At 39.1% G+C, this 246,583-nt stretch overlaps 9 protein-coding genes across 23 annotated transcripts; 4 read left to right on the top strand and 5 right to left on the bottom strand.

Annotated features, from left to right (window-relative positions):
• Positions 1-2,220: 2,220 nt before the first annotated feature.
• On the bottom strand, positions 2,221-11,382 carry idh3b (isocitrate dehydrogenase (NAD(+)) 3 non-catalytic subunit beta). 2 transcript variants are annotated; one of them, XM_023285688.3, is made up of 11 exons: positions 11,226-11,382; positions 9,035-9,208; positions 8,461-8,581; positions 8,194-8,254; positions 7,970-8,102; positions 6,571-6,704; positions 6,314-6,416; positions 5,957-6,103; positions 5,417-5,511; positions 5,197-5,257; positions 2,221-2,743 (listed from the first exon to the last, which is right to left on the bottom strand). In XM_023285688.3, exons 1-11 carry the CDS (start codon positions 11,277-11,279, stop codon positions 2,666-2,668), a joined length of 1,161 nt encoding a protein of 386 aa, XP_023141456.1. In that variant the 5' UTR covers positions 11,280-11,382; the 3' UTR covers positions 2,221-2,665. The 2 variants fall into 2 exon arrangements, with proteins under 2 accessions (XP_023141456.1, XP_023141455.1); XM_023285687.3 differs by lacking the exon at positions 2,221-2,743 and adding an exon at positions 3,091-4,299.
• Positions 11,383-19,588: 8,206 nt separating this feature from the next.
• wdr1 (WD repeat domain 1) lies at positions 19,589-29,312 on the top strand. Its single transcript, XM_055011008.1, has 15 exons — positions 19,589-19,749; positions 21,022-21,143; positions 21,444-21,534; positions 21,635-21,782; positions 22,306-22,486; positions 23,684-23,761; positions 24,000-24,080; positions 24,504-24,737; positions 25,187-25,276; positions 26,020-26,174; positions 26,583-26,670; positions 26,813-26,923; positions 27,143-27,316; positions 27,395-27,539; positions 28,440-29,312. Exons 1-15 carry the CDS (start codon positions 19,734-19,736, stop codon positions 28,544-28,546), a joined length of 1,821 nt encoding a protein of 606 aa, XP_054866983.1. The 5' UTR covers positions 19,589-19,733; the 3' UTR covers positions 28,547-29,312.
• A 3,352-nt stretch (positions 29,313-32,664) lies between these two features.
• Positions 32,665-198,765, top strand: slc2a9l2 (solute carrier family 2 member 9, like 2). Of its 13 annotated transcripts, XR_008601683.1 has the most exons (16): positions 35,321-35,388; positions 37,460-37,542; positions 52,594-52,695; positions 59,617-59,777; positions 65,007-65,131; positions 66,289-66,434; positions 82,215-82,347; positions 92,007-92,194; positions 94,810-94,920; positions 103,695-103,796; positions 104,092-104,167; positions 132,950-133,077; positions 165,637-165,769; positions 193,178-193,310; positions 194,064-194,159; positions 197,071-198,765. XR_008601683.1 is itself a non-coding variant. In XM_055010563.1 (13 exons), exons 2-13 carry the CDS (start codon positions 37,477-37,479, stop codon positions 153,669-153,671), a joined length of 1,581 nt encoding a protein of 526 aa, XP_054866538.1. In that variant the 5' UTR covers positions 32,665-32,719; positions 37,460-37,476; the 3' UTR covers positions 153,672-153,891. The 13 variants fall into 13 exon arrangements, 10 of the variants coding, with proteins under 10 accessions (XP_054866538.1, XP_054866540.1, XP_054866543.1 ...); XR_008601685.1 differs by lacking the exon at positions 165,637-165,769; XR_008601684.1 differs by lacking the exons at positions 165,637-165,769; positions 194,064-194,159.
• LOC129348924 (uncharacterized) lies at positions 43,127-47,599 on the top strand. The gene is made up of 2 exons (XM_055010572.1): positions 43,127-43,746; positions 43,891-47,599. The coding sequence occupies exon 2, from the start codon at positions 44,268-44,270 to the stop codon at positions 45,381-45,383; it is 1,116 nt and encodes a 371-aa protein (XP_054866547.1). The 5' UTR covers positions 43,127-43,746; positions 43,891-44,267; the 3' UTR covers positions 45,384-47,599.
• An 8,261-nt stretch (positions 198,766-207,026) lies between the features above and the next one.
• On the bottom strand, positions 207,027-210,088 carry drd5a (dopamine receptor D5a). The gene has a single exon (XM_023279526.3). The coding sequence runs from the start codon at positions 209,682-209,684 to the stop codon at positions 208,302-208,304; it is 1,383 nt and encodes a 460-aa protein (XP_023135294.1). The 5' UTR covers positions 209,685-210,088; the 3' UTR covers positions 207,027-208,301.
• A 1,530-nt stretch (positions 210,089-211,618) lies between these two features.
• otop1 (otopetrin 1) lies at positions 211,619-217,752 on the bottom strand. The gene is made up of 6 exons (XM_023279535.3): positions 217,017-217,752; positions 216,638-216,774; positions 216,251-216,309; positions 215,950-216,080; positions 213,866-214,773; positions 211,619-213,168 (listed from the first exon to the last, which is right to left on the bottom strand). The coding sequence occupies exons 1-6, from the start codon at positions 217,534-217,536 to the stop codon at positions 212,998-213,000; spliced, it is 1,926 nt and encodes a 641-aa protein (XP_023135303.2). The 5' UTR covers positions 217,537-217,752; the 3' UTR covers positions 211,619-212,997.
• Positions 217,753-226,494: 8,742 nt separating this feature from the next.
• tmem128 (transmembrane protein 128) lies at positions 226,495-231,806 on the bottom strand. Its single transcript, XM_023279529.3, has 5 exons — positions 231,650-231,806; positions 230,328-230,460; positions 229,310-229,471; positions 228,183-228,291; positions 226,495-227,011 (listed from the first exon to the last, which is right to left on the bottom strand). The coding sequence occupies exons 1-4, from the start codon at positions 231,747-231,749 to the stop codon at positions 228,192-228,194; spliced, it is 495 nt and encodes a 164-aa protein (XP_023135297.1). The 5' UTR covers positions 231,750-231,806; the 3' UTR covers positions 226,495-227,011; positions 228,183-228,191.
• A 3,532-nt stretch (positions 231,807-235,338) lies between these two features.
• lyar (Ly1 antibody reactive homolog (mouse)) lies at positions 235,339-238,758 on the bottom strand. The gene is made up of 8 exons (XM_023279527.3): positions 238,232-238,758; positions 238,008-238,122; positions 237,803-237,910; positions 237,317-237,397; positions 236,713-237,040; positions 236,027-236,086; positions 235,771-235,856; positions 235,339-235,611 (listed from the first exon to the last, which is right to left on the bottom strand). The coding sequence occupies exons 1-8, from the start codon at positions 238,351-238,353 to the stop codon at positions 235,474-235,476; spliced, it is 1,038 nt and encodes a 345-aa protein (XP_023135295.1). The 5' UTR covers positions 238,354-238,758; the 3' UTR covers positions 235,339-235,473.
• Positions 238,759-238,969: 211 nt separating this feature from the next.
• On the top strand, positions 238,970-246,286 carry zbtb49 (zinc finger and BTB domain containing 49). 2 transcript variants are annotated; one of them, XM_023279522.3, is made up of 8 exons: positions 238,979-239,028; positions 239,371-239,556; positions 240,122-241,248; positions 241,348-241,394; positions 241,491-241,564; positions 242,214-242,296; positions 242,484-242,645; positions 244,187-246,286. In XM_023279522.3, exons 2-8 carry the CDS (start codon positions 239,405-239,407, stop codon positions 244,909-244,911), a joined length of 2,370 nt encoding a protein of 789 aa, XP_023135290.2. In that variant the 5' UTR covers positions 238,979-239,028; positions 239,371-239,404; the 3' UTR covers positions 244,912-246,286. The 2 variants fall into 2 exon arrangements, with proteins under 2 accessions (XP_023135289.2, XP_023135290.2); XM_023279521.3 differs by having other exon boundaries at positions 238,970-239,556.
• The last annotated feature ends 297 nt before the right edge of the window (positions 246,287-246,583 follow it).

The raw sequence follows: 246,583 nt of genomic DNA, 5'->3' as shown, positions 1-246,583 counted from the left end.
AATGATTATGTACAATTCTCTGCTGTCTCCTACATTATCAACTGCTTATGTCATGTTGATCAAAATGTATTATAATGGGTCTCGAATAGTCTCACCCCCCACAACATTTAGGCATTAGTTCATCACAAAAGTCTTTACATGCAGAGTGATTGAACAAGTTGTCATAATATATCAAGGATATTTCTATACATTTCCATTAGACTTTTTATAAAAAATCTGTCCTGAATTGGTAAATTGCTCCCAGGTGAATCTTGACTTTCTCTGACGAAGGGAAATGTGTGAAGGGTTAGGGTTTTCTGAAATCGCTCAAAGGTGGAAGAGAAGATATTTGTGATGTGGATGAGAATTTGTGGCCCAACAGACAGAAACGTCAGGAGGTGTAGGACAACTTCACTGTAATTCCTACAGCACCGCATGTACAGTTTTCCCTAAGGAGATTGTCCTATGTTCACATTTCTACTTTTGTTTTTCTTCTTTTTCTTGGTGCTATGCAGCACTGTTTTCCTTTCTGTATCACAATGATGTGGTCTGTCAACAAATTACAATACAAACAGTAAAAGCGTAAATGTGAATCTTGTCCAGTCTCTTGCAATCAATCTCCCACATACACTAAATTGTAACTTACAATTTTACAATAATTGTCATCAAAACTTTAGCCATAGTTTACATCAGATCATCCCTCTAGAGTCCACTGTTATAATGACAACATGGCTAAAAATCTGACTGTCTTATCCACATACAATGACACAAGGACTTGTCATTCTGATGGCACTGACATGTTCATTGACACAGATATTTACTTTTGAGAGATGAACTAAGGATTCTGAGCGAGAGACTGGCTTTTGCGGGTAATCCATGGTGTTTTGCTATTTGTATGAATTGTTTTGAGAAATGCACTTACTGTTTGGCAAATGTCGAGGATGATTCGAGAAATGTACCAAAACGGCTGAGAAAAACTGCAATAGGCATACCTTACAAATATACTATTTCCATTTTGAGCTACTTTACTACCACCCATCACATTTCTTATTTGTTATATTTATGTTTGCTATGTTATGTATTTGTGTTTGTTTAATAATTATTTTCAGCTACTTGTACCTACTATACTTACTTTCTTATTTAGCATTCTTGTACTTTTTACTCCGTCATGTTTAGTGATGGGAAGTATGGTTAGTACAATTGCTCTGGCACTGTATTTAAGTACAATTTTGAGGTACTTGTAGATACTTTACTTCAGTATATCCTTTTGTTGCTACTTTGTATTTCCCCTATTTCACCTCCACCACATTTATATGTTACATTTATTATTCATAAGTCTACAGCATTTCATTCTATCAGCACATTTTGCTGATAGAATCTATCTAGTTTTACTTAACATTTTTAATGAAGACTTGCTTTATTGGTGAGTTTACTAATCTGAATACTTCCTCCACCTTTGAAAATACCTTAGTGTGTTAAGCAAGATTATTATTTTAGTGATATGCAGTGATTAGTAATCTAGATTTTCATAAATTGTAATATTAGTAGTTATAATTTTTAGCTATTTTATCTGGAACAGCAGTAAGTTGTCAGGATTCTTTTAGAGCTAAAAGATTAACTGGTGATACTTTTAGAATTAAGTTCATTTAGATTTAAGTAGAAAAAAATCACCTATTTGTAATTTTCTAAGTATGATGAATAAATGCTGGTTTTCTGTTGCAGTATAAAGCTGGAATGTAGGTCATAGAAATCCAGCAATTTGAATAAGTCAACGCGAGTTACGAGTAAAATGCGTTTTAAATCTCCTTTTCGTTCGTGTTTTTGTTAATAAAATGTTAATTAGCAGAAAAACATAACTACTTGCCCTTCTCTTAGAATTATGACTAGGGCAATAAAAACTAGACATTGTGCATTTATTCAGTTTTTCGTTTACACCTTTTCATGGTATGTAGTCCTGCGGATGTGGAGCATATGCTACACCTTCATATACAAATCAGCTGTTCATCATGTGTCTACAAACACAGCCACACTCACTCAAATTCATACTTTCACAGGTTCTTCAAACCCTTCTGACTTGCATATGTTTGGACACAGGAAAGGAGTTACGTTTTGAGCTGGGTTCCTCATGCTGTGAGGTGTTGTATGCCGTCTGAGCCATCAAGAGCAATGATAAAGTTTTAATAACGTTAAATATTGCATTAGTCCTCTATTAGCATTCATGCAAGGATTTTGCACACAAGATGTCACATCTCATTTATTATTCATATCTCGCCATAAATGAAGAAGCAATAAAATAAAACTTTAAGTTAATAAATAATATTTAAGTATACATACATCACGTTTTGACTGTTGGTCAACATCCCAACAAATAACCATTAAGTAGAACTTCTAGGATCTTGCCAAAGAACAGAACATAAATGGTTGGTGTTTATGAGTGTAACTGCATGAAGCCCATTTTTTCTGCCTTTGAAGCCATATTAAATGTTAAATTTAAACTGCAAAGTTTAGTTTGTGGACATTAAGTTCATACATTTCATCTGCATTTTACTGTATTTAAGGAGGACAAAGTGTGTAAGCGCTTGCTGCAATACATTGTACTGTGTATGAATGGTCGACATGACCGGAGGTAAATAAAAAGAAAAGCGTGTGCGTGTCTCAGCAGCTGACAGATTTGCAAATACAACACTTAGACTGCCAGGTTAGCAATGACAGCCCGGGTGAACTCGTCGCTTGTTGCATAGCCCCCCAGGTCTCCAGTGCGCACCTGTTGCAAACATAAGGACAGCGTGTTACTATATGCACAGCTGCAGAAACACATGTCCACATTCAGTATCACGGCCTGCATGTTAGAGAGCCTTTGAAAACTACTCATAGAAGGAACAAATAGTCTGATCATCAAGCTGGGTTTTTTTTTTTCCATTTTATTGATGGATGAGCGAACATGTTCTGCATGTGTCTCCTCTTACATTAGTCTTATATAAGTTTTAAAAAGACAAACAATGACTAAATCTGATACAGAAAAAAGACACGACACTGCTTACACTGGTGGTTGTAAGCTTTCTCCATAGAGAACTTTAAATTTCTGATTGAGCCAAAGTCAAAACAAAAAAATACAGTTACAGATATATTACTTTATTTGGTTCTTTATTATTTTTGGAGAACAAGTTACCACATGTGAGGTAATTTTAAATTGACACAAAATTTAAAAGGAAAAAAAAATTATAGATGGAGTGATAGAGCAGTGTTACAAGTTCCAACATCATCATTACAACTGTGAATACTGTGATGACTTTAACTTGTTCAGTACAATAATTCAATTCATAACTCAACCTGATGTAAATGGTAATTAATGCTCCACTGACAAAGAATAGAGGACTACATTTGTGGACACTGAATATTACCCTGGGAAGTTTCTGTGGACATTAAGAAACTGTAGGAATATTATACATTTTATAATGGTATAGCACCAGATAGCTGTATCATAGTCAATGGTAGGAACATGGATTTTGCATTATGAAACTGTACAGTAATTCACAGCACCAAGATGCAGATAAACGCTGCAATGGTGGACTTTTATTAAAAATAATAGGACATTTCTTGGTCAGAAAAGTTATGGTATTAGTGGGTCACAATGTGGCAGTGTTATACTGTAAAATGAGTTACAGTTACATTCAGCTGTGAGGCAAAAGTAGATTAGTTGATGTTTAATAAGATAGACTATTTCCTTAAACAGTTCGCAATGATGCGTGATATCAATGAGGCAGTTTAGACAGCTAACATATCCTAAACCTTTAGATAATTTAGCAAAAAGCAGAAACACATGAAAAGAGGTGGAAAAGGTTCTCCTAAAATTAGTGAGATGATCTTTATCAGCTAAATAAAAACTCATAAAGTAAAGAGATGCAAAGGGATTGACTGTAACTGAGGATAGACTGGTGTCCATGGAGGGACGAAACAGGAGACCAGGCTGAATGATGGAAATGTTTGAGAGGAAACCTCATAAATATTACATTATTCCCCCAATAACAACACAAGTCACTGTTGATTCCACTAGATCTATCAACAAACCCAGTATAAACCATAAATATTAGGATGCATCTGATGTCAGAAATGTGTGGCCCTGCTGTCATTTGGCTGTGAGGGAGAGTTGAGTCTTAACATGCATCCAGTTCATGTTAAGAACAATATCCAGATTTAGGGAAATGTCAATGAGGGGCGTGACGTAACATCTTAGTAAACCGGTCGGTGACGCAGGTTTTCCACAACAGCATGCACAAAGTCGCCAGTGGTAGAGTAACCGCCAAGGTCTCGTGTCCGTACCTGGGATATGCACAAACACACACATGTAAACACACAAACACACAACAGAGGATAACGGGTATAAGGAGAAGAGGGAGTTAAAGCAGACGAAAGAGGGAAAGGAAGGGCCTTCAGGCAACATGCAGGCAAAGTCCGCTTTCATCTGACAAACACTCCTATAAAATAGCAAATAAATAATAAGTCTTCATTCAAGATGGGGTTTAAAAGCAAACCGGAGGAGACAGGTGGACCGTGTTTGTGTTAGGATTTGTGTCAGGGTACATTAATGTCAGCAGGGAGCAGATGCAGAAGTCAGTTAGTCCAAACCAGTTTTTAAAGGGAAAAATGCTGTTCTGCACCTTGGACGTGGACAAGGTGTACAAAATTAAGCATGAAGAGAAATGTATGAGAGATGGAAAACAACATGTATATGTAGGCATTCAAAGGCTCTCGAACACACTATAGTTCAGTATGCAGGTCATCGATGGGGGTATTTGTAGGTCAAGAACTGTTAACATGACACCTAATGTGTTGGCACCATTGTTGCTAAATAAAGGAGCTCAATGGCTGGTAGTTCACAGTTGCACATTGCAAATCAACTCACAGAATTTTTAGTTGTATTTTATAAGTGCCTTCAACATTCTGACACTGTGTATATGAGACTACAGTTAATGACCCACAAAACCAAAGAGCAACATGTTAATTCAGAAACACAAGTTGATAGTGTTAGAGTAAACAAATCCTACAGGCTTCACATGTCCACATTTTGTTAAACTATCAGTTGTTATTTTTCTCTGCTAGTATTATCAGTACCATTCATTATGGCATTAATATTGTTAGTGTACATTTCAAAGCCTTCATGCACCAGTAGCCAAAGAGTAGGTAGAATGAACAAATAACACACACATACACACTTACCTTGCCCTGTTTAATGACCCTCTTGACGGCATCTGTGACCATGTGGGAGTGGTATTCAAGGCTGCAACACATTACAGTGACAATTAAGAGGTGGCCAGAAATGTCTTGAACAGATGTCCACCTTCAGACAAGCAGCCACTTGAGGCTGTTTTCAACATCTTGAGGGTCATGGTAGATCGAGACAGAAAATCAGTGGATATTGTCGTAGAAGTTGACTCACTTGAGGTGCCTGAGCATGTTGGCAGCACTGAGCAGCATGGCTGTGGGGTTGGCAATGTTCCTTCCTACAGCTTGTGCAAAAGGGTGGCGTGCACCCTGAAAGAGATAAAAGATACAGGCAATGAAGAATGACATTACAAGAAAAAACTCAGCTAACTGTCCATTTATATCAGACCATACCATACATAATAATACAACAAGTGATCAAAAGTTCTTGAGTGGGATGAGTTAGGATTTCATATGACCTGTGTTACATGCATTTTTTTTTAACCATTTGCAGGCGCACATTTACAATTTCACCGTAGACCTGCAGAAGCATCACTGTCTGTGATGTTCCCTGTCAAAACAGAACTTTGTGGTGCATTCTAAGTGCGGCAGGAGCACTGGGAGCAGCGTATCACTGCACAAATAAACTGCTTTGAAGGATAATTTAAATACAGGACAGCATTTATTATCATCTGAACAAGTATGAATAATTCCAAAACCAAAGAATGACTGACTAAGTTTTGAAATTCAAAATAGTGGGTTTATGGAAACTTACGGTCTCAAAAACAGCATACTCTGCACTGTAGCTTTCTCCAGGAACAACTCCTGCACCTCCAACCAGCCCTGCTGCCAGGTTATCAATGATATTACCGTACAGGTTGGGCATCACCAGCACGTCAAACTGGTATGGGTTTTGGACCAGCTACAGGAAATTATACACAAAATAGCAGTTTTGAACAAGAAATGGAAAATCTAATTAGCTGTGTTCAGTCACACAGTAAACAAATATTTTAATTTGCTACAGTAAGGTCAAAGTGTAGGGATTTATACTTAAAAAAAAATCTAAAACAATCATAGCTCCAGAAGTAACAACTAATAAAATCAGAAGAATGAATTGTGAGGTTGTACGTACCTGCATGCAACAGTTATCAATGATTATGTTCTCATATTTGATTTTGGGATACAGCTGTGCCACCTCTGCACAGCTCTGCAGAAACAGGCCATCACCTAATTTCCTGTAATAAGACAAGGAAGGACAACAAGTGCTGATTTAACTGCAAGGAAAATCATGACGCACAATAACGCAATTTTAAGAATTAATGGAAGAGTCACTTCAAAATATGTCAAAGACCAAGTTATTAAAAAAAAAAAAAAAAAAGAAGTACTTACATGATGTTGGCTTTGTGGACAGCAGTGACCTTGTTCCTCCCCTTCTTAGTGGCATAATCAAAGGCGAATTTGGCAATACGCCGTGATTTCTCTCTGGTGATGATCTTCAAACATTCGATCACACCTGTCACACTCTAAACAGCGGGAGAGTACAGAGGGTACACACAACTTATTAGTCATTCCTATTCAGGAAAGGTGCAAGAAAATAAAAACAGAATACACTGCGTCTACATGTTTCAGCCATCTCATATCTGCTGGAATTTTTGAGTTCATATTTCACACATGCTTTATATATATTACTTTAAAGTATTTTTGTGACTGCACACGTGCAAGGAAAACAAAATGTGCACAAAACAAAAGCTTGTTTAAAGACTGTATGAGGAGATTCTCGGGTCATTTGCACTTTTACAGTTCATCATTAAAAGAGTTGCAATTGAAGTAATTGCTGCGGAACCTTGGACGACTTTGATTTGCATATGCTTTCCATCAAACAAGTCCAAACACAGTGAAAAGTTCTAAATTCTCCACAAATCCTGTGTTATGTCCACCCACTGCACTCAACATTCTTAAAGAATATTTACTGACATGGTGCAACAGCCCAGTCTGTAAGTAGCTTCTATACCCTGCAAAAATTGCCATCTGTCTTTTTCTGCACAGGCTTATATAATAATATGTATGTAATATGAACAGCACCTTTTGCGCATGCACAGTCTGCTTGTAAAGTCTGCACACACTGATGTGTAAAGCAGGAATTAGCCCTTGTATGGCACCATTGCATCTGAATAACTTTATGTTTTGTCTCCCCTGTAGATTGTGTTTTTGTCCTCTCTATATGTATTTCTGGCTCAATTTCTGATCAGCTGTCAACGGCACCACCAACCTTTCCAGTGTTATTGTTCTCTTGCTTGTTGTCTGTCTGCCTCTGCTATCCTTTTGTCTCTACTCTCTACTGTCATTCTAACCGATGGAGGCAGACAGCTGCCCACCCTTAGCCTGGCTCTGCCAGAGCTTTCTTCCTGATGAATGGGAGTTTCTCTTCCCACTGTCACCAAGTGCTTGTTCAAAGGCAATCAGGAATGGGTTTGTTTTTTTCTTTATAATATAATACTGTATGGTTTTACTATGTGACGCGCCCTGAGATGACTTATGCTGTTAATTGGCACTATATAAATAAAACTGAACTGGACTGCACTTAAAGCACACATGTTCAAAGATACTGTAACATTTCAGCACCTGTCTGAGTGACTCATCTTTGTCTGATAACCATTTTAACGCTTCAGAAATCTTTTTTTGTGTTGAAGGGAAATTTCCCTGTTCAAAAAGAAAACTCAGTTCCTTTTCAAGTTGGTTTAAAACTGCTGTTCACCCTCTGACTGCAGTGACGAAGAGCGCTGCTTACCTCGTGCTCCAGTGAGCTGTACTCCCCCTCAGTCTGCTCACGGATGATGACCAGGTCCAGGTTGTTGTGGCGAGTGCTGTAGCCCTGCAGGCTGTTCACATGAACCACATTAGCAAACAGGTCCAGTTTGCGCCTGGGGAAATGACAGAGATACAGAGTTATCTAAAAACATATACAAAGACACAATTGATTTTCTGCTTCATTTAGTATTTTTGAAATTTTACCTCAGTCTCATCTCATATGAAGCCAGCTCCCCTTTGAACTCCATTGGTGTGTGAATCTTTCCTACAGAACAAAACGTGAAAAAACATGTTCAGTTTCTTTTTACAACCTGAAATAGTCTACTACTACTGTAATTATAATACTACACTATATTTATGCCAAAGTACTTTATTGTATACTTTGAAATTATAATATATTGTGATTAAATGGAGATGCACTGTAAGATAACAACCAAGGAATCACAGAAAAATAAATAAATAAAAAACTACCTTTAATGGCCACTTTGTTGGTCTTCATAGAGGTCAACACTTGATCCAGTTTGTCTTCACTGGCCATGTTCTGTACTTCACTCAGGTGGAACTCCTCAAATTCTACTGGGACATCGCCTGCCTTTAGAGAACGCAAAAAGAAATCAACGTTTTAGGAAGAAATCCAAGACCAAACTTTAAAAATGACCATTCTAAATTCATTTTATTGCCAAATTATTATCACATTTGCACATTTTAGAGCACTGCTGGTATAGAAGTTTATAGTACATATGTGTGCATTTATTAAGTTACACAGCACTGGCTGATGATCCATCTGTTAACATATAATAGCAAAAAGTAAAAACAACAACAAAAAAACCCCACAAAAACAAAAAACTTCCAAACAATTGTAAAATATAAACAGGGTAACCCAGTACTTCTGGAGTGAGCCAAAACTGGAAATAGATTCAGCATGGGTGTTGTGATGTTTTTGTGTTTCCATCTAATGTTTTTATATCATCACTGACCCTAATGTATGACGGAGCCATGTTTTTTTAAAAGCATAACAGGCAGTGATGATCCCTGTAAAATGTACCTTGAAGACTTCCTTGACGGCAGTCATCAGCTCGGGTCCGACACCATCTCCTGGTACCATTGTGACCTTGAAGGTAGCATCAGCCCGGGCTGGTGGGGCTTCTGGACTACAGAGACCAGCAGATACACTCAGTGGTCGAGAGGCGAGCTGCTGCCACCGGGGGCCACCTAGGGCCTGAAAGATGGAAATGAAGACGCAGTTACAAAAAGCACAATCTGGTATATCCAAAACTGACACAAATTTGTCAACTCTCTACAGTGTTTATTTATCTTAGTAGGTATTCCAGTAAAATCTCGGAGCATATTGATGATTCAAAACCAATTTTTTCAATTTTTTAGCTTGTGGACTCCTAAAACAAAGCAATGTACTTATGCTCACTGGTCAGATGCCTATAAGAAGGGAGCAATTTCAAGAACATTTTGATTCTTTTGATTAATGTTACAGACTTGAAGCATTTAAACCATTTCGGATTTCAGATAAATCCAACAAACGTAAAAGTAAATTTGTGCAGAGTTGCAACAATGACTTATTATTACATCAACAAGCGATTAATTAGCAACTATTTTGGTAGTCTATTATGTGGAGTCATTTTTCAACATCTCTCCTTGATTCACCTTCTTCAGTGTGAGAATTCCCCACTTTTGTCTGCTTACAGTCAATTAAATATTTTAGGGTTCTAACCTGTGGGTCATACAGATGAAGGCATCTGGTGATGTTACCTCTGACTCTTGGAGACTACTGGGCATTTTTCATTTCATGGACAAAACTAATCAAGAAAATTGTTGGCAGATATGGATAATGATGAATTGATAATAAAAAAGGAAAGCAGTTGCATCCTGAATTTCATGTAGAAGGAGAGTATGTTCTTTCTTCCATTGCATTCATTTAATCATGTCATGATCCCTCAGCTTCATCTCAAATGACATAAATGGTGTACTTGGACATGAAGGGAAATGTTCCAAATCAATAAGCAATACTATGAGACACCTGCTTTATGGCTATACTGGATTTTTACCTGATATTTGCATCAGTGCAGTTATATTTGCTGAGGTAGCCAAAAGCAGACACTCCAGGGCCATGATCAGTCTAGATACAGTAAAGGCAACCGTGTCACCTTATTTGACAGCAATGTATACATTTTCTTGTTATTTCTGACCGTGTTGTAAACAAAAATGTCTATTCTGACTGAGTATATGGAACCTCAATTATCAAAAGTGGTTAAAAGAACTTTTTTTAAATTGTCATTCATATCAGTTTGGTGTTGATTTACTTTTGGTGCTGACTAAAACCTCTTCTGTGCAGTCCTGTCTAGGTATTTTATTCATCAAGACTAATTAATCTAATCACAATATGTGCATATATTATATAAAATTGTACATCTTGGGATATTATGATGAGGATTTTATCCAAATTGCCCATTGTCAGTCACAATACCTGATGAGATAAAATTAAGGTAGGAAAGTTGGGTGTGTCTTGTTATCTATGTCAATATGATTCAAGATGGTCTGAGTAATGGACAAAATGGGAGCTGAAATAAACTCAACTTCAAGTGTCATCAGTCAAAATGACAACTCACCAAGTGTTAACACCTGCAGTTTTAAATTAAACTAAACAGGAGATGATCTGCACACCTTTAGGCTGCTGCAGAGACTACAGAATACAAGAAAGGTGAGAAAGCTGGACATGACCTGACACTGAGCACAAGCAGATAGAGATAAACAAACTTCTTATCAGGGCTGCTCCTTCCAAGACCGTTAGCCGTCAGTTAGCCTGGTTTAGCGGATGGCTCACTAAGGACAGGGAGGTTACCATGTCACGGTTAACTGAGACAGGCTGACAAGCTAAGCTACTTTAGCCATCCTCAAGGTACAGCTAGTTAGGTTGTCTAATTTGACGAGTATCTGTTGACAACCAAATTTAACAAAACATATATTTTTCTCTTAAACCATGTGAAAAAAACAGACACACACACATCCGTATCATTTCTTAGGACCAGATAAATCCTCCAAAAGTTGACGCTTACAGTTAGCATTAATTTCAGATGTAACCGGTCAGTGTGTCAGACTGTTTCTTTGACAGTTGATGCTAAACACGATGTTGGACTTTAACTAAATAACACTTCAAGTATAGCAGCTTCTTTTCTACCAACAGATTTACAAAATAAGCCGGCAAACATCATCTCTGCACTCACCTTGACCAATGTTACTAAGCTTCCTCTCAAGGAGGCCGCCATCGTCACAAACATGCAGCAACTGAGCGGCTTCTTCTGTGGTGCAGCGACGGAGAGAACTGCGGAACAACAGCGCCCCCAATTAGACAGGACAAATGCTGTACGACAGGCAGCTAGTGATGGTCCTCTGATACCCGAGGCTTCGACACATGCGCTGTAGCTCATGAAGCAAACGTATCGAGCCACTGTGCCGAGGCGTGGTTTGGTCACGTGACTCGTGACGTTTGAATCACTTCAGTGACGTTTGAAGCACTCAACTGCTTCGAATCACCTGATTGGTTCGGTTTGTTATGTGAATCACTTAGCGGGATCGAGTGTTCCGGGATAGGAGATCACTATTTAGTGTTGTTCATTTGAATTGTTTTTCGCAGAATAGATTGGTTTTTTTTGCTGTTGTTTTTGCTTTGAGAGTTAGTAGTATGTCAGATTTCGTATTTCGTAGAGAATGGATAGATAGATACATAGATAGATAGATTATATATATATATATATATATATATATATATATATATATATATATATATTCCCAACTCACCACCCCCATGCCACAACACCTGGCACAGAACCTTGTCAGGTGCTTAGCTGACAGACTACAAACCAAAGAAAAGAACAGTTCACTGACTGTTGCTACACTTGTGGCTCTGCAGTTCAAAACTTTTGGATTCACCAATCAGAGTGGCAGCCAGTGTGAAAGAACGTTTAATAACAGAATGCACAACAATTAACATAAAGAATGCCAAGCAGCAGTCATCTACGTCACAAGCACCACCACAGCCTCGTCCTCCACCACCAGCAGCACCTTCCACAGGTATTCTTTTTTCTCTTCTGAATAGGGAATGACTGACATTTCTGGTGATGATGATGATGATGATCTTCAATATTTTTCAGTTCAACTGTGGAGCCTATTAGACGAAGACGCAAGTAGAGCCTGGCAAATGCAAAGCGCCACAGCGAATACAATTGTAGAAAGAACGGCAGACCCACTGGCTTACTGGGCCACCCACAAAACTGTTTACCCAAACTTGTACAATGGAGCCAAACATTTCCTGTGTACCTCAGCCTCATCTGTGCCGTGTGAACAGGTTTTTTTTTTCTAAGGCTGGGGAGATAGTGAGTAAAAGAAGGAACTGCTTGAGTCCCAAACAATGTTCCCTCTAATTTTTCATGAGTCTGAGCAAACACACAAACTCCCTGAGCGTCCCTTGGACCACTGTGAGCAACATCAGACGTGTGCACTGTGGTCACACCAGCATCACATCCATTCAAGTTACATGGTTCATTAAAAGAATCAAATTACAGCATTTACATTTCTGTTAAAACACTTTGTCAACAGGAGCCAGTTGAAGGCTGCAGTGATTTTAGTGACACTACAATGTATAAGAGTGAAGTTATTGAATATTTGTCTCTCTTTACTGTTGCAGTGGTTTTGCAAATTGCAGACGGACCCTGTTCACTCCATAGACACCAATGTTATTCCTGTAGCTTGAAAGACAGCTACTTTTGATAAAACTGGGCTTGTGGCACATTGTCTGCCTTGCAACAATGGGAAAGAGGCACCGTTTATGTTTTGACAACCTATATCTAATGAGTTATTGATGCTGGAAGTCCGAATCTGTGAATATCTTTCCAACTTTACTGAACTTGGGGTCACTACCACCTAAGGAGTGATATATTTAATTTTGAAAAAAGCATTTAGCCATACTTAAAGCTTTAAGTGCTTTATTAACACGGAACTAAAAGTTTTGTATTGTTTTATTATCACAGGTTCTGTCTGAAAAGAGGTGGCATCATTTTAAACAGTGAAATCAAACTAATAAAATGTAATGACCAACCAGTGAGCAAGACTGGATTCTGCAAAAACATAAACAACTTTTTAAAAAATCTAAATCTTATCTTAACACAGTTAATGTATTAACTTATTTTTGTGTGAATGCATGTGTTTATTGATTTATTTAGTACTGTTAACATATCAGAGTTCTGAGTGAGTTTTTCTTAAGATAGGCAAAGGCCATTTATTGATTACATTACAGGCTATTAAATGTTTATTAAAAACTAAAAAGCATTTTAAAAAAAACAACTTAGGCATTTATTGAGTCACTAAAATACTGTAGAGTACAGACCACATCAGCATGATTATAAGCATCCTCTGGTAAATTAACAACCAGATACTGATGTCTCTCACCATATGGACTTCAGGAGATGACTGGGGGATGATAAACTGTGACCTACTGGTTGGGTTCTCTCTGTTCTCATGTTTCTTACATGTTTGTACCCTGACAGCCGAGTCCTAATGTTTTTTGAGCAACACACCATACTATGACATTTTTACAATGATGGTTCTACTATGGAACCAGTTTGACATGTTCAGGTGTTCTTTGTGTGAAAACTCAGAGATTTCAGGTATCAGAAGGTGGCTTTCAACTTTCTTTGGTAACTTTCTGCTTCAACTTTAAATTAAATTTCCTTCACTAAGCCAGCCCTCTGGACTCCCAATAAGCTGTGTTCCTATTGGCTGTCCAGGTGGCTGTGTTCCTATTGGCTGTCCAGGTGGCTGCTTGGTGTTATTAGGAACACCTGAGCAGCTCAGTGTCTTCCTGCTTTATTTAGCTGCAGACAAACATTTCCTCTGCTTTCCTTCACCACTGAACTGGGTTTGGCTCCATTGCTTTAGTTTGTTCTTTAGGCGTTGGCTTGCAGCTTCCAGCAATAAAATCGTCTTTAATGTGTTTCTTGGTGTGTTTTAGGGCTTTGTACTGGATAGTTGTCTTGGTAAATGTGGTTCTTTAGCCACAGTTAGCACATGGTGCTAATGTGTGCAGTGATTAGTGGATTTGGTGCAGCTGAGTTGTGTCTTTATCTTGGCTGTAGTGAGTCTTTAGAGGTTTTTGGTCAGACACATTCTGTATTCTTGTTGGTGAACCAGCGTTGGTTGTCCAGAAGGTAAGAGTTCCTGTCCTGATTCTCTGTTCTCAGAGGTTCTCTGGTAGGCTGCAGGAGACTTTAGCGTTTGGGTTGTGCTAGTTTGGTTTTTGTATGGTTTCATTTGGACGACTATCTTGAGGCCCCTCCATGTGGTTTAGTGAGGTTTTCTGGAACAGTTCTACATAGCAACCTGCAGCAGAAGAGACTTTGAGAGTTTTTAGGAAGTTCTGGAGACCAGACTTTAGAGCAGCAGAAACATTTATCAGCAGTTTGAGCAGGAGAAGGTGATCTTCAGAGTAGAAATGAGACGGAAACCTTCTTGACCCGTGTGGTGAGATCCTGTACCAAGAGTTTGAGCAGGTTGTGAAGAGTCTGTAGTTCTTTGGTCTGAAAGCACAAGAAGAGTCGACTCATTAAAGGAGAAAACAGGAGATATTGTTGCTTCTTCTGTCGCTCTGCAGTTTCCAGTTTCCTTAGACTGAATATCAAGTTTATATTTTAAATGATTTCCCATGTGAGCCCATGAAGACTTCAATAAACTCCCTCCATCCCCTGGACACAACACATTTTATTACCATGTTAAATGTTTTTTTTTTTGTTTTGTTTTTAATGTTTTTGAGTTTTAATCATAGTTTTTTCTCTTTGCTTGTTTAGTTTTGTCATCTGTGTAAAAGGTGCTAAACAAATAAAGTTGAATTGATAAAGTGAATAATTGACTAACTCATGATTGTGACAACAGAAGTATTTTCATTGTGATTTAAGGGTTTATTTCATTTTTAAGGTTGGGGTTAAAATCTTGACAGAAAAAGAAGATTAAAGAAATAAACTACATAACAAAAAGCAATTAAATCAAACAAAAAAAAATAATAGAATAAAACTTTTAAAAAATTTTATTGTTGAAAAGATTTAAGAAATTTAAGATGTAATTTTCTAATTCAACATTTAATATTTTAATTAAATGTTTTGTCTTTTTAAAGGTTTAATAATCTAATTAAATGTTTTGCATTTTTTTTAAATGTTTAATATTCTTGTTTAATTGTATTTTTTAAATGTTTAATTATGGAAAATATTTTAACTGTAATTTTTAATATTTGTATTTTAAACATTTTGTTTAATTTCATAATGACATGTATTGTATGTTGTTGAATTATCTAATTCAATATTTTGTCTGTTTAATAGAGTTAAACATTAAATACAATTAAATTATATGTACATATACCACCTTTTAATGTTAAGTTTTCTTTTTAAATGCTTCATTGTATTTTCTGTTTAATTCCTATTTGAAGTTTTATTGTCTTTATGATGTAATTTTCTAATTAAACATTTAATTTTTTAATTAAATGTTTTGTCTTTTTAAGGGTTTAATAATCTGATTAAATGTTTTGCATTTTTAAAAATGTTTAACATTCTTCTTGTTTAATTGTATTTTTTAAATGTTTAATGATGGAAAATACTTTATCTGTAATTTCTAATATTTGTATTTTAAAAATTTTGTTTAATTTCATAATGACATGTATTGTATCGTGTTGAATTATCTCATTCCATATTTTGTCTGTTTAATAAAATTTAATGTAATTTAATGTTTTACTCTATTAAACAGACAAAAATATGGAATGAGATAATTCAACACGATACAATACATGTCATTATGAAATTAAACAAAATTTTTAAAATACAAATATTAGAAATGTTTCCTGTCTGTCTCTCACTACACCTATCCAATAAAAAGACAAAACATTTAATTAAAAAATTATATGTTTAATTAGAAAATTATATCTTAAAGACAATAAAAGTTCAAATAGGAATTACACTGAAAATACAACGAAGTATTTAAAAAGAAAATTAAACATTAAAAGGTGGTAAAACATTTAAAAAGAAAAACCTTAAAGATTTAATCGAAACATTAACAGACTGTCTGAAGGTTCAAACTAACAGAGAACTACTCAAGAACTTTTAAGATTTCAGTCCTCAGACTGTGTGAAGGTTCAAACTAACAGAGAAGTACTCAGGAACTTAGAAGATATCAGTCCTTGGACTGTCTGGAAGTTCAATCTAACAGAGAACTACTGTGGGACTTAGAAAATTTCAGCCCTCAGACTGTGTGAAAGCTCAGGTCCTGAGGACTCGGGAGGTCTGGAGGCTTTGAAAGTCTTGGAACTGAGGGTTCAACCCTCCAGCACAAAGGCTAAAGTCCAACCTCCTGAGAAAAACGATCGAGTCGAGACTCAAGTTAAAAAAAACTCGAAAATGGCAAAAAAAAATTGATGTTAAATGCGCAAAAAAAAAAAAAAAAAAGTATCGCGCACAGCTTAGAGGGAACAGTGGTCCCAAAACTGTTGATAAATTATTTCTCAATAAAACCTCATAACCAGCTTAATAAGCACACCCTCTTTACTGACCTCTTTACCAATAAACCCCAAGACATACTTTGCCAAAATCCATAATAATCCATAAAATCTTTATTTGCACCAGCCCCATGTGAAAATGACATCAGTCTGTATTTGTAGAGCATCTCATGAATGTAGCAGCACCGTTTAAATGTTTCATAACACAGAATATAAGCAAAGAGTATATAGGGATACAGACAAACATGGGAAATAAGAAACGTGCTCTTCAATAGTTATTGTCATTATTATTACTAGTAATATTATTTTTGTGTCCACTAGAACCCATACAATCATCTAGTGTAGTCAAACAGGAATGTGTGCATGGCGAATCAAATCCAAAACAATCCATGAACCAACGACCACGTCTTGATTGCACTTCATATTATTGACCACTAGATGTCCTACTCGAGCACTGTGTGTCATTGAGGCCTCGAGTAATGAACCATGTTTTGAATGAAGTGTCGAAGCTTCAACAAAGCCTCGATCAGCCATCACTACAGGCAGCTGGATGAAATGTAAAAAAATAATCTACATTACAAACGATAAAGCAACCATTCATTACAATCGCGAAATTTCACAATAAAATATGGCAAAAAATACAGCAAACCAGGGTGCAGTACGGAAACGATTTTTTAAAAAATGTTTTTAACTGTTTTTTTTTTAACAGTTTACTGATTTTCCCAGTTTTGTTTGTTTTAAATTACTTAAAAAACTAGTAAAGTCAAAAAATCCCAACTCAAATCTGAAAATAATGCAAAATTTTTTTGATTCTTTTACACTGTTCAACCTTATAGTCACACATTACTACTGTATTTAAGCTAACGAAGAAATCAATATTACAGACATTTGTTTTCACTGTTGTTTTGCTTGTTTGTCTGTTATGAAAGGAAAAATATGCATGTAAAGGACTAAAAAGGACAAATCATATTAAGCTTCAGATAATATTTAGTAAAATCACAGAAAAAGACCGTAAAACACACACACACGCACGCACGCACGCACGCACGCACGCACGCACGCACGCACGCACGCACGCACGCACGCACGCACACACACACACACACACACACAGACAGACAGACAGACAGACAGACAGACAGACAGACAGACAGATAGATAGATAGATAGATAGATAGATAGATAGATAGATAGATAGATAGATAGATAGAAAACATACTGCTTGATGAAGTGATTCAGTTAATTCATTTTTTATAATACATCTACAGCAAACTTCGATTTTTATTAATTTCAGGTAGTCAGTATAGAGTGTCACTATAGGAATACATGAAGATGGGCACGGTCTTTACAAATTTTACTAGCCTTTATTCATTAAAATGAGCAAATCACTCATCACGGCTTCCAATTTTGTGACACCAAAAATATATATGTATTATTATGGTCTGGACCAGGTATTGTGGTGGTTTCTGTACTTAACTATTCCATGGATTGTTTATAGATTGGGATCATGTACATGTGAGTATATATGAACAACATATATGAAAAAACAACATATATGTGAACACACAACAACACTCCTCCACCATGAGGCCGGTCAAGTCACTGTCATATCATATAGCCAGTCTGAAACATTTATTTTACTGGACTGAAACTCAGTTCAGAATGGTGAAACAGATTTCATTTGAATTTACTCTAAAGGAATTATCTGAAGGAATGCAAAGACAAAACTATACAAAAAAATGATTTAAAGACACAATATGCAAAAGCTGCCACAGAGCTCTTTCAGAATGATGTGGCTGAAAGGTGCATAAAACTGAAAATCAGATTTTATGCATGATAAACCTGTGCAATGCAACGTTTACCTCTGTTTCATTCAGGGGGCCTGGGCAAAAGCTAGACAGGGCCCCTTAAAAATGTAAGGGATTACTGTTATTTATTGTGTCAGAGCTGTTGTTGGGTTGAGCTTAGGGGACCCAAAGTGTCCATCGGTTCCTGTGCTGAGGATGCACATTTTCACGTCCCTCGTACAAATCTTTCTCAGTGTCGCCTACAATGATAGTGTCTTCAAATTCTGTATTTTTGTAACAATATATTTTCTGCTGCAGGGGTCCACACTCTGAAATAGGTCCATCCTAAATAGGTCAGGGGATTCCCAGTCCTATTTCTAGGCAAGTGATGCTCTCTGTGACACGCAGGATGACAGAGGATTTTAAAATCACCATCGTGAAACTGTAGATCAGCAGGTTATCCCCCTTGACAAGTGTCAACAGCAGCCCTTATTTACCTTCTTTGGGTAAATAATTTGGTTATTCATGCTCTGTGATTCTCCTGGGGCTAAAGCAATCTAAGAATGTATGGTATGGGTGCCCTGAGTGTGGACTTTCAGGTAATCATGTCATTGCGCAAATGCAGATTTCACAAATCTGGTATATTTTTAGATTCCAAAATAGACTGTATCTGTTGGATAGATAGATAGATAGATAGATAGATAGATAGATAGATAGATAGATAGATAGATAGATAGATAGATAGATAGATAGATAGATAGATAGATAGATAGATAGATAGATAGATAGATAGATAGATAGATAGATAGATAGATAGATAGATAGATAGATAGATAGATAGATAGATAGATAGATAGATAGATGTTTCATTAATCAAAATGTGGTGATATGAGTGGATGTCATGCGTTTCTTCCATGTCATTGCTTTGCATAATCTACTTTTTCCTTTACCTGCTTTAGGGAAAAAGTTCCTCAATCTAGGGATATTGTTCTACCAAGACTAAGAATATTTGAAGAACCTATAAATGTTGTTTGTCAAAAGGCTTGTGCCATTTATATTCCAGGAAATTGAATTTTTTTGACTGAATGTAGGCACAAGAAATGTACAGACTGGCGTTAACCCTTAATCTGGACATTTGATTGGTGGAACTTTAGGGTGGCACGGTGTCCCTGGCGCCTGACAGACCGTATTTAGGTGATATTTGTCCCAGTGGCAGCAGGGCTCGGCTACTGGCTGACAGCCGCAGCGTGGTATCTGAGTTTACTATATATGGGCAAAGCCAGGCAGAGCGAGAGCTGCAGCCGCTTCCGTGTTTGTGTGATCGGGGAGGGTTAGTGGCACAGCCGGAGGAGCTTCTTTCTGCACTGTTTCATTCATTTGGAAGGGTACCGCCAAGGAAGAGGCCCGCAGGCAACATGGCGTACGAACTGAGTGAGTCTGTTACTCTTTATTGCAAACCACAGACAGAAATGGCCGTGAAATTCCGACTTTCGGCGACAATAGGCGGCACCTCCGGCTAGTCATCCAGGTAGCCGCAGCTAGCTAGCCTCGCCCATAGCTGCACGGTTTGGACACTTCATCCCGCATATGAGATACAAAATCTCGGTTTAGTGCAACATTCTACTAGATTTAGTTCGTTCGTATGTCTAGTAAATGAATTTTGTCGTGAATATGCTCTAGCACTAAAGGCAGCCCTGTTCTTTTGAGTTAGCGTTAGCTAGTTAAGCTAACGTCAGCTAGAGGAAATAGTTGTGCTCACATCGCATTGTTATGACATGTCCAGACAGAGGCAGTCTGACAGCCGTTAAGTAATCAATGTGTGGCAGCTCAAATGCTTTTAGGTTTAAATGTGTTGCAGAAAATGACTGGTATTGGGGAAAAGAATCATCTGTGGTTTTAAAGGGAATGCGGAAGCGAAATAAGTGCACCAATCTCTATACAGCTGTAAAACCATATGTTTTTTAAAGGCTGCTCACACACAAGATAATCATTGCGTTTTGTGTTTCAAGATAAGATTGCTTTGTATTTTTCTGCTAAGATTCATGAACATAAATAGTAAAGTCATTCATTAAATGATGAGTAATGAATTTGGAATCAGCTTACCACAATCTCTTTGCACAGCAGTTAAAAAGCAACAAAAAAAGAGGCACAGTTACAAGAAGTGCAGAGAAGGAAGATCACAATCCAGTCCTTTTTTTCAGGAAAAATATTGTTTGACAAAAACGAAAAAACACACTTCTTTATTTCACGGAATTTTAAACTGTAGTGAAATAATTGCTGCATGGTGAATTTAAATACAATCGACTGATAGTCTTATTAATATTCACATGTTCAGCACCTCTGTGATCTGAGTTTCTTTTTGAGGAAAAATGAAGTGATTACATGATCAATAAGCACAGATGTAGCAATGCATTAAGAAAGATCATTGGGATACCTGAGATCGTGTGAGACCACGTCCACTACAAGTCCTTAGAATGACTCACAAAGCTCTCAGTGATGCTGATTAATTAAACATACTCCTGTTTCGTATCTGAAACATTAGATGCATTTTTATTTCTGGCAGAACAAGTTGCAGGTTTTCAGGCTCGGTCGGCTCATGTTTCCATCTTAATGTACAATGAGATCTCTAATGGAATAGGTCAGTTTAGGATTTTCTTCAGTGAATCCTGGATGAAACTTTACATTATCTGTTTATTTTTTTAGAACAAGTATTCGCCAGTCTCCCACAAATGGAGAGGGGAGTCGCAAAAGTGCTTGGTGGCGATCCAAAGGGCAACAACTTCCTCTACACCAATGGGAAGACTGTAATCATCAGGAATATCGAAGTAAATACTTTTTTTTTTTTTTTTTTTGAAAAGCTATTACAACAAATGTTGCTAAATGTTTTCGAGGGGCATATGCCATATTAAGGTATTTATTTTTTTAGACTAGTGTTTGTTTTTTCCTGAATTAATCTAATGTGTAAAAGTTAAAACCAAGAGAAACCCATAGGAATGATGGTCAAATCTGAGTAGTCCCATTGTGGGGAGAAAAAAAGATTTTTCTTTTTAACTTTGTATTTATATAAAAGGGTAACCACCAATGATTCATACTTGCTGATATCTGGTATTTCCTGCTTTTTAAAGAACCCGGCCATTGGAGACATTTACACTGAACACGCTCACCAAGTTAATGTTGCCAAGTATTCTCCCAGTGGATTCTACATTGCATCTGGAGGTAAAAAACACACATGAACAATTGCCAACACATGTATGCTCATATTTACAACATCATTGTTAATGCTCCAACAAAATAATTGCTTTTTAAATCCTTTTAGATATAACAGGAAAGATCCGTATCTGGGACACCACCCAGAAGGAGCACTTGCTGAAGTACGAGTACACCCCTATTTCAGGGAAGATCAAGGACATTGCATGGACGGAGGATAGCAAGAGGATAGCTATTGTTGGGGAGGGACGAGAGAAGTAAGTGTCAAGTTTTTTTTTTTTTTTTTTCATTCTAGACTGGCTACGATTATTTGTTAGAATGAATTCAGAGATAAATTAAGTTTAGCCTCATTTAACTCTGACCATGATCACTCAGTCTCATGAGAAACTCTTCTTACTGCATCTTACTGCAGTCACACTGATTAATTCTCATGTGGTGCATATCTTCTTTTTTTTTTGTTTTAGATGAAGTATGTGTTAAGATGTTTGTGCAATTATAATGCATATTGTTGACTTGTGTTGATATCATACCTTTGTTTGAAATATGAACGAAGAGCTGTTTGTGCTGTGTACACTTTAGTGAGTGGGGCAGCGTTTGATTAAAATCTGAAAAAGACATAGGATAGGGGTTATTTCAGTGTTTTTGAAACTAAGCACATAGCAATATGTGGTCAAGGCGCTGTCTCTCTATTTCTTCCTGTAAGGCCTTGTTAATATACAGAGGAAAAAACTCCTCACACACACCAGTAGCAAATACATGTGTCTTCATCTCTTTGTGTAGGTTTGGGGCAGTGTTCTTGTGGGACAGTGGTTCATCAGTGGGAGAGATTTCTGGCCATTCAAAAGTAATCAACAGTGTAGACATAAGGCAGAAACGTCCTTATCGCCTTGCCACTGGCAGTGATGATACGTGCGGTTCCTTCTATGAGGGGCCTCCCTTCAAGTTCAAATTCACAATAAGGGTGAGTTGCTGATATTACCATTTTATATTACATTTTTTACCTCAGGCAGTCTTGTGTTTCTTAAAGGAGTGTTTGTGTTTATACAAAGTGATTAGACCCAGGTTGATTTTGCTGGACATGTCGTAGGAATGAGATGATAGGCTCTGCCGTTAAGCTCTGAAGTAAACTGCAAAGGCGAAATGTCATCTTTTTTTTACTTGCATTCTTATGAGTAACAAAGTATTGGCACTCAGTAAATGTAGACATAGCCACAGCTTGAACATTTTTTCTGACTAGATGCCTTTTAATATCCGTTGGTCAGTTCAAATCTGTCCCACCCTGGTGGTTTCAGACAGTGTTGCCTTGTTTGCCTGTTTGCATATTACGTAACTGACTTCCCCCATAAATTCTGAGAGATTGTGTGAGCTACATTCATAAAAGCAGGCCTTCCCTCTTGAAGTCTGTTTTAAGCACCAATACATTTTACGCACCATTTATAGATTAGTTTCTATATTTCTATACTAATTAAAAGGTGTATATAAAATGTCCTATGCTACAAATACTCTTTCAGATAAAATTCAAAGGTTGTGTTTTTTGGTGTGTGTTGCTTTAAATAATAATGGTTTTGTTTAAATTACAGTTTGTATGCATTTCAAGAAAACCATTATCAAACTTTTAAAGTCAAAAGGCACGCTCACTCCTCCTGAGCCTATTTCCCCCAAATTAAATTTTCTTATCAGGAATCATGACGCTTTGGGACAGCAACAGGAAACTATTTGATTACAACTTTCCTACCCATTACTGTGCAGGCACAGTATGGCTGGTCTTTTGTGTGTCTGTCTCTGTCTGTGTCTCTCTGTCTGTGTGTCTGTCTTCAAACTTATGCCTCGATCAGCCATGCTAGTCTAAAATGAGGAAGGTCAGAGTTTCTCTCTGTCTTGAGGATAACTGAGTGCGATAAACCCATTTCTTTGTTCTTTTTGCCTTCTGACATACAGTATATCATACATCTTTTCAAATATGCCTAAAGATTAAAATTGCATGACCTGTATTTTCAGTGTAGTTTGCCTAAACTGCTTGTTTTTAATTCTACATAATGCCTACCCCTACACTTGTAAGGGTTGTGTTAGATAATAAATAAAATACATTAAAGTGCAGACACATTTCTTAATTTCTCTCATCTTTTCTTCCCACCCGTCTCTCCGATTACCACTAAAGGACCACAGCCAGTTTGTCAACTGCGTTCGTTTCTCTCCAGATGGAGCACGGTTTGCGACCGCCGGTGCTGATGGCATGGTAAGCATCAACTTACCAGGTGTTGGCTTGTGAGCTTATGAACATTTTAAAGGAAAGTTACCTTCATACTTATTTAATTCATAAAATGTTACATAATTTTTAATTAAAATAATGCAAAAATGATTGAGGAATGTCTCGATCTAAAGATGCAGACATGGATAGGAAAAACATTCACACTAACTAATTGTGTACAGAAAAAAAAAATCTTTCGACTTTTTGACAAGTATAATTTTCACAGATTTTCATCTTTGATGGAGCAACTGGTGAACGTGTTGGCTCTCTGGGGGAAGATAAGGCCCACAAAGGAGGAATCTATGCTGTAAGTGTTGGTTGTTATTGTTAAACAAAACAAAACTTTACAATCAATATGTATGTTGGATTCTTCTGTTTTGTGTGAACAAATCCTACCTCCTTGCAAAAACTCTTTGTCATGCAGTTACCTTGTAGTAACTTTGTTAGATGTGTGAGTTTTGTCTTTTCAGGGGAGCTAGATAGAATCTAAGTTAGCGTGCAGAGTGTGTGGACACAGAAAAATAGCTTATTTCCCTAATCAAATGAGGAATTATCTGCTCTGAAACAACCTCCTTCTGTCCTCAAGCTACTGATTTAGATTTTTCCATTGACTGATTTTGTGTTCCACATACCACTGGTGCTTCTGTTGTTGAGTGGACATTTATAGGCCCCTTAACATTCTCTCATATTATAACATTTTATTTTAACTGCCCTGTTTTGTACCCTACAGGTCAGCTGGAGCCCTGACAGCTCCCAACTAATCTCTGCCTCAGGGGACAAGACCGTGAAGCTCTGGGATGTTGGTGCAGGTACAGCTGTCACCACCTTCAACATGGGCTCTGATGTGTCAGACCTGCAGCTGGGCTGCCTGTGGCAGAAAGACCACCTCCTCAGCATCTCTCTGTCAGGATACATCAACTACCTGGACAAGAACAACCCTGACCGGCCCATACGCACAGTCAAGGTGAGACAAAGAGTTTAAGGAGGCTACTTCTGGATATTATCAATGCAGTTTGTTGATAGTAATAAAAATTTGTGGTTAAGGGGAAAAATATTTTAATGAAAGTGTATAGACATCAGTTATTTGCATTTGTGAAGTGTAACGCAGTATCTATAAATAGACACAGAGGTTTGTAAGTGGGTGTCATTTTGAGTGGACTGATGTAAGCTGTGGCCCATGACTTGGGAAGATAAAGCAACCTTTCACTGGAGCATATACTAGAAGCATCTGACTGGCATGTGCATTTGTCAGTAATGGTGGGGAACAAGATGGTGTAAAATTACAGTAGTATTCTTGAAGCTCCAGTCTGACTTAACCTAGATTAGATTTAATACTTTAAAGTGTATTATGCTGTATACAGGTCTTGTACATACTTATAAATACATTCTAAAAGCATGTACTTCATCCTGCAGGGTCACAGCAAATCCATCCAGTGTCTGACAGTCCACAAAAATGAGGGGCAAACATACATCTACTCGGGGAGCCACGATGGACATATCAATATCCTTTGACAGCTTATGTGGTGTCACTCTGAGGCCACTAGGTGTCTCATATCCCATATGTAAAGCTGCCAGATGTTAAACAAAACTTACTAAACAGTTTGATCTAAAATCCTGTGTAAGTGGTCATTGTATTACATGTACTGGTAAGTAATATCATATACCAGCCATAAATGTTTGCCTGTTAAAAGGTGTACATTTTGTTTGTTCAACAGCCACTGAAATATTTGATCATTTTTTTCCAGAATTGCAGCAATGCACTTCTTGTATCTGAAGTGTTATTGTTGGCACCTAATTGTAGGTGGTTTAACACTGAAGACCAACGGATTTTGCTCAAGTATTGTTTTGATTCATATAGTAAGTGATATAAATTTATGAAAAGAAGCAGAGTTTGGAACATTTCTTCTAAAATTGCTGAAATCTTGGCTTTTTAGTTGTGATTGAGCATAAGCTATCTTTAAAATGGGCTGTGATAGTATTTTAAGACTGAAAGCTTGAACCAGCAAAATTAACAAATGTTGATTACATTCTGAGATGATGGATCAGTAAGGTAGATACAGTGTGTGGTATTCAGTGGTCCTCTGGAATTATGACATCTTCTTTTGTTGATATAGAAACGACAAGTTCGAAATCTTTATTTTGTCCATTATGTGCATGGGTAATTCCGTTTGCCTCCTACTCGTCTGTCTTTGTCAGTTTTCTATCATCTGTTACTGCAGTTGTTTTCCTTAATATTTGCCTCACATTATTGGGATGCAGAAACTGGAGAGAATGATTGCTTCTCGGGGAAGGGCCACAGCAACCAGGTGAGCAAGATGGTGACTACCGATGCTGGCGAGTTGGTGACGTGCAGCATGGATGATACACTGCGTTACACCAACATCGGCAAGAAGGAGTACAGGTGGGGGTCATTATATTCTCCTGTGTGGATGATAATAATTATGAGATGGAGACTAATATGTTCTGTATTTGGTCTGGTCCTGATGAACAAAATCAAATTTGTTTAAAGTAGTCTCTTGTTTGAGAGGAGATTGTTTTGAAGAAGAACTTCTGTGTTGATGGTGGTGATGAAATAGTAATTGTTTAAATATATTTAACAATAAAATTATATTTACTTAAGAGAGTATGTATTTAGACACATTGTTTGGAATTCTGTCATGTACAATAGTAAAAGCCATTCCAGACTGTGAAGGTCCTCTTATATTTCCTGTCATGGTTTTGGTTGTCACAACATGCAAGTATGGGCTCTTGGAAATCCAGTATTGTCCCATGCCTATGTGTTAAATAACTCCCAACTGCTGTTTTTCAGTGCCTCTGATGTGGTGAAGATGGATTTCCAGCCTAAAAGTGTGTCGGCAGCAGTCGGAGGTCTGTCACTGGCTGTGTGCATTGGACAGGTAATGCTTGCGTCTTAGTCATCAGTGCTTAGCTGAAGCAAATGTTTTGTCCAGTGTCTCCACTCGTTTCAACATCTGGAAGGTTTTACATCATATATTTGATTGTTCTTATTTGATAACAGTGATTTGTTGCTTTTCCTAGATTGTCTTGCTGAAGGATAAGAAGAAAGTCTTCACATTGGACAATTTTGGCTACGAAGCGGAGGTTGGAGTGATCCATCCTGGCGGCACCACTGCTGCTGTGGGGGGAGCAGTAAGTGGAGGAGCACAGATAATGTTGCCAAACATGAGTTTCGTTAGTTTTGCTCTGTCTTGTGAAATGCTTTTCAGTTCAGAGGACAAATTGCCATCAGCATGTCTTTGTATGTAACAGCAAATTATTTCAGGGACCATCACAGGACACACATGGAACTCTTTTCTTCATGTCTCAGTGATGTTAAATTTGAGGATTTTTTTCTTTCTTTTTCTTTAGGATGGGAAAGTCCATCTGTATTCAATTCAGGGCAACACTCTGAAGGATGAGGGCCAAACCTTAGATGGCGATGGACCCATCACAGACATGGCCTACTCCAATGATGGTGCCTATCTGGCTACCATTGATGAGAAAAAAGTTGCCAGAGTCTATAGTGTGGCAGACAGCTACTCGGTAAAAATTTGCCCGTGAAGTCTGTTTCATATAAATCAAATGCATTCTGTTGTTATAATTCATTTTCCTTTTCCGCAGGTCAAAAATGATTTTTATGGACATCATGCCAAACCAGTGAGTTTGGCCTGGTCACCTGATAATGAGCACTTTGCGACTGGTGGGATGGACATGATGGTGTATGTTTGGACAGTTAGTGATCCAGACCAGAGGATCAAACTCCCAGGTTAGCCATACAAATACTTAGACTTAGATGACTTTATTAATCCGTGGAGGGAAATTAAGTTGTTACAGCAGTATGGATATTCAGTAAAGAGGTAAACAATAAAGTGAACGTAAAATTAAATAAGATAAAAATATCTAAAATTGAATATAGAAACAATCAACAGAATATACAAGAGTCACACAGAAATGTGCAAATGACACAAGTAGGTGCACATGAGTTTGCAGATGTAATTAATGATGTTTAGAATTTAAAGTCTCCAGTATGTAAAGTGGTTTCATCAACTGGCAAAGTGATACAGACCTTTTGTGATCTGCCAGATGCAGACATATTAAAAGTCTTACTGCTGTGGGGAGGAATGACCTCCTGTGCGTTCCTTGGAGCACACACATGCATTCACTAATGCCAGGCATCAAGCTGGTATAACCCGAAAGGCAACAGGACATTTTGGAGATGGCTAAATTCACTCATTTATAACATATACTTTACACTTGTGGTTTAGTTTGTCAAAGTTCACTTTGTTATTGTAGTAGAATAAACTGTAAATGTGAGGTCGAATTTGGTACATGCATTATTTCTGATGAATCTCTTGTGTATGACAGTAACTAAATTTCCCCCCTGGAAATCGGCAGACTTGGCATCTACCTTTTACACTAGTGTTTTTTGGAGTAGTTATGGAATGTATTTTAGTTAAAAAGGACTTTTACATTAAAGTGCAAATCTTACATGGTAACAAAAACAGGCATGATATCGTCAATTTTAAGAGTTGTAACTCATAGCTCGGGAAAGTATTGATTGTCAAGCAAATTGAACCTGACTTCAGATGTTTAGTTGTTCTGTATCTGTCTGTTTATCTTGAGGACATATTTGTAACATGATTATTTTTTCCTTTGATGTCTGCAGACTGTCACCGTTTGCATCATGTCAGCGGCCTGGCCTGGATAAATGAGCACACTCTAGTCACCACCTCCCATGATGCCAGTGTCAAGCAGTGGACAATTACATACTGAGCTGTAAGCAAACATCCACATCTCCAGGGACAAGGACTACTGTAGAACTCAAGCTTTCCCTTTTTTCTTTTTTTTTTTTTTTTTTAAACTGTACTTTCACTATCTAAGCGGTGTCTATGCTGTCTGTAAACATCTGACTTGTAAACAGTAATGGCTGGGAAAAGCTCCCATAAAAACAGTCTCATATGTCTCTCTGATGTGAATAACCTCAGCTTACACAGAGACAAAATGTTGAGATACAGAGTGTAACCATGAGTGCTTTTACACCTTTTTGACCGTTACGGACCCAGAAAAATATTTGAAAACTCATCATTCCATAAGTGACTCAGTTCAAACTGAAATCCTTGTTGTGGTTGGGGTCAATGCATCCTAGCTTAAAGGGAAGAACCAAAAGTACATTTTTTTTTTGGTTACATTCCTGAAATGAGAAGTTACTAGTCCTAACTGCAGTTGCCTGTCACTTTATATTTTCAAGGTTTTAAGGGGGTGAGTGTCTTTGCTTTTCGCTTTGTCCTAGATTTCAACCTTTTTGTGATTCACTACTCTTCTTGTCGAACTGGGGAGCAATAATAGGAACTGAAAGATCAAAGTATGTATACAATCAAGATGCTGTCTGTCCAGTAAAAGGTTCTGTGTTGTTGCTGTGTTTTTGTTTGGGCCCACGATGCTCGTCTCACTTTTTTTTTTCAATGTCTTTATGCATCTGCTTCCAAAATGGAAGTGATTCATTAATAACAATAATAATAATAAAAAATCTTTTTATGCATTTGCTTTTTCATGTACTAGTCCTATTTTTCAAACACCTTTATGCACAGATTGTGTGAGAATCTTTATCACAGTTTCATGATATTCAGGAAAACACTGAACTGTGGATGTTTACCAGTAGGGGCCCCTAATGGGATGCTGAGGGTGAGAGAAGCAAATGGACAAGTTCCTTAAAAGGGCATTTGAGACTCTGGGAATAATGTGGTTATTACATAATGGATTAAACAGCATCAAGTCAGTGTCATCTTTACTGTCTCTTTATGTTCTAAACTGTGTTATAAATTAAAAATGATTGGGACTGAAGGAAAAATTACTCTCTTTCCCCAAACTAAGGCTGTGAGCACATTCAGGCCTCCTCTCCCCTGAATAAAATCACGAGGAAGACACATGCTGCAGAAGAAGATACATGAGAGAGAACTGCTGTAGGAAGAATATATGTCAGGAGTTCCTGACCTGGTCAAGATTAGATATTGTCTAGTCTGTGCCTGAGCAGCTAAATTGTACCGATGTTAAGCGGTAATCTATGACATTCCTCCCAACCCAATCTATACCCGAAGGTCAAAGAGAATCCTGAGAACTGGTACTGGCCAAGTACATGATGAGTTGCTTTGTTGTATCACTTCTCCTGATACATCAGTAAACCTTACTTTCAACCTAAGAAAATGCTGATTTATCTTCACATTTTACACAACTACATGTATTCAATTATTTGGTCTGGGGGCATCAAATGCTTAATTTCTTCCATTTTCTTGAATTTTTTATGCTTCAATTTTCCTCCATTCAATTTGAGGTAAAACTAAAATATTCAGACACTAGGTGAAGATTCAGAACATAATGGGATATTTATAGCTCTAAGTTTTTTCCCCCATGATCGATTCAGTGTTTACATGAGCTCATAATTAATATTTTGAGAGTTCAAACAATGACTGATTCTAAAAAAAAATACATATTTTTTTGTTTGTCTTTTTTTTATTGATGGGGACTAAAGCACATGTTTGAAATATTGAGGGATGGAGTGTATTCATAAGATCATATGATCCATGGTTTAGGCAGAAAGATAAAATACTTGCTAAATGGCTAAAGGGAAAAAGAACGTTTGAATTTCTCTCATAATGTTTATGCACAGTTTGCAGCTGAGACCACCGAGGTGCACTGCAGAACAAATCAGGAGATTTTTTTTCTACCACTGGCCACTAACTCTTATGTAGGAAGAACAACTGAAACTTCAGAAAGTGAGAAAAAGAATATGAATGTTACCTGCAACATTGCTTTTTCAACTTCACTTAAATGTATCTTTCCTACTTTTCAACTTTTGTATATTAACAAAATGTACTTTATCCTACTATACACAGGCGTTGCATTTATGACTTTATTGCTTTCACTCTTGAGCTTTCTAATTTGTGGAACGTTATCAGGCACAAGACGTTTGTCTTATCATCGAGACAGTAAAGAAAGCGATAAAGGTTAACAGTAGAATTATTTTTAACCTCCCTAACAACACAGGTAGTGGGTCAAAAAGGGAATTGTACAGCATGCAGTTTCTGTTTTAGGATTTGTGTTGGCATGAAAAGGAACTTGACTGGATTTCTTAGAGCAACCTGCAACGTAAGACAAAATCTAAAACAATATATACAAAATAGTGGATCGTAATTATTCTGCTGATATACATTTAAACAAAAATGAAATTATTTAAGATTCATTGCATTTTTTTTCTGCCAACTGTAATAAATTATATTACTTTACCATGCTGAAACTGAAAAGCAGGAGCACCCTGCATTGCATCTCCGGCCACTTTTGGTTCCAGTAAATTGAGTTAGCCAACTAGCTCTCATGTGATAATGCTGCCTTTTTAATTATATATCAACAGTTGATTGGTTTGCAGGAAAAAAACAGATTTTGCAGCGCAACAGTCCAGAGAGAGGTCGGTGAGTTCTCTTTTTTTGACAGATTTTTACAGAATGAGTGATCCTGCTATCAAGTGGAAGCTTTTAATTTTGCCATTAATTCACAATAACCGGTTTGTTGGCCGTCACGGTGGTACAAATAGTTCTCTGTTGTGAATAGGTGGAGTTGAATGTTCATCGTAGCTGCTGAAATCCGTTTCGAGAGCCGTGCACCACTGCAAAAAGGTTATCTCTGAAATAGAACAAATGCAGAACATGGTCTTTGGAAAGAACTTTGAAATGTTGGCAGATTCAAAGGTGGACTGGCTTAGCTTAATATTTACTTATCAAAGCACATGAGTATACATGGTACCAGAGCAGGGCAGTGGACAGTGTTGTACAGAGGCTGTACCTGTCACAATGGTAGTCTTCAAGATTTAGGAAATGTGCTATGTAAAACTAAACCACCTATTACGACAAACTTCTTTTTTCATATACATATATATATATATATATATATATATATATATATATATATATATATATATATATATAGGAAAAAAGATAGACTTTCATTATCTCAGCTACCTTCCACGGCTTGATGCAGTCTCCCTGTGGATTCTTTTCTCCCTGAAAGGTTTACCCACACCAGGAGAAACCTAATACTTTTGTTACCTAAACTCCAGGGCTGAGGAAAGATGTCCCAAAGGGGGTGTTCAACTTACAAGTCTGAGTTTCATTACTTGGACATATCTTTTTCCCACGGCAGCTCCTGAGCCATATTTCTCTTCAGGACAGTCTCACAAAGCATACAGCATGAATTTAGAGCTGCTTAATTCAGCTCAAACCATGTGCCGCAGCTATCAAACCTAAACTATATCATGTTTTAGGAGTCTGTTTGTGACACTGAAGGGTTTATGCAGGTCCCACATGGCAGAAATGTAGCTCACATGCTTGTAATATAGATAGCTGCTGGGCAGTAGTTTGAAAAAATGTGATTATCATGAAACCAAGGGAGAATAAAGCAGCCATTGATCAGTGCAAAAAGCTGCCTGGGGAGAGAGTTTTTGGAGGATGACAGACTAAGTTGCTGCTTTTATGCAATAAGCTGCAGTGTGTCTGCAAAGACTCTGGCAGCACAAAGCTCAGTTTTGGCCGTTGGAATGGCATTGTCGCTCCATTTAACAGGAAATTAGCTTCCAGCGTGTGTCTGTGGGAAAACCTGAGCTGTGGGTACCTTGACAGCTGGTAGAGTAGAGCTCTGGTTTGTTGTTACACTCATCTGCAAAGTGGGGTCTTTTCTGGACTTTGGCCAGTTGTGTTGACGACGGGGTAGTTTCTCAGGCTGACACGAGGTTAAGGAATGTAGCAGAACAATGGGGAATGATGAACTGGAAGGGCACTCTTCATTGTTGGCATGGTAGGAGAAACAGACGTTTTCTACAAGCACGCCATTTGTTTATTCCTGATTTCAGACCTGGTAGTTCTAGCTCATCAGGACAGGATGTTATTTACACTTTTCAAGGTGAGTAGCAGGTTGTCTTCACTCTCACTTATTTATATTGACTCGGCTCTTGTCCTCATTTGTGACTGCAGTGTTTTAATGCTCAAAGAAGGTAAGGGGTTCATTTTCATTTGCAGCTTGGTTTTCATATACTGTATGTTGTTTATCATCATGCAAGGCCTCAGCTGACTGAAAATGAGGGGAAAAGGGTCAAGGTGTCATGTTGGACATTCTGAAAATCACAACCATACATTTAAACAAGCATAGCAGGTAAAAGAAAGTAAAATGAGTGTTACAGAAAAGTCTACTTTCATATAAAATGAGTAGATGTATGTAAAATGTTTAAAATCAACCACCGTTAAACTGTGCAGATTCTGACAATAGCAAAAAATAGAGGCAATAAGAATAAATAGAGGCTTATTGATACTTTATATACATGTGGTAAGTGGGCAGTAGAGCAATGAAGCTGAGAGCAATGTTGCTGGAATGAAAGTTGAATGAAATGTTTTGGCTACAAGAGCTTGAATTTTTGTCATTAGGTTTGTCGTAACATTGACTTTAGTATTGTTCACATTTTGAGTGTACAGAGTCAGGGGATTATCTTACCTTGATCTTTTGATATTAACATTTTCAAATGTTATTGAGATGAGGTCCTGAAATAGATTTTATCCCCAAAACCTGTGGAGACAAATGGCAGGGCTTTTTGAAACTTCAGCTTTGTGAAGAAGTTTCAGTCTTTTCAGTCCTCGATGAGGCAGTGTCCACATCATCCATCCATCCATCCATCCATCCATCCATCCATCCATTATCTATACACCACGTAATCCTCATTAGGGTCCTAAAATTCAGAGAAGCAGCCAGCTGTGTAAGGTCAGACGCACCCGAGAGAAAACAAATATTTAGAAGTTGTTGCATAACTGATGAATATGATGCCAAACCTTACATTTAGTAGAAAGTTAACACATGCAAAACAGTCCAGGGTTCATTTTACCAATAGAATGATCAACTTATGAAGCAAAATTTAAGTCAGTTTTCAGCCATGCTAGCGACACTTTTGTGGTAGCAATTGCAGTGAAAATTTTGTACTTTATTGTACATTTGTAGTTCCCAGACAATGAATTCTAATATGTTGTTTGATTTCCTGTCTGTTCATCAACTTTCATCACAAATGACAGATTTTTGTATGACGCTTTGCTTCATCTAATAATAAAACTTTGATTTATGACTAAACACTTGCAAAACTATGACATACAAATCAGCCACATCGATAAATTGTGTTTAGTGCTCGAACATTAACATAGTAAAGGTGTTAGCATATTGGAAGTGTTTAAGTTTCTAATGCTCTTCACTGCTTTTATACCATTTAGAAACTTCATATCAAGCTGAAAAGCAATATTTCTCTGCCCACAAGTTTTAAACTTGGGTGACCTCATTGATTTGTTTACAGCGTGGGCTTTATTGCAATAGTAAACACACCCAACAGTGATGTCACGTGACCCAGAGCTGTTTCTGGCTGTATGTGAATTATGCATGTGCGTAGGACGACATGTTTGTTTTATCTCAAATTCAAGTGGCAATTTTAGCAATTATGGTAACAATCAACATTCTGCTCTCCAAACACAAGTGTGGTTAATGTGTAATTCCAAAGCACTGGTCAGTTGGCTCATTTGGTTAGAATGTGACACTGCTAATGTTGAGGTTGTGGGTCGGATCAGTGGTTGGTCAGTGATGTTTCTTTTCACCAATGTCTCGTAGAGTGGTTTTTGCCTTCTATTCCTGCCTCAGATGTTCCTTTTTGAAAGCATTGTGTATGTTTTTGTGCTTAAAGGTGTTATCACCCGGGATATTAAGACAGGACTTGTGCATGGAGGTGAATGGTTTCATTGTGCTGCTTAGTTGTGTATCATATGGCATTGGTCATATTTTATGATTTGCATATTTGCTTTCTGTTTTGAAATTAACAATGCAGCTAAGCTCCTTAAAGTAAAATATGCTACGGGTAAATAGCAGTTTGTATATGCAGCATATGATATAATTGTGTGTGTTTTGTCCCCATGAACAAGATTAGGATGGGGAATCCAGATAGCTAAATATGCTCCTGCCTGTATGCCACTGTAGCACACTGAAAAGTGAAACCACTAATCTTACATTGCAGCTGTACAATGTTTCAGCAATATTTTCCAGGAATGTTTAATCGCTATGCAATATGTGGGGTTGGTAGTATGTGAGAGAATTCATTGTATTGTGCAGATTAAATACTTTGGAGTACTACATGTGGTCTCCATCACAACTCAAGTTCCTTCTAAAAAATCTCTGATGAAGAAACGCTGTTTTCCCGTGTTTTATATTAAACCACCTCTGCACTTCTGGAACTTCTTTGAAAGTTAATTAAATATGATTAATTGTTGCTCTCATTAGTGTTACTAGTCATGTTTAATAAAACTGGCAGGACAGAGGACACCTCAGGGAACAGTGTGTTTTTCTCAGCAGAGCAATAATATCATATAATACACTTGTGTAGTTGTTATTTCTCTAGCTGATCACAGACTGGTAAGATGACATAAGACACAGAGACATGGAGATGGAGGGAGGGACTCATTGAGGTTAATCATTTCTCAGTGTTATCACGGTTATGTCCAGGTAGTGTTCAATAGTCTCTCTGCATGGTCTGAAAGCACAGCCGTACCTGGGTAAGTGCACCCATAGTGGTAATTTTCACTGTATGTGGTATTTCTGTGGTTTTACATTTATTTTGACCAGGATTTTCAAAGTTGTGATCTCTTGTTCTTGCACCAAGCAGTCGTTTTGGCTATTAGAGTTGAGCAGAGTCGCAACAGTTAAGTGAAAGTGCTGACACTTATTCTTTAGACCTACTGTAATTTTCTGTCAATGTTTGTTACACTGTGGTTGGTTGTAAGTCAGACAAAGTAGCTAAGTGTGAAATGATTTGAAACAGTTGACTTTTTTGTGTAAGAGAGTGGAATATGACAATAAATGCAATGTTATATGACTATTTTGTAATTATTCAGAGTATAGAAAGTGGTCCTAGACAGACAATACTTCAGAGGAGTAGATACAGCAATAAGAAGATATACAACACACCAAAGAGTCTATATTTTTGTGTAAAATGTTGAAGTGCTATAAATTAAAAGTAGAGCTGACAATAGTACAACTTCAACTGCATTATACATATTACTTATCTTATCATAATCTCAGTTGTCTTATTGTTTATCTTTTAAGTTTCCATCAACCAAATGGATGACTATGCAACACATGATCAAGTTTTATCCCATGTTGTGCAGAGCAGTGCAACAGCAGCATTAGGAAAGCTTGCATTTAATTGTTACCAAGTGTTAGTTCCTGTAAGAATGGACCTGTTAATCAGTCTGAGAGTGTCCTTAGTTTCGGGTTATGTTTGTAGTTTTGGTGAGATGAGGGAGAGGTTTCCTAAAGTGACTTCCCAGAGTTTCTGATAACTAAGTGAAAAAGAGCTTCTACTGCACCCTAAACAAACAGAAAGACAGCTGTCACTCTAAAGTAACGCTCTATGGTTAGTCAGCACATGTACATCATAGTTACTGCAAATGAGATGCTAAAATGATTTAATTTTGATGTAGGATATATCTGTGCACCATCATGGATGAACTTTTACATCCAGTGAACATATTCATGTGGTGATACTGGAGCTTTAATAGCGAGGGTGCCAAAACGGTAGGCTGCAATAAATCCTTGAAGATTTTGGATGTACACCCTAAGATAAAAATGATATAGTTTGAACTGGCATTGAAAATAATGGTATTAAGCACAGTAACAACATCCAGATTAATAATGAACACTTCTGAAGAAAAGCCACAGTATTATTTTAATCAATTCGTTGTCATAATTATTAATAAGCTATGATTACAACATTTTGATGTGTAATGTGTTTTGTAAAGAATTCAGTTCACAGCTGTAATTTTTCCTCCTCTGGACTCAGAGTCCTGCTGGTTTAAATTTGCATCTAATCAAGGGCTCATTTTGTCTCCAGAACCCGACTGAATGCTATTAAATGTAATTAACTTTACTGGCTACTATTAGTAGCACATGAAATGTTTATTTCTGGATGTTTGTCCAAACTTCCTGTAACGCAACTTCATAGAAAAGTTCAGTTGTCCTTTTTTTTAACAAATGGTTTTGAGTTTGACAGTCCAATGCCCTGCAGTGCATGTACTGATATAAACTCTGCCTGGCGCACAATTGCACTTATTTTGAGAGCAGCACTTTTTCTGCTGGCCAGTGTTTCTGAGTGTTGCTGCTTTTACAGCCACTAGGGGGCAGACTCGGTCTTTGCTCAGTTGTCTGATACACTTGGCCACCATTGTGGAATCCAATTTTGTATTGTAGTACAAACCCAGACCATTGTGTTTTTTTCCTGTTGTTGAAAAATTGGGTGATAATCCAACACTTCACACTCTGATTGTGGTAAGATGTCCCATACGTTTTTGCATGTTAGAAACCTAATTATCACTTGAAATGTTAATCCTAAACTTGTGACCAAGTCCTGAACTATAATCCTTAGTGTTTTTGTGCTCATGTCTGCAGAACACGTCAGCACACACAGGTTCTGTCATTTCCTTTCTCAAGCAGATGCTTCACTCAGTAGTTTCACAGATAAACTCCGCTTCCCCGTCCTTGCTGGGAAGCGTGTCTTGTCTTTCTACAGAGATTTTATGTAAATTAAATGTCTCCTGTCATACCCTCATCATGACCCTCTCTTTTAAGGTTGCTGAAACCTGAACATGGGCAAACAGAATGACGACAAGGCTGTCCATGAGATGGGAAACGTTGAGGAAAACTCTGGGAAGGTTAGTGTAATGAAGCCACTTAATTATTTATGCCTTGTACTTATTCTTCTGACAGGACAGGTTCCAAATGATGTGATCAGATATCTCTTGTAATAAATTAGACTGGTTTCATGGAAGGATTGCAGAGTCATCATGAGCAGCATGTAAGTCACAGCTGCTTTTGTTATTTGCCTATTATGTCATACATTAACCTGTGATGTATGGCCTATCTATGGGCATGATGTTTTTGTGACTGTTCTTCACCTCAGCAAATATGTACATGACCTTTGTAATTTAAATTCTGTCCTGCTGCCGACACAGAGATCGTCTTCACTGTTTATGCTAAAATCGCATCAAAATTAGATTTAAGTATCACCAGAAAAACTGAACTGATGAGATAATAGTGACATTTAACAGATTAACCGCAACACAAAGTATGCATTACAAAAAAGTCATTCAGTCAAGTAAATGGTAAGATTTATTTATTGTTGTACACAGACACTTCTGTTTAGATTTTTGGTTTATTGACATCTTTAAATGTTCATCGGTGATAACTCCTAATAAATCGATAGGCGGACAGCGTTCACTTACCCTCATCTGCCCACTATGAATGTGCAAACATCAGCGCTGCAGCTTTGGTCTTGCCGCCTTTCCTGTGCCAGTTTCACTGATAGCATCCAACTAGTCAACAGTAAAGTATCTGGAATGCACTTTTCATTTGAGTCAACTTTCATTTGAGTTAATAAAGATATTAACATACAGCTTCATCTGCGTTTTTTAAAATCTAAGCTGAAAAACTGCTGTCAAGAAGGGGTACAGTGTCTTCATGCACGTCTACCTATATTCTTCAGGCACAGTGAGACATTTAAAATGCATACATGCATAAACTGTCATCATGTAAGAAATATTTGCCTGTGTGAGTTGTGATGGTACCAAATGTACTCTCTGCAAAGGTGCTGTAGAAGCCAATCCAGTGTCCAAACATTTAATTAGTTCAGTTAAACATTAATTAATTTGACTCTTGAATATTGAATTGAAATGAGTTTGCTTTACTTGAGAGGCTCCACGGACAGCGGATGTTGGGGTTTTGAAGCCCCATGAGGAAAATGTTTGGTATGTTATATTGTTCTGTATAAATAAAATGGACCTGTCTTCACTACTAAAGTTTTTGTTCATTGAAAAAAATATTTACATCCAGATTACAAGTCATATAAACAATAACTGTACAACTGGTTTCTCCAGTAAGCTCTTTACTGTGTTTTTTGAATTAATGACTGTAATGGAAGTGACCTCTTTTTTAGCTTAGAAATATGGAAACTTCTCTCTTAACAATGATTTTTCCATGAATTTAGGGAGGTGTTCTATGTGCCTAAAAAGAAAACAGGATGCATTTTCTCTAATCCCCGTAGTGTCACAGTTGAGAGAGTGACCTAAAGCTATTGACTGGCACAGAGCCCTCGTAAGAGTCACATGGTAGAAGAAAAAACAACCATGTGGAAATTCATGCTCATAGATTGCTTAACTGTGCAGAGTGACTGCACAGCGGTTGCTAAACTGTGTACATGGCCTTACATGTCATGAACCGATCCAACATTAGGGCGAAGATAGCACATTTCCATACACCTCTGTCTTGTTAAAAAACTGCACGTGAACCAGTTTGTGTATTAAAAATCAAAGATGAAGTGATACAGTAATCAAACAGGAGATTGAAGTGTCTAAGGCTGAGTACAGCTCATTCTGTTGTTCTGTTGTGTATCCCCTGTACTGTGCACTCAGTCCACCAATGAGTGTGTTTGGTTTATTATTTTCGTATCCTAAAAAATACCATGCCAGCACTCTCTGCTTTTATCTGTACAGGATTAGATCCTTCATGGCAAATGCTTGGATTCTAATTTTTTTTTCTAACCGTTCTTTAGTATACAAACCTCCATAGTCTCAGTGATGTTGTGACCTCTTGATATACACTCTCATGTCTTTCTCAAAGTCTGTAGGATTAGCTTTAAGCCGATTCGTGGGAATCCTTTACCATGCATAGCAAGCACAGTAAAGCAGATGCTGCAACATTTATGCAAATGAGAAGAGGAACTCCGCTGGGCCAGAGCTCTGCAAGGACGGATATCACAAGCACATTTTGCAAGCATATTATCACTGGTGAGCTTTCACCTTTTCAAAATGGAGTACAGATATAGGAGGAGATTTAACACAGCCTTTACTTAACACTTCTTTATAGGGTGTTGATGGATTTCTTCCAAGTTTGTTAAAAAGAAATGCAGATACTCCGGTTCAGTAGCTTGCAGTAGCAAACTGCTTATCTCCTTTCATTGAGATGTGGTTCCTTTTAGTTTCTTTTTTCAGAGGATTATTTAGCAGCTCAGATCAGATTACTAACTCCTAAGTGCCTCATTTATTTCGTCAACACATCAAATTTAGTTTCTTATCACTGATAGATGCTGATGATCTGATCACACATTTTATAAAATTAAGAGAGAGATGCTTTGAGTCAATTGTACCTTCTCTTCCCTCTCTGTCATTAGCAGATACGAATCTATGCTTTTCACTATGACGTCCAATCCTTAAAATTGGCTTCATTTTCTCCTCTTTTACACTCATGACTAATCTACTATTCTTTCCCTTCTGACTCTTCCTTGCATCAGCCCCTCTCCATTTGGACCTGTTGTAACAGATCACGTAGCTGTCTTTAGCTGCTGCTATGTCGTGTTGCTGCGATACTTGAAAAACTAAATTTTGATCTCACTAACTAATGTATGATGCACACATGTTCAAGAAAGTGTTGATTGTCTTTCAGTGAGGTGATTTTTAATGATTGCAGCTTAATCTAATCCCTTTAAGACTTTCACTTCACAATTTTGTCCAAAGTCTTACTATATGATGTTCCAGTTATGAAAGGAAAATTACACTTTCAGAATTAGTTTTCCTAAAAATGAAACAAACTCTATGAACTCAGCAATACTGTTTCGAATTTTTGTCCTCATATCATATAAGAAGATTATACCATGACACTGTATTTAAGCCCAGTGGTACTTTAACCTTAATTCTAAAGTCTATGTGCTATTAAATTTCTGACACTGTCTGAATTTTGCATTGTCTCCAAACTGGCTGACGGTGGATGCGTCTAATAGTGTGATCTAGGGCTGATGTTTTGGAGTGATGACCAAAGTTTCCTGTACAACTGTAAACTTCTGTTTGCTCTAAACTTCCATCTCAGACAGCCAATTTGAGAATATTTATTTAGTACATCCAAGTTTTCCCATTGCAATATATAACAACAACTGCCTAGATCAGGGGTGTCAAACATAAGGCCCACGAATCCAAACCGGCCCGTGGGATGACTTTGCAAAGTGTAAAAATTACAGAGGTGAAATAAGTACTTACTGTGAAAATATTTAAAGACATTGAACATTGTGCAATATAATGCCAATCAGCAGCTTCAGTATGACAGAGTCTGGTTTGGTGAAACTCTATTGCTGATGCACTGCCACAACTTTTATGTATTTTTTTTATGTAGAAATTTGATGCATTTACAAGGCAGGTTGATAAGTGAACCTTTTCCTTAATACTCCCTACGATAATTTGTGTGGTATATCGGTTTAGGTGGTCAAGATCACTACACAGATGTGGAAATGAATGTAAATTTAATATAATATCTAGACCTTGACAACTTGTTTTGACCACAAAGTAAAATACTATATTGTTCAGTTCCACATACTTGTGACTAAATGTTATGTCCCTTTGTAGACACATTGTGATCTGTAAGTAGTGATACACACATGATAAGCAAGAGGCATAATATTGTTAAAATTTCACTTATTTTTCTTAAGAAATTTCAGGTTGTTCATAATGTTCTGTAAAGAGATAGTTCATTAAATGTGAACATTGCCAGAGTGTACTTTTTTGAACTAAAACAAAGGGAAGGATTTGGAGTTGTTTATGTTTATGGGTTATTATGCTTTAATTTTACTGCTCCGGCCCACTTGAGATAAAATTGAGCTGAATGTGGCCCCTGAACTACAATGAGTTTGACACCCCTGGTGTAGATCACCCTCATATCTGGTATATACAGTCCCCAGAAGATGACTCCTAGTAGTTCGTCATCCCTTAACCCTTCGTCTGTTATTGCAATGAGCCCAATGTTTATACCTATTAATCAGTCAAAGTTTATTTCTATTGCCCTTTACAACAGCCCAAAGGGTGACCAAAGTGCTTCACAGTAAAAAACAAGAAAATAACTTAAAAACAATACAGTAACTTACAACAGGACAAAAAATCCCACTCGCACTCACACCTACGGGCAAATCTAGAATAATCAATTAACCTCAGCATATTTTTGGACTATTTATATACTATTTTTGGACCTCTGCACAAGAAATATAAAAATCACAATGCAGTGGTGCTCTCCAGAGTAAAAACTCTTTCAATTATTACTCCGCACCATCTTCTGGCCTAAATGTCAACTTCGCACACAGGATATGTCATAATGAAATCTTGCCATAAAATCTGCAAAGCACGCTCATCCTCCCGAGGGGAAAGATGGTTCAAATTTAATGACTCTGTGGCCTTTCCTCTTGTGCCACCCTTAGGATGAAGGTTCTGATTTTAACCTCTTATGTACTGAAGCTCTCACAGGAGCAACTCTTTCTGTTTGTGTTGTGTCCTGCTGTCTTCTGTTATGGACCTTAATTAAATGCTTTTGGGGCTTCACACTTTTAGTCCTCTGGTCTTCCAATTCCAAGCATCCTTTGAAGCCAATCTTAAATCTACAGAGAGGTGACAAAAGTAAAACTTGTATGTGCGACCCAACAACAACTACTACTTTTTTGTATGTCACATTTTAAAATCAGAGTCTGCAAAGTGCTGTACAGACAATGTAAAAAAAAAAAAGAAAAAAAGAAGGATACTCAGGAAGAACCTTGAAGAGCAGAAGGCTGGTCCAAACATTGTAAAAGATTCTCAGAATAAACTGGTACAACACCAGATAAAATAATAAATTGCCACATTCAAGTAAGGTAAGGAACAAGTTGAATATAAGAAAATAGAAGGTAAAACCATAAACACAAATCGAAAAATGATAACAACAGTAGCAATAAGTACATAAATAAAGTGTAAAAGAGAATTAAATGAACAATGAAATAACTAAAGTAAAAATAAAACAATTGTAAATAAAATTAGAAATAAAAATAGAAATAGACGACATCACATAAAAGCAAACTTATAAAGATGGGGTTTAAGAAGTGATTTAAAAGGGAAGGATCGCTGCAAATCAAAGGGACATAAGGTGCACATACTGGTACACTGATACGCATGCGCAACAGAAAGCAGGAACGCGTAGTGTCACGTGTGTCACGACGTGCTTTTTGCGTACCTGACGGTCAGGTAAGGACGGTGTGCAGCAGGCTGAAGCTAAGGAGGAGCTGGCTAAAAAGTTGTGCAAGGTTTGCAGCTTGCCCCCACATCTAGCAAACGTAACAGGCGCGTTTTGAAGATGCTCAAAGAATTTTAATTGTCCATTTTTTGACAAGGTTGTATAACTAGACGACAAAGTTGTTCGCTGCTTGCACAGACGAGGCTGCTGTAATCGATGGTGAGTACAAAAGTATTGTCGCAAAACTGCTGCTGCTGCCTCTCTGGTGCACATTCTGGAGAAACGCGCAAAATCAGCTGATCTGTGAGACATTCAGTCGCTCCGCGTCAAACAGTTTTGTTCAAAGAAACGTGGAGCAAAAAAAATGTAATAAAAATACTGCTGTGCTGGAAAAGTTGTGTTACGACATTGCATCACTTCTGTGAAAGTGGATATGTTTCATAGTATCTAGATCAGGGGAGTCGAACCATTTTAGTTCAGGGGCCACTTAGGGCTTTCGACCAAAGAGCACCAGGTGCTAGGTTGGTTCAAAGTTGAGAGCCAGTGCTTTTTTGGTTCAAATCTCGTGCTGCCCCAGAACGGGTTTGTGTTTCCACTCAAGAAGGAGCAAAGTTGGAGCTGCGTCATTGCGCCGCCACAAAACGTGTGTACATACTGCGTACGTAGCCGTTCAACAGCGTTCACGCCGTACGGAAACCCACACAACAACAATGGAGGACTTCATTGGAGTGGTGTTCATGGCTTTGCTAGTGTGTCTCGCCATCGCTGAACAGTAAAACCTTCTGTTAGGGGTTACCCATCGGCGTCGCCGTTCCAATGCCCGGCGATCACGTTTGAGAAGAAAGGTAATTATCAAAGACGTTTGGATACTTAACAGTAAACGTGCTAGCGTTAGCTTAGCTACTTAGCTTCGACTACGCTTGCATTGATTACTTAGCGGTTAAACACGCGCAATAAGTTGATGATCATATCTATGTTTATCTTTTTAGATGTTTTTAGATGTCACCCCGCCCTCTGCCCGTGACATGCTCGGCTCTCAACTCTGGCCACCTCTGGCCCAGCAACGAGTTGGTGCCCGAAAAAGCCCCAGTTTTTGGAGCCCGGAGCCTCAGCTCCGGTGGTGGAAAGACAAAAAACCGGCGCCAAGTCGGGCACTGGCTCCGACTCCAAACGGGCTCCACCCCGGTCGAAAGCCCCCAGGCTGCCCAGTTTGACCTCAAGTGGGCTGGAACAGTAAAATCATAGCATAATAACATAAATAACTCCTTTGTTTTAGTACAAAAAAGTACAAGTATATTCTTCCCATTTAATAAACCATCTCTTTACAAAACATAATGAGCAACCTGCATTTTTTAAAAAAATCAAAATGAAAATATTACCTAAAATCAACCATCTCTTCTCCATGATTCCATTTAAACCCACATCAAAGTGGTTCCAATCGTTAGACTCCGCTATTGGTAAATTCTACTCAAAGAATAAAAAGGCTAAAATCAGTTTGACTACCCTCCAGAAGAATAAATCCGAAGGGGGACTGGAGGCTCCCAACTTCATATATTATTATTTATCCAACCAATTACAATATCTCACCAAATGGATACATCCACATGAAGAATATAACTCCTGGCTGGAACTAGAACAGTTAGATTGTAACCAGATCAAAATCTCTGACCTTCCCTTTATCACTTCTGCCCTTAAACATCACTCCTGCTTCAAGAACCCAATGATCGCTTCCACCTTGTCTGCTTGGTGGAAAGCACTGGAAATCACAGGCTCCCAATTAAAACCCAGTATACTCTCCCCAATCTGGCACAACCCTGATTTTGCCAACAACAAAATAGCTCTTTATTTCAGCACATGGGCAGAGAGAGGAGTCACCCACCTCCATCACCTTCTTGATGATAACATATTTAGGACATATATAAACTTATTCCAAACATTTGAAATAAGAAATGGAAATTTTCTTCAGTACCTACAGGTAAAGAAGACTATTACAAGTAGAATTCCATCGCTTCAGACTACTTTACAGCCAACGGATTTACAGCCACCTGAATTTGTCGAATACATTGTGAAACTGTCTCCAAGAAATAAAAAGAATCTCTCAAAAATTTATAGTTTACTCTCAAAGACACACTCTATACACCTACCAACTCAAAAATGGGAAAAAGACGTATCCAAATCTTTTGACTCTGATTTTTGGACCCAGATCTGTGAAAACACATTTAAAATGACTAAAAACACCAACTTACAATTGATCCAATTTAAGGTGCTTCACAGAACGCATATAACGCAATATAAACTGTATAAAATGGGCTTCTCACGCTCAGACACATGTACGCAATGCACCCAAAACATGACTGACACTTACTTTCACGCTCTGTGGCTTTGTACACCCGTCTATCAATTCTGGGTAACGATCACAGAAACTCTCCAATATTTTGGACTGCGGGATTCCGCACTCCCCGAACGTTTGCCTAATTGGTGATCTAACGCAAACAGCCCTACGAGACATTCATATCCAACCCACACTTGCAGCTATCGCCATTGCCAAAAAAACTATTTTAGTTAACTGGAAAGATAAGAAAGCCCTCAACATCATCCATTGGCTGAACCTCCTCACAGAGCACATTTCACTTGAGAGAATATCTGCTATCGGAAAAAACCATTTAGACTCCTTCAAAGAAAAATGGTCTCCATTTATTAAATCAATAAATATTAATCTATAGCCTCCGCTTGTATGTGGGCGTATGCCACTTCCCTCATAAAATTGTAATTATTATTCTGTCTGTGTGTATGGTCTGACTTCTGTCTGCTTTATTTCAGTTTATTAACCCTCTACCTTTTTAAGTAGGATGGCACCATGGACTTCAAGGCTGTGTGCATGCACTGGTGGTGTCCCTTCCCTATTGCTCTTGGGGTTGCTCTCTGGCTCTGCAGGGCCTGCGTGGCTCGGGCCCCTCTGCCTGGGGGTGGGTGTCCCCGGTGTCTCTCCCTTCGAGCCCTGGGTCTGCTGGGTCTGTGCGCTCTCCCGGGGCCTTGGGGGTGGCGGCGGCTGGTCTCTTCTGGGGCGCCCTGGCTGGCCCTGGGGTTTGGGGTGGGTCAGCCCTCTGGTCGCTCCCCTGTCCCTTCCTGCTCTGCTTCCCTCCTCCTCCCTCCTCTCCTGCCTGGCCGCTCGTCCTCATCCCTCTCCCTCCCCTCGGGGGGCTGGGGGCCCTCCGCTGCCTGGGGGTCTGGCATGGGGGCCGGGTGGTCTCTCTGGGGGGGTGGCTCTGGCTCATCCGGGCACAGGCCTTGATACTTACCTGTGTGCCGCCACTGGAGATTAGTTTCTGCTGGCTGGGGGCTTCTGTCCGGGCCCGGTGCTGTCCTGGGGAGTGGTGGGGTGGGTGGGGTCTCGGTGGTGCTGCGGGGTGGGCGCCCTGCATCCTGGACGTGCCGGCTCTGGGGTGGGCGTGGGGGCTCATGGCCCTCGCTCCCTGTGGTGCGGCCTGGTCCTCCCTCCGGGGCAGGGTGCTGCATGCGGCTGGCCCGTGGTGGGGCTGTGGCGCCTACCGGGGCGCTGGTCTAGCGCTGCGACTTCTGGGGGTTTTGGTGCTGGCTGGGCCGGTCGGGTTCGTGTGGGCCCTCCTCGGCCTCTTGCTTCTGGGCTCTGGGGGTCCTCTGCATCAGTACCAGTGGTCTTACTACCTGTCTCCCCCGCTGCTCTGTCCTCATGGGCCGGATCCACACCAGACTGCCTCTTACTGTGCACTTCACATACTTCACACATCACTGTATATAGTTACTCTTAGGCACATATAGGGACACAACAGTTAGGGCCCTGAGAGCAGGTGGGGGCAGGAATGATGGGCTCTGTGGTGGGGCGGATGGCAGGGCTCTACGGCCTTGTCTCTTCCCCATCACCCTCTTGCTTGCCTCCCCTGCTCTCTATGTTTTTAATGCACCACACACACTCACACCTTGGGGGTAGGTCTGGGACAGCTCGGGGAACTTGGGTCAGGGTAGGCTGCAGAGTAGCCATCCTCTGTGGTCCTCTGGCCCGCCCCCTGGACGCCTCGCCCAGCCTCCCCACTTTTAATGCACCACATGACACTCAGGGTTATACTACCACGGTGCAGGGATAATGTCTCCAGTCTGGGATCGGGAGACATATTAATAGGGAGTAATGGGGGAGATTTCACTAATATGGCCTCGCTGGTGGGACCCGGCCCCCTTATAGCTATGGGGTGGTGGGGGTGGACCATCATCTGTGTTGCTGTGGCTGGGGGGTCCCCGGGACCTGGGGGCTGTGGTCGGGGGGGGTTCTCCTGCGTGCCCGACGGGTCCAGGCTGGTGCGATGGCTCTTGGTGGGCTGCGGGGGCTGGATTGGCCGTCCTGGTGGGCGCTGTGGCTGTACTGCGGGCTGGTGGCATGTGGTGGCTCTGTCCTGGTGGGTTGTCAGGGCGCATTGCAGGGGGTGGGGGCCCTGGGTGTACTGCGCTCGCCTGAGGCCTGGTGCGGGGGGTATGCAGGGTGCCTCCCTGTTGGCGTCGCCGGGCCCCACCACACTGTCCATTTCTACCCTCTGGACTCGCATCGGGTCCCGGCTCCGATTTCCTCTGACCGGCTCCCGGTGGTGGCCTGCCTTGTGATGGGCTGGTTGCCGCCCCTTCGGTGGGCCGCTCGGCCCCTGTGTCTGGCTTCCTGGCTGCGTGGGGCCGTTGGCCCCCTCGGGGTGGGGTGGGGTGGGGATGGGTGGGGTGGGGGTGTGTGGGGTGGGGTGGGGTGGGGTGGGGTGGGGTGGGGTGGGGGTGTGTGTGTGTGTGTGTGTGTGTGTGTGTGTGTGTGTGTGTGTGTGTGTGTGTGTGTGTGTGTTGTGGGGGGGGTGGTGTGTGTGTGTGTGTGTGTGTGTGTGTGTGTGTGTGTGTGTGTGTGTGTGTGTGTGTGTGTGTGTGTGTGTGTGTGTTGTGGTGGGGGTGGGGGGGTTGGGTTGGGTGGCGGGTGGGTCCTCGTGCCCCGGGCCGCCTGGGTCGGTCTTGTCGCGCTGGGGGTGTCAGTAGCTGCTCCCTCTTGTTCTCCGGGTTCGCATCGTTCACGGTGGCCCCGGTGGCTCTCTGGGGGTGCCGCCCTGTGGCTCCTACGGCCTGGGGGGAGGGGTGCCCTGTTGACTTGGCCTTGTCTTGCCGTGATTGCTGTTCTGGACTTCGGGGTTCTTCACACTTGCATGTTTGATCAGGTCTCGCCAGCTACTGCTGAGTCCCATTTCAGTGAATGATGGGACCCGCCAGAATGTGCTGAGAATCTCTCCAGAGTCTCTACCCTAAACTCATTCTCTCTTGCACTAGTATCCTTTTCTGGCCTATTCTATTCTATTCTATTCTATACTATCAAGACATCCACAATTATGGTGCTCAGTACCGTTTGTTTAATTATTTATTTATTGATTTTCTTCTTCTTTTGTGCTGGTTTGGTTTTCTTTTCTTTTTTCAAATTTTTATTTATTTATTTATTTATTTATTTATTTATTTTTTGATATACAGTTAGTAATTGGGAATAACACACCACCTTACAATCTTTAATTGCAATAGCACCGCCTGTTAATTTCTATCCCTGTTCGTCCTGTTTGTCCTGTCCAGTCTTTGTTTCCCCCACACATCACTGAGGTGTAGCACTGCCCTCCCTGGCTTATAATAGGGAATTCTAATAAAGAATGTCTGCTTAGCTTTCAGGGAGGGCTGGTGATGGTCACACACATGCACTAAATATTAAAATATTTGGCCGCAAGACTAAAATAGGCATCAATCTCATACAATGTTGACTCCCATTTTGTGGAGTTAAACAATGAGAACAAATGCAGATAAAAAAAAAAAAAAGATAAGTGCAATTTCAACAATATTATACGTCAGTTAATCATCATATCTGCATTACAACTTACAGTTCACAGTGTGCCTACAAAGGCACAGCATATTTATTCACTGTTATCTGGAACTGAACAATATAATATTTTACTTTATTATCAAAAGAACTTGTCAAGATCTAGACATTATATTAAATGTACATTCATTCCCACATCTGTGTAGTGATCCTGACCACCTAAACTGATACAGTGTTGGGGAAAAAGGTTATGTTATCCCCCTGCCTCATAGATGGATAACATTTATACATAAAAAAATACTGCACAATGTTCAGTGTCTTTCAATATTTGCACAGTATCTATTAATTTTTACTTCTGTAATTTTTACTTTGCAAAGTCATCCCATAGGCCAGATTGGACCCTCTGGTATGTTTCACACCCCTGATCTAGATGCTCTGCGTGGAGGCATGAAACACTTAAAAATATCATTGCAACTGGCTACGAGTGATCACAGTGATCTGCATCATATCTGTGCTGGACGTTTTCAGTGTTTTCTGCTCAGCATGCTTGACATAGGCCGCATTTTGAAGACCACATCCATTAGGTTTAGAAGTTGAAGCTGAACATTGGTGAACGAGGTCGTGGTGGCCATTGGACAGTTTGGCCACTACAGGACAGACAGTGTTTCTAATGCCGATGCTGACTGGGACAAGACAAACTTAGTCAGGAGGTTAATTGACCGGCTTGAAATCAGACATGACTCTCACAGTTCTTGTGATCATTTCTTAGTTTAGCTCAAAAACGTTCATCATGTCTTCTTGTTGATACTTTAGTTTCAGATTCTTTTGTTCAGACATTAGGTGAATGGATAGATGTTTTTACCTTGCTTGACAGTTTCGGCGAACACTCTCTCCTTCCTCAGAAGCGTCTCACTGACAGCGTGACGTGTCAGTCGGCAGATTTTGACAGCCGGCATTTGTGGCACGCCCAGTAGAGTTGCCAGATGCGCCGGACCAACCACACCCACGCCGTAATGGCATGTCGTGGTGAGCCCAACGGACCCGACCATCCCACCAGGCATGCCACATCCCCCACCGTCCTATTTCCTCTGGAGTATGGTAAGAAAATAACACAGGAAGCATACGATCACCTCATACCAACAGCAAGCATCACCCCCCCGAATATACAGTACACCAAAAATCCACAAAAAAGACTCCCCTCTACGACCCATAGTAGACAGCATAGACTTGCATGGTATCTCGTAAATGACATTGCACCTATTGTTCTGCTCGATATTGTCTTTTGGGTGCACTAGTAGTTGTCTAAGTTTTGTGTGTGGTTTTACGGCGGTGCCTATGTTGTGTTTTTTCATGGTTCGTTGGATGGGTTCTGTGATCCCCCAGATATACGGTAATGTGACTATGGTTTTATTGTTGTCGTGTGTGTCTCGTGCCTGTTTTATTTTTTGCTGTTTCTTTGCTTTCTGTTTGTTTTTTACCTGTTGTATTCCTTTATTGATGGCCCACCTGGGGTACTGGCAGCGTGTGAGTGCCTGTTGAATGTGTTGCTGCTCCTGTCGTCTGTCCTGTTCTTCTGTGATGATGGCGGTCCGTTCTTATAATGTTCTGACTGCTGAGAGTTTGTGTGTTGTTGGATGTTCTGAAGTCCAAAGCAGGTATTGGTCTGTGTGGGTGGGCTTTTTGTAAACTGTGATTTTCATGCTGCCGTCGTCCTTGTGGTGGATGTTTATGTCCAAAAATGCCAGTGTTTTATTGTGCTCCTCCTCATGTGTAAATTTGATGTTCCCTGTGGTGTCGATGGTGTTGAGGTGGTCTGTAAGGGGTTGTGTGTATCCAGTTTTAACTTTTTCCAATATGTCGTCCACGTAACGTTTCCAGAGGGTGGGTTTGAGAGGTGGTGGTGCTGTGGTGATGGCTCTTTGTTCCAGGTCCTCCATGAAAAAACTGCTCATTATGGCGGAGAGACGGTCTCCCATGGCGAATCCCTCTTTTTGGCTGTAGATGATGTTGTTGAATTGGAAATAAGTGGACTTGGCAGTGAACTGTAATAAGTTGTAAATGTCATGAACTGTGAGATTTGTGCCTTTGTGGAGTGTTTTGTCCTTGTGTAGACGTTCCCGGACTATGTGCAGGGTGACGTCTACCGGGGTTTTGGTGAATAGGGATACTACGTCATGAGAAATGAGGATCTTGTCTGTTTCTATTGTTAGGTTGCTGAATTCTTTGGCCAGTTCTTTAGAATTTTTGCAGTGGTGTTCTGTAATTCCAATAAGGGATTTGATTATTTCTGCCAGTGCTTTGGATGGGTTGTATGTGACGGAGCCTATGCTGTCTACTATGGGTCGTAGAGGGGAGTCTTTTTTGTGGATTTTTGGTGTAACGTATATTCGGGGGGTGATGCTTGCTGTGGGTATGAGGTGATCGTATGCTTCCTGTGTAATTTTCTTACCATACTCCAGAGGAAATAGGACGGTGGGGGATGTGGCATGCCTGGTGGGATGGTCGGGTCCGTTGGGCTCACCACGACATGCCATTTCGGCATGGGCTGGTTGGTCCGGCGCATCTGGCAACTCTACTGGGCGTGCCACAAATGCCGGCTGTCAAAATCTGCCAGCTGACACGTCACGCTGTCAGTGAGACGCTTCTGAGGAAGGAGAGAGTGTTCGCCGCAACTGTCAAGCAAGGTAAAAACATCTATCCATTCACCTAATGTCTGAACAAAAGAATCTGAAACTAAAGTAAAACATTTCTTAGTTTGTGATCCTTCAACTTGGTCTCAGGAATTTGAAGACCTCCACCGTTTAGGCAACAGTTTTTACCATTCTTCAGAAATATGAGGTACTTTACAACTTCACAGAGGCACCACTGTGAGAGAATGGAGCAGGAAAGCGCTTAGCACTGTCTCATTTGGTCCAAATAATAAATACAAGGAATCCAGATGCTTTACTTCAAAATATACAAGGTGCTTAAATTGCCCCTCGCACTGCCTTTGAGCAGTGCAAAATGCCAAAGAGCATTTTCACATCTCATCATAATACAAAACAAGTACAGATCTTGTCTGCTTGTCTCAGCACTGATGCACATTAACCTGTCAAAGTAGATCACACAGACATTTGACCCCAAGCCAGCAGCTGACCTTTGGATGGAAACAGTAAGGTGCATCTGCAGCATCTTAACTTCTACCATGCAGGAAGCTGGCGCAGAGAACAGTGAGTCAGACTGCACTTATTACATATGAGGTAAGTATTAAATACCATCTCCTGGTACTTACCTGAGTAACCCACTAAACAAGTTATGTGCACTCCTGGCTATTGCATTTGCAATTACCAGATTTCAACCTTAATATTTATGAAAAACACACTGATCTCACTATCGTCATAATTAAAACGCTGAAATGAGGGGATATCTTTTGGAAGAATGGTGTTACTCCCTCTAGTAGACTTACAGAGACTTGTAGATTGAAGATTTAGTTGTTTTCCTTTATGTGGCACCTGTCTTGGCAGTTTCATAACACATCTACCTAAAGATCTTGTATAACACCAGCCTTTGTTATTTCCTGTACAAGTCTTTTATTTTCTCCTGCATGGAACAGAGCTCCACCATGAGCTCATCACAGTACTGTTTGTTTTTTTGTTTTAAGCAGTGACCTTCTCAAGCGTGAAATGAAGGGAATAACCCACTTTCCTGGCCTAAATACCTGGACTTCTATATAATGTCCTCTCTGAATTCCCTCGGTTCGGTCTGACCTTGACATTGATCAACATGGACGTGGTTTCCATTGACAAGGCCTGTGTTTGTATTACTACCATGAATGTCTGTATTGTGTTTTCTCTCTCCTTAGCAGACAGTCACGGGATGCCTCTTCAGCGCAGCCTTCTTCGGGGCCCTGGGCTCGTCTTTCCTTTATGGCTACAACCTCTCTGTGGTCAATGCTCCTGCTGTGGTGAGTCAAACTGTTTCTTGTAAGGGAGCCTGCATTGATTTCCGTTTGCACCACTAGAAATCAATATATATTCATTCAGAACGAGGTTTTTGTATTGTTATAATTGATTGAATGAGAATTTAGTGATGACACTCTTAATTGTCTGCTGTTTTGAAGTGATTGTCCGAAATGCACACATTTTATCAGGTTTTACTGACAGATACTGTTATGCTGAACCCCATTACAGGGCTGTTTTCATATATATTACTTGCTGTGTTTTTACTGGGGTGAAATAATATTCTGTTTGCCTACCACAATGTATGACATACAACATGTATCTAGGGAGATCTGTTCTGCTGGGTTAATGGTTTCACTGTTTCTCCGTTTGCACATACATTTATACATATTATGCCACATATACATACTATATAGTAGTTCTTTTTAAAGCGCCACAAAAACATGTAAACAGAGGGTCTTGTCAGTTTACATTAAGTGGCCACCTATAGGTTAGTGAAATGTGTGGTTCATATTCTATATTTAGATGTACACTTTGTTGCTCCAAAGGAGTTTCATCCCACATTCATATGAAAACAAGGACTTTTGATCTCAAAATTTTGTTCTCTCTTTTTTTTTTTTTTTGGTTGGTGCAAATACAGTGTGAGGTTTCTGTGCCTCCCTCATATTTGTTGTGGTTACATATGAAGTTTCAGACGGGTGATGAGGCCAGTGTAATTAAACTGAAACTGTCTTTACTGAGATGGCACAGCGAAGGGCCTCCAATCGAAAGAAATCTTTAGAAAAGACAGCTATGTGTATTCAGTGTTTCTTGGACCAGACGAGACTTTTTCACAGCCAGTCAATCACCCTTTGATTGTTGCAATTGAAATTGAAATTTTCAATAGCTTTTACATACCAGTCCACTTATTTGATGCCACTTTTGAATAAGGAAAAACCACTTTTTCAGAGGTCATGCTTTCCAATCTGGCCACGTGTTTGTTCAGAGGTAATAAGATACCTTGCGGATCGTTCAATTAGTATTCATACATTACAACCCTCAGCTCTGCGGTTGCCCATACAAGTGCACGGAATAATGCAGAAGACACGGAAGATGGGTTTCAGCTTTTACTGGAAAATACTGAAATAAGCATTCAATTATGTCCCTTTTGGGCCTAGAAGAGTGCCACTGGTTGTGACTGCAGCATGAGTAGGTGCTACTTCAGCTGTTTCTCCTCAGCACAAGTCTGTAGAACTGCAGGTAGAACGATAATAGAAGAGCTGGTTCTCTCAGCTCTCTCACCGACCATTGCCTTGGCTGATTGATAAAAGCTTTAACTGGGACTGTGGCTGTAGCCATGGCATGGCTTTGGCTGTCATGAGTCTAGCTGTGACACATTGATTTGTATTGTGTTTAACACTTACTGCAAACTACATGCTGGGGCAGTGAAATGACGTGGTTGGGCTGACTGAGCCATGTATTGAAGCCAGAGTACTCCTGTGCGCAGTGTGTTCAGATCTTTCTTGGTAGAACAATTCTTTCTGGTCAAATGTGAATTGGAGCAAATTAATGATGGTTATTACGTGAAAAGAAATTGGCAGAAAATTTTGTGTTTTCTATTCTTTTTTTTCTTTTCTTCACTATTTGGACAAAGTGGCAATTTCAGTGTAAAATATAAGAATACTTCACATCAGTCTTTATTATGATGTCATACTGAAATGTTTTACAGTTAGTTGCTTTATTGAGGTATAAATGTTATCACACTGCAGCGTTTTAGCTGTATGTTGTCACAGTATCAGTAGTGCATCAAGAAAGGACCCAATAGAAAAGACTGCAACCCTGTGAAATGTCACTTAAATCTCAATGGATTCAAAATTGTATCACCTTTCAAAAGCTGCAGAATCTCTAAGTTGCCAAGCAAATCATTTACTCCCACAAATAATCAAAAATGAAAGATTGTATTGCAAATACAGGCCCCAGTGTAGAAACTCAAAGCAACAAAAGTGAATACACCTGTGATCAGGTTGGGGGTGATGGTGACTCTGGGGTTAAGACATTGAGATGTTGTGGGGCTAATTCTGTGCTTTGACCCTAACTTTTTGCAAGCTGGGATACTGAAATATAGCAAATAAGGAAACAAATAAATAAATTCATAGCACACAAGTCACAAAATGTGTCATCACTGAACAAACTGAATAACCAACATGAACATGACCCCTAGAACAGTCTTAGTTTTGGACCTTTAAGCTGTGTGTATCTGCATATCTGCATCATGGCTCCAGACGGAAAAGAATTGCCACAGGAATTAAACAAATCTGATGGAAACAGACACAGGAAGATTGGTAAATGACTAAAAATATGCAAAAAAAACCCACTAGCAGCAGTAATAAGGAGGTATAGAACGAACCATAATACCACCAGTCAGAGCTGCAGTGGCTGTCCTTCTAAAATGATGCCACAGCAGTGCACTCTGAAAAGAGATGAGCATATGCTTCAGACTTGGCACAGGGATTATAAATGGACACTAGAATTTTTTGTGACAGCTCAGACAATGTGAAGGGCTCTATTAACCTCTATGGATGGTAACCAAATGGTCTGCAGCACCATATGGCAAGATTAGACTTTGCTAAAAAACTTGAAAAGAAGCCTGAAAATATTGGGAGCACATTTTTTGTTCAGATGAGGTCAAGAAAAACTTGTTTGTCTGAGATGGAGTCCAGCATGTCTGTCATGAACCCGGCCAAGTCTACCACACTGAATGCATAGTCCTGAAAGTGAAGCACACATGTTGGAGTGTGATGATATGAGGCTGCATGAGTGCAAAAGGTGTTGGAGAGATGATTACTGATGGCACCATGAAGGTGTGTGGATAAACCAAAATACTGGCTGACAGGATGACTCTCACTCTGCAAGCTTGGCAGAAAGGGAGTATTGTAGCAGGATAATGATCCAAATCACACAAGAATTTCCAAAGAAAAATAAAAGTGAAAACTATGACCTGGACAAATATGCTGCCTGAATCCAGTAGAACACCTTTGGGGTATTTTTAAGAGAAAGATAGAGCAACACAACCCCTCCAGCAAAAAGCAGCGGAAAAAAGCCTATGAAGAATGGTAGAATATCTGAGCAGAAAATGTTCAACCTCCATGCCAAGGAGGATCAAGTCTGTTATCAGAAATGAATTGGACATACAAAGTATTGATAAATTTAGAGTTTTGGATCTCAGTAAGTGTAAGAATAAGTCTATTGACTTTTGCTGCATCAGCTTCCAACAGTCAGGCCTGTATTTTTAATCTAGTAAATCTAAACTATTAGACTTACATTTTTTTTTACGTAAGAGCAAATCAATCAATCAATCAATCAATGTTTATTTCTGTAGCCCTTTACAACAGCCCAAAGGGTGACCAAAGTGCTTCACAGTAAAAAAAAACAAGAAAATTACTTAATAACAATACAGTAACTTAAAACAGGATAAACAATCACACTCGCACTCACACCTATGGGCAAATTTAGAATAATCTACAATAAATATCTGACTGTTTAACATAAAAAAATGCAGTTACTGACAGGTGACATTTAATTGTGCTGGGCTCTACTGACCTCTGTTGTCTCCTGTATGTTAAAAGTATGTGTGTGTGTGTGTGTGTGTGTGTGACCCTCAACTTATGTTGCCAGAAGCTTTCATGTTCTGAAATAGATCCAGTAAGAGGATTTTTTATTTTTTTCTTAAACCCTCTGCCATTTTTCTCAGCGGAGTCACGAGAGACCAATGCAGTCACAGAACAGTGGGGTTCTTCTTTTAATTAAATCTTCTCTCTACGAAATGAGCCTAGCAGACAGTATAATGCTAGTCATGATTGGAGAGGTGGATTCCGTTAGGAAAAGAAGGATGAAAGGGAATGAGAGGAAACCTTGCAGCTCTGACCTCTGAGTCTAATTGGTAACAATGTGATTTCCAGGATCAGTACTTGGTCTTATGTTCTGCTATACAATATTCATAGTACAGAACCATACATTTTCTCATAAATGTATGTCCATTATCTACTGTTACAGGCAAGTGACAGTGAAATACAAGTGTTCAGAAAATGCCCTCTATTAAAATTCAGCCTGCGGGTCAGAATCACAATGATCAAAAGCATCACTAGGACTAATATGTGTCAATAGGCCCCCAGTGATGCATAAAGTCCTCGGTGTTCTCACTAAGTGTCCGTTTTCTTTTAGCTATGCTTCCTTGAATTTAAAATTTTTATAAGAGGCCAATGAAGAACTCTTTTTCTTCTGCAAAACACACTCACTTCTGTTCTGTAGTAACGGCCATAGTGGTACCCAAGTGGTTTATTGTGTGTAAACACTGTACCTGAATGACCTCCCAAACGTCCCCTAAATTTCTTACCAACAGCTTATTTATGGGCAGTTAAAATTGAGTCCTCTGTATATCTTGTCTCTGTACTCAAGGCTCAGACTTTATTAGACACTAAAATGGATTGATTGTATTTTCCCCCTAAAGCGCTGACTTTTACACTGAACTATTCCGTTTGAAAATTTGAAATAGCTCACTCTTCTTTGTGCTCAGAAATACAAAACAAAATATTCCTTTGCGTTTTCATTCTTTCCTCCATTTTAATATTTCGGTTAAATAATTCCATTAATGTATAGAAATAATGGTGTTCAAGATTAAAAAACAAACAACTTTGTAGAACGTAAAAGAATGCAATAAAAGATGAAAGAATTTTGAAAAATCTACAAAGCTTGCCTTCTCAGCTCCGTAATCTGTAGCCAGGATCGTCTCTGTCTCAGCTACTGTTGCAACTAATTCTGCAGGTTATATGCATGTTAAGCCATTGCTCATTATTCATGCTCCTTCATAGTTCTGCCCACTAATGCAGTGCTGCTCTCTCTATAGGGATCCGCTCCTGCTGTATTCATACAAAATAAATCAACAAGCATCTTGTCTCTTTTATTGCATGTTTTCCAACTATGACTGTTTGTGAACTTACTGTATTATATCCTCTTAACCTGAGCTCAGCTGTAAATGAATGGCAGAAAAAGAGAGGTTGACCGTGATGTCAAAGCTTATTACAGTGCTTGCTCCATTTTACAAAGGGCTTAAACAATTCCTTTCATAACACTGCTAAAACCACAGTTATGTCTATGCAGAGGCTATGAAATAATTGAACATTCAGTCTTCGCAGTGCACAGCAGGACTTCCTCAACCGTGATCCAGATACAAATGTGAGCAAAGGAATGTAATATGAACTGTTCAAAACACTCTGAATTCTAATAACGATGCAGCTTTTAAGATATCAGGCATTAAATATGTGATTAGACACTCATTTTAGACCAGTGGCATGTATTCTGGCTGTCCGCTGAAAAAGAAGGACAATAACACTTGCTATCCACTTAATCTTAATTTGGCTTCCAATCAGTGGAGAGATGATGGGAATTTCGCCATTAGGCACCACTGGTTATTCTTCTGCAGGAATCCAATTTACCCAGCTAAAGTTCTCTTCACAAAGCAATTTTCTTGGCTTTCACTGGGTTTCTAATCAGCTTTTTTGCATGCGCACCCATGCATGGGTTCACAGGGTAACCATTGCTGTGCAGGAGGATAAAAGGGAAGATCATTATGCATAGTAATAAATCCTTGTTTCCATTTACACTTAATTATACCTTTTAAATGATATGAACTATGCAGTGTATAATCTGTATGTACTAGATGTCGCATATGACATCACAATTTTATTTAAGCATTTTAAATCTTCTGTACACAATAATGGCTGGGTAGGAAGGAGGGAAGCACAATTTAAATGATTTTTCACTTTATTTGTCCGGTAACTTTATCTTTTTGTCTACATGCAGCATATTCATTGTGCTTAGAGGAAATAATGCAGTCAGGAGCAAATTTTCGAGGAAATTCTGGAAACAAATTACTGATTGAGCCGTTTTATGTTTGTAGAGAGTGATAAAGTAGTATTTTGGTAAATGTTTACCTGTTTTACGTGAATTGGCTGACCTGCCGGTAAAGTACAGAGGAGGGTGAAAGCCATGTAGAAGCAGCGTAACAGGACACCCTCACTCCTCCTTTTCTGGTTTCCACAAAAAAAAAAAACCCAAACAATATAGAGCTCTGAAATCACATCAGATATTCTTCCGTCCAGTGCTGAGCAAAGTTGGCACTGATTATTCTTCTGCATGCCGCTTGCAAACGCAACCTAATTACTCCTGAGCCGCAGCAGACGATGATTTGGGACTATGGGAAAAGTGCCATCTCTGTTTTTAGCATCATAAGGAGCATCGCCTGTGAACATTTTCTTAATTTTTTTTTTTTTGATAAGTCACAGTTGTAAAATGAAAGATTTAAATAAAATACAAGGATGTTTTGTTTTAATGGTCTATGATAAGGACACTTCAGGCAACACTTGAGTGCTTTGAGACAATTGCAGATCATTTCAAACACTAACTACCGGTACTTAAGTAAATTCATTTTCTTAATGCAGACACTCAGTGTTCTCTCTGGTGTTACCGGATCACATTTAGAAATGTTAAGTGCTTGTAATTATGTTTAATGAGTTGAAATGAGCTTTTACAGTCACATGAAAAACTACGGTATTTGCAGAACAGTATTAGTACATGAAGGCACTAAAACTGACTTTAACTTGTAAATTGCACTACATGTTTATACACTTAAATGAGTAGGAATTACTTAATATAATTTACTACTCCTTTTCATGTTATAACTTGACAAAATTTGTCATGAAGCCAGTCTGAACAAGTAAATGTAAACCTAGATATGATGCTCTTGATATCCAATGTATGTACATTCTTATTTGCATAATGGAAGGTTGTCGTCATGAATTTTGAGATTGAAGAGCTGTTTTCACATTTGATCATGTATCTTTATGACACATTTGAAAGAAAGTCTGTCTCTTATGTCTCTTGTATTACAGTACATCAAAGCTTTCTACAATAAGACATGGATGGAGAGATATGGAGAGCATATTCCAGCAGAGACAGTCACCCTCCTCTGGTCCATCACAGTGTCCATATTTTCTATTGGAGGCCTCATTGGAGCTCTGTCTGTCTCTTTTATCATCAAAGCATTGGGAAGGTGAGTTGACTTGTATGCGTTTATAGTAACATGTTGCAGCCATTGTCCTCGGGCATGAGGATGCTGATTTTGGATGCAGCACAGACTTTAAAATATCTTGAAGTGGCCTCACATGTAGCTGGGACACAATATCAGGTCATATGGTTTAGGCCATGAAGTGGACCCAGTTTGGACGTTATTGCTTGTTCTCATGGCCATAGATATTCGCCTTAAACATTCTACTGTACAAAGTAGGAGGCCAGAAGGTGCGCTGTCATTCATTGTAATCATAGATGAACAGAATCTGACCCAGCTTACATTGGGAACCTCTTGTGGTCCTGTGAATAAGTACATGTAAAATCTCACACTGGAAAGCTACAAAAAAAAAAAAAAAAAAGCTTTCTAACATGTGGTTAACATCGTGAAGAGTGGTTTTTATTTTATCCCAAATCATGATCTTTTCTTAAATCTGACAAAGTAATTGTGGTACAGCTACTGAAAATGCAAAGAATAATGAAACTTAAGTCAAAAGATGGTACAAAAATGACTCAAAACTCCAGTCTGCTGGGTGTAAGACGGGATTTACGTCGGCCAGTGAGAGACACGTTAGTGCCGTGTCTTTGCTGTTTTTAGCCTCCGTTTAGAGTTGTCATGTAGCCTTGTGTTTTCTCTGGAATTGACCCAGGATTTTATTTTCAATCACTGTTGACAAAGAAATAGTTATCCATCTATAGACACCAAGGACAAAAATATGTGAGAAGAGATGGAGAAACTGATTTGCTTCCGAGTGAGCATTTGTGGTTAGACTACTTGTTCTGCGCTGCAAGATCCAATCTCGCTGCCACAGTGATGAATTTCTCAGGTTTCGACCCAGCTGAGTTTTTTTCACCACCTTGGCGTGGGACTGCGGAGCCGCATGTCCTCGTTCCCTCCAGGGACAAAATCACCTCAGTGCTCTGAAATGATATACGTTCAAAAGAATCTATTATCCGCTAATGATGAGGATGTCACTTTCAGAGCAGGGAGAGACTTACGAAGCTTTTATTGGGAGTCATTTCAGACAATTAGGACACCCTCAGGATTCACCTTGGATATCTCAGATGGTGATCCTCACTGTGTTGATTGGGCTAAAACATATTATTCATTCTCCTTCCATATTCTCTGCCAGGCATCTGTGGGCCAGCTGGTAGTTTTACACAGAGGCTCGCAAAGGTTGAAATTCAGATGTCAAGGAGAAGAGTTGAATATATATTAGCAGATGAGGACACACAGAGCAATCCAAGTGCTTCAAAGAGTGACCAAGTGCTTCATTAAAAGTTTGCCAGTCACGCTAAAGTTGTGATGTCTGGATATTTCATCACAGTAATATTTTTCATTATGGAGATAGGATATGAACACTACAGAAATGTGTTTACCTGAATTTTAGATTCACTAGTTGATTTAAAGGGCAAAGAGAAAAGCATCTCTCTAACAAAACAAACAGCGGGATTAAGATGCTGCTCGTGTGTGTATGTGACCGGTTTTGAAATACGGAGTGAAATTGCCATCGCTTCAGTCGCAGCCTGCTCTTGAGACAGTCCGAAGTATGTTTGTTAACCACCTCACTGCAGTGGCAAGAAATCAACACTCAAACATACTTTTTTCCTTTGACCACAGACAGTAAAACTTTTAAACTTGCAACAGCTGCTTTAAATAAATGTTCCTTAATTCATCAATAGACCAGCCAGAGTGTCCTTTTTTCTAAGACTTTGAATTCTGAGAAGAACAATGTCACACATATCAGAGCAAAGGCAGTGAAACTAACAATTTTTAAAAAGCTTGAGTTCAATGGTTAAACAAACTGGACACATAGAAAACTATAAAACCACCTTTGACAAAGCAACATGAAATATATACGCACAAAATTATATACTAAATTTCAATGTCAGTTTCTACTTGACATTCAGTCTTTTTGCCCTCTTTTCAACAAGCTAAAATGCAGTTACATCGTGTCACAAAACACATTTGTTATCATCATTGTGGTCATTTGTTCAGTTGTGGGTTGAAAGAGACATAATGTTATATACAGCATAAGCTGCTGATAGAAAATGCTTTCTAGTAGAGAAATAGGATTGTTTTTTCTGAACAAGTTTAGATATTAAATCCAAATAGTTCCTATGAAAAAGAATATTTCTGACAGTGTAGAGGAAGAAATCCCTTTTAACAGGAATAGACCTTCACCTAATACAAAATGCTTTTACTTGAGTCTTTTATTACATATCATTTATATATCACACAAACCACTGTAAATACCTAAGATTTATAACTGAAGTCTGTGTATTGCGGTAAAATATTTGAAATGCCATTTGATAATTCTATTACTATATCAAGGCTGGATAAAATCCAATTATAGTTCAAACATTTTTACATACACTACCAGTCAGAAGTATGGACACACCTCGTTTAGTGTTTTTTCTTTGTTTTCATGACTATTTACATTGTAGATTCTCACTGAAGGCATCAGAACTATGAATGAACACATATGGAATTATGTAGTAAACAAAAAAGTGTGAAATGAGTCATAACGTGTTTTATATTTTAGATTCTTCAAAGTAGTCACCCTTTGCTTTGATTACTGTTTTGCACACTCTTGGCATTCTCTGGATGAGCTTCATGAGGTAGAACCTGAAATGGTTTTCACTTCACAGGTGTGCCTTGTCAAGGTTAATTTGTGGAATTTCTTGCCTTCTTAATGGGGTTGGGACCATCAGTTGTGTTGTACAGAAGTCAGGTCGGTACACAGTTGACAGCCATATGTGACAACTCTTAGAATCTATATTATGGCAAGAACCAATCAGCTTAGTAAAGATAAATGACAGTCGATTGGTTCAGGCCTAAAAATAAAAGTAATAAAAGTATTACTTCTCCTTGCAAGGGTTTTGTTGTACAAATATTAAATATATATGTTTAAATGACATAACTTTAACATTTATATTTAAACATACAGCAACTGAAATGATGTGGAAGCGATTGTTTTAATTTTAAATGAACTAACACAAAAAATCAGAGTTTAAATCACACACATTATTAAGTTGCTGCAATTATCAAAATGATCATGTCAACCAAACTCATCAAAATGGTGTCTGTAGCTTAATCGAATTATCTGTAAATTAGAATACTTTTTTTTAATCTTGCAACCATGTATTTAATTAACTGTTGGGATTATTTCCCTTAAATGACTTTCTAGAGTGTAGATTATCGTTTGCATATTATAAGAAGAAACTTAACTACTGCAGATGTGCAATGTGAAATATATTGTGAATGTTAATGTTAAGTCAACAGCTTCAAGTAATCTGAAGAAACTTTCACTTTTAAACCTGTTGTGAGCACATTTTATTACATTGTAAGTTTTATCTGGCTTTTAGATTTCTTCTGTATACACTTGAGCTGGTTTTAAACAATACAGTCACACAGAACATAACAATGAGTAAGTCCATGACCATTCTCAAATAAAAACAGGAAGAAGAAAAAAAAAACATAGTAACTTTTGTACATGATTTCTCATGAATACTTTTGGACCTTGAGGAGGGAGGAGATGTTCACTCAACAAACAGGATGAATGTCACACCTTTGTGAGGTTTCCAAGGGTAATTTAGGTGTTGAAATGAAGTCAGGTTTTAACTGCAGTTCTTGATATTTACCAGGTTACTGTAGGTTTTAGTCACACAGGTCAATGAGTAAGCTGCTGCAAAGTGTAAACATGAAACTCTGACATAAATGCCACTGTGTGTTCCTGTTGTGAAACACTGTGCACACATGCAGGGAAACTGGACCTACTGTAAATGGAGAACTTTTTTTTTCTTTCACAATATATTTATTGGATTTTCAGATTTTAACTCAATAACAGAAATGAAAACACAAACATCACTAATAAGAACAGACAGCTCAGCTTACCAATGTGTACCATATATACATATAGATACTTATACGTGAACCCATATACACACACATACATAAATAAGAGGTCACAGGAAACAGACCACACCCACATACAAATTATTATTATTATTACTATTTATAAAGTGTTACGGGTCAGACAATTCCTTGTACGACAATAGATGAAAGCTGTGGTCCAGGATAGTCTAGGTAAGGCTGCAAGACTTTATAGAATTGCCCTGTTTTGCTGTGTACAAAATTTGTAAGATAGTCCAAAGGAAGCAACTCATAAACAGCCTTGTATAAGCTCTTAAGACCAGGGGCATTGTCACTAGTCCATTGCAATAGTATGACTTTCCTAGCAGCAAAGGTACAAATGTTATATAACCTTCTGCCAGCTGCAGTTTTTATATTCCTACTTGAAGACCCAAAGTCAGAGACATCGGATCCATGTCTAAATCTCTGTCAAATGTCTTTTGCATTTTACAAAGTATATCAGACCAATATTTTTGTAATTTGTAACATGACCACAGGCAGTGGGTTAAGGTGCCTATTTCGGTTTTACATTTGAGACACAAAGGAGACAGTAAAGAATCAAATAAATGCGATTTAGGCATATAAATATTGTATGTAAAATTTTAATTTGGATTGGCTTAGTTTGAGTACAGATAGATATCTTTTTGAAGTGGAGAACTTTAATGTTTATCCTGGCACACTTTCCAAATGTATTGACGTGTTGTTGGCCTTTTGATGGAGACATCTTTGAAAATTGCTTGAATGTATTGTTAGTTTTAGTCTCTGTGGAATAGAAGCCCAGATCCAGTCTGGCCTTCAGGTCTTTGAACAAACTGTGTTTATAGACTGCATCCTTATGTGTAGCTCCTGACCAGTGGGTGATAATCAAACGATCTCAGGGTTTCATGCACCATCCAATTTTTCTCAGTATGTAAAAATACATTTGAAATGATCCTACACTCATTGTCAGACTCCTGTATAGAACAGTTTTTTATGCTTTGCTGGCCCTGAAAAATTGTATACATCCATTCCCCTCGTTATCTTCTTGAAGCCACAAAGACCACTTTCAATTACTCTCATTTGAAAAGGCTCTTTACAATATGCTCACCTCTGGTCTTTTTTTTGTTGCTCCAGAACACCTTGCTGAAATGCTTTGACACAACCTGTGACCCTGCTGTAAATGTTTTGACAAACTGAATGTAAAAGACAACCTTTGAAATAGATTGGGATTTGCAGATAAGGTATTTATCATGCATGTATGGTTGCTGCTCTCCGAAGTTTTATAAGTAACATTTTCCAAATTGTGTTCTTTCTCTTTAGAAAGGGAACCTTGCTGCTGAATAACGGCTTTGCTGTAATAGCTGCTCTGCTGCTGTCCTTGGGGGAGAAGTCAAGATCTTTTGAGATGCTCATCATTGGTCGCCTCATTATGGGGGTGGACTCTGGTATGTGTTTCATGTACTATCCCAGAAAAGCTTTTATGCTGAGTTCCTGAGCACCACATCAGAGAAACACAAGTAATTCCTTAGAAAATGCTCTTATTTTTATCTACAACTTCAAATATGATCAAGGTTTCCAACTTGATTTCTGAAGAGCTTTGTTGAGCAAAGGCTGTTTCCTCCTGCAAAAATAGCTAGAAAGGTTGCGAGTCATACAGATGAATAGAATTTTGATTTGAAACCACTCCAAGGAAATGAAAAAAATCTATTATAGTTGGCAGAGATCAGTTTGCTTGTCAAATCTGAATTCACTGGTGATCATTAAGCATCAAAGCTTTAATTATTTTTCCTCCTCAGTGCTCATCTCCACCTATAGATTAAGAGCTGAACATCAGCTTTTAAGCACAAATTCTAGGGAGATCAGATCAGAAAAGAACAAGAAATTTTCATGCAGAAATTTGAAATCTGCAAGTGAAACACACTTATTTTCCACATCTGATGAGTACATAACATGTGGCACTTGAATCCTCCGGCAAGTCTATGATCTTAAAACTAAAGTACATCTCAATATTGGTAACAGACTCTCATTATAGGTGCTTAACACTGCATTTTCCTCAATTATTGAAGTCCTACGTGGGAAAACAGACCGTGGAACAGTAGACAGAGCAGATATCGGTGCATCAATACCTATGAAATGTGTGCTTCCAGAAAAAAATACTTTCACTGAAGAGCACGATCACTTGTTTAAAATTTGTAGAGTGTGGAAATTGATTTGTGCCAAAGCTGTCTGAGAATAAAATGTTCTATCAGTGCTGACCATTTCTAATACACAGACCACCTATATATGTACCCGTGACAATGACCCACAGTGAGCTGTGAAATGTGGCCAGATGCTTGATGCTGTCGGTGCAGTGGAGGCTTTTGGTCTGTCTGTGCTTGTGCATTTCTGTGGTAAAGCAAAACCGACTAAGATAAAGAATCAGAAAGTACGAAAGTTACAAACGGCTGAAGGCTAAAGATAAAAGACTAAAACCATGTGTCCAAACATATTAGCTGTTAGCTTCTTTTTTCAATGGATAGAAGTGTGTTCAGGCCACATAAAGATGATTCTGTTGTGTGTCCTTCCCAGATTTTAATATATTATGTATATATTTTCCTGACAGGTATAGCTCTCAGTGCCCTCCCTATGTACCTGGGAGAGATTTCCCCGAGACACATCAGAGGCTCCATCGGCCAGTTCAACTCCATCCTGATCTGCTTAGGAGTGTTCGCAGGACAAGTGCTGGGGCTGCCTGAGCTGCTGGGTCAGGTCAGTGCACTATGAAACTATGAAAATATGGAGGTATAGAGTATATATCACGTTGCTCTTGTGCACAGTTGTTTATTGAAAGGATGTTTTAGACGCTGAAGTGCAATTGTTGCTTTTGTTAGAAAGTAGAATTTGGGACAACAAAGTGAAGCATGAGATGAGTAAATGACAACATGGTCACCTCCACAGTTTTCACTCCACTGTTTGTGGAGAAGATTTATTGCCTTTGCATGTCTAGAGAGAATGTATCATTTTCTTCTCTTGACATTCATAATATTTAAGCTTGCTTTGGAGGCACTGTCCAGCAGTCATATGGGAATTGCATCTCTCAAGGTGTTTCTATAAGCAACCAGAGAGTGAGACCAATAATATGTGAGCCTTTCATGACTTTGATGATGTGATGACTAATTGAAATACAGCTCTCAACATCTGCTGGCATAGACACCTGTCACTTGTTCAATTTCCATCTGATAGAAGATAAAACAAGAGGCCTCATATATCTGGATGTCATCTGCCTTCCCATCATTAGAAGAAAACATCAATAACAAAGTTGAGAACCACTTCAGCGGGATTTTTTTATCTTTCACCTCAAACCAAGAGTATACCTTTACAAAAACTGGGGATCTATAATTATAGATGTGTTTTGACACCAGTGGCCCTGAAAATAGTCAAATATGCCAAGTGTAATTCAAACACTGAAGAGCTACACACTGCAAGACATCCAGTTGGGCTCTGGAAAATACAGGTTTAAGCTTGAGGCTATGAGTGTCATTCATCCAGCCACTGATAGTGTCAAGATGAAATGAACCTGGACTATCCGGCTGCTGGGGAGTCTCTGGCATTTCGATGTTGAAACCAGAAACAAACAAAAAATCCTCCACAATTGCGTGACAATGACAGTGCTATGAATGATGTGAAAATAAGCTGTGGACGTTTATTTGCAGAAGCTGTTAACAGAAAGGACAAAGGGAGCACCAGGGACCAGATGCATAAGAGTCTACTGATTTATCACTAAAGCTGTGCATATGCGCAAAGCTGAATGTATGCATGCGCGCACACTCTGTCGGATTTAAGTCTTTATTCTATTCCCTTGGGGACACACCCAAGGACAGCTACAGACACCATGGACTTGCTTTATAGTCCACTGGTAGGATTCTGTTGCATACATGCACAGCAGGCCTTGTAGTGTAGTGGACATATGGAATTCATGGGGAGATCATGAAATTTACATCACGTGAAACCTAGCGAAGCCTTGCGTGCTCAGAAAATGTAATACTGGCTTTTGAATCTGTGCTTCTGCAGGGTTTTGTGTGATAAATGTGAATCACTATTTAACTGAACACGTGTACGTGCCTGACCTCCATTCCCACGTAGCCATTTATGTGGCCTGGGCTGAAAATCCAGTCCACAGTTAATTACCTGAATGCATATCGATATGTTTGCTTACCTCTAGTATCCCAGCCATTTAATGAAAAGTAATCACAGCTGTAGTTTAGTGTGTTGTTTGCTCCAAAATGCAAGATAAAATATTATACGTCACACAGGGAAATACATCTCCAACAAAGGATTGACACAAGGTGTGATTAAAGAGTTCAAAGTCAGCTCCTACAAACAATGAAACCTTTATGTGATTTAAATTTTGTCACCATTTTCCTCAAAGTAGTCCCTTTGTGCAGTGATACACTGCTCCCAGCCCTCCTGCCACACATGGAACGCTCTCTATAAGCATGTCAAGCATGATCAGTGAGCATTCCACTTAAATTCCAATTTTGAGTCAAGAAAGGAGTTGCAAGGAATGACATCTAGCAAGTAGTGCAGGTGGAAAGCGGCGATTGTGTTGGTGAGGCCAAAAAACTAGCATATTTTGAGAATCTTGATGGAGCTCCCAGTTGCCATAGTGCCACTGGCGAAGTCGTTTGCAACAAATATTCTAACTCAGATGCTTCAGGACATTACAATGGAACTCTGCATTGACAGTCTGAGAAATGTAGAAGAAAAGGACTGCTGTCTTCATGGTACACTCTTGATCAGATGCACCTTCTGTAGTCTTAGTCTTCAGTCTGCTTTTCCACTGTAAAGACTGCTGTTTGGTCTCTGAGTCATAGCTGTACATCCAGTTTTCTTCACCGCGGGTGTTTTGGGTTGTTCCAGGACCATTGCTGCTTCTGTAGGTCCATAGTGAAATCACAAATGTCTGCATGTGATCACAAAACGCCTCATCGTCACTGCTTTTACCTCTTGCATGCTTATGATCATGCCATAGACTGCCTGGACAAACCATATTCTGTTATTTAAACTCTCTTACTTTAACCGTTTGCAATATGATAAGCAGCAAAATCTAAGAGTACAGATACCATGTTAGCGTGAAGTTTTTATACGTAGACATCCTCCTCTTTCCCAGGTTGGTTCAGTGCAGGACTGTTGCACCTTTTTCCCCCCTTACCGGTCTGTGTGTTAGGTATGAGATGAAATGGGGAGCATTGTTGCGTCTTCAAGCAGGGGTAGAGAGCTACATCAATGTCTGAAAGGCAAGTTAGCATGACGAACACACAGCTTCATAAATGGGCTACCTTTGTGGTACTCAAATGGCTTTACAGTGTGTTTCTCTTTGACTCATGCAAACAGCGATCGCAACAGTTGCTTGCCTACCATCTGGAGCAACTTTGGGTTCAGTGTCTTGCCCGAGCACACTTTCACGTGGAGGGACACCAGATTGAACCGCCAACCTTGCGATCAGTGGACAGAACGCCCCAAGACACCTACATTGTTGTGTTACATGCCTCTGACTCCTGAACACTTGCATGCTACCTGAACACACACTGAGGTGGCAGTATGCTAGGATGTTTGGTTCCGTTTGAAAGAGCTTAAAATGAGGAGTTCCTCTTAGCAGCATCAAAGCGGAATCTGTAAGTGCTCAATTGTGCATCTGATTCCAGCTGTTTGTTCCTGACAGCAACACTCTCCTTTTCCTCCCTTCTCCAATACAGCCTAGAGTGGTCGCTGCATCCTCAATGTCTAATCAGTTACCTTAAATGTTATAAAGTCATCTGGACAACCCTCTGGTTTCACACCAATTCACAACTTAAATCTTATTATGCCGTTGACTGGTGTGTCTGCTTGTAATCTCAGTGACTCTTATGTGACACTGAGGTGTGAATTAGTCACAAAATATCACAGACTTTCCATTAGTCAGTGGGCTTGCTGAGGTCTCATGAAAGAGTAGCAGAACTTCAGTCCTACAGCTTCAATGCAGCAGATAGTTTCATTCTGACCTGACTTTCAATTTGCGCTTATGTTGGATAAAGTTCCTCCTCTGCTCACATGTAATTATCTCTCGTCACTTTCTCAAGCCGGTGGACGACCCTGGGCCCATGAGCAATGTTCTCCACGGCCACCTCAGTAATAAACTCACGTTTTTACCCTTCACAGTAGGCGATTGGTTCTGTCTGCCCCTTATTTCAGTTAGATCAGCAGGAATTGTCAGTCACACCTAGTTAACCCCAGAGGAAATGTTATCTACTTTACCCCTCCTTATTGCACACAGGTTTAGCCATGAAGACTTGACCTGCTGCTGAAGCATTTTCACTACAGGGATGCATTTGTCATCTGTGCACTTGATTATTTATGTGCTGGATTTTCAGTTTATCTTTTAGGGCTGAAAACAGACATTAGCCTAAGGCACATAAGTATTGAAAGCCAAAGTCAGCTGTGCGATGTGAACAGAAAGCCAAAAATTTAAAGAGAACTACTCCTGGCACATTCTGACTTTAGATCACCGCTCACTTCAGGCTCTGTATTTAAAAATTAATGATGGAATACGAGTCCCTTAAATTTTCCTTTTAAATAAATGATAAATTCACATAAATATATGATAATATCAGAAAATAGTGACATATTTAAAGTAAAACTGTTTGTGTTTTCCATGTAAAGGTAGACTATTTGCCCCCATAAATGGAGACAGGGAAAACAGTAAATAACATTTATTTGGAAGAAAGCTCAAGTGTGAAAAAACCCATTCATAACTGTAAACTTATATTAATCTAATGCTGTCAGACTTCATCACAGTTGATTTGTGCAGGTCCACACATTAACATAGTAGTAAATCTAGATTTATAATGCATTGTTTTAAAAGCCATTTCCATTAACACTGTATGCAAATGGGACTTATTTTTATGTTTCCTGCTTTGTCATTAAATGAAGTTGAAATTGCTAATACAAGTACTGCAAAGAAAAATCCCAAAAGTTTAAGAAAACACGGCACTGATCTGCTCTTCTTAATTGTGCAGTGAATAACTGAATGTGATCATAAAGGCAACAGCTGTTTCTGAGTACATACAGACATGCACTGGCTTGAAACTACATAGCATCTGGGCTCGTCTGCGCAATTGTTTGCATATGACGGCGTACTTCAAAGCCACAGATAACTAGACTGCATATGCATCTTTATTTGTGTGGAGCTAATCCTTTGTGCTGTAACCTATGTGCATGGTGCACATTTCCAGCTGTGCGTTTGCCGTCATTCCAACAATGAGGGTATAAGAGCCAAAGATATTTCCAAGCCAGAGAATTTTGGATGAAGCTTCCATTTACATAATTTCTATGGATCCATGCCCATCCTGAATGAACGCATGACTATTGTTGTGATTAATCTGTTTTCTGTGAGCCTCTTGTGTTCTTTCCATGGTTGTTCTTTGGATGTAATTCGGTGGAGCGGAACAATATGATGTGCTTCTATGCCATGTTTCACATTTTGGATTTAAAAAATGATACTTGAATCTTTCCATAAAAGAAAGTACACATTTTACCACAGCAAATTCATTCCACGTTAAATTACTGTGTATTTTCACTTTTGCTATCATAAAGTGAAAAAAAAAAAGGGTCGTATTTGGATTTTGCTGTATGTTTCTATGTGAATGTCCTTGTTTTCCCTTGTTTTCCTCCTCTGTTATTCTGCACTGACATTTACACATTGGTGTAGTGCAGCAGGAGCTTATTTTTAATTTATAAGTATTGATTAGATGCGTTTGTCACTTTAACCTGCAGACCACCTTCATAAATATCATATGGGGCTATGTGTCTTCATGCAACCCCTGTTATCTTTTCCGTGACAACCTTCATGCTTGTCTTGTCATTTTACAAGAGCATCTCTGACGTGTGTGACATAGCTGCTGCTAATGCCTTGCCATGGTCCGTACCACTGTTTGCTTATGAGACTAACAGGTTTCCTCTCAGCGGGAGCTTCTGTTAATGGGAGCTGATCTAAGGTGTCACTTGTCGAAGAGTGCAAAATGGCGATATGCTTTGACAAATAATAATTAATCTTGCCTTCATGTTTGGCCACTGACCTTCTCCCAGTAGAGACACGTGTTTATTTCGGCATTACGGCAGATACAGGCTTTTAGCCAGTCTGCTACTGAGCACTCATGAGATCCTGAAGCCATCAGCATTCCTCAAACACAGCTAAGGTTAGATTCGGTGGCCTTAATGAGCTCTTATCTAGACTGTGTATTCTCCATCACATCCGTGTGTGGCTTCAGAGGGCCGTGTAAATGGGCCAAAGTATTGACTGAGTGTTGTTGTGGGGAATGCTGGTCTAGTGCATGTCAGGCTAGATGGTTGTCACACTGTGTGTCAGACAGTGGAGCAGTGTAGTGTTGGTATGGTGTGTGCACTGTGTGCGCATCATTTAAAGTCTTTGCTGTTGGATTTTACAGTGCACAGTATATAACGCATCTATTTATCTATCAACCTGAAACAACCATTGAAACAAGAGTTGCCGAGTATTTATTGTTGTGCAGAATGAGTCTAAGGCATATACTTCTCCTACGGAGTAAACAGACAAGTGCAGAAGGGCTCGTTCAGATACAGTTTCAGGGTTGTTTCTTTTATATATGTTAGTAGTATGTTTTCCTTTGTTGTAATCTCCATTTTGAACTTCACAGAAGTTGAATTAAACAGTCAATTGGCTTGATGCACACGTCCACACTAGCTGTTACTGAGAATTGTTGGGTGTGTGCAGCAGCTCCTCTGTTGATTTACTGTGATGTTTACAGGGGGGTTGGACGATCAGTTTAAATCCAACAAGCTGATATATTTGCAGAGATTCAGATTGCTTCAAATCAGTGGTTCCCATTAATTGATTGATTTATTTTTCTTATTTTTCTTATTTTGTCTTGTTTAAAAATAGATCTGCACATCACTCACTCTTTCATTTGCGACTGACCTGTTGGTGGTCAGAAGTTTTTGTTAATGTAATATTTCTTTATGATTTATGGGATAGGGAAAGATGCGACTCACATAGACAAATTGAAAAAAAAGTAGCATAGTTAACGCTTATTTGCAATGCTGATCCCTTGGAACGCTTTGACACCTTCAGACAGTCAGTTTTGCTGTTCCCGCTGGTTCCACTCCTAATGCTAAGCTAAACTAACTGGCCACTGAAGGCTTCATAATTGGCTGACATGAATGAGAATGATATCGATCCTCCTTTCTCGCCTTTGACAGAAAATGGAATGAGGCTATTTCCCAAAATGCCAGGCTAGTACTTTAATGTACGTCTTTAGTTACATGGCCTCTGACAAAACATGTTTCTGTAAACTGAATGTTGTAGTAGTGAGGGCCTCATCACAACCCCTTTTGTTTCATCCTATTGATCTATCCTTTCCCACCAAAATGTCATAATCAACACTGACAAGACAGGAAAAACCTTCTCAAACTCATGAGGGGCAAGTGCTTTGGCATGAAAATAACATTTCAATACAGACAAATCATTTGGAAGGAAATACCACCATTTCTTGAGAAACACAGGCATGTGAAATAGAAGTATGTTGCTGGATAGATTATCTGGTTGGATCACAGATGAAGAGGGAGACAGTGGGAGGAATCACAGGAGTCTGTGCAGGTGGTAACGGAGCAGAGTTGGCAAATGGCATTGTTTAGACTCTGGAGGAGGAGGAGGAGGAAGGGGCTGCATAATAAATGGTGTGAAAGGTAAAGTGACAGAATTCCAATGCATTTAAAGAACGGGGTCTGAATTGCTTCAAGAATGTTGACAGATAGATGATTGGACAAGACTAATGACAGTGAAATTGAGACTGAAGTGATTTTTTTTTTTTTTTTTTTAACACTGTGGGAAAGCACGAGTAGATTAAAGCTGCAGGAATAGCTCATATCCACTGTAGAGAAATAGAGACGATCCTGAGGGAACAGAGCTTCCTTAGTGAACTTGTATATTAGCTTCATTAACGGCTGAGTGTGAAACCATTCAATTATCTTTTTGGGTCATCTCACTGTGGATCACAGGAGGAGGATCGGACTAAGAACGCTTTCACCTTCTCAGGGAACAGAAGCTTCATTCAAGAGTCCTGGAAGATATTTCACAGCAGAACAATGAGAAATCACTAGAATTAAACATATATTGATTTTTAGGCTGTTCTATCCTTCCCACTGTGTCTAACAAACTCGAACACACACACTAAAAGAATCATGCAGCCCATTGTTTTGTCTTCCTCTGCTCTCTGTGATTAGAGTTGATGCCTGATAGTGCTCTGAATCCTTTTTGAGATTGTGATTAGGTCCCCATAGCGTTCACTGCTCTCTAAATATACAGAAATCATGTACTCCTTTTCTCCTTTCACCAAATCAAGTAAAGTTTTATTCATCGCTTTGATTCAGACCTTATATTTTATGATCACTAACACCTCAGATATTTAGTCGCTATAGAAATTTGCCTATAACCGAAGTAAATATCCCGTGTATTCCTTCAAAGCAGATGCAGAAACCCCTGTATTGAGCAGTTTCTAATTCTGATTATAAGACCAGTTCATTTGGTTTATTAATTTTCCTTCATCTGAAGATGGTGATCTGCTCTACGAGTACAAATTTAAATGCTGATTGTATTGAAACTTCAAGTCTTACTTGAAATAAATCACCTATCAAACCTGTAATCAGACGTAAAAGTGCTTTAAGTTAGTTAACTCTCCATACTTGACATTCCTGTGAGATGTGAATGTCGCTGTCTTCCCCTAGCTATAAGGAGCTCAGCTTTAATATTTTAAGAATGGGACAGCACACACCTGCGAGGGCCAACTGTCAATTTGCTCCTCTGACAGACCATCAGGAAAATAGGCTCACAGAGAAGGTGACATTCATCGCAAACAGCTACAGGCAGAGAGATGATGGGCTTTTCTTCTGATCCTGGCAGATGTCCACCTGTATAGTGTTTCAAAAGCTGTGATTGTGGTGACATGAGGTGTGGTGTGACATTTTTACCAACCACCATCTCATTCTGTGACAATTCAGTGTTGAAGGGGAGTTTTTTTTTATGTAATAGGCAGAATAATGGAACTCCAGTTTAACAAACACTATAGAAACTTAGTTTAAATACAAACATCTTTGCTATTTGGGTGCCATTTTATGCTTTTAAAATTCATATTGTCCATCATGCCAGATGCAACACTTGGTAGATGAAAATATTCTTATTTACATACGACTGAATAGCACTCAGGATCAAATTTATATGTTTATATTTATATATGTTAAACACCGTAGAAACTGAAAGACTTCATTTAAATGAAAACATCATTACACTGAGCTGGCTATCTGCATGCCATTTTATGCTTTTAAAAATTTCCCATCATCCGTCACGCCAGATGCAGCACTTTCAAATTAAAAAATGTTCTTATTTACTTGCTACTTAACAACTTTCCAAGCTAATTTATATGGATGTATGCTGATGTCCAGGTTTCGTCTTGTAATGTACACTGTAATCCTTCATCTTTCATCCATAGTCTTAAGGCTGATAACAGTGAGTGACCGTCTTAATCTCACCACCTGCTGTGGAAATACAGATTTGCATTTAAATTCTGCGGGACCAAACTTAGAAACGATTTTTATGGAGAAGGTTCATTTATCAACTAGGGCACGGTCAGGTTAGGTAAAGTAATTAAGATTGACCTAACACAGATAATGTTTGCGTGTGTAATTGGATACATCAAAGATGGGACCCACCTGACATTTCCATTATCTCTATTTAAGAAGTTACCTTTTCAAGGCAGCCCGCCTCTCTGGATTTATGGTGCTTCTCCTGCAGCAGCAGCCACGACTTCATGAAACGCACATTATACTCCGTTTCATTCCGCTCACATCCAGAGAACAAATGTTTCATCCTCTGTGTTTGGTCAATCACAGGATGACAATATACAGCCGCCCACCTCTGCATTCTCACCGGATATAAGTGAAAGGAATAACTATAGTCTCATGGCAGTGTGTGAAACCTTGTGACAATCCTGGAGGTGCTTCCAAAACAGAACATGCATAAATCAGCCTGGATTTATGAGAGTAAGCCTTGCAGTATTTTGCAAACATCTATTTATTTCCTGTTTCTGTGATACTGTTTCAGCAATTAAAAAAAGCATTTCTTGGGATGAATAATGGACTTATATTTTGCATGTGAATTAGATCACATTTTTAGACTTTTTAAATATGCAGAGAAGCATCATGGAGATCAGAAGTATCAAATAATTACCATATTACATGTTGAGGGAATTAGTTTTTGTTTGACAAAGAAGTAAGTGGATCTGTTGCATTTTAAATCAGATAGACCTGTGGTATTTTATTGTTTCCACACATTTGTTTAAAAGTTTTGTTTTACTCTAATCCATCTCTTGCATTATAATTTTTTTGCCTAAGAACCTGGTTAAAGCAGGAGTTTGCACAGCTTATAGGAAATGTCTTATCTAAAGAATTTGTACACCACAGAGGGCTGACTGGGCTGGTTTCTATCTCAGTGTCCATGAAGTTGAAAACCTGGCCAGCATTAATCCAAGTGGTCACAAAAGACAGGAGATCAGAGTGCTCAGTAGGTCATCCGTGTAAATCCACAAATGAAAGAGAAGATCTACTGTTCTGTTTCATGATTTGGTGGGATGTTTTTTTTAGTCTTGACTGGACCAATTTCACAGCTCTCTCATTAGCAAACTTTGTGTATCTTTCTTTGCCCAACATCTGATGCACAAACCTTTCTGTTTATCCATCGTTGTGCTGTTTCTTCTCAGAAAGCAGCAAACGTTTAGTTTCCCCACTGGTGAAACAGCCTAGCTATTCTCTCTGCACATCAAGCCAGGTGTTATCTTCCTTTCTTCTATTTGTTTTTCCAACCCAGTGGCAGGTCGCTGCTGCAGCGTGTTATTTTAGTAGTAAACCCAAAATTTGTTAAGAGTGTAATTTGTTTGTGCTCTGACAGTAGAAACTCACGTTGCTTTTGGGCAGATAGCAAATAGTAACTGCGTTGGCTGACAAATTTAGCAGCATTGTGCTGAGTGACCACCTGACACAGTGGACACTCCTAAAATTTGATTTAGAGATTTTCACAGGTTTGGTTTGTTTGTGTCCTATTACAGATGTGCTTCTATTTAACATCTTATCAGCCATTTGTTTTATTGCTTCACTGTTGCTTCAGTCGTTTATATTTTAGATGGAACAGGAATTGTCACCCTTGTAACCCAGACAAATGCAGGATTGGGGCCAAACAAAAAGAGTTTTTTTTTTTTTTTTTTTTAACCAAAATACTTTGCCAAACCTTACCGAGTAGTTTAGTGCCTAAACTGAACCAAACAGTGAGTGAAAATGCGACATTAGTCTGAGAATAATGGTGTTACATAAGACACAAATGCCAGTTTTCTTGGTGAAAGTCATTTGCAGACTCATTCCTCCGCCTCCCTCTGACCTCCTGGCATGGAATTTGTGGCTCATTCAAACTGGATGCATTTTCTATTATGTCTTAGTCTTACTTTCTGAGGAGAAAATATGTTTCTTTCAAAATGTAAATGAGAATAGAACTTGTACTTGTGAGGCATTCCTTCCCAAGACTGCCTATAAATCACATGATGGCTTTTGGAATACAGCAATAAACCATTTGCCTGACTTGTTCAGGTTACTGTAACCAATCATCCCTCCAGGTCAGAGCTCGGGTTTGGGTTCTATGGTTCGTTTATCATTTGATGTGATGAGATTAGGGCCCAGGGGCAAAGACACACAGTTATCTGGTCCCAGTTAAAAACAGCTATTGGTAGACACTAAAAGGCATACGTCTTGGGAATTACGTGTACATGCGTCACAAGTTGAACAAACTTTGTTCTGAACCCACAAATGATCACTCTTCAGCTGCTAAGCATTTGCCAAGTCAAGTATGGTTTTCTACTTATGTCCCAAATAGGGACAGTCTGACCTGACTATTAGATGTTCAGTGTGAATTTTGGATTGTAACACACTGCCAGTACTGTACTGCAGCCTAAGAACTGTTAAGAAGTGACTCATGGTGCAGATACAGAAAAATGGAGAGCACAAAGTAAGATGGAGGTCAAAAGTGAAAGGATTTCTTCAATGAAATAATTTAGCAAAACAAGTAAATGAGGTGTGAAATATCAATGTTCAGGCGCATGAAGGCCACGGAAGCTGAAAAAAATGACTAACTCAGCATGTAGGAAGCAGGTGGGTTTGTCATGGCATTGAGTTTTATTTTTTCCTTGAGACGTACATTTTAAAAAAGCAATAGTCAATTTGCACATGCATCTTCTAGATTACACAGAAGTAAGACATTGCATTCCAAAAGATGTTTATAGCACAGATCACACATATCAATACAGAACAGATCCTCTGTTATACAGAATAAGCTATGCAAGGTTTAATCTAGCCAGCCACTCTTATCTCCAGCTGGGATAAGATGATCCACTGCTTAACATCAGTGAGACCCCTGGTTTGTGCTTCAATTTATACAGTCCACCCACGATTCAGCACAGAACGATCATTGAGAAGAGTTGGATTGTTACCAGCGTCAACAATCTGGTGTTATCAGTCAGAGACAAAAAACGGCAAACATCTTATATGTTTTCATAATCCAAGAAATACCGCAGAAGTGCCTCACTGAGGAATATAATTAAGTTTTATGCAAGAAAACAAAATAATGATTCACCCCTCTTCTTTATTTCCCTTCACACTTTCAGTGAATTTTAAACAACATTTTTCTACCCTGTAAGACTAATTTTGTTTCTTGTAAGCTTGTCAAAGTTTTTAGAACTCATAGCAAGATCTTTATGTGTGTGAGGAAGTATGAAAACACAGGGAAAGTGTTGAATTCACTAGAGATAAGTAATGGAAATAGCTGAATATAAAAATAATAGCGATGTCTCTCACCAGGTAGTGGGAGTTTATTCAGTAAATCTTCTATTAAATGGACAAATTGTGGGGATTGCTGAAATTAAGAAACACATCTGTACCCTGGGGCAGATGTGATTGCATGGATATCAACAAATTCAATTCTATAAAAAAGCACTATTTATTACTTAATAGAATAAAAAAAAAAACATCTTCCATCCTGTGTAATCAGACTGTTTCCTTATCAGTTACTGTTGGTAAAACAACTAAATTAGGTATTTCATTTGAAACTTTAAGCTGCACTACTCAATATTTTTGGATCACCAACTGAGTACATTACTATGTATAAAGTAAAACCCTCAGTTGTGTGGTCACTCAGATCTTCTCCCACCCACAACTTCAGTGCTTTATTGGTGCACTGTCACTGCTCGCATCAATTCTTTTTTCTGTTTTCTGCAGAAAAGCCCACTGTAAACTACCTGCCTAATATTACACAGCAGGTCTTGATCTCAGTTTAACAAAATGTATGCATAACTAGTAAACCAATAACCACTGTCTCCTAAAATGACGTTCCCATGCAGCTAAAGTCTATTCACAATTAGCTTTTGAAAGAAGTCTATTTTCTCCCACATTGCATATCTTTGTCATTTATTTTATCGCTTCACAGTTGCTCCTTTTCAGTCAATCAGTCATATGTTTTACATATAAGAGAAGCTTCAAACATGTTGCAAAAATGTCATATTTTAACTCAAACCATTACATTTTCCAAAACCTAACCACGTAGTTTTGGTGCCTAATCATGCTTCTAACATATACACTGCATGCACAATTATTAGGCAAGTGAGTGTTTTGACCTTATTGTAATTTTCATGCATATTTTCTAACTATAGCTATTTAAACTTGAATGTTAATTGGTTTTAAGCATTATCAGGTGATGTGTATTTTTGTAATGAGTGAGGGTGTGTCCTAAAGTCATCAATACCCCATATCAAGGTATGCATAATTATTAGGCAGCTTCTTTACGTAAGACAAAATGGGCCCAAAAAGAAATTTAACAGACTGTGAAAGTCAAAGAATGTAAAATGCCTTTTAGAGCGATGCAGCACTCTTGACATAGCTCAACTAATGAGGCATGATTACTGAATAATCCAACATTGTGTTGCAAATAGTCAACAGGGTTTCAAGAAACGTGGAGAAAAAAAGACGCAAATTAACTTCTAAAGATTTGAGAAGAATTAAACAAGAAGCTACCAGGAACCTATTAACCTCCAGTGTTGCCATATTCCAGAAATGCAACCAACCTGGAGTGTCCTTAAGTAAAATTGAAATGCCAATATTGGGCCAAGAGATTTCTGAAGACAGATTTTTTGACAGATGAAATGAGAGCGACTCTTGACTGGACCAGATGGATGGATGGATCACTAATGGGCTCAGAGCTCCACAGGTGGAGGTGGGGTTCTGCTATGGGCTGCTATTATTAAGGATGAGCAAGTTGGACCTTTTCGGGTCGAAGATGGACTTCAAATCAACTCTCAAACCTACTGCCAGTTTTTAGAAGATACTTTTTTCAAGCAGTGGTACAGGAAAAAATGTCCATCAATCAAGAAGGCTACCATTTTTATGCAGGTCAAAGCTCCATCACATGCATCCAAGTCCTCCACTGTATGGCTTGCCAGCAAAAACAGTAAAGATGACAGAATAATGACATCCTCACCGATCTAAACCCTACGGAGAACTTTGGGCCCTTCTTAAACGTGAGGTTTACAGTGAGGGAAGACAATACACTTCTTTGAACAACAGATGGGTTTTTTTTTTTGCTTTTCGTTTAGTTGCATAAAAATTCTGCGCTCTAGTAGTTGAATATTAATTGTGCACACATAGATATTCTCCTGAGAAAGCCAAAACTTACTTTTTTCTTTGTTAAATTCTCAGGTTTGAAGTTTATAAACATTTTGGATTGACTGAGAGCACTATATTACTTCAAAAATGAAATGAATCCTCAGTAATACAACTTGCCTATTAATTGTGCACGCAGTGTAGTTTTAACCTAAAGCATGCTGTTTTTCTAAACTTAAACAAGTGGTGCCTAAACTTTACCAAAGAATGGGTAGAAATTAAATACAGGTCTTAAAATAATGCTCCTACATAGGATGTAAACTCCAATCTCTTGAGTAAAGATCCTGTTATGGATCCACTCATGTGGCTCTTTCATACTGGAGGTTCTTTCTATCAAGTGCTACTCTACAGGGAGCAAAATATGTTCCTTTAAACACGAATGAGCATGCAGTCTATTTGTGAGACAAGGTTTCTATATGGAATATGAACTGTTTTTGCCAAGCTGCTGCACATATAATGTCTCCTCCAATGTCATGACATTTTGCTCAACTGCAGAAAACATCCAGTAAGTTGTAATTAGCAGCATCTCACTGAATGAATCGGAGCTGTTAAGAAAAGTTTATTTCATTATATAAAAAGTTTTACAGTCTGATGGTTTTTCTTCACCTAGAAAGGTTAAACAATTAAATCCCCAACACACTTCTTACAAGTTAAGAGCTGACATTTATTTTCCTGTCCAAAGGGCAGCTCCTCCCAAATCTCTGCTCCAGTGAGATCATGACGCATAGGTCTGTGAATAGATGGAACTGTGCATCCTGTCATTTTTCTTACGGGCAGTAATTTGTTTGCACATACAGTACATCTGTGTTTTTGCAGCGCACAACTTGGCATGTGATGAAGCATGACTGATGTGTGTGTGTGATGACAGGTCAGTGACCTCAGACTGGTCCTCATGCTGCTCTTATTTTTAATCCTGAGGCCAGGGGGGTAATGACTACGCTGTTTGTCAGAGTCTTGTGATGCATTTAAGGAACGATTTTGAGTCAAAACATGTCAGTACAAACACCATTTCTGTGGAAAATTTGACATTTTCTATGTTTTACAGGTGCTCTATGCTGTTGTGTTGTTTTGTTTTATTTGAAAACATGCTTTATTAAAGAAATGCTGCATACCAGCTCCCATAACTCTACAAAACCTTGATAAATATTTACCCTCTGAAGTATTTTTACTGTATAAGGTTACAAGATGACAGACAGAACCTTTCTTTATACATTCTGTAAAAAACAAAACTATTTCCTCCATCATTATATCTCAAGGTCGTTGGATCTGCCTGAATTTTCTGTGTTGTCCTTGTTCTATTATATAGTTTGTTGTTGTTGTTGCTTAGAAACATGCAGTGTTCACTCCTTCACTTCATTCACACTCCTGGTAACGCTGGAAGCATGTGAAGAGCTTTTCGCGCTTATTTACGGCAGCAAATGGCATTCGGTCCACATAGACTTTTCACTTCAAATTAAAGGAAACACGTGAAGAAATGCAGTAATTTCAAACCTATCTTAAAAGAACCTACGTGCTTTTGTCTACTAGTACAATGATTTTGCATTTGAATATGTTAAATTAAAACATCTGCTTGCAGAAGTTCTTAATGAAAGAATGATTTGCATCCACTGGCTCAGTGGAGCGACACATAACAGCTGTAAGATACATTGTCCAACATCTTTGTATAATATGATGCAACGCTTCCATATTGGAAGTTTTGATGTGGTTCTTCTGTTGCTGTTTGGACTGCAGGAATCCAGGTGGAACTTCCTCTTTTCTTTCCTGGCACTGCCGGCTGTGCTGCAGCTGTGCGTGCTGCCCTTCCTTCCCGAGAGTCCTCGCTACCTGCTGATGGAGAAGAGAGATGAAGCCGGAGCAGAAAAAGGTATCGCACATGCTACTCTTCACTCAGCTACATCTTCACACTGCGTTCAGGCTGCCACACCCGCCTCTGATGTCTCCAAATACTGTTTTTTGTTGGTAATGTTTGAAAAGCAGCTTTCACACACATCTTTACAGCTTGAAAAAAAAAAGATTATACAGGAGTAAGACTCACTGTTCTACTGCACAGATTACCATAATATATCTGCAGGGGGAGAGAAAGAGCTCTTTACCGAGACCAGAGATTCATGATTACTTTGTCTTTCCAGAGATTTATGCCTTTTACATTATTTTATGGTTTCACACCAGCGTTTCAATGCGCAAAACTATTGCATAAATCTTCATGTCTATATGAAACAAGTTTTGCATGCTCCAAACATTCATCCTTGTAATATTAAGCAGTGCTGCATCTCACTTCTGAATTCATTCCTTTGGAACACAAAATGCTATTCTGACTTACAAAGTGCAAAACACTAAATCACAAGCTGAGACACCTCATACATTACATTATATCTCAAGTGACCAGCAGTAATAAAAATGGGACACATCTATAGGGAAGGTGAGGTGAATTTAATGACCTGCGCTGGCAATTTAGAGCTCATACTTCCCCATAATTATAACTGCAATAGACTTCTTCATGAGAGACATTTTGACATGTCACAGCAGGAACATGTGGAATTAATAATATTCGTAGTATCTTTGTTCCATTAAGTGTCTTAGTAAGCCATGACAGCAGCAGGATTTCAGGTTTTCAGCAGTTTTGCTGGGCCTTCTATTTCCTGAATCCAATTCAAAGTGGTGTAATTTGGGCAGAATTTACTAAATAAGCATCTCAAACAACTCTTGTCGTGTTTCGATATCCACTCGAGGATGGAGAAATGAAAACAATCATGAGAGTAGGCTGATTTGGTAAGTGTAATTATACTTTTTGAGACCCATTTTTAAACCTTTATTTATCTCCACTTTGGGAAACTGGCACCAGTGAAAGCATCAAAAACCTGATGAGAATTTGTTGTGATTGTGATTCTCAAATAAGATCTACAAAACCTTTTTTCAAAGTTTTGACTGCATTTATGAACAAAATATACTCAGTGGATATCTGAGATAATAATGTCTTCAGGGAGACACAGTTATTTAAATCAATACATTTCCATCTGAAGATTCATCTGAGTTATGACTCAATGAAGAATTATGATCTTTCACAGAGATTTATCCAGTTTATGTGACGTTTGGCTTTGTCCGGTGTAGTGTTTATATCTTCTACAGACGCCATCCTGTAATATTCTGAAGGTTAAAGTGCCTTCAAGGACACTGAGTTAAGTTACTGAGGAGCAAAGGGAATTTTTGTAACTCTCTCTCCATTTTACACTCTGGTGTAAATTCCTTGGCTGCTGTTTGTATAAACTGAAACAATCACTGAGAATTTGGTAGCATCATGTGATAATGAGCCTTTTGTTTCACAGCAGTGATTAAAATTCAGTGATGAGCACACAGAACATGTGATGCTCTGTTAAAACTACTGTGTGATGTGTAATTACTACATGAAATAATGTGATACTGTGTTCATTTTGTGCCCTGTAGGAGATTTTAATTCCAAAAATAGGAGCACAGCATTTTCTGTTAAGAGGCTTATAGATAAAAACTGAGCTAATGCAATTAACCCATGATGACCCACACTTTGTTTCTGCAAAACCCTTTAATCTGTCAGTTTGCAGTTGCTCAGCACTGAAGTCAAAATTGAATGTTACATTGCTTTGTCACTAAGAAATCCAAATAAAATTGTATTCATGCTTCTTTATCATTCCATTGTTTTTGGAAATTGTATTAAATCACCTCCCTGTTTTATATTTAGGGATGGTTTTTTTCAGATAGAGCATTAGAGACAGATCAGAAATGCTGGAAATAGAGCAGATGAAGGACATGCAGATCTGAGGATTCAGCTGCTTGCGGCATTTTAGTCCATGTGGTGTTTGTTCTGACCACATGGCCATCAGCTCGCTCTGTCTCTGAGTTTTTATTGAACAAAATCAAAGCAAAACACTTGGAAATAATTATAATATAGCTCAGTTTTGTTAGAGTTCCACTTAACTGAGTTTTATTCGCTTATCATAATCGATTTGCTAAGCAAAATTTATTATCCACAGGAACCTTTCCCCTGAAGATAGTTTTTGCAGCTTAAGTGTAACAATATCATAGCCTGCTGTGGACCCCAGGTACTTCTAATGCATCTTGCAAGATTGTGAAAAACACATCCAAACGTATTGAAGTTGTGTATTGAGGCGATCTCGTGGAGTGTTAAAATGTTGTGACATGAAAAGAGGCTCAAAGTTTGTTCAAACTGCACATGTTAACGAAGCATGTTAAAAAGTGTGGCGTCGAACATGACTTTGATCAGTTTTGTCTCTGGGGTGGTTTCATGCTCTTTGATGTGTGTCCATACATTATGGATGGTTACTCTCCAGGGCTTTGGTTGCTTGTGTTCTTTGTGAAACTGAACATCCTGGTTGTTTCTTTTGAACTCAATGTTATGCAAGAGTTCAGTGAGGTCTCAGAGCAATGGAACATTGGATAAAACGGTTTTTGTGATGATGAATGATAAAATCATCATCAGTTGGAATTAACTGTTGGATTCTGCAGCATTGAGGATTTTAGTAAATAATCTGCATGTCTTGGTTAGGCTTACTACTTTTTATGGACAGTAACTTTCCATAAAGCACCTGAAATAATGCAGATGCATCCAAAACATGTAAAATAGATTTTTTTTCTATAATAACAGAGCATTAATAGAAGACAGAAAACAGCCGTCATCTGATTACATGACATTTAAATATATTTGCTGAAATTGCCACCTTGACACAGTGAGATGAGGATGTCATCTGTTCACTTTTTCTCATTTATTTGAAGATAATAGCCTCTTCACAGTGTCTGATAGAACTTAATATGATATCAAAAAGAACACAATCTACCACAGGCCTTATTCCTAGACACATACAAAGGCAGTTTAAATTGTACTGAGGTACAAAATCATTTCCCTTTTAGAATTTCATTTGTGAGCCGTTGCAAAGTTCAGACATATGTTATGCATATTAAAAAAAAGGAAGGACTTTTGCACCTTGTTTTGAATATTAATGCTTTTTTAAAATTTTTTTTATAAATTTCAGCAATTGTGGCTCTTTGAAAACACATTCTAATTTTACCGTGTGCAGTTAATCTTCAGAATCCACAGTTTTAAAGCTCAAGGGCAGTGCTTGTACTTCTCTTGATTGAGCACGTTGTTGTTTGTTTTTAGCTCACTTTCTCATTTGGCCATCTGTCTTTGTTTATTGCTTCTCTCACCAAACAAATAATTTCAACCTTGGCTCTCTTCAGTGAATTGGAATCAAGGAAATGCGATTTTTAATATTTTATTTCCACTGTTGTTACTGAAACCACAGACAAGACAAAAAATGAGCAAGGTACATTAACAGCCTTAACAAAAGTGTTCAACTTCCAATTTAACAGTTAGGTTGACTTCTGAATCTATTCAAATGCTTAACTTTGTATTGGGTTATTATGTGCTTGGAAGATTGTCCTCCTAGCGTCACACAGCTACTGACAGCGACTGGCTCTGTGAATAACCCCTGGAGGAGGAGGTGAATGGTTGGGTAAAGGACATCCTGGCCAGACTCCCTTCACATCGTCTCTGCTACTGCCAGCCAACATTTTGTTGGCACAATCCTGCACAGTGCTGCAGATCCGTGTTGTTGGCTTGTGTTACAGTGCTGCAGTTGGGGGAATTGTTGTGAACACACACAAATCTTGAGGGCGGCCCTGTAGTGTCCTATTATCATCACGCAGTGTCAGATGGGAACAGCATGTTCTCTTGCACCCTGTCTTGTCTCCTGTCATGTCATGTATCTGCAGCGGTCCTGCTCACCATTTAAAGGTTACAGAGGTTGAAAATGAGATAAATTTGTATACTAATGGCTGTCAGTGCGATTGCCAAACCGCTCGCAATTTTACAATTACTTTGACTCCTAAGTATTCAGTCTGTCTGAGTACATCTCCTTAATCAGCTCTGACCTTACTGATGAATTCAGAGCATGTGTTTACTTTCTTAGCCTGCCAGGAAGGGAGCTATAAAGTATGACATGACGTCTCACCTTCTCAACACACCAATCCAGTCATGACTTCTGATGCATTACAGTGTGTGTTTGTTTCTTTTCTTTTCTTTCTGTAGTTTTTCAGAATGGTTGTAGACAGGATGCTAAGGTTACTGCTTGCAGACTTTCAGCAACTTGTGTGATTTAAGATAAGATAAACTTTAGTGATCCCTCACCGGGGAAATTCACAATCAGTCCAGCACTGTTACTGCTTTTCTAGGTTGCAGTGTATTTATGATTTTAGACATCTTGACATGTACTTTATTATTTGTCAAAATAAGTGCTTTAAGTTGGATGGAATGACTGTAGTTTATTTTGACTCATTCCAAAATGCATCACCCAGGTGTTAATCCGCAGCTGAGAATAGTCCACAGCAAAATCCTATTTCCTTCTGTGTAGGTGACATTTGCTAAAGATTACAGTGCTCCGCTGTTTTAAAAAACTATTCTAGATAACTGCATTTTTATACATTTTTAGAGATACACATCTTCTGTAAAGGCTTTAGATCTTTGGACTAAGAGCCATAGACAGCATGGGCAAACTACAGGTGTAAAACTATAAGACATGAACTAGGCATTCTTCATTTTAGTGTTTTCATTGGTCTTGTTTACAATAATATAAAATAACACCAGCCCTGTTCTTCAAATTCCACCAGCTGTCCGTGCACATTAATATGCCAGTCTGTCCCTTCAGACTAGCTCTAAATATTTAAATTTTCATGCTGCTCAACAAGGGCTTTCCACTGTGTCCAAAGGTTTTTGGTTGCATCACATTCACTCCACCTTGTGACACTGCAAGTGTCTGGTCACAACAGTGTCACAGAGTGGAACCCCACTGTCGGCCCGCAGGGAAAATAAAATTGGATGGCTCCACGGAGACACTGACACTGTTGGACATCCTGCCATACTCTTACAAACATCAATAGCATGTCATACTATTGCATGGACGGTCCCAGCGTGACTGTGGAATTAAACCAGGTTTCCATATTTTCTGTCAGCAGGGAGAAGCAATTAAATACTCATTTACATGTGCAAATCTAGATAGTAATTACATTGAGATAAGATTTCCCCAAAGCAATTACTTGTAACTCTGGATTATCTCAGCGTGATGGCTGTATTCCCTCCCGTTCTAAAGTTTGTTACTGTCTTCAGGTCACTGTGGGTTTTGTTTTTTTGAAGTAGTGATATTTAGATTTTGCCATTTTCATGGTGTAAAGTAAATTGAAAAAGCCAGTTCAGTTAAACATTGTACAGCCTATGACTGGCAGAATTAACTCACCTGGTCTGTACTCTTACAAAGTGTGTTTCAGGGTAAAAATTTAAATCATTACCTATTGGCTGACATTTTTTATAAGGAGGATGTCAAACTTCACTGCAGTCTGTAAAGGTACTTGTCTTATTCATTTAATGCCATTTTACATTCAGAACCTAGAACCCCACATAGAAGCCATTTCTATAATGGATTGTAAATATAATATGACCAAAATACACTGCCCAGCCAAAAAAAAAGGCACACACTAATATTTTGTTTGACCACCTTTAGCTTAGACTATGGCACTTATTTGCTGTGGCATCATTTCGATAGGCTTCTGTAATGTCACAACGTTTATTCCTGGCTAGAGTTGCATTAGTTTTTCACCAAGATCTTCTATTGATGATAGGAGAGTTGGACTGCTGCGCAGTCTTCTCCAGAACATCCCAAAGATTCTCAATGGGGCTGAGGTCTGGACTCTGTGGAGGCCAATCCATGTGTGAAACTGATGTCTCATGTTCCCTGACCACTCGTTCACATTGTGAGCCCTGTGAATCCAGGCATCGTCATCTCGGAATATACCTTTGCAATCAGGCAAGAAAAACTCCATTGACGGAAAGACCTGGTCGTTCAGTATATTCAGGTAGTCAGCTGACCTCATTCTTTGGGAAAATAATGTTGCTGAACCTGACCAACCCCAGATCATAACCCTAAACCCCCTCAGGCTTGTAGACACTAGACATGATGGGTGCATGACTTCATCCGCCTCTCTTTTTACCCTGATGCACCCATCACTCATCCCACTGGAACAGGATAAATCTGGGCTCATCAGACACCATGACCGACCACATTTGTACGTTAAAGATGATGGTTCACCACTATCCTTCCAGGTTTTAATAATGCATTGAACAGTTCTTAACTTGATTTTAGTTGTTTCAGACATTTCCATAGTTGTTTTCTTTGCTTGATGCAGGCCAATAATTTGACCCTTCTGAGACAGATTAACATCCTTTCCACGATGATAGGATATGTCTTTCGACATGGTTGTTTAAAAAATGAGAAGCTCCTCACTGCATCAGCTAGTGTTAAATAAGTTGTTGCCACTGAAACGTGTTGATCACTGCAGTAATTATCCAATGGAAGGCTCTTACCTATTTGCTTAGTTATATCCAGGTGGCGACTTTTTTTTTTTTTTTTTTTTTTTTTTGGCCAGGCAGTGTATCTTGGTTGTATAATATTTGTCCTGCTTTCTCTGCATCTGCATACAGTTTAGGGATTCTATTATGTCACATTTTAGTGTGTTTATTGCTTCTTTGGCCCTAAAATTAAACAGTATTTTGAACAAAGTGTGAACATACAGTCAACAACAATAAAACTGCAGACAGGGGAAGTGAAAGACATTGAGCTTCTTGGGTCCTGGAATGTAGTAGTTACATTGATGCATACCACCTACTACACATTGTGACAGACCAGCAGGACAATGTGCCCCTTCAAACCACGAAAACCGCTCAGGAACAGCTCAACAAAACACAACGCATAGCTCAAGAGACCGATCCAACCTCCAAACTCCCCAGATCCCAGTCTGTTTGAGAAATCAGTTTTAACAATACTGTTTCACGTAGGCTCCACTAAAGCAAACCCACAAATTCCCAAAGGATCAGACGGGACGCATCCAAAGGTCCTGTGTCAAGACCCTGACACTGTTGGAGGGGTTCTAGCAGCATGAAAGGGACCTACAAAGTATTAAGCGGGTGGCTTTAATGTTGTGGCTAATCAGTGTATACCTATAAAACAAACGGCTTGTTGGTTAGTGATGTTCTCACTTTTTCTCTCTCTTACAGTTTTAACCTATCAGTGTCAGAACTTCAAATCCCAGCTTGCACAGTTGTGTTTGCATCCACACACTAAGCACACACAGACACACTCCCAGAATCCTCCTACCTGTCAAATACTGCAGCGGGTCACCCGTGGGACATGCAGGCTTTAGTCTGCCAGGTCTAACTGTGTCTCGTCTAGTCAGTGTGCTGCTGGACTCACACATCCTAATGACCTGATTTCAGCCCCCGACTGTTAGGAGAGATTTGCTATTCTGGGTTCTGCCCTTAATCTGTGCTCACCTGAGATTCCCATAAAACCAGGGATTCACTTTTACAGGAGAAAGAATCAAAGTGAGGGAAGAAGTGTCTACACACACTTATTCCATATAGTCAACTTCAAAAAACCCTTTACTAGACAAGTTGAAAATAAAACCTGCTCAACTCTGCTCAGATATAAAGTCCTAGTATATTTCAGTTTGAGAATCTTATTAAAAGTGAAATAATACAGTCTAATATCAGTAATCTGTCTTAAATTTATACAACCACATTAATTTGTTGGACATTTATTTTTGAGCTAAGTTTTGTCTGCATTCAGATGAGGAGAACGTCATATTTTAGAACATTTCATTCCCTCAAATCGCTACAGCTAGCAGACAACGGCAGTCGGGATGAATTATGTATCACAGAGGAGACATTTAAAATGAGATCTTGATAGGACCAAGATGTAGCCTCAGGGAACTGCACAAATCCTTAGACTTTAAAAGTACCTTGTGGAATTTTCTTGTAAATTAACACAGTTTATATTTATTCGGTGTTTTACATTTTATATAGTCGAGAACTAACATGATACATGAATTGAGTGCTTTTATATCATCTCTTGCAAAGTCAGTTCTTTAAATATTTCAAAAAATTTCCCCTACATACAAACATAACTGAGACCCACTCATTAAAATACAATGAGAATGTTACGTAACACAGAAGCCATTATGTTTTAGCCACTAGTTCTAATTATTTTTGCGTTCTTTCTGTGAAATCATGTTTTGGTGAGGCCTATTACGATTTACCCATGAGCTTCAGCCATTATTTCCAGAATGAGCCAGTCAGAGCTGCAAAATCGATTGGCAGGAAAATCAGTTCTCTTTGCCATAATTGTTGAATTCTGTCCAAACTGACCCAGAATTTAAAAGTGAGCTAATTTAGGTTGTAGATTGTGTTTTCAGCTTTCTTAACCAAGAAAGGGTTCAGCTGTTTTCTGCATGAGCATTTGGGATAACACTGACCTCTAGACTGAGAATCTGCACAGATTCTAGCTGCTGCCCGCCAATAGCTGCTCAACTTTTCATCAGACAACCTGATCTTCTCATAAAATGTTGTAATAAATCATCTGGACTAATGATTAAAGCACGAGATTTTCATGCCGGTCCAAGCCATAAAATTGCTTCAACTGCGATTCCTTTAATGTTTTCTATGGGAAACATAAATGAGATTTTTACCAGTGGCCTCTGCTACACCTGAAAAAGCTTATTCCACTTCACAAAGTGATAGATGATTACGTAGGGGACCCTTTGCAGTCACGGGAATGAGTATGTCCATGAACTTTACAGAAAGGCGGTGGTGTCATCATCCCACTGTCTCCTTTTTAGACAACCAAGGATTTATTAGATGGGGCTGAATCCTGAAACTTGTTAACCAAGAAAATGGTGAAGGTTATAGTTTTCCTTCTATCCTTCTGCCATGTGGTTGACATGGTACCCAAATCATGATCTTTTTTTTTGCCAAGTGTTTTTGTTGTGACAAAGGTTCACTTGCCCACACTTGACCAAACATAATAATGAAAATAATAATAATAATAAAAATTAATGATAGGTACAATATTGACCCCATTCTCTTGGGTGAAAGTGTTTCAGTCTTGCCTCCACCACACCCATCTCCTCTGAACGCAGACTTTGCAGCTCTTTATACACATCATTTGCAAACACTAAATACTATTTTGTGCATACATCTATATATGTTATTTTGGGGGTCAGATGCAATCAATCTTCATTTGTTTATCCATTAGCTTTACCAGGACAGTAACTATCAGTGCTCTCTGGAGTTTTATTGTGAACAAGCAGAGCTTTAAAAGTATTGACCAGTGGTTGTCGTTGCCTCTTTTACTGCTGCTTTGTTAAACAATGTTACACCTTAGACTCACTTTATGTAGGCAAAAAGTGCAAAAGAACTTGAATAATTTAAAATTTGAATACAGGCAAAAGCGCAAGACATAGTTTAAAAGCTCTAGAGAACTTGTATTCATGTAGTGATGTTCTGTTTTGAACAAACTGCTTCACTTCTGGGGATATGTTCTAATTTGGTGTGAAACAAATCCTCAGCTTCTTTGTTCTCAGCATGATGATTGTTTTTGAGGGTTCTCACACATTAATTTTGTGCTCCTGTGGATGTTTTTGTGTCAGCTTTCCAGAGGTTTTTGGGGAAGAAAGACGTGTCCCAGGAGCTGGAAGAGGTCCACGCGGAGGCTCGAGCTCAGGACAATCTGCACATCGTCTCTGTGCTGCAGCTGCTGAAGAACCCAGCTGTGCGCTGGCAGCTCATCACTATCATCGTCACCATGGCCTGCTATCAGCTCTGTGGCCTCAATGCTGTAAGATGCTTCTCAGATTTTCAGTGGAATCCAGTTGTTAGGCTATCATACAGCCAATGGTACTGTAGTTAGCGCACACTGATGAAAAAGAATTGATTTAGTGCTTAGGTTAATTAAAAATGAGAATCAAATGAAAAGAATCAATAATGCAAGATTTGTTTAAAAATCATTATAAGCATGCCGTCTTTCAGCACCATTTGCAGATTTACGGGTCTTAAAGGTATTCTGTCACAACATGAGTTTTGGGGGTTGAGCTTTGCCCAGGCAGGAAGGTGAAAGATTCTTCTTCTTTTGCACAAGAAACTCAAACTTAGAGAGACTATAATTGCCGTTCTGCTCCATCCAGTATCTCTTTTTTTTTTTTTTTTTGTCTGCATTTGTTCTCATTGTTTGACTCCACAAAAGGGGAGTCAACATTATATGAGATTGATGCATATTTTAGTCTTGCAGCCAAATATTTTAATATTTAGTGCATGTGTGTGACCATCACCAGCCCTCCCTGAAAGCTAAGCAGATATTCTTTATTAGAATTCCCTATTATGAGCCAGGGAGGGCAGTGCTACACCTCAGTGATGTGTGGGGGAAACAAAGACTGGACAGGACGAACAGGATGAACAGGGATAGAAAATAACAGGCATTGCTATTGCAATTAAAGATTGTAAGGTGGTGTGTTATCCATCCAGTATCTCTGACTTTAGCAAGTACAATATACCTAAAACATTTAATAGACTTTTCCGACCACTAGGGGGCAGCAAACCAAGATAAAAACACAAAACCTGCGTGGTCTTACCTTATGCAGATGTAGTGGGAACTGTTGTGAGTGCAGAAACATTTAATTATTATCTTTAGATATTCCAATATGAGTAAAATCAGTTACAACTCCGACTTTTGCCAAAAAAATAGCAAAATTCTTGGTTTTCAGTGGAACTATTTGCATGTGCTTTCCCATCGAGGTCATATAAATGACCAAAATATCAATAAATAAAAGATACAACAGAGCAATACTCTCTCAGGCCTGTTCATCAGTGGATCAGGTGTGGATGAGGTTGTACAGACCCTCCCCGGGGTCTGTACAGGTGTGACCCCAAATGTGTGATCTCCTCTGAAATAAGGTTATGTTTTTATACCCCTGTCTGCATAAAGGTATGTTTTCTTCAGCCGTTTGGTCAAACAGGATTAAAAGTAAAAGTTACAGTGTACAGATAATAATAATAAAACTAGAGTTCTTGTGCAATCAGCTTCTTGCTCCAGTTTGAGTGACTCACTCTCTCTTTGTGTTTACCTCGACTGTGAATGAGAACTCGTGGGCGTAGAGAAGTCACTGCGAGTCAGTGTGTCTTCTGCACTTTGTTGACAGCGTGAGATGTTTAACTGTCCTCCACCTGCTGTGTTGCAGTGCACCAGGGAGAAAATGACTGTTGTCCAATTATAGGTCCTACCTTCTCTGTCTTGAGCACATAGATGCCAAGAATAGCTCTGCACAGCGACAAGGGCTGCTGCTTGTTGCTGCAATCCACCACCTAAAATACAAAGAATGACAGCAAAGAACTTGGGAAAAATGTGTTTATGATTTTTTAAATTCCAAGGATTGCAACCTCAACAGCTTGCAAACACTTAAAATCCCCCAAAAATTATTTGTGTCCTTTAAAAGACACTGATTTGTATTTCAGTTGAGCAGAAAGGTGCAATTTCAACAAACTGCTGTGTGTCTGTTGAGGCTGAACTAACTAGATGGATGCAATCAAAAATGTTAGGGAATCTAAAATGGAATAAATAAATAACAATATTTGAAGCTTATTTCTCATGATTAAATCTTCATACTTGATAGGTTGAAGGACTTTTAGTAATGTGCAGTAAATCCAAAAATCACAAAGCTCATCTGAATTATCATACATATGAAAATGACTTAATTTACACTCATTTTCATTCCAAGAAGACAGGAACGACAAAGTGTATAAGGACTCTGGAGATCCATGTATTTTAATTGTTAAACCACATTAAAAACCCCCTCACCATCAGACCGTTCCAATGATTCCAATAAATGTGACAGTCTGAGGGAAACTTTAAATTTTCATCAACTTATTGTTATGAAACTCTTAAGTGCTGAAACCACGCTGACAAATGAGAAATTTGCCTGCAACCATTTTAACACTATAATTGTTTCATCTTGTCAGACCTAATTTATGAAAATCATATTTTTGGAATTCTCAATGTTTTCTGTGAAAAGGATCATTGGAAAGAACAGTTCTGAGCACCTGAGGAGAGAACACAAAGACAAATGATGCAAATACAAAATCACGTTACATCTGAGCTACAAGCATGGTTTTTTAAATGTATTTTATAACTTTACTTCTGTTTGTTCTCAGTCCTCTGAGTCGTGTGTTTTATGTCCTTATTCATGTTCTTAATTAGGTTAATGCTGGTATGAGACTGCTGATATATGGATGAATGAGAAATCTCTTTCACCATTAGAAAATGCTGAGTTGGATTCTGACACCACCCATCCGCAGCATTTCATTTCTTTAATCTTCAATTTACATGGGTTTAAATTTGATCTGAGTATACATGAAACTATTTAAATGCATTTAGCAATGTAAAATTGTGTCTTCTTGTAGATCTGGTACTACACCAATGGGATCCTTCGGGAAGCAGGTTTTGCCAATAACTTACTTCCCTACATCACATTGAGCACAGGAGCTATAGAGACTCTGGCTGCCATCACCTCGGTAAGTATTATTATTTAACTTGTTGCTTTAAGTCAACACAACACAGGCCATTACTCTGCTCTGGTAATATGGTAGTTTTGTTTTCCTGCATTAGTTCTTTTGACAGTTAATTGGTGCTACATGGGAGAAAGATGTTTATTTGCCTCATTAAAATCCTCTTTTTAAAAGTTGGATCAAGTCTATATTGTAATGGACAAAGATCTTTAGGTCAGACATATGTAAATGCACATGTGTGTTGATATGTGTCCAGCCTATTTTCATAAGATCACATTTATATTGCTCAGAAAGAAATTTGTTGACATATATCGAAATAAACAGCTTTCCAGGGGAATGTAAATCTGTCTGCCATATGTATAGCTTCTTGTCGAAACAATCATTTTTATAGCTCTTATAAAAGTTTTACAAATGGGCCAGTGGAATAGTTAAAGATTTGTTCCTGCATTTCATGCTTCTCCATCCATAAAATGATCATGCAGAGGGAATATAGTATTCTAAACACACAGTAACTGGCATTAGAATACCAGTGTGAAAAGCATATCTATAGAAAGTCGTATGTACAAGTACATGTCTCCTCTGGTAAAAAATGCACTCATAAAGATGTAGATGTAGTTTTGTGGTCTTTGCTTTAGAGAGATTTTGCTCATCTGTGACCAAAATTATCCTCTAATAAACTTTTTATTTTTTTTGTTAATTTTAGCATGTTTGCTGCATAGATGCAATTCTAATGCTCTTGACCAAAATTGCCTGTCAGGTCTATTGATGTGAAAAAGCAGGACTGTCAACAGTCCAACAGTCCGTAGCTGCACTGGCAGCAGATCTGTCGCTAAACAGTGGCGCAGAAAGCACTTTGTTCCAGCACAGCTTAATGAAGTCATTTGTTGGTTGGAGGGTCTCTGTGGGCGGCTTGTTGGGGAGATACTGCAGCGCTTGTCATTAAATTATTATTTACATGCAGTAATAACTGTACGCAGCACAGAGCATGAATAAACAATGCAATAAGTGATTTTAAAAAATGTCATGAAATACATTAAACAAAATGCTCTACAAGACCATTAAAGTCAAGTTTCTGGTACCAGTACATCCTGACATAATGCGGCATTATGTAGCCAGCACAGAAATTGTGTTGCACCTTGCAGTTTTTTTCTATTGAATTTACTGTATATCAGAACATCTAAGATTACACTTAGGCTCCCTGTACAAATCAGTGATGATGCATGAGGTGTAGCGAAGTTGAGGTGTTTTTATTTTATCTTACATGCCCAAGAAATGAATTACAGAGAATGACTTGTATTCCCAGGAGGCAGAGAAATGCGAAGCTCTCATTAATTGTAGTTTTGTGGCCAGTTCTTTCTAGGAGGAGGAGTCGATGGTTTTCTGGATTCACTTTAAAGCCTCTTTAACTGTGGCTATAGGAATATTGACCTGATGGCTGCATGCTATTGATCCAGATTACAGTGAAAATGGTACAACTGTGCAAGCTTATACTATCCACCCACACAGTTAGTACACACTGACAGGCAGGATGATTGATGAACTGCAGGAATTTTATTTCTGTCTCCAAAAATGTTTTTGCAAATTCCACCAAGGAGCCACTGAACATTGCTCTCCTGACAAGTCACACTTTAACTTGAGTACAGTCTTCATTTAGCCTGCAGTTTTAGGGTTCAGTTGCAATCTCCTTTCATGGAATTGGTTAAATCAATTTGTCTGATTTAACATGTTTGTAATTGGTGCTGTGGGTCATGTGTAGAGTTCATTGTAACTTTTTTGTGGAAAATCACTACCTGCTTCAACAGCAAAGCAGTGCATTTCTGGGTTTGAAAACCAAAACACTCTTAAAGACACTCCTCCCAGATCTGACTCCAGGAAAGGGGCCCCGATTTCCCTTTTCCAAGAAGAGTGTCCATCTCCTTCAAGGTTCGCTTCTCATTGGTCCATCATAAATCACTCTTTGTCTGGCCCCTCATTTGGGACCAGTATGCCATGAGAAACCATACCAGGAAATTATGCTCCTGACCACATAGCTACCAGGATTATTGGGACACAGAAAGCCCTTCACTGTGATAAGCTGGCAATTCAGGGAGGAGTGGTGTGGACACTGTTTTAATCTTTTGTGGTAAAGAAGAAGCTGCGTCACCTACAAAGCCCTCAATCTGTGTTCCTATCCTCACCTATGGTCACAAGCTCTGGTTAGCAGGTAAAAAGATCTTGCAGATATAGACAGCTGAAATGAGTTTTATTCATTGCCTCTTTGAACTCGGGAACAAGGGGAGGTGGTCTGACTTTAGGAGCTCAGACCAGACCTGTTTCTCCTTCACATTAGAAGAAGCCAGCTGAGCATCCCAGGCGCCTCCTAAGGGAAATATTCTGGGCAAATCCAACAAGGAGGAGGCTCATGCTGGAGGAACTCTATATATATATATATATATATATATATATATATATATATATATATATATATATATATATATATATATATATATATATATATATATATATATATATATATATATATATAGAGTTCCTCCAGCATGAGCCTCCTCCTTGTAATTTGTTATTGATCTAATTTGCCTCATCCTCATGGGAGATGCGGTGAGAATACAGAGAGGAATGGATTCAAGCAAACATTGTCGCCACAAGTGCCAGTAGTTAATCATTTGAATGACATGTCTATGTGTCAGTATGAAGTCTTTTCAAACAAGCAGACTTTACAAAATATAGAGGGAAACACACTGATTTGTGTGGCGATGCCCTGTGTGGGCCGCTATCTGTTTTCTGTGATTCGCACACTGTGATGCTCATTAAAGACGATCTTTGATCTGCAGCAGAGACCCCACTGAATGACTTCAGCTGCCAGGTGACTGGCTTCAAGCACCAGCATGTACTCTGCAGACATCAGTTTTCGCTGCTGTCCTGTTGCAGCATCTCCCAGTGAAGCATTACTAACTCCCCCAACTGCCTTTACTGAACACCACCCTTCTTCTGTAGCTGACAGTAATGAGCCATTGGCGGTTCTGTTGGCATGCACAAAGTAGACACAAATGATCAAAATTAAGCTCGCATATCCATTAGCTTGTGTTATTTTTTATAATAAATAACTTGCCATGACTTGTGAGTTTTCAGTATAATATGACAGATTGATTTTTGCCTGTTTTTGTTCCTGTTGACACTCCACTTTTTATCCAACTAACAAGATAATGTGACCATACACTGTACAGGCTTTGCTTTGTGAATATTTCAACCAAAGTCAGGCAAATGCAAGCAGATAAAAGATATTATTTTCTCTGTGAAAAAGCAAAATATTTAACAGAGCAAACTCAAGACTTTTACGTAGCTGTGTTAATATTTCATTGGCACTGGACATTTGTATGAGTGTCATGATCACAAACTGGGACGTGTTGACACTCAGTGAGGCAGATTAATTTGATTTGTGGTTTCAGGAGCCTCACATATTTATGATATTCAAATCAAAGTTGGCGCATGACTTCAAAATATCTGCGCTTTCATGTAGGTGGCAAGCATTTCAAAGGTGGTATTTAATCCCCGAATCCTGCGGTATGTGCTTTTTAATATGACAAATGAATCCACCACAGGGTGCATTTGGCTGCAGCTCCAACTTTCTTTTATCAGCCTTTACAGTGTACACAGCTGCCAACACACAGTCATCACTGGCAAATGATTCAAATAACTTACACATTCCACATCAAGAATGGGGAGAAGTACCTTAAATAACTATGTCAGTGTAGGCAGTGTAGGTCACCTATAAAATCTACCCTTTGCCTGTGAACACTGAAAACCTGTGAGGAAAGATTAGATGTCTTTTTGCTTTCTACAGTTTGGTCATAATGAGTTTTGGGAGTTTCCCAGGCATCAGTTGGACCTACTAGACCTGGTCTTTCCTGGTACTGCTCTAAAGGGAAATTAAGTCTTTATGGTTTTAATATAAGCAAGAAGGTTGTTGCTTATGGACTGTTGCTATGTGAATGATATGTTGCATCACAATGCTGTATTTCAACGTAGAGAATCCGTTGCGCCTATACTATACAACACATTTCACACCAAACACAGGAAGAGACAGGTTTAAAATGCTACATTATTTGTCATAGATGCTTTTGCACGTACTTGCATGACAAATTTAACATCTAAACAACAATCACAGAAACCAGTAACAAAGAGAACAATTAACAGGAGCCCAAAGTATCCTCAATAAGAATTACTTCATATGATAACTGGCAAAGCCTATTATGCTTTTATTCAATATTAAGCTGCATTACTGAACTTTAAAAACAGGCCATGGTTGTCCTTTGACCAGGACAACCAAATGTGTCATCTCCTCCCAAGCTAATTTAACACCTTCTGTCTTCAACTTATTAATGGAAACGAAAAGTTGCTTGTGGCAGTTCTGCGCGTCAGATAAGGACATCAGTTTGTTGTTGAGGACCTGCATGGCTCATGAATGAATATTTTTCTGCTTCAATCATGCAGATGAAGTTATGGGGAAGTTTTAAATTTCGTGTTTTCACTGACAGTCCATATAGGCTCTTGCTGAAAAAACAGCATGTGCGTAAGAAGCAGATGGTATTCTACCTACAGGTAATTGTGTGTGGGAAAATGACTGACATTAGATCCAGTTACCATTTGCAAAAAGAAAGAAAAAAGAAGTGACTTCTTTCATCTTGAACTGTCAGTCAGCTGTGTGCCCAATGAAATTAGCTTCCCACTCAGGTCTGTACATGTAGTGGTGAAGAGAGAACGGTGAGAGGGTGCAAGTGCTCTATATGTGCTTTCTGTCTGCATTTAATTGTGTAAAAAAAAAAAAAAAAAAGTAAAGCGAGTCAAAAATTGTAATTTTCTCCCACCTGCCACCTGAGTGAAACTGTGCTGGTATTCATATGAGTTCCCTCCAGAAGACACAAAAATATGAACATTAGGTAAACTGGAATTTGGAAAATATGTGCGACTGCAGTATGTATCTTAGAACTGTGATAAAAAGGATGGATAAGTCATTCGAGCCTTTTTATTGAATTACTGTATTTTTCAGAATGTCTTATAAACAGTCCATAGAGGAGTCATTGATAAAGATGTATTTATAAAGAGAATGCTGCTCTGACTGTGGAAACTGCCTTCAAAAACAGTTTCTACTGTCAATTCTTTGGTGTAAATGTATTATGTTACACAATTTCTTATTCAAAATTATTTTAATAACATACTGGACAAAAACGACTGAGCAATGGTGTAACTCCCAGTTTGACCTCATGGTGGCAGTGTTGTTTTACCGTTTCAATGCCTAAAGTCAGACACAATGATACAGAATTTGTCTGTTTGGTTCTTGTCACAGGATATGTCCAGACTAGCATTTACTTTGATATTTGAGGATTTGGATGACCATAGCTCAGCAAATGAAGATGAATCTGAGACTGATTATTTTAACCACTTAGGTCGTGTGCCTGTAATGGAACAGGCCACTTAAAAGCAGAACCAACAACCTGCACTCTGAATGGCACGGTGGTCAAAATGCGTTTTATTATAAAAATTTAATCGCAGTCTAGGGGACACGTAAGACTGCCTCAAACTTGTAAACATGAAATAGAACAGGCTATACTGAGAACTATGAATGAATTTCACATTTTTCCAATGTCTATAAATGAGTGTAAAAAATTCATGAATAGCAAAAATTTTATGCGTTTCTTGTTGCTAACACTATGCTCTGCAACACTGATAAGTAGTTTGATGGCTGAATATCCTCATTAAAGTGCAGCTGTATTGGTTAGATCTGTAGCACAATTTATGTATTTACGGGTTTAACAGACTTTTTAAAATTACAATCAGCTCCAGTTGTTAATCATTTGTGCTCCCATCTCTGCACATTAATCAAGTGATTGTGTACAACTTATGTCATCCATAAATTATGTCTTGGACTTCATGTGTTTACAAGTTCACCATCCTTAGTAGAATTCACACCACTTGGAGCAAACTTTAATTTGTTCATGTCAGCTCACATCTGTTCATTCCATTTGCCATATATGCATTCATGATGCCTCTTAATTTTGCATCTCATTAAACCTAAATGGTTCACTGAGCTTCAGCAAAAGTATTATGGAACATATTAAGCTTATTCAACCTAACATTCTGATCCCTACACAGCTATTATATCTCTTCTGTGAAAGATATAAAGAAGAAGATAAAAATCAGGAACAATGTGTGATTACTAAATACAAAATGCTGTTGTCTGGCCTGCTGATCCCTTTTCTAGTGCCCTACTGGGCAATCGCCCTTTCACTGCAGCAGGCTTGTCACTATACTGCTGGCTAACAAGTAAGAACCGAGGTTTGTGTGCCACCCCACATTAAGTCACACACATCCGGACGTGTCGTCACACTCGGGAGCCCTTTGGCGAATTAATGTCTAAACACAAACAAATTATTACAAAATACTAAAACTGACCCTCTGGTGGTGAGGAAACACTTTAAATTATCGTAGTCTGCAAAAATCCATTTAGAGCAGATATGCATTTGCTGAAGAAAAACATTTTTCATGGTCTTTTTCGGTGTGTCAGACACTGACAGACAGATTGATGGGTTGATAGGCAGGTAGATAGTAATGTGTTATGGCAGGTATGACTTCATCCTGCATGAATACTTCACATTTATTGTGATGGATTTTGTTCTAGAGTATTTCAATGCTACACAGATATGATTATCTGCAAATGGCTTCCTCTGAAAGCAGGAAAACAGGATCAGATATCTTCAATATTCTTTCTGACTGCAGACGCAAGTAGGAGCAAAGGAAACAGAGCAGCAGCTTATATAGAAACTCAGCATAAACTAAGAAACATATCAGTACCTTTAATATCTTTGTCCTCCAAGCGAGTCTGGGTGTTGATTGTCGATGTGTCTGAACACAGTCGCAGCATCATTTTGTCTTTATGCGACAGATTTTGTCATTCACATCCTGATGCTGTGGAGATTGCAGTGCATCTGGAGGGCCAGTGGCGCCTCTGGCTGTGGCCAGTCGTCTTTAATGGCTCATCTGCTTCTTGATGTGATGAATAGTGACCAGACATTTTAATCCTGCCAACCGTGACGGCTGAAGTTACAAGTCTGACCTCTGTCAAGTCTGCCAGGAAGTAGGATTTTAGGTTTGTGTGTGTTATTGGGTTGGTGGTGTTCTCTAATCCAGTTTAATGAGTAGTTCATGGTGTTAGTTATGTGCACAAAATAGAGCTGACCTACAAACACTTTGTCATATATTGTAGTTTGCGATCAGTGATTTTTTATTTTATTTTTTTATCACAAGGTGGTATGACTTATTCACCAGGAGTGTTATTGCTACATAATCATTCGCTGAAGATTTCTCTTCTGTAATTGGAGATTTTTTGGCCTGCACATGTGAAAAAACAGTGTAGCCGGTGTACCAGTGGTTAATTGATGCACATAAATGCAGAAAACACATCTTCAAATGGTTTAATGTGCATGAATGCCTGATTGAAATAATCAGAGCTTCACACAGTAACTCTCTTCTCATGCCCTGGGCTTTGTCTACAGCTGGTAAAACATTACACAATTCTACAGTTAAACTTCTGTTGCCACTCTGTCACATATGCAGGCTCATAAATATTCAGCCTCTTTCACCTTCAGAGACCCTAATGAGCTGCGGGTTTGCTGGTGACGGGTGTGGGACTGTGTGTGGCTGCAGTGTGAGTAGTTTCTAGTAGAGAAGTGTCTTGTCAATACTGAGACCCGTGAGTGATTTACACAGATGCATATACTGAGTGAAATCCAGAGCTTTTGGACACAATGCAAACCTATAGCTGATGCATTCTGGGGCATGCTGACGGGAAGCTGCTCAAAAGGAAAAAAATAAAGTCCAAAACAGCACTGATACAGACTTTGGAGCAGTGGGAAGCTCTTAAGTGACAGGGTTTTGTGTTGAGGCAGCTCAGCACCTCCCCCACACCACACACAGGCACATATATTATCTCCTCCACTCCATCTCTTTTCAGAAGCCCCTCAGTGCAAGGATACATACTGTGCAAATACTGGTGACCTTTTTGCACGCGCTCAGGAAATCCCAGTGGTTAGATGAGGTGAGAGCAGTGCCATGAATGCGTTAATGCTCCGAGGTCATGATGGAGGAAGGCCTGCGGTTGTGGCTTGTGCTTTGACCTCCATCTCATGCCTCGAGCTTCATCCATAATCCAGAAAGACACCCGGGTGAAGAGCAAGAAATGGACACAGAATTATTGATGAGCCACATGCAGTGTATACCTTATTGTGTGTGTCACTTGGATGTACACATGATGGATTGTGGATGGGGTAACTTGCTCACCCTAATGCAGTGGAGTCATCACTGATGTTATTGATCGCACGTATGCTTTTATTGCTAAAACAAGTATGTAAGAAAAACTGCCGCATTCAAATTTTGAAGCTAGGAACTGATCATTATGAGACAATCTCTTGAATCTCTGTACCAAATAATGTAAATATATTTAAAATTGCAAAGATATTTTATTAAAAAAACTCACAGTAGGACAAAAAGCAGTCCGCATATCACCAGTCAGTCAGTAGACTTCACCCTCTAGGGATCACAGTCAATCACAACCCATTTGGTAGCTGTTGATAGATTTCAGTCTGGATCAAAGCAGCAGGTTCTAAAAGCCGACTACTTGACTTCATCATCCCTGAGCTGCGATTCTAGTGTGTATAAACAAATGATCATAATGCAAAAGCACAGAAAACCCCTTGAATCTTATCCTTTTTTTGTTTTGCTTCCAGGGTTTGGTGATTGAACGAATTGGAAGGAAACCCCTCCTCATATTTGGTTTTTCTTCCATGGCCGTGTTCTTCAGCCTCCTCACAGTTTTCCTTAATTTCCAGGTAAGCGTTTTTCCTCTCCTTCATGCTGCATGTGAAGAGGTGCCACATAGATGCTGTCTGCTGTGGTTAGATTATACAGCGAACAAATCTCCATCAGGATTTCTGTTTACAGGAAACGCAGCTTTTATCTCCGCTGGAGCTTAATTCAACATTAATACAACTTTCCTCAGAGAGTGGAGCACTGGGAGCACCAGCCGAACTTCCACAATGCAAAAAACAAACAAAAAAAAAAAATCTCATAATAGCTGTAACTGAGAAGGAGTGTAATATGATCTCTCTTCCTGTGCCTTCCCAGGATAGCGTGTCATGGATGCCCTACCTCAGTTACATCTGTATCCTGGCTGTGATTGCATCCTTTTGCTCTGGACCAGGTAAAACTGCTGACATATTACAGGCTAGAATTGTCTCATGGAATCTTTGTCTTTTTTTATTTTTCCCCTTTCTTCCCTGGTGCTTCACTTTACTTAGTTGAGTGTTTGCGTATTTCTGCAGGTACAGCGCACAATTAAAAGTGATTGCACCAGAGTTAGCTAGCAGTTAATTTGCATCTGTTGTTTAGGGGCACAGAAAGGTACAAAAAAAGAGAGCATTAAATATATTTCATAAAAAAAAAATACAAAACTTGAAAGTTCATAAGTGTGCGGTAATAAATAAAATGAGTAAAAACAATGAACGGTAATCATTGATGGTGACATTTTTGTACTGACTTCAGCCAAACCTTGAGGCTGGTTATAAACAAGCTTCCTGAATGTTTAATTTTTGTTCGGATGGAACCACTTTTTTTTTTTTTTTTTTTTTTTTTTGCTGCTTTAATTGATAAAGCAGATTGACCAAAAACTGTCTTTCTACACTGAGGCACCAAATCACTTCTAGTAGATGCTCTGGTCCTGCCTGCACTGCTGCTGTCTGGATGTCCAGACATCTTCTAAGAGGAGGAAGGGGGGAAGATTTTTGCAAATTAATCACTTTATTTGTGTCTATAAATCAGCCAAGTAACTGCTGAATGATCAGTGCGACTTTCCAAATTCTGCTCTAGAATAATCAGTCGACTAGTGTGCCAGTGATCATCACAGCAGAAGGTGCTGCCATATATTAGCATACTAAATAGGTGCTGTAGCGTATGTATTGCATAAGGTGTGGATATAAATGCTCAGTGGACAGTGGGTGTTGGAGGGAGGTTGACTTTGTGTTTCAAGGTGAGACTGTCGCTGTCATCCCACATTCGCATCCTTTTAGAATAATAATGTCTCCGGGGAGCGTTCAGTCAGCAAAGTGCCTCAGTGCCATTAGGATGAAATGAGGTCAGTGGAGTAGGAGAAAGTATGGAAAAGTGGAAACTCTTCACAGTTATTCTATACAGAACGGATGTACAGGGACAAAAAGGTGAAACATCCACACACACAACTGCAGGGAACATACTGCTGCTACTATCTTCTGTTGTAACACCTCAGTTTCAGTCAGTCAGCGTCTTGCTCAGCTGCGTTTCTACAGTTATCATTGAGGGAGGAGAGGTTGTTTCACTGCACAGGGATGATTTATGGCCTGCTGAGACAAATGAAGTCCCTCAGTGCTTGGAAATAGTGAATGACTGGGAGAGAAAGAGAAGAAAATTCGCAAGAGGGATGATCCCGGTAGCATTTTCAGTCTTTGAGTGGATAAATGAGCCACCACGATTCATCTCAAGTCACTTCACCGTGGACACCGTGGCCCAGATATTTCAGTTTGGCAGAAACAAAAAGATTGTGTTTCTCTTTAAAAACAACAAAGGTGTATTTTGCTTTTGACATGACAAAAGGCACATAACCATACAGCATGTCTGTCTTTTGCTCTCTCTCTCTCTCTGATTTTTTCTTCTAGTCTTTCTTTTTACATTAAATCTTTCTTTGCATCTTCTTTTTATTCCTGAACCATTCTTTGTGTCTTTGTTTCTGTTTATCACTGAATTATTCATGAATTCTTTGGAGATTTCTTTCTCTCTGGTATTCCTGAATCTTTATAGGAATCTTTTCCTTGGAATTTTTCATTGAATCTTCCTGTTTTTGCCATTCTGTTCGTGTGTGTGTTTTTTAAACAATATTTTCATGAAGTCATTCTTTGAATAGATGAATCTTTACTTTTTCTTAGCAGGGTTGTTCAGTATTTGTTGGCTTGTTGGATATGATTGTCACAGGCAGTAATGCAGTCGTCTAACTTGCACAGTGTCAGCACAATATTCAAAAGCACATCAGGGATTGCACACTGGTGGTTATAATACTGAGGTGTGATGGAATAATTCAAGAGAATCTGTTTGAAGTTCAGAAACAAATCAGTGTAGTGGGTTTTTATTGCTTTTCCTGACAACAATGTTACATATTCTGAGGGACTAACAGCCAATTTGACATCAGTTTTAATTTGGCCGTGTTTCACGTTTACAGTTTGGCATGTATACGTGAGGCCTTTGAACTTGAGGTTAATTTAGGTTGCATTGAAAGAAATTTGATCAAAATATTGAACCTAAAAAGTGCTGTTTACTGTAAGTTGTTGACCTCTGCAGCTAAAAAGGTCTCTAGCACTGGTCTTATTGCTTTTGGCAGTCAGAGTAAACAATGGAGCAGGGTTTGGAAAGGATATTATTGACAAAGTTAAAATGTGCATGTGTTGTGGTTGCTTACGATCAAAGCATTTACACAGTGTTCAGTCCCTGAATTGATTAAAATTTATAATAGCGATGGCAAATCAAGCAAGATGGAAGGAAACATAAAAGAAAACACACCATAAAACTACAGTACAGTGAAATTTTTAATGAAATCCATGAGCCATAAAAATTGATTTTCCAGCAGCAACAGATCTTTTGAATCACAGGCGTCAGTTTCTTGTAAAGCTGTTTAGATGCAGTTTAAAGGAAATTGTAGTGGCATTAAATTCTATTAAATCCATCGCAGCATGCATCTACATGACACCACTGCAGAAAATGACTGGTTTCCAATAAAATCCATGTAACGAGAGCAGCAATTTAAAAAGGAGTCCATGGTTTTCCAAAAATGATGTAAAACTCTTCATACTAGTACCACTGTCCCGGGTAACATTTTCCCTCATTATAAGGGAGTTGCAGTGTTGATTCAGAATAAATTACACCTCCTACTCTCATTGTGTTGAATGAATACGGTGCCAAAATGCAAGCATATAGCTCTTTAATGTGATTTTAAGGGTTTTTAGATGGCTTTGTGTTTACTTCTTTGGGTTTTTATTAGGCTTTGACTATACAACAATACTTTTATTTCAGAAAAAAAAAACATATTTTTTGTTGATTTGAAATAGGTTTTTCCCGAAGTGTGCATAAAGCTTAACGAACCTAACTGGAACTCACAGAAGGACAACAGAGAAATAGATCAAACTGCAGGACAGGTTTGAGACATTCAGGACCTATACAGCAGCTTACTGTTTAATTCTCTCATACAGATTCCAGGTTGAATACCCCTTTAAGTTCAACTGTACATATAGAAGTCACAGAAAGCAGAGGTGTGCTTTCAACCATAGAAATGTGTGCCTCAACTGAAACCAAAGTAACATTAAATACATTTTTCACACATCTTTTTTCTCACTTGGTAGAACAGGTTATGATATGTGAAGTTTTTAACATGCACCACATATTTTACAACTTTATAATTGGCACAAGCAGCTGCTGGAACTCTGGGTGATGTTTAGCAAACACTTTCGCAGGTAGACAGATTTTCATTTGATTTGAGTCAGATGATTGACAGGTGGAGCTGCTGTCTGTTGAAGCAAATCCATTCTTGTGCCAAACACCAGAGCTGGTGAGGTGCACCCTCAACGCAGATATATCTAGTCAAGGTTAATTGGATCCTTTCATTGCTGGAGGCTGTATCTGGGAATCACTGAATAGGCTCCTGAAACTGTCACCATAGAAACCAGTGACCAAACCCATACTGAAGGTTTAGGTTATGGACACAGTTATGTTATAGTTACAGAATAGTTCTTGCCTTGTATTTCCAATTTTTTTTACAAAGTCTTATTGTAAAAGCTAACATTTATACTCCATTCTACACTACACTTTCATATTTTTTGGCTTCTATTGTGGCTCTTCTTGCAGGCTGACACTGTCGTCTCATTAACTTGAAATTGTTGATTCTCTCCTGTTGGCACCTCATGTTGAGTGTTGCCCCCTTGTCAAACTAGTGACAACAGTTCTCGCCCAAGCTGTTCCACAGCCCTTGTAACTCTGCTGCCTATATATGAAAACTAATAAGACCACAAACTAACAAGTCCAGACATGAATACATCACATGACTGCTCTGTTTCTGCATCCCGCATGGAGAAATGGATGACAGCTGGAATTTTGGTAGGCACTGTATACATTATAACAGCTGGAGATGTTGGTGAAGAAGGAGAGGGGCACGTCAATAATATTAACCTCCTGCAAAATAAATTTTGTACTGTAGCCCTGGGAGAACTGTTTCTGCTATCTGGTGGAAAAATAAATGGCATCAATGCTGAGCAGGATGTCGCTGTTTCCATGCTGAGAAAGACAGATCCCCAAAGGTATACTGATGTATTTTTTAGTTTGGGACCAACATATCTTCCTGTAGGGGGCTGTGACATACTGTTTACGATAAATCAAACCACTTGAACTTTTTTTTCACAGTAAAGAAGTGACAAAGGACAAACGTGGCGCAATAATAACATAAGTTGAGTCAATTCTTTTTTGCTGTTTTGGCGTCATGTCATGCCGAGATAAGTGGACGTTTATCACAGTGGCAGGTTTTAAACAGCAACAAAACAGGAGAGATTGTCAGGAATCGGGGCCTGCATGTATCTGAGCTGCCTGTGCACTGCTTTGTTGGGTATCATGCAAAGTCGTGGTTACATTTCACTTAAACTTTGGTTGTCAAGTAGTTGTCCTCAACATCACTGTGAAGCAGATCCATCAAAACAGGTCAGCCCAGCATTCTGGCAGAAAAACCTATTGTTTTTTCTTTTCCGGTGAGGCTGACCAATCAGAATACAACATGAAATTATGCAGGATATGCTGGCTGGTGTGACATTTTGTGAGTTCAGAAAAGAAAACTCATGCAAACCAAAACAATGGAGGCGCAATGAAAACAAAGTGGAGGTGTGTAAATGCATCGAGCTGTTAGTAAAAGCTGGTTTACTTTTGGGTAAAGCACCATTAATTCGTGACCCATCTCACACAGAGTTGGTGGAAACTCTGAAGTCAAACACATGCAGCTTAAGTGATTTGAATTCTATACATTGTCCATGGTTGCGCTCTCCAGAGCCTCTCTTCTGGACGTCTTGTTGCTCTTCTTGTCGCTTCAGGACTAGTCTCTCAGGTCACCCTGGTGCACCTCTGTCAGTTGAGTAAAGTCCCCACAGGCTTTCTTGATCTCGGCTCCCAACCTTCTCCTCCATGGGGGGCCCTCTCTGCATGTTGCCTTCTTGATCTTATACCCAAGTGTCTCCAGGATTACTGTTCAAAGGGTCTATTGATTTCTGTGATGGCAGTCATGGGATAGCGGATAGAGCCGTGCTGACGTCTGCTAACATCTTTTCTGATGGGACATGAGAATCTCCTGGTCCCTTAACATCTGATGTAGACCGTGTTAATGTGGTAGCTGGTGTAGTTATAGTTCTCATGCTCTGAGGTAGGCTTGTGTAGCATTAGGGATCTAAGCTGAGGGACCCTTACTGGAGACATCCCCTGACCAGGATTCAAACTACCATTCAGGGTGAAGACACTTAACATCTATATGATATTACATTGTATGCTTATTTCATTTTATTAAGTTGCAAAAGAAATACTATGCTTTTACAGTAGCCTCAGGGTTCTTATACAAGTTTTCTGTAGTCTGTAATTTTTTCTCTTGTAATATCTTCAAGACCCCTTGTGTCACCCTGGCTGTCTCCCACACTACTAATGGATTGCTTTGCTTTCAAAAGATGTTCTTTAACGTCTAAATTCTTGTAGCTTCAAGCATTCCTTCTCTATGTCTGCACAGTGTTATTGCTGCCCTGGTGACATACCTTTTTAAAATGTTTTTGCTTCTCTAGATAATATTTTAAGCTACAAAACAGCTTGTGTGAATTGTTCATTTTGCTCTTCGCTAACATTTTTTGTGAATGAAATTTGCACAATCTACAAATTGAATGGAATAGAAAACATACAGTTATGAAAAGGTGACATTCATCTACACTGAACAATGTAAACATAGCATGTCATATTTTATTGAATTCTATCCGTTCTTCTTTGCATGGGGGAATAAGTATTTGTTGTTTTAACCAATGGCATTTCTACAACAAAATGGACATCAAATTATATGATAATGGGCAGATCGAGAGTGGGATCACAGACCAGAAATCAGTCACACATCTACCACACATTAAGTTAATGAGCTTGTTGGTGCTACTTGTGGAATATTCTTTCTATCTTCTTGATGGGTTTGGTGATGTTGGTGGACATTTTGAGAGATAAGATCACGTAAATTCACATTTACAGAAGTTTCTATCACTAGAGCATCATCGGACAGATTGTTTATTGCACCGAGCTGTCTGAAGTGATTTCTTAAATGCAAATATGGTGCTTGTGGACATCCAGGTGCCCTGGTACAACCTGTTGTCATCTTTGGCATTGAGTCATTTGAATAAAGCTGCATTTTAAGGAGGTATTTTATAGTCCCTGGTGAAACAAGTGTCTGTGTTCTGGTCACGCTGTTTGATAATCGTCCTTTAAAACCGCTTGACTAGACTGTTAGCTCAGTGATGGAGAATGTCTCATCAGCTAAACAGTTCAAGAACATTCTGTGCGGAAATGTAACCTCATTTAATCATAGCAATAAAAATTAGATTTTTACCCTTTCTCTAATGCAGAAAAGAAGACCATTTGCATGCTGCATTTACATTATATGCTCTGTGTACTTTAAAACAAGCAATTAAGACAGTTTGGTTAATCCCACTTGGAACACTCCCACAGTACAGCAGCATCAAATAAAGTCAGAGATGTTTAGGATTTAAATATGAAAATGTTTTTTTCGTGAGACTCACAGTTTCTGCCTGTGTGGGATTGTGTCCAGCCAGAGTTCTCTCCTGCTCCATCGACAGTGCAAATCTAATATGGGCAAAGTTCAGGAGATGTGACATCATCAGTGTATGCTCATTTCGTAGTTGAGTTATTTAATTAATCCCGGTGAATCATTTATCATGTAAAATGGGGACTGAACTGTTGCCTCAGATGAAAATGAACATTTTGCACTCATGCTGTCCACCTTCATGCCTCAATCTGCATGCTGTTATTTTTGGTGGTCACCTCTCTGAGTGTGTATCTTCAGGGAGACTTGTGCAGTTTTTCATTGAATTTCACAGTTGATATGTAGCACACCTGGATGGACTAATTGAGTTTTCAGTCACCAAAGACCTTTTGAGCAGTGGTCTTGTTGCATTCATATGCCTCAGCGAATCTTGTGAAGTGGTCCGTTTCGACAAATATAAGATGTAGGGAAACAGTGGAATGCATTACAAAATGGATCATTGCCACATCGTTCTATATGCCAAAGTCTCTCATGGAACAGAGTAAGAGTCTGCTTCACCTCCACATGCTCCATTTCTTTGTGACGCTCAACATGTATCTATAACAGAATGTTTCAGACTACATTATACCACTTTTGTCCATATACAGTTGTTTTTTCCGCCTGCATAGCACATACAGGTCATTCTCATTACTGTGAGCACTTAAGTACACAAAGGACTATTTTTTTTTTAACAAGTTTGCATTCTTTGGTTAAGCTTATCAGCAAATTGCATCTCTAAGGATTCTGTATCTGTCAAGTGTATTAAGATGACTTTGTGACATCAGTGCTGTGCTGCCTGATAAAGTATGCAAGACTGTACTTTCCCATATTCATAGCTGTTCAATAAACAGCACACACAGGTTAATTCAGTTCCTAGTGATTCACCGTATTCATTATTCTAAGGTCGTGGTACATCAATTTTACTCCTCCGTGTCTCTAGTTTATGCTGAATGTAAATCAAGTAATGGTACATTGTTTCATTTATTTTGCTGATGACCACTAATTTATCCATTCTGTTAATTTTTTATCTTTTTATTTCTTGAATTTACCATCGGATTCTTCTTTTACACATTCAGACAGCTTTATTGATGGACATAATATTGTAAATACACTTAAATGCTGCATGAACTTCTTTCGGTCGTGCACATTGAGAAAATGTAATCTAATAATTTTAAATATCAACATAAATTGGAAAAATATGAGGTTTTTTTTACAGTATTTAGAGCCATTTTGACTGTATTTGTTTGCATATAGTGTTTGCGATTTTTTTTATTCTCCATTTTTGCTCCTCCGTAGCACAATTTTTCATGGGTTGCATTTAACAGCCACATATGAATGATATGTAATGCTTTGAACGTTTGTGTTCTGGAAACATGGTTAAGATTAACTCTCTGAGCTCTGTGTGTGGATGTTGATGTTGGGATATTGCACTGATTTTTATGTGGTTTATTTTTGTGTGCTCTCATCAGATGATGCTCAGTTCCACTTGCAACAAGCAGAGGACTTTGTCCTAGGGCTCATCTATGTTTCACCTATCTCTGCGTCAGATTGTGTGACGTGGGTTGGTTGCCCTTGTGACAAACAACCTACATCTCCATTAGCCTTATACATCTTTTTTCCCAACGGAGCCTGCAGTCCGTCCTGGTGATGTGATGACAGGTTACTGGTATAACTGACTCCCTACTGTGTTTCTGCACCCTTTTCCAACTCCAATAACTGGATTCTTTCCCAGAGGAGTTCTTGTGCTCTTTACACCACCAAGGTTTGGAGGTAGTAGCAGTGGTGACACCACCTCGCTGGCTTTTACATTCACAGGATCCACTGGCCTCCCTGAACCTCTGCACCACTTTGAAAAATGTCCTGAGTGGCCACGCTTGAAACAGGGCTCCAGTCACTGGCCTGACAACTCTCTCCATTCATGAAGCAACTGGAGGGGATTGGCCGCCGACTATTTATACTTTACTGGATTTCCACTATCTCTTATTTAAGCAGTTGAACAGTCTAATATAATTCAGTGTCTCTCTTGAACTATTAATTACTTGTGCTTTGTGATTCTCTGGCTTAACAACTTAAGCTCGAGGCTCCTAGTTGCCGCTGTCATTTATCTCTATTCTGGGTAGCCCCCATCCTGTGTACCTCTGCCTGCAGCTCGTTCACGTTTGCCACCTCACTATCTGCATGTTTCTGCTGTTTTGACTGGCGCTTTATCGCTACACTGACTGCCTCATTCATCATTGTCGGCAAGGATATCATCGTCACTGTTATGTCGTCTAAGTGCAGCTTAAGCTGAAACTTAATATGATCACTCATGAGCAAAGTATTGACTGACCTCAAGGGCTTCTTTTGAATAACCTCTACACTTGCCAGAGGCTAGTATCAGTTTTTTTTAAGCCCTCTAACCCTTAATTGGACATTTTGAGGAGATTCATGAATGTCTTGAGTGAAATTCACAAACTTGTGGTAAAAATCAATGGTGCTATCTTCCTTAAAGGGGCTGTTTTTTTTTTTTTTTTTTTTTTACTGTTTTCAACTAAAGTTAGATCACCCTTCCAGGCTCAAAGTGGGGCTGATTACAATAACAGCAGCCTACTATTTCCCCCTCGCCACACCACTTACTAACCCCCCTATTATTGTGTTGCAATAGGTTTGTGAAGAGCTTCTCATTTTTGCCTACTTTTCCCAATTTAAGCCCCTTTTATTTTAAAATGTCTCATTACTGTCACTTCTTTTGACCTATTTTCAGGCAAACTAAACACACTTGGTTGGGCAGATGTTTGATTAGAACTTGTAGCCAGTCTTTGAGCTTGGTAAGAACTTTGCATTTTTACTATTAATTAGGGCTGATTAGGTCTGAGCTTGTGGGGACATTTTAGCTGAACTTTTGTGCTTTTTCCAACTGCAAGAACTACTCCTGTAGAGCCTCTTTAGTGCAACTTCTGGGTTGTAAAAAAGTACCTACTCTGGGGTAAATGTTTCTGAGCAGCACTGAAAAACTGCTCTGTGGATCTCAATGCTGATTGGTTAAACTTGTTGAAGGCAAATTCTGATTGTTTAAACTTGGAGAGGACAAGTGCCATTTTTCTTTCCTCTTGATGTCTTGAGTCACAAGTAGCACTCTTCTTTTCTCAAGCCTTACCATCAAAATGTAAATTTCACCATGTTGGTATAACACATTGCAAACCATCCATTATTCTACTTCCAACATGCTTCCCTGTTACTGAGCTCCTAGCTTTATCATAAAGAGCTTGGTTGTTTAGTTAAATATTAGATCGTAGAAAAGTGAACCCTTGTTCATTTTTGAACCGTATTTACACTGGTTTCCCTTGGATGCTCTGCAAACTTTAACAGCGTGTTTTGGTGTTGAATAGTTATATCAACCATGAATGCATTACCCATCCACTAAGTCTATAATTAACTTTATTAATGCTTGCCTGGTCACGACATTTCCACTTGCTATTTTTACACATGGACACTTACTTGATTTCATCCAGCTCTGGGTCAACCTCCCCACTGGTTATATTTCACTGAGACCTCCGTACTTCCCCTCCTTGCCTGCATGTTGCATCCACACAACTCTAATGCAGCTTTTCAGCAATTCCCTATCTAGATTTCTTTGTAGGTGTACATAAGCGTTTCTCAGAATAAATGAAAATGAAACCGATAAATTTAGCACATTGTAGCAAATTACAATTTATCGTGATCAAAAACATATGGGTGGAGGTGGGGTTTTATAAGACTGCACAGCACACCATTGTCCATGACAATCAGTACAACAACCTGAACATTCACAAGTCCCACACAAATACCATTGAGAATTAGACATTGTAAGACTTCATATTCTCCCACACATCACTTTGTGCTTTGTGCACATTCGTTTCTCCACCTATTTATTTCTCCTTTTCTCAGTCACTTGATGTCTTCCCTTCACTGAGCCCAGTACGGATGAAACTTTTTGATCTAAAAAAAGGTGTGGCCTCTTCTGTTCCTTAGAAAGACAACAAGGGTGAGGGATCAATAGAAGCTGGAACTGAACAGGCCTCAGAACCATATAAGAAAGCATTGCCTCTGTAAACTTTTCTCACTTTGAAGACATGACAGCACTGATCTCAAGAAAAGAAGATGCTAATGAAGTGTTTTGAAGAACTGATGGTGGAGCCAGCAGTGTCAGTAAAACGTAATAAAAATAAACTTGTGGCCATTCTTTCAGCTTAAAAGGAACTCTTCGTTTTCTTAATTAGATCTGATACTTTTCAGCAGGTTGCACTTTAGGCTGTTTTTCACTTCCTTGACTTATGGGCTGTTTTAAAGCAGCTTGAACCTTTGTGGTTGTTCCAACTTCATGAACTGTTCCTGTAGAACTTCTTTCAGGGGTGAAAACATACTTACTCTGGGGTCTGTGCAGCCTTGTAAAACTGCTGTGTGATTGTCAGTTCTGATCAGTTTCACTTAGGGAGGACAATAAGCACCACTCTTCCTCCCTCTTGATGTTCTTGTGGATTGTCACTATTCTAATTAACATCACCATCAACAGTGTAAAATTATAATCAGTCAGTCAGTTGCATCTGATGGAATCAATGACATGAATAAAGTTCTTCATCCAGCTCCCTTTGTCCAGCATTGCAATCAAAAGTTATTTGCCTTCCAGACCAGTGTCTTCTTCTAGCACCTTCTTTAATGTTGTGCTAGGCCTACCAGCTCTTCTGATAGTATCCGGTTTCCATAGCGGTAGTCAACCAGCTGCTTCTTTGTGGCTCGCCACATGTCCAGCCAGGGCTAGTCTACGTTGCCTCATGATGGTTGCGTGGATGTGAGCCATATAGCGACTTGTTGGTGAGGTGTGATTTCCAGGAGATGTTTTGTACCATCCGTAGCATTTTGGTATAAGTCCCATCAATTCTTTTTGAGTGTCTTCGTTAGTAATTAAAAATTGTCTTAAGCTCATGGGCCAACATAACAAACTCTCCATTGGTCTATTTACATACCCATAGAACTGGAATTATGTCCAGAAACTACTGCTGTTGTTTTGGTGTAATTTGAGTCGATTTGGAGCACTTTTGATTAAAGGTGTGCTCAAAGATCTGATAAAGTAAATGAACAATGGAACAACCAAACAGTAGATACGTGCTGGAAACACACATTTGCAGTCTCGTTGGAAAGAAAATCTAGACAAAATATTGCTTTTCTTTCTATACAGAAATTGGACCTAAGTATAAATTTACTTGGCTGCTATCTGTTGTCCAGCTATTTTCTGGATTCCACCTTTGATTTAAAGAAAGAAGACATCCAGGCAAATTGTGAGTGAAGCATAATGACCTAAAGTGTAGGAACTCTATTCATTCTTCTCTCCTTACCTCTTTATATGCGATTCTACTGAATTACTTCTCCAAGATAAAACTCCTATAACATTGCTCACACAATAATTAGAGAAAGCGGTCAGACCCCTTGACTGTATTTAAAGTTTTAATACCTCTTCGTTTGCTAGCCTCAAAACAGTTTTGACATATGTGCCAATTAAGTAAATCAGACTTCCTTGTGCATGAAGCCTTTGTACACTCAAGTCGAGAAAGCAGGTCGAAGGATTTAGATCAAAGCATCAGGACAAGTGAAATTAAAAGTAACTGATCTCTTTCCAACTTGTTAATGCGGCATTATAGGATTTAACAAACTGTTTTGAAACAGTTTGTAAATCTTTCTAGATGTGAACCATGTTTTTGACACTTGCATAAATGGCTCTGCTTTCTGAGCTGTCTGATTTTGCAGTCCTGCTCCCCAAACATCACATATCTGTACAATTAAGCTGCATTTTTAAAATAACATTTTAAATAAACTAATTTTCTCCCTGAATGGTAAGAGTCTTGTAGTAAATAAATGATTCCTGTTAGTCCAACACTGGACCCAGGGGAGTGGAGTGCATGTTTCATTTTAATAGGTTTAGTCACCAAAATGTTTTAGTTGTCTTCATTACAGTGTTTTGGGTTAAAAGGGACCCTTTCACACTGTTACCACATGTTCGAGGCTTCTACTTTACTTTCTGGGTTGCCATGATGCTGTCCCATCTAATATATGACTGGTTAGTTGAAAGGAACAGGGGGAAAGCTATCAAATAAATGCAAAGACATTTTGATTAAGAAAAGATAAACTTTATTGATCCCTCAAAAGGAAAATTCATGTTACAGCAGCTGGGTACAGGTGAGGCAGAAAGAAAGCACAAGAATTACAAAAAATACAACAGGGCTTAAAAAAAAAAAAAAAAAAAAAAGATATAAAAAAAAGTCTCACAGAGACAGTATACCAGGCATGATGAATCTACATATGGATATGTACATTATGACATAATGAAATTTACATATGGATATGTGCAGCTATTATATGGTGAGTTTACATATAGATATGTATACATACAGCATGATGAATTTACATACATACAGGCTTGGCATGGAGAGTAATGTACCCACAGTTCTGTTATTACAGTCCGCAGATGTTATTGGCGGAAAAGACCAGTGTTTATTATTACACACGAAGGCCTGTAAGAGAACAGATAAGAGATTAGAAGCATATTTGTGATGCATCACAAATAAATGTAATCAAATTTGAGGGGGGATATCCTCAAAGCATGCTGTTAATTGTATAAGAATCTAATCTTTAGGAAGAAGGCCTGTCTGCTTTTGTTGATGTAATCCTTTTCTTGTGAAACAGGTGAAACAGCACAGTGAATCGCTTTCATTGATATAATTGATATCAGCCAAATCCTTGCTGTATTTGGGCGTCCCTGCCTTTCCGTATGTGATCATGAGAAGTAAAACCTCATGGTAATAACAATGCATCTTGGAGGGAATGATGTGATTGGTACAACAAATGTACTTAAACTAAGTAACAAACCTACTAAATAAGCAAAATGCTATTTTTGTGATGGGCCTCCAGTCAAACACTTAGTACTTACTGTTGCACTGATCCTGCACTTCCAATGCAGAGTTTGGAAACATCCAAAGTACCTGTGATCCGATAGTCTGTGAATCTATTGTAAGAAGACACTAGTCTGTTACTGTCTGATATTCACTCCTCATCAGAATGTCTGACTTCTTGCCTCTGCTAACTAAACAGTGTGTATATATGCGCATAAAATGAGGGTGTCATCAAATGTCATGAATTGAAAAGAAATCATACCAAATATATACACAATATAATATACCTTCTGTGTTTCACTATTCAAAGCATACTTCTAATTATTGGATTTACTTCTGTGTTTTATGTCTGCAAATATGCTATGCTATACAATAGTATACAATATGTATGTTTTCATTGTTTGTCTACTTCTCAAAATTCATAAATGTTAGATGCGATGATGTTGTAGCTATTTATGCACTTCAACTAAAGGAGTTTTTTTCAGTATTTCTGATTTTTTTAAGATCATTTATTGAATAGACAGAATGCTGGAGTGTGAGCTTGAAAGATTACTTAGATGGATGTAAATAGCAACTCATGCTTTCTTGCTTTGCTCAAACAGAATCCAGTGGTGAGCAAAAGTGACTTTGGTTTCGATATTAACATTTTTGCCTTCCCAGAAATGAGCTTTTAAGCTGCCTCTGGTTGTAGTTTTCAGCTCTTACATGCATCGACTGATCTGAATACAAAGTTCACAGCACATGAATTTCTTTTAAGATCAAGATAACATTTAGTAGAAATCCAATAAGAACACCCATCTGATCTTTCAGAAATTTATTTGTGAGATTAGGTGCAAATGGTATTCTTTTGTGCACTATAGTGAGAAGCTGCCTAGAGTTGATTATGGAAAAGCAATTGAGGCAGTCACTATAGAGACAAATTATTCAGTTATAAAAGGGATATAGTTTTGTTCCCTGTCAAATCACAATGAACCCTTCATTGTAATAATGTAAATTGTGTATCAACAAAAGAAAATGGATCAACCCACACTGTTCGCAGGCAGATCATGAGATACAAATGTGTCTCTGGCTTTTTTTTCTCTCTTTGCTCCTCCAAAATATTTGCCACATCATTTAAATAGAATACTAACATACCAATACTAAAATACTGAAATGGCAATGACAGTTAATTAGTGTTAATAAATTCAAGAAGTAGCTTGAAGCTCCCTAGCTTCTCATTGCAAGGCAGCTTCATTGAAATTAAAGATGCATTAGGCATTCTTTTAACCACCATTATATAGCACAAAGGTTCCAAATAATCAGTAAACACTTTAATTTAATTCAGTTTTATTTATACAGTACCAATTTCCAGCATATGTCATCTCAGGGCACTTGACATAGTAAGATGAAGACTGTACAGAACTTGTACATAGAAACCTCAGAAATCCAAGGTTTCCTAAAGATTCCCTCTGAGTAAGCAACAGTGGGGGAGAAAAAAATGTTCCTTATCAATAAATAAAACCTATGGCAGAGCCCGAATCGGGGAGGGCAGCCATCTGCCTCAACCAGTCGGGGTTAGGGTAAATAACGCAAGCTAGCCAGGGGTTTAAATTAGAATCTTCTGATCTGTAGTCAGACTTGTTATCCATTGTACTACTGAGCCTGTAATGTTAGCAGCAAAGCAGTGTTGCTTTTATCATAACCAGAATCCTACTTGTTGGTCTGGTGCCTGTATCAAGACAGCTCAGGTCGTGTCATGAGTTGCGCTTTGTTCTTGTAAATGCTTGTCGCTACATTGCTATTCAGAGTTAATAAAATAAATACCAACTTCTCAAAAGATACTATGTCAGTATTGTGTTAATAATTTCTTCCTGCTGCCATGAAGTGGCCAAAAGTTAGATAGAATTTTTCTATATAGAAAAAGTATTAAAAAGTATAGTGTGTATACTGTAAATATAAATAATAATAAGCGTATAAGAAGAGTGCTTGGGTACTGGTAGATACCATTGGGTTTTATTGCACAGTTGAGTTACGGGAGTGTGGCAGCCAATAGTCCAGGTCATGAGCCACTGCCCTTGACCGAAGTACAGGTCTGACAGATGTAGGTTCAGCATGGGATCTGACGATGACTATAATGTTGAGCATTTAGTTACAGCAGTTTCAAAAAGAGAATTTTAAATGGCATCTGAAAGTTACCCTAGGACTGAGAATTAGAATCATGCTTGGGCCTGAAGGTGAGACCTAAAACTGGTCCATATATGCGCCTTTCAAACCCAACTCAACTCGGCTCAACTCCTTTGGCTCAGCCCAGTTTGAGACCCAAACCCAAAGTTTGTAATTTCAAAGACAAAGTTGATTGCTTAGAAATGACTTTCTCACAGACAATAATGAAAAAAGTAACAGCCCAAAACATGAAGTGCCAGGACAGTTCACTACTATTTATGCTGCTTCTTCAGAGCAGGGCTGAAAAGTTATGTTTGTACCTTTTCCCACAGCAGGTGTGCAGTAACACTCCTCCTCCACCACTGTTTTATGACACTCATATTTGGCAACAACATCAAGGATTATCCACATGTAATCCTTTTCCTAATCATGGCAGGTGGTGGACATTTTTTAATATGCATATTATTGGAGCTTTGACGGGTGGTAAATGAAATCACAGCTGTTGTGTTGCATATAATCAGCGTTGTAGGTGTAATAAAGGTTTTCAATTACATCTAGATTAAACTTTAAAACTAAAAGTTGAATCAAATATGCATCACTCTAAAAATTTTGGTGCCAGTTTAGACAATGAGGCAGTAAATGCCAGTTATAGTGAAATGTAGACTGTATTACGGCTTTTAATGCAATTTTATACAGTGTAGCAGTTGAATAAATCCATTATATGCAACACTCCGAAGTTTCAGCAGTTCGTCCACAATGCATGTTAATTAATTGTGAAACAAATGAGAGTTTCTGTTTTCAACAAGCTCTGGATTTATGCAGTTGTCGTGTTCACAGAATGGCTAAAGAGAACCTTTAACTGAAAACCATTGAACAAGATGAATCACCTTTCCCCTGGGAGTGTGGTAATAAACATGTGGGGCTGGCAGACATGTTATTGTGGGAGTTAGCAGGTAATGAGAGACAGAAAGAGAGAGCTGCCAGGGCTGAGATGTGAACACTTCAGAATTGAAATGATTTTTTGATCCCTGAAGGGAAGCTGGGTTGTGTCACAGTGGCTCATCTTTAAGAAAAGGAAAAAAGCACAAGTCAGTTTAAAGAGAAAAATAAAGCACATATGAAGTTTGTGCAATGCATCGACCTGCAAATCTTCCATAAATGTATTAGAATGTTGCACATAAATATTAGTTGAAGATATACGTTGAACTAATGCAAATAAACATGTAGCAGAGTATTGCACGGTTACAATAAGTTAAGTTTTTGTACTATTGAAGTAAGTATTGCACAGTTGAAGATATAAATGATAAATTGCAGTATAAATGATAAATTAAGAGGTTATGAAGCTGCAGAGACAGGTGAGGTCCAAAGTCCAAACAGGCCAAACTATTAACTCTGACACTCCGAGGGAAAAGTTGAAAAGTTTGATGGCCACAGGCAGGAATGACTTTTTGTGGCGCTCCATGGTGCATGAGTGGCATATGCCGCTTTTTTAGGTGCCATAAGCAAAACATACGGGGACAGGAGCGAGCAGACTCTCTGTGGAGTGACCTCAAGCCGAGATGAAACTTAATGATGTGAGGCTACCAGTATTAGAGAGAAAAATTTGATTAGAGGAGAGGGAGAAAAAAGTGAAGGAGTAAAAGCTGATGGATTATGAGTCTGTGAGAGCAAAGTGGTCTCTGTACACCTGAAATGATTTGAGCGTGTGTGTATCATTTTTATTTCTACCATCCCATTTGCTTGATGTCTTGTTCATTCATTGTATCTGCTACTGTTTAATATTCCAGTCTTGCTGTACATTATGTGGTTCGAATAAACCGCCAAGACAAGTATCTACTTAAATGCACCTTGTCACTGTAAGATTGAGTATTAGAGTATACATCATTATCATAAATCTCCAGTTTTCCTTGTAACTCCCTGGTTTGCCTGCAGCCCACGTGTAAAAAAGGCTTCCAGAGCAGCACAGCCCCGATTGCCCAGTTTCTCTCACAAATGTTTCTGTGCATCTCAAGGCTGATGTCTCCTGTGAGGAAAAAAAACTGATGCAATATTCCTTCCACAGATCTGTGTTTGCTAAAGAGCAGGGAACAGTGTTTTCATCATATAGACTGTAAGGACTCTGGTATTGATCTTCTGCCAGGAATAGTTTATTTTCCTTGGGCTCCTGAAACATTCACTATGCGTTAAGGCGAGGGGGGGGTGAACCTGAGCAGAGAGCACACAGACGAGGAAATGAGGCTGGAACGAAAGGTGGATTTATTGTTCAAAATTAAACCAGGAGGGGAGCTAGGGAGCGCTAAGGAAACTAAGGTAACTAAACTAATAGGGAGTGACGGGGAGGGGCGGTGGTACCGGGAACCAGCGGTCCGGTCAACGTCCGGGGTGGATGCTGGTCGGCGGCGGAGAGCAGGCAGGAGTGTCTTGTTCCGGGGGGCTGGGTGACAGGCAGGATGTTCCAGGGACGAGGGGGGTCACGGCAGGCAGGATGATCTCAGGCTGGGATGGACAGGGACCTTCCAGGGCAGGTCGGGGGTCCAGGAGCAGGCAGAGGTGGGAATGAGTCCGGGTTGGGGGGAGGTCTGGACAGACGGGGAATCCGGAGACTGCAGGGGAGCAAGCTGGGATGGGGGAACCGGGCAGCTGGCTTGGCGATCTAGACAGAACAAACAAGGTTAGTCAGGAGAATTCTCAGCAGTAGAAAAGTACCAGAGAGGCTAGAGCAAACTGACTGCGTGAACAGTGTTTACGATCTGGCAGGGTGTGGAGTACACTATGGCAGAAAACACTTGTGGCTCACTCTGGTCTTCATGGCAGGAGCAGCTTTTTTCTACTGTAGGAACAACAGACAGTCTCTGTCCTTGTATTGAGCTTTTACACAACACCACGGTCAGAAACATGATGACATGAATTATTTTTGTCACAACAACATCGCAATAAATCCACTTTTCAGTATACACAGCAGGTGTACCACCTCGATGGTTTTCCACAGCACGGCCGGCTAGAATAGGATGTTTATCTCGATGGAGTTGTTTTGGTTTGTACAAATCACTGCTGACTCTTAATCTAACCATGTTTCTTCTTGTACTATTCCTCATGCAGTATTCCAAATTTTCTGCTGGATTAATAAAGCAAAATGTATTATATTATTGTCTTGCTGCGAGTTCTACAAATTCCTACTGTTGTTTCACAATAAAAGGATCGCACTGGTTACTAATTCAAAGTTAAAGCATGAAATAAATGAATTGCAAAAAATTGCTCAGCAGGATTTTAACACAACTTACCATCTGATTTAAAATAAGGCTAATATCAGGATTTGTTAATATAAATGTAGAAGTGCAACTAAACAGTGTTTATTTTTTGTTAACGCACAACATGGGCAATGGAAACACCTTCACATAAGTGCTGATGTAGCAAACGTTTAACTCCTGTTTCTGTTTCTTACATTGTCTTTACCTTTGGATTAGCATGAATCGCATGAATTTGCAACTTTCTTCTTTTTTTGGGTGAAATTTCAAAAGTTTGCTTCAAATATGAATGAATATTATATGAAAACATGGCTGCTGTGAAGCATCGGTGTGAGTTTGGGATGTTTAATAAGTCTGGAGAGCTGTACGGTGGCCCTAGCTAACCTCTGTTGAGCAACATCAACAATTTGGATTTGCAAACTTCCCCCACATATTCATTTCAACTGCAGACAAATAACAGTTTCACTTGGCATGTAAAGACTCAGGAGACATTTTCAAGAATGTCAGGAATTTCAAGTGGCATTTTATCATTCCACCACTGTTGAGTAACCCCGACCTTCCACAGTTATGTCTCGTGGAGAAAACCTTTCAGTCCTGTGTGACTGGAAGCTCCACATGTACTCAGCATAAAACCTCCAAACACTATTGTTACTCATCCGCAGAACGTCCTTTGGCCTGCCTCCCTCCACAGTCAACACCAGTGGGCTTTAAAAGCTGTCGCTGTCATGTTGTTCCCGGCTGCTGTTTTCAATCCCACAGCCCGAGTGTTCGTCAGCATAAGGAACAGCCTGTGAGATTATACATCATGTTTTCATCTCCTGGGCTGTTTCTAATCAGGCCCACCAACTTGTATCATGAATCTGCACAAAATAGTTCCGTCCTCGGGTTTCCGTCTACAATCTACCCAACCTGAGAGAGATATTAAAGATTGGTAAATCATGCTGCAGTGTTTTCCTGTGTGAGCAGGATCAACTCCCTGCAGTTTTTTCTTCTAGCCTTGTTTCTCTCCAAAAAAAACCCAAAATAAAACAGGGTGAAGTGGGCAATCCTTAGAAGTTTTTTTTACATGCTGTTGCCTTTTGTTTGCAAAGGCAATGCCAGTTGTTTCTCTGCAAGAGTTCGTATATCAGGTTAAGCAGGTCTCTTGATCATCACGGATTTACAGAAACCATTTTGTGAAGAACTGCTGTAGTGACCCTTATTTACTACAGTGTCATTCTGCCTCAGTTCACTGAATGCCCCACGTCTGACCACCTTCCATTTGACAGATTTTTTTTTTAAAGAGGGGAATAATAATTGTGATGTTGCCATGTGTAAAACCTGGGCTCATAGGAAACATTAGTTTTTGAGTTGAAACTTCTTTAAGAAGGGTGGGGTCATGTCCACTTTTGCATCATTTTCCTCATGCCAATCTATGGAGCAATGTTTGAAGTGACATAGCTTCAAAAAAGAATTTTCTGACCAAATTTGCACCCTCATATAACTGGTTTGTGTTGTTCCATTGAAGAGAATATGTACATGACAATGAGCCTGTGGAATTTCAGGATTCTAGTTACATCATTTCTCAACTAATTGTACTATAAGTTACAACACTTGTGACCAAAAATTGTGCCTGTTTTACTTTATAACATACATATGCACAGAGGAAAAATCAACCAAATACAGATGGTCATGTGGTATTTTTTTTTTTTTTTTAAATTGATGATTTGAGATGGAATGACTCTACTACTCTGTGCCAGTTTTAAATTTTTTTTTTTTTTTTTAAAAGAAAAAGCTTCTTACTGATCTGGTGTTGGGGTCATTGACTATGACCATTTGGAAATGAAAATGAGAGATTAAGGTTGGCTAATTATCTTAACTTGCTCTGTTTGTAAAGATATGTTATTGGGCATGTAAAGAAAATATATGTTCATCTATATAGATATGATTTCAGAACTGAGCTGAATCATCCCACTGGACTGAGCCAACATGGATGGTGACAATAAAATCTGACACAGCTTTTATTGTCACACAAAGATGCACACAAAAACAACATGTGGACATTGCTGGCATAAGTTAACATTACCGACCCAACAGTTGTGAGACATTTTTACTTAATACTAGAAATTCTGCATACATTTTTTTGTATTCACCGTCTGGGAACCATAAACATCTGTACCAAACTTTGTGTTAATCCAGACAGTAAGATATTTTTATGTCTGAGTAAAACTTTATCTGGCTGAGAGAGAGAATCAATACAGTCAGTACACTCTAAAAAGTAATTCAAGGGACATATTCTCACTACTTAATTAAATACTTGGCTACAAGATTACAAGAAAAATAGTATATTAGATTTAGATAAACCTTTCACAATAGCATTTTTCCCCCTAGAAGTCAGGTTTTAAGTCTCCTTGCCTACCTACAGAGCACTTGAGCAACTTAGTTTTTTAAAATTTTCCCAACTCAGAAACATCATAATTCATAGTTATGGAAGTTAAGTACGCACAACACAAAATTCCTTTTATATAACAAGGCAAAGCTTGTTGGAACAACTTAATTTCTATGAATGATCAACCTAAAGACTTGTGTTTGTGCTACCAACCATTCAATAATTGAAAATACGTTTGATTGTAAAGGAGACGCTAATTCGTCTAACTCTACGTAGTTTGTTGGTTGAACATATTTCCATTAAAAGTTCTCACAACTCAAAAGGATTGATGCAAACTATTGCGTTAATATTTTTTGTTGAGCCGAAGCATCATTTTTTTTTCTCAACATCTGGGTAACATGAACGTTATGTACCAAATTTCACAATGGTTCATTCAGTAGTTCTTGAGATGCATTAGTCTCGACCGCGCCTGACCGTGAAACACTGTTGCCCCCAGAGCAACGGCAAAAGCAAGACTAAACGCACTTGTGCAATATGATAAATCATTCAAACCTACATTTCACACACATTCAATTAATATTTCAATATACATACATTTTAAAGTATCTTTTAAAACATGGTCTTCAGAGACCAGAGTAGCTGCTGTGACGTTATCTAAAATGTTTTTTTTTAGTTTGCTCTGATAGTTTGACGCAGTGATGCGGTTAAAGAATTTCCATGGCTGCTTGTTTTATCAGTCCCATCAGATCAGCTGCAGGATCTAATCAGTCATAGATTCCAGAAAAAAATCTGCATGGAAGAAGTGAGAACTTTAGCAAGAACTATGCATAAGAGAGCTGAGATGTTCTCAATGAAGATGATTGAATTTCAGGACACACAGAAACCTGCTCATTCTTATTTATGTTTGTCATCACATTTTAATGTGATACATAGACAAAGGAGACCCATTGTATTTCTGTATACATTAATGCTGCATGGATTTCTTGAGGCCCACATCCTGTATTTATATACTGTACTGGAGAGGGTCTTGAGTAAATTTATTATTCAGGGAAATTTATTATTGATGTTAAACCTTCGTATATGCTATATTAAATGTCATGTGCTAACATGTATATTTACTTCATTGCAGTTGCCTCTGGAGGATCTATTTATAAGGATTCACTTCATTTAATGTTTATAATCCTGACAGGGCGGAGGTCCATCTGATGACTGTTTTCAACATAAGTGTGTGACAGTTTATTAGATCTACATATGGGCCCTGTGATATTCTAGAAGTGTGTGGTTTTTTTGGAATGCAGTTTAGCCTCAAGAGGTTTATGGTTAACAATTTTGGGGTACATTTATGATGTGACTTTATAGACTGTTTTGAAATTTGTGGTTTCGTATAGTACATGGGTAGTGTGATTTATTTTATTTCATAGCTGTATGTTATTCATGATGACTGTGACATTTACAATCTGCATGACTTGATTGTTTGGAGATTTCCATTCAATAGAGTTAGTCCCGTATAGAACGAGACCAAACATAGGAAAACAGTAAGGCAAATGCACAATTTACGCTTCGGGCTTGAATATATACATATATATATTTATACATATACTGCTCCCGATTTCTGCAGCTTTTCCACATTTATATAATGGTCTGAGCTCAATAAACATTATTTACCATCTGAAGTCAAATGCAGTGAAAACATCTTGATATTTTAGTGAGTTGTCACCAGTTTCTCCACTTTTGTGTGGCCCACTCTTGTCGTTGTGCAATAGTGTAAATCGCCAACTGGTTACAATTTTTGTCATGCCAAAGTGCAAATTGACTGTTTCCTTTGGATTTTTTTTTTTATCCTCTGCCATTAAGTAGAAATGTTGAGATTTGTTTCATGGGTTCGTGTGGGAGGGCAGTATTCTGCTAGTGTGACATGATTATCCTATTATATAATTACTGTGTATTTATAGTGCATGAGCTGTTGTTAGATAATATCACAAGCATACATCTGTGAGCAGCGGAGCAAATCACATGAGTCACTACAAGGGCAAAGGTAGTGTCACTGGAATATCCTCCAGATTTAGCTAAACAAGTCATTCATTAATGCAAGAAATTTGCCACATAAAGAAGCATATATTCAGTGTCTAATACTTCCTGTCATGCCCAATTTGAGAGGGTAAGAAAGCACAATTTCTAAACCCAACTTTCTCTGCGGAATCAAGCTGGATTGCTGTTACACTGCTGAAATATACAGATGAACTGATTAAAACTCCTGTCAGAACCAATTGCGAGTGGAAAAAACCCCCAAAACATTGGCTTATGGTGCGGCCTTCTCATCGCTGTCCTGTCATCTGCAGCTCTCCGCCTGAGGCACAGCAGATCAAAGCCCTGGCACCAGTACAGTGTGACCAACCCCCCGAAAATGTGATGTCTCAGGAGGTCAAGCTGAAACAGAAGGCCGCGCAGTAGTTCTTGTCATAAATCCAAACCACAAAGAGCCAGATTTGTAATTTCTGTCTGATTGACTTTGGGCTGTTATGTCATAGTGCTGTGATGTGGATCTTTATAATTGGGTCTTTAATTCACTGTCACCAGTAATTACATCTTCACTTAATTAATTATTAGTACAGTTGTGTATTAGTCCATACCAGGCAGTTAAACTCTATTTATTACCATGCTTGTGAATTATCTCTGATTTAATGGATAACGTGAAAGCCAGAAGGTTTTCCCAGGACTGAAGTCAAACAGAATTCATTAGCAAATCAGTTCTCTAGCTTACCTTTGTGTGTCTCACAGGAGCTTTGTATCAGTATAAATTCATCTCTAGGTTTGCTTTGCCATGAGCTTTGAATACATACAATACGAGCAAATTCTGATAAAGTGCATTATTCTTAGCTAAACTGACTGAAACATAGTAGTCCTTCCATCTGGAAAAAAAAATGTGTACATTGTGTACCCATGTTATGTATATTAGTGGAAATTAATATTTAATATAAGTAGGTCATACAGTAGAAACACAACCTCCTTCATAGGTTTAAGATGGATGGTTTTCCGACTAGAAGCTCTCTGGGGCAAAAATACAACATAGAGGACATAGTGTGTTTTAAGTGTGAAATGGAGTGTTTAATCAGAGCAGGTTTTCTGTGAACTTGCCCCTTGAACATACGCTAATCAGTGAGCGAGTGCCGCGGTGTTTGGCTGGAGGGGAAACCTGCATACTTTCATCTCACATGAATCAACACATATCATCTTCTCTTAGGCACCTCACATACAAACATATGCTGGCCAAACAGCATAAATAGCCCAGTTAGTGTGCTCTCCCTGGGCTCCCCTCAGCCCTCTCAGACAGAAACATGCTGTGGCAACAAGTGCACTTAATTAGTCCCCTTCGCTTAGTCAAGTTGTAAGGCTGCAAATACCATTTAAACATTTTGTACATAGCATGTAACATAATTGATCCAGCCTGCAGGCACCTGTTTGTTTTGGAGTTACTGGGAAAAAATTAGAAATGTAAACTGTAGAGCCCACATTTTTTAAACTGTCACTTTATCTTTCACCTAACCTTTTCTCTTCTATATATAGCCCTCACAAGCTTCACATATTATTAGGTACACAACTCACTGGAAAACACCATTTTGTACTGAGCGGATTATCTTGGAACAGATCTAAACTGAACACACACACACACACACACACACACACACACACACACACACACACACACACACACACCCTCCCTGCATTATGCGTGAAGCAGATTTGTCCTTTCCTGAGCATCCAGAAAAATGTTTCCTGTTGCTTGCCTGGCCTGCTTGTGTCATTAGTAATGTGTTATATTTATTTTAGTGTCGCATTTCCTCTGTTAGAACAATTTAAAGAAGCAGAACCATTCAGCTATGATCTCACTCCACTGGGCATGCAGTTCTGTAACAAGTAGCACTTGTAGTTTATTTGGTACACACAGTAAAAAACATGGACATTAGAGCAGGACTGTGTCAATGGTCACTAAATCTAGCCATGTAAGTTTGCTGCAGGTTTGTTTTGAAGACAAATGACAGGAATGCATCCACTGTTCTGTTGCTTTGTCTTTGTAAGTACATTTAAATATAATGCTGAGTTGATTTTGTTATCTGCTGCCTCTGTGTATGCTTGCTGATTCCTAAAAAACTCAAGCTGCTAGGTAGATACGGTATACAGCAGGAGTGACTCTGCTGGAGTAATATTACTGCAATGTGAAGTGCTTTAAGATTGTAGCTCCTCTCAGTAATTGTATTGGTTACTGAGGTTGAACAGGAGGGCATTTACTCAAGAAATTTAAATGTACTATATTAAAAATGCAGGCAGCACAGTGGGAATTCATTGCAACAGAAATCAGTTCTAAATTAAATTTCAATTTTTAATATTCTTAATACTTAATGTGTCCACCTTTATTTTTAATCCTCCTCTGCATAGAAGGTACCAGTGTTGCACACATTTCTGGAGAGATGTTCATTCCTCAGTCACTTTTTTTTCAGCAGCTCTTTGCTGGAGGTGTTGTATTGCTCTGCTTTTTTCATGACTATACCTCAGAGTTACTGTGCCAGAATATTTCTTTCAGACTAGGAGTCATCTTGACAGTATTTTGGCAGTTTCACAGACATCTATAAATGTCATCTCCCCAACAGCCTTTGAATACATGTAGCCCAGTGTCATCACACCCCCCACTTCCATGCTTCACTGTCAGGGCTATGCATCCACTGTGGTTATCCTGGTCAGGTTTATGCCAAACACGAGCATTTATTAGGTTTCTTTTTATGTTCTTGAGGAGAGTTTAATCATGCAGTTTTGTGCCAAACAACATTGATTTGTGTGGGTGTACAAGTAGCTCACTATCTGTGATGTAATTTTAGAGGAGCAGCCACTGCAGCTCTAAGGCTTGTTCAATACCTCCCAGTTACTGCTGCATGGATTTTCTGTTCATTACTGATCTTCCCGTTACCTTTTCCATCTTTGTGAAGTCTCCTAAACAGATTTTTCAGTTCCCTTGACAATTCTTTTCATGTGGAGCCATGATACAGACATGCAGACAGACGTAACTCATAGGTACAAAACAGAAAGGTTTCTGGTGTTCACTGGTCATTTTATAACCACGTTCCTACAATTAGGCCAAGTGAAAATCACAATTTAGTACTCAATTTAATTCCCTATATTTTTGTCACAGCTGTGTTTACTTTTGTTGCATTGAGTTGCTACTTTTGGGCCTGAATTGTCAATATAGTCCTTCTAAAGTATTTGTTTTTGATTGTTCATAAGGGGAAATACAGTATATTATTAAGAATTATTGACAGGAGATATAATTTTGATTCATTTGGCATTAAAATGAGATGGATGGATGGATGGATGCCCAATTTTGGCATTTGTGTCAGCATTTGACTGGCCTGTGTGCAACTCAACTCATAAACACACGGTCGCTTTTAATCAGTCGTTCACGTTTGTTAAACAGCATCTTGTTCAAATAATGAGATTGTTTATTATTGCAAACAGTTAAATCTAAGAAGACGTTAGTAGAGCTAATGTGAGCCATACCTCCCTTTATTCAGCTGAAAATGGAAATGCCCCTGTGGTTTGCAGCTCATTAACTGTCTTTCTCGGAGGCAATTACCTACTGTGAGGATTAAATGCTAAACCACATATTTTCAGGCATGCACTTTGGGATTCTGTTTCTTATTTCATGTTTTTGGTGATATTTCAGATAGTTAAAACCAGTCTATAATTACATTTACAGCAGATAATGCAACAGAACTAATGTCGTAAGTCCTACCAATAACAATGAAGTTATGACCTCAACAGCGAGAAATGTGGTTAGATGGGAAGCTCACTTCAGAAAATTACTTGCACCATTTGACAGCATGCTTTTCCCACCTCAGAACATTATCTATACCTCTATACTGATGTTCTGTCAGGCTGCAGCTTATTTAAAGAAGCTGGATAATACATCGTCCAGATAAAACAAAACTTACAAGAATATAGTAGAGTGTCTGCTCTGTGAATAATAATGTTTACTTTTGTTTGTGCATCTCCTCCTTCACTTTATCTTGTTATTTTTGCACAGCAATGTTTCTAAAAGATCATTATTCATGTATGTATTCACTGAATTTTGAAATGCAGCCACATGTTCAAGCAAACATACATTATAGCATGGACCCTTAATCATGTTGCGTTGCACTATATGCTGCACGGCCACCACAAATCATTGATAGTTTCAGCTTCTCTGCAACATTAATCTGCCCTTCAAACTCTTTCCAAGTGAAGGTGGTTTGCTAATATTACTGTATGTAATACTGTTTTTCTTGTATTATTTCTGCAGCAGAAATGCCTGTAGGGTGTCACTCTGGAAAAATATGGCTGAAAATGTCACTGTTCATTGCCTTTTCAGTGTAGCGTTGTTTTTGCATCCGTAATTGAGAGGCAGAGACTTTTGCAAATCCTGTCTATGTGTGTTCAAATAGTGCCTTTCTTTCTGCACAGTCAGATATTCAGTGATAAAACAACACTGGTCTGACTTTTTCTCAGAAAAGCTGATTCAAGTTGACTATTATGTTCTAACCAAATGTGCCTGTTACAGGCAAGTTTTCAGTGTGCAATTAGGAGAAGATATAAAAGATATAAGCACAGTTAGAGGAAGTTTTATTTTATGTTGTTTCACTGTTAGTTTCTTGTTCTTTCTCCTGCTAATAGATTTTTTTTATATATATTAGGAAACGTGTTGCATTTTTTTAGAACAAAGGTAGTAAAATCCAAATATGGCAAACATCCAGTCACTAAACTTACAGCCACATCTCTTGACTGAGCTGTAATGCCGCCAAGATCTCAAAAATAACTTAGAAAGTCTCTAATTTCTCTTGCTTCAGAAGACACTTTTGTTTAGTGAAGTTATTGTACAGCTAAGTAATGCTAATTCTCCAGCAGCAGCATTTTACCTTCAAAAAATCACTTCTAAACTGAGACTATAGCACCTCATTTGGTTCCTCAGTTCTTTCGTGAGTTTGCAATATTTGTGGGCCAAGTGTTTCAAATTCAGCCTTCTGACATCTTCAACATTCAAAGCATTGATCATGTGTCACCATTTACTGAAGAACTCATTTAAATTAATAGGGCTTAAAATACATTTTTAATTTTATAATTATTTGTTACCTTAATTCTACGAGTCCTACTCAGACAGATACAACTAAATTACAGTAAATTGTCAATGGTATTGAAGATACCATTGACAATTTATTGTGGCTATGAAAAGATAGCACAAGTTTTAAAAAAGGGACACGAGACAATGAACAAGTCTCATTCAATTTAATAAGGTTTGTAAGCACAGAATGCTTTTGAGGCCAAAGCTGTTTGTTTCTGTTAACTGCAGTCAGCGTTTTGTTGTAACTAATGCATCTTTCTTACCCCTTTTTTTTTGTTTTATCTCTGTCAGGTGGCATCCCCTTTATCCTGACTGGGGAGCTGTTTGAACAGTCCTACCGACCTGCCGCCTTCATGATCGCTGGCACTGTAAACTGGCTGTCCAACTTCACCGTGGGCCTCCTGTTTCCATTCATTCAAGTGAGTTGTTTCACTAACTGCATAAATACAGAGCGTAGTGGCTGGGATCAGATTTAAACAGGATGAGGCACTTAAAAATGAACAAGTGGAACTGTTCTAAAATAAAGCGTCACACACAGCGAAACTAAACTAACTTTGTCCGTCACTTCAACCTTGACAGCCCATTGGAGTTGTCAACTCCTCATTAATCCCTGCAGTGGCTGCCTACTACACCATGTGGTCAAGAGATTGTGTTGTGTACTCCTACACTTCTGCCTCCTCTCTGGACCTTCATTAGTCAACACACTTAGCTGAATATAACATTATGTATTTAACATCCCAATTAGATGCAACTGCTGAGCCCTAACGGCTTCCCTTGGAGTGTCAGTGGTTCCTGCTAATTAAAAAAAATTCTCAATGATAGTTTTTACTTAATGATGCATCCTAACATGTATTTGACTTTTTAAATTTTTATTTTCAGTTTTATTTATATAGCACAGATTCAGAATATGTCATCTCACAGCGCTTAGCGTATTAACGCACAGACCTTACGAACTACAAACAGTGAACAGAAAAGCTAACACTCCAAAGTTGCCTTTGGATTCCCTATGATTGAAGAAACAAAAAACCTGGAATATGGAGGGGGAAAAAAACCCCAACAGAGCCTGGCTCAGGGAAGTTGGCCGTCTGCCTTGACTGGTTGGGTGAAAGGGGTAATAAGGGGAGTGGGGATAGCAGGAGTTGTTGGAGTGGAAATGGCAGGCTAGCAGGTGGTGAGACCAGTAGCTGCAAAGACATGTAGCTCCAGATGCAGAGAGATCGCCAGAAGAAGCAAGCACAGGATCTCAGGGGTAAACACAGAGTTAGTGAATGTAATGGTGACATATAACAGTATAGAGAGAGCAGAGGAGAGGAGTCCAGTGTATCATGAGAATCCCCTGGCAGTCTAAACCTATAGCAGCACAACTAAGGGACAGCTCAGATGAGCCCTAACTAGAAGCTTTATCAAATAGGAAAGTTTTCAGCCCAATCTTAAAAGTAGAGAAGGTGTCTGCCTCCCGAACCCAAACTGTGATCTGACTCCACGCCAGAGGAGCTCCAGGAACCACAAATAAACCTGCAGTATGACAGCAAAAGGCTCTGTTAGGATAATATGGCACAATGTGGTCTTTAAGAGAAGAGATGAAGCTTGGTCATTACAAGTTTTATATGTTAGAAGCAGGATTTTAGGATTTTACAGGGAGCCAATGAAGGAAGCTAGTATGGGAGAAATATGACCTCTCTTACTGGTTCCTGTCAGAACTCTGGCTGCAACATTTTGTATCAGCTGGAAGTTTTTAAGAGAATTATTGGGACTTCCCACTAATAAGGAATTTGAATAGTCCAGCCTAGAAGTTATTAATGCAGTTAGTCAGCATTACTCTGAGACAGTATGATCCTTATTTTTACAGTATTATACAGATGAATAAAAGCTGTCCTACAAACTTGTTTTATATTGTTCCTTTCACACTACTAGCGCTGCATTATACTAACAAATATCTCACAGATATTCTTTACTGAAACATCCTTAGCCTAATGGTAACAGAAATAGAACAATAAAGCATAAAGTGTAGTTTTACATGGCACACCACTGACTTTTGTAAGGTACCTTCTTGCATATGCGCTCACATTGGTGTAGAATCCTTTAAAGGTTCTGCATTGTTCCCACTTTTTGCCAAATTAATCAAAGTCATACAGGTTTCCTCAGAGTGGCTTTTTTTTCCATTTTATAAAACTGCAAAGATGGTTAATTTCGCAATCCTCCATGGTTTTAGGGCTGTTCAAAACACAATGTTTTGCTCTGAAAACTGATAAGCTGCTGCTTTGAAGGAAAAAAATGTAGTCACATTTTTAGCTGCATGACTATCGGTTAGTTAGGTGCTATATAACGCCAAGCTCAACTTCTTATTCACTTGTAAAGTTAGGTGTGGGAGAGCTTTAGGAATGGCAGAAACAATGTCTTCATATCTTAACAGCTTACATTTTCCTCGTTTTTAACAACCACAAAACACAATAAAAATGGATTTTCACCATCTGAGACCTTAAAAGTCACACCTTTAATGTAACTATGTGAGGCGTAGAAATGAAAAGTTCCTTTACTAGAAGCCACTGTGATTATCGTCTCTGCTGGCACAGCAGTGAAGTACAGCAGCAAAGCCACACATGATTTTCCTCCAGGCATTTGATTTTATTGCTCTGCTACAACTACGAGACGCTTTTTATTTCCCTTGTTAGTGTGACACCGTGTGAGATTTTCACTTCATAACCATTTAACTCCCAGCGGCAGTGGCCTCATCAGCAAGGCCACAGATCCCCAGAACTTTGCTACACTTTTTATTTGACCTCTGACACTTTCTTTTCAAAATTTAAATCTGTTTTCCTTCTGTAAAATTTCTACCAGTCAGTTTTTCCTGTTGTGTACCAACACACCCAATCAAATTCTACGTATGAGAAAACCTGCTTTGCAATGAAACATATTCTGATGCTGAAGATAATGGCAGTAGAAGAGACTGTAAGGACCCACTTCACACATTACATTGAAAACATGCTGCAGAACTATATTGTGGAAAATGTAGGATGCAGTGTATTTGAAAGGTTGAGATGCTAAAAGATAGGATATTTCTGCCATTGCTGCTTTGATTTTGTCCATTTTTGTATCTGTGTCTAGTAGTTCTTTTTGGATGTGCATGTTAAATCACAGGTGTTGAACCTTAATCTCCATTGATCAAGTTTCAGTTTGTAGATTCCTCTTTAGCCATCAGTCACATAATGGCCTAATTTTCGTGATGTTGTGACTCCCTTTCCACAGATTGATTTAGATACATTATTTTGTGTTAACTATGAGCTCTGTAGGAATACCTTTGCTTGTCGAGCAGTGCTGTGGCTGAACGGATCCAGTGTGAAAATTAACTGCTGCTGCTGCTGACATGCTGCTTTCACTGCTGGGCATTTGTTAACAAGGTGTTACGGGTGAAATGTGAGACCTGACAGGAATGATGACTATCGCCATGGACACAGATGCAGTTTCAGAGCTGTATGGGGGCTGTAGTTGTATATATAAATATAATGGTGACTGAGCTTCCCCTGCACTGTGAGCAGGTTGGATCTGCTATTTAAATGCAGCCCACCTTCAAGTTGAGGAAGTTTCTGAGCCTGGCACACTCAGTAGAGAGGCTGTCTAGCGTTACTATGATTACCATGGACCTGCTGTCCTATAGCTTCATTTCTATTGCGTCAAATTTGGTGAAGGTGAAGTTGAGAAATTTTTGAACATGGTTAGGCTCGTAGTTATCCTGTAATTTTGAATTTTGATTAAGCAGTAGTAAAAATTTCTGGTTTTACTGCAGTTTTTTTTGGATCTCACCTAAGCCACAGAAAGAGGGACATTGAAATGAAATATTTCCGAGGTTGTTCATTTTGGACTGTTCGGGTGGGTTTTTTTCACGTGAAAATTAAAAACACATCTTTAGGGGTTAAATGAGACCAGGACAGCAGTAGATACCTATTTACCTTAGAATATAGACTGAAGACCCCACTGTCTTGTTGTTAGCTTTTTAAGAAAATCTGCTAAAAGACAAGATTCAACTTTATTGTCATTGCACAAAGTATTCACCGATTGCAGCTTGTTAGGAAGCTGGGGTCAGAAGCCAACATGGTTTAGGCTCTTGCTCAAAGGCGGCAGCTTGGTGAAGCTGGGGCTTGAACCCCCGACCTTCTGATCAGTATTCCAAAGCCTTAAACACTGAGCCACTGCTCGCACACCCACTACAGCATATCCTCTATAAGTAAATACACTGAGCAATGCAAAGTAGTATTAGTGTACAAAAGCTAACGGGATGTTGGGCCAGACTTTGGCTGTCTTTAATGCAATTTTCTGGCATTAAATTGCTAAAAAATAAAAAAAAAAAGAATAGTCACAATAGTCCCTTAATTCTTGTTTGTTATGAATTATGATTATCTTTGCAGTGCTTCATATGGGACCCAAGCAATCTCCTATTTTTGGAGGATACATGTACTTCTTAACAGTCGAGGAATAAGCAGTTACGACAGTTGAATACAGAAGAGCCTATTAGTGACAGGAACTGGAATGTTTTCCTGGAAACTACAGGGTCCTCTTGAAACCAGCATGTTGCTCCAGGCAACTCCGCATCACTGCTCCTCTCATTTTACCTCCTCGATTTCTCTCCCTCTCTTTCATTGCTCTCACAGTCTGTTTTTTTTTACTGTTACCCACCTTCACTTTTTTATTCTTGAGGGTCTTATTACTTTACAAACATCTTACTGAAGCATCTTTCTGCAAAAACATTGTATTTGTACGTTTTAAAATATTTTGTAGTGGTATTAGGGGATATTACTTGGTCCCTGTTGGTCACTTGATGGATTGGCTGTACTTTGCTGAATTTCACATTGAGTTTGTAGTATTAGTTTACGTTGCACCGACTTAACAATATCATCAAGATAAAAAAAAACCATTGGAATAGTTAGGGATCCAGAGTGATATCGGCATGTCATCGCTATCAGCAGATAAAATAATAAAACAATGTTTATTTTTGTTAAAGGAACCACATAATTATTGTTATTATAATTATTATTATTTCTCCACCAAGGAGGCGGAGTTGTGTGACAATCAGCATTGGTTTGTCTGTTTGTTAGCAACGTTGCTCAAAAACGGAGTAACAGATTTGGATTAAATTGCAAGGGATGGTCTAGACATGACACAAGGACCAATTGATTAGATTTTGGCAGTGACGTGAATTACAGTCTGTTTGTTAAAGATTTCTGTATCATTGTGAGATAGCTGCACAGCGTCACTGTAACTATGACTAGAAGTGAACACTACGTCAGCTGCCTGCTGACAATCACGATTGCGATCCTACTAAAAATCCACCTCTGCGGACTAATTGAGACTTATCCGTCGGAAATCATACAAGGAAACATTGATTAAATTGTAGGGCTAATAAAAATAGTTTGACATAATAACTGTCCAAGTTTCCCGAAACGTCTCTCTTTTGTGCTGGAAACTGGACAATTGGCTTTTAAAGCAAAACATTTAAACACAAATATAGAAAAATTAATACACAGTGAGGTAAATCTCTTCATGTAGCAGACAAAAACTGAAAGGAAGCCAAGAGATATCAATAAACATGACATGTCAGACTTATACTCTGATCTTCACCAGTCTGGCTTGACTGAATTATGAAAAATATTTATGATAAGCATAAATGCATCAAAAAGAAAAAATAAATATATAAATGAATGTTTGTTGCAGTATATTATTCTAAGACGTCAGGGTTTGAGAGATATTTATCAAAGAATTAATAGGTTTTTTTTTTATAGTAGTACTATATTTTTTGCCATAGGCCATAATGTGTGGTTGTGTGACTGATAATGAGATATTTCTGATGTTGTGTACAGTTTTTTTTTTCACTTGCTCTACAGGAATCAGATAGACCTCCAGGTACTGTGAATTTGCCTTCTTAACCCATGACACAGCTACGGTTATCTCCTAAGCACTTTCTTGTTTATTCATTACTGTCTTATAATCTTATTGCTCAGTAGATTTCACAGCACATTATAAAAACTGTTGGCCAAACGCTGTTGAAATTAGCTTTACTTCTAAGCTCATTCAGTGTCTGTGAAGATAAGGATAGCAGCTGTATGGCTTCACTCCAAAGCCAACTTGACCATCCAGACAGAACCCAGAAGAGATTAGATACCCTCAGTAATCTGCTCTGAGTCTAAAGAGTCAAATGTTCTGGACTGACATCCCCTTTAACAAGGCCTGTGATGTTGCCATGCCCAGTGTAGAATAGGATCTGTGACCCATGTGGACATTTACTCTTTTACAGCTTTAAGCCAAACTAACATCCTCCACAGACCAGCGCGTGAGACACTGATAAGAAATAAGCTTGGCCCTGCTAATACTGGACCATGAACACTGAGAGTAAAGCAATAACACTGTGCAGAAGTCACTTTATTCCGAACAAAATATAGAAGCAGCATGTATTCCGTAATTAAATTCTATACATTTTTTTCAACATAGGTAAAAATATTTTTTGTTCCAACACATGGCATCTTTACAACAGAATGGACTTCATGAAGCAACCAAGTACACACAATATGAGCAGACTGAGAATAAATGGTCTGCACTCACAGCGCTGTTTTTTTTTACCTTAGTATGTTGTAATGTTGTTACTGAAGGGTGTGGTGAAGTTGGAGGGATTTTTGTGTGACAGGATCATGTTGCTGGACAGGTCCATTGTGTGGATAATGTGGCAGATTGACTGTTGCACTGAGCTGTCTGAAGTGATTTCTTAGACAACAAATGGTGAAGTTGTGTACATCCAAACGCCTGTCTACAGCCCTTACTGACAGCTTGTTCTCTTCTTTTTCTTGTCATCTGTGGCACTGTGTCATTTAAGTTAAGGTGCATCTTCAGATGGTCTTTTATAGTCACCGGACAAAGGAGTGTCTGTGTTCTGGTCACACAATCTGATCATCCTTTAAAGACACCTAGCTCTAATGTGGATTAACACAAAGGCTGAGAATTTGTCACCAGCTGAACAGTGCAAAAACTTTTTATGCACAGTTCACTAAACTTAATCCTTTACTAACCGTAACAAAAGAAATGAGATTTTGGACTTTTGCTATAAGACTGAAAGGAAATCATTTGCATATTTTGTTTGTATTTTTGTTGAGCATACCTGCTCTTAATAAACTTACAGAGGTCTGTAGATGGAGCATGGAGCATGATTAGCTCTACTGACACGCAGAGATAAACTGAACTCATCACCTTCAACACGAAAGCAGCCTTAGCTTACAGACACACTTTGGACAACGCTGAGAAAAACTGGTTGCACTGTTACATAGTGTATTCTGTACTATGGCTGTGCTGTGGGACATGAAGCTTGGGGAGAAAAGGGACATACAGCAGCCACCTGTATGCTACTGCATTGTTCTCTGCCACACAGAGAGACATGCAGTGTATCTGCCAGATCTGGCTGAGGAGTTCAGAGGATTATTCCTGGAAAGAAGGTTTATGGCTCCTGACACACGATTTATGTACAATAACAGGCGCTGTGTTGCTGCTCCATACTCTTTACCTGCTCATCAGGGTGAGCTACCAGGTTGATGTAACCGGTTTTTAGGTTAGGCCGTTGTTTTTGGATTTCATTTTCCCTCCTTATCTGGGGATTTATATGTGTTATTATTGAATTTAAAAGTTTGAAAAACTCTGAAAATCTTATTGGGAAAATACATTTTACAGCAGAAACACTGCACTAGTGGCATCACTGCACATTTTATACTGGCAAGGAACAACTTCAAAGACTGTGGAGCCATAAAAACTGAATAAAGTTTGTTTTAATCTTTTCCTTCCTATACTTAAGACAGAAATATGAAGTCCAGTGTTTCTCGTTGTGTCAATTAAAGACAGAGAAAGCGCAGACAGAATGAACATACCAGAGCTGTGTTTTCTCAGAAGACTGAAAACCATATATTTGGATGTATTGTGGACTCTTTTGTTCCACAATCAAAGGAAAGATACTTTTCTATGAATAATTTCTGTATGTTAGGGCTTTTCTACCCACAGTGCAGTTTCCTTGGCTTCTTCATGCTTCTTTCAATATGTTACTATTGATAAAATTCCTATATTCTCAGATTTGCACCTGCTCCATTGTAGACTTACTTTGTCAAACACTCTCAGGACATACGAAGGTACAAAAAACCTCTCTATTTAGTGGGCTGCTGTTGAGAAGGAGTGAATGTATGATTTTGTGCAAAAGCAAACTCAGGAAATTACTAGCAACAAACAGTCTGGAAGATTTATCTGATCTGCAGAGAAAACAAGCAGAAAAGAAATATGCCTGATTTTGTGTATTTGTTCATTACTGAGGGATTTTATTGGGTGTTGTTGGGAAAACAAAGTGAATCACAGCCTGTATTCTGAATTTACCGCCTCTCCTGTGCTGTCTTCCTCTTTCTTTGATCCCCTACATTGATCTTTAATGTCTCAACAGATGCCCCCGACTCAGTACAGTCTTCATCATAACTGGCTGGGTTACATCCAGCTAGCTGTGATGCACTTTGAAGCTACATTTATCGCTGCATGTAAAATTTTTACATTGATGTCAACATGAAAGCCATGAGTATAGGTCTATACCTTCAAAGATGATCTTCGACAGCTGAACCATCAGATAGATCATCATTTTATGTGCTAAATGTGATCATTTTATGCATTCCTTGACCTATAGAACACATCGACTCCATCTATTTATCAACGGAGTGCTACCACAGATAAGCAGAGAGGCTGTTATTGAACTGCAAAGAGGACAACATGACATTTTAGTTTGAAATGGTCACATCTAAGGCATCCTCATTTTAATGCCTGGATTCACCAGCTCTGTGCTGTTGCTTGGTTTCAATCCGTCCTCTTTTGTGTTCCTCAGCTGCAAAACTCAGATCTCTCTTTCAAGTACTTCTAAGTGATTCACTGAGTAGACATAACTGTATCTGTTGCTCCTTCGACCCCTTTTTCATTTTCAACCAACCATAAATATAACCGTGTCTGTCTGTGTCTTCATATTCACTGTGTCTTTTGTCTTTTTTCCCTTTCACTCCCTTTCTAATACACCAAGGCCAAGATGAAGTAGTTTGGAGTGTGGGGTGAGTGGGTTTTAAATCAAACATGTGATGTAGAGATTAGCTGTCTCTTTGCTAAAGCTGGTGTTTATTTTAAGTTTTTTTTCCTCTTAATGACCTTGTGCATAAACGGGTATCATGTGGATTTAAAATGCTGGTGAATTTGTTGGTGAGGTTTAAAGAGGTAGTTGCACATTTTGGTCCATATGCTTTTTTTGTTTATTTTTTTAGAATACTAATACTACTTTAATGTATGTATATTAGTTTTATAAATATGTGTACCAGCCCATTAAAGGTAACTACTTACCGCATAAACTTTTTTTGTCAGCACATTTTTCAGGCAAAATAATCCACATATAAAGTTTGTTGGAATGTTAGTGATAACATTATAGATATAAATGATGAAGACAAAAATGTACATTTGGAAATAGTTTCTTTAAATAAGTTTCTAGTTAGCCACCTTTTAGAAATCAGTCCATGAATTGAATCAACAAAATTCTGTAATAGCCAGTAAAAATTTCCTCCATGTTTCAGTTCAGCTGCTTGAAATTTGCACCCAGAAGTCCCCTGTACACTTCAGAGTTCACATCAATAAATACAAGTTCTTCCACATCGCTGCAAGAATAACAGTCTCAGGCGTTTGATGCTCCCATCACCATGTTTCGCTGTGCCCTTATTGAAGTCAGGGTGGAGTTCTTAACACTCATCTCCAAACCCTGCTGTCTTTCTACACATGTTCATTTGTAAATTTATAGGTGTTTTTTTTTTTTCTTTGAACTTGTGAATGGTCTTCACTGTATCATTCTCCCTCCCACTGCTCAAATCTTGAGCGATCTATTGAACAGAATTGTATCGGGCTATTCTCATTGATTGATTTTGATTTCAGTGTACTGCTGGTCTTTGTGGGTCTGCCATTTTTGTTCTGAGCCACATGTCCCTTATCTGGTAAATACCCAACTCTGGCTGGTCAGAGATTGGATTTTTTCCGATCTGATTATTAGAGTGCCCTTCTCTGTTTAAGCAAACAGTGTATGACCTTTTCTCTAATCTTATTTTCCTTGTCTTTACCATTTTTGTAGTTGCCTGTAACTAACCACTTCCAAGGTCACTTATGGTGGATGTATGAAATCTGTCACCTTGAAGTTCACACAGGTGTCACCAACAGCGTAACCACAGGTGGAGTTCATCACTATTATGATGGAAATGTTCCAGTGATTTTTACAGTCAGAACTTGTCCAAAAACTTTTTTGTAGCAATTTAAAGGGGGCATGTTCATGATTTCTCAAATAACAACCTGATTTAAAAAAAATATATTATTATTTTAGTTGAAAACATCTGTTTAGAGTTGTGCTATACTGTATAGATTTCTCAGTGGAGCAAATACCACTTTATCCAAAATTTATGAAACACCTTTTCCCCTTGGTGTCATGGAAGCTCACACCAATACTCTGCATTGAAAAAGAATATCTGATGTTGCAAACATGTGCTTGTCCCATCCTCAAATATACAACAACCCCTAATTTCCAGATTTTGAATTTGTATATGAGTCAGAAAGGCATTTCTTTACTAATACCAACAAACCACAGTGACCTCCAGGATTTGTCACAGTGGGGTTGTCAGTAAAGATGCATGATATTGGATTGTTGCTGATGTTCAATATGACCATATTTCCACTTTATTTTGGTTAATTACTGATGTCAATGCTGTTAAACGCACATATTTATTCCCACCTAATTGCAGGGAGCGTCTCCTGTAATGAAATTAACATGTTATTATGTATGATATTGTCATTATGTCCTACTGCTGCAGACATAAAATATTGTGCTTTTTAAAGGTACACATTCATCAGGCAAAATGAAAAAACTACTTCAGCTTGCACATAAAACAGGCCACGTTTGTTTTGGTGTTGTTTGTAGGTGTCATCTGCCAGTTAATGCCAGTTGATTTAGGACCGGTTCCAGTATTGCAACATTTCAAAGCCTTTTTTGGCCCATAGCACACTCTATAATCTAATGAATGTATCACTAAAAATGTTGACCTATTCTTTAAGGCAGGTTAAAGCATATTTAGACACAATCCACTATGAAGAATGTGTTGATTAACGGCACCATTCTGTCACTATCTGGCTAATATGGAAACCAATCTATAAAAAGATAATTTGAAAGATATTTAAAGAAAACAATACTTTAAAGTGTTATTTTTGCAGTACTTGGCAATTGTTTGACATTTACATATTCAGTTTTACATTTCCGAGTGTGACAGAAGTAAAGTTCTACTGTCTGCCTTATAATTGCCCTCTGTGCTGAGGACATAGTTCTCTCCTGCTTTTTATAGAGACAGAACTTTGCCCTCGGACATAATGTCCCACTTGTCCCTCGTTAGATCCTAATGGCATTTGACATTTCAGTCTTGGTGAGGTGAAAAAATAAAGATCCATGCATTGAAGTTCATGCCCTCCTAAACCTCCAGTTTGCTCAACTTTTTCATGCACTTTTTCACTTCTTGTTGTTCGGATTGTTTTCAAATAATAATTTAGTCTTTTGAGAAAACCCTGCAGTAAGATGAGAAGCTTAGCTTAAAGCTTTCAAGAGAGGTTTTATTGGAGTAATAAGTAGTAATTTCACAGTTTAGGGCATAACGATTGTTTTGCATGCCACATCAGTATACTCTAGGAAATAGGAAATATTTTCACATAATTAGCTTTATGATTGAATGAATATAAAAAATTACGCAAGTAATTAGTAATAATTTAAAATTAAAGCATTCTTTCTCACATGCATTATTATGATTCCATCTTAGCTGGAACAGATTGTTTTGCTGAAAAGCTGCTTTACCTGGAATACTCCCAGGAAAACATTTACTGGTTTAAACTGGATGCAGGAAAACATCCAAACTAGTACTTCAAAGGTTTTAGAGAGATGATAGGTAATTGTGGTGAATCGTCACATGTGCTTTTCTCTGCTTAGTATTTATAAAAGGGTTTATAAAGGCCTGACTGGAAATATATATACCCTGTAGTGCATGTAGATTGTGTTATCCTCACCTCCTCAACATAAATTAGCAATCTCATAATTCTACATCTCTTAAATGATTCTTTATTTCGGAATTAAATCGATCCGTAGTCTTGTATTGATTTTTTTCAAACACTCCTTTGTGCCTAGATATGCTGTGCTTGATTGAGCTTCATAGCAACGTAACTCTGGAGTGTATCTGACCTCCAGTTGATGCACTTGATTGCAGGCATTTAGCTGCAGGCTTTCATCAGGACTTGTGCGAGCAACTACACGTGAAATGCAAATTGCCTCGTGCTACAGTATACCTATCTCCATTACATGCTTCACTTTATAGGGTGCGTCATTACTAGTCATCCCCAAGTGCACATGGAGTTTACAGCTCATGTCATTAAGTGAGTGCTATGTGCTGTATGCTGTATTAAATGCTACAGCCACAGTGAATTCTATTAATTCAATGTACTGCTACATTTACCAGACAGTCAAGTTCAGTGAAAGGTTTCAGTAATAACTAGGAGAAAAGGCTTCCGTGAGGAACTAGAAAACCAATACTAAACATGTGTGTCCTGCATAAATACAGTTTATTTGGAACCTTATTGTTCTTATAGCTTGTGGCTATAGATCTACACCTTTTGCAGTACAAACATGTCCTGTCCACTGCAGCAGACACCTTTATTTTTATTAAAATGTATTATTCCAGGCCGCTCTTGAAGGACGTGTTAAGGTGATGAGGAACAGAGAGTTGGACAGAAGTCAACGCAGAAGTTTGAGATCAGAGCGAAACTTTGCTGGAGGCTCAGTGGACGTCGTAGTGACAGTGTTTTGACCTTCCGTCAAATGTTTGCAGCCTGTTTTCACTGCAGCCCCTCCAGATAAAACTAATTTTGTCCCTTCAGTCAGCTGCACCAGAGTGTCATGCGTTGGAGGCAAAGAGTGAACTGATAACTAAAATAGCTGAAAAGGGCATATCAAACCTGCAGATGGTGGTATCTTAGAGGAAGAAGTTGTTACTTCTGCAGGATCTTTTCTTCTTTTTGTAACTTCAGTTGCATCGATTTCAGGTATAAAGAGGTATACACAAGAGTCTTGATCAAATCACCCAGGGCAACTCATTCCTTTACTTTCACTCAAAGGTAGTTTTTTGTGTCTGTGCTGTACGCGTCGAGCTTTGAGCACTGCTTGGCCTTTCAAACAATGTTCTGATGAAAACATCCTGTATTGTGTGTATCTGATGGAAATGCGTACATGCAGAACCAGGGGGAGACGTGATGTACATTTCTATCAGCGGCACGGTCAATAATAGCTGCCATGGGGCTGTAAAATGAGGAAAGAAAGACTGTAGATTCATGTAATCAACACAGCATTTAAAATATTTCAAAGATTTTGGAAGTGAATTATGCATTGTTGGTAAATAAGTCAGAGACAGGAAAAACAGGCTGGAGACTGAAGCAGGGCTGGTGAGAATCCGGGAGGAGAACTGAGTCTGAGGGGGAAAACAGAGTCCATGTGGAAACTGAGTCTATGAAGCCACGTGGGTCGATGATCCGGCAGAGAGTGAATGAAAGCACAGGCCTTAAATAGCAGGAGGTGAAGTAGAGAACAGGTTAAAAGGGTGACTAATTACTGCAGCTGATGTGCATCACTGCAGTCAGCAAGGTGCAGGCAGGTGAGTGAGACAAGGGAGACGGACAGACGCAGAGACCAACAGACAAACAGAGGGAGCCAGAGGGACAAGACAAGGAGAGAGAGAGACAACAGGGAGAGAGATTACAGGATGAGTGAGAAAAATACAAAAGAGACAGATGACAAAGACAGGAATAAAGGAAAAGGAAGAAAAGAGGAAGAAGGAGAAAGAAGGGCAGGAGCTAGAGCAGGATCATAACAGTTCCTGGATTTTGCCTTTCTACCTAGTCTGTGTCTGTACTGTGTGTTCCTTTGACTATCTTTACATTTATGTCTTAAAGCCTGGTATTCAAGTTCTTGATTTTTTTAATCCTTACATGTTTTCTATGTCCTGCATTTGGGCCTTCTTCTTAAACTATTACAACTTATTTACCACTTTGTTGTTTGTTAACAATTTGGTTCTCTCCACTACCTAATTTCTCTACAAAATAATTAAAAAATCATGCTAATATATCCTGTTTTTAACTAAAGTTATTTAATCTTGAAAAGGCCCATATTTACTGTGATACTGAGTAAAAATACAATGTTAAAACATATCCATTCAAAGAAAACAATCTAATGGAACAATACTGTTAATTATGGATAAGTGATTCAATGAAAACTGGTTCAAACTGAAACTAAACGTTTAGGATCATTAAATTGGCCAAGGGTTACCAAAAATATTTTCAGTAGGGTTAAGTATTATTTTTAGGGTGCCTTTTCAATTGTTTTGTCACTTTTTCCCATTGTCATCTTCATAGCGTTTGCTTGCTCTTTTGTACATAATTCCCTTTCACTCTGCAGATCAGACAGATTTGCTGCCAAGGGTTAGAAAAACTGGATCACAGAAGTCATTTATGTAAATGTGTTGAGCTCTACTGCTCTCAGCATGTGAGAGTGACATAAGGTGTGTACAGTATGTAATCTTAAAAGCTGTCAAGGTAATCAGAAGAGGTCTGCTGTGTAGTCAGGAAGGTGTCTGATCTACACTGGTACATGTATCCTCATCTAGAGAGTCGTCAGATGATATATGGAAAACATATCATAGAATTATGCACATTTTCAGCCACTGAATTGGAACAAGTGAGTGTATACACTGATCAGGCATAGCATTATGACCACCTGCCTAGTATTGTGTTGATCTCCTTTATGCTTCTAAAACTCCTCTGACCCAGTGGGGCATGGACACAGGGCCTCTGGGGATGTTGTGTTGCACCGGGACGGTGGCAGTGAATTCTGCGGGTGCTATAGGTCGCAGGATGGGTCCTACCTAGATCAGGCTTATCCTGGCACATCCCATGGATGTTCAATAAGATTTGGATCCAGGGAGTGTGGAACCCGGGTGAATACTTCAGCTCTGTCGTATTCCAAGGGCCGCTCCTGAGGAGTTTTTGCGGTTTGTGACAGGCAAATGAACAGGTTTACCTAATAAAGTGGCTGGTGAGTGTATATATGCTATCACTCAATAGGAAGTCTAAGAGAGGAGAGATGAGATGTGATGATAAAATAGCTTCTTCATTCAGTGAGATTGTTGGCAATGGATGTCAGTAAGTGGAAGGACAAGTAGATCTAGAGCTGAATATGCAATTAGACACATAATAGAGTTAAACGGCAAAGAGGGAGCAATGGCACAGAGGACCTGCATAAATGGATTTACGGAGGCAAAGAGAAGAGTGCAGGAGATAGGGCTGGCCGTGGCGAGGAAGCTGTAAAAGTGTGAGAGACGTAAAGTGACAGAGGGTTATTTTTAGCCCGGCCGATGCCGCAAATATTGCAGAGTCGGTTTTGTTGGTTGTGTTTCGCTGGGTCCACTCACTCGCAGGCTCACCAGGCGTCCAGATCACCACAGTGACTCACTGGTTCCTGACTGGCACCTGAAACACGCTCTGACCCCTGTGCAGACGACACACTGCTGCTCTGTCACATCCCTTTACCTCCACAACAGACCACCGCTGAGGTGTCACTGGGCTTCTGTGTGCTGGGTGGAGAAACCTTTGAATGGGAGATGAAACAAAACAACTCTGAGTATTTTATTTCAAAAACAAAATTAGTGAATAGCTACAGATAAGTCAACAGGCCTGTGAACACAGTCATGCAAAATTTAGCTGTTTAAATGTAGCTGTTTATAAGCTTTGCAGAAAATCTTGATGTGTTTGTGGCCATTTTGCGTCTTTGCAGTTGTTTATGTCTCTTTGTTAGCTGTTTTCTGTCTATTGTTTTCTGCATTGTCATGCTCATTTCATGTATTAATTTTGGATTATTCTGTTGCTGTTTAGTGTATTTGTAGTTCTGTTTTGTCATTTTGTGCTGGTTTTGTGTCTCAGTGGTAATTTTGCATTGTTTTGTGGTTGTTTTTTTCTCATTTTTTAGTTAGTTTGCTGATTTGTAGTTGTTTTGTTGGTGAATCATTTGAAGGTCACCCCTGGCCTCCCCTCTAAGCTTCTCACATGAATATTTTGAGTAGAACTCAGACTGATAAAGTGGTTTATTACCTCCCTCTTTGGAGATTTGACTAATGTCTTTATCTCTGAATTCTGGCCAGACAGTGCTCACTATTATTATGCTCTGGGCTGCATGAGAATCCCAGTGTCTCGCTTTAAAAGAGCAGCAGTTTGCACTTTATCAGGGTTTTGAAAGGACCATTATTATTTCAGGTAAATGAATTAAAGCAAGCCAAAGTGAAGCAAGACCACCATAATCACTTCAGCTAGATTAATTTTAATGTAGTTAATTTCAGTATGTTTTTACTCATGTTGGAGTATTCCTGGAATATATACAACACCACATGATTTCATGGCACAGCAACCTCTTCCATCTGTCCCAGGAGAAAATCACCAAATGTTTTGTAGCAGCAGTGCAACAGCTGACCTCATTTAACTATTGTTTAGGCAGATTGTGAAGTCATGGCATCATGCTGAATACTAAACACCTCCAGTTTTATTTCTCAGTCGACACATAATGTGCAGCCTCCTGCAGTTTGGCACACAGATAAATTTCTTTAGCGTTTCCATCGAGATCTCTTATTTAACCTGACCTTTTCCTACTTTCATTGTGTCTCACTGTTTCATTCTCCAGGCTAAAATACACATTTGGAAGAAATAGACTGGAAATAATGGAAACAGAGGATTGTTGTGCACATTCTAGTGAATGCAATAAGAACACTAGCACTACACTACTGACGTAAACGTGCTGACCTGGTGGCACTTTAGGTGTCATGACAGATTCTATAGTGCTTAATTCGAGTTCACTGAACTTTATAATCCAGCCAAGTTTAAACCCCACAAATTGACAGGAATGCTTTACAGAATCATCATCAAGACTGATAAAAACTGAGTAAGGTGGATATGCATGTGAGTCTTCTCATAGCATTCTTTGTTCTCATTAAAAAAAAAAAGATTACTTTTCTCACCACAAGTTCTGCCAAGGAGTCTGTTTTGGGGCTTTTAATTGGAGCACACAATTAATGATTTACAAATGACATTTATCTTTTCTGTCAACATAGATGAGATCTTTAAAGTCTATTAAAATAGCTGGACATCTGCTGAGAACTATTGTGTGTTAGGATCAAAAGCTCCAGAACAGCTATAACCAAATGATTTTCCGTTTCAGCTGAGTTTTGACTGTCTTAATTCTGTTTCCCAACAGTTTATTGTTATAAAATGACAAACCACCAACTCTCGCCAAATCTTTTAAGTTTTCAAATAAGCGTTAACATTTCCATTGTGGGTAAAGACAATTAAAAGTTAAAAAACAGACCTATTTCCATTAAGCCTATATTTTACGGTTGGTCAGTCGATTTTTACAGGCCTTTGATGACATGAAATGTGTGTATTGGAAAGAAAAATGCAGCGAATATACAGGTGATTTATTGACACTATGAAAACAGAGCAATAATGTCCAGCTCTATTTGTCTGTGACATCTCTAAAGACTAATGATCAATCACACTCAGTCATATTCATTAGTGTACAGTGAGTTTGTATGCATTTGGGCATGCCTTTGCAATGAGTGAGGATTATTGTAGCGGCGATCCATATCTATGAGGCTAAACGATTGTCTTCCTGTTGTCACGCTTACAATGTGACAACATCAATGTATAGGAATCCATAAAATCACTAGCAGCCCAGTGACAGGACATTTGCAGTCTGATCTTATGTACATCTCAGTCTTTAATGCATCGCAGACACTGTCCTTGAGCGTGTCTTCCATTGGGAAAACAATCTATAAAAGTCCACACACATGCAAATAATCCCTCGACAGCACACCGCTCACCCTCCTACCACCAATGATGAGTCGCTGTTGCCCCAGAACAGGTGACCGTGACAGTACATTTCATGGTCTCTCACTGGACCAGGACATTTTGTTAATGTTGCCATCACATCTACAGTCAACGTTTAAGCATTCTGCTCTCCTTTACCCCTCTTCTGTCCCGTTGAGTACTGTTCTGCCCTTTCCAGTTTTGCCCGTTCTGAGCCGAATGTCCTTTCTCATTCTGTCCTTTTTTACAGTCCTCTGGTCTGTTCTGTGCCATCTGCTCCCATCCTTCCCCATCCTATCTACCACTGATTTATCTTATGCTGCCTGTCCAACACTGTCCCATCCCATCACCTGTTTCTCATACTGTCCCCTTCTGGCCAATCGTATTGAGCTCATCATGCACAATTTGGCCCTCAACTGTCCCCTCTTGTCTTGTCCTGCAATGTTCTGTCCAATCCTGTCCTGTCCTTTGCCTTTTGCCTGTTTTGTGACTGAAATATGCTATTTTATCGAAGGCTGTTCCAACCCACACTTCTCTGTCCTATTCTGTCTAATCCCACATTGACCAGACATTCACTGTCCTGTTCCTTCCTTCACAGGCCAGTCCATCACCCTTCTCCTTTGTCTTGTAGCATTCTGTACCATACTGTCCCTTTCTGTCCGGTCCTGTTATGTCCTGTCTTTTACTGGCCTTTTCTGTTCCGTTTGTCTGTTCTAGACTATATGGTTTTTTTACTCAATCCATACTTTTCTGTCCTTTTCAGTTTCATCTATCCTGTCCCATCACTTTATTCTCTGTTCTGTCCCATCCTGCACAGACCTGTCTTAAATTTTCTTTCTTTGTTTCGTGCTATCTTAAATTGTCAAATTCTGTGCTGTTCTGTTCTGTCTATAACTGTCCTGTCCTATCTAAGATTGTCCTGTCCTGAGGTATTCTGTCTTGTCCCTTTACTTCCGAGACCTCTTTGTTCTGTCCTGTCTAATGCAGTCTTTTCCTGTTGTGTCCTCTCTTCTCCTGTCCCATTTGTTGGGTTTGTTTCACTCCTTTCCAGTTCTGTCTTGTCTCATCCTACCTTGTCGTGGTTGCTATTCAAATTGTGTGTTACAATATGTTGTTCTGTCCTATCCTGTCACTTTATCACTTTCCTAGATTTGACTTGTCCTAGACTGTTGGATCCATTCCTTTCTTATCCGGTCCTGCACTTGCCAAGTCTGCACCATGTTTTCTGTCATTATTCTTTACTAGACTTTACCTCTCTGCTCCGTTTCATTTGATCCTGTGCTATCCTGCCAAACTTTCTTGTTTTATTCTCTCCCCATTCTTCACTGACCTGTCTCATCCTCTCCACTCCTGTTTTGTTCCATCCTTTCTCCATTCTGTCTCACTCCATGTGGTAATACACTGTTCTGTCTTGTCCTTTTTCATCCTGCCCCACCCCCACTCGGGGTTTCCCATCACTGAAAGGGCCAACTCTCTTCATGTCACGTCACGCTGGGTCCAGCATGTATTCTAAGCATGAAACATGAAAACCTGCATCGTGCGTTTGTATGCCGCAACTGATTGGTCTTTGTGTGTTCGCCTAATTGCTTGTATGAGCGCCAAAGTGAACACAGCTGAGCCACCACAGCAGATCAAAAGCTTGTCCCAGTGACAAACACAGAAGTGTCTCACTGTCCTCAACCCACGAGGATTGCAAAAAATCGATTAATAACAGACGTAGTGTACGCAGAAATTCAGAGTTCCTACTATGACTCACTTTTTCGGACAACAGAGAGAGAAAGGCAATGTTTTCTGAAGAACTTGCTAACTTTGTGCTTGAACGTTACATCACAGAAGCGACGTGGTAACTAGGTCAGGGCCTTTGCATGATGCTCTGTTTTTTGGTGCTATTATGAAATGCGCTCAACAGAGGAAAACAGTGATGGAGTGTAACAGCGGTGGTGATATAACTGCTGAAATGAAAGCAGTAAGTAGTTCTTCATTGAGGTCACGGTTGTTTGGACACTGCACTTCTAATACCAGGTGCATAGTGCTGCATTTGAGGTCTGTCCTCTCATGAGCAGGGGATTATAGCTCGATGGCACACTGGTGAGGGTCAGTCAAGTTTCTCTGACCCACACAAAATCTCTCCCTTCCCTCTATGTCTCTCTCACACATGCACACACACACACACACACACACGCACGCACACACATAAAACCCTCTCTCCATATCTAAATCTCCCTCTGGGTAATCAGTCAGGGTGTATTTTTAAATCTGTCACTAATCTCTATTATTGGCATAACGCACTGGACAAGGTTAGCTTTCACACTGTGGAGACTTCAGCACAAATATACATGCATGCATGTATTGTTCAGAAAGTCTGAGCTGTAAATGTGAGCTATGCTCGTACACAAGCTTGTGGGATCTTTGGAGTGGAAAATTATGGGGATGTTACACTGTCCTCAGTAGGATACACACAGATGACAAAACAGATGCCACAGATGACGTCTCTCTGGAATTGGCAAGAATTTAGGAAAGGCTGAAAAATGGTAGAATTTGGCCCTGTGGAAGCAGCAGACCAAAAATCCCCAAATGGTTTCAGTGCAGAAAGAAGAAAATAAAACCAAAGTTAAACTGAACTTGGCATCATATTTGATTAAGAATAATGAATTGCAGGTGATCAGTGATCTTATAAACAACGCGCATTATCAGTAAATGAGAAAAAGTAACTTTAAATAAATCTGTTTAATGTCTAATTCCTGTGTGCTTTCTGTCTGTGCAGGAATTGCTGCAGGCCTTTGCCTTCCTGGTGTTTGTGGGGGTGTGCACCTTGGGATCTATCTACCTCTATGTCGTCCTCCCTGAAACCAAAAATAAAACATTTATGGACATTAGCCAGAGCTTTGCTAAGATTAACAAAATGCCCAACCCTTCCCTTGGCCAGGAAATGGAGCTGGTTCTGTCCATTAAGCCTGACACTAATGGAAAAGCCCAAGACGTCACAAAGACAGAGAGTTCCTTCTGAATGAACAAACAACACTAATATTGGAGAAGCAGGGTCAAATTATAAAGTAAAAATATTTGTAGTTTTTACATAAAACATACATGTTTAACAAAAATATTCAATTCATTTTAAATGCATTTTTTATATGTTTTCTATGACAGGAATATTTAGGTATATTACAGGATTTCAGTTTACAGTAATCCATGGTTTATGTCTCTTAATAAAATGAAGGAAACCATGAGATCCTGTTTTGTTTATGAGTCAGCCTGAATTACAGAGGTCACATAATAGTTACAAAACAGATACAATAAAGTGCCAAATAAAGTGGATCTATGGGATTTACTTAATTCACATTAGACCTCTGTGACCACTCTTTTCTCCTTCCTTTGTGGTTCTTTGTGGAGCCATAATGCATTTCCTTTTCAGGTGGTAATGGACAGCTGTTGCTGATTCTAAGTCAGTTAGTGGTGTCTCTCTCTCTCTGTTTTCCTGTTCCTAAATCACAAGATTGCTGTCTCCTCGTGATCTCAGAATCCTTTTCTTTCAGCCATTGCTGGGTGGTAATTTAGTTTAGATCTCTGTTGACTTTACATATACAGGTTATGCACAAAATCGTGTTAACTCAAAAAAATGTTTTTGGCCCTCCAGTGTGAATTTTGACATTTTTTCACCGTCAATACATCAGATTTTTAAACATAATTTATTGCATGTGTTAAAATATTTTCATACTTTTTGCCATGTCTTTAAGAGGATCCTGCAATTATTAAACCATTATGATAACATTCAAACAAAAATATCTATGTTTAAGGCCTGTTGTATTGACTTTGAACAAGAAGTCATCTTGTAATTATTTGCAAAGTGGTACAAAATTGAGTAAAATACTGCATGTTTTTTTAGCAGATCCCACAAATTGTTATTAACGTTTATTTGGAGTTGTGTTTTGACAAATGTAAGCCCAGTATTCACTTCTTTTTCTATCATTGTTTTTGTTCCCAACAATTTGTACTAGACTTTTTAGCTGCTACATCCTCCTTTTTCTTTACCATCTGTAGTCTCTAAGTTTCTGTCTCAGTTTTTTGGTGCCCAGCAGGTCATGTACAGTGAGTTTTTGCCAGCTACATCTGGGCTTTACACCAATGCCAGTGATGGCAGCGAACCAAAGCTGTTAAGTTGTGGGCCAAAAAGTCAAACCAGGAGCTGAAAGATGCTAAACATTCCATAGAGCTGAGGGAAGCTTTGTAGGTTTCACACCTTTCAGAAAGGCCTAGTCATTTGTTGCGCTGTTTATACCAAGGTTGAGACTATAAATCTTGTGTTTGTTTAAAGAACAGATGGAAGTGTCCCTGAACACCTGGAAGCTGTTCAGTCTGCATCACCAAGGACAGCTATAATGGCATACTGCATCCCTTCATCTCAGATTTAACAAATTTCATCTTTGTCATCTTCATAAATGAGAGAGACAGCAGCAGACGTGCATCTGGGGAGAGACATATTTTGCAGGATTACACCCATAATACTGATGTCTTGGTTAACTTCCTAATATGAACAACAAGAGAGAGCGAGAGAGAGAGAAAACCGAGAGGACAGGAAAGCTGACGACAGTGTTTTGGAGCCTCTCCAAATCTGAAAAGAGCCAAGGCTACTTCCCACCAGATGGCAGGAGCCAGCGGAGGAAGTGATCTGAACAGAGGCAGACAAGCGTGGCATTAGATAGCAGTCACAGTTTGCTCCACAGTGGGGTGTACTCAACATTTGAAAGTCCACTGCCCCGAGGGCTGCCACTCTACCCTCCCATCTAGATGCACACAGACACAAAGGTGTGTGTGTCAAGTTATGATAACGGCTTGTCCAAGTTTTCATACAGCGCTGTAGAAGAAAGGTGGGCAAATTTCAACATATCATCACTCTCAGTTTAATTCCTGATCATATCCGGTGAATTAGCACCACAGATTATATTTGCCCAACTGGCAAGCAGGCAGGAAAGAGAAGAGAATAATAATTGGAAGTAATGTCTCTTATAGCTCTCTTCCAGGAGTTAGTCTTAGGAGCATTAGTTAGTAGGTAATTGACAGAAAGGCTTGCTAGTGGGAGACTAATTATGATACAGCAGGGTTGCAAAGACAAATATTATACATTTATTAAGGCGCACTGTAGAGTAATGCAATGCTGGAAGTGCTGTTAAATTGACTGGGAATTATGCAGTAAGTTAGTAAGTAAGATGTGGGTGCAGCAGGAGGTGGTGTTTCTATTCTGCTTGCATTTGCTGTGAGGAAGGCTCACTTAACTGAAATCCCCAACTGAAAATACACTTTGAAATTAGGTTTATTGCAGAAGTAATTACTTTTTAAGTAAACTAGCCCTTTAAACCTTATGACAAGAATCATCAAGGCCCCTCCAGGTTGTAAATTATCAAAAAGTATCAATGAAGAAAAATGTAATTTTACACCTCCCAGTGTTTGAAAATTCTTTGTGTATTCAGAAAAGTGTTAATTTAATTTGATCAGATTCAACAAGTATTGTATAATTTCAGAGCACCTTTAACCAACTCATTCCTGAGGTTTGTAACCCTGGAATTAACCTGAAGACATAGGTGGCAATTCAAAGCTCTCGTTTTATTCAAAAAAATTAGCTGAAAGTCCAAACTGCACCTTTTGAAAGCAAAATTGTCTCTTTGAAACAGTATTTCCTTGCTGAGGTACAGTGGAAGCAGTGGTTTACTGGCCATCAAGCATAATGGGACAAATCCCAGCAGGCTGCTACGCTGATAGACTGGTGGACCATCACAAAGTCCATAAAGTGTTTATTGGCCCCGTGTGACGGTAAATATGTAATGAACCCTCACAGACCGGATTCAAGCGCTGACACAAAAAGGAGTGACTTTATTACCCAACTAGAGATCATCTTCCACTGTAATCACAGCAACAACACCAGTCAACATGCTCACGTTTCAACATGTGATTACTCAGACGTTATTACTATGTTATTACATGAGTAATCAGTGAGCTCAACCTACATACAGTTTCGTGTCTGTATCTTGCAGAGTTGCAACTAGATACTATTGTGTTTACAAAAGCCTGGCCACAGACATAGACATATAAGCACCTGCCAACACATTCAAAACCACCTTTGTGCTAATTCCTGCTACAGTCAGTGTCTGCCGAACCACATTTTGCCATAACGACACAGACAGACACACTACAGTATCTACTAAGCTTTTGCAGCTGCGCTAAATCTTTCAATATGGGCACTTGAGACTTGAAATAATGTGAGTCTTTAGTGAGCGGAGGTGTTCAGTCGTGGTGGTCCATTTGTCCAATGATAGCTGATCCATCAGCAAATGCTCTCTCCTTTTTCCTCTCTGCAGTGCCTCTGACTCATGCATTAGTGTCTTTTTATGACTCTGCCTTGACTTGATGGTTCAGAATCAGTTTAACTGTGTGATGGAAATGGAGATTTCCTCTTTATTTTCTGCTTTTGGTTACATTGTGTATGACAAAAAGCGTCTTCTGACTCCCTGTTCGTTTTGTGACGTGCAGTTCAGATATTTTCGCTCTGAGTTGGAGGTTATCTACAGTTTGAACAATGACAGGAGGCTCGACTCTTCACCCTGCAGATGTGCCACTTCAGTGATGAATGAGCCATTTTTTGCTGTTTTTTTAATCTCCTTGTAGTCTGCCTCAGCACTTCAACTCTGACAAGCTGGTGTCTTTGTTCTGTTTGAAATGCAGGAGTCTGCCTGTCCAAGTTAATCACAAGCCATTCACCACGAATATTACTTACGTTTCATAAAGTCTACTACCTTACAGGAGTGTCACACCAAAGGTTTTGATCATATGCAGGGTATGAGAATTACTTGGAACGTTCAGTAACCTGCTCATTTCATCTTCCCCTGCTTAGTCTCACTGCAATTTGCAAAACAACATGTATGACTCTAATTTTGTCCAAGTTTTTAATCATCTCTGTGCAAGCAGACATGTATGAGAATCCTCAGTATTCCTGCCACTGTCGTTCTTACACAGAGTGAGTTGCCACAGCAGTGGAGGATTAACCCACTTTGGTTTCTGCCTTCCCACTGCATTTACCACTCTGTTGGATTTGGCTTCTCCATCTCATCACTGCTAATGGAAAACAAAAGCGACAAGCAGTAATAATTTTATCCTCTAAATTGCCGGTGCCAGGCCTCTAATATCAGTTTGGCGTGTAAATCATAATTATGCAATTTGTCATCCTTTTGTCCACACAGGTGCAGGGATTGAGCGTCAGCATATTGCACTTGTGCTCCATTCTTTCCTCCTTTTGGGGAAGCATGTAGTATATTCAGCTTTTTAAAACATTGGGATGAGTTTATATCTAGGTTTGTAAGATGTTTAGATAGTTTAATGCACAAAAATACCTGGAAATCTCTCACAACTTGATAATAATCAGGATGATGTGTTCATGTGAGTTTACCCAGTGTCGGATGCTTTGCAGCATGATACAATCTTTAACTGCCATTAAATAATACAGACACAACTCATTTTGAAAAGTAACATTGACCTGCTGCTTCTCAGCCTCCCACACTTGCATCTTGAGGCACTTTTGCATGTTTGCATCTTCTAACCCTCATTTGTAGACTGACCAGAGAGGTGATCATTTGATCCTTGTCGCCCAACAGGGAGGTACGGGGGTATTTGTGATACTGTGAGAACTTCAATTTTGTTGTGGTGGCTGTAGCTTAAAGGCCTTTGTTGACATTTGCTCTTAATAAAACAGTGATTTGGCTAAAGGGCTCTTCTACTGGCAGCTCCATTATAGTGCTGCTAGACCCCTGAAGCACCTGCTTTCTCCCTTCAGTCTCGGTGGTACTTGGCTACCACAAGTGAGCTTCAGTATTTTAGACACCCTTGAGCAAATATTGAGACAGTAAATGTGTCTAGGAGTGTGTGTGTGTGTGTGTCTGTGTGCATTTGAGTGTTTCAGTGAACATCTAAATGTGCTGGATGCAGGTGGCGTGGAAGAAGTTGGCCTTGCTGCAGTGGGTGGCTCTCTGGTTTATTATAGTCCACTAGGCTAAAGGGAAAATATAATATAGATGCATAGTTTCACCTTTTTTTTAATGAAATAGCAGCATGAGCTTACTTAATTAACTGTAATTTGTCTGTGCTGAGGAAATAATATAGGATCACCTGCAATGCAAGTGATTATCAAAGAGAGTCCAGTCCAATTCAGGTGCCCCCTTGGCTCATGCAATGTAGGTTAGAGGCAATAAACAATACATTTAAAGTCAGAAATAAGAATAAACAAACATAATAAAAGCATATTTACAAAGACTCCAGTGGCTGAAAGTGATGAGTGTGGAGAGAGAAAAAGACATCAGCTGTTGGCTCTTGGATATTAGCCATTGGTTGAGGTGTTGTGCAGCCTGACTGCTGTATGGACAAGGGATCACCTGAACCGTTCAGTGCCGCAGTGCACCAAAGGTCAGTCGCTCCTGTGGCCTGACACGATGTCGTGGAGGGAATGATTGTAATTGTCCAGGATGGCCTGCACCTTACATCTCTCCACTATATTCCCCAGTGAGGCCAAAATCGTGGCAATCACTGAGCCAGCTTTTTTTTTTTTTTTTAACACAAGCTTGTTCAGGCGCTTAGTGTCCTTGTCTTTCACGCTGCCTCCCCACAATGAGCGGATTTGCTTTTGGAATGAACCTTCATTATTTCAGTGGATTGATAGCTTTGGCACTGTGTCAGCTCCTGTGCCCTACTATCACTCCCATAGACTGCATCACTGCACACTGCATGGTGTGATCTGGGTCAGTGCGATACGGGGAAGATAAATGTCTCTGTCCATCAGCCTGAATGAAATTCTTAAACCTTGTTCCCTGTTACAAATCTATCTGGTTCAGTGCTGTACATCTGAAATAACTACAGACAGTTCACACAGGTGAGCTTCATTGGTAACAGGCCTGACATAAAATTACAAATGTTGATGAAGTCTATCAGAATTTTCATCACTGACCCATTTTAAATTTAGCACAGATCACATGGCCCAAATACTGACACCTGCACTTAAAGACAAAGAAATAATGGTTCTGCATAGCTGTTCAAAGAAGGTGCATCACCCCAGAAAATTGTTATTGTTATCTGATAAACCCAAATATACGGCAACATTTCTGACAGATTGCACCAGATAAGAATAAAATGCATAGGCAATGATGTAACATTGCATTAGGCCATATGAGCCCATTCTGCGAGAGATGCAGTCATTACTTGTGTCAAGATGGCACACGGTGAAATTTTCTCTCTTTTCCATTTAAAATGGTTCAGAAGCAAAAAGTTGAGAGCTTCTGATAACATTTAGCCATAAATGTGCATAAAACAGTCATGCAATGGCTGTAAATGTTGCTTGTTGGTAAATCTTTAGAACACCTGTCAAATATTAGGTAACTTTGCCACAACTTTTGATATAAATATGTTTTGTTTGTGCTTCTATTTTGATGCTAGTTATTGATAAATGTCATTCCAAAAAAAAGGATTATACATGTCAAATTTCATTTTTTTTCAGTGACTCCTGACTAACTGGCCACATTTCAAATTTGTTCAGAGACTCCAGAGATACAGAGATTTAAATATGTCCAATGAGTAATAAGCAGAATTCTGTGTCCAGTAAAAATGATGTCATGCAGCATGGATATCTCAGTCAGTGCTTATTAATAGGAACAAAGTGAAACAAAATACCTTCCAAAAAGATTTGTGTTAACAGGAATGCACTGTCAGGCTAAATGAGGCTAAATAAGAAACGTAATGGAAGATCAGCCTGCTTGTCAGGCTATTTAGAAAATCTCTAAAAGTGGTATCGCTCTGCAGATGATGCTACCACCAAGTCAGAAACTTGTGGAAAGACAAGGTGAGAAAGCTCCACTTATACTTATAGAGGGATTGATGCAGCACCACAAGTTGTTTCACACAGACCTCACCCATTAATGAGCTCTTCCAGAATGACTGAAAGCCAGACACCTGTTCTCCCCTGCCGTGACACTAACACAACATAAATGAAGACGTATGCATCAGTAACCATGGCAACAGGACACTTTTCTAGGGCAGCAACCTGGGGGGAGGTTATGGTGGGCTATAGTTCATGCCTGACTGACCTTGTACAGTAGAGCAAAGGCAGCTCAGTCAGGCAGCACTATGGCACCTCTCACCACTGCGCTAGTAGAAGTAGGGGACCGTCACACTAATGAGCCGCTCATACTAATGAGCATGTGCCCTGTGGCCGATTCTACAGAGATACATCAACCTAAAGACCTCTGGCCACATGCCTGAGTCTGCATGTTCCACCTATGCTCAGTTTATGAAGGAGCTCCTACCGCTAAAAGTACCATTCTCTCTCACCAGACATCTACCACATGCAACGCATGGTGAGAGTTTAGCTCCGTGCCGCTTGCGATTATGTTCTTAATGAACATCACGAAGTGAAAAAGCAGTGAGAAACCTTAAAACACACAACAGGTACCAAGAACTAACAGGTCAAAAGCAAAGAACATGACCTGACATAGCAATAGGTTGCCCTGAACATTGTGTACCCAAAGCTCTGCAGGAGAATCTCAGCTGTGTGAAACACTTTTCACAGTTTCAGTGTGTTCCCCTTTTGTCACGAGGCCTACTGTTACAACATATGTGATGAAGCTTCTCCCGTCTCTTGCTGGCTTGGTTTTCAGGGCAAAGACATTCAGCTGAGCCACTCTGCATTGAAAAAAAGATGTTTTTAAGTATAGAGCTGATTGAATAAGACAGTCAATTCTCATTTTCTCAACACATATTAAATCAGCACTATTGTCCAAAGTGGAGGACTGAGAGCGTTTTCCCTGCGTCATCTGCACTTCTGAAATGAACCAGCCTCCACTTTCAGCCTGAGGTCAAGCCTCATCAAGCCCATTAGTTTAGCAGGCCTGTGTGAAATAGACAGATTTTGGTATCGCAGTGGTATTGACAGACTCTGCAGGGTGTCAGTCAAATAGAAGAATCAGTTTTCAGAGTCACATACAACATACAACAAATGCATTTACATATCTAATAAATTCTTTTTCTAAGTCTTTAATTTGTCAACAAAAACACACAGGAACTTTAAACGCAATATGCTTTCACGAACCAATTTATAAATAAAAAAACAGAGGAGAAAGTCAGCAATAAAGTTTAAGAGAGCATGTAAACAGACACACCCTCTAAACGCCACCCGGAGCTGTTGTCTCCACCACTTTTTGTGCAATAAATTGCATTTGACAGTGTGCAGTGAAAGAAAACATTCATTCTGTAAATGGATCAGTTGAGGGATGATTTCAAGTCTTTCCAACATCGCTTGGGGTTATTCATTTCATAAATCTTCAAGCCACATGGCACATAACGTTGAACTGATTCAGCAGCAATGTGAACCAGAGATTAGGAAGTCGAGCTTCTGCCATGCAGCTTAAGTCGCAGAATCATCTGAGTCACATAGAGGAAAGTCAGCATTAACTGGAGCCCACCCACCAGCCCTCATGGATAAACCTGACACATTTTATTACACATGCCTTGTTGACTTTGAGTACCTTGAATAAATCCACTGCAAAAGTTGCTCTGCTTAAAGAAGATGGCCCTAATATTCTGTACATTCAACATATTAACTGCGCATGCTCTGTTAGCTTCATATATGGTCCACCTTTAAGAAAAACTGAGATGCATTTTATTTGAACTGACTTTTATTTAACTGGGGCACTCTCATGAGACTGAAATATGCAGTTTGAGAGTTCTGAGTCAAAAGGGTGGAATAATTATGCTACGCAAAATAAACTGACACAAAATCCACAGAAGTAAGAAGAGTAAGATGTCAAAAATGGCATTTAACCACTTTCAAATATTTCTTGACAAATAACTGAAGCCTGCAGCTACAACAGCAGCTCTGTGAGGCTGATCTTCAGTGAAACTAGGTGAGTTAATGTAATGCATTAATCCCTTGTTATAATTTCCACTTAACTTGTACTTTGACTGACATTAGGCATCCATTTTGCCTTGTTTTCAGTGGCACATGAATTATGTTGGAGCCATAAGAAAAAGTAGTTTCCCAGTCAATAACTCCAATGTTAACATAAGTCACACTAATGTCAACGTCCTCATAATGACAATGTTAACATGCTGCTGTTACCTGGGTAAGTCTACCATTTTCAGTCATACAGTACAACATATTAGCATGGTAACATTTACTAATTATCAGTAAGCCTGAAGAGCAGCGTAGACTGATGAGAATACTGTTATTTCTGCCGGTATTTAGTCATAAATCAGCGTATCAGGCAAACGAAAATACTGAGGTGCTAGATAAGGAATCGCCTAACCTATGACAGTTTATGCCATGAATGTGTGTAACAAATGTCAGTACGGCCAATAGTTGTTGAGATATTTAACTCAGAACCTTCAGAACCCATGGTCACACAAGAAGAAACGTTTGAGGACTGCTAAACTCATTAGCATCCACCCTCTGGTCATCCTTGATATCTGTACCAAACTTCACACCAAGTCTCCCCAGATTTTTTTAAATATTTCAGTCTGACCCAAAGTTGCTGTCCAACACTGTTCCCCTGGAGCCTCGCTGCTCGCATGGCTAAAAATACCCATCAAAGCAATTACACTTGCCCATTTCAGGGAGTCACAGTGTCAACGACTTTGTGTTTAAAATACATTAAGGTGACTTGTGTCTGTTGTTTAAGTGGTTTGTATTTCATCACAATCCGAGGTCTGTCCTGGGAGTGGAGGCTGTTAGTTTGACATTAGTGATAAATAAATATGGGGAAAGCTGCTCAAGGATCCACTGAAAATGTTTTGGTTCAGCACCCATTAATGAGTGCTGGCAGCCTAGTAATTTAGTTGTAAATTCATCACTGGAATCAAAGCAAGCAGCTTAAATTAAACTGGTAAAAGGCGCGGAAGGAAAATATCTGGATTTATTTGTTATTTCACTTGTGTTTAACATATACAGAGTCAAAACTGAAATTTTAGTAAGATGGAATATCTTAAATAAAGATAATATATTCTAGTTTCAGGCTGACAAAATGTTTCTTCTTACAGGACAGTTCAGTGTTAGAACATTTCATTTGTTTGAAGCCTTTTAATATAAATATTTCAGTAAGTTCATGTTTCTGAGCTGTCTTTACTAATTCACAGAAACCAAACTTACCAGAAGTAAAAAGATGTTTGATCAATAGTGACAAGTGCAAAACGGATTTGTCAGCATATTTTTTTTGTTTTTTTATTTTAAGCATCTTATTTTTTTCTTCTCTTCCCATATCAAAAACAGATAATAAGCAGCTGGAAGTCACTGTTATTGTCAGTCTTGCACCACAACAGAATTCCTGTAGACAAAATACAATGCAGAGCAAAGTTTGTAGGGCATTTGTTGTTTATTATAAGAAGATTTAAAGCATGTCTGTTTGTTATCTTGCCATACATTTGTCATTTTCAATTTAACCACAAATGACCTTGACATTGTTATTTCATCCTTTGATCTTCTAATCATATTTGCAGACATGGCTACTGAAGTGAGGAAATGTAATTGCAGTGTAGTCGGCTTGTCGGGAAAGTTTCCTGTGTGTGGCAGCAAATATTAATGATAGCGAAGATGCTAAGCGTGTTCCGTCACACTGAGCTGACCTATGTTTGCTCCATTATGTTCACAGTTCATCTGCACTGGTTGTGTTTTATTCAGCTTCATGTTCCAGTAGGGAAGCTGTGACAACATGAGTACAGGCGACGAGGCCTATTAGCAGCGCTGGATGTGTTCAGAGTGATGCTCTGCTTGACCTTAAAAATAAAGAGCTGTGAAGAGAAGCTCAAACTGTCTCGCTGATGTTCATGCAGATTTAGTCACTGGTTGCCACAGTGTTGAGAGTCGCCTGTCTATTTCAACAAGCCGATCCTGTGTCGAGGAGTAGCACAAGGATGTGAATGTTTGTCAGGATCAATTCTTTAAAGCACAATATGCAGCCTTTCCCTGTAAATTCTGGTTTATACAACCCTAGTTCAAGACTGGAAATGGCACTGGTTTCTAAATTTAAACACTTGTATTGAGAAATTCAGTCTTTTCTTTCTATCTGTACAAATGTATTGGCTTGAGCGTGGTTTTATTGGATTTAAGATATCTGTGGGATTGTTTCTGTTGACAGATAATTTTGCTCATTTTGAGTAACATTTCTGCCACCTTATTGCTTTATCTCCTTTTTCTGTTTTGCAACTGTACTTACTCTGTTCATATATCTATTTTTGACAGCTTGTTCCATAAAAATAACAAAGCAACATGCATCCCGTTCAGATCATTCCCGGTTTCTTCTTCTCATAAGAAATAAGATCATGACAGGCTTGTGATGTAAATTTTTCATAGGGAAATTTCCAGTTTACTTACGTCCTTCTTGGATTGAATGATCAACTTCAAATCTTTGATCTCTTTTTTTCATCAGGCAGTTGCAATAAGTATGTCTGATTTCCCTTTCTGTGCTTAATATGTTCAATCAGTCAGTGTCGCTGTGAAGCTGTTGGAGCTTGTTAGGAAAAAGACAAAAAATATGCCTGTGGCTGAACAGATTTAATGCTTGAACAACATGTCAAAGGTAGACGTGTTTCTGTGTGTGAGTAAATGTGTGGTGAGCTCTTGTAAGAGTGTGATAAGGTTGGTGCTGATGAATTGTCTGATGGATGCCATTCATTTTTGATGTGGACTAGAGTGGTGACCCTTCCTGACCTTAATGACACTTCTCAAAATAAATGAGCTCAACCACAAGTTGCTGGTGTAGAGGACAGAACGGTGCACATTCAATCTTCCTGTCATTTTTGAAACCAGTAACAGCTGCACTATGGTCAGAACTCACCCTGAGAGATACATCGTAGGTTTGTACTGAACTGTATGATGATAGTCTAAAGCTCGATCACCTATGAAACATCTTGACTCGTGGTGTTTTTTGTCTTTGCTTCACTCTTTTACACAGACAGTTAAACCACTGAGGCACAATGTTCGATGACGATATCTTCAACTCAACAGTGTACAGAAGCAGTGTGTGAAAAAGAGCAATGGTGTGGAATGACAACCCAACACTTGGGCATGTCCAAGCACACAGCCAGGTTTGGATTCATGACTTATCCAATGGTGTTAGCAGGCAGAATAAACTGTACTCAGAAACTTCTCTTGCATTTAAAGGACCAGTGTGTAGGATTAAGGGGGCTATAATTATGTTTTTTTAGTTTATACTCACCTGTCACGATGAATTCTTGTGTTCTTGTGAACTTGGACTGAATTCATTGTATTTAAATAGGGAGCAGATCTTTTTCCACAGAACCCACCATGTTTCTACAGTAGCCCAGAAGAGACAAATCAATCACTAACACCAAAAACGACTTTTTGCATTATTTGATGACCGCCACCTCACAGCTAATGACCTTTAAATCCTGCACGTTGGTCCTTTAAAATATCCTCTGGAACACATCACTGTAATTGTGCGGCCCTGATGGATATGAGTGGAAATAATCCTTTAACCCCGGTGACATGGAAAGGTCACACTTTATTATGTCATCATATAAAACATCAGTAGCTGGTTGTGTTGTAATGTCTCTCATTATGTAGAATAGAGTAGTTTTCCAGTGTTAAAGCATTTAATCGTCAGACACACTTTTTTTGTGCTTTTTGACATCAGAACATTGTCAATGACATATATTTTGAAGAACAACAAAAAATGTTTCTGCAAAAAAGATAATTAATTTTAGATGTTTTATGTTATGCTAAAAAATCACTATAGTAGGACTTTATAATCAGACATTTAAAATGGAAAGTATGTTTTTAAAAAAATACTACAGTACGCTGTAATAGAATGGTTATAGGGTTTACAAAGCTTGCATCATAGAGCCTCTGTTCTGGTAAACTGATCCATTTGTCACACAAAAATGACAAATGTTTTATTTAAAACATTTAAATTTGTTATGTGATTTCTTGGTAAATGTGTCATGTAAATGCTACATTGAAGGTAAATGGACTTGCTCAGTGTGTTGAACTGAGGAATCCTTTCATGTAAGAAGTGAAATGCCTTTAATACACTCAAGCAAGTCCAGGTGGATTCGTTTAAGTGCCTTTAGATATACCCAGATGAGTGAGAATCTTCTTAGACAAAGTGTGCCACTGTTATGTTCTGTCAGAGTTGGTGCAGTATTGAGTGAAGCAGGTGGATTGTAGCTGCAGGAAAAGCCTATTCATGCAGTCAGGAGCTGCTGACATCGTGAGTAAGAGGAGGATTATACAGACAAGGCTCAGATGTGCACTGAAATAGAACATCGGAGTTTGTAGTCCCAAAATCCAGAAATATCTGTGTCATGGCCACTGTCACCTGATTTATGCCCTAAATTGTGGTTTTCAGTTCACATAAGTCTGCTCACGTGTTTACTGTGATATAAATTACAGCCAGTAATCTCTCAACTGTGGAAATCAGTAGTTTGCAAACACTGTATGTGGAGATTATTATGATAATCACATTGAACCTAACTGGTGGATCTTATAGGATTCATTTGCTGCAGAGCTTATTTTCTTTATTTAAGGAGCCAATTCACAAACTCCTCTAGAAAGCTGCTCTGGAAACCTCGCCCCGGCTCATTTTTAGGACTGACTGGACTACTATAAAACCAATTCATATCCTTCTGATGACATAATAACCATAAGAATACAATAAATTCAGCAGCAAAAATGCCTCACAAGAATATTATTATTATTAGTACTAGTAGTAGTAGTGTTCCTTTGTATCAGTGGCTAGCATATCAAGTCCAAACTACAGATTGGAATTTGAATTGAACAAGGCCTTCTGGTGAAGTGCACCAAAACACGACACATCAAAATAAGTTGTCTATTAACAAATCCAACAAACAGTGAACAAAATTTAGGTTCATTTGGAGTAATGTTTCTGTCTGGAAAATGTAAGTCCAATATTCACTCTCTTTTTTGCTCTGTTTTGGTCTCCACCATCTCCTGAGGAAAAGTTAAATGTTCCACAGTGTTCACTGGGCAGTTGATAGTTTTGTCTGTTGTCTGGTGTTGTGTGGATTGTATACAGTGAATTTATCCAAACTGTTTTGCTGAGAAGAGCTGCTGTGAGATTGAGGTATATCATTGTAGTCAAAACAATGAGCTAAAAGATGCTAAAATGCTCTGTGGACCCACTGTCAGGATGCAATCACTGATAAGTATAGATTGCTTTGAGGTTATGCCACAGTTAAACTGATTTCATACAGAAAGCACACCTAAATGCCGGTATAGTTGTCACAGGAGAGAAAATTGAGCCGTGAAATGGAGACGTCTGCTGGGTAAACCATCACTTCAACTCAAAGCTTTTTCCATCAAGAAACACCACAGGACATTGTGCATTTTTGTCCTAACAGTTCAAACCTATTTGGAAACCCTGAATGGGGGTATCATCTTTAATAAGTGGAAGCTAGATGTCCCAGCCGTCTAATAGTTTATTATTGCTTTTGTGTTTGACCTCACAGTCATCCTCATTTCCACCGAAGCCGCTCTCTGTCCCAGCAGAAGAGGTGCAGTAAATATCTATTATTTTCTATTATAAGATTACATTTTTGCAAAACAATTTGGACATGAAATTTACAAAGTCACCTTGGCCTTGTCGATGCTGTCCTCCCAATTTAATTTTCCCGCCTCATTATTGAAGGAAGTAAACACATAAAAATGTGTCATTCCAACTATTGCACATAAAAAGAACAGCCTTTAGGCCCATCAGTCTGATGGCTTTTTACTGACTTTCCTTAGTGTGACCAGAAGCTACAACAGCTTCGAGAGCAGAAATTTATTTCATATCAAAACTGTTCCAGTAAGAGAAAACAACAAGAAGTGTGAGCTGTGGTGGGACAGCTTTTCAGTCTGTGACTAATATAGTACGTTTGATTTATCTGCTGATCTGATCAGCAACAGCTGATCGGCTCATTATGCTCATTCTGTTCTGCAGTGTGATTGTGCTAGTGTTCTGCTGTATTTTTTTTTTTATTTTACTAGATAGAAATTTTCTACATTTTTCATCACTCAAAGAACATAAAGCTGATTCACCATCACATTCAATTAATGCTCAGCTGACAGATTTTTATCAGACTTATATAGTATTTACTTTTACGTAAACCACATTTAAATGATTAATACTGACTAAAGTATAATCTTTTCAAGTAATCCTGTTACCCACAAACTAATTATAATGGCACACTGACTCAGAGTCATGTCAGGATGCATGTAGGTCAGTGCATGTGTCTGTTGGCCTAAAGAGAGAGAAATTACGTTCATCTTGTGAAAAAGTTTCAAATGACAGTGTGCCAGTACACCATCTGTACAGCTGCTGGTTGCAGTAATCTACAAAACAGAAGGTTAATGTGGAAATGGGCCACATCTTCCCTTCCAGGTCTACAAATAGACGAGCTGATGTTCAGTCACAGGGAGCCTTTCGCTCACGTTCAACTCAAATCTCCTCAATTGCCTCTTCATTGTTATCCGCCCAGATTATGCTGTACAACAGCCTTTCCTTTTTAGTGCATAGTTTTACTTTAGTTTACTAAATTCTATTTAAGGAACAATGATAATGAATTTTGAAAATCATCTCTATCTAAAGGCCTATGATTGTATCAGATGAGCATTATTCTCCTAATGGAGCACCATCTGACTTGGAACTTTCACAGTAATTACACTGGATTAGCCTTTGTCTACATGCTAAATCCCTACAGCATGTGATGTGCACAAAATGACTATCATTTTGCTCCGTTTTTGCTTAGATGTGCACTCAATAGAAATGTGTTGGTTTAAAATTGCACTTGACCTTGATTTCCACAAAGCTGATATTTGGATTTTTTTGCTTTTCTCCGAGAAATGGAAATTTATCTTTAGATAACATTTGGACAACTCTACTTGCTTTTTGGCGATTCTGACACCATTGAAAGCTCCAGAACATTCAATTCAATTCAATTCAATTCAATTCAGTTTTATGTATATAGCGCCAATTACAGGTCAAATTTTCTCAAGACGCTTTACAGAACCCCATAACCCTCAGATCAAGCCCTAAGGCGACAGTGGCAAGAAAAACACCCTTTTAACAGGGAAGAAACCTTGAGCAGAACCCGGCTCTAATGTGGGGGAACCCATCTGCCTGCTGGCCGGTGGGTTGAGAGGGACTGAAGAGGTAGAGAGGTGGAGAGGGGGGTGGAGAAGAAGGAACATATAACACACAACTGGATACATGCATGATAAGCTAGATGATACATACAAAGTAGAAGCTAACATTGAAATTGATTCATAGTTTACTGTTATGATGTACGGCTCTGGCATAAATATACTACACATATAGCTGGTAGTGAAATTCAAACAGCAAGTAGATGAGCATATCAAGTATAGTGAGGGCGATGCAGAGTAGACTGGTGGAAATGGGCAGCTGGAAGCAGTGAGCTGGAGGAAGGTCAGCAGCAGCATCCCATAGTGGACATGATGGAGACTAGGCCAGTAGGTGGGACAGCAACCACAGATCTGAAGCATCCAGCTCTGGGACCAGGGACACTCAGAGAATGGACACAGAAAGAAACAGAGTGAATGTAATGCAATAATGGTATATATAGTAAATACATAGGTAGATAGAGAAGGGCTCAGTGCATCCAGAGAGGTTCCCCAGCAGCCTAGGCCTATAGCAGCATAACTAGGGGCAAACTAAAGGGACGTCAAGAGGGGAAGTCAGTTGTGCAAATGAAAACACCAGCTCACCCCCTCATGGTCACCCAGCAAGCCTTACCTATAAGATTTGTCAAAAAGGAAGGTTTTAAGCCTGGTCTTAAAAATAGAGAGGGTGTCCTCCTCCCGAACCCAAACTGGGAGCTGGTTCCACAGGAGAGGTGCCTGATAACTGAAGGCTCTGCCTCCCATTCTACTTTTAGAGATTCTAGGAACAACAAGTAAGCCTGCAGTCTGAGAGCGAAGAGTTCTGCTAGGGTAATATGGTACTATCAGGTCTTTAAGATATGATGGAGATTGGTTGTTAAGAGCTTTATATGTCAGAAGAAGGATTTTGAATTCTATTCTAGATTTAACAGGAAGCCAATGAAGAGAAACCAATATAGGAGAAATATGATCTCTCTTGCTAACTCCCGTCAGTACTCTGGCTGCAGCGTTTTGTATCAGCTGTAGATGTTTCAGAGAGCTATTGGGACAACCTGATAATAAGGAATTACAGTAGTCAAGCCTAGAAGTAACAAATGCATGGACTAGTTTTTCTGCATCACTCTGAGACAGGATGTTCCTGATTTTCACAATATTTCTCAGGTGGAAAAAGGAAGTCCTACAGATTTGTTTTATGTGCGAGTTAAAGGACATGTCCTGGTCAAAGATAACACCGAGGTTCCTCACAGTAGTACTGGAGGCCAATGTAATGCCATCCAGAGTAACTATATGCTTTGAAAGCAATTCTCTAAGATGTTTGGGGCCAAGTACAACACTCCTACTCTTTGACTTTGATTTTAGTTTGTGTGAAAAGGCGCATTTAAAGGCACTGAGTAGTTTTTTCATGTGAAAAAAGAAAAGTCTATTTCCATTCACAGCTTCTCACCCATGTGCTTCCTGTGCAGTGTATTGAGGTCTGATAAAGGTGTGAAAACATTTCTTCACTCACAGAAAATCTGTAGTGCAATTAAACTATTTTTAGAAATTGCATTATGTGTCAACATGATCGCTTGGTTACATTCTTCTAATATTGCACCTCTTTCAGTTTTACCACCTTCAAGTGTGGCTGCATCCTCATATATGGGGCTTTTAATTTATTTACTTAACATGTAGAAGAACTACTTCAGTAACAAAGATTATTTCTAGAACAGAAAATCTAGCTTTTTGTGCCATTTATTAAATAACTCCACTTCATTTGATTACATACTTGTATTATACTTCAGCGGGAGTCTGGATTAACATTTAAGAGGCAAAACTGATTAATGGTTTGCAGATTTATCAAGAGAAGATTTCAGCAGATTCATTTCATTCAGACACCTCATGTGTGTCCATGATTCCTTTGAGAAAGCTATGTCCTTTAGTAATAAAATCCAGATTGACAGCTAATTTCCTGGGCTATCAGCGCTGACGGTCTGATGATATGGAACATGCTTAGAAGAAAGGGAGTAAACATGACTATTCACCTGCTGATTTCTGTTCATCGCCTCGCAAGAGAATTGTAACAAGATTTTGATCTTTATCATGGTATGGAAATGTGGCAGCAGCAATGTTGATAAATAGGGAGGGGAAAAAAAGTAATTTTCATTTTGGTTTCATCAGGTAAACAGAACAGCATCATTATTACAACATACAACTGGAAATTATTTGTGACAAACAGTTGAAAGGAGTCTTATAAGAAAACATCTTTATACAAGTAATTCAAGTGCAACAGTCAAAAACTAGAGACCTTTTTTTTATTTGCAAATCTTTAACTTCCTTTCAAACCCTGCAAGTTTTTAGAGCCTTCAAAGCAAACGACGAGCAGATCTGGAATGACTATGAAAAGAAGATATACACTTCCTGGCTGATCTCTAGAGCATGACAACTATGACAGCATTGCGGTCACTCTAGCAGCATTTCTAGCATATTGTCAGTATGCAGCCACTGATAGTGTTTCGAGTCACATAAATTGTTTGATACTTTACAGAAAAGGCAAAGTGAGCCGCTCTTATCCTACACTTCTGCCATTTTTTCCCGACACTAAAAAGTATGGGGCAAAATGTTATAGTGACACATAGAAATGTTTCTTTGTGCTTTCCAAAACTGTTGCAAATCACAAATTAGTTTATTATGCTTTAAACCCATTCAGATTTTAATCAACAGGACTGCTCAAGATAAGTGTTTATTTGTTCAGCAGCATATGGTTCATTTTGTCACAGCAATAAAACATCTTAACTCAGTCTACAATAACATTAAATTAATGTTTTCTTTAATAGGATTTGACTGATAATATTTAAATCTCTACCAAGTTTTTGGTTTGCTTAATTCTAAATACTTTTTTCCCAAACTGCTCTCACTCAGTTTGAAAATGAGGCAGCTTTTAGTTTGTCCACCTCTGAAGCTGCAGTGCATTGTGGGGAACAAAACACCAACACTTACAGGTTACCATAATGCAGTTTCTTCAGAAGAAGAGGTTCCTTGAAAATGGATCCAGCTCTGGTTTCTTTGAAGGCAGAGACATCACTAAGATCACCCTCTTTTGATTGTGTGCCGTTAAAGCAGATGCTGCCTTACCTGCATGGATTTATTTTAAAACTACAAAACTGAGTTCTCTCCTCAGCTTTAAAATGAAGTCAAAACAAACCCTGCCTGCTGTGTTGTTGGACAGCAGCTGCAGATGGAGCGACAGCAAGAGGTTGAAATGAAACCAATCAGTGGCTGAGAAAAAAAAACCCTGAAAATAATGTATGTGAAAATTTATGGCCTTCTGTATTATGAGTAACAAAATGCTTTGATCCCATTTGTGTTAGAGGGGAGTCTGGAAACCCAGGCACAGACACAGCCACTGGCAGACAGGTGGGATGTAGAAAAAGGGCTTTATTCAATGAGACAGGAACTGGAACCAATACACAACAAGGAAACTAAACTAAACTCAACTCGAAGATAAACACTACAAAAACCTACAACATTCCCAACTAAACTCAAATGCAAATAACCACAGAATCAAGCATAGTAACTAACAAAATAACTCAATGGGGTACTCACAATGGGGAACTGAATACAAAGGGGGAAGGCAGGCTTGAGGAACAGCAGGCTGAAGATAAAGCAGGGAATGGCAGGAATCCAGAGGAACAACTGAGTCCAGTGTGATTCAACCTCTGTCATGTTTGATGCTGTTTCACTGTTAAAGGAGCAATTACATATTTTTCTTCTTACAAATGAAAAGTTGATTTTTTTCAGCAAAAGAACGCACCCTTAATACACTAAACACACTCAGGAGGTTTGTTGCCGTAGCCTTACCTGTCTGGTATGAATATTAGCTAATCATGGCTAATACTAGCTCTTATTAGCAAACTTCAGACTGATGTGCCTGGTATATTAGGACCATTGTTGTTAAATTTTATAGTAGCAACATAATTTATGAGATAATAATCCAAATACTCTCTGAGAATAAAGCAATGCATTTATGTAAAAAGTTTTACATTTCTGAAAAGAAAAAGATAAAATATCGTGAGATTAAAGTGGTAAATTAATGATAAACAATCCTCAGGACTTCCGCTACACAACTTGCAATTTTTTGTAAATGTAAAGAAAATCTTTGATATTTTTAAAGACTAAGATGATACATTTATGAAAAAGCTTAAATTTGCAAGATAAAATGTCAAATACTCTGAATTTCAAGTGGTAAACTTATGACCTAGTGGTGATTCTCAGCTAAAATCAAGTATCAAAATGTTTTTGCTCAATCTAATGCTGAATATAATTTGATTAGATCATCCATCGACGGTTTATGATCAGTGGTGTGATGATCCAAGCTTACAAAGTGATGTTGTTCCTTCACCAAAACAACAAAAAAATAAGGTTTCCCAAGTTTTTTTCATTCTTAATAGTTTCAGAATCTGTTTTTTTTTTCATTTAAATGTATGACTTCATTCTTGGAAATTCTGCATTAATGCTGAGAATATTCCCCTCCTCCTTCCCTAAAGCTATTTTTAAGCTACAATGGCCCTAATACTCCATCACAATGTCAAATTGCCATCAAAATTACTGGTCATTTGTTCAGAACTGCGTATATAGTCCTGCTTTTAGTTAAATTGCTCACTACATACGTAGAAGTGAGAGAAAGTGTTAGATTGCAGCAGCTAACGCTTCTCCTATTCTGTATGATTAGCACAGGTCCTTTTTTCTTCATTAAAGAGGACACTGTCTTCTTGCTCTTTTTATCGATCAGGTTGTCATGTTATCCCTGCGTGGTAGGTCATATCCAATTATAGTGGTTGTCTTTACAAAAACCACCTCAGTTATTGATGGAGTGTGCTGCAGTGGCCTCAGCAGCCCTATTTCTTCTCACATGTTGTAAACTGAACTGCTGCTGTTGTAACAAAATGATCGGTGGTCTCAGGGAGCTCTGGAAGGTCGCTGAGCTTTCCGAAGGATTGAAGGAAAACTGTTTTCATTTTCTAGACACTCCGGTCGAGAAAGGATCAGCACTCCAATTGAAAATTGACGGCGCCTTATCGCCTGTCAAAGTACATTCCGGTTCCATTAAGTGCGTTGGGACTGTTGGGGAATCTGAGAGAGTCATTACTTCAGGAGCAGCTGCTTTCCACCTCAACACCATACCTGCCCCTCTGTGGGTCTTAGCTGCAGCAATATAGTTGTATTAAATGTTGTATAGCATTCAGAGGTACTCTCACGCATTTTGCTGCGGGACAAAGTTCTCAGAGTTAATTCTACCCCAGTGGTCCCTGCACTGTTATAATGAGAAAACGTCTGTCGTCTTAACCCAAGAGAAACGCTGACACAAGCAGCTCTCCAGCCTCCCTGGGAGTCTATTGTCCCTAAAATGAGTGCTCTTTAGAACCTGGCATCCACTCAGTAAAAACTGTACATTCCCTAAACTTCTTCTACTCTGATGTGAAGTGTCGCTGTTAAAAACAGCTTTGTGATGTGCAGCGCAAACTTTGTTTTTGCAAAACTCTCTAATTTGTAAGTTTTCTTGTCAAGCACAAACTGTAGAAACAGTGCAGTTTTCTTTTCAAGAATAGAAAACGGCAAAAAAGTGACTTTTTCTAAATTCAGTTTTCTTGTTGCAGTGTTGCTTCCAGTGTGCAAAAGGGGAAGTCTTTTACTGGAAGGTGTCTGGAGAGTCTATAGCTAGTGATGAATAATAGATGAGCTGTATTTCTGTCTCTGTTCTGATGGAAAGATAGCAGCAATTACACGTGTCTTTGCTGTGGAGGGCAGAGAGGAGGCGAACCCACGCTAAGATTAGCTAAAGAGGCGAGGTAATGTGTAAAAAAAGAGCAAAGCAAGTGTTTCCCTGAACAGAAAAGAATCTAAATATGCTTTTCCATGTTTAACAAAATGACCACAGAGATTAGATGTGAATGTACAAATTGATTATAAAGAAAATGAATCAGGTCAGTCACTGTTTGAGGCTTTACTTATCTGTATTAAATCTCTCTGCTCCAATCTCATTAAACACTGAGAGAAGGTTCCCCACAGAACACAGAAAACCATCTATAATCAGTGATGAGCAGGGAAACAAATGAGCACTGTTATTGATCCACTTTTGAACAATAAGCTCAGTTAATCTTCAGATCTTCACTCGATATGAGCAAAGGTGCATTTTGAGATGGAGAGAACATCCTTTACAACAGTAAAAATTTGACCTTTGCTGAACGTGCTGGGATGCAAGACTTACCCTGAGCTTAAATAGCACCAGGTCAGCAGAATTCATGTCTGGCAAAGGATGACTGACAGCTCTTTGGAACTGTGCAGCTCATACGGTGTCAGAGAGAGGAACGAAGAAGGGCCATTAACCTATGACTTTCTTCAGAAAAAAAATGATGAAATGAAGCAAAATCACATACATATCCTGTCAGCTACTGGCAGAAATAAAGGATTTCTGCTCTCATGAGCCTCAGAGAGAGGAGACTTGACGGCAGATGCAGGATTTGCCTTTATGCTTTTTCTTTATCTTTCTAAAATTTTGTCATTCATCACTTTAAATAACATAATCCCCAAATTAGACTTACTTCAGCCTCCAGCTTGTGACTTATCTTTGTCACAGATTGTTTTTATTTTACCTGAAGCATTGCATATAGTCAGAAATTTGACAGTCTTTGCCTTACAGTCTATTGAGTAACTGAATTTCTCTTGAGCTGCTTATTTACGTGCACATAGTAATTACTTGCATAATAAAAGACTACTTTTTCTCATCTAAATTTAGAGGGGTTTTTTGTTTTGTTTTATTCTGGTGCCAGCAGCTGTAACTGAGAGTGTGCATTATGAAGACATCGCACATTCTGGTTATAATATTAATTATTCATATTTGTTTGGCAGAGCTTCACGAGACAAAACTACATCAAATATTTTCCAAGTCCCCTCAGCTTTTGCCCTTAAGCCTTATGTAGCCAGCTTGAATTTAACAAAAACACTGGAAAAAGGGGGGAAAACAGCTGAAAAGAAACACCACTAAAGTTCACTCATTAACACTTAGCATCTTGCGTGGCACCTAGACTGAAGTACAAACACAGCAGCTTTTCTAAACTCTTGTTTGTTAACCCCGTCCACCCTTAAGGAGGTCTCTGCACCGGAACCCGGTGATATCTGTCAACAAAAAAACAACAACAACACAATTTTCAGAAGGTTGGCAAGCAGAGCTCCTTCACTTAAGAAGCTACATGGAACTGCTCTGTAGCATTTATTGTGCCTCGTTTCTTTTGTGTCACATTTGGCTGAGAGACAGTTTGAATTTTCAGGAAATGGCTAATCACTGTTGACTTACTACAGTTTTGATTAGGTAGAGGTGAAAATGTCCATTTTAGCTGGACTTTTTCCTGGTGATAAGGATAAAGAGGCTTATCGTTTTTCTATATTCTCCCAAGTGCCTCTTCTCCTTAGAGCACAGGGTTGTTCATTTGGGGCCTTACAAACTGTAACTCTTACTGATTACATTTTGGGACATTTTCAGGTGGAAATTTCAAAACAATAAATCAGTGCTTGACGGATTAATACATAGTTACAGTGCTAAAAACAGAAATTATAATTTTTTCTCTCATGTACTGATAAAACGAGAACTTTAGAGATGTTAGTAGATGCATTAGAATTGAGGCAGATCTGTATTTTTACTTCTGCTTCCAAATGTCATTCTAAGCTAACTGTGCTGTATGTAATGTGTTCAAGTCAGTAAAATCGTAAACAGAAAAATGCTGTTCAAGCAAGCAATGGCTTAAACTAGAAAAACTATCCACACTGTATTTGGTGAAAATACCCCCTAAAATGAAGAATGTTTGATTTGATTTTTCTGAATCTGCTGATCAGGTCTTGAAATCTGTGAAACATTAGCCAAAAAACAGTATTCTTTGAAAGTAATAATGGTATAAATATTACACCTTTGGAACCACTGTGCAATGACTTGACTTGAACACCCTTTCAGATTCTTCAGTACTTGCTGTTCTGTACAATTTATTGGCAGTTCTCCTCGTTTTTGTGCACTTAATGATCACCCCTGCAGTACTGCAGAAAGGAACAAACTCTGTAGGTACACTCTGTTCTTATATAATCTAACTTCATGGTGTTTAAATACAAAGAAGTTGGAGATACTTCTAAGAGAAGTAAGTTTAGGCAGCATTGTATTTAATAAAGGTATAATAAACATTTCGATTAGCAAAAGAACCAGACCATTCCCAGGCCAGACAGGATTTGCAATTCATGCCTGGAAAACCGCTAGAGAAAAGCATTAAGTAGGCATCTAAATCAGACGCCTGAGCCACCTGAGATGGCTATTTTCATAGCAAAGGAGCTGTGGCTCTACTCTGAACTCCTTCTGGATGTCTGGGCTCCTCACAGTATCTCTAAGGCTGAGCCGAATGTTAAATGAAGAGCTTTTCAAGAGCCACTTCACCGTGGCAGTGTGGAACAACACCCTCATTACTGTTGAGGCTGCAGCAATCCGTTAATTCATCTCATGCTCCATTTTTCAATCATCACCTAATTACTGTACTTCATTTTGGGCAGCAACTTACCCCAATCCAGAGGGACCAATCTGTTGGTTTCCAGCAGAGAACCACAGCGTAGGGCTTGGTGGTGTTGACTCTCATCTCACCACTACTCACTCGACTGCAGACTTCTGTAGCTAAAGATCACAGCTTAATGAATCCAACAGAACCACATCATCTAATGGACATCTAAAGGAGACCATCATTCAAAACTGTTTGGATATTTCGTTTTAACTACAACTCAGATAGCCTCATGTAAACCACGTCAACATGTGGAAAGCTATGCTTAGCTATGATGAATCGCTGCTAAGAAGAGCCTGGTTCTGTCAGAGGTTAACAGGAAGTGCTGGCTGGAGGGGATGGTGTTGGGTTTCTCTCTGCAAAGCCTTGACCTCACTATATAAAGTTCCCTGAGATGAATATATGAATAAAATTGATTTGATTTAAAGTGATTTGGGAGGCATTTAGCAAACAATCAAACAACACCTAGTATGAGAGGTTTTGCATAGATGTTAGACATTGATTGCCACAGCAATTGTTGAAACTGTTTAGAGATTATACCCCTTCTTGATGTGTTGTTTTTTCTCTTTTAATGTGTCATACATCCAAATACATAGACAGCTATCCAATCAGATTCTTGTATGATCCTGTTAGCCTGAATCCACAGTCATTTCAGATTCCAAACTGTCTTGTTTTCCAAATATATACATGAACACCAGAGCCTGTTGATTAAAAAGAGCAGATCGATACATAAAATGCCAACAAACACACCTGAAGGTGCATCTTTTAGCATGCAATATCGAATGCTGCCTGCAATTAAATCGCAAGGGCAATGCTTCTTCCACACCAGCAGCAGGTGCATACAGAGGAGGATCCTGCGGATGATTTAATGACTGCTTCCTCTGTGTGAATTATGGGAGTCGTTGACTTGACTAACAGAGCATCAAGTGAGCTCTTCAGAACAAATGGGAAACGGGCGATTATGAAGAGACATTGCACTGCGCCGGGCCGAGAGCTTACAGTGGCTAGAAAGAGGACATAAACTAGCCTCTAGCATTTCAAGAAACTGTCACATTGATGCAGCACACTCAGACAAAATGTTCAGAGCACATCATTTCCAGTTTCGTAGCGCTAAAGTGAGAAACAAATGTAAAGGGTGTCTTTTAAAAGCAAGCAATCACCAAAGAGTTGATGTGGAAACTCACACCAGACGCATCTGAATCAGCCCTTTAGATCTCATGAGCTCTGTGCTGCTGTATGTGCTCTTTGTGTGTGTGTGTGTGTGTGTGTGTGTGTGTGTGTGTGTGTGTGTGTGTGTGTGTATGTGTGTGTGTGTGTGTGTGTGTGTGTGTGTGTGTGTGTGTGTGTGAGTGTGTGTGTGTGTGTGAGTGAGAGAGAGAGAGAGAGTGTGTGTGCAGCTCTGAAGGATGATAAGCCACGGATTTAGGCCACAGTTTTCTAGGTTATACCTAAAAGCCACCTGTCTGTCTAAAACACAGTCAGATGATTTAAGATATTAGTACAGAAATAGGTGTTCATGTGACTGGACAGGAAATCTCCTTTTCTCTCTCTCTCTCTCTGTCTATCTATCTGTCTCTCTCTCTGTGTGAGTGTGTGTCCAGAAAAAAGTAAAAAAGTAAAATAACCTACTTTTCTCTCAGTAATAAGCCAGAGCTTTCCGCTGACTGTTGCTGGCCGTCCGTTGGATTTTTGGGAGTAATTCTATAAGTTATTCAGAGATGCCGGATTAACTCCCACCAAGCTCTTTTTGAAGATAGACTGACAAACTGCAACACTTAGAGCAACTAGGAACCGAGCCATTAAAATCCTGCAAGCCTTTAAAGAGACACTGCCAAATAAGCTCATCAGGAGCTTGTGTATCAGTATGTGGAAGCTTCATCATGAGATTGCTGCCAGTCTCCTATTTGGCAGTCCATGCAAATTTAGGCCCATTTACAATTAAATTTATCTTTTCATTTTATGTGGAAGAAAAATTTCGAATGCTCATGATAACTGCAGGCTTTGACATTTCAAGCTGTTTTTGACATACTTTGCCATTCTAAGTTCTGAGTTTAGTATTGATTATATGTCTAAGGCAAGGATCCCAGAGCGAAATGTAGAGAGAAAATAACACAGTAAAAACAAAACTATAGTCAATGCTGCTTTTTGTCATGCAGCATGCCTCATTATCCCATAAGTTCTGGGTGAAATCGCATTAGTATTCAAAGTATTGCGTCACAACACTGAAAACTTTAAATGGGCTCATGGAGATTATAGTTTGTTAGTCTTCTTCATTAAATGGGATTTTATGAATGATTTTTACAGAGGTGGCCATCTTGCCGACACAGTCCTGCTGCAGTAAAGTTCCTGAAGCAAAGAATGAGTTGGATTTTTTGAGAAAGCAGACAAAAACAAAAGAAAGTTCAACGTTTTTGCTGTCATAACAGTACTCTAAATCTGAGTTTTGTTTTGTTTTAAACCTGTGAGTTTCTTTAGTTTATTCTTCTGCTGGCACAATATATTATGTGCTGGCACAATACAGTAGAACAAAGGCCAGCAACAGATACAATGCCTTCTGTTGTTTTCGACAGGATTCATGTGCAAGCACACACACTTACACACAGCCTCACGTAATGATCCAACATAGTCCATAGTCATCCCCAAGAACAATTCTCTGTGGTGCAAATGAATTAGTGGTGAAAGAATGAAAACATCAAACCTTTTGTATTCTTATTAACAATAAGATGTCATTATTTATAGTGTAGTAATACTCTATGTATTCATTTTTCATCCTTCATTCTTGTATATATTGTATATATTATAGTTATTATAATTATTATCTTTACTGTATATATGGTTAGTGCTGCTCTGAAAGATTTTTGCTGCTGTAATAATGGAAATTTCCCCTGATATGGGGAGTAATAAAGGACTATCTTATCTTATCTTATCTTATCTTAACCGGACAAGCTGAATAAACAATACACAAACACTAAAATGTTTTTTGTACACCAACCAGCCACAACATTAAAACCACTGATACAGGAAGTGAGTGACATCGACTATCTCATGACAGTGGCACCTGCCAAGAGGGATATATTAGGTAGCAAGTGAACAGCATAAATTAGCATAAATGAGGGGGAAACTAAGTGTAAATGCAGTCTAGTACACCGCCACCCTCTGCATAAGACAAACACTGACATTGGAGAAGATACACCTTTCTTTTTCCTCATCTTGCGCTTTCTTCGCTGAGAGTGGTTCAGACCCTCAGACTCACCTCTACAGTTGAGGAAAAACACTACAGTCCCAGATTTGCATTGCAAATTTCCACCACATGATCCATTGACATAACTGTGAAGGACACCAACAATCAGTGTAAACGGACTGAAATTGGCTTCACACTCTGCTCATTTATTTCACCCACGGATGGCTTTTCACAGCAACTTAGTCAATTGTTGCCATCATCTCAGCCGTTCAGAATGCTGTAAAAGCCGGATGTCACTTCATTTCGACTGCTGATCAAATTTTTGCAACATTAATGGAAATTCTACAGCAAACCCCAGCATTACCATTGAATTGACACATATATCAAAAACCTTTCAGTGCACTGAATAAGTCACTTCTTTCCACTATTCAATTGTCTGGCACTTCTCCAGGATAGAAGGAATGTTAATATTCTATTCAATATCTATTGGAGGCCAAGAAGCCTGGCATGAATGTTAAGGTGAGCACGTCAGAGGACGCTTCACACTCGCATTTAGACTCAGGGATTTGAGTAGATTAAAGAGAGACTGGCAGAATTTGCAGCTCTTCCTCAACACTACATTTCTCCCTCAGCTCTTCTTTCCAAAGTTCTTTTTCATGACCTACTGGTTTCTGCTCTCCTTGATTGAGGTGTATATTTCATTTTGCAGCAGGACTAGACCTCATGCAGTCACACGAGAGAAATTATTGTCCCCTCATTCATATTTTGCAAACAGAAATTTATCATAACAGAGTGAGTGATTTGCTTTGGGAAAACATTTCTAGACCAAGGTTGGTCTTATTATGAACGCAAAAGCAGATGAACTTATTCTATTGCACAATTTTTGATGAGAGGCATTTCAAAGTTCAAAGTTCACTTTATTTGTCTCCCATGGGAGAAATTTGTCTTAGACAAGGCAAGACATCGAGCTGCACTGCAACACAATAAAACAGAACACATGATATTAAAAAATTCATCATAAATACATGACATATAATAAATAAGATAAGTTTAAAAAATAAAAAATAGAAATAAATAAATAACAAAAAATAAAATAAAATAAATAAGCAGACTAAAATACACACATTCCCCCATACATGCATGTCGCTCCTCCCCAATTACCTCCCTTTGCTACCTGCACCTAGCCGCTCATTAATGAGCCTGACTGATTTATATAAATCAATAAAAATACAAAGTACTTTGACATTTTTAAGCTGCTTCGTTGTTACTAAGCTGGCACCAGACCAATACCCACAATGGAGAAATGGTCAGTCAGAGCTAATGCGTGAGATTAAAAATGATTCCCTTTTTCAGTTGTCTTTTAACATCTAGCTGAGTTACGTTATGAAAAGTGACAAGAGAAAAATGTTAACAAGCTTGGATGTAATTGTAATTATTGTTGCAATTTCGGAAGCAGCAATAAAAAATACTAAATTCATATATTTCTCTTCATAATGTCTTGCCACATTGTGCAAGATTATGCAAACTGCTCATACCATTTCATTTCATTTATTTATTCATTTGGACGAGGCAGTGCATATTAATGAACGTACAGTCTCATAATAGTTTACACAAGGTTCCAGCAAATAAGCCAGATTTAGCACAAGGCTATTTACCAAGTCAAGATGACAGCCACATGATATCAGCAGAATGAATTTTTGCTCACTGCTGAATTATTTTGGCCAATATAAAACACAATAACCTACTAACTCCCAAATAGAAATTTGCTAACATCAATGCAAGTTGAGTTTAAATGAATGAAAATGAGAAACAAATTCGCAATAAAGTCTGTAGCAGCTGGTTCTCTGATAGTTCACCAATAAGCAATCATATTCACCAACCAAAAAGACCGGTCAGAAAACACAGTCAAGGGTAAGAATGTGGTGTTCTGTCAAGACAAAAAATACTTTCATAACCCAAGCCCCCAAAGAATTAAATTGGGTATTTGAATCTGATTTAAAAAGTCACTATTCATAATCATAGTAACTAAAACTGGGTGCAGAGAATGTCTAAAAATATTCCATATATACACAATTTGTAACTTTTTATTTAATAAAAACCTATTTCATTTAGAAGACGCTTTTATCCAAAGCAATGTACATCTAAGAGTAGATACAACACAAGCATGGATCTAGTCAGGAGAAAGCAGCCTGGATAAGTGCCATAAAACAAGTTCAAGTGTGATAATAGGACCGTGGTGCCTACAGGCCGTGTGGACGTAATAGGATTTTTTATTTTCTTATAGACTGAGAGGCATTCTGCAGATCGAACAGAGTTTGGTAACTCGTTCCACCACTGGGGAACCACAGAGGAGAAGAGTCTAGCTATCGACCGGCCCTGTTGTAGTGCTTGCATCAGGCATCTTTTGTTGTCGGAGCACAGTGAGTGGGAGGGAGTGTAGACCTGAATGAGAGAGTTCAGGTAAAAGGGAGCTGTTTTCTTTGTGGTTTTGGGTGCAACTGTCAGAGTTTTAAATTTTATGCAGGCAGCAACTGAAAGCCAAAAACAACTAATAAAATAAAGAAAACATGCTGGGGATGTAGAATAACTAAACATTCTTTTGCCCCAAACCCAACAGTTTTTAGATATTCACAATGGAAAAGAGCAAAACTCATAGATAATATATGGGGATTCCTGCAGAATCCTCCATGATGTCACCCGCAGGTTTCATGAACAGCGGTTTGAAGCTCAGTGTGGTGACTTCGGTCATTGCTATCTTGGTTGTATATGACTCCTCTTAAGTCCCAGCTGATCCAGAAATAATCAAAGTGGAGTAGTGTTTAATTAAGGTGATGTGTGATGGCATCCACCTGCCACTAAAAGCGGCTACACCCTTAATTATGCACAACTTTAGGCCTTAATACCATCTAAATGATTTAGTTTTAAAGAAATTTGCATCTTACACAGTCGTCATGAATAGGAAAATTAGCTATAGAGACCAAAACCTTATTTGGACCAGGCTGTAAACATATTTGTTTAAATGTAAAGTTGAACATTTTAACATGGGGGTTTAATGGGGACTGACTTAGTTTTAGATCCGGGTTCAAGTGGACATTTGAGGAACTGCAGTTTTATTGCTTCCCTGTTGGAGTAATTTTTTTTCAGCCTTGAAGATTGCTACTTTGCAAAACTGCCAAATGAAAAGCAGAAAGAGGAATATATTCAAAAAAAATGCAGGACAGACAATGGTGCTTTTATAAATCGGACAAAAAAGGGAGACTGGACATTAACTTGCTGGTTCACGAGTATCGGAGTTTGGTTCAGGGCAGCTGATGAATCGTGATATTTCCAGGGCCACATTATGAGGGTTTTATTTCCACCTCTATTGTCGTGCTGCGCTTGTTTGGTGACTGATATATTTGAGTCTGACGTCCTCTGACTGATGTGGCACTTCGCTGACCCTGCAGACACTCCATTTGATGAGAAGCCCTTATCTCTGTCAATACAGAGCACTCAAATGACGAGCTGCATAAAGAGATTTTGAAGGAGCTGTGTCTTCCACAGTTAAACTGATGTTGTTGAAATACCACACACACACACACACACACACACACACACACACACACACACACACACACACACACACACACACACATACACGGAGAGAGAGAGAGACAGAGCGAGCGAGAGAGAACTTGTCTTGTGTCTCATTTTTCAAATATTCTTTCTTAAATGATTTGTTAGCTTCTGCCCGGAGAGGCAGAATATTGATCACTGTGCTGATGTAAGTTTCTAGACATAATATCAATTCAGCCTCTATTTTAAACTTTACAAGTTGATCCATCCATTAAAACAAAGGCTGTGCTCCTTGTTCCTTCTTTATTGTTTTTGTAAACTGGCACATAACCTCATTGTTCACCGATCACTCCTGGGCCGCTATGTGGGTCAGCTGTTTTCTTCTTCTTCTTTTTTTTTTCTTGCCTTGAATGCCACCTGATCTTTACAGTGGACTTTGGGAAATAATATGCTTCTGCAAGTGTAATTTGAGCAGAGCGTCCCCTGCAGCCTGTTACCAGTAACCCTGTAAGACTGTAGGATGCAGAGATGAAATGACGACCGCAGACAGAGTACTCAGGATCTTCCTGCTCTCCTTTAACCGGTGGCCTACTTTTAGTGAGACAGTAAATGCTGTTGCTTGTTTTGTGTGACTGTTTAAACAAGTCAAGGGAAACCCACAAACTAGAGAACAGTCAATTGCATGTGGTAAAATCATAATTATCAATAAAAAAACATGAACAGGAGTCTCGCTTAGAAGGTAACGTTAGTGGTGAATGACTGAATATTTTAATACAACACAGTTATACTGAACTAACGCTAGTAGAAGTCTTTGTTATTATGCTCAAAGCTGCATGTTTGACTACTTTTAATTAGTTTTCTATCAAATATGTACATATTTTAAACAAACTTTCAAGGTGCTGATAAGAGCAATGCTCCTGCAATGTTGCCTGTGCTGCTGAGTCATCACATTCTAAAAAGCATCGCTGTTCAAAAATGGGTATTCATCAAAATACCTGCCTTACAAAGGAAGCAGCAAACAACAGATATGACAGAGTATCGGTGGAGGAAAAACAACGTCAGCACTAAAGAAAGCAATAAAGCTGTAACGTTTTGAAACTTAGCAGCACTTTCAGAACCGTGACTGAAACATGAATTGCCCTGACCAGCAACCATCTGAACCTCAGTCCTGGTAAAAAAACGACACCAATGGGGGGTAAAAGCTGACTGCCACAACGTATCCTGAGGGACTATAAACACAAACCATGTGGAGCTGAATGATAGAGATGAGGTGACACAGCACACTTCTGAACAGTCAGCAGCGCCGGTAAACAGTTGAGGTTTCAAGGTTGTGTTTGTTGCCCTTCTCACTGACGGACAAGTTAGGTGGGAAAGTCTGGGCAGCTGAAGGTAATTAACTTGCACTGATGCTCTAGAGGTCATACAATGCAAAGTGATCCCAGTGGCAATTACCACTTTATGTGGCTAGCTGATTATTCAGGTTATTTATTATCTTTGGAAGCTCTTCTGAGTGTTGAACTGGTTGTGATTTAGGGTCAGAGATGTTTCTTATTGTAGACTGTGTATAAATGATAGATGTAAACTGCAACAGTGAAATGCCAAGCTGGAGGCTTCAGAACATTAGTTCCCAAACCAGTGGGTGATATCACGATCATTACATTTTAAGATTTTTATTATACAGGCTGGGTCAAAAGTAGGCTTACCCTATATATATATATATATATATATATATATATACCTTCAATAATTACTACCTCCATCATTGTTAATAATTGATAAAAACAGTTTTTTCTGAGCCCTGCTCTTTTTTTTTGCTTCTGAAAGGGTGCATACCAAAGAAAGTCTGAGAACCACTGCTGTAAACTGACATAACTAACTCCACTTCCTCCAGAAGTGAGGTTAAGTATGGATCAGGACCACTGATTATTCTTAATTAATCCTTGACGCTGTGATCCCAGGCCCATGCATACATACATTTCATTTACACCTGGTACTTTGTGATTGATGCTTCTGTTACCGCTGATGCTCCGGAGAACATTAGTCACTGCTGCACGGTGGGTCAGTCTTCATCTAATTACAGGCCGCCTGAAACAGGATCTGCTGAATGTTTACACATACAGTACATGCACACATGGGTCCAGGCACACATTCTCTCGCTTCAACTGAATGTGCACACTCACCCAGTCACAAGACAACAGTGTCAAGTTAGGTCACAGAGCAGCCGTAGTGAGTCTCCTGAGGACTTCTGTGGAGGGCAGGACTTTCCCTGATTATAGTTCAGGTCTAAGTTAGTCAGATTCCCACAAATTAGCTGTACATAGCGGTCAGTTTTCTGTAAACTATCATAGCATAGAGGGAGTTCGGCAGTGTTTGTAAGCCTGTGTTTTTGTGTTGAGGGACAGACTGTGGGGGGAAAAAATCAATGAATATCGAAAAACTCTGAAGCTTAAGAGATTGTTTGGCACTGGGAAGGGGCGGAGAAGAAAGAAAAGCTGCAAACTTAAAGTCAAAGAGAAAACAATCAGAAGGGATTGAAAGAATAAGACGTGTAAAGATTATCAAAGCATCCCATGCCAAGAAACTTAGAAAGACACGGAGAAACAAGAGGATCGATATTGAAACCTAGAAGTCTTGGAGGACCCAGACATTAAAGAAACCAAACTGGATTAAAACAAAAATAGATCCATTGAAAGCAAAAAATAGTTCAAGCTGGAAGAAAGGAAGCAGGTCTGTGAACATGATATTGAAGACATTTAACAAGCAGGCCCCTTTATAGCTTTTGAAGGGCCATGTGAATAATCTAATTTTGGGCCCCCTTCATGTTTCTGGTGAATGCCATAAGATTCAGGATGGAAGGGCAGGTATGCAGGGTAAAAAAGAACTTCAAATGATGTAGAGGACAAACAATTGTTGTCTCAAATAGGCATCAAACAGACAACACTTTACACAAACGACATCATGATAACCAACTGAGTCAATGAGCCATCGGTGTTTAAATCTAGACATTAAAGGGCCTTTTGTTTGAAGGGCGGAGGGGTGATTGTTATACACTGTGACAGTCTTGAGACTCGTAATCACCCAGAGTGTCAATTTATATTCAAGGAGAAAATCCGTTAGTGTGTAACTGGGTCCCTTAGTGGTCTAGATAAGCCAACAAGAAACAGCTCTGATCACAAGGTACTAAAACCAGTTAGATAAAATTGTCTCCTACATTTCTTGGTTTTTGTTGCTTTTGTTTAAGACTGTTTTCAGAAACAAATGGGAGAAATGCAGGAACATCATTGGACAATATGTTAATTTACTAGAAGGTAGGCTCTACATTGTATTACATTCTATAATTTTTTTTCTAATTTCAGTTTGCCCTTTTCAACAACAGAGCAGCAACAGCAGATGGTAATTAGTCTTTTTTTCAATCATTGAACTTTGTCCCTGTCACTGAATAAATAAGTAAATTAATTAAAGCCTCTACAAATATTGATATGTGAAAACACATAAATATTTAACAGGTTTTACAATTGGACATTTCATGAAATAAGTACATACTTTTTTATTGACAATAAGTTGAAGTAAAAATGATGCTATTACCAATTCAATATGTAGCACGTGGCAGTGATTGGTTAGTTTAGCAATGCAATAAGAAAACAGGGAAACAGCTGCTCTGCAGCTCTCGGAGAAACCAGCAGCTTTCAGGCACACTGATTAACTCACTGTATCTCCTTTGTTTATTACTTACAAAAACTTTGCAAAGAATATGCACAATGACAAGTGAGTGGCCATGTGCCAGATTATTTATTGTCCTGAAGCAGTGACTCTTTGTTATTCTTGTTGCCTCATAACCTTAACGTGAAAGCAAAACTCAACAGGAAGTCCTGGACCTTGTTAACAAAATCTCTCATAAAATGATAAATATGACACTCAACATGTTACATTCTGCATCAAGTTGGTTCAGTCTGGTTTTCACACTTAGTGCTATTAAGCTAAACTGACTGGTTTCAGCTTCATATGTAGCATGCAGAGATGGTATTGTAGGTATGCAACATATACCCACTTCTGGGATGGAGGATTCACCATATAATTATCTAACAACATCCACAGACACGTGTCAGTCTAAATAAATGATGACCTGTTTCAAGTCCACAGTTTACATAGAATGAGGTGAATAATGTCATGTCTCAAGTCACAACACTTCAGAACTGTTTACACTGAATGCATTGAAAGTAAAACATTTTGATAATGTTACTTTTCACAGTGTGAAAAATAGATGAAGTTGTAGAGTTGTCAGCTACAAGCACTGTCTCCAGAAATGACCACCTTTAACCCTTGTGTTGTCTTTGGGTCATTTTTGACCCTGAGGACAAGGGGAGTGCACAGGATCTGAAGACAACACAAGGGTTAAGAGCATACAGCCACCTAGACTCTGTAGAATCCAATAGTTTCAACATTCAATCCAGGGTTCCCTTTGCTGTTGTTTTTATTAATTATTTGCAGCTTTGCTGCCCTCAAGAGCTGCTGAAATTCAACGCCTCTTCTGAGGATGACGAATCCTAGATTTTCACGCTGCACACGTGCAATTGGAACATTCTCCCTGGCTGCAGTAGTTTTGAACGTCACTGCAATTACTGGCGATGAATAATGTGTGCAGGTGAAAAAGGCCTTAGGGCTGCAGTCAATCATGTTATAGACTTTTTCTCCCAGACTTTATCCCTTATGGCAGTACCTTCTCCCATGTAAATGCACCACATCTGAAGAAAAGCCTTAGTGACGGACTTAAAGAATGTATGTCCCTTTCGTTGTTGTTTCACAACCAATGAGCTTTATACTCTCATAATGACATCTGTGACTGAAAATAAGTAAATAAATTAATTTTATAGCTCAAAAAAAATGCCGGCTGTCAAAATCTGCCGGCTGACACGTCACACACTGTCAGTGAGACTCTTCTGATGAAGGCGAGAGCTTTCGCCGAAACTGTCAAGAAAGGTAATTAACATCTATCTCTTCACCTTATGTCTGAACAAAAGAATTCAAAACTAATGAATTCATTTTATAGTCACTATTAGGGAATTATTATGCTTGGTGTGATGTTTGGAAGTGATTGTTTTTATATTTTATGAATAATTAAATACAGCATTCAAATCTGCTGTTCTCTGAGGTTCAGCCACTTCAGCAAACACATGACCTCCTTACTGCCTCCATCTTTGAGCAAGAGACTGAAAACATCCCTGCAGCATGATGGTGTCCATGAAATGCAAAGTGTGCCCTTGAAAAAAGAACACAACAGGGAAAAGATTCTCCTTCAACAAAGGGGAGCAATTGTCCAATATCAATCCTCACGCCCAGGTGAAGATTGAAAATGGAATCCGGATTGACCAGATAATTCAATCTCCCAAGTTTAAATTGGCATTTGATGAGATACAAGGTTTAGACATTTAGTCCAATTGACAAAGAGCTGTAGGTAGGAGTGAAACCACTTGTGAGGTCAATTTATTTATAGAGCACACTTGAACAACAGATGCTGGATCTGCAGAGAAGCTGAATACACAATCGATCATAACAATAGAAACAAGAACAGCACTCAGAGAGCGCAGTACTTTGCCAAGGCTGCTGAGTCTTTGTATCATTTCTGATGAATGAAATCTTAAAAAAAAATTATCTTGCGCTGAGCACAGTCGGGTGTCTTGCATGTATATGTTATGAATGGATACTGAATCGCATGACCTAGATTTATAGCGGGCGGTGAGAATTGATGGGACTTGGAAACACCCCCACAATTTAATCAATTCTTCCTTGTATTATTTCCAGTGGATAAGTCCCGATAAGTCTGCAGTGGTGGATTTGTAGTTGGATTGCAATCATGCAATCATGTGATTGTCAGCAGGCAGCTGATGTAGTGTTCACTTGTTGTCATAGTTACAGTCACGTCGTGCCACTATCTTGCAAAGGGAAATCCTTAACAAATCCATGGAGCCAGACTAGAAGCCCCATCACTGCCAAAATCTAATAAGGTGGTTCCTGTGTCATTTCTGACCTTCCCTGAAAATTTTATCCAAATCCGTTAGTTCGTTTTTGAGTAATGTTGCAAACAGACGGATTCATGTACGCCAACTGACACATAACTCCGCCACGTTCCTTGGCGGAGTTATAAATGTAGTAGACCATTTTTATCATGACAGGGTTCTTAACAGGGGAGACAAGTGAAGAATAAAAACTTCAGCATCTGAAAGTGGAATAATGGCTATGAAGATCAGAAATATAAATCTGAAAAAAAAGAATAAACGAATAAAGTAATTAATTAATAAATAAGTAAAATTGCCTAAAAATCTGTTTTGTGTTTGAAAGGAAGCCAGAGTGTTGTTGTTTTGTTCCTGGCACCAGAGAGGGTCCTTGATGGTGCACACAAAGCCAATTATAGAATAATAAGTGATCTGGATCCTCAGAGAAGACTGGAGAATTGAGAAAGTGTTGACCAATGTGTAGCCGTTTGAGGCCCCAGAATGTAGCTGACATCTTTAAAAATCCCATATCGGGCCCCTTTTAAACAAATTAATCAGTGTCACAACACCACATTGTGTCGCTTGTTTTCTTTTTAGCTTAAAATTCTGCAAATATAGTTCAGTTTATCATGATTGTATAACCTCTGTTCTAAACGGGCTGTTTTGCTCTTAAAACTAATAAATTGCTGCTGATCCCTCCTCCTTTAAGGTGTTTGGTCTACCAGATGCTACATAGCACCTGGGCCTTTATGTCTTTACAGCATGTATTTTACACCACAAGTTTATAGCATCCACAAAACGCACACACACACACACACACACACAAATGATTTTTACAACATGGCACCTTTAAATTAATCTGAAGAACAGAATATTGAGGACGAGGACCTCTGTGTCACTGTTGTGTAGCTTGAGGTTTTAGCCATGCAGCACTTGACATCTTAAAGGAAGCAACATCGATCAACTTTCCTCGTCTTACAAAGGTTTACACAGCGGAGGTTTCAGCTTTCACGGTCCACGTTAGTGAGCCACAGGCCATTTGAGGATCCAGTGAGTTGACACAGTGGCTAAATCTGCACCTTGTTCTTGCCACTCATGCCACAGATGTAAAATGAATAAGTAAATAAATAAATTTAGCATCGCTCCTGCTGGTATATTAATACTTCCAGCTAATTTGTATTAAGACATGAGGCCTGTGAAATCTATCATTAATATGCACTTACAGCCTTCATTTATGATATGATGCTTAACACCTGAAGCTACAACTGCATGTCGCAAGAAAAGAAAAAATATGTTGTTATTCATTTCCATACCAGGGTGCATGTAAGCATACCTGAATCCAAAACACACAGCGGCGAACCTTATTGTTGCTCATGATTATAGCACCCACCAGCAGCTCCTGCACACTCCTGCATGCAACTCTTCATATCTTTTGTGACACCTGTAAAAAAAAGTCATGCACCTGTCACAATAAAGCGTCTCTCTACAAATGACACGCAGCACAGCAATAAAATTCATTTGTCAGATGCGTGAGGGCAGTCTTGGCATTATGGGGCTGGGAAAGACTTCCATCTCAGTTCAACACTGTCAACTGACATCTATGTCTCTTGGAAACATAACCTCATATAAATGTCAACCCTACACTCTCTCCAATTTATTTGGAACCCATCTTGTTTTTTTAGCCATTAATTTGACAAATTGATGGAAACACTGCTCTGTGGCAAAGTAATATCAAACTCCATTTGTCAAAGAAACGCTTTGCACTACTGAGCATGCAATCTTTATAGGGCAGTGAAGAGAAACACAGATTATTTATTGAAACCGTGGAACAATCTTTCACATGTAATTTCCATCAGGTCTTTCATCTTTCAATTTTTCCTCCTGTTGCTTACGGCTCACTCTTCTCTTCTGTCTCCCAGAAACTGTTATTCCTGAGTTTGTTTGGGGGTAAAAGGGACGTGCATCACTATCTAAATCTACATTAAATGGTTTAAATAATGACTTCAAGCAGATCCAATTTGTACTTTATTGGATTTTTCAAAGATTTTGTTTCTTTTTATACAGGTGACCTGGATGTGAACCCTCCGTGGAGTTATTTTTAGGACCTGCCTGTAATCGTGAAGGACATATATATTTATGGATCTCAAAACCAACTATCTGCACAGTGGTGGAAGAAGCAGTCCAGTCCTTTAGCCAGGTGAAAGAGCTCTTGCTTTGGAGTAAGACTAAGATGCAAAATTTAAGGCTACAGTCAGCTTAGAGTTAGCTTAGCTTTGCATAAATACTTTGTACAGAATAAGTCAGCCACTTTAAATAAAAATACTATATATTCAAATGGTATCAATAAAGTGCATGTGGAATAACATAAATAAAAGCTCTAATTTTGTAGAAAATATTGGCTGTGAGCAATAGGTTGCTTTAATCAATATAGTTTAAATTACTGTTGTGGCTGGCCAGTTTGTTCTTCTTTATATACAGTTAGATTATAGTCCAGTAATTTTCAATCTCGGGGCCTCTCTTCAAACATTATTTTAGAAATGCTGCTGTTTCTATGAATTACCATCATTTTCTGATAAATTGTTCGAGTGTGGTTGCTCTTTTCAAAACTTTTTATTATCATTAGAGTAAAATAAGCATCAGATATTTGACTATATTTCTGATCTGAAGCCAAAGTTCCCATTCCTGCTGCTGCTGCAGTCAGTGATGTCTAACCTCTGTTCGACCTTCACGTTTCCCAATCACCACCGTGTTCTCTCTGAGCAAACTAAGCCGGACACATACACTCCCCCTACTCCACACAGAAACCCACACACATGCATAAATATCTGCTGCTGTGTCAGTTGACGGGGCCTTGCAACCTGATCCCTCGGTTTCAGAAGCCATCAAAGCCTTAGCCACCATCTTCCAACCTGCTACTGATAAAACATGGCTGACTCCCGTGTCGTCACAGGTCAGCACTCAGTGAGACAGCGCAGCATCGTGGATTTAGTTTCATCGCTTCTATTCTCCATCAACTTCCCCCACCAGCCTGCTCCTCGGTGATACGGTATGTGAGAGAGAAAGCCCCGCGCTTAGTTTGCAACAGGAATGTCCAAGAAGATATTTTCAGTCGGACATTTAATTTGCTCCCTGGCTTGAAATGAATAATTTAAACTCGGCACTAGCCATAAAAAAACACTTTATAAATGCTGTATTTGTGCTGCTCTTGAAAGTATTGTCAGATGTCATTGAAAAAAGTTCATATGTTGAAAGACTTTCCTCCAGATACCAGTTTCACTCATTTTTTCCTAATATGAAGCCAGACAGAGGAAAATGAATAAACTTTATTTAGTGACTGCACAGACGTAAGGAACAGTTAAGACTTATGTTTCTGCATTCCTGTGCTCCACACTATTAAAGAAATGAGTTGATTTTTGATTGTGTGCTTGGCTGCGGGATGATATTACATTTTGCATTTCCCTGTTGAAGACTAATGAACAATCCAATCATTATAAAATCCAATCTAATTCCATCAAGGAAAGTTATGTTGTTTGTCAGTGGATCAAATCTAGAAAGTAATTACCTGATCGCTGTGGGGACTGGGGTAGACAGGATACAATGTGATTGTCAGTCTGATTGGTACCTGATATGACAATGACATCATCAACAGTGGTCTCGTGGGACCGAATGGCAATTAGCAAATAGCAGGAAACTATTTCAGATTATAATTGCATGCATTCCCACAGCATAAGCTGCAGACTAATAAGCTTTTTAAAAAGGGCACTGATCTAAGCAATCAGTGTCTGTGTGTGTCTATATATATATATATACAGTGTGTGTGTTTGTGTGTGTGGAGGTTGAGGAAAGATCTGTCAAATGTCTGAAAAAAGTGCGAATTTGTAAGGCCCTTTTCTATTATTGCACTTTGACAAAATCGGGTTTAAAAGCATGACAGCCTAATTGCAGTGTGTTGTGCTGAATAAGCTGCTGATGCCCTGTGATGCATACAGTACACTCAGCGGTGATGAAAGTATCATAGCCAAACTGCTTCTGTCGCAAGCAACAATCCAGACAATATCCAGTGTTTGCTTGACTGCGGACAACTCAACTAGATATGTGGGTGGACACTTCAGAGCCAACTTTCAGTTTAAACTGCGATCGTAAACATTTCCATATTAGGCCATTGGCTGGGTGTATTTTTGAGAACCCATGCTGGGTTGAACCAATCTCTCTGAAAGATTAATGAAGATTACCATCGTTCTCTATCTGTCCCAGTTCCTGACACAATAAGCCAGAAACTGATATGATGAGGAGTTTCAGTAGTGGTATGAAGTGTAAAAAAGAATTACAATCTCCGCTTCAAAGTAGATTTAATGACAGTTACACGTAGGAATCTCAGATAAAAAGCTATTATGTCAGAAAGATAAATGTCAAGATGACATTATAATAACAGTTTAAGCTATTCTGTTTTATACGGTTAAGTTTGAATCTTTATCTCACTAAAGTGCAGCATCATCCAATCAGCATATTATGTGAACTTCAGTCACTGATCGAGTTTAACGTGCATTAAAAATTCATTCTTGCATTTTTCCTGGAGCTCCCTCTCAGAGTTAAAGACAGATGCTTTTAGCAGACGCTTAACAGCATAATAAGCAGCAGGGCGATCTGTTGTGGGAGGAAAATATTGACGTTAGCTGACTCATTTTGGCACAAGCCAGGGTCAGACGTACCAGTGGGATTCGACTTTCACTTATTTGTCATTGAAAATCAGCACATAGATCTACGGAGGACAGGCAGAAATTTCCTCTTGAAGCAACAGAAGGATTAGTATTTGCAGAGTTCTTTCACACAGGATTTTATCCTTGAGAACCACTTACATCTTTGGTCTTGTAACTGTCAGATATAATGCACCAGATAAGAGCTGCATTATAAAATATATAATAGTCACAGGAGCAGACCTTGATCTGAGAAATTACATTTATTTGTCCTCTGAGATAAGCTGTCACTTTCATGAAACTAAGCTTCACGCAAATCATCACACACAAGAAATTTTAATGGTAAACCAAACAGCTCAGGTATATTTTTCCAAGCATTCAAACAGTAGTCTAAATTTCAAATAAAAAGTGACCACCTGAGGACTTACAGACCAGAGAGCAGCAGTTATCCTGTCGACCTGACAGTCCACTGCTTTTATCCAGCCTGAAATATTTCAACCACTCAACTGCCATGAAACGTGAATGAAACAGATATGTAGAGCTGAAAGAATGATAAATGACTATGGTGACTTACATCATGAGCTGGACTTTTGTGAGTTTTCGGTGTAGTGTCTCAACAACTATTTTCAATGGACTGTGAAGAAATTTGACTCACTTTTCGTCCTTAGCTTTAAGCTCAAAGCACTAATGTGCATAAGAGCCTTACATAGTCACTGCTATGGATTTAAACTCTCTAAAGTGCCCACATTTATATTGTGATGAATTAATCTGAATAGTATTATTAATCAACTGTGGAACATATTGACAAGTTGTCCAACAATAATACAGCTGAATGAATGTGGGCGACCCTTAATGGAGAATTCCAAGCACTTTGTTAACTAAAATTAATTTCAGAGCCAAAAGACTGATGACTGCAGCCAAGAATATTTTGAATTTTTCCATATTGTTCACAGTCAGTTTCCTGCACACACACACACACACACACACACACACACACACACACACACACACACACACACACACACACACACACACACACACACACACACACACACACACACACACACAGTATAGAAGCATTCGATTCATCAAAGTCTGTCCTCTGCTGATGAATCAGTTCTGTCCATCATCACAGGGGGCAAATCAGACCAGAAAGAGATAGTGATTCACACAGGTCTGCTCTGGAATAATAGCTTTTATGATAATGAATCATTGTGCTTCATTGCTGCGATTGGCATCACATTTGTCATTGTCTCCTTCCAGGAATGCAACATCATGTTTGTGCCCTGTGAACCTGAAGGGGACGACCTGTCTGACAGGAAGAGCTGAGTTGTTTCCTTTGACAAGATGGCAGCTGACCCCACACCGCTTTAGGGAAAACATGTATGATAGTCGGGATCGCGTTTGTCTTTGAAGTTCTCAGAATTGCAGGCAAACAAGGGAAACCTTTTTAAGTTTTGTGTTTCAGAACAGAATTAACATGGAAGAATGCTGAGAGGAATTCTATTGTTACATTCCTCTCATCTCAAATACTACCTACAACTGGAGAAGGTAATATACCAGAGGAACAAATACCTGAAACCAGAACACATGTTTAAAAGCTATGTTTAATTTGCTGTATATGGTGACAAATATGCGGACATGTTTCGGTTTTTATCCACCCTTAGAGCACGTATGAGAAAACATTTACCTGAGATCACTTCCTCTACTGGAAAACAAAAGGAAACTACAGACCAATAAAAGACAGAGATGTTTAGGGCAGACTAACTAAATACAGTGCTCCCACTGCATTTTTAAAACTATTTCTGTAATGCTTTGCACATATAAAGGTGGTGAGATATGTTTTCTATGCTGTCAGTTCCTCACTAGATCTTACTGTTTTTGGATATTTTTATCCGTGCAGAATTAGCGGTTGTGGGTTTTGGTGTTTTGTGATTTGAGGAGGAATAGTTGCCTGCCAGATGTCATTGTTTCCTGCTGATTGGTTCAAATCAAGTGATGTGTCTTTAACAAAAAGAGAGCTCACTGCTGTCATGCATGCTCTGAGGAAGACTTTAAGCCAAAATATGTCAATAGACTGAAAAAAAATCATAAAAAGATCAAAATACAAGGTAAAGCTTATTTTTAAAGCTATGAAATGTTGCCTTTTTTCATAATTTTTGTACAGCCAGGTCATCATATGTGTTTGATATAGAAAAGTATAAATTTACGGAGAATTTCAACAAAATAAGCATATTATCTTTACTTAATTGAGTCAAGAACTGAGCAGCTTTGTGCAACAGACATTTACCTGAAGTTTGGTAGGTTTACGAGAGCCTTTTCTCCCAAACATTACTTTGTCATATAACTAAACATCACACTCCTATCATTTTTTTTTTGTTATTACTAATTTGTTATAGAGAATATGTTGTTCTTTTAAAGGAGAAGCATTTCAATGCAGGAGACAACGACCTGTTATCTCTTCTGTACAAAGCCACATTCAGTTGGATTAAAAGCTCACTTCAAAGGACATTTGTTCAGCTACTGAGGTAAATTGTATTTTAGAGAGATGAATCATCAAATACCACCATGATTTATGCTGAGAAACTAAATCAAAAGCTTTATTTTGAGTTCTTAATTAGCCATCAGTCCGAGCAGACAGATGGACTCTTGCTGTTCAGTTCTGACGTGCGACACGTGCACGTAACTCTGTCATGTGAACTCTAATTTCCTGCAGAGCAGCAATCTGTGGCTGAAGTCTGGTTGATGGAAGTGGTGAAATGCTGAGGAATGTTGAGTCATTATGCAAAAAAATGCACAGATGTATTAGTTGGTGACCTATAGCTGTTTGTGTTAATAAGTATTCGGGTACAGTGCATGGTTGCTTTCTCTTCAGCAGCCTTTATCTTTTAGAAGGGGAGCATTTCACACCACATCCAGTAAATGATTTCATTCTTCTAATAAAAATACATAACTCTCGCCTCATTGCCTTTGCTCTTGTATCAAGTCTGTGCAGGTAATTTGCCCAGTGGCCTGCACTAACACGCAACTATTAAGGCCTGTTCACAATGTTCTAAATGGGCTTTGGTCACCATTAAGTGTGTGATTATTTTTTACCTGATAGAAGTGGATATAATATGATACAGTGGAACATAAAAAGAAACTATTTCTGCATTAATCAGAGGCATTCATCAAGGAAAAAATATCTGATTTAAGCAATTATGACTTCCATATCTCCAGTAAATTTTTCTGCATTTATTCTCATTGTTTAACTCCACAAAAGAGGTGTCAACATTGTATGAGATTGATGCATATTTTAGTCTTGCAGCCAAATGTTTTAATATTTAGTGCATGTGTGTGACCATCACCAGCCCTCCCTGAAAGCTAAGCAGACATTCTTTATTAGAATTCCCTATTATGAGCCAGGGAGGGCAGTGCTACACCTCAGTGATGTGTGGGGGAAACAAAGACTGGACAGGACGAACAGGACAAACAGGGATAGGAACTAACAGGCGGTGCTATTGCAATTGAAAAGTGCCAGGTACTAATTGCCCATCAATAAAAAATAAAAAAAAGAGACTCAATAAATAAATAAATAAACAAATGGTATTGAACACCATAATTGTTGATGTCTTGACAGAATAGAATAGAATAGACTGGAAGAGGATACTAGTGAAAGACAGAATGAGTTTAGTGTAGAGACTCTGGAGAGATTCTCAGCACATTCTGGTGGGTCCCATCATTCACTGTCATTGGGACTTGACAGGAGCTGGCGAGACCTGATCAAACATGTAAGTGTGAAGAACCCCGAAGCCCAGAACAGCAATCACAGCAAGGCAGGGCCAAGCCAACAGGGCACCCCTCCCCCCGGGCAGCAGGAGCCACAGGGCGGCCCCCCCAGAGAGCCACCGGGGCCACCATGAACCACACGGACCCGGAGAACAGGAGGGAGCAGCTACCGACACCCCCAGCGCGCCAAGACCGACCCAGGCAGCCCGGGACACGAGGACCCACCCGCCACCCAAACCCCAACCCCACCCACCCCACTCCCACCAAACCCCCCACCCCAGGAGGAAATATTTATGCCCAGATATCTGATGTTGCCAGTAGGAAAAGAATAATGCGAGTTTTGGACTGCAGGATTCCACGAGTTTTCTGTTAAAGGTGATTTTGACCAGTCGATGGAGTGGTCTGAAAGACATGAGAAGGTTGTGATGAGGTTAAATACTTCCTTTACTGAAGTTTTTGGTTCTTGTAGATCAAGTAAAATGTCATCTGCGTATAGGTTAATTTTGTGTTCAGACTCCAGAGCGCAGATATCTTTGATATCGGTGTTCTGACGTACAGCTGTTGCTAATGGTTCGATAAAGATCGCAAACAATAAGGGAGAGAGTGGGCATCCCTGTCTCGTTCCCCTTTGCAGGCTGAAGCTTTGTGAAGTGATCCCATTAGTGGTGACTGTAGCCTTGGGTGAGTTGTACAGAGTTGATACCCACTGGATAAACGATTCTCCGAAGCCAAATTTGTCGAGCACAGCGAAGAGAAAGGACCAATTAACTTTGTCAAAGGCTTTTTCTGCGTCCAGTGACATAACAATAGCTTCTTTGTTGTGGCGTTGCGTCAAAGAGATTAGATTTAGAAGTCTTCTGATGTTGTTGGTGGAGTGTCGGCCATTTATGAATTCTGTTTGATCTTAGTGAATTATTGACGGGATGATTTTCTCCAGCCTGGAGGCGAGAGCTTTTGAGATAATTTTGATGTCGGTGTTGATCAGTGACAGAGGTCGATAGCTAGAGGGAAACGTAGGATCTTTGTCTGGTTTCAATAATAATTTAATTGCAGCTGTATTCATGTGCAGACTGATATAACCATTATTTTTAATTTCTGTCACTGTCCTGAAGAAAAGGGGTGCTAACATTGACCAAAAATGTTTAAGAAATTCAGCAGGGAAACCATCAGGACCAGGTGCCTTGCCTGCTGGCATACTGTGTAATGCACATTGTAATTCTTTGATAGTTAGTGGAGCATCTAATATGTCTCTGTAATCTGACGTTAGTTCAGGCAAGTTTAAATTGTCGAGAAAATTATGAATATCTTCTATGTCTGGGTTAACTGTTGCTGAGTATATACTCCAGTAATAATTATAGAAGGTCTGATTAATTTCCTGAGGTGACTGAGTATATTTTCCTGAGGGATCCTGGATTGCTGTTATGAAGGATTTTTCTTTATTGCGCTGGAGTTGGTTCGCAAGAAATTTTCCTGATTTATTGTTGTGTTCAAAATCATTATATCTTAGTTGTTGTAATAAAAACTCTGTTTTCTTGGATAGGATATTATCGAGGTGTAGATTTACATTTTGTAGTTCGGACCATAATTGATCACGTGGATTTATTGCATAATTCTCTGTAAGTTGTTTAATTTTTTCTTCAGTTTCTTTCTCTGTTTGTTGATCCTTTTTTTCTTGTACAAGGAGTACGATATTATTTTACCACTGATTACAGCCTTTCCATTTTCCCAAAGTAAAGATGGAGATAAATCATTAGATTCATTGTTTTTTAGAAAGTCTGCCCACTCCCTCCTTATTATTCGATCAAATTCTGGGTCTTTGAGTAGAGAGGTGTTGAGGCGCCATGTCTGAGGAGGTTTAGGGATGGAATCTGTCATGGTCCCTCCCTTCTCTGTGCTGTGCTCCTGGCCAGCTGACAGCCCAGGCTGATCGGGCCCAGCTGCACTCCTTTAGCGGCTCAGTGGCAGTTAAAGCTGGACTCACCCCACCAGCCGCTGCTGGTTCATTGTCCCTGCTGCCTCCCCGCCAGCCGCTCTGCCCAGGTCTGCTTCGGCTCCGGACTCCACCCTGCCTGCCCAGTCCTGCCTGGCTCGTTCCTGGAGCTTCCCCCCTCTGTCCTCGCCTCGGCTCCCCATTGCTGCACTTCTGCAGCCGCCTTGTCTCCGCTGCACTCCTGCAGCCTCCTGTCTCCGCTGCACTCCTGCAGCCTCCTGTCTCCGCTGCACTCCTGCAGCCTCCTGTCTCCGCTGCACTCCTGCAGCCTCCTGTCTCCGCTGCACTCCTGCAGCCTCCTGTCTCCGCTGCACTCCTGCAGCCTCCTGTCCCCGCTGCACTCCTGCAGCCTCCTGTCCCCGCTGCACTCCTGCAGCCTCCTGTCTCCGCTGCACTCCTGCAGCCTCCTGTCCCCGCTGCACTCCTGCAGCCTCCTGTCTCCGCTGCACTCCTGCAGCCTCCTGTCTCCGCTGCACTCCTGCAGCCTCCTGTCTCCGCTGCACTCCTGCAGTCTCCTGTCTCCGCTGCACTCCTGCAGCCTCCTGTCCCCGCTGCACTCCTGCAGCTGCCTATCTCTGCTGCATGTCAGCAGCCCCAGCGTGCGCCGCCTTAAGACTGCCGGCTTCTGAACTGGTCCCCCCCACCCGTTTGGACTTGTTGGCTGTAAGTCAGGCCGTTGTGTTTTAGTTTAGTTATTAGCCCATGAAGTGGCCAGAGTTTTGTTGATTACGCTTGGTTATTTTAGAGCTCTGTTTGGTTTTAGTTAAATTCGTTAATTTCTGTATGGAGTTTGGTTTGCTTTAGTTTACTTAGTCAGTGTTTTTTGTTTCTTTGAATAAAGTCCTTAGTTCTGAATCTCTCTTGCCTCCTGTGTGCCTGCACTCTGGGAAAAAAGACACCAGTCTCTCCCCTCATTTAAGCTCACTAAAAGTAACTCAAAACCACCGACTGCGTAAGAGATAGGAAGCGGATGGGATGGCAGCAAGAGGTGAAAGAAGGAGTTTCAAAGAGTAAACTGTGTGATCTTCAAAGTTAAACTGTTCTACCACAGATAGGCAACACTCTGTTGGTGATCTGAACGAAGTCTCAATTTTAACAATGCAGGTCAAACGACACAGTCTCAGACAGTTTCTTTCATCTTGAGAATAAAAAAAGAATGCAATCATTAAATTCCTGCTGAAAAGTTGGTTGAAAGAGTCACTGTGGAAGTAGAACAGGAAGTTTTGGGTACATGATGAAAAGAGAGGGTAGAATATGGAGAGGCAATAATATGGGATAAGTTTCACAAAGACACTTTAGACTGATTCACGGTGTTAAACCACAGAGTCTCTTAGATTAGTCAAATGCAGATGAGACAGTTTCACAAAAATATAGACATAATGCTACTCAGAACTGAGATCTATCATCTGTTTCCCATTTATCCTCTTAAACAAGAGTAGCTGCCCACTTTAGATCTTCAGCATTGTTTCCATAGTGTATCTTGGGGCCTTGCTTTGATTGTATGTATGTTTTTCTATTGAATGCTTCTTTGTTTGCATCGTGAATCATGTTTTTTTTCTTTTTAAAAAAAAACTTTTTTGAATGTCTTTAATGCCTGAGCATCAGGGTTAACTAATGTATTAATAACAATAAAAAAAAATAATATTACTTACAATAATAATAGTCATAATAATAATAAGGTCAAAAGGTCAAAAATTCAGGTCTACTGCTTTTGCCATTATTTTAATTTTCTTAAATGATTGCAGTCTTTACTATGTTTTTCCCAGTTAAATGTAATTTAACAGTTAAATTCCACAAGAGGACAAAACTTTTCTCCCATTGTGAACGTCGTCCTACGTTTTTGAACGAAAAAAGTCTAAATGTACCCAGAATTCAGAGCAAAATAAGTAGATTATCTTTACTTAAGTGGGTGAAGAACTAAACAGCTTCATGCAGACATTTAGGTGAGGTTATAGGTTTATGTGAACCTTTTCTCTGATGTTATATTACTATACTTCATTCTGAATTACATGTGTTTGTAGCATATCAGAAATACACAGTTTCTAATTAACATATCTATCATTTCATATTATCATATCATACTGTTTTTCAACTGTCCCCCTTTTCATAATTAGTTGGAGAGGAACTCATCGCCCTGGTAACCCAGAAAATGGAGGAGAAGCTACAAACATGTTGTGAAAAGGTCACGCACATAGTGTGTTCAGTGAGAGACACCATTTTTAAAGTTGAAGTGCGAGTTTAACAGACTCCTGTTTTTGTTTTTTGGATGACTGAATTTTTAAAGATAAAGAAAGAAGGAATCATGCTGAGGACTGAGGGGAGGTCATGACCGGAAAAAAATGTTTGTGTAACAGTGGTGCATATGTATGTTGAGTTTTTTTGCGTGTATCTGTGTGTGCCTGTGTGCAGATGGAAAGAGTGATTTTGATGAATGTGTCTTGACGGATGGTGTAACCCCCCCTAAGCCTGCCTCCACTTCCTCTCCAGCTCCCCTGTCATAGCTGAATATCGAGGTCAAACCACCTTTCATATCTGTTCCACAGTGCAAGGACACAACACAGAGAACAAGTAAACATCTCGTCTTCTGGGAATGCTGCTTTTTTCCTATTTTTCACTCATTTACTCAGCGATTGCTCAAAAACAACAAATCAAAACACATCAGGGAAACGTGTAGAAAATGCCAATACTTCATATCATCATTCCAGATTCAGCTAAAGCAGCTAAGCAGCAGCTGCACGCAGATTTCTGATATGATGTCCCCCCTGCTTTAATTATACCTTCAATATGAGGCCTGCTTTTAAAAATGCAGTGTCAAAGTGCACCAGTACTTCAAGTCTAACCCCAATTGCACCGGTGGTATCTGTGATCTTGAGTTTAATCATAGTCTGACGAGTTGTCGCTGCAATATCACCTACATTTCAAGTCTGACCGACACAGCCTGATCCACCGTCCAGTTCCCCTCCTGTCCTCTCCCATCTCTCATCCCTCGGGGGTAAACACCGATCAGCAACAGGATAGAGGTGGGAGGTGAAAAGCCCTGAAGCACAGCCTCGAGGCGTCAGTTAACAGGCTTTCTTCTTGGAATCATTTATTCTATTCCCCCTGGCAGCTGTGTGAATCCTGCGTGTGATGAGGAAAAACTACAGAATGCTTTAATTTCTGAAAAATGTGTCAAAAGAGACAATTTACAGGAGAACAGTAGCGTTGTTTAGAGTTACAGCCCATGTCTGTGTCTAGATTGCATTTATCTCAATTGCAATACCTGAATTATGTAATAAGGTTTTACGGATATTTTTAGCATTTTTTAAAATATGAATTCAATATCGTTAAATATGGCTTCACTGATTCTACATGTACTTCCATTTTCTGTGACTTTATACTCATTCTCTTGCACTCTTTCCTTCAAAAACACTGATGTGACTGCAATATGTTGCAAATTCTATCTATACAATTTATCATTAACTCATTAACATAATGTAGAACTAAAAATTATAGTACCCAACATTATATAAAACAGTTGAACAAATTCCTTTTAACAACAAATGCATCCTTGATGGTGATTCAAATTACTTAAAATACATACAGTTTTAAGATGCCTGCATTGTAGTTGCATGTTTTCGTGTATTTATTTTATGCTGCTTTATAATGTATTCATTTTCAGAGGCAAATGTGATAGCATTTACTCCACTGTATTACACATTTTGCTTTAAAACATATTAAGAACTTGGCAGCACATCACCCAATACAATAAAATGTTGTAGATTAAACGACACAACAGTATATAAAGGGATTAACATGAGCTCCACTTGAACAGCTGCAACAGTAAAATTCTGTTCATGTTCTGATACATCAGTGCAAATGGTGTGAAAATGTTATAATGAAATTATCGGCTGGGGACACTTTTCTGCAGAATGAGCATGTTTGCCTTCCTATATCAGACACATTTAGCAGATTATACTTATGTACTTTAACTTACCAGGGGTATTCCATGTAGGAGTTTTTTTTTAAATCTCGTAATGATACTTTAACTTAAAATACACAGATTTACCATTGCACATCATCAAAGTCAAAACCTGCCACCTATTACCCACTGTGCAACTTGACGTCTGTCAGTTTAAGTAATGATTTTGGGTGTATTATGCCAAGAGCTATAAAAGAGGCCACGGCTTTTTATTTGTGTGCACCAGGGAGCTACCGCTGAAGATATATAAAGAGCCTTTGATGTGTAAAATTGATGGAGTTCCCCTTTAAGTAGGCTGTCAATGATTCTTCCACCACAGTCTGTGTGTATCAAGTAAATGACAGCAAACAGAACAACATAATCTGGAAACCTTGGAAAGTACAAGGATTTTTTTTTTAAGCTAATTGAGTTATTTCGTTAAGAATTAATTATCTTGATTTTCACCCTGTCCATGAGCATATGGCAACAAATGACTTGTTTAAGCAATGCAGACTTAGTATAGATGACTGGGGTGTTGAAAATAATTGGCACAGACTCCCTTTGTTCTGTACAGCTGTAATATGCATCTCATTGCTCCCAGGCAGGGATTAAGTTGTCATCTCTGCCCTCTTCACATATTAAATTGTTTATTAATTGTCATTCATCTATGCCTTTTTGAAAAGCCGTGAAGCAGAGATTCAAGTATCAAGGATTCAGAAGCCCATTTTAGACATACAGTTACACTGAACCACATAAGTTTAAATAAAAGCATTCATTTCCATTCATTCACTTGTAATACTCTGCATACTCTGTCAAATCACAGGGCATGGTGATGAAACAATGAAGGAATTTGCACACAGTGGGTTTTGTTTTTTCTTGGGATAAAGACTGAATTACCAGTTGCTGTTGGCACTTCAACAAAGTGCTGCTACTGTGGTGTTGCGTCATTTCACTGGCTTATTACACAAAATACTGATATTGGTTCAAAGGAAATAAAAAGCAAACACTGGCCAACAACAGACACTGACACAGCTGTTTGATCAGGGTGTTCTTTGTTGCCCATGGTTGCTCTTTTTTATTACTCTAGCTAAACAACTGTGCCAATCTTTATCTGCAGGATTCAAACCTGTCTGTGTCAGACAGAGGAAATAAATCAGTTGTGTGAACCTGTGGAGTAGAAGTCGGACCAAGGAGGTGTCCTGGAGGTGTATCAGCCAATAAGATAGACCCCCTGTAATCAGTGTCCTCCAGTTTTTACTCCACTGGTGACCTCTGGCGCATGTCATCCTCCTCACTTTCTGTCTCTATGCCAACATTTCCCATCTCTCCCTGGTGTAAAAATGTCCAAAATATCAAAATTAGAAATATATTAAAAGATCAGGTTAGAAGTAGATATGTGTGAAAATAAAGTAATTTAAAATTAAGATTAAGAATTCAGTTAAAGGTGAAAATTCAGTAGTAAAGTTTGTCAGTTTGTGAAAACCATGAATACTCAGCTCAGGAAGATATCAGTGCACTGTGTTCCTCTCAGCATGACAGCATTTTATTAGACAAATGATGACACACTTCACTGTTTAAAGGACATAGTATACATTCAGATCAGGTCATCTGTACAGTACAAAGATCAGAGAGATGTGGGAGAGGTGATGCATGACATCCAGTTGTGCTGGCCCACTGGCCTCACATGTGTGCAGGCTTTCAAACGATTCCTCTAGCTGACAAAACACTGTAACCTCATTGTGTCTGAGTAATTGATTCAGTCCTTGAAGTCTTTGGTCATTTAGGAAAGTCTTGAATCTTTCTTTTTTTGTCAGTTCAGTAAGAGTCAGCTGTGGTGGATAAAGCAAAACCATTGTGGTACTTTTGGCCTCAATGAGAAATAAAAGAGGACAGAAAGGACTAACAGTTTTAATTGTTAAAACAACTGCTGATGTCACAACTTTCTGATGTTGATGAATGGTGCTATGACACACAGACTCACTTTACATACGTACAGTGTTAGATTTAATGCTCTTTCACCACGTTTCACTCTATCAAAGCCTGTGGCTGCCTAAATTTGGATCAAACTGCATAATGATCAATGTGAAGCAGAACAGGTGTGGTTGAAGAGCCAGTAGTGGGGTGCAGTGGCGAATCACTTTAATACTGCATTTTGGCATCATGTAACTTAAACTCCATACAACACATTCCTTTCATGTCTCAAAACTCTTCTTTGAGTAAGCTATAAGGCGCTGAAATGACTGCATCTGACTATCTTAGTTGCACTGTCTGTAAGGCTGCCCTCAGGTTTCATACTCAGTGGAAAGGCGGCCACTGGATACACGAGGTTATTAAGCAGCAAAAAGTTTACTATGTGAATCCTCAGCGACTTTTTACAAACATTTCCCCTCCAAGTGGATGGACATTAGACACTGATGCTCCAAGTAAAGCCTTTGCGCAAACGACAGCTTCACCAACACTGAACCTTTGAACAAACGTACACAGACTTCACTTGTCATGTAAATAAACACCTACACGTCACTTTTTTTAGAACAGGACAACAACATCACATCTCATAAATGACGCAAAGCAGTGGCAGGGGGGCCTTGGGGCTACAGAGACATGCGCCCTGCTGAAGTGTCCATGAGAGAGTCACTCGACTCCCACACCAGCTGACAGGGCTGCTGCTCAGTGGCACTGAGAAGTCTGACCTGTAGGCTCCCTGTGGAGAGGAGCCTCCGGTACACAGGAGCTGAATAAATGGTGACAATACCATCAATACATCCAATTACGCACAGGGAGACACAAAGTGTGGAGTCAGTGTAATCCATTGGGAGTGAATGGTGACATCCTGTCAAGACTGATGTCTGCCTCGCAGTCCTCCAAGTCACAAACCGAGTCGGTGGCGTTTTCATTGTTATGAGAGAACTGTGAAATCCTGTCGAAAGTCTCCTCATGCTCAATACATTCAACCACGTTGGGGATCATGTTGACATAAGCGTTCGCTATTTCCTTGTGGATGAGGGTATCTTGGTTGTATGAGACCAACTCGTTGCTGATGTTAACAGTTTCCACGGGTGTGTTGGAGCAGAAATAACGACAACCTAAGAGGCTGGCGAAGGCCTTCCTAAACTCGGCGTTGAAGGCGTAAATGATGGGATTTAGTGAGGAATTGGTCCAGCCGAACCACACAAACACGTCGAAAGTCGTCTCGCTTACGCACGGCAGACCTGCGTCCCGGTCTGTGGCCGGCCTGTCGCAGAACGGCACCATGCAGTTTAGAACAAAGAAGGGTAACCAGCAACACACAAAGACGCCCATAATCACCGACAGAGTTTTGAACACTTTGGTTTCCCGTTTAATTGACGTTTTCAAGGTGTTGTGGTGTTGGCACTCTATTCTGTTGGTCCTACAACTTTGCGCGTGTTCTGCCGCTCTCTCCAGCGAGGCTATTCTTCTAATTTGTATTTGTGCAATCCGGTATATTCTGGTATATGTTACAATCATAATTGCCACGGGAATATAGAAACTTATCAATGAGGAGGATATAGCATACTCTCTGCTCAGACTGGAGTCGCAGTTTTCCTCTATCCGCCGACTAGTGGAGGAGTTGTGCGCCCCAGCCATGTCGTCACCGCTGGCTTTGTGCCAATTCAGCTGGACCGGTATGAATGAAATGAGCACAGACAACGTCCAAGTGATGCTAATCATAACAAAGGCAACTCGCTGGGTCATTTTCCTCTCGTAGCGGAAGGGGCTCGAGATAGCCCAGTATCTATCCACGCTGATTATGCAGAGGTTGAGGATGGAGGCAGTGGAACACATGATATCAAAAGCGACCCAGACATTACAGAAAGTGCCAAACGGCCAATACCCAGCCACCTCTGCCACAGCTTTCCAGGGCATCACCAGGACGGCCACAAATAAATCCGATAGAGCCAGAGAGACGATGAAAATGTTGGTGACTTTGGTCCGCAAGTGCCGAAAGCGCAGCACCGCAGAGCAGACTAGGATGTTCCCCAGCAGGGTCCATAGGATGAGCAGGGACAGCAAACAGCCCGTCACCGTGCGCAACACCATATCCTTCCTCCCGTCGCTTGTTGCCTCTGTTTCGGTGCTGTTCCACATAATCTCTCCGATGGGTGCAGGCACAGAGTCGATCCCCTGCACCGATGAGAGATACTTGGCTGGGTTCTCCATTTGACTCTTCAAGTAAAACTGCAGTCCATTGCCACTTGCACGGAGACGGGCTCTGTTATCAGCCAGTCACCGTATTGTCCCAAATAACCCGCTCGGCTGCCAGCCTGATGTGGAGTGCAAAACAGACGGAAAGAGAGAATTGAGCGCTTAAAAACTGAGCCGAGCGACGTGCCAGGTGCGCTAAGGGGCTGAAACGCAGCACGCAGTGGCGAGCGCATGTTGCAACCTTGCCGGTCCGGTCGTGTGACCTGGCTGCCTCCGTGAATGTGTCAGTCCAAGGTATCCGGAGAGCAGTGAGGGTTGAGGAGAGAGTCCCTACAGTCTAACACACTCTAACTTAACCAGGGCTCGGCGCATCACGCCTTCTTTGTGCGCGGTGTTACGCACGGCAGTGCACTGTTGGGAAAGAGGTGTGAAGACTATTTGAGGGTTTTCGTTGGTGGATGCTCCATAGTGCGTAATTGCAAACTCCAAATCATTCGAGAGGGTTCCTCTGTGTTGTGGAATGTTTATTATTTGGAGTGAAGTTTGTCTGTTTGACATACTGCCATAACACAGTGACCAGAGAAACAATGTGATGTGTTTTGGACGATATTAATCAGCTACAACGTGCTTTTAAAATCTTTTTTACACACGGGTAGACGCACCCAGGCAATGGAGGTAAACAGAACTGAGCCTCACACCCAGCCTATAGAGCTGTCCTTGGTGCTGAAAACGCAAACAGCCTGGGGATTCATAGTACCCTCTATCTATCTATCTATCTATCTATCTATCTATCTATCTATCTATCTATCTATCTATCTATCTATCTATCTATCTGTCTGTCTGTCTGTCTGTCTGTCTGTCTGTCTGTCTGTCTGTCTGTCTGTCTGTCTGTCTGTCTGTCTGTCTGTCTGTCTGTCTGTCTGTCTGTCTGTCTGTCTGTCTGTCTGTCTGTCTGTCTGTCTGTCATTTTACTGCATTTAAGCATGAATGAACCCAGTTTTGATTCATACTTTTATTACCAAAATCTACTAAACCAAAACTCTCCTAACACATCTGTAGGCTGAAATGAAAAGCTATAGTTTGCTTTATAAGGCGTTTTCATCGGCGCTTGTTTTGACATTTGGAGGGAAGAAAAGCGTGATTTCAGATCATCGTCGAGCACAGGTGGCTGTTTCCCCCCTGATGGCCGCCGACTGGAAGTCAGACCTCACCCACTTTTCAGAGTTTTCTGAACAGGTGAGTCACATTCACGCTCTCGGCGGGCGCGTTCAGCCAGCAGCTCCGTGCGCTCTCCGTCGTCATGTGTGTTCAGCAGCAGCAGCGATGTTACCGGCTTTGAAACGTCACGGATATTTTTAGATGTGTCTGCGTGCCTGTCAAATCGTTCTGACACTACGTTAAAATAATCTCCCGATGCCCGGCTCCAAATTCTCTGGAGTAGCACGACCCATAATCTGTGGATGTCATGTCAGGAGGCAACCTGTGTCCGGCACAACACTTACTGCTTTGCATACATATGTCACTACAGCTGGTGAATTAACAGATCAAAAATTATGCTTATATGGACAGACAATAAGAAGAGTATTATATTATATTATATTATATTATATTATATTATATTATATTATATTATATTATATTATATTATATTATATTATATTATATTATATTATATTATATTATTGCTGTTGTTGTTATGGTGTTGCTATTTGTTGTTCTGCATCCAAATCTGGTGTAACTTAAAACTTAACGCAAAGAAGATAGGTATTTAAGAAGAAGACATGATGCAATAATTTAGTTCAAGCTCATAGTGCAGGAGCTTTTGCCTTAAACAAAGTCTTAAAAATATAAATAGGTGGCGCCATCCTGTGGTGCAAAGCTCTACTGCATTGACACACTGGAGCCCTGCAGGCAACATAAGAGCAGACACAAATGTGACACATTTTGTATATGAAAAAAAGAAGACCATTCTTTATTTCAATATGCAAAACGATACACATTCATCACTATTGTACACATCATTTCTTATCAGCACCATTTCATTGGAATTTCCCAAAATCATATCACAGTGTCTGAATGATTTTGATCATTATTTACAAAAATGATAGTAAAACTGCATCTCTGCAAAACAAAAACAGAGGGATTCACCACAACTTGGCACATATTGAGAACACATACAGAGGATAGCACCAGGTTGAGAACCTGCTGGATGTCGACTGAAGTTATACATTGATTTGATATAAACTTGTACAGTACAACTATGTATCTGTGCTTTATATAATAAAGAAATAAGTGTTGCCACAGACTATGGTGTTTTTTTATTGCTGGTCCTTCAGTTGTAAACATCAATCTCTATTTCAGTTGTCATCACAGTAATGCAACATGTTTTATTTTGGTGTAGTAATCCTGGAACTGTCCTTACGCATGAGTGTGTTATACATGAATTTGATGTTATCTGGGTCAAGAAGGGCAACATTTTTGACATTTATTATCTCACCTTGCCCTTCTTCAATATAAATAAAACGTTCTATCAGTTCAACAGAACAGAGACTGGGCTTGCAAAAGGACACTGATAAACCTTGAATGACTGAGATAGTCAGGTGCTATTTCTGAGAACTAAAGTCCAACTCACAAAGATGATTTAAGATACACTGGTAAGATTGTCACTGGTGCTGTTGCTCAGGTGCCGCATACTGTTCCACTACTTCTTGAACTACAAATTGAGAACCTCATCCATATACAGTATATAGATTTCAATTACAGATAAAATACGGGTTGTACACCAATGCACTTGCGGCTCTGTTGAATACAGTACTATTAGCTTATTAGACATCGAGACTAACAGGTGTTTCATTGGCTTCACTGTAATATTTTCAGATATGGTAATCAAGTCAGTAGTGTATTATATATTTTCAGTCATTAATATGAAACAGTACAAAATGTGCATCTCAGATAAAGCATATAAGTCTATGTTGTACATGATCCACCAGTTTAAAAAACCTACTGAAATGTGATTACAAAAAAGTACAAAGGACCCTTTCTAAATTCAGGAAACGGTGGATTCCCTCCATCACCATCTTTAATAAGCCTCGCATAAAACAAGGTAATTCTTCAAGGAATGCAGGCTAATAGGTTCGTCTTCTGCTGTAATCCCCACACTGAGGGACCTACATTTTGGTTGTCTCCACCGCTTGTTTTCAAGTCTGTTGGAGTGTGACCCAGACTGCCTCCTGAACGGTTGACCTGTGCTGTGAGACCTTCTCGGGAGCTGGTGGTGACAAGTGTTCCTGTGCATGTTATCTGGCATTGTCAATCATCTGCCTTTCTGTCAGACTCGGCGGAACACCTCAAAGAGGGAGGCAACTGAGTGCATGCGGTAGAAAAGGTTCAAAGGGATGGCGAAATTGAGAACTGTGGTCCATATGCTGAAGCCAAACGTCTCCTGTTCCAGACCGTTGTCGTACTGTGGCCTGCAGCCAAAAGCAGGAAGGATCCACAGCTGAAAGAACAAATAAGAAACTGAATTAGTTAAACCGAAATCTGTTGATTTTTGGCCACATGGGGGCAGCACAACAAACTAGAAACACCATTGACATTTAATCATCTTATAAAGATCAGTAGACAGGTGCAACGTTAGCATCCATAGAATTGCATTGCAAGTCTAACACTCACTTTCCTTTTAGCTCTGTTTTGGTTTCCATCACACCCTGATTGAAAGATCTGGTTCTATTGCGACTAAATACTTCACAGTGTTTCCTAGCTAGTTACTGTCTGTCGTTTGATACTGGGCACAGAGTCTCAAGTGGAATATTAGGGTTTTGTTACTGGAAACAGCTGCCAGCAGAAACTGCTGATAAGTGTGGTGAGACTGAACCAAAACAGTAAAAATGGGGCAAAAAAAGAAGCTCCAAAGCATTGAGGGAAACTGCTGAGTTGCGCAAAAGTTCTCTCTGGAGTATATACAGATATCTATATATAACTGGACTATCTTAAGAATAACAATCTGCAATTCCTGCTCAGGATAAAAAACGACAGTCTGAATGAAAAAAACAACTTAAAAGAACATCGTATCAAATTTTAAATGGGTTAGTGTGATTTAGATTCTATTTTTCAAGGATTACTCATTGGATTCATTCATGCTTTATCAAACTTCGAATTCTGAGTAACTTTTCATCTAACAAATACTTGATGCTCACCGAAATGTTGCACATTATCAGTAAAACAGCTATGTTCTTCAGGATCTGCCTCTTTATATTTGGAGGTTCCACTACTTTGGTTCCCACCGGCAGCGGCACCTCAGAATGTTTCCGTGGACACCGATACACCTGCCCGCTCTCCTCCTGCTCGTTCTCCATGGTGACACAGGTCCTGTCCGGAGTCTCATAAGCTCGGTTGATGATGCCGTTGTACGGTGGAGCCAGAGAAGAGGTGACTGAGAAGATTTCTGGAGCAGCAGGTAACTCTGGGTCCTCCCTCTCTCCGTTCTCTTGCTGGCGATACAGGGATTCTATGATGAAGAGGTTCTGGACATACTTCTCCAGAACAATCAGCAGAGAGTAGATCAGGTTGGTCCAGCGATAGGGAGGACTGCTGCTGGTGCTCAACACAGCCACTACGCTGCACCAGGACATGAACCAGGAGCCTATGGAGGATCCAAACAGCAGCTCTGTGTCCAGTTGTCTCGATGGGTTCTTGGAGGTATCCAGAGGCATGTGGTTCGCTCGATATATGAGTAGACCTGAAGCGCCAGCGAAGCACATGACCACCAGCATGACAATGCCGTAAATATAGAACATGGAAATGGCTGACTGTCGCATTCGGAGGGACTCCTCCACATGGGTGATGTAGACCACCAGTATCCCGATGGTGCTGGCAAGCGCAAGTAGACCCAGAATGGGGCCTAAAGTCAAGCCCTGGGTTTTGGTAACCAGCTTTTTCCGGTTTGAAGAGAGGTCAATGGTGCGCCCGATGTTCTTCCACATGACGAAAAGCAAGGCAGATACAAAGATGTGGTACTCGATGTTGAAGGGGTAGAGATAGTAGAGGCTGCTGGAGAACATGGAGCAAGTGCTGGTGGTGCAGTTACAGTCTGGCTCTGAGTGCTCTGCAAAACAAGTCAAATGTGTGCAAATGCATGAGCTATATGAAAAATACAACAAGAAAACTGTTGCTATGGAGCTGTATATTAACACAGTTTGTCTGTTTTTAAGACAATAACAAAATCACCCCGGTGTATTAGGACATATTAGTAGGAGGAAGAGCGAGATACCAAAAGCATAAATATTAGAATCAATGTAAGAATAAAGTAGAATAAATACATTGTAAATATTCAATCTATTTTTTTTTTGTTGTTGTTGCTGATTTTAAAAAGGCCCAATATCAAACACACCCTTACTAAGTGTACAGGTCAAAGAATGATGTACAAAACATCTCAAAGAGACAGTCTTGATTTTTTTTTTTTTTTTTGATGATAGTTACCCAAGAAGTGTGGGTTATTCACCCTTTGTTTGTTTGTTTGTTTTTAATAAAGGCAATGTTTATTTAATGCAGTACAAAACTCCAAGAGAACCTTCATATTTCCCTGTGGTGATTAACATTCATCAGTCATATTCTACAACATTTTTTATTTCTTTCATTAGCTGACCACAGATCCAAACTTACACCTATGCACTTCTTATACTAACTCCCTCCTTGTAATGTCCACCGCAGCACACTATGGTTATGCTGTTGCCCTCCAGAGATCATCTCAACAACACCCCCACCCCCCCACCCCCACCCCCACCCCCCGCCTCACCCCCTCCTACCCCTCACCCCCGAAAGGCCTCCACTATGGTCCTGCACCCTTTAATTAAAAAGGGAACAACAGTCAGGGTGCAGCCAGCCTCACAGTCAGCCGGATATGAGGAGGAGCGGCCGAACCCCTCAACCCTAGGCTTAGATGTATCAGTTACTGTAATTGCAGCACCCTTGGGAGTAAGCAGCCTGGGGACAAAGCAGTATGAGGTCAAGCGGGGGGTTGCCAAGGAGGATGGTGGTGGCTGAAGTGTGGGGAAAGGGCCGGGAAGGGGGGCCTCAGCGGCAGCAACACTGTGTGTCTCCTGAAACCTAATAGAGAGACGTTCGACACAAACAAGACCCGCTGGGCGGCCGTGCTAACCTCCCTTCCCCTCGAAAACCCTCCTCTCTTTCCCTTTTCTTTCATCCATTGAAGTGAGCTCTCAAGTGGACTATTGTACTTTTCTTCTAGGTACAAGCCAGCAATCGACCCCTTGGCCCTTACCTATAGTGAGGTTTTCATAGCCCAGAGCAGAGAGTCTTCTCTTATGGTTGTTCAAGAAGTGCTCAGCCTCTGACATCACACCGTTGCACCACAGCAGGAGGTTGGTAAAGACTGCATGGATTACACCAAATCTGAGGAGACAAACGGGTGAAAACAAGTCTGATAACCAGTCAAATGATAGCGTATGGAAGAGGCAGGATTCGCCTGGCTTGATGAGCAAGATTTTAAATTTTACACATGCTTTAGTTGCTGTTTAGATGATTCATGGCTTCAATATCAAAATTGTTATTATATCACATACCTTTCAAAAGTTTCAAAACTCTTGATGACATCCTTGATATGAAACCAGAGAAAATGCACCTAAACAGCCAAAAAAACAAGATTCACAAAAGCTTGACAAAACAGTATCCCAAACATATTCTTCTTTATATATTTAGTATGTATAATTATTCTATTATATATTACATTTAATTACACTTAGCTGTTTAAGTTCCTTTACCAGCTACATTCAAATAACATGGACAATGATAGGATTATATTGTTACAGCAACTCTGTACTTGCCTTAAAAACAAAGAGCACATTATTCAAAGACCTTAAGTGGTGCACAGGAGAGAAAAAAAGACACGGTTTCTAACGCTGCTGAAAGATTATCACTTTATTGAAATTAAACTGGGGTTGTAAACTTACCTGTGCAACGGTGTGAGTTGCATGGATGACAGGATATACCCCGAGCACAGCCGACACACAAGACTGATAACCAACATAATACCCGATTCGGAAAGCGTCCATAATCAGCGAAAGGAGTGCAAGGAGAGTCAAACCACCTACCGAGAGAAAAGAGACAGAGATCAAGTTATTAACTGTACTAATAAAATAAAACAAATCAAAGTTCACTTTCTAAAAACAAATTAATCCTCCATCTCTGTTTCAGTTGTCAAACAAAACCATTTACAAAGATTTTGACTGCGGATTGCTTGAAGAAATAAAGTGTTGTTATTTTCCAAACACTTTGAAATGAATGGCACACGTATCTTAAGCATTTTCTTCTGTGATCTCACAATCTCACCTCTTATCCAGCATGTGGTGGCGTGGACATCTTTCTCGGTCCTCGTGCTCTTCTGTCTGTCCCGCACCAGGATGTACCACATCATCCAGATCAGCTGGAGGATCATGAGGCAGGTGGCAAAGGACAGCAGGTGCTCTTCCTTGACAGAGGGGTCATGATGCGCAATGGCCAGCATCAGCGCCGCCCCGATCAGCAACAAGTTTGTCCCGTACTGACCGCTGAGGATCTCTGCGTTCTTCCTCGGGTAGTCCCCTGACAGGCTGAGTTTTAGTTTGGTGAAAATCTTCTTGTCGTGCTCGGAGCTGGACGACGACGAGGAGCTGTGGCAATACTTGTTCAGACACATAATATCCAGGCCGCTGTGCTCCACCATGGTTGGAGTCATGTGTAAAAACAGCAGTGCTGAGAGAAGAGCAAAGTCAAAGCCGTGCGCTATAAGTGCGGTTGAGGGAGGCCAGGTGCGTAACCTGTTGCTACAAGGTGGGGATTCAGACGGATAGGTACCGTGCCAAACATGCATTCAATCTTCAAGGTCCGGCTCAGTGGTCACGCATAGTTTCCATGTCCAGCCTTGCTGAGGATGGGCTTGATAGATGCCATTGTCATCTTGTAACCCTGAAACTGAAATATGTGGTCGTGTAGCAGGCTCGCTGAGTCACTGAAAATGGGGGATTGCGTTTCAGTATTTGGTGATCCCAGATCCCCGTCTTCTTGAAACTCCCATATGTTTCAAAGAAATAGCTGAGCTTGCTTTGCCAACCATTCACTGCCTAAAGAAGCAAAAACTCTAAGCGCTGGGTTATCCACAATAACAGAAAAAAAAACGAGCTTCGTCCAAATCCAACTCTTCTGTGCAGCTGCCAGACAGTCTTTCCAAGTCTGCTGAAATCCTTTCAGGGTGGCTATCGGGTGTTAAGCGTACATGCTTGGATGAGATGAAAGAGAAGATGACATTTCACAAATCTGCCATTTTTGCACACTTTAGGGGAGTGACCTGTCTTGACAGAGCTTCATATCCAAGCGTCACCAAATCAGATCCTCATGTTCACCATTGTGGTAAAGATGTAGTCGTGACAACCTTCGCTTTCAAGTTGGGGGGAAAAGGGGAGGAAGAATCAGATTTCAATCGTCAAATTCACAATGGCTTTTTGTGAGTGGATGTCAAGAAAGAAACCACCCTGGGGGCAGAGACCTCTTATATATGGCCATCTCCTATACTCGGCCTGTGGGGGGGAAACGCGCGCAATCAGCATAACAGTAGGGGGCTGCTCACATAGATTGAGTGCTAATTTGGTCAGTGTGATGTGACGTCAAAGGAAGGTGTAATATATTTACAAACAATTAATTCTTCGTGTCTTTCAAAAAGAAATATGGCATTTCCGTTTAAACAGTACCGATTTTCGAAAGCAAAAATACAGTTAGTGAAATAGATAAAAGCAGCATGGCGACTTTACAGTAGAGCTCATGCTGTAGCCTTCTCACATCCTCAAGCAAGTTAGATTTAAAAATGCTTTTTTAAACAGCTATTGGACCCCTTAAATAATGCAAAAAGACAATTCGTGTAATCTTTAAACAACAGCTTCTTTCGTGTACTGACATCAAAAATACTGTTTTCTCATTTGAAACGTTTACGCACGGATCTACAACAAACAGCCACATGATTAAACACTTGATTTCCTCTTTATTTTACCTGTTTAGCACTGCAGCTTACACACAGGTGACAGAGATAACGTGCCATTACGCACACTTCACTGTTTTGGACTCGTTTTATAACATAACCTGGTTGATTCACACACCACGACACACCCATAGCGTCAGACCTGTCATTTGATGTATGTACTTCAAGTTCAAACATTCATTTGTCTATTTTTCTTCAGTTGTCCGTTTGCATTCTGCGCCTGACGCACACGGAAGAAACGCGGCTATTGACTGACGCGTGCGTAAAATGTGTTTTTGAGTTGATTAACAGTAGTTGGGGAAGATTCTTGGCCTCCTTCAGGCTTTGGAGAGACTCTAAATCTATTTAACTAATATGAGAGGCCCGTTAGCCTATCAGGAGAAACTTTCCACAACACAATCATGAGCATTGAAACACTGATGAAGTATTACGCTCCGCTATCCGCTGAGTATCGATTTCTTGATCACTGATAATCAGCATAGTTAAAGAAAGAGGGCGATCTATTGATTATCTGTCAGTTTTAACGGGCTTCTGATTAAGTCAGAACATTTTGATTGCATTTTTAAGAGCTCAGTTAAGCTCTTTGTTGTCTGCACTTGTGAACATCCACAAAGTCCAGTTAATTGAGTTTGAGTGCAGTCAGTAACAGTGTGGTCCTCTTTAAAACATGGTCATTTTCAAAAATTATTTTAAAAGATCAAGATTACTGACTAAATTATAATGCGATAAGTTAAACAGTACAAATTGGTCATATTTAGCTGTGTAATTCACATAAGAACAGGACACTGACAAAAATCAATTTTGATTAGTTCTGAGGCTGATTTCTTCATTGACATGTTCTTCTACTTGAAATTTTAAACGCATGACTTTGAGCATTGAAGTCTGTATCACTGTTCCCTCTAAGCTGCGCGATGTTTAGAAAACATCATAGTATAGCCTTTGGTATGAAAAAACACCATCATATACATCGTATGTTGTACAAATAACAAGTCAAAGGAAAGAGACATACATTGTAGAATTGTAGTAATTGTGGGCTGACTGATTTACTGATTATCAGTATTTTATTTTTTTACTGATTTACGGTAATAAATACATTTAAAAATGCCTTTTGCTCTGAAGCTTAATCGACCTGTGTTCGCTCTGTCTTCTGGAGTGATTTGATTGGTTATACGTCATGAATAAAACTCCTTTAACTTAACATCTGTAAACAAAACAAAAACGTATCAACAAAGTTTTCTGTTAGAGTTTGTGTTCTTCTAAGTTTAACTCCAAGATTTTAAATACTTTCATTTACTGCAAATGAACATCTACTCCAAATGTCTCACTAATAATCATTATCAGCCTTAAAAACACACAAAACACCCCACTATACTCGACCAAACTTAGTACAGTCCGGTTCCCCCTTCTATAAATCTGCTTGGAATCTTCCACTTCCTGTTTGTCAAAGTGGCCTTCTACCTGGACAGGTTTTGTTGGAGCTCATGCAACAAACATTTTGGGTAACTGCACTTTAATATGGATGGATGACACTGAATTAGAGTCTGTTTTAATGAGACTGAGTTAAGATGTGTAGCTCTGTCATTAAATAGTAAATTATTTCTCAGAATTCACAGAAAAAAGTCTGAAATGTTTGCTAGGTTAGCGTCCCACATGTTCTTTGGCTCAGCTAAAGCTAACTCTCTCCAACATGTGGATCTCTTGAGTTGCTTGTTGTTAAAATATCTTGCTAGAGGTGCTGAAGCTTAGAAAGTCTGAGATGTTTGTTCAAAATAAGCTCATTCTCAAGTCTTATCTGAACTGTCCTCTTTTGTTTGAACTTTCCCTAAACTTAGGAGTTAATGACAGAGCAGCACATCCAGACTCAGTCTCATTTATGTAGAGATTAAACTTTAGTGTCATTCATTGACGTTAAAGTGCAGTTTTTCAAATGTTTGTTGCACATGCTCCCGACCAAACCAGTCCAGGTGGAAGACAATGTGAAGAGAAAGCTCCAGAGGATGAATATCACACATTTACATTGGAAATAAATGTCCTTTAATTAGACATTGTCATGCAAAAGTTGGATTTCCCTTTAATGATGTTCAAATCTCTGTTGAATGTTTTGTTGATGTTGGTTTCTAAATGTTTTTTGACACTCGGCCCCAAAGATTAAAACCTTCTACGTCTAATAAGCTGCAACAATTCACACATTATCAACTATCTTCCTGACTAAACTAAGATAAAAAGTGAAAAACTGCCTGATTCCTGCATCATGAATGTAAATCTTTTTGGTTTTTATGACAGTAAACTGAATATATTTGGGTTTGACATTTTATAAACCAAAACAAGAAATGATTTAATGGAGAAAACAATCAACAGATTAATGGACAAAGAAAATGTGTTTTCCAACATATATGGCTGAATTACTCCAACATTACAAGATACATACAATTTTAATTCAATTTTATTTATATAATGCCAAATACAGGTGAAATTGTCTCAAAACACTTTATTTTTATATTTTTTGTCATATTTAAAATATAACAAAGTAAGAAATTTAAACCTCTTGACTAATCCAATTTATTACTTGGTTTTTAAGAGACTAATCGACAATGAAAATAACTTTCTCCACTAAAACTAATAAACATGAGGTCAAATAGAAGGAACAGTTTTAAATACTGCAGTCCCACGATGACAAGAATAAAGTTTGTCAACAAAAACTAAATCTGCTGGTGGATTCCATGAAAGTCCTAATAAATGATAATAAAGTGGGATACTAAAGGTTTGTGGTGCTAAAAATGTCAAAGTAAAGATATCAAGTTGAACATGTGGATGGAGGTTGATAAAAGCTGACCTCCCTTCATTTCTCTGGAGTTAACTCCATGGATTTTATGGATGGTGGTTAAAGACCTGCTCTTCTAGTCGTCGTCCTTCTAGTCGCTGTAAAAAGTCACTCCATCCTGGCCGACTTCAACACCTCTTCATGACAACTTGTTCTGCCTCTGACCTCGTGGAAACTCCAGAAACTCGGGAAAACCCATCGAGACTCGAAGAACTCGTGGAGACTCGAAGAACTCGTCGGGCGGGGGAAGGTGTGGTGGGCGGTGAGGGGAGGTGGGGGAGTAGAGGGGGGAGGCCGCCACCCACCTCCCCGCCTACTCTCCGCCCTGACTCCACCCAGACTCCGCCTTGGCTCTGCCCATGTGGTCACTTCACGAACTACGATGTCAAAGGGACGACGAATTTATTTCTTTTTATCTGATCTGTAGCTCAGTGAGTTAAGGATTTGCCTGTGGAGCTGCAGGTCGCTGGTTCAAGACCAGACCCTTCTTAAATTTTCCCAAAATTCTGACAAAGACAAAGAAAGAAAATTGCCACTGCTGGGTCTTGAACCTGCGACCTTCCACTTGGTAGTCCTCTTCTTATCCCCCTGAGCTATTCGCTCAGATACTAATTCTTCTTTTTTTTGCGTATTTATCATCTATTTTTTATCGTTTTTCGGGTTTTTTTTTAACTCAGGTCTCGACTCGACCGTTTTTCTCAGGAGGTTGGGCTTCAGCCTTTGTGCTGGAGGGTGGAACCCTCAGTTCCAAGACTTTCCAAAGCCTCCAGACCTCCCGAGTCCTCAGGACCTGAGCTTTCACACAGTCTGAGGGCTGAAATTTTCTAAGTCCCACAGTAGTTCTCTGTTAGATTGAACTTCCAGACAGTCCAAGGACTGATATCTTCTAAGTTCCTGAGTAGTTCTCTGTTAGTTTGAACCTTCAGACAGTCTGAGGACTGAAGTTTTAAAAGTTTCTCAGTACTTCTCTGTTAGTTTGAACTTTCTGGTTAACAGAAGCCTTAAAAGTTGTGACCATGAGTCTTGATTTCACATTTAGATCATCCATCTGAGTTCTTCTCAGACCTTCACCTGTGGGTTTTTTAGAAATCCTCAACAAACTTTGATTGTCTTCACTGAACAGTAAAGTTTGTGGAGATCAGAAGGTAACGTTAGTTTGATAAATGCCTTCAACTACTAGTAGACTTTATCTGGAAAGCAGTTTTCTGAAATGAGTTCTTAGTAAATCTATCCAAAATCAAACCAAGAGCATAGAAAGAGGAAATGTTTGAAGAAACAACTTGATGTTTTCATTTCAGACTAGAAAACGCTTTAAGACCTTCATCTGTTTTTGCTCTTTTTGATCGTTTTATTGTCTCTTCTGTTTAATTTGATCTTCTAAAGTCTAACTGGTGTCTTTTCAAATGTTTTGTCTTTAGTTTGATTCTTCTTAAACATTTAGTTTTGCTCTTTTCTCACCTTTTATTCTTTTCTAATATCTGATTTGATTTCCAAATGTTTTGTCTTTTTAATGTTTAATTGTTTTTTCAAATGTTTCATCGGCTTGAGTTTTTTTTTCTTTCCCAATATTTAATGTTTCGATTAAATCTTTGTTTTTCTTTTTAAATGTTTTACCACCTTTTAATGTTTAATTTTCTTTTTAAATGCTTCATTGTATTTTCTATTTAATTCCTATTTGAAGTTTTATTGTCTTTAAGATGTAATTTTGTAATTAAACATTTAATTTTTGAATTAAGTGTTTTGTCTTTTTAAAGGTTTAATAGAGTTAAACATTAAATACAATTAAATGATATTAAACAGACAAAATATTGAATTAGATAATTCAACAAGATACAATACATGTCATTATGAAATTAAACAAAATTTTTAAAATACAAATATTAAAAATTACAGATAAAATATTTTCGACAATTAAACATTTAAAAAATACAATTAAACAAGAAGAATATGAAACATTTAAAAAATACAAAACATTTAATTAGATTATTAAACCTTTAAAAAGACAAAACATTTAATTCAAAAATTAAATGTTTAATTAGAAAATTACATCTTAAATTTCTTAAATATTTTTAATAATAAAACTTTTAAAAAGTTTTACTATATTAATTTTTTCCTTTGATTTAATTGCTTTTTGTTATGTCGTTATTTCTTTAATCTTCTTTTTCTGTCAAGATTTTAACCCCAACTTTAAAAATGAAATAAACCTTGTCACAATCATGAGTTAGTCAATTATTCAGTTTATCAATTCAACTTTATTTGTTTAGCACCTTTTACACAGATGACAAAACTAAACAAGCAAAGAGAAAAAACTATGCTAAAACTATGATTAAAACTCAAAAACATTAAAAAAAACAAAAAAAATCACATGGTAATAAAATGTGTTGTGTCCAGGGGATGGAGGGAGTTTATTGAAGTCTTCTTGGGCTCACATGGTAAATCATTTAAAATATAAACTTGATATTCAGTCTAAGGAAACTGCAGAGCAACAGAAGAACCAACATTATCTCCTGTTTTCTCCTTTAATGAGTCGACTCTTCTTGTGCTTTCAGACCAAAGAACTACAGACTCTTCACAACCTGCTCAAACTCTTGGTACAGGACCTCACCACACGGGTCAAGAAGGTTTCTGTCTCATTTCTACTCTGAAGCTCACCTTCTCCTGCTCAAACTGCTGATAAATGTTTCTGCTGCTCTAAAGTCTGGTCTCCAGAACTTCCTAAAAACTCTCAAAGTCTCTTCTGCTGCAGGTTGCTTTGTAGAACTGTTCCAGAAAACCTCACTAAACCACATGGAGGGGCCTCAAGATAGTCGTCCAAATGAAACCATATAAAAACCAAACTAACACAACCCAAACGCTAAAGTCTCCTGCAGCCTACCAGAGAACCTCTGAGAACAGAGAATCAGGACAGGAACTCTTACCTTCTGGACAACCAACGTTGGTTCACAAACAAGAATACAGAATGTGTCTGACCAAAAACCTCTAAAGACTCACTACAGCCAGGATAAAGACACAACTCAGCTGCACCAAATCCACTAATCACTGCACACGTTAGCACCATGTGCTAACTGTGGCTAAAGAACCACATTTACCAAGACAACTATCCAGCACAAAGCCCTAAAACACACCAAGAAACACATTAAAGACGATTTTACTGCTGGAAGCTGCAAGCCAACGCCTAAAGAACAAACTAAAGCAATGGAGCCAAACCCGGTTCATTGGTGAAGAGAAACAGAGGAAATGTTTGTCTGCAGCTAAATAAAGCAGGAAGACACTGAGCTGCTCAGGTGTTCCTGATAACGCCAAGCAGCCACCTGGACAGCCAATAGGAACACAGCTTCCTGGAAGTCCAGAGGGCTGGCTTAGTGAAGGAAATTTAGTTTAAAGTTGAAGCAGAAAGTTAACAAAGAAAGTTGAAAACCACCTTCTGATACCTGAAATCTCTGAGTTTTCACACAAAGAACACCTGAACATGTCAAACTGGTTCCATAGCAGAACCATCATTGTAAAAATGTCATAGTATGGTGTGTTGCTCAAAAAACATTAGGACCCGGCTGTCAGGGTACAAACATGTAAGAAACATGAGAACAGAGAGAATCCAACCAGTAGGTCACAGTTTATCATCCCCCAGTCATCTCCTGAAGTCCATATGGTGAGAGACATCAGTATCTGGTTGTTAATTTACCAGAGGATGCTTATAATCATGCTGATGTGGTCTGTACTCTACAGTATTTTAGTGACTCAATAAATGCCTAAGTTGTTTTTTTTAAAAATGCTTTTTAGTTTTTAATAAACATTTAAGAGCCTATATGTAATCAATAAATGGCCTTTGCCTATCTTAAGAAAAAATCACTCACAACTCTGGTATGTTAACAGTACTAAATAAATCAATAAATACATGCATACACACAAAAATAAGTTAATACATTAACTGTGTTAAGATAAGATTTAGATTTTTAAAAAAGTTGTTTATGTGTATGTATATTCACAGATTCGGACTTCCAGCATCAATAACTCGTTAGATATAGGTTGTCAAAACATAAACGGTGCCTCTTTCCCATTGTTGCAAGGCAGACAATGTGCTACAAGCCCAGTTTTATCAAAAGTAGCTGTCTTTCAAGCTACAGGAATAACATTGGTGTCTATGGAGTGAACAGGGTCCGTCTGCAATTTGCAAAACCGCTGCAACAGTAAAGAGAGACAAATATTCAATAACTTCACTCTTATATATTGTAGTGTCACTAAAATCACTGCAGCCTTCAACTGGCTCCTGTTGACAAAGTGTTTTAACAGAAATGTAAATGCTGTAATTTGATTCTTTTAATGAACCATGGAACTTGAATGGATGTGATGCTGGTGTGACCACAGTGCACACGTCTGATGTTGCTCACAGTGGTCCAAGGGACGCTCAGGGAGTTTGTGTGTTTGCTCAGACTCATGAAAAATTACAGGGAACATTGGTCTGTATTGTGGCATTGTTGCTTTTACTTAAGTAAAAATCTCCATAGCTTACTTCTTCCACCACTGCTGTTCACTATAACTACTTAAACTATTGTCAACACGCTGGAATGACAGTCAAACAAAAGTCAAACTAAAAGGAAAATGCAAATAGATCCACCTTTTTCAAATGTACAACTGTTTATGTTCACTGTGTGCACTTGGTGACTAATTAAAAAATGAACATACATGCATTAATATTTGTCTCAGTTTGTAAGAAACGGCATTATAACATTCACATAGATGCAATTTATCTCAGGGATATTGCACTACATGATATTTTACCAGTGCATAAATTGTTGAGTCCCTACCTTATTTAAATGAATTGCTGATAATAATAGACCAGGAGAAAGAAAAAAACTTCTCATGAAGCGTCATCTCGGTCACATGAGCTGTTAATCAAGTCGGGTCAAGAGTTTGGAAATAGGGGGAGGTTTTGTCTCACGTCCAACTGCTGTACCTATAAAATAACAGCTTAGCCACAGTTGTGCTCTATGCTTGGTAATAAGTTTATGCATTCATTCAAGTTAGTTCCAAAAGTTTACTGAAGAAAAAAAAAATCACTGTACAGAATATAAGCAGAAGTTTTTTACATTCTTCATCACAAACCATTAAAGAAAAATAAAAGCTATTACAAAACTTTGTTGGTTTCCTTGCGCAGTTATAAATAGTGGAACATCTCCTAGCACAGTATTTCTCCACATTTTGCTAGAGATAAGCACAGCAGGTAAACTGCAGATAATAACAAGAAGAAACACAAGTTTGTTTTTAACGGAGTGCTTTTCAAAATCCGTAAAGATACTTCAAAAGTTCAAAAGATTTTTAACACTGAAACAAGGATGTAGCATAGAAAATTAGTCACATTAAAAGCAGTTCTAAAAACAGTGAGCTTTGATGAAATTCTTGAACATAGAACTTGTTGCAGTCATAGATGTGTTTGGGGAGAGCATTTCAGAGGTAAAGTGGAGAAAGCCTCGTCGCCTCCAGAACTGGTGCTTGGTCCTAGAAAGTGGAGACAGAAGGAGGATGTCAGAGGATGACAGTGGAGCAGATTGAGGAGGACAAGAGCGTTACACTGTGTCTGTGGTGTGCGCGTCAGTGGAGGCTATTTAATAAGGGGGATGATGTGGTTGCAAGAGTGGAAATGGGTGAGCAGCTGAGTATCCAATGAAATTTGTTATTTAGGTTCTTTCTTTGGCAAAACACTAAAATGTAGGTTCAGAAACTCTTATCTATCTCTAAATTCACTGCAGACGTGCCTCAGCTAAAACCACCAATTCTTCTAATTCTATCCTCCCCCCCCCTCATTCCCACTCTCACGCAACCAGTCGAGGCAGATGACTGCTTTCCCTGGGCCTGGTTCTGTTGGAGTTTTTTTCCCCCCTCCCTATTATATATTTTTTTTCCTTTCTACCGTCGCTCATATTTAATCCAAAGGCAATTTTGGGTTGTTGGGTTTTCTGTTTGAATTAATTGAATTAATTCTCAGAAATAGAAATATAAGCAGAATATGTAAACCTGTTAAAAGTGTGAGAGACCATCAAGACAACGTTACTGTCACTGAATCTAATTTTTCTATTCTAATTGTATTTTTACAGTATAACTACCTTTAGAGCATACATATCTTCATCATATAAGTATAGAGTATACTTCCAACAAATTGTGTGTTTCAAAAGACAAGCACTGCTAACTTTAAATATGTTGTAATATTGAGTCCTGTGTTTAATGTAAGTGCTGAAAGGGAGATGCTATGTCAGTAAACCATTCTAGTATGTATGTCTGTGAAAAGATAAGTAGTGGTATTTTGATTTTGGTGGTGGAGTATCATGCAGTGACGTTTTTTTCAATGGTGCTGGCAACTTGAGCACTGTATAAGAAATATACGTAAGCAATGGAGAAACTCCAAAAACTAAACTAACCAGCAGGGCTAAATTGGGATTATTTAAAGGTATGAAGTACTGAGATTAAAGTTGTAATCAATATTGAGCAAGACTGCACTTCACATTTAATACCATATAGAAGTTTTCTTAACTTTACTTTTAAACACTTTTGCACAGTTCTGTGTATCTTCAATGATTTCAAGGCAAATATAACGTTGTTAGTTTTGTGAAAATTAAAATTATCATAGCAAAGTGTTTATATATGAATAAAAAAACTAAAACATTATCCCCACCTGTCGCATTCATCCACACATAGAGATCAACATGACGACGCCCATGAACTGTGTGAAGAGGATCAGTGGAGTGAAGAAGGACCACACTGGCCACAAAGCAATGTTAAAGCTGCAGAAGACATAAGAGGTGTTCAGAAGTAATTCATTGCACCCAGGGTCTCCCTAGGATGAATGTGAAAGGCAAAAAACACTAAATATTCTATACATTGCACACTGTTAGTGGCAGGTCAAGTACTGTAATTACATTATGTGCTTTTTCTACATTTGTGAAGAATTCAGAAGTACACAACAACCCTGTTACATACTTGGATGTGCTTTTTTTGTAGGTGTTTTAAATGTAAACACAAAAAACATTTTAAAACAATCACCTAAACTTGTTATTTAAAGAACTGTGACCAGTATAAGTGCAGAGGTGGGCTGAATGAATAATTGATTTCAAATCAAAAGCGCAATTTGAAACAATTTAGTATATATTTCATACAGCACATCTCTGCACTTTTAAACTTTATTTTTATTTTTTCTGTTAAAAAATTTTGCCACCCTTGTATATATTGTAAATAAAACTGCTGTAACAATGTAAATTTCCCCTGGAGTGGGGAGAAATAAAGAACTTTATCTTATCTTATCTTATCTTAAACCAGGACTGTTGTGTTAATGGTTTTACAAATTCATGTCATCCACTGGTGTGACACTCACGCTTTTGATTTCAACTCATCGGACACAACATGTTAAATCTTTAACACCCTGAAGCTGAACTGAGGCTTGACTTTATGATATATTGCAAATCACAATCACAACATCTGTCAGAAAAATCACAATCAGATTTTTTTTTTCATGATGTTCAGCCCTAGTGCAGAGCATTACATAAAGTTTATTGCTATTACTTATTGGACAGCCAATGAGCTAATTCTGTCTCTCATCATGCTACCAGAGAATATACAGCCGTTCACATAAGTACATTTAAAGATGCAACATAAAGTATTTATCTTTATCTTTTGTGGGGCAGTTAAAACATAAATCTTTTGCTGTAATTTCTGCGGTGACATGCTAAAGTTTATCTGTTATTCTAAAATCATAGTGATGTGAGCCAATTACAGACTTGTTCAGTTTCTTTCTTAGAGTTTTACCTGCATGATGCTGCAATAAATGCTGCAGTAGTGATGGGAGGAACAGCAGGATACTCTTGGTCGTAGTGCTGGATGCCTTTGTACCACTCCAGGTACACAATGCAAAACATGGCCAGAGACAAACAGATCCCAAGAAGTATCAGACCGACATTGAACCACCAGCTGGAAAAACAGGGATAAAAATGATGATCATTTATACAACAGCTGAAGGCAGTTTATTCAAGCTATTTGAATTGAATTGAAAATGGACGAGAAACTGAGTTAGAAATACACAGGAAGGAACCATATCAAAACAGAGCTTCCTAGTTTCAGAGGTCTCGTCAGTATCGTAACTGTAATACAACAAACAAAAAAAACTTCTCTCTCTTTTATATATATATTTTTTTTTTTTTTAAATCGTGATCAAGCACCTTTCACGACCACAAAGGCTTTTCCAAAACAGTGCTTCCCCTAGGTTGACTGCTCTGGAGGGGGCGGATGGGCATGACCCACTTTCAACACTCACCAGGAGTTATTGAAAGTGAGTCATGCAGCAAGACAACATCCCAGCTGTCGTCCAAGTTGTTCTATCAAAGAATGGTTAAATAAAAATAAAGTTTGTGTTTTGGAAAGGCCAAGTCAAAGTGCTGACCTTAATCCAACTGAAATGTTGTAGAATAACATGAACGGAGCGGTTCATGCGAGGGGACCCACCAACATCCCTGAGCTGAAGCTGTTCTGTACATAAAAATGGGCTAAAATTTCTACAAGTCGATATGCAGGACTGATTAAAAGTTAGCAACAGCATGCAGTAGCAGATATTCCTCCACAAGGGGGGTCACAGATGATACTGAAAGCAAAGCTGGGTAATTTTTTCCCATAATTCTAAAGGTAGGTAGGTCGTCTATAATTGAATCCAGATCTGATACCTTTATGGTGTTTTATCAACTTTACCACACAGAACATATGATGTAGTAGTAATCTAATACATAGGAAGTAGAGAATGAAGGTCTGTAATAAATTAGTGTTGATCAATCACCTTTTGATATCTTCATTTTCCACGATGTTGTGGAAGAAATCCACATAGTAGGTCACAGCTACAGATGTCACAATCCAGAAGACAGAGTGTCTGTTAATGCGAGGTAGTGGTTTGGCATCTTTTTCCTCCTGACCTGAAAGATAATGAAAAATGAAGAGAGTTTACTTTAAGAGCATGCTTCATTGTACAAAGCTTAATTATTACTTGACACTTTAAATGCTCAGAAACTGTAACTCCAAGTGTTTTACCAATCATTAGATGCTTACATCTCTATCAAAACTATGGTAATATTCAACAATACTGTATGGCATGACTCAAATTATGCTGGCTAAGAGGCACTGACAGAGTAACAGTATATCATTGAATTTACAACCAAATATGAGATTTGTCTTGCCCTAATAGAATGTGCTAAATCCCTGCCTTTCAGATTTAAGCAGCTTTTGAGGTGAAACTGATAGGTTTCTTTGAGATAATCTTGCTTCTCAGAGACCTATTAATCTCTATAATTTACTGGTTGATTAAACGTATCAGAGCCCGTTGCTGGCTGCTGAAGTGGTCAGGCATGCTGGGCTACTCTGTGCAGAGTTCACAATGAACTTGACGCCCTTGACAAGCTGCTGGACTACATCTTTCATCAAACTTATGCCATGCTAGTCTATCTTCTGTACAACTCATACAAGATTATAGTAAATCATCTTGCCAGAAGGACCACTGATTGTATGTATTAATGTCTACACGCCATTAATAAAAACTTGAACAACTGTTTGGTTATATTACTATTATCAGCTTACACTGGCAATGACATGACCCTTGGATTGGGAACAGCGTAGGAGTAGGGTTTCCCTGTATTATGTTGCCGAGCTGACACAGCGGTTGTTCACAGTCAAAACAATCAAGAATTGCTGGACTTCTGCCAGTGAGGGCCTCAAAGTTGGACAATTGTCCACTGTGCAGGCTGCCCACAAGACAGCATTAGAATAAAATGATGCAGTCACAATTTCCAACCGTTGTGCTATATTTTAAAGAGTTAGCTTAGAGTTGAATTAACTGTGGCTTTGTGAAGGAAAACACCAAGTTGTTTGAGCTCTAACGAGCATATGGACAAAAGTTACCAGCAACGTTTGCTCTAGTTAGTAGCAGTATTAGTGTCAAATAAGTCTGATTTTTATTAATTTGACACAGTTTTACGTAAAGCACACCAGAGCTTTAACGCTAATTGAGTTTGTAACGGTAACGTTGCCTGTCGGTGTTCATAGCTCAGTGAGAAAACTAGTTAAAAATTGGCTAATAACGTTAGCGACCACCATTTTTATGAAGCTTACTCTTTTCATCTTCGTCACCCGACGTCGTTGTTTGCATAAGAAACTCGGCATCTCTCTTAAATCGATTCCGCAACGTTGCAAGCTCACTGTCGTTAAGCATTGTGTTGATGCTATTACCTTACATTAGCGCTAAAGTGTTATGAGAAGGCGCTTCCTGTTTGACACAGAGTCGCCTTTTTATGACGTAATCTAGATACACTTGTAGTTTTTTTTTTACGTTGACAGAATTTTACCAATGTCAAAGCACGGACAGAAAAGCAAAATGTACGACACATAAATTAGCAAATTAACAGATTTAAAAACCTATTTCAAAATGTGCTCTAATTACATGTTTAAAAAAAATAGTATATGTCAAGCAAAAACAAAAAAAAAACTAGTAATGTCCTCGTACATTTTTATTCCTCATCATACATTAAAGAAAATACATATTGTCAGTAATTTTATACTTTAATGTATTTTTGTTATTAATATGTAAATTATGCAGAAACTAAAAGAGCAAGTGTCCATCAGAGTTACTTATTCCAATATATGGTACTCCTGCCCTCCAAAAACAAGAGCCAAAAGTAGTCACACTCAATTTTACAGGGAAGTTTATCTCTCATACCCCTCCCAGTAGAGGGAAAAATATTCTCTCACTGTTTTCTCTAGCTGTTCCATTAACAAGGTAGGCCTGTGGAGGCCAAGGTACTCCAAGGCCTCCACAGATCTATTTGTGTGGGCCGTCAAGAGACAAGATAAGGCCTCATTGCAATCCAAGACTTCAGGGTCAAACAGGCCTCCTGACACAAGAGTGGATGAGAAACAACCTCTACATGTGAGAGCACATAGTGATTGAGCGAAACATCCAGAAGAATATCATACCTTAGTACTAAAATGTAGCAAAAGCAGTCAAATACAGAATTTCAATCACAGGTAATTGTGCGAATAAACAGGGGCACAAGGTGTAAATATAAAATGTGGTTGAATGTCTATTTGGTACCAAACTCTGTGGGACTGACAGAATAAAAGTGGCAAAGTATCTTTTAACTTTACACAAAGGGGATCAACCAAATTAGACAAATAGCCTGGGAAATTTAAAGAAACAACAACTTCTAGGGTAACTGAGGATAGAATTTGCATAAAAAGAGTGTACCTTTGCTACCATTCCTCATAAAGTTTGCAGAATGCATAGTAGCTGGCGGTATTCCAAAGCTCATCTTGAATGTATACCTTTACATAGCGCTGGCAAGAATCTGACACTGCTGATACTGCTGTTCTGCTTCTGAACTCCCTGAATTAAAAACTTTCTGCAAGGCAAAGACAGGGCTTGTACAGAGAAGAAAAGTGAATACTTTATGGTTGGTTGCTACCACTATTCTGTATGTCAGAAGGAAAAGACTGACAATTACCCACTTTTGTCAGCTTGCATGTATTTGCAATGTGTGCAATTTGCAATTAAACAAAATTACAATTATTGCACTAAAGTGTAAGAATCCTGCAGCAAAGTCATCCACTTTTATGAAGGTTAGAATGTTCAGTTCTTGTTTGAAAAAAGGGGTTGCTTTGTTTGTTAATTACGTAGGATTTTTAAATGCTATTTCTATGTTTTTGTAGCACTGAGAGTACTCTCAAGAGATCAATGTGTTGCTCCTGCATGTAATCACCTTTAGAAAAATCTTAAAGGTAACAGGGTTGTATTTGTAGTTGTTTTGCTTCCATAAGAAATCCTTGTTCTTTTGTTCTCAGGGTCTCAGTGTAATCATTGATGAGGATCTAAATTTCAGCAGCCACATCAGAACTGTTACAAAATCCTCAATCTGGCATCTTAAAAACATAAAAAAAACAGAAACTATGCATCCTAGCAAGATTTTAAACAACTCTTTAATGCTTTTATTACTTTTAGAGTGGACTACTGTAATGCACTCATTATTAGTCTCCCAAATAAGGCCACTAGATTTTTAGAACTCATTCAAAATTCTGGCACTAGAATACTAACAAACACCACAAAGAGAGAAAACATTACTCTGATTATTAGGTCCCTGCAATGGCTTCTTGTTAAATATAGAATTGAACTTAGGGCGTACTTATTGTCTGTTTGTCTCTGAATGGACCCAAATATATCAGAGATATGTTTGCTGAAGCCTGAAAAGTCTCTCAGATCTGCAGGGACTGGTCTATTAGAGGAGCCCAGAGTTCAAAGCAGAAACGATCAAATTGTGTTTAGTCATTCTGCTGCCTGCTGCTGAAACCAGCTCTATTTGGAACCAAGATTTGACCCAAATCTTATGTCCACTGCATTTATTAATCATTTCTACTTGCATAAAGTCTGATCTAAACTACGTGTGCTTTTATTAAACTGGTTTGCACTTTCATTCACTCAATTTTGAGAATTGTTTTTTCAATTATATTGGATACTTTAGTTTTTTCAGTTGCAATTATTTTACATTTTTTTGTGTGTACTTCATTGAACACTGTTCAGTGTTGTTCTGCTGCATTTCATCTCTTGTATATTTCCCATTTGCCTGTAAAGCACTTTCATTCACTTTGTGTATAAGATGCTACAGATATTATCTTGCTTGTGCAGAAACACCAGATTACAGTACTCCCTAATTCTCTGAGATGTCTCCCTTAGAAGGATGTTAATAAGAGGAGAAATCCTTTGTCATGTTTTGCTACCTCCCAATGACTAGAAGCAGCAGACAATGGAGTTCTCTGTGATATACACAATGTTGTCTACAGAATGACTAAATTGACATTATACCCTGTGCTAAATGCAGTGACCACGTGACTATGCTAGAATGAATAAGCTGAAATAGTAACACAGCAGTATCAGTCTATAACGTTTGGTTATTTGAAAATACAAATAATTTGTTATAGTCTGAGTTTAACAAAGTAAGTTGACCCAAAGTAAGTTGAGATCAGATAATACAGCTGCTATTAATGCCAATGCAGGACATGCTACTGGGCACACAGTTCATCCTGGGATATCTAATGGAAGAAATAAAATGTTGATCTGATTTGTTTTTCCAATAGTAAAAATGGGATTAGTCTGACTATCCTGTGGGATCTGGATTAAAACTGAAGAATTAAGCGCTATTGAGCCCCACTGGACTAGAAAACATCATTTTAATACCAGCAAACTTGAGTAACAGCTTGACTAAAACCCAAAGTATGCAATATACAATTACAGGTAAGCAACGTGATGAATGAGCATCAGTGTTAAACCTGCTGGGATTAGCAGAGCTTCATAAAGCTGGGCAGATTTCCTCCTGTAGCCCCTCCTGTGTGTGTGTGTGTGTGTGTGTGTGTGTGTTTGTACAGGTTAAAGAGACTACTCATTCTAGCCGTGGAAAATCAGACAGCATTAAAACTTCACCTGAGGCTGACACCAAGCATCTTGCTTCTATGGAGCTTCTGTGTCCCTGGCCAAGTGAACCCCGTTCGGGGTGCCGAGGAATGTGCATTAGCTTCGTCCCGTGTGAGAGTCAAATTCACCTCAGGTGCACCTCTCCCATTTCCCTTCCCCCACTCTAACATCCAATCCCACAGATAAGGTGCCATTTCCCAGCCTTACCGTGAGCTTGGAATGTGTAACAGAGCAACCATCTATCACAATTGTCATTTTATACATTAAACAACACTCAAATGCAGTAAGGTAATTTGTAAAAGTCATGCTGACCAGGCCCACTATGCAAGAACAGGACACATAATGCAGTCATAAAATTTTTAATCTTTAAGATTATGTCATCTGTATAAAAGGGAACATGACAGACAACAATGACTTTGAAATTTTAAAAGTCTAGGAAAAACATGCATTACATGCCAAAACGGTGACACAAACAAGTCTACTCTACAAGTCGAACTCTGTCTTTCAAAATTCTGAACTTGGGATTGTTGTTGATCTTCTTGTTGAAAATGGCAAAGACCTCTGTCTCCGTTTTAAAATTCCTATCACCAGTGTAAGAGTAGTAGGCTGTCAATACCTGCAAAAGATGAACAACCTCTTAACATCATGATAAAACAAAGATGATTCTTATTTTGGGAAAATATCTATTAGAACTGCATGCTATGCAAGCTCTGCTTGACAAATAAAGAACTACTGGCTCATGTGCACAGGGAGATTAAAACACTCCATTCCTCACCTTCTTTCTGAGTTTCTTCACAGACAGTTCCTGGTCAGGTGATTTTCTCAGTACTGCCTTGATGTTTCCCTTCCAGTTGAACTTGCCTGAAAGTTGATCAGAAACATAAATTAAGCTTCCAGTATTGACAAAAATCATGAAGTTGTTTCCTTGATGTCAACAAAAGACACAGCACTGACCTCTGGTGGATTTATCATTGAACACAATGATATTTAACAATGTACATCAGTCTATGTTATGTTAGTAACCGTTTTACCTTTGGACACAGCTTCATTCTCAACCTCCTCTGACATATCAGCAGCCTCTGAGTCGTCAACTGGAAAAAGTGCAATCAAAGAGTTAAATAGTAAAGTAAATCCTAAAACACATACTTCAATACTTAAAAAAAGCAGGTAAAAAGAAGGAAAATGGAATGTCATCATAAACTGTCTGAATTCAAATACATGAACATGAATGCACACAGGAGGATGCTGTTACTAAACATTTCCTCTAAATCTTATTAGCCTCCATTTAGCAACCAGACAAAGTTTGCAAAGCTGTAAACCAAGATCCACACGTAAGTATCAAACTGCATTCACAAGTAACCTGCACTGCTAATAATAATATATTCATACAGAAAAGTCACTGGCTGACTATAAAAAATAACAGATCTTGTTAGCTCTGAGAGGACAGTGGTGCAGTGATTAGCATCATGCCTGCATGGGTCTTCTCCAGCTGCTCTGGCTTCTACCCACAGTCAAAAGACAGGCATGGCAGGTTAACTGGAGATTCAAAATAGGCTGCATGTGTGAGTGTAAGCATGTATAGTTGTCTCTTTGTGTTAACCCTACAATGGACTGTCCATGATGTACCCCATTTCTTGCTGAATGCTAACAGACCCCCACAACCCTCTACAGAACAAAGTGTCATGGACATGTAGCCTTTCAGAAAAATTGGACTTACTTCTGGTTTTCTTGAAAGATGTCTCGCTTTCAGCATCATGCCCATACTGCTCTCCATCTCCAGCGTGTTCATAGTTGGCCTTTCTCTTCCTGCCCTTTTTTTCCTTTTTGCCTGCCTGGTCGCCCTCTGGCTCTTGTGCAGCTGCTGCTTCAGCACCTTTTGTTGCTTTCCCATTCTTTTGCCGACGTGCCTCTTTACGCTCCCGTTTGTTCAGCTTCTTAGTCGCAACATCTGGGTGGCCATTCTGTTTTTCAGTTGTATTAGTGTCCACTTTGTCTCTTGCCTCTGTCTGTTTACATGCTTGAGCCTGCTGGGTGGCCTCCGGAGCCTGTCGATAATGGATCGGTAAAGAAAGTAACTTTAGACATTGAAAACACAGGAATCTAATTTATTTTTTCACCTTGATAAAACTCATTGCAGCTGGACAGCAAAGGGAAAACCATACAAAGAAACGTATTTCTGCAATGACAATGTAAACGGCTTCTTCTTTAAATTCAAATAATGCAAAATATAACTAGCCTTCAACCTTGTCTGCTCCAAGCTGTAAGATTAATATTCACTTGAAACACTCAGACAAACAATAACCTTAAGCAGAGTAACTTACACTGTCAGCAGCAGCAAGAATTTCCCACACTTCATCATGTAGATTGGTGTTGGCTATTTTAAGACTGTTTCTCATCCAGTTCTGAGGGGAAAAAAAACAAACATGACAACTGATTAGTCCATGCTTACTCATCCAGATTTCCGCAACGACCACACACCAAAAACTGCAGCCAGGTCAGGTTGCAAGAAATTTCCTTTTTCATTGTCAATTAATTAAAATGAAATAAAATTGTGTCGAAAGTTGATTTGTACCTCCAAAACTCCAAGTTTCTGCTTAAATGTCCACAACCCAAAGACATTCAATTTACTTTTACAGAGAAGTAATGGAACTAGAGAATATTCAAATTTGAGAAGCTGGAATCAGAGAATTCTCATGTTTTTGTTTTAACTTAAATAATTACACAAATTTTAACGGTTGACCATTAACTGATTAATCAAGTATTAAAAGATATATTTAAATAATGTTATAGTTTTAAGCAATACCAACCTGAAACTTGGCTTTCTTTCTCGGTACGTTATCATAGGTACTGACTTGTCTCAGTACATCTCTCAGCTTTGCACTGACTCCTGGCTTGTTCATGGCTTCGTTGATTCTCTTCAGGAAAAGAAACAAACAGAAAGAAAAGCATTTTCATGACTCGTACACATGCTAAATGTTAACAGGGATGGGCACTGTTTCCCTCGGTGTTTACCTGAATCCACTGTTGCTGTTTCACATCCCCTTTATTAGCCTTAGCCTCGTAGCCTTTGCCTCCATACTTCTGATCTTCACTGATACATTTATTGTGGTTTCTGTAGTCATTGCCCCTGTGCAACATACACAAAAATAACATTAACACACATGTAAGTAGCTGGTAGCATCTGGCTAACGTTTTTTTCTGTGATCAGAAAAGGAGAAAATTCGGTCAGTACTTACCAGAAGTCTTTTCCACAGTCGATACAGGACAGGACCTGGCATCCCCGGCACATGTTCACGTGTTTATCAACCTGGGCTTTTTTCAACGACTCACCACACGCGTTGCATGTGAAGAAAACCATTCTTAACGAGTTATCTACTTGGTTGGACTGAAACGAAAACTGTAACTTCACTGAATCTGTAAGTTACACGCGTAACCGAAACCAACGGATACGCTGAAATCGGTATAATCCTTTGATAAAAGCGGGAGCCGACCGTCTGCAGCGCTGATACAAGCTAAAGTTAGCTAAAGGATCGTAGCCTAACCGTAACCAAAGCCAGAAAAATGTTCTGAATAAAGCTGGCAGGAGAAGATTTATCGAAGCGTTTAAATGCCGTCTGCTGCCAGGTTAAATTCGCTTTGCTTCAAATTCGCATTGGAATGCATAATATTCTCGTTTTCTGTTCCATACCGAGAAACTTTTCAAAACACACGTGACTACGTCACCTCTCGGTGGCTACATTATTAGTTTTCCGTGTGGAAAATGCAAACAAAGAAACGTTCTGAGGAGGATGGAAACGATCCTTGTACAAAGCTTGTTCTAACAAAACATATATAGTAACTTCCGGCATGTTAACTAGTTACACTATTTTGACACTTTACAATATATTGCACAGCCGTTGTTTTGAAGTATCTGAATATATGTTTCTGTCTAATGTTTAGGCTGCTCGTAATACAAGTGGTACCAGGAAGTGATGTAATGTTATTACCGTCGAAAAGTGACCCGTCATCCAAATAAAAGGTGGAATCTTTGAGTGTAGGTGTGGATTTGTGGCTACCGTGACCGAATTAACTATAATTAGGGCTAATTATCAGAAGTAAATGTCTTTCTGAAGGGATTTTGTGCTCCAGCGAGTCACTTGTTACACTGCCGCAGTTGGTTAGCCTAGCTTTGTAGTTAGCGTAACAGTTTTCATCCAATTTTTGCATGGGTGGTCTCGTAGCAGAGACACACTGGATTCTGCGCGGTTGTTGAACTAAACATATGAAGATTGTCATTTCAAAAATGTTGCCAGCCCTTGTTGGCTAGCTGACCAGAGTGATGAATAACAACTTTGTGTGCATAGTTGTTGCTTTTGATTTGTGTCCCCGTTGCTAGCTTTGTAATGAAGAAGTTGAGCAGCTGAGTGACCATGGACACTCTGTCCAGCCACAGCTCCTACCTCCTTCAGCAGCTCCAGGAGCAGAGGATCCAGGGGTTGCTCTGTGACTGCATGCTGGTGGTCAAAGGTGTCTGCTTCAAAGCCCACAAAAATGTCCTGGCTGCTTTCAGCTCCTATTTCAGGTGCGGTTAAGTCTTTGTATAAATGACCTTGTCTCCTCTCTGTCTGGTTATACTGTGTATCTTTATGCTGACAACATGATTTTATACCATACAGATACTTTGCAATTAACTGTCAAAAACGTTCAGGCTTCACTGTTTTGCTCAGTTCCAAGTTGCACTCAATAAGCAGGAATTCTAAATTATGCATAATTTCAACCAGAGTTAAAAAACATTGTTGGTACGGATGTTAAAAGAGTTTTCGGGTACAAATATTTGGCAATTGGGATGGTTTCATGATTTTAAAAGTCATGCCTCCACTCCGGTGTGTATTCTACAACAAAAATGTGTTTCTTTTGCAGAAATAAACCATGTTTCCTTTTGCAATGTAGTACAACAACAATAACATTATAATTATACTAACTTTATTTTTTAATTTTATTTATTGTTATCCAGTGTTCTTATATGTGTGCCTACATCTTAAATGAATCAACATCTAATGTAGAAACACATCAGTCCCATTTTTCCATTTTTATCAGTTAGTTGAGCTGTTTCAAAGCAACTTACTGTTTTTCACTGATCCTTCCAGGTCTTTGTTCCAAAACTCCCCCAGTCAGAAGAACGAGGTGTTCAATCTGGTCATTCAGGATGTCAGTGGCATCGGCCAAATACTGGACTACATGTATACCTCCCATCTTGACATTAACCAAGATAATGTACAAGCGCTCCTAGACATCGCTCAGTGTTTGCAGGTTCCAAACGTTCAGAGCATGTGTAATGCTTTCCTCAAGCCTTGTCCTCCACCGGTGGAAATACCTTCATTTTCTCTCCCTGGCATGCTGGGTTCAGAGCACGACTGCCTCTTGGGGAGCAGTCTTCCTCATGATGTTGACCTGCATTGTGCCTCTGAACCCCAGAGGCCTGGCTTCAGCAATGACATGGACAACAACAGAAGGTTGCCAGTGTCTGTGTCTAACAACAGCTCAAACTGTGACATAGCTAGCAGCTCTCAGGCGCCAGTAGAAAAACAGCTAGTTCATGGATACAAGCTCCGTAACTTCTACAGTAAGCAATACTTCAAACAAAGTGCAATTCAGACAAACAGTGCAGCATCAAATCAAGGCCCAGGTCCTTTGGTTGTGGTGGAGGATCAGCAATGTCAGCTCGGGATGAGCCAGGGAGGCAACAACACCCCTGTGAACTCAGGAAACACAGTTCAGCCTCACTCATCTTGCACATCAATGGCAGTGGAAAAGAATCCTGTCTCCTCTTTAACACCCTCAGATAATTTAAACACCCCCAGCTCTGACCCAACAGATTCTATGCTCAACAAGCCAGTACGCCCAAAGAAGGCTGTGTACCTAAAGAAATATAACTACCTCCGGTCGCAGAAGGCTCTGGAGGAGATGTACACTGAATCAGTCGTTGAACCTGTCCTCAGCTGTCCTAAAGAGAGCCACCAAGGGGAGTCTGTAGTCCAGACTGATGTTCCAGAGGCTCCTGTTGAGGACAGCACTGCAGGTAGAGAGGAGGTTCCTGAGACAGCTGCAGATGCACAACTTCCCAGTCCTCCTCCTGTTAACCAAGAGGACCAAACTCTGAAGCCTGCACCAGATCCACCACAGCAAACAGGACACAAGCAGTATTGCTGTGAGGTGTGTGGGAAGATCTTCAAACATCCGAGCAACTTGGAGCTGCACAAGCGCTCACACACTGGTATTTCCTGTTTCTAATTGCTTTGTAAGCACACATTTAGGGTAAATCCTGGGATTAATTGTAATGTTTTTAGACACAAACCTCAATTTTCTGTTGCAGGTGAAAAGCCTTTTCAGTGCAACATTTGTGGGAGAAACTTTTCACAGGTACTTACCGGTGTATTATTCCAAATTTTATTATATCCAATGGTATTCTTAGATCGTGAGATCACTTTGAGATGTCTTGTTGATGTTGTCTTACAGGCTGGAAATTTACAAACACATTTACGACGACATTCTGGAGAGAAACCGTACATCTGTGAGTTATGTGGCAAAAGGTAAATGCCTCGCCTGTGTCACATGTTCATTTATATTCATTTTTAGAAACATTTTTATAATTACAGATTTTTTTCCATAATTGTAGTTGTATATTAAAACAATAAAGATTGGCAGTAGTAATTGATAAATTGAATGACAATAGATATCCATCCATCCATTATCTATACACCGCTTAATCCTCACTAGGGTCATGGGGGGGGCTGGAGCCTATCCCAGCTGACTCGGGCGAAGGCAGGGGACACCCTGGACAGGTCGCCAGTCTGTCGCAGGGCTACATATATAGACAAACAATCACTCACACATTCACACCTACGGGCAATTTAGAGTAATCAATTAACCTCAGCATATTTTTGGACTGTGGGAGGAAGCCGGAGTACCCGGAGAAAACCCACGCATGCACAGGGAGAACATGCAAACTCCATGCAGAAAGATCCCGGGAAAGCCGGGACGCGAACCAGGGATCTTCTCGCTGCAAGGCGAAAGTGCTAACCACTACGCCACTGTGCAGCCCGACAATAGATATATCATTTACTATTTTAGCATGGCGGTTTCAATAAGGCATACTATCTGATGTACTTTCCCTATAGTAAACACACCTAGGAGTTCCCATAGGTGCATTTTAATTGAATGTTCATCTGTGTTTTTCAGCTTTACTGCATCAGGAGATGTCCATCGTCACAAAGTGGTCCACACAGGGGAGAAACCACATCTGTGTGATATATGTGGTCGAGGTATGTGACATCTCTGAAGCAGTAGTCTTCATTATTTCCTTGTTAATATGAATCTATCTCTGAACTTGTAATTGTGTAATTGTTTAAATGAATTTCTTCCTATGCCTAATAGTAGCTTGAGCTGACGTTAGTGATAAATTGCACTTTGTGTATGACAGATGTTTTCTTTGTCATCTCTGTTGCTCAGGATTTAACAACTTGAGCAATCTAAAGGAGCACAAGAGGACTCACGCAACAGACAAAACCTTCACCTGTGACCAGTGTGGAAAGTCCTTCAACACACACAGAAAGCTTCTGAAGCACAAAGCTCGGCATGTTGGGGAGAAACCACACAGCTGTGCCACCTGTGGTAAGAAGCTGCCTTTCTCGTCTCATAAAATGTTATTCTTAATCAGAGTTTATAGATCGTGGCAGTGACATAGAAGAAGTTTTAGTTATATTTTAGCAATAAGAAATTGAACTTTAGCACACAATAATCAACCTCCAGTCTGCAGCTTTAGATAATTTGTACTTAGAGCATAAGATTTTTTGAATATTTTCCTTTTTTAAAAACAAATGAAATTTGTTTCGCTTGTACTCAAACAACTCAGTATGAACATCAGTGTAGAACTGTATTTGCATTTGGCTTCCCAAGTAGTTTGAGTAACTACTTGCCATCAGATATGAAAATCATTTCTCTATCACCGTGTATACACAGGTCCACTCTCAATCTACAAACTAACAAACTCATGGACTTTGAGCCTCATTCCCGCAACATGCATGAGGGTTCTGCTATGGGCTTTTTAATTCTATAATGGTGTTCTTTGCTTTAGGTAGTTGGCTAAAATGTATAAACACTGTAACGTCACAATCAGAAACTGAGCAGCTAATGTAAAAAAAAATAAAAAAATTTTTAAAAAATCCTATTACGTCCTCACTGCCTGTCGGCACCACGGTCCTATTATCACACTTGAACTTGTTTTATGGCACTAGATCCTTGCTTGTGTGGTATCTACTCTCAGATGTACGTCACTTTGGATAAAAGTGTCGGTAAATGAAATTGTAGAATTGTAAATGTAACTGGGAATGGAATTCGAGTCCAAATTCCCTTTCTTAATACTGATGTGTTGTTTCCACGCAATGTGTGGTGGCACAATAGTGTTTCCGATTCTTTCTTTTTACAGAAATTCCAACCCTTCTGAGCTCACAAACTCAAGCATGACAGCTGTGACATCAGTCTGTAAAGTTTTGGTGTTTAGGCTTTAGGGCCCACAGAAACAGCTTCAGCCATGTTTTTCAGTCGTCCCTCTCATGGACTTCTGACAGAATACAGATGTTTCTATTTTAAAAACCAGTCCAGCCATCTACACAGGTGGCCTCACAGCTTCCATTCGTCGAACATTTATGCTTTATGCGTATTTCTAGCATTTTACATGTGTAACTACAGTGATGTTGTGTTAGGCTGTGAGTCTTAATGTGGGCGATCTACAAGAGGCATCCTGTGTAGACGCAGATGGAGCACCTGAGCTGCTGCTGCTGTCCTGTTAACGTGCTGCTCTTATGATGCATTCCATACACACACATATATAAACAGTTTAAAAGTACAAAAACAGAATATAGAAATAATAATAGACTTGGTACACAGTGATATTCCTATTAAATGTTGAGGGGTGCAGTGTTTCTTCTTGTAAGCTCAATAACCTTAACCATAAAAGTCATCTATTGCCATCTACTTTAAAATTGCCTTGTTTTTACAAGTCAAAATGAACAAAACTAAAGTCACGAAAATGTTTGTTGTGAGCTCACCCTGTTAGGCTGTAAAAGCTTGTTTTACATAAATTGAAATATATCTTTAAAGTCAGTATGTAGCTGTAGACACAGTGTTTTACATTCGAGATGTTTTGTGCATAGGGAAGTGTTTCATTGGCTCAGGAGACCTGCAGCGTCACATCCGGTCACACACTGGTGAGAAACCCTACGTCTGTAATACCTGCGGAAAGAGTTTTACCCGGTCAGCCATGTTGAGGAGACATAGCAACATGCACTGCAAGGGGCCTCCGGTCGACAGCCCGGCCACCGTCAACTCTGAGCAGACACATGACTCAGAAGGAGCAGCCTCATTTCCTGAACCTGTGAGCCACAGTAAACCTCCTGCTGCCACCACTGAGCAGCATTTCTCCACTCTGATGCCCCACGCAGGGTTCGAGAAACCCTCATCACCTACTCCTTCATCACCACAAGAAGCACCACATATAGAGACTCCACCTTCCAGTATGCACCTCAGCTCAGCATCTACTCCACTTCCAGAGCTGCGCTCCCTGGTTCCCCCTCACCTCCTCTCATCCAGCCACCAGGACAGAAGTGCAGCCCCACCCACCTCAGACCGTATGAAGCTGACCAAACCACACCTGTCTCAGGAAGCTGTGTATGGTCCATATGTGGAGAATGGGAATATGTCAGTGGAGATGGGCAGAAGCCTGGTGGGGAGGCCCTACCTGCCCCCCACAGACAATCACTGCAGCACACTCACAGGGTCTGGTAGACCGTATAGGTCCAGTGAAGGACAGTTTATCTCCAGCGTAACTCTGTGGGGTCTGGCAATGAAAACTCTGCAGAATGATAATGACATGGATTAGTAAAATGGTCCATCTTCCATCAACATGGCCACGTCGAGGGTGGGATTCTCACCAATGTTTACTCTGTTGCTGAATTAGAGTTTTACCACCTGGGTCATGATTGGTTACAACTGACTTGAATCACAGGACTGGTAGCTCGTAGCAAGAAGCAAGCTTAAAATAGTAATAACATGAATTATTCTTAACTGAAAATGTGTGTTTTTTTGTTTAGAGTTGCTTTTGTTCAAATTAAAGTAAGCGCTTCCCAGTTGTAGTAATGAAATGATTACATCTTCTCATAGAGTTAAAAATCACTGTTCTGCTGCGGTTGTGGTCAAATATTTTTTATTTGCTTTGCAAAGCTCCTAACAGAATGACATGACCCGAAGACAGTAGCAGCCATGTCACTGCTGCTCACATTTTGTAAATGCTAAGGAAAGGTGCTTCAGAGCTTCCATTCTTATCTCCTTTAGCACATTATACACTGTACCATCCCTTACAATTCCTCACGGCAGCAACTTTCATATAATTGTGTAGCCTACAGTAAGCGCAGTTGGATTCTCTTGGCAGCACGTTTGTCTTTTTTCTGCGTCCTCATGAATTCTCTTTCGCTTCTTTCCTTTACCTCATGAAGATTTCCATCGATGTTAATGAACATTTTTTTTAAATGTGAATTTTTTTGAATATCTGACTTCAACCCGTGATCCTCTTCAGGCCACAGTTTAGTCAGTTTTATCACAGCAGGTGTTTATGCTGTATTCAGTGTTCCTCAGAAGACGGGAGTCAAACCTCAACATTACTTTGAGCCTCTGCATATTTGATGTACAAAGTGGGAAAAGACCATCGTGGATTCCAGGTTTTGTTTGTTCCTTTTCTACGAACAGCAAACACTCGTCAACAGACATGTAGTTCACTTAGCTGAAGCAGCTGAAGGTCTTAGGTACACGATAGGTACATTGTCTAGTGTTTTAGACATATAAACTTTAAACTCATTTAAAGTAGATAAGTCGTATTTACTGTCAGTTTACCATGAGTTGGATATTGGGAATTCTGGTTTCCGAGTTTCCCTTAATGCAGCATTAGGGCACCTGCTGTGAAGTCACTGATTAAGGTATGGCTTATTCAGCAACAGCACAAAGCTTGAACGTTATTGCCAGCAGAGAACAACACAGAAGCAGCAATTTTCAGTCTTCTGTGGTTCAGTGTGGATTCACCCTTTAAAGTTCCAGCTCTGAACATCCCAAGATGCATCACAGCTAAATAAAAAGCCACATTTTTTCCCATAATGTATATACTGCACTGCACTTTAAGGTGTAAAAATTTCAATTTATTTTCAACTATCAATGTGAGATTTGAATGTATTATATTCATATAAGAATAAAAGGACTCTCTTGTATTTATTACATGTCTTTGTTTTAATAGAAAACATTTATCATCATATTTCATGTGTAGGTGTATTTGTATTTACACAATATGTGCTGAAAAGAGAATAGGTGGTTATTTCAGTTGAAGTATTCAGCTCAAGCTGAATGCATTTATGTGTCACAAACATTTAAATGACTGATTTTTACATTGGCTTATTATAATCTATGTATGAGTTATTAAAGTATAACTTCAGACTAGATATTATATAAGACCTACTTGATGTAGGTTTGTTCAATTATCTTTATAATTGTTGAAATATGATAAATTG

This window comes from Amphiprion ocellaris, chromosome 5 (assembly GCF_022539595.1).
Source record: "Amphiprion ocellaris isolate individual 3 ecotype Okinawa chromosome 5, ASM2253959v1, whole genome shotgun sequence".
NCBI classification, from domain to species: Eukaryota; Metazoa; Chordata; class Actinopteri; family Pomacentridae; genus Amphiprion; species Amphiprion ocellaris.
This window is presented reverse-complemented; position numbering and strand designations above follow the sequence as displayed.

Bases quoted from the DNA above. Each gene is read 5' to 3' on its own strand.
- idh3b (XM_023285687.3), bottom strand. From the start codon at position 11,279: ATGTTTGTGACGATGGCGGCCTCCTTGAGAGGAAGCTTAGTAACATTG. The intron at 9,209-11,225 runs GTGAGTGCAGAG...TCCATCTTTCAG, and splicing joins GCTTAGTAACATTGGTCAAG to GCCCTAGGTGGCCCCCGGTG. The intron at 4,300-5,196 runs GTAAGTGTGTAT...TGCATATCCCAG, and splicing joins GGGTCATTAAACAGGGCAAG to GTACGGACACGAGACCTTGG.
- wdr1 (XM_055011008.1), top strand. The intron at 26,671-26,812 runs GTAATGCTTGCG...TGCTTTTCCTAG, and splicing joins TGGCTGTGTGCATTGGACAG to ATTGTCTTGCTGAAGGATAA. The intron at 26,924-27,142 runs GTAAGTGGAGGA...CTTTTTCTTTAG, and splicing joins CTGCTGCTGTGGGGGGAGCA to GATGGGAAAGTCCATCTGTA.
- slc2a9l2 (XM_055010563.1), top strand. From the start codon at position 37,477: ATGGGCAAACAGAATGACGACAAGGCTGTCCATGAGATGGGAAACGTT. The intron at 66,435-82,214 runs GTCAGTGCACTA...TTTGGACTGCAG, and splicing joins TGCCTGAGCTGCTGGGTCAG to GAATCCAGGTGGAACTTCCT. The intron at 104,168-132,949 runs GTAAAACTGCTG...TATCTCTGTCAG, and splicing joins ATCCTTTTGCTCTGGACCAG to GTGGCATCCCCTTTATCCTG.
- LOC129348924 (XM_055010572.1), top strand. From the start codon at position 44,268: ATGAAAATATTACCTAAAATCAACCATCTCTTCTCCATGATTCCATTT.
- drd5a (XM_023279526.3), bottom strand. From the start codon at position 209,684: ATGGAGAACCCAGCCAAGTATCTCTCATCGGTGCAGGGGATCGACTCT.
- otop1 (XM_023279535.3), bottom strand. From the start codon at position 217,536: ATGCATGTTTGGCACGGTACCTATCCGTCTGAATCCCCACCTTGTAGC. The intron at 216,310-216,637 runs GTAAGTTTACAA...TTGGCTGTTTAG, and splicing joins CAACTCACACCGTTGCACAG to GTGCATTTTCTCTGGTTTCA. The intron at 214,774-215,949 runs GTAAGGGCCAAG...CTTGTTTTGCAG, and splicing joins CTATGAAAACCTCACTATAG to AGCACTCAGAGCCAGACTGT.
- tmem128 (XM_023279529.3), bottom strand. From the start codon at position 231,749: ATGCTTAACGACAGTGAGCTTGCAACGTTGCGGAATCGATTTAAGAGA. The intron at 230,461-231,649 runs GTAAGCTTCATA...ATTATCTTTCAG, and splicing joins GGGTGACGAAGATGAAAAGA to GTCAGGAGGAAAAAGATGCC. The intron at 228,292-229,309 runs GTAAAACTCTAA...TGTCTTCTGCAG, and splicing joins TTTATTGCAGCATCATGCAG to CTTTAACATTGCTTTGTGGC.
- lyar (XM_023279527.3), bottom strand. From the start codon at position 238,353: ATGGTTTTCTTCACATGCAACGCGTGTGGTGAGTCGTTGAAAAAAGCC. The intron at 236,087-236,712 runs GTAAGTCCAATT...CACTTTTTCCAG, and splicing joins ATCTTTCAAGAAAACCAGAA to TTGACGACTCAGAGGCTGCT. The intron at 235,612-235,770 runs GTGAGGAATGGA...CATCTTTTGCAG, and splicing joins TGAAGAAACTCAGAAAGAAG to GTATTGACAGCCTACTACTC.
- zbtb49 (XM_023279521.3), top strand. From the start codon at position 239,405: ATGGACACTCTGTCCAGCCACAGCTCCTACCTCCTTCAGCAGCTCCAG. The intron at 239,557-240,121 runs GTGCGGTTAAGT...TGATCCTTCCAG, and splicing joins GCTTTCAGCTCCTATTTCAG to GTCTTTGTTCCAAAACTCCC. The intron at 241,565-242,213 runs GTAAATGCCTCG...TGTGTTTTTCAG, and splicing joins TGTGAGTTATGTGGCAAAAG to CTTTACTGCATCAGGAGATG.